At 47.5% G+C, this 237,110-nt stretch overlaps 2 long non-coding RNA genes, 1 pseudogene and 3 gene segments (V, D, J or C); 1 reads left to right on the forward strand and 5 right to left on the reverse strand.

The window, feature by feature from the left end:
• Window positions 1–24,552: 24,552 nt before the first annotated feature.
• LOC144321264 (immunoglobulin gamma-1 heavy chain-like) lies at window positions 24,553–99,548 on the reverse strand. The segment is given in 5 exon segments: window positions 24,553–25,025; window positions 25,132–25,461; window positions 25,588–25,644; window positions 25,934–26,224; window positions 99,405–99,548. Coding segments are annotated over 5 exon segments (1,050 nt in total).
• Window positions 37,911–66,370, forward strand: LOC144321260 (uncharacterized). Of its 2 annotated transcripts, none has more exons than XR_013387007.1 (5): window positions 37,911–38,077; window positions 41,325–41,435; window positions 64,831–64,996; window positions 65,315–65,594; window positions 66,184–66,370. It is a non-coding gene; the product is annotated as an uncharacterized LOC144321260 (long non-coding RNA). The 2 variants fall into 2 exon arrangements; XR_013387008.1 differs by lacking the exon at window positions 37,911–38,077 and adding an exon at window positions 40,766–40,926.
• LOC144321259 (T-complex protein 1 subunit beta-like) lies at window positions 39,426–41,510 on the reverse strand (annotated as a pseudogene). Its single transcript, XR_013387006.1, has 2 exons — window positions 40,791–41,510; window positions 39,426–40,604 (listed from the first exon to the last, which is right to left on the reverse strand). The product of XR_013387006.1 is annotated as a T-complex protein 1 subunit beta-like (transcript).
• LOC144321263 (immunoglobulin heavy constant delta-like) lies at window positions 73,662–149,286 on the reverse strand. The segment is given in 10 exon segments: window positions 73,662–73,962; window positions 74,250–74,398; window positions 78,168–78,479; window positions 78,676–79,002; window positions 79,268–79,336; window positions 80,608–80,697; window positions 81,006–81,299; window positions 101,189–101,218; window positions 148,665–149,009; window positions 149,095–149,286. Coding segments are annotated over 10 exon segments (1,671 nt in total).
• Window positions 87,584–89,333, reverse strand: LOC144321280 (uncharacterized). The gene is made up of 3 exons (XR_013387011.1): window positions 88,367–89,333; window positions 87,964–88,079; window positions 87,584–87,859 (listed from the first exon to the last, which is right to left on the reverse strand). It is a non-coding gene; the product is annotated as an uncharacterized LOC144321280 (long non-coding RNA).
• LOC144321261 (Ig mu chain C region-like) lies at window positions 90,691–228,046 on the reverse strand. The segment is given in 7 exon segments: window positions 90,691–91,211; window positions 91,315–91,632; window positions 91,890–92,228; window positions 92,308–92,625; window positions 100,842–100,880; window positions 227,475–227,801; window positions 227,903–228,046. Coding segments are annotated over 7 exon segments (1,782 nt in total).
• Window positions 228,047–237,110: the final 9,064 nt, after the last annotated feature.

Genomic DNA, 237,110 nt, shown 5'->3' on the forward strand with positions numbered 1-237,110 from the left:
TGGGTGTTAGGGCCGAGTGAGGGAGGAGCAGGTGAGCAGAGGGACTCTTGTGTGGAAGGAAGGAATTGTGCAGGGACTGTGGTGGGGGAGCCCGGGGACAGCAGCCGGCAGAACAGGGCTGACCAGGGCAGCACCTTGGACAGGGCCTGCGTGGGGGATGTGGGTCAGGGTTGCCTGGGCCAGGGCTCCAGGACGGGCCTACAGGGGCAGTGAGCACCACGTCCGCCATGCTTTTGACCTCAGTGGGATGTACTAGCACTGGCTCTTCATGCCTACCCACCAGAGCACCCCCGTGCAAGCTGTCAATCACAGCGAACCTGGGCGGTCGGGCTCTGGGCCATGTGGAAACTCCTTTCTACTCTCTCACCTATGGCCCTGAACCTGTTCTGAAAGAGCACGGTCTTTGGGTTATAGGGTTACAGAAGCAGGGACGGGAAGGAGAAAGCAGTTCAGCAGGGAAGTTGCTGGTGCTGGATGGCGTCGTGGGTGACACAGGCTGATGGCCCTCCATGTGGGCAGTGAGTGACTTGTAGACCTTCAAGTCCTGTCCATCATCCTATGATCTCATGTATCTTAAAGTCATGGACTACATGTACCTTTCTATCCTGAGTACCTGGCACTAAGGCTCTTAGTTCATTTTGCTTCCAGTTAATTGAGCTTTTGGATGTTTGTATTCATGTCTTTCATCAAATGTCAGAATTTGTCAGTCCTTATTTCTTCAAATAGTCTCTCTGCTTTTTTCTGCCTTTTTTTTTCTGGGACTCTCACAAATAGTATGCAGATTCACTTGATGGCATCTCACAGGCTTATTCACTTTTTTTTAAGATTTTATTTATTTATTCATGAGAGAGAGAGAGAGAGAGGCACAGAAACAGGCAGAGGGAGAAACAGGTTCCACGCAGGGAGCCCGACATGGGACTTGATCCCGGGTCTCCAGGATCAGGCCCTGGGCTGAAGGCGGCACTAAACTGCTGAGCCACTCAGGCTGCCTGACTTATTCACTTTTATTCAATCTTTTTTCTTTCTGTTCCTCAGATTTGGTCATTTCAATTGTCCCATTTTCTAGTTCATTGACTCTTCTCAAGGAATCATTGCTAAAATCTGCTTTGAATCTCTCTAGTGAAATTTTATTTCAGCTAGTATAGTTTTCATCTCCCAAATTTCTTCTTAGTTTCTTTTTAGATTTTCTATTTCTGTATTGATATTTGTATTTTGTTCATACATCATTTTCTTGAATTTCTGCCTATAGTTCTTTTTTTTTTTTCAGGGAAATACAAATCAAAACCACAATGAAATACCACCTTCACACCAGGGAGAATGGGGAAAATTAACAAGGCAGGAAACAACAAATGTTGGAGAGGATGCGGAGAAAGGGGAACCCTCTTGCACTGTTGGTGGGAATGTGAGCTGGTGCAGCCACTCTGGAAAACTGTGTGGAGGTTCCTCAAACAGTTAAAAATAGATCTGCCCTATGACCCAGCAATTGCACTGCTTGGAGATTTACCCCGAAGATACAGATACAATGAAATGTGGGGACACCGCAATCCCAATATTTATAGCAGCAATGTCCACAATAGCCAAACTGTGGAAGGAGCCTCGGTGTCCATAGAAAGATGAATGGATAAAGAAGATGTGGTCTAAACAATACTTGTATCCATGTACTCAAGAAAGGGCCCCTTTTCCCACCTTACACTAAAGAAAGAGCCTATAGTTATAATTTATGGACAGATTGATTGTTATCTTTTCTTGTGTAGGGTCTTTTCTTGACTTAGTGAGATCTGGGGTTACCACAGAAATGGTTCAGTATATCACAGCTCTTATGGAGTTAGTCCAGTCACAGATATGCATGAGATTCTATTCATTGGATCAGAATCAAAATGATACTTTGATCCACTTGAGCCATTAAGTGCTCCCTATTATATAATATGCCCAGGCCTGCAGAATGAAGCAGACCCTTTTTATTGTGAATAATAATGAGGACATATTTTTCTTTATATTGTTTTATTTCTTTGCACTGAGTGTGAGGAAGATAAAAGGCTTAGTAAAAGTAATAAAATCGTACAATCACTAACTTTTCTATGTATATATTATTTTGCAATATAGGTGAATATTACTAATTGATTTGATTCTTCTCAGATGGTGCTGCTCTTTAATGAAAATGATAGCTAATGGTTTTTTTCTCCACTCTGCTTTCTATAACCAGTGTTTTAATATTTGTGTGTTCTTTACAAAATTTAGAAGTAATTCATTATTGAATTCTGTTTCCAGAATTGGTATGTATGTAAACATGGTAGTACAGCCATTTTTTTCATACATGAGTATAAATAAAATAGTATTTTTTAAAGTATATAAAAAAAGAAGATGTGGTCTATGTATACAATGTAATATTACTCAGCCATTAGAAATGACAAATACCCACCATTTGCTTTGACGTGGATGGAACTGGAGGGTATGATGCTGAATGAAATAAGTCAATCGGAGAAGGAAAAACATTATATGGTCTCATTCATTCTGGGAATAAAAGAAATAGTGAAAGGGAATAAAAGAGAAAGGAGAGAAAATGAGTGGGAAATATCAGTGAGGGAGACAGAACATGAGAGACTCCTAACTCTGGGAACCGATCAAGTAGTGGTGGAAAGGGAGGAAGGTGGGGGGTGGGGGTGAATGGGAGATGGGCACTGAGGGGGGCACTTGACGGGATGAACACTGGGTGTTATTCTGTTTGTTGGTAAATTGAACACCAATAAAAATAAATTTATTATTAAAAAAAGGAAAGGGAGTTGGGTGGGGCGTGGGGCGACTGGGTGACGGGCACTGAGGGGGGCACTTGACGAGATGAGCCCTGGGTGTTATTCTGTATGTTGGCAAATTGAACACCAATAAAAATAAATTTATTTTTTTAAAAAAAGGAAAGGGAGGTGGGTGGGGGGTGGGGGTGACTGGGTGACGGGCACTGAGGGGGGCACTTGATGGGATGAGCTCTGGATATTATATGTTGGCAAATTGAACTCCAATAAAAAATAAATTAAAAAAAGATTATTTCTGTATTGATATTTGTATTTTGTTCATACACCATTTTCTTGAATTTCTGCCTATAGTTCTTTGAGCGTCATTAAGGTGGTTGTTTTATATCTTTGGTAGATTTGCCATCATTTCTTTTTTGGGAATGGTTCTCTGTGTGGGCAGCTTGAGTATTGTGTTGAGTTGTCAAATACCGGGAACACAGGAAACAGTTCTGAAGTGCACTCAGCCAAGTTTGACCCAGTTCTCTCCAAGGGTCAGTGGCTGTACCAGCATGATCCAGTACCTTCCAGGAGTCAGGGGCTGTGCCCAGTATGACACAATACCTCCAGGGATCAGGGACTTCCCAGCATGGCCCAGTACCTTCTGGAATTCAGGGGCTATGCCCAGTGTGACCCAACACCTCCAGGAGTCAGGGCGTGTGCTCAGCATAATACCTCAAGGGGTCAGAGACTGTGCCCTGTGTGACCAGCACACTGCAGGGTCAGGGGCTCTGGACAGCACTGGGCCCATGTGGCTTGAGAAGACCCCAGGAGTTCCCTGAACCTCCTCTTGGCCAAGCCTTTCTGGCTGTGTGTGCAAGCGTCCTGGGGCTGCTGTGACAAGAGCCACAGATTGACTTGAGCAGTAGAAATTTCCCTTCCCAGCTCTGGAGGCCAGATGTCTCAAGTCCGGGGTGAGGAGGCAGGACAGCCCTCCCCCCACAGGCTTCATGGGGGGTCCTTCCTGCCTCTTCCAGCCTCTGTGGGCCACACATGCCCCAGGTTGTGGCCACGTCCCTCCGGCCTCTGCCTTCGTCTTCATGAGGCTTCTCTTCTGCATCTGTGTCTCTCTTTGTGTGCATCTTGTAGGACACCTACCATCGGGTGTAAGCCTGGAGCTTCTCATCTTAAGCTCATTGACTTGAATCAGATCTGCAAAGACCCCTTTTCCAAACAAGGTCACATCCACAGGTTCATTGGGGGTGGACATAGCCCCCAGGCGCCAGCATTCAGCCCACTGTGCTGGGTTCCTAAGAAAGGGAGAGAGAGAGGGAGAGAGTGACCTGACATGGTGGCCTCTCATTCGGGGTGGACATAGCCTCCAGGCGCCAGCATTCAGCCCACTGTGCTGGGTTACTAAGAGAGGGAGAGAGAGAGGGACAGAGGGACCTGACATGGTGGTCTCTTGGTGCCCAAGGGCATGTGAAGTTATCATCCCTGGTACTGTCCCCCACGCCCTGCTCTCAGCCTGTGCTCCCCGTGTGACAGGCCTTTGCTGGCCCTGCCTGACCAGTGACCGGCACACCTCCTCCCAGGCTCAGGCAGATGCCTCCTTCCCCTGTGCAGGGGTCTCCGGTGCTCGGGGCCTGTGTGAGCCAAGCCCTGGTTGTCCTCGAGCTGGGGTCCACAAGGCAGGTCTCCTGAACTGGGGCACCAGTCAGACAAGGAAGACGCTCAGCGCTGCCCTGAGGTATCCCCAGTCCAGGGGATGGGAGGAAGGCCTCTAGGCCTGGACCTCTGAGAACCTGGCAGGTAGGGGTGGGTTGTGGTACAAAATGAAAAAAGTCTCTTGTGATATTATTTTATTATCTATCTATCTATCTATCTATCTATCTATCTATCTATCTATCTATCTATCATCTATCTATCTATCATCTATCATCCTATCTATCATCTATCTATCATCTATCTATCTATCAATCATCTATTTATCTATCTATCATCTATATCTATCTATCCACCCATCTATCATCAATGTATCTCTGCAAGACCTCTATAGCTGTTGGAGCCTGGTGTGGACTGCGCCATGGATCTATGTTTTGTGGTTGCCCAGAACAGGGGTGGGGACCATGGAGTGGCTTTCTGGAGGTGCCCATGCATCCGATTCTGGGTTGTTGGGGCAGATGCAGGTAGCAGGCACAGGACACTGAGGTCCAGACTGCTCTGCTCTGGCCTTCACAGCTGTCCTGCCTGCAGAGTCCCACACTGTGCTGCTTTTGGACAACAGTGACCTGGGACAGACAGTAAATGGGCAGCTTCTCAGCTGTGCATGTGTGTGTCTGTGGGGGGGGGCAGTGCCTCTGTGTGCACGTGTGTCTCCATGTGCATGTGAGTACTTGGGAGCCAGAGTATGCCTGTGTGTGCATGCATGTGCAGGAGCATGTGTGTGCATGGTGGTCTGTGTCTGCATGTGTGTATACTCTCTCTCTTACCTCTTATCATTTCCTCCTGTTTCCTGGACTCTGGGTCACAATTTCTTACCTCTCATCAATCTCCTCCTAGTTATGAACTCAGGGTATCTATCTCATATGTGTTTCTTGCTGGTTCAGTGACCCTAGGTTCCTATCTCTTACCTTACATCAGTGTCTTCCTGCTTTGTAATTCTCATGTCTCTTCCTGGTTTGGTAACTCTGGGTCTATCACTTACCTCTAAATTGTCCTCCTGGTCATTTGACTCTGGGTATCTTTCTCTTACCTTCATCAATCTCCTCCTGCCTCTGTGACTCTGGGTCTCTACCTTTTACCGCTCATGTACTTCTTGCCTTTTTGTGGCCCTGGGTCTCTATCTCTTACTTCTGGTCTATCTCCTGCTGGTTGTTTTACCTGAGTCTCTATCTCTTACCTCTCATCAAACTCTTCCTGGTTCTGTGACCCTTGGTCTCTATCTCTTATTTCTCATATGTCTCTTCCTGGTTCTGTGACTCCAGGCCTGTATCTCTTACCTCTCATCATTTCATCATGGCTCTGTAACATTGGGTCTGTCTCCTACCTGCATGAATCTTTTCCTTGTTATGAACACTGGGTATCTATCTCTTACCTCTGATCTGTCTCTTGTTTGTTCTGTGACCCTGGATCTCTATCTCTTACCTCCATCATTTTCCTCCTGCTTATGTGTCCCTGGGTCTCTATCTCTTACCTCTCATCATTCTCTTCCTGGTTATGTGACTCAGGATCTCTATTTCTTATGTCCCATCATTCTCCTCACGGTTCTGTGACTTGGGTCTTTGTCTCCTATCTCTCAAAGTTCTCTCTTGGTTTTGTGACTTTTGGTCTTTATATCTTAACTGTCGCCATTCACTTCCTGGTTTTATTTTTTTTTAATATTTTAATATTTTATTTACTTTTTATTTATTTATTTATTTTTTATTTTTATTTTTATTTTTATTTTTTTTGGGGGGGTTAAATATATATATGTTCATTTTTTTCTAATTGGTGTTCAATTTCCTAACATACAGAATAACACCCAGTGCCCGTCACCCATTCACTCCCACCCCCCGCCCTCCTCCCCTTCTACCACCCCTAGATCGTTTCCCAGAGTTAGCAGTCTTTACGTTCTGTCTCCCTTTCTGATATTTCCCACACATTTCTTCTCCCTTCCCTTATATTCCCTTTCACTATTATTTATATTCCCCAAATGAATGAGAACATATAATGTTTGTCCTTCTCCGACTGACTTACTTCACTCAGCATAATACCCTCCAGTTCCATCCACGTTGAAGCAAATGGTGGGTATTTGTCATTTCTAATAGCTGAGTAATATTCCATTGTATACATAAACCACATCTTCTTTATCCATTCATCTTTCGTTGGACACCGAGGCTCCTTCCACAGTTTGGCTATCGTGGCCATTGCTGCTAGAAACATCGGGGTGCAGGTGTCCCGGCGTTTCATTGCATTTGTATCTTTGGGGTAAATCCCCAGCAGTGCAATTGCTGGGTCGTAGGGCAGGTCTATTTTTAACTGTTTGAGGAACCTCCACACAGTTTTCCAGAGTGGCTGCACCAGTTCACAGTCCCACCAACAGTGTAAGAGGGTTCCCTTTTCTCCGCATCCTCTCCAACATTTGTTGTTTCCTGCCTTGTTAATTTTCCCCATTCTCACTGGTGTGAGGTGGTATCTCATTGTAGTTTTCATTTGTATTTCCCTGATGGCAAGTGATGCAGAGCATTTTCTCATATGCATGTTGGCCATGTCTATGTCTTCCTCTGTGAGATTTCTCTTCATGTCTTTTGCCCATTTCATGATTGGATTGTTTGTTTCTTTGGTGTTGAGTTTAATAAGTTCTTTATAGATCTTGGACACTAACCCTTTATCTGATATGTCATTTGCAAATATCTTCTCCCATTCTGTAGGTTGTCTTTGAGTTTTGTTGACTGTATCCTTTGCTGTGCAAAAGCTTCTTATCTTGATGAAGTCCCAATAGTTCATTTTTGCTTTTGTTTCTTTTGCCTTCGTGGATGTATCTTGCAAGAAGTTACTATGGCCGAGTTCAAAAAGGGTGTTGCCTGTGTTCTTCTCTAGGATTTTGATGGAATCTTGTCTCACATTTAGATCTTTCATCCATTTTGAGTTTATCTTTGTGTATGGTGAAAGAGAGTGGTCTAGTTTCATTCTTCTGCATGTGGATGTCCAATTTTCCCAGCACCATTTATTGAAGAGACTGTCTTTCTTCCAATGGATAGTCTTTCCTCCTTTATCGAATATTAGTTGCCCATAAAGTTCAGGGTCCACTTCTGGATTCTCTATTCTGTTCCACTGATCTATGTGTCTGTTTTTGTGCCAGTACCACACTGTCTTGATGACCACAGCTTTGTAGTACAACCTGAAATCTGGCATTGTGATGCCCCCAGATATGGTTTTCTTTTTTAAAATTCCCCTGGCTATTCGGGGTCTTTTCTGATTCCACACAAATCTTAAAATAATTTGTTCTAACTCTCTGAAGAAAGTCCATGGTATTTTGATAGGGATTGCATTAAACGTGTATATTGCCCTGGGTAACATTGACATTTTCACAATATTAATTCTGCCAATCCATGAGCATGGAATATTTTTCCATCTCTTTGTGTCTTCCTCAATTTCTTTCAGAAGTGTTCTATAGTTTTGAGGGTATAGATCCTTTACATCTTTGGTGAGGTTTATTCCTAGGTATCTTATGCTTTTGGGTGCAATTGTAAATGGGATTGACTCCTTAATTTCTCTTTCTTCAGTCTCATTGTTAGTGTATAGAAATGCCACTGACTTCTGGGCATTGATTTTGTATCCTGCCACGCTACCGAATTGCTGTATGAGTTCTAGCAATCTTGGGGTGGAGACTTTTGGGTTTTCTATGTAGAGTATCATGTCATCGGCGAAGAGGGAGAGTTTGACTTCTTCTTTGCCAATTTGAATGCCTTTAATGTCTTTTTGTTGTCTGATTGCTGAGGCTAGGACTTCCAGTACTATGTTGAACAGCAGTGGTGAGAGTGGACATCCCTGTCTTGTTCCTGATCTTAGGGGAAAGGCTCCTAGTGCTTCCCCATTGAGAATGATATTTGCTGTGGGCTTTTCATAGATGGCTTTTAAGATGTCGAGGAATGTTCCCTCTATCCCTACACTCTGAAGAGTTTTGATCAGGAATGGATGCTGTATTTTGTCAAATGCTTTCTCTGCATCCAATGAGAGGATCATATGGTTCTTGGCTTTTCTCTTGCTGATATGATGAATCACATTGATTGTTTTACGGGTGTTGAACCAGCCTTGTGTCCCAGGGATAAATCCTACTTGGTCATGGTGAATAATTTTCTTAATGTACTGTTGGATCCTATTGGCCAGTATCTTGTTGAGAATTTTTGCATCCATGTTCATCAGAGATATTGGTCTGTAATTCTCCTTTTTGGCGGGGTCTTTGTCTGGCTTTGGAATTAAGGTGATGCTGGCTTCATAGAACGAATTTGGAAGTACTCCATCTCTTTCTATCTTTCCAAACAGCTTTAGGAGAATAGGTATGGTTTCTTCTTTAAACGTTTGATAAAATTCCCCTGGGAAGCCATCTGACCCTGGACTCTTGTGTCTTGGGAGGTTTTTGATGACTGCTTCAATTTCCTCCCTGGTTATTGGTCTGTTCAGGTTTTCTATTTCTTCCTGTTCCAGTTTTGGTAGTTTGTGGCTTTCCAGGAATGCGTCCATTTCTTCCAGATTGCCTAATTTATTGGCGTATAGCTGTTCATAATATGTTTTTAAAATCGTTTGTATTTCCTTGGTGTTGGTAGTGATCTCTCCTTTCTCATTCATGATTTTATTAATTTGAGTCTTCTCTCTCTTCTTTTTAATAAGGCTGGCTAATGGTTTATCTATCTTGTTAATTCTTTCAAAGAACCAACTCCTGGTTTTGTTGATCTGTTCCACAGTTCTTCTGGTCTCGATTTCGTTGAGTTCTGCTCGAATCTTTATTAACTCCCTTCTTCTCTTGGGTGTAGGATCTATTTGCTGTTTTTTCTCTAGCTCCTTTATGTGTAAGGTGAGCTTTTGTATTTGAGTTCTTTCCTGTTTTTGAATGGATGCTTGTATTGCGATGTATTTCCCCCTTAGGACTGCTTTTGCTGCATCCCAAAGATTTTGAACGGTTGTATCTTCATTCTCATTAGTTTCCATGAATCTTTTTAATTCTTCCTTAATTTCCTGGTTGACCCTTTTATCTTTTAGCAGGATGGTCCTTACCTCCACGTGTTTGAGGTCCTTCCAAACTTCTTGTTGTGATTTAGTTCTAATTTCAAGGCATTATGGTCTGAGAATATGCAGGGGACAATCCCAATCTTTTGGTATCGGTTCAGACCCGATTTGTGACCCAATATGTGGTCTATTCTGGAGAAAGTTCCATGTGCGCTTGAGAAGAATGTGTATTCAGTTGAGTTTGGATGTAAAGTTCTGTAGATATCTGTGAAATCCATCTGGTCCAGTGTATCATTTAAAGCTCTCGTTTCTTTGGAGATGTTTTGCTTAGAAGACCTATCGAGTATAGAAAGAGCTAGATTGAAGTCACCAAGTATAAGTGTATTATTATCTAAGTATTTCTTCACTTTGGTTAATAATTGATTTATATATTTGGCAGCTCCCACATTCGGAGCATATATATTGAGGATTGTTAAGTCCTCTTGTTGAATAGATCCTTTAAGTATGATATAGTGTCCCTCTTCATCTCTCACTACAGTCTTTGGGGTAAATTTTAGTTTATCTGATATAAGGATGGCTACCCCTGCTTTCTTTTGAGGACCATTCGAATGGTAAATGGTTCTCCAACCTTTTATTTTCAGGCTGTAGGTGTCCTTCTGTCTAAAATGAGTCTCTTGTAGACAGCAAATAGATGGGTCCTGCTTTTTTATCCAGTCTGAAACCCTGCGCCTTTTGATGGGGTCATTAAGCCCGTTCACATTCAGAGTTACTATTGAGAGATATGAGTTTAGTGTCATCATGATATCTATTCAGTCTTTGTTTTTGTGGACTATTCCACTGAACTTCTTCTTAAAGGGGAATTTTAAGAGTCCCCCTTAAAATTTCTTGCAGAGCTGGTTTGGAGGTCACATATTCTTTTAGTTGCTGCCTGTCTTGGAAGCTCTTTATCTCTCCTTCTATTTTGAATGAGAGCCTTGCTGGATAAAGTATTCTTGGTTGCATGTTCTTCTCCTTTAGGACACTGAATATATCCTGCCAGCCCTTTCTGGCCTGCCAGGTCTCTGTGGAGAGGTCTGCTGTTACCCTAATACTCCTCCCCATAAAAGTCAGGGATTTCTTGTCTCTTGCTGCTTTAAGGATCTTCTCCTTATCTTTGGAATTTGCAAGCTTCACAATTAAATGTCGAGGTGTTGAACGGTTTTTATTGATTTTAGGGGGGGATCTCTCTATTTCCTGGATCTGAATGCCTGTTTCCCTTCCCAGATTAGGAAAGTTTTCAGCTAGAATTTGTTCAAATACATATTCTGGCCCTCTGTCCCTTTCGGCGCCCTCGGGAACCCCAATTAAACGTAGGTTTTTCTTCCTCAGGCTGTCGTTTATTTCCCTTAATCTATCTTCATGGTCTTTTAATTGTTTGTCTCTTTTTTCCTCAGTTTCCCTCTTTGCTATCAACTTGTCTTCTATGTCACTCACTCGTTCTTCCACCTCGTTAACCCTCGTCGTTAGGACTTCTAGTTTGGATTGCATCTCATTCAATTGATTTTTAATTTCTGCCTGATTAGCTCTAAATTCTGCAGTCATGAAGTCTCTTGAGTCCTTTATACTTTTTTCTAGAGCCACCAGTAGCTGTATAATAGTGCTTCTGAATTGGCTTTCTGACATTGAATTGTAATCCAGATTTTGTAACTCTGTGGGAGAGAGGACTGTTTCTGATTCTTTCTTTTGAGGTGAGGTTTTCCTTCTAGTCATTTTGCTCAGTGCAGAGTGGCCAAAAGCAAATTGTATTGGGAAAAAGAGAAAAAGAGAGGAGAGAAAGAAGCAAAGAAAAGAGAAAGAGAAGAAAAAAAAAGGGAAGAAAAAGAGAAAAAAAAACGGAAAAAAAAGAAGAAAAACAGAAAGAAAAAGAAAGGAGAAAAAAAGAGGGTGGGGGAAGGAAACAAATCAAAAAGCAAAACAAAACAAAAACAAAACAAAACAAAACAAAACAAAACAAAACAAAACAAAACAAAACAAAAAAAGAACCACCGGGGAGTATCTTCTGATTCTGTGTTCTTTAAGACCCTTGGCTTCTCCTGGAATTTGTCCGTCTAGCTGGTGTTCTGGGGGAGGGGCCTGTTGTGCTGATTTTTAGGTGTTAGCAGTTGGGGGAGCTGCTGTGCCCCTGCCTGGTGCAGGGCTCGGTGGGGGTTGTTTACCCCGTGAGGCCGCAGGAGGAACAGCCCCAGTGGCGGGGCAGCTCTGGAAACCTGGATTCAGCTCCGGCAGGAACTCCGTCTGCAGGGCCTGGAGGCTCTGGGCGGGGCCGCTGATCTGCTCAGCTGGGGCAGGAGCGTCCTCGCTGTCCTGGGCCCTCCCGGCCTCTGCCTGTCCCGGGGGAGGCGGGATCCTGGGCTGCGTCCCGGCGCCCTGTGCTCCGGAGCCTGCGCTGTTGGATTCGCGCTCCCGGGCCGCGCAACCCCCTCCGCGGAGCCGCCGCCCGAGCCCCTCCGAGCTGCTCCCGTCGCGCAGCCCCCTCCGCGGAGCTGCCGCCCGAGCCCCTCCGAGCTGCTCCGGGTCCCGCCGGGCCCCGCCGTGCGCGCTGCAGCCCTTAGGGAGCTCGGCGCACTCTCCTGGGCGCGCAGTTGCTCTGTTACTGTCCCCGGGAACCCGAGGAGATCCTCGCCGTCCTGGGTCCTGCTCCAACTCCCCGCGAGCCCCTTTCCGCCCGGGAAGGTCGGTGCAGCTCCTGCTCCTCCGGGACGGGGCTCTCCTGTCCTGGGGACACTCGCCCCGGCCTCAGCCCGGCTCCTTGCGGGGCCCCTCCCCCTTGGAGGCCTTTGTTCCTTTATTTCTTTTTCCCCGTCTTCCTACCTTGATAGAAGCGCGAACTCTTCTCACTGTTGCATTCCAGCTGGTCTCTCTTTAAATCTCAGGCCGAATTCATAGATTTTCAGGATAATTTGAAGGTTTTCTAGGTAGTTTGGTGGAGACAGGTGATTTGGAGACCCTACTCTTCCGCCATCTTGCTCCTCCCCCTATTTACTTTTTAAAGACTTATATTTATTTATTCATGAGAGACACAGCAAGAGAGAAAGAGAGGGAGACAGAGACAGAAACAAAGACATAGGCTGAGGGAGAAGTAGGCTCCCTGCAAGGAGCCCAATGTGGGACTCGATCCCAGTTTCCTGGATCTCACCCTGGGCCAAAGGCATATGCTCATTGCTGAGCCACCCAGGCATCCCTTTTTTAATGTTTTGATTTAAATTCAATTTAATTAACATATAGTGTTTTATTAGTTTCAGAGGTAGAATTTAACGATTCATCAGTTGCATATAACACTCATTGCTCATTCCATCAAGTGCCTCCCCTCAATACCCATCACTCAGTTACCCTGTCCCCCAACCCACTTCCCCTCCAGCAACCCTCAGTTTATTTCCTATAGTTAAGTGTCTCTTATGGTTTTGATTAGGACTAAGTTAAACCTTTATGTGAATTTGGTAAGAAATGCAATCTCTAAAACATTTTATTTTCTCATTCAGCAGTATGGTATGTAGCTCCTTGTATTCAAATATTCTCTCTAAATGAGTGGGAAATATCAGTGAGGGTGACAGAACATGAGAGACTCCTAACTCTGGGAAACAAACAAGGGGTGATGGAAGGGGAGGTGGGCGGGGGGGTGGGGGTGACTGTGTGATGGTTCTGAGGGGGGAACCTGATGGATGAGCACTGGGTGTTATGCTGTATGTTGGCATATTGAACTCCAAAAAAATATACAAAACCCCCCAAATATTCTCTCTTGTTCAGTCTTATTCATAGAAATTCTGCATTTTCACTTTAGAACTATGCTTTTTTTTGATATTTGATACTATTATTGATTTGATTCTGGGTCTCTCTCTCTTACCTCTATCAATTCATCTCCTGGTTCTGTAAGAGAACTAATTCATCTCCTCAGTCTCTATCTCTTACCTTTGATCTGTCTCCTGCTGGTTCTTTGACCCTGGGTCTTTATCTCTTACCTCTCATCAATCTCCTCCTGGTTCTGTTACCCTGGGTCTCTCTCTTAATTTTCATCTGTCTCTTTCTGGCTCTGTGACTCCGAAGTCTATCTCTTACCGCTCATCATTTGCCTCCTGCTTGTGTGACTCAAGTCTCTCTTACCCTTATTTGTCTCTCCTGGTTCTGGGACACTGGGTTTCCCTCTTTATTATTTCACAAAATTCTCCTCCTTTTTGTGTGACTCTATGTCTCTATCTCTTACCTCTCATCATCTTCTCCTGGTTTGCGACTCCTGGTCTCTATTGCTTACCAGTCCTATGGCTCCCAGTTCTATGGCTCTGGGTCACTATCTCTTACCTCTTATCATTCTTCTTCTGCTTGTGTGACTCTGTGTCTCTATCTCTTACCTCTCAATAGTTTCTTCTGGTTCTGTGACACTGGGTACATATCTTACTTCTCAAAATTCTCCTCCTTTTTTTGTATATTTTTTATTAGAGTTCTATTTGCCAATATATAGCATATCACCCAGTGCTCATCCCATCAAATGCCCCACTCAGTGCCCATCACCTAGGCACCCCATCCCCCTGACCACCTCCCCTTCCACTACCCCTTGTCCCATTTCCCAGAGTTAGGAGTCTCTCATGTTCTGTCTCCCTCACTGATATTTCCCACTCATTTTCTCAATTCTCCTCCTTTTTTGTGACTCTAGGTCTCATCATTCAACTCCTTGTTTTGTGACTCTGGATCTCTATTTCTACCTCTTATTATTCATCTGTGGTTCTGTGACTTTGGGTCTCTCTCTCTTACCTCTCATCAGTCTCCTCCTGTCCTGTGACTCTGGGTCTCTATATCTTACCTCTCATCAGTCTCTCCTGGTTCTGTGACACTGGGTCTCTAACTCTTACTTCTCAAATTCTCCTTTTTGTGTGACTGTAGGTCTCTATCTAATAACTTTCACCAATCTGCTCCTGCTTCTGTGACCATGGGTCTCCATGTCGTACCTCTCATCTTCACCTCCTAGGTCTGTGACCCTTGGTATATATCTCTTATTTCTGATCTATCTCCTGCTGGTTCTTTTACCCTGGCTCTCTATCTCTTACCTCTCATCAAACTCCTCCTGGTCTGTTACTCTGAATCTCTATCTCTTACCTGTCATCTCTCTCCTCCTGGTTCTGTGATCCTGAGTCTCTATCTCTTACTTCTCATCTGTCTCTTCCTGTTTACATGACTGTGAGTCTGTAATTCTTACCTCTAACCATTTCTTTCAGGCTCTTTGCTACTAGGTCTCTTACTGCTCATCAATCTCCTCCTGTTTCTGAACACTGTGAATCTCTTACCTCTGATCTGTCTCTTGCTTGTTCTGTGTCCCTGGATCTCTATCTCTTACCTCTCATTATTCTCTTCCTTGTTCTGTGACTCTGGGTCTTTATTTCTTACCTCACATCATTCTACTCCTGGTTCTTGACTCTGGGTCCCTATATATTACATGCCTTCATTCTCTGACCTTGTGACCTTCTCTTCATTCTGTGACCTTGGGTCTCTATCTCTTACCTCTCACCTCTCATCATTCTCTTTTGGATTTGTGACTCAAAGTCTCTATCTCTTACATCTCATCATTTACATCCTGGTTTGACTCTGTGTCTCTCTCCCTTACATTCAACTCCTGGTTTTTGACTCTGGGTTTCTCTTACATCTCATCATTCTCCAACTTTTTGTGTGACTCTGGATCTCTATCTCATACTTCTCATCATTCATCTCTTCCTTCTTAACTCTGGATCTATCTTGTACCTCTCATCATTCTCTCCTTGTTCTGTGACCCTGGGTCTCTATCTCTTTCTTCTCATCTGTCTCTTCCTGGTTCTGTGACTCAGGTCTTTACCTCTTACTTCTCATCATTTCCTCCTGGTTCTTAGTCTCTGAGTCACAATCTCTTACCTCTTATTCAACTCCTCCTGGCTATATGACCCTGGGTCTCATCTCTTACCTCTCATCAATATCCTCTTGTTCTGTGAACCCGCTATCTCTTACCTCTCATCATTCTCCTCCTGGTTCTGAACTCTGGGTATCTATCTCTTACCTCTGATCTGTCTCTTGCTGGTTCTGTGACCCTGGGTCTCTATGTCTTACTTTTCATGCCTCTACATGGTTTGATGATGCTGGGTCTCCATCTCTTACCTCTCAATTCTACTCCTGGTTATTTGAATCTGGGTCTCTTTCTCTTACTCTCATCAATTTCCTCCTGGCACTCGGACTCAGGGTCTCTATCTCTTACCTCTCATCATTTGCCTCCTGCTTATGTGACTCAGGTCTCATTCTCTTACCTATCATCAATCTCCTTCTGGCTCTCTCACTCTGGCTCTCTATATCTTACCAATCATGCCCTCCACCCAGTTCTGTGACTTGAATCACTATCTCTTATCTCTCATCACTCTTCTGCTTGTTTGACTCTTGACCTCAATCTCTTACTTCTCATCATTTGTCTCCTGGTTGTCTGACTCTGGGCCTCTATCTCTTACCTCTCATAAATCTCCTCCTTGCTCTGTGACTTTGGGCCCTATCTCTTACTTCTCATCATTTACCTCCTGGTTATTCAACCCTGGGTCTCCATTTCTTACCCCTCATTATTCACCTCATGGTTCTGTGACTTTGGGTCTTTATATCTTTTTTTTTAATTTTATTTATTCATGATAGGCACACAGTGAGAGAGAGAGAGGCAGAGACACAGGCAGAGGGAGAAGCAGGCTCCATGCACCGGGAGCCTGACGTGGGATTTGATCCCGGATCTCCAGGATCGCGCCCTGGGCCAAAGGCAGGCGTCAAACCGCTGCGCCACCCAGGGATCCCTGGGTCTTTATATCTTACCTCTCATCCCTCACCCAAAGGTTCTGTGACCTCACCCAAAGGTTGGGTGTCTATCTCTTACCTCTCATAAGTTTCTCCTTGTTTTGTGACTCTAAGTCTCTATATCTTAACTCTCATCATTCACTTCATGGTTCTCAAACATGGGACTACTCCTCTTACCACTCATCATTCCCCCCATGATTCTGTGATTTTGGATCTCTATCTCCTGCTTCTCATTATTCCCTCTTGGTTTTGTGACTCAAGGTCTCTATCTCTTACATCTTGTCATTCACCTCCTAGTTCTTGACTCTAGGTTTCTATTTTACCTCGTATCTTTCTCCTCCTGTTTGTGTGACTCTATGTCTCTATCTCATACTTCTTATCATTTACCTCCTGGTTCTTGACTCTTGTGTTTCTTTATCTTACTTCTCATCTGTCTTTTCCTGATTCTGTGACTCCGGGTCTATAAATCTTACCTGTCATCATTTCCTCCGGCTTCTATGTGTCTGGGTCACAATCTCTACCTCTCATCGATCTCCACCTGCTCTGTGGTCCTGGATATCTATCTCTTAGCTCTCATCAGTCTCCTTCTGATTCTGTGACCCTGGGTCTTTCTTACTTCTCATCTCTACTAGTTTTAGTGACTCCAGGACTCAATCTCTTACCTCTCAGTTCTACTTCTGGTTATTTGAGTCTGGGTCTCTATCTCTTACCTCTCAAAAATCCCCTCCTTGCTCTGTGACTTTGGGACTTTGGGACCCTATCTCTTACCTCTCATCATTCACCTCCTGGTTATGTGATTTTAGGTCTCTATTTCTTACTCCTCATTATTCATCTCATGGTTCTGTGATTTTGGGTCTCTATTTCTTTTTTTTTAATTTATTTTTTATTGGTGTTCAATTTACTAACATACAGAATAACCCCCAGTGCCCGTCACCCATTCACTCCCACCCCCCCGCCCTCCTCCCCTTCTACCACCCTAGTTCGTTTCCCAGAGTTAGCAGTCTTTACGTTCTGTCTCCCTTTCTGATATTTCCCACACATTTCTTCCCCCTTCCCTTATATTCCCTTTCACTATTATTTATATTCCCCAAATGAATGAGAACATATAATGTTTGTCCTTCTCCGACTGGCTTACTTCACTCAGCCTAATACCCTCCAGTTCCATCCACGTTGAAGCAAATGGTGGGTATTTGTCATTTCTAATAGCTGAGTAATATTCCATTGTATGGGTCTCTATTTCTTACCTCTCATCCATCACCTCCTGGTTCTATGACTCTGGGTCTGTATCTGCAACCTCTCATCCTTCTCTTGGTTCTATAACTGTGGATCTTTATCTCTTTTTTCTCATCACTCTCCTCCTGCTTCTGTGATCCATGGTCTCTATCTCTTACTTCTCATTTCTCTAAATGTTTTCTGCAACTCTGGGTCTCTTTCTCTTACTTTCTTCCATGTCCTCCTGCTCTGTGATTCTGGTTCTCTATCTCTACCTCTCACCACTTGCCTCCTGCTTGTGTGACTCTGGGTCTCTAACTCTTACCTCTCAACAATCTCCTCCTGTTCTGTGACTCTGGGTCTCTGTCTCTCACCGCTCATCTACTCCTCCCACTTCTGTGACTCATGCCTCTATCTCTTAGCTCTCATTTCTCCTCCTGGTTATTTGACCTGTGTCTCTTTCTCATACAATCATCAAGCTACTCTTGGCTCTGTGTCTCTGGGTCTTATCTCTTACCTCTCATCAATCTCCTCCTGGCTGTGTGACATGGGGTCTCTATCTCTTACTGCTCATCTAACTTCTGGATCAGTGACTCTGGGTCTCTGTCTCTCCTCATCATTTACCTCCAGGTTCTTGACTCTTGGTCTCTATCACTTACCACTCATCAATCTTCTGATTCTGGGCCTCTGGGTCTCTATCTCTTACCTCTCATCATTCACCTCCTAGTTCTGTGACTCTGGGTCTGTATCTGCAACTACTCACTCTTCTCTTGGTCCTTTAACTCTGGGTCTCTATCTCTTAGTTCCCATCTTTCTCTTCATGGTTCTTTGACTCTGGGCCTCTATCACCTACTTCTCTTCATTCTCCTCCTGTTTGTGTGACTCTGGGTCTCTTTCCTTTGACTCTCATCCTTCTCTTCCTGGGTCTGTTATGCTGGGTCTCTATCTCCTACTTCTCATCTATTTCCTCTGGTCTGTTACTCTTGTGCTGTTTGATGCATAGTCTCTGAAGCTTGTGTAAGTCTCACATACTGTGTGTGGGTGATAGGATGCATGTGGAGATGTGAAGGGTGTCTGTGTGCTTGGACAATATTTGAGGGTCACATTTGGAAGCCCTAGAGCCTGTGAGCAGTAGTAGTCACAGGGTAGGCATCATAGCCCTGAGGGTGAGAGTGTAGTTCTGTCTGGGCTTGGTGTTGGCAAGGAGGACATGGGCTCCTCCTGTTATGGGAGATCCTGCCATACCCTTGGGAGTGGTGGGTGGGAAGTGGGATGATCATTGTTCCAGGGAATAGGAATGGGGCAGGTGCTGGCACGCAGAGTAGGAGGGGGCTGGGCAGGCTGTGTGGCCACTGGCAAATTGGCTTCTCAGGTAGATGTGTAGTATGAAGGGGCTGGAGGGTGGGTGTGAGCCTCAGGATGGTAACCTGGAGCCTCCAGGGTCCCTGAGGACTGGGTCATTCTCCTGGATGTGCTCTCTGTGGCACGTAAATCGTGGGTCCCAGGTCAGGAGTCTGTGGCTGCCCCTCCTGCCACCCTGACCACTGGTGAGACAGCCCCTGTTCTGCAGACAATTCCCTGTCACCCACAGGGATCTGGAAGGGTGTTTCCTTACCAGCCCAGGGGGCCGCGGCCATGCTGATCAAGATCTGTGTTCTTCCTGGGCCTCAGGCTTCACTATCGGACTGCAGACTCAGAGCCCACTCCCCACTCCCACTGGCGGGCAGAATGGACAGTGGCTTGGCTCCTGGCCCCTCGGCCTCATGCTGGCCTGGGGAGGCCCAATGCTGCCAATAAACCCACGTCCCTTCCCTGGATACTTTACTTGAAAGAGCTGGGAAGTATCGTCCTGCCTCTGCCTCTGAGTAGTGTGTGTCCCCTATGATCCAGGGGCATCTCTCTTGGACCTGAGACCTCCCAGTCACCACAAGGCCAGAATCTCGACTCTGTAATTGCTGGCCCTGGATCTGCGGCCTGAGTAGACCTGCGTGTGAACAACCCTTCTTGAGTATTCATTGGTGCCCTGCCTACCCTCACTCCTTGTTTACCTGGAAAACACAGTCACTCTGTCCCCAGGTGGAGTTCACACAACATCCCCTTAGGGTCTCTCCTGACCCAGTGCCCTGATCACTTGACTGGTGTCCTGCTTTGCTTACCTTTGCCAATGCTCTCCCCATGGCCTTGCCTGTCCTGGCCTTCACCAGTGATCCCATCTGGTACTTGTGCCTGGACACAACCAGCCTGCATTGGCCTAAATATGTCCCCCAAATTCAAGTCTTGTGTCGTGACCCTGAACCTCAGATTGTGGCTGCATTTGAGATGGGTTCTTTGAGAGGTAGCAAGGTGAAAGGAGGTCATTAGCCCCATCAGCATTGCTGTTCTTCCACATGAACTTCTGTATTTGTAAGAGCAGGTGTCAGGATATGGGCAGTATAGGAGGTCGGCCAGGGAGGACATGGAGAGGGGCCCTGTGAGGCATGTATCTATCTCCCACTGCCGGCTACTAGGACTGTGAAAGCATAAATGCATGTGGTTTAAGATGCCAGAATCGGGATCTTTGTCTGGCAGCCTGTACTAACTAATACACACCCAACACATGTCCGTTGCTCTGTCCACGTCCAAGGCGGGCAGCCATTGTGCCTCCAGCCCCAGGCTGGGTCTGCTCTCCACCCAATTCCTACGGCTGGAGGGAGCCAATGCATGATGTGGCATGGCTGTGGATTTCACTCGCCCATCGACAGAGGAAGCCTTTCCCCAGTGATTTCTGGAATTTTTAAAGATTTTATTGTCTTCAAGAAAAGAAAGAAATTGTAAGGAATTAATAAGCTCCAGAAATGTAAAGAGATTAAAACAAGCTAGCCAAGCTACAAGAGTGGCTTTCATTTGCATGATCCCTGCACATTCTCTCCCAGGGGGTACGGGGGCTCTGCTTCTCCTCCGGGCACGGCTGTCTCAGGCCATGTAGGGGCTCCCACCTGGCAGTAGCTCTAGGACAGGCAGAGATCCAGGCCTTGGGGTTCCCCAGCCATTACCCATGGCCATGGGCACTCTCTCTGACCCCTGCTACTTCCCCGGAACTGCAAGCTAGCAGGAGTTCCTGCCCCATGGGACTCAGGTCCAGGCCACAGGACAGAGTGGGCTTGGTCTGCTGCCTTGGCCCTCCAAGATCCTCCAGCTCTGTCCATGGAGCCTGTGTCCTCCTGCCTGGGACCAGGTCAGCAGGCCCCTCTCCAGGAGGCCTGTCTGGGTGACATCACTGCTTCCCCAAGTGTTGTCATCCAGCAGCTGTGGGGCTTCTGCAGCAGCCTCAGGCCCGGGCCCTCTCACTATGATCTCCTCCTTCTGGAGAAGACGTGACTGACCATTAGCAACACATCAGGAGTTTCCGTTTGGGTGACAGCGACCCATGGCTTCCTCTCAACATGCCAGAACGTGCCTGTCTGGGGACATCCTGCATTCTGGAGCCTGGTCTGGATAGGGTGTGCACAGAGGCCATACCCTGCCCAGATAGACACTGGACTCACTGCCATCTGCCTCTTGGGGGATCAACATGCTGGTCTACCCAGGGGCCATCCCCTGAGAGCCATACTGCCCTATGCCTCAGTGTCCACATGGTCCCAGGTGTATCTTGGTGGCTGCTAGGAGGGGCCAGCAGGCGTCCATCAGCTCAGGTTGGAGGCATTCTTTTTGTTCCCTTGGTTCTCCAAACAGTGGACCAGGGGTCAGGATGCAGCCCATAGTGGCCATGAGGCCAGATGGTGGAGGTGAAAACCCAGGGTGGCTGTGAGGTCAGAGGGTGGCAAGGTCAGATGGCAGAGGAGCAGGCCTGGCAGCAGGCCAAGCGGTACACACCTAGGCACCCGTTTTGTACATGGGGTCTAGGGCAGTTCTGGACATCCTTCCCAGAGGGCTGGCCCTAGGCCCCCTGCCCGATCATATTCCTGTAGTCGGGGACAATCGTGCGCTTCAGCTCCACCACTGATGAGAAGATCCACTTCACCTGCATCAGGGAGGGGAGGGTGTGAGCTTGGCCTGGACCCCCACAGACTGCCTCCCTCCATGACCAAGCTCCTGCCCCCAAGGCTAGGTATTGTGAGGGGATCCTGGAGGGGACAGTGTGGGGAGAGGGAGCAGACAGTGAGAGGACAAGGTTGGGACTGAGAAGCGACAGTGTGGAGATAGTGAGGAGACAGTGAGGGGGGCTTTGTGGGGATTGTTTGGACAATGAGGGAAGTTTGAGGGGACTTTGTGGGGATAGTGAGAGGTTAGTGAGGAGACAGTGAGGACAGATGATGGGACGGTGTGGGGACAGTGAAGCATAAGTGAGAGGACATTTTGGGTTCATTGTGGGGACAGTGAGGGATTGTTTGGGGACAGTGAGGGGACTGTGAGGGGATTTTGTGGTGACAGTGAGGGGATAGTGAGGAGGCAGTGAGGACAATATGAGGGAACAGTATGGGGACAGTGAGGCATAAGTGAGCACAGCGTTTGGGACACTGTGGTGAGAGTGAGGGAACAGTGAGGAACAGTGAGGAGACTGTGTAGGGATAGTGTGGGGACAGTGAGAAGACAGTGAGAGGACTGTGTGGGGATAGTGAGAAGACAGTGAGAGGACAGTGTGGGGACAGTGAAGGGACAGTGTGGGGATAGTGAGGAGAAGATGATAAGACTTTAGGGACAGTGAGGGACAGTATGGGGATAGTGAGGAGACAGTGGGGGGATTTTGTGGGGATTGTGAGGGACAGTGAAAGGACTGTGAGGGGACTTTGTGGGAACAGTGAGGGGAGAGTGAGGAGACAGTGAGGACAGAATGTGGGGATGGTGTGGGGACTATGAGGTGTCAGTGAGAGGATAGTGACGGGCCAATAAGCGGACAGTTAGGGACATTGTGGGAATGGTGACAGGATAGTTTGGGAAAGTGTGGTGACAGAAGGGAACGGTGGGGGGATAGTGAGGAGACATTGAAGAGACAGTGACAGGACAGTGTGGGGACAGTGTGGGGATAGTGAGGAGACAGTGCGGAGACAGTGAGGGGACTTTGTGGGGGATTTTGAGGGACAGCATTGGGATAGTGAGGTGACAGTGAGGGTACTTTGTGGCGACAGTGAAGAGACAGTGGGGGGACTTTGTGGGGACATTGAGGAGAAAGAAGGGACAGTGGCGGGGAAATGAGGAGAGAGGGTGGGGACTGTGTGGGGACAGTGAGGGGAAAGTGAGAGGAGTGTTGGAACTGTGAGGAGACAGGGAGGAGAAAGGGGACAGAGTGGGGAGAGTGGGACACAATGAGAGGGCAGTGAGGGATAATGATGGGACATCAGGGGACAGTGAGGGATCAAGAGGGGGCAGTATGAGTATAGTATGTAGACAGTGAGGAGTCAGCGTTGGGACCATGAAGAGGCAGTGTGGGGATGGTGTGGGGACAGAAATGAGACAATGGATACAGTGATGAGTGAGTGAGGGGACAGTGAGGAGTCAGTGTGGGGACAGAGTGGGGACAATGAGGGGACAGTGTGGGGACATTGTGTGGATAGGGAGGGGAAGTGGGTGCACAGCAGAGTCAATATGCCAACAGAGTGGAGTCAGCATGTCATTGTGGGGTCCGTGCAGGCACATGGTGAGGACAGTGATGGGACAGTGGGCTATAGTCCGGGGACAGTATGGGTGTGCCCACCTTGAAGAGGGTGACAGTGGCGCTGTAGCACACGCTGAGCAGGAAAAGGGTGATGAAGATGGAGATGGTGGTCCACAGCCCGTCCAGTTCCCCGTCCTGGTCCTCAGCACAGCTGTCATCCAGGATCAGCTCTGGACAGGAAGGGGGTGGTCAGTACTGGGCCGGCAGAGGGGCAGATTCCCTGAGGGACAGTCACAGCCCTCTACAACCCTGGGTGCCAGCCTCAGCACCCCAGCCCTACCGCTTGGGCCAGGCCAGTGGAGGACCCACTCCCTCTCTGCTCTGCCCTGTGCTGGACCCTGTGGGGAGAAGGTGCCTTGACTGCCACACCTCCTCTTTCCCTGGGGGTCCAGGCCCTTGTGGGAGGGTCAGCGGAGAATAAAGAAGGGCCCAGAGTGACAGGGAGTGTCCCTAGTGAACAAGTGTGTGAGAGCATCAGGATAAGTTGGGTTGTGGGGGTTTTGTGCACGTCAAGAGGGGGTGTAGGTTCCCTGGGGCAGAGGAGGGCAGGTCGGTGTGGACACTGTGTGGATGAGCTGCTGAGCAGCTGATGGGCATTGGAAGGGGTGGGGACCAGGGTGTTGCCCATGGTGAGGGTTCCTAAGACTGGCTCTTCTCTGGGCACTGCAGTTGGTCCTGTGTGGGACCCAGGGTATAAGGTCTGTGTGTGTGTGTCTCTCTGTGTGTGTGTGTGTGTGTGTCTGTGTGTCTGTGTGTGTTACTGAGAAGGTGGCGGTGCTCAGCACGATGGGCTTGTTTTCAATGGATCTGGACTCAATGTCCATATGGAGGTCTCCAATTGTCCCTCCCCTGGGCACTCAGGGCCACCTGCCTCTGCCCCACTGGGGCACGGGGTGAGTGTCCCCATGAGTGGATGGGCCTGGTCCAGGGGCGATGAACTCAGGTGGGACCTCCTCACTGGAGGTAGGGTGGGGGACTGTACATGGATGGAGTGTCATGTCTGAGGGCAAATAGGGCCTGTCCCTTCCTGACAGGACAAGCATGGCTACTGTGTTGACACAGCTACCAAGCAGAGCTCTCCGCAGGCTCAGGGGACAGGGAGCCCAGGGCATGAGGACAGGCCAGTGTCCCACAACTCGGTACAGAGGTGGGAAGGTTTGCGTGCTCATTTCCCTGAGGGTTCCTGGAGGGGACAACTCCTGCCATCCCCATCCACACACCCCAGCCCTGGCTAGCTTCTGGCTGGATTGAGGGCCCACAGGGGCTGGACCTCTGGCAAAGTGCGCTCCCCAGGCTCAGGCAGCTCCTGGCCCCACGTTGTGGCAGCCTGCGCAGCCCTCCCTACTCGAGGTGCAGAGCTCACCCACCAATGGTGACACCTTAGACTCAGAGCTGGCCTGCCCGTACCACCCAGTGCCGGGTGTCCTGAGCTCTGTCCCGGAAAGAACCATGACAGCGTGCAGGGTCCCAGGGCAGTACTGGGTGCTTTATTTCATGCCAGGTGCCTACCCGGGGTTATGTACACAGGGATGGGGGCTCAGGCATCCTCATGGGATCCTGAGAGCCAAGGGTGGGGGGCTTGCTGGGTGCCGGGCGTGTTGCTCATTTACCCGGAGAATGGGAGAGGGATTTCTGTGTGTAGTGGTTGTGTAGAGCTTCATGCATCACCGCACATATGAAGGTGTCTCCCCGCTGCCAGCGGCTCTTGTCCACAGAGAGCTTGCTGTACAGGAAGTAGGACCCGTCCTCGTCCAGCTGGGGCGGGGTCGTGCGGTACTTGCTCTCTGGCTCCTGCTGTCCATTGCTCTGCCACTCCACATCAATGTCAGGTGGGAAGAAGTCTTTGATCAGGCATGTCAAGCTGACTGTGTTCTTGCTCAACTCCTCCCGGGATGGCGGCAGGACATACACACTGGGCTGATGGGCCTGCCCTATGGGGTAAAGGATCAGCACAGATGGTCACTATCAGGGTGGAGGACTGGTATCAATTTACAGGGCAACTCTCCCTCCCTGCAGCCCCTATGCCCTGCTGCCTACCTCTGGCCTTGGAGATGGTCCTCTCGATCGGGGATGGGAGGGCTTTGTTGTTGACTTTGCACGTGAACTGCTTCCCCTTGAGCCAGTCCTGGTGGCCAATGGGGAGGACACTGACCACACGGTAGGTGCCATTGAACTGCTCCTCACGAGGCTGAGTCTTGGCTGTTTGCATCTGCTTACCGTCCACGAACCAGCTGATCTGCACCTCAGGGTCTTCTGGGTCCAGATCCACCACCACACATGTGACCTCAGGTGTTCGGGCAATCGAGAGGGTGTCCTTGGGTTTCGGGGGAAAGATGAAGACCGAAGGCCCTCCCAGCATTTCAGGGGCTAAAATGGAAGACAAAAGGATGAGGTAGCACTTCGGTGGACTTCTCCAACACCCATTAGCCCATCAGGCTGTGCCTGGGTGTGCACCATCGGCTTGGGATGCAGAGCGGGGCCCTGCTGACTCACCTGGGCATTTGGGACAATCAGGTGGGCGAGGAACTCCTCCAATTTCTCTTTTGAGCACTGCAGAGAGAGCAGACTGGGGGTTACTGGGGGCCTGGTGTGGGCACAGGTCTTGGGGTGAACTTAGGGGACCCTCGAGCAGTGGCACCCAATGGGTCCTGGGAATACAGTGGGGAATGCAGCCTGTGGTCATCTGGACCAGGCAGCCACTCCCAGAGGACACCTTCCCAGAAAGGGGAGGCCTTGAGGACGGGGACACTGAGGTGACTCCCCGGTGACGTGGGTCTGGGAGGGACAGCTGATCTAGCCTGTCCCCGAGTGGACCCCTCTCTGAGGTCTGACGTCTCACCTGGCTTGTCTACTTTAGTGTTGGTGGCCGGGTGGGCCACATTGCAGGTGAAGGTCTCGCTGGGCCACCTGCTGGAGGGCACTGTCACCATGCTGCTGAGGGAGTAGAGCCCTGAGGACTGCAGGACGGACGGGAAGGTGTGCACACCGCTGGTCAAGGAGCCGGAATTCCAGGACACAGTTACAGGCTCGGGGAAGTAGCCTGACACCAGGCAGGCCAGGGCCACCGTGGAGCCGGAAGTGGACCCGCAGCTGGGGGCCAGTGGGAAAACCGAGGGGGCCGTGGTGGAGGCTGCAAGAGAGGAGGCTGTGAGACCCCCAGGGTCTCAGGGGTGCCGGGCCTGGGGTGGCTCTGAGCACCACGCCCACATGCTTCAGGGAGTCTGCACACCAGGCTTGCGGCCCAGCTCACTGTGGCCACAGAAGCTGGACTCATCGGCCTGGACAGTGCTGGGTGACCACCTGGATCACGTCCCCAGGGCCTCGGCCACTGGGTCCCCATTCAGGTTTTCTCTGGCTGCCCCACCTGACCACAGCCTCTGTGGGAGCCCTGACCTGGGGGCCCTGCGCCCAGTGGGCTCCTGCTGGTCTCCTGAGCCCAGGCCTGCTATCCCCGTCCAACTGCGTCTTGCCCCAGCAGGGATTTGCACTGCCCAGACCCCTCAGGATGGAGCTCAGGATAGAACTCTCGTCCCGGGCTGCCATGTGCCCTCCAGGCTCCACGATGTCTGGGTCAGCTCTGCAGCCAAGCACCTGGGCCTGGATCCCGTCCCTGCCCGAGCCGTCGGGACTGTCCCAGGCATGGCTTCCTGACGTCCCTCAGGGCAGCTCCTGTCTTGGCCCCAGCCTTTGTCACCCCTGCTCTGGGGCCCGGGCAGCTCCCACAGGCCTCCCGCACCCAGGGCTGCCCTGAGCCTGTGCGCTCCTCGGGGTGGGAGGGAGCGTGGCCCTGCCCTGGCTGTCTCCTCCTGCATGGTGACAGCAAGTAGGCTGCAGCTCAGATGCCACCACCCGCCGGCTTGTCCCCTTGGACCCTGGGCCCCGCTGCTCAGCTCAGGGCCCTGAAGCTGCCCTCGCATGCCCACCATGGCTGGCAGCCCTGCCTGGGGCTCCCCATGGGCCCCTTGTTCTCCTACCTCTGGATCCTCGGCCCTGCACCCCGACCCCCGGCTGGCCCTGACCCTCCTCCCGGGCAGGTCTCAAGGTCTGCAGAACTGCACTGCTGCCCTTACTGGAAACCTGTGGCTCACTCATTCCTAGAGTGGCCCCCCTTCCCCTGGGCTCCAAGGTCTTCCTGGTGAGGCTCTGCTCCCCACCCGGCCTCACTGCCTCACACTCCCTGAGTCCAGGAGGCTCAGCTGCCCTGACCCTCAGCCCTCCATGGGCGGCGCCGGCTCAGCCGCTGCACTGTGCAGCCCCGCTGGGCGCTCAGGCCTTGGTGCTGAAATTTTGGAACAAGGTGGCACCTCCCTGCCCCCCTGGGCCTCTGAGATGGGGCATGTTCCTGGGCTTCGCTGAGCTGAGATCTGAGCACCCCTGCCCCTCCTGCTCTCCACCTGCCCTGCTCCCCTGCACCTGCACCCCTGCTTCCTGAGATCCTGGGGTGACCCCTGCCCCTCCTGCTACCCACCTGTCCTGCTCCCCTGCACCTGCTCCCCTGCTCCCTGAGATCCTGGGGTGATTCATGAACCACCTGCTTCCCCGCTTACCCCTGCTCCCCTGCACCTGCTCCCCTGCTTCTGGGTTCCTGGGGTGACCCCTGCCCCTCCTGCTCCCCACCTGCCCTGCTCATCTGCACTAGCTCCCTGCTGCCTGAGCTCCTGGGGTGACCCCTTCCCCTCCTGCTCCCCTACTGCTCTGCTCACCTGCACCCGATCCCTTCTCCCTGGTCTCCTGGGGTGACCCCTGCACTTCCTGTCCCCATCTGCCCCTGCTGTCTTGCACCAGCTCCCCTGATCCCTGAGCTCTTGGGGTAAACCCTGCCACTCCTGCTCCCCACCTGCCCTGCTCCCCTACACCAGCTCCCCTGCTGCCTGAGCTCCTGCAGTGACCCCTGCCCCACCTGCCCTGCGCACCTTAACCAGCTCCCCTGCTCGCTGAGCTTTGGGGTGACCCTGCCCTGCCTGCTCCTTCACCGACCCCTGCTCTCCTGCACCAGCTCCCCTGCTCCCTGGTCTCTTGGGGTGACCCCAGTCCCTCATGCTCCCCCACTTGCCAGTTCATCTCCTCTACTCCCCTGCTCCTTGGGCTCCTGGGGTGACTTACCCCTGTCCCTCCTGCTCTCCCACCTGTCCCTGCTTCCCTGCTTCAGCTCCCCTGCACCATGAGCTCCTAGGGTGACTCCTGCACCTCCTGCTCTCCCACCTGCCCTGCTTACCTGCACTACCTCCTCTGCTCCCTGATCTCCTGGCATGATCCTTGCCCCTACTGCTCCCCATCCTGCCCCTGCTCCCCAGCACCAGCTCTCCTGAGCACTGAGATCCTGGGTGACCCCTGCCCCTCCTGTTCCCCATCTGACCCTGCTCACCTGCAGCATCTCCTTGCTTCCTGCGATCCTGGGGTGACTCCTGCCCCTCCTGCTCCCCTACCTGCCCTGCTAACCTGCACCTGCTCCCCTGCTCCCTTCGCTCCTGGGGTGTCCTCTGCCCCTTCTGCTCACCCACCTGCCCCTGCTCCCCAGCATGAGCTACCCACTCCCTGTACTCCTGGATGAACCCTGCACCTCCGGTTCCCCACCTACTCTGCTCACTTACACCAGCACCCCTACACCAGCTCCCCTGCTCCCTGGGATCCTGGGGTAACCCCTGGCTCTCCTGCTCCCCCACCAGCCCCTCTCCCCTACTCCAGCTCCCCTGCGCACTGAGCTCCTGGGGTCACCCTTGCCCCTCCTGCTCTCGCACCTGCTCTGTTCCCCTGCACCAGCTCCTCTGCTGCCTGGGCTCTTGGGATGATGCCTGCCCCTGTTGTTCCCCCACATGCCCTGCTCACCTGCAGCAGCTCCTTGCTTCCTGGGCTCCTAGGGTTTGGCCCCTGCCTCTCCTGCTCTCCCACCTGCCCCTGCTCCCCTGTTCCAGCTCCCCTGCTCCCTCAGCTCCTGGCGTGACCCCTGCCCCTCCTGTTCCCCACCTCCCCTGCTCACTTGCACCAACTCCCCTGCACTGGCTCCACTGCTCCCTGAGCTCCTGGGGTGACCCTTGTCCCTACTGCTTCCCCATCTGCCCCTTAATCTCCTCAACTAGCCTGCTCCCTGGCTTCTGTGGTGACCACTGTCCCTCCTGCTTCCCCACCTGCCCCTTCGCCTCCTCACACCCTGATCCATAAGCTCTTGGGGTGATCCCTGTCCCTCCTGTTCCCCCACCTACCCCTGTCTCTTGCACCAGCTCCCCAGCTCCCTCCCTGGACTCCTGGGGTGACACTTGTCTCCCCTGCTCCCTGACCAGCCCCTTCACCTCCTCAGGTGTGCTGCTCCCTGAGCTGGGTGACCCCTACCTCTCCTGTTCCCCAACCTTCCCTGCTCACCTGCACCAGCTCCCCTGCCCCCTGGGCTCCTGGGGTGACCTCTGCACCTCCTGCTCCCCAACCTGCCCCTGCTCCCCTACACCACCTCCCCTGCACCCTGAACTCCTGGGGTGACCCCTGCCCCTCCTGCTCTCCCACCTGCTCTGCTCCCCAGCACCAGCCCATCTGCTCCCTGAGCTCCTGGGGTGAACCCTGCCCCTCTTGCTCTCCCACCTGCTCTGCTCCCTTGCACCAGCTCCCCTGAACCCTGAGCTCCTGGGGTGCCCCCTGTTCCTCCTACTCCTCCACCTGTGCCTGCTCCTCTACACCAACCTCCCTGCTCCCTGAGCTCCTGGGGTGACCTCTGCACCTCCTGCTCCCCCACCTGCCCCTGCTCCCCTACACCAACTTCCCTGCTCACTGAGCTCCTGGTGTGATCCCTGCAACCCGCTCTCCAACCTGCCCCTGAGCCCTAGACCAGCCCCCCTGCTCCCTGAGCTCCTGGTGTGACCCCTGCACCCACTGCTCCCCAACCTGCCCCTGCGCCCTACACCAGCCCCCCTGCTCCCTGAGCTCCTGGGCTGACCCCTGCCCCTCCTAGTCCTCCACCTGTGCCTGCTCCCCTACACCAACCTCCCTGCTCCCTGAGCTCCTGGTGTGACCCCTGCACCCACTGCTCCCCAACCTGCCCCTGCACCCTACACCAGCCCCCCTGCTCCCTGAGCTCCTGGGATGACACCTGCCCCTCCTGTTCTCCCACCTGCTCTGCTCCCCTGCACCAGCTCCCCTGCACCCTGAGTTCCTGGTGTGACCACTGTCCCTCCTATTCTCCCACCTGCCTTTGCTCCCCTACACCAACCTCCCTGCTCCCTGAGCTCCTGGGGTGACCCCTGCACCTCCTGCTCCCCAACCTGCCCCTGTGCCCTAAACCAGCACCCCCCCTGCTCCCTGAGCTCCTGGGCTGACCCCTGCACCTCCTGCTCTCCCACTTGCTCTGCTCCCCTGCACCAGCCCCCCTGCTCCCTGAGCTCCTAGGCTGACCCCTGACCCTCCGGCTCTCCCACCTGCTCTGCTCCCCTGCACCAGCCCCCCTGCTCCCTGAGCTTCTGGGGTGACACCTGCACTTCCTGCTCTCCAACCCGCCCCTGCTCCCCTACACCAGCTCCCCTGCACACTGAGCTACTGGGCTGACCCCTGCCCCTCCTTCTCTCCCACCTGTTCTGCTCCCCTGCACCAGCCCCTCTGCTCCCTGAGCTCCTGTTCTGACCCCTGCCCCTCTAGCTCTCTCACCTGCTCTGCTCCCCTGCCCCAGCTCCCCTGCACTCTGAGCTCCTGGGGTGACCTCTGTCCCTCCTATTCCCCCACCTGCCCCTGCTTCCCTACACCAACCTCCCTGCTCCTTGAGCTCCTGGGGTGACTCCTGCACCTCCTGCTCACCAACCTGCCCCTGCGCCCTACACCAGCCCCCTGCTCCCTGAGCTCCTGGGGTGACCCCTGCACCTCCTGCTCTCCCCCCTGCTCTGCTCACCTGCACCTGCTCCCCTGCCCCTGTCCTCCTGGGGTGACCCCTTCCCCTCCTACTCCCCCACCTGCCCCTGATCCCCTATACCAGCTCCCCTGCACCCTGAGCTCCCGGGGTGACCCCTACCCCTCCTGCTTCCCCACCTGTCCTGCTCACCTGCACCAGCTCCTCTGCCCCTGAGCTCCGGGGTGACCCCTGCCCCTCCTACTTCCCCCCACCTGTCCCTGCTCCCTTACACCAGCCCCCCTGCTCCTTGAGCTCCTGGGGTAACTCCTGCCCCTCCTGCTTCCCCACCTGCCCTGGTCACCTGCACCAGCTCCTCTTGCACCGTGTCTTCATGGGGTGACCCCTGCCCCTCCTACTCCCCCACCTGCCCCTGCTCCCTTAAACCAGCTTCCCTGCTCCCTGGGATCCATAGGCAACCCTCTGCTCATGCTGCCCCCCGTGGCTCCTGCTCACCTATGGCTGCTCTCTCCTGGTCCCAGGATCTCCTGGACACTGCATCCCCCACCCTCCTGTCCTGGGATCTGTCCCCAGAGCTCTGTCAGCTGCACCCCAGTCTCTGTGTGCTCCAGGTCTGCCCCTGCCCTGCGTCCCACCCCCCACCCTGTGTCCCGGATTGGATCCTGCCCTCAGCCCTGGGCTCCCATCCATGTGGATCCACCCCTCAGCCCCTCTGCTGACCTGGGCTCTGGGTCCCACAAGCCTATGCTGGTCCCCCTGCTCCACTTCAACTCACCTCTGCTCATCTGATGCAGCTCAGGGCTGCTTGGCCCTCATCTGTGACCCTCCCGGGGGCTTGAGCTGCTTCCTTAACCTGGACAGGCCCCGGGCTCCCTGGGGTGTCTTCCTCTCCTCTGGTGAGTAGCCCCCCCCACATCCTCACCTGGGACCCACCTGTCCATCTAGACATTGCTCCTTCAGTGGCTCATGCAGTCTAGGCCTGGACCCCTGCAGGTGTGATGAAGGGCAGCCATCAGGCTCCTGCCCACCAGGCCCGTCATGTTACTTGATGGTCCAGGTCCTTCCCCCAGCCATCAGTGTGTCATGCATCCACCCATGTTGGCTAGGTGTGCTTGTCCCATCGCACTCAACCGATGTGTTCCTGGGATGTCATGTAGGCCCACGGGCGGCCTGCCTTCTCCGTTGCCGGCTCAGCTGCTGCTGCCTCCATGGGTCCTGAGGGCCTGGTGTCTCCTCAGGTCCTGTGGCTGGTTCTGCTGCCCCACCTCTCTCCCTCTGTCCTGGCTCCGGGCACACTCCACTCATCTCGGTCCAGGCTGTGGCCATGGCTTTCCTGCAGCCTCAGTCCCCCTGCAGCCTGCCCCATCCCTGCCCTGACAACCTCCCCCCCGCCCCAGGGCTCTGTGGCTGAGCTCTGTGCCCACAGCCCTCCTTCCTAGGTCCCAGCAGCCCTGGAAATATTAACATAGCTTCGAAACCAAATGGTCTGGCCTGCATCCCAAAGTTCCCTTTTCTTCTGGGTGGTTTCTGTCTTACAGGGTCTGGGGGAAGTCCACACAGAGCCAAGGACTGCTCATGTTAGTGTGTGTGGGTGGAGTATGTTAGATACCCAGGGTCCCTAGAGGTTAGCCCAGGAGGCCCAGGTCAGCCCCATGTGCTGTTGTTTGTTCAGGAAATGCCTGCAGCCTGGTCCCTCCAGCCCAGAGACACCGGCCCTCCCTGGGTCCTCAGGGACCCCAACCCTGGTGGGCTCCTCTCTGTGCCCTGACCAGCGAGCAGTGTGGCTGTAGCCCTGGGATTTGTCCTGTCCTCCCAGGAGAATGCCATCTGCCCTGTCTCCACCCAGGGTGGCAGGTTGAAATAATTTAACCTAACATGGGGCGTTTGGAGGACGACCTATCTGGGCCCCCACAGCCAGCCCAGGCCATGTTGCAGCCTCAGCTGGTCTCCCTTTGGCCTCTGGAGCTGAGCTGGGAGCCTTGTGGGCTGGCCTGACCTACCCCCACATGTCCCTGCTCTGGGAGCCTGTGTGGTTGCCATCAGGGGGCCCCCACATGTCTGAAGAGTGGAGGCCTTGGCTGCCCACCCTGATCCTGTGCTGCAGCCCCATCCAGGGTGTCCACACAAACTGCACAAGGCTTTTAGGCAGGAATCATGTGTGAATTGCATCAGGGCTTTCATGGTCAAGCCCCCAACACACCTGCACCCCTTGAGTCCCACCCTGGAGTCGGCCCGTGCGCACGTGTGGGCCCCACACTGGCCCTGTGTGCCAAGGGAGGGGGCAGCTGGAGAAGGCTCCATGCTGTCCCATTCCAGCTCACGTCTTTAGGAAGGCAGGGCGACTACAACAGTGAAAGGGTTGGTGGCCTGGGCATTGGGGTTGAACGAGGAAGGAGCAGGTGAGCAGAAGGGCTCTTGTGTGGAAGGAAGGAATTGTGCAGGGACTGTGGTGGGGGAGCCCGGGGATAGCAGCTGGCAGAGCAGAGCTGACCAGGCAGCACCATGGATAGGGCCTGCATGGGGGACGCGGGGCACAGCTGCCTGGGCCAGGGCTCCGGGACGGGCCTGCAGGGGCGGTGAGCACCACGTCTGCCATGCCCTTGACCTCAGTGGGATGTACTAGCACTGGCTCCTCGTGCCTACCCACCAGAGCACCCCCATGCTAGCTGTCAATCACAGCGAACCTGGGCACCCGGTCAGGCTCTGGGCCATGTGGAAACTCCTTTCTGCTCTCTCACCTATGGCCTGAACCTGTTCTGAAAGAGCACGGTCTTCTGGTTATAGGGTTACAGAAGCAGGGACGGGGAGGAGAAAGCAGCTCGGCAGGGAAGTCGCTGGTGCTAGATGGCGTCGTGGGTGACACGGGCTGATGGCCCTCCATGTGGGCAGTGAGTGACTTGTAGACCTTCAAGTCCTGTCCATCATCCTATGGTCTCATGTATCTTAAAGTCATGGACTATGTGTACTTTTCTACCCTGAGTACTTGGCACTAAGGCTCTTAGTTCATCTTGATTCGAGTTAATTGAGCTTTTGGATGTTTATATTCATGTCTTTCATCAAATGTCAGAATTTGTCAGTCCTTATTTCTTCAAATAGTCTCTCTGCTTTTTTCTGCCTTTTTTTTCTGGGACTCCCACAAACAGTATGCAGATCCACTTGATGGCATCTCATAGGCCTATTCACTTTTATTCAATCTTTTTTCATTCTGTTCCTCAGATTTGTTCATTCAATTGTCCCATTTTCTGGTTCATTGACTCTTCTCAAGGAATCATTGCTAAAATCTGCTTTTTTAAAAAATATATTTTTATATTTTATTTTATTTTATTTTAATTTATTTATTTTTAAATATTTTTATTTTTTAACTGAACAAAAGGCATTTATATATGGTCTCATTCATTTGATGAATATAAAATGGGATGAGCACTGGGTGTTATTCTATATGTTTCAAATTGAACACCAATAAAAAATAAATTTATAAAAAATAAAAAATATGTAAAAAAAAAGAAAAAAGAAGTAAAATCTGCTTTGAATCTATCTAGTGAATTATTCATTTCAGTTACTGTACTTTTCACATCCCAATTTTTTTTTAATTTTTTAAATTTATTTATGATAGTCACACAGAGAGAGAGACAGAGGCAGAGATACAAGCAGAGGGAGAAGCAGGCTCCATGCACTGGGAGCCCGACGTGGGATTCGATCCCGGGTCTCCAGGATCGCGCCCTGGGCCAAAGGCAGGCGCCAAACCGCTGCGCCACCCAGGGATCGCTGACATCCCAAATTTATTCTTGGTTTCTTTTTAGATTTTTTTTTTGTGGAGTTAAATTTGCCAACATATAGCATAACACTCAGTGCTTATCCTATCAAGTTCCCCCCTCAGTGCCCATCATCCAATCACCCCCATCCCTGGCGACCTCCCTTTTCACCACCCCTTGTTCATTTCCCAGAGTTAGAAGTCTCTCATGTTCTGTCTCCCTTTCTGATATTTCCCACTCATTTTTTCTCCTTCCCCCTTTATTCCCTTTTTAGATTTTCTATTTCTTTATTGATATTTGCATTTTGTTCATACATCATTTTCTTGAATTTCTCCACATCCGCCTATAGTTCTTTGAGTATCTTTAAGGTGGTTGTTTTAAATCTTTAGTAGGTTCACCATCAGTGTTTTCTGGGGACTGTTCCTGTTGATTTTGTTTTCTTTCAAGTCAGCCATACTTTCCTGTTTATTTCTATGCCTTGTGATCTTGTTGTTGTTGAATATTGGACATTTGGATTTATCGTGTTAACTCCAGAAGTCAGATTCTTCTTCCTTGAGGTTATTTTTGTGTTGTTATTGTTTATTTTTTCCTCTTTGTTGTAGGCTCTCTCTGTGTTAAGTGTCACCATGAGGTGTAAACCTAATGTCTTCTGAAGTCTCTTCTGAATCTAAGGCTTTGCTTGGCATATGCAGTCACTTTCTTAATATACAGGTATATGTGCTTGCTTTTGAATATCTTACTCTTTGATATCTGCTTCCCAAAAAGTGAAAAAGAGAGAAGTAAAGTGAGCAAACAAAAGTGCTTACCCTTGCTCCCTGGATATCATTTCAACCAGAAGAGGAAGGGACGTGCAACATTGGCTTCCTTCTTCTTGTCTACAGTCTGACCAGAGAATTGATCCCTTCTTTTTGGAGGAAAGAGTCCTTTTGGCATACTCTGACTCTTGTAAGCTCTGTGCAGACCACTCCAGGCACGTGTGCACAGCTGCCTGACACGGGGCTGGGGGCTGGGGGCTGGGATCTGGGATCTGGGATCTGGGTAGCTGCTACTGTGCTAAGTAAGAGCTAAAATTGACCAAACTTAGGCACATTTACTATCCAGGACTTCTCTTAGAAGTTGCAAGCTTTCAGCAGACTCCATAGTTCCAAAATCATACAGATTCTGTGGGAACAGTTGTTGTCTACGTGGAGACATAGATTTCTGGTGCTTCCTACTCTGCCATCTTCCCAGAAATTTCTTCTCTCCCCGTTCTTTATGTAGCTCTTCTTCCATTACCCAAACTGCCTGCCCTGATGAACAACAGTACCTTTAAACCCTCTGCCAGTTGTAGTGGCAGGAGCCTTCTATAACCCTCATCGGTGGATCCACTTCAGGGTCTCTGGTTGGGGAGTTTTCTCTGAGTGCACAGTGAACCCTCCAAAACTGGACTTTCCCAGCTTTTCCCACACTTCTGCAGAGTTCAATGCCTGACATCCTGCATTCCCTATCACACATAGTGATCCTGCATTCATCATGGCACCCATCATGAATGGGTTCCCATAAAACTGGCTTATTATAGGTGTTTTCTGGGCTCTCCAGTATGTATCTAGGGTTGACACTGCTTGATGATGGAGTATGGACTCTGGATAGTTGGAGGCAATGATAAACTGGTTCCCAAAGTGACTTTTTCAGTTTGATTTTCCAACAGTAACTCATGCATGAAATCTGCTGTAGATCCACATCCTAACACTTGGTTTGGTCAGACTTCTTCATGTTTGCTGACATTACTTTGCTAAGGTGATATCTCATTCTTTTTTTTATAATAAATTTATTTATTATTTATTTATTTATTTATTTATTTATTTATTTATTTATTTATTTTAACCCTTTATTTTTTATTATTTTTTAATAATAAATTTATTTTTTATTGGTGTTCAATTTACCAACATACAGAATAACACCCAGTACTCATCCCTTCAAGTGCCCCCCTCAGTACCCATCACCCATTCACCCCCACCCCCCGCCCTCCTCCCCTTCCATCACCCCTAGTTCATTTCCCAGAGTTAGGAGTCTTTATGTTCTGTATCCCTTTCTGATATTTCCCACACATTTCTTCTCCTTCCCCTTATATTCCCTTTCACTAAATTTATTTTTTATTTGTGTTCAATTTGCCAACATACATTCTTTTTTAATAATAAATTTATTTTTTATTGGTGTTCAATTTGCCAACATTCTGCTCTTGAGTTGAATTTCCTCTCATTGCTGGTGAAGCTGACTTCTTTTTTATATGACTATTGGCTTTATGTATTTCTCTTCTCCAACATGTCCACTTATGCCTTTTGGCCTTGTTTTCTTTCTTTCTTTCTTTCTTTCTTTCTTTCTTTCTTTCTTTCTTTCTTTCTTTCTTTCTTCTTTCTTTCTTTCTCTTTCTTTTTTAAAAAATATTTTATTTACTTGTTCATCACACACACACACAGACAGAGACAGAGACACAGGCAGAGGGAGAAGAAGACTCCATGCGCGGAGCCCAATGTAGGACTTGATCCCAGGACCCCAGGGTCACACCCTGAGCCAAAAGCAGGCACTAAACCCCTAAGTCACCCAGGAATCCCTTGGCCTTGTTTTCAACATTCTTGTCTTTTCTTGCTTTCCATGAACTATTTGTTTACTACTGAAAACATTCCTTTGCCAAATGTATTTTCCAAGGTTGTAACTCATCTTTTATTTTTAAAGAAGTGTCTTTTGATGTGCTTTATGTATACAATGGAATATTACTCAGCCTCTAGAAATGACAAATGCCCACCATTTGCTTCAACGTGGATGGGACTGGAGGATATTATGCTGAGTGAAATAAGTCAATTGGAGAAGGACAAACATTATATGGTCTCATTCATTTGGGGAATATAAATAATAGTGAAAGGGAATAAAGGTGAAGGAAGAAGAAATGGGTAGGAAATATCAGAAAGGGAGATAGAACATGGAAGACTCCTAACTCTAGGAAATGAACTAGGGGTGATAGAAGGGGAGGAGGGCAGGGGGTGAGGATGACTGGGTGGCAGGCACTGAGGGGGGCACTTGATGGGATGAGCACTGAGTGTTATACTATATGTAGGTGAATCAAACTCCAATAAAAATATATATAAAGAATATTTGCTGTGGTCTTTTAATAGATGGATTTTATGATATCGAGGAATGTTCCTTCTATACCTCCACTTTCAAAAGTTTTACTCTAGAAAGGATATTCTATTTTGTCAATTTTTTAATGCATCCATTGAGAGGATCATATGGTTCTTTTCTTTTATTGATGTGATTTTTCATATTGATTGATTTGCAGATGTTGAACCAATCTTGCATTCCAGGAATAAATCCCAATTGGTCGTGCTGAATAATCCTTTTAATGTACTGTTGGAGTCTATTGGCTAGTATCTTGGTGAGTATTTTGGCATTTATATACGTGAGGGATATTGGTCTGCAATTCTCCATTTTGGTGGGGTCTTTTTCAGGTGTTGGGGTCAAGGCAACTTTGACCTCATAGAATGAATTTGGAAGTTTAACTTCCATTTCTGGGTTTTGAAACAGCTTCAGAAGAATAAGTGTTATTTCTTCTTTAAATGTTTGGGAGAATTCCCCTGGGAAGACATCTGGCCCTGAACTCTTGTTTTTGGGGAGGTTTGTTTATTTATAAATTTATTTTTTATTGGTGTTCAATTTGCTAACATATAGAATAACACCCAGTGTTCATCCCATCAAGTGTCCACCTCAGTGCCCATCATCCAGTCACCCCCACCCCCCGCCCACCTCTCCTTCCACCACCCCTAGTTCATTTCCCAGAGTTAGGAGTCTCTATGTTCTGCCTCCCTTTCTGATATTTCCCACTCATTTTCTCCCTTCCCCTTTATTCCCTTTCACTATTATTTATATTCCCCAAATGAATGAGACCATATAATGTTTGTCCTTTTCCGATTGACTTATTTCACTCAGCATAATACCCTCCAGTTCCATCCACGTCGAAGCAAATGGTGGGTATTTTTCGTTACTAATTTGCCCATACCATGATTGGATTGTTTGCTTCTTGGTGTTGAGTTTAATAAGCTCTTTATAGATCTTGGATACTAGTTCTTTATCTGATACGTCATTTGCAAATATCTTCTCCCATTCTGTAGGTCGTCTTTTAGTTTTGTTGACTGTTTCTTTTGCTGTGCAAAAGCTTCTTATCTTGATGAAGTCCCAATAGTTTATTTTGCTTTTGTTTCTCTTGCCTTCATGGATGGATATTGCAAGAAGTTACTGTAGCCAAGTTCAAAAAGGGTGTTTTCTGTGTTCTCCTCTAGGATTTTGATGGAATCTTGTCTCACATTTAGATCTTTCATCCATTTTGAGTTTATCTTTGTGTGTGGTGCGAGGGAGTGGTCTAGTTTCATTCTTCTGCATGTGAATGTCCAATTTTCCCATCACCATTTATTGAAGAGACTGTCTTTTTTCCAGTGGATAGTCTTTCCTGCTTTGTCAAATATTAATTGACCATAAGGTTGAGGGTCCATTTCTGGATTCTCTATTCTGTTACATTGATCTATGTGTCTGTTTTTGTGCCAGTACCACACTGTCTTGATGACCACAGCTTTGTAGTACAACCTGAAATCTTGCATTATGATACCCCCAGATATGGTTTTCTTTTTTAATATTCCCTTGGCTATTCAGGGTCTTTTCTGATTCCACACAAATCTTAAAGTAATTTGTTCCAACTCTCTGAAGATAGTCCATGTTAATTTTTTTAATCGTTCAAATTTTTATTTTGATGCACAGTATGAGAAACAAACTTTTAAATAATCTGAATCTTATGGAAAATGAAACAGCAAATAAATTAGACCCATGTTAAAATAGAAGGTCAGTTATATGTCCAAACTTAAGGATATAAGAGCCACAGATAAACTTCGATTCCACAGTCTTCTTTGAGAGGCCGAAGTCTTTCAAACACAACTTTGCTATGAACTAACTGGTTCAGAGCTCAACAGCACATGGGAATGTTTAACAGGGGTGTTGATCAGGGATACGTTTCCTTGGTGCTGCTTTGATAATGTTGTCCACATGCAGAATCACCTCTGTTGCTTCAGCTGCACTCAAAAGAAGTTGTAGCTTCACTTGGAAACTTTCTGTTATACCCAGTACTGCCATATCTCAGATGGTACCTTCCTTCATATCTAGGCCAGCAGTTGTGTTGCCTTCACTGTGGGCAGCTCCCAGCTGGGCCACCAGGTCTGCACTGTCACAGCCTGCGTTATCAGCTATGATAGTTGGCAACATTCTCAGTGCTTTAGCATAAGACTCCATCGCAACAGCTTCTTTGCCTGGTGTTCTACCTGCAAGCTGTGTCACAGCATGAGCCATCAGCATCTCAGAACAGCCTCCTCCATACACTGTTCTAGAATCCCTCACAGTTTGGGCAAGAACACAAAGAGCATCATGCAAAGATCTTTCTGCTTCATCTGAAATTTGTTGAGTGGCACCACACAAAACAATGATACAAGCTTCACCAAGGGCTACCCCAGAAAAGTGGATAAGTTTATTTTCTCCAATCATGACTTCCTCAATAAGCTTGCAACTTCCAAACTTCACTAGTTCTGGGTGGTCAAAGGTAGATGCAATTTCACCACCTGTAACAAGAGCTAGGCATTCCACACCTGCCAAATCTGTATGTTTGATAGCCATAACACCAGCAGCACCAAAGAGCTGTTCAGGATAATTGTAAATTAACTGCCTATTAATAAAGCAATTTATCCCATGCTTAAGAATATGTTCAACTTTCTCCTTCATTTTTTCCTTTTCGGCATGTTCTATTTCAGCAACTTTTGCTGTAGAATCAACTCTTACCCTGGAACCAAATATCTTTATTTTGTCTGTATCCATACCAGTATTCGCAATGAGAATTTTAGCATTTTCAATTCGCTTTGGTTGATTTACTCCAATTTTTTAATTTTTATTTATTTATGATAGTCACACACAGAGAGAGGCACAGAGACACAGGCAGAGGGAGAAGCAGGCTTCATGCACCAGGAGCCCAATGTAGGATTTGATCCCGGGTCTCTGGGATCACGCCCTGGGCCAAAGGCAGGCGCCAAACTGCTGCGCCACCCAGGGATCCCTACTCCAATTTTTTTATCCAACAGAAAGCCTTCATCTAAATAGGAATCTGTCAGACTTCCTCCTTGCTTCTTGATGACATGAATTGCCTCCAGATTACCAGAGCCTTTCAGTCTGAGAACAGCTTCTACGGCTAACTGAGTAAAGTGGTCTTTATGATGAGTAAGAAGTTTTGAGGACAATGTTGTTCCTGCAATGTTCATTAAATCTTGACGGAACTTAACTTCATCAGAAGATCAACTTAAGAATTCAACAGAGCCTGTCTTGCTGCCTTTGTAGCTTCTCTCCAACCCACAATGATGGTCTATGGGTGAATCTTTTTTGCAAAGTTTCCGCTTCCCTTAGAAATTCTGCTGCTAGCACAGTAACAGAGGTAGTACCATCACCAACTTCATCATCTTGAACCCTTGACATATCAACTAAAACTTTAGCTGCTGGATTGTCCACACCGATGTTTTTTAGAATAGTTGCACCATCATTGGTTACCATAAGAGAAGCATCTCGTCCACTGCTTCATAGAATTTTATCCATGCCCTTAGGTCCTAGGGTGCTCTTCACCAAGTCTCCAATAGCAATGGCACGAATAAAAGACGACAGCCGAGCCATCTCCACTCTGTCTTCATCAGCTCCAGCCTTGAAGATGTTCACAGGTGAGAGGGAAAGGGACGGCATGGTTCCGCAGCTTCAGCACATGCGCTCACCCCTCACAGCTCACGCCCAGAACCGGAGGGCAAAGTACATGTTATTTTGATAGGGATTGCATTAAACGTGTAAATTGCCCTGGGTAACATTGACATTTTCACAATATTAATTCTGCCAATCTATGAGCATGGAATATTTTTCCATCTCTTTGTGTCTTCCTCAATTTCTTTCAGAAGTGTTCTGTAGTTTTAGGGTATAGATCCTTTACCTCTTTGGTGAGGTTTATTCCTAGGTATCTTATGCTTTTGCATGCAATTGTAAATGGGATTGACTCCTTAATTTCTCTTTCTTCAGTCTCATTGTTAGTGTCTAGAAATGCCACTGACTTCTGGGCATTGCTTTTGTATCCTGCCACACTGCCAAATTGCTGTATGAGTTCTAGCAATCTTGGGTAGAGGCTTTTGGGTTTTCTATGTAGAGTATCATGTCATCTGTGAAGAGGGAGAGTTTGACTTCTTCTTTGCCCATTTGAATGCCTTTTATTTCTTTTTCTTGTCTGATTTCTGATGCTAGGACTTCTACTACTATGTTGAATAGCAGTGGTGAGAGTGGATATCCTTGTCTTGTTCCTGATTTTAGGGGAAAGCCTCCCACTGTTTCCCTATGAAAATGATATTTTCTGTAGGCTTTACTTAGATGGCTTTTAAGATGCTGAGGAATGTTTTGTCTATCCCTACACTCTGAAGAGTTTTGATCAGGAATGGATGGTGTATTTTGTCAAATGCTTTCTCTGCATATATTGAGAGGATCATATGGTTATTTTTTTTCTCTTGCTGATATGATCAATCACATTGATTGCTTTACGAGTGTTTTTTTATAAAAATCTTGAAAACACACTCATTAAAATATATTAAAAATATTCAACTCATGTACAACTTAGTAGCTATGGATGACATTATTTTTTAAATAATAAATTTATTTTTATGGGGTTCAATTTTCCAACATACAGAATAACACCCAGTGCTCATCCGGTCAAGTGCCGCCCTCAATGCCAATGATCTATTCACCTCCAACCCCAACCCTCCTCCCCTTCCACCACCCCTAGTTTGTTTACCAGAGTTAGGAGTCTTTATGTTCTGTCCCCCTTTCTGATATTTCCATTTTTTTCTATAATAAATTTATTTTTTATTGGTGTTCAATTTGCCAACATAGAGAATAACACCTAGTGTTCATCCCGTCAAGTGCCCCACTCAGTGCCCGTCACCCATTCACCCCCACCCCCCACCGTCCTCCCCTTCCACCACCCCTAGTTCATTTCCCAGAGTTAGGAGTCTTTATGTTCTGTCTCCTTTTCTGATATTTCCCACACATTTCTTCTCCCTTCCTTTATATTCCCTTTCACTATTATTTATATTCCCCAAATGAATGAGAACATACAATGTTTGTCCTTCTCCGATTGACTTACTTCACTCAGCATAATACCCTCCGGTTCCATCCACATTGAAGCAAATGGTATTTGTCATTTCTAATGGCTTAGTAATATTCCATTGTATACATAAACCACATCTTATTATTTATTTATTTATTTATTTATTTATTTATTTATTTATTTATTTAGTTTGTTTTTATTGAAGTTCAATTCGCAAACGCATAGTATAACACCCAGTGCTCAATCCTTCAAGTGCCCTCTTCAGTACCCATCACCCAGTTATCCCAAACCCCCGCCCACCTCCCCTTCCACTACACTTTGTTCATTCCCCAGGGTTAGAGGTCTGTCATGGTTTGTCTCCCTCTCTAATTTTTCCCACTCACTTCCCCTCCTTTTCCTTATAGTCCCTTTCACTATTTCTTATATTCCTCGTAAGAGTAAACACATATGATGATTCTCCTTGTCTCATGGACTTACTTCACTATAATACCCTTCGATTCCATCCACCTCGAAGCAAACGGTGGATCGTCATCCTTTCTGAGGGCTGAGGACTATTCCATGGTATATATGGACCACATCTTCTTATCCAGGCATCTTCAAAGGACATCGTGGTCATTCCACAGTTTGGCTATTGTGGAAATTGCTGCTATGAAATTGGGGCAAAGGTTTCCTGGCATTTCACTGCATCTATATCCTCGGGGTAAATGCCAAGCAGTGCAATTGCTGGGTCATAGGGTAGCCGTGTTTTTAACTCTTTGAGAAAACTCCACACAGTTTCCCAGAGTAGCTCTAGGATCTTACATTCCCACCAACAATGCGAGGGGGTTTCCAGTTCTCCACACCCTCCGCAACATCTGTTGTTTCCTGTTCTTTTTTTATTTTTTATTTTATTTTTACTTTTCTTAATAAATTAATTTTTTATTGGTGTTCAATTTATCAACATACAGAATAACACTTAGTGCTCATACCATCAAGTGCCACCCTCAGTGCTCTTCACCCATTCACTCCCACCCCCCACCCGCCTCCCCTTCTATCACCCCTAGTTCGTTTCCCAGAGTTAGGAGTCTTTATGTTCTGTCTCCCTTTCTGATATTTCCCACACATTTCTTCTCCCTTCCCTTATATTCCCTTTCACTATTATTTATTTATTTATTTATTTATTTATTTATTTATTTATTTTATACTAAATTTATTTTTTATTGGTGTTCAATTTGCCAACATACAGAATAACACCCAGTGCTCATCCCGTCAAGTGTCCGCTCAGTGCCCGTCACCCATTCACCCCCACCCCCCGTCCTCCTCCCCTTCCACCACCTCTAGTTCAATTCCCAGAGTTAGGAGTCTTTATGTTCTGTCTCCCTTTCTGATATTTCCCACACATTTCTTCTCCCTTCCCTTATATTCCCTTTCACTATTATTTATATTCCCCAAATGAATGAGAACATATAATGTTTGTCCTTCTCCGATTGATTTATTTCACTCAGCATAATACCCTCCAGTTCCATCCACGTTGAAGCAAATGGTGGGTATTTGTCATTTCTAATGGCTGAGGAATATTCCATTGTATACATAAACCACATCTTCCTTATCCATTCATCTTTTGATGGACACAAGGCTCCTTCCACAGTTTGGCTATTGTGGACATTGCTGATATAAACATCGGGGTGCGGGTGTCCTGGCGTTTCATTGCATCTGTGTCTTTGAGGTAAATCCCCAGCAGTGCAATTGCTGGGTCGTGGGGCAGGTCTATTTTTGACTCTTTGAGGAACCTCCACACAGTTTTCCAGAGTGGCTGCACCAGTTCACATTCCCACCAACAGTGCAAGAGGGTTCCCCTTTTTCCACATCCTCTCCAACATCTGTGGTTTCCTGCCTTGTTAATGTTCCCCCATTCTCACTGGTGTGAGGTGGTATCTCACTGTGGTTTTGATTTGTATTTCCCTGATGGCAAGTGATGCGGAGCATTTTCTCATGTGCATCTTGGCCATGTCTAGGTCTTCCTCTGTGAGATTTCTGTTCATGTCTTTTGCCCATTACAGGATTGGATTGTTTGTTTCTTTGGTGTTGAGTTTAATAAGTTCTTTATAGATCTTGGAAACTAGCCCTTTATCTGATATGTCATTTGCAAATATCTTCTCCCATTCTGTAGGTTGTCTTTGAGTTTTGTTGACTGTATCCTTTGCTGTGCAAAAGCTTCTTATCTTGATGAAGTCCCAATAGTTCATTTTTGCTTTTGTTTCTTTTGCCTTCGTGGATGTATCTTGCAAGAAGTTACTATGGCCGAGTTCAAAAAGGGTGTTGCCTGTGTTCTTCTCTAGGATTTTGATGGAATCTTGTCTCACATTTAGATCTTTCATCCATTTTGAGTTTATCTTTGTGTATGGTGAAAGAGAGTGGTCTAGTTTCATTCTTCTGCATGTGGATGTCCAATTTTCCCAGCACCATTTATTGAAGAGACTGTCTTTCTTCCAATGGATAGTCTTTCCTCCTTTATCGAATATTAGTTGCCCATAAAGTTCAGGGTCCACTTCTGGATTCTCTATTCTGTTCCACTGATCTATGTGCATTAAAGGCATTCAAATTGGCAAAGAAGAAGTCAAACTCTCCCTCTTCGACGATGACATGATACTCTACATAGAAAACCCAAAAGTCTCCACCCCAAGATTGCTAGAACTCATACAGCAATTCGGTAGCGTGGCAGGATACAAAATCAATGCCCAGAAGTCAGTGGCATTTCTATACACTAACAATGAGACTGAAGAAAGAGAAATTAAGGAGTCAATCCCATTTACAATTGCACCCAAAAGCATAAGATACCTAGGAATAAACCTCACCAAAGATGTAAAGGATCTATACCCTCAAAACTATAGAACACTTCTGAAAGAAATTGAGGAAGACACAAAGAGATGGAAAAATATTCCATGCTCATGGATTGGCAGAATTAATATTGTGAAAATGTCAATGTTACCCAGGGCAATATACACGTTTAATTCAATCCCTATCAAAATACCATGGACTTTCTTCAGAGAGTTAGAATAAATTATTTTAAGATTTGTGTGGAATCAGAAAAGACCCCGAATAGCCAGGGGAATTTTAAAAAAGAAAACCATATCTGGGGGCATCACAATGCCAGATTTCAGGTTGTACTACAAAGCTGTGGTCATCAAGACAGTGTGGTACTGGCCCAATAGTTCATTTTTGCTTTTGTTTCTTTTGCCTTCGTAGATGTATCTTGCAAGAAGTTACTGTGACTGAGTTCAAAAAGGGTGTTGTCTGTGTTCTCCTCTACGATTTTGATGGACTCTTGTCTCACATTTAGGTCTTCCATCCATTTTGAGTTTATCTTTGTGTATGGTGAAAGAGAGTGGTCTAGTTTCATTCTTCTACATATGGATGTCCAATTTTCCCAGCACCATCTATTGAAGAGACTGTCTTTCTTCTGATATAGTCTTTCTTCCTTTATAGAATGTCAGTTGACCATAAAGTTGAGGATCTACTTCTGGATCCTCTATTCTGTTGTATTTATCTATGTGTCTGTTTTTGGGCCAGTACCACACTTTTTTCAGAAGTGTTCTATAGTTTTGAGGGTATAGATCCTTTACATCTTTGGTGAGGTTTATTCCTAGGTATCTTATGCTTTTGGGTGCAATTGTAAATGGGATTGACTCCTTAATTTCTCTTTCTTCAGTCTCATTGTTAGTGTCTAGAAATGCCATTGATTTCTGGCATTGATTTTCTATCCTGCCACGCAACCAAAATGGTGTATGAGTTTTAGCAACTTGGGTGGAGGCTTTTGGGTTTTCTCGGTAGAGTATCATGTCATCATCGAAGAGGGAGAGTTTGACTTCTTCTTTGCCAATTTGAATGCCTTTAATGTCTTTTTGTTGTCTGATTGCTGAGGCTAGGACTTCCAGTACTATGTTGAATAGCAGTGGTGAGAGTGGAAATCCCTGTCGTGTTCCTGATCTTAGGTGAAAGGCTCCCAGTGCTTCCCCATTGAGAATGATATTTGCTGTGGGCTTTTCGTAGATGGCTTTTAAGATGTTGAGGAATGTTCCCTCTATCCCTACACTCTGAAGAGTTTTGATCAGGAATGAATGCTGTATTTTGTCAAATGCTTTCTCTGCATCTAATGAGAGGATCATATGGTTCTTGGTTTTTCTCTTGCTGATATGATGAATCACATTGATTGTTTTACGAGTGTTGAACCAGCCTTGTGTCCCGGGGATAAATCCTACTTGGTCTTGGTGAATAATTTTCTTAATGTACTTTTGGATCCTATTGGGTAGTATCCTGTTGAGAATTTTTGCATCCATGTTCACCAGGGATATTGGTCTGTAATTCTCCTTTTTGGTGGGGTCTTTGTCTGGTTTTGGAATTAAGGTGATGCTGGCCACATAGAACGAATTTGAAGTACTCCATCTCTTTCTATCTTCCCAAACAGCTTTAGTAGAATAGGTATGATTTCTTCCTTAAACGTTTGATAGAATTGCCCTGGGAAGCCATCTGGCCCTGGATTCTTGTGTCTTGGGAGGTTTTTTGATGTCTGCTTCAATTTCCTCCTTGGTTATCAGCCTGTTCAGGTTTTCTATTTCTTCCTGTTCCAGTTTTGGTAGTTTGTGGCTTTCCAGGAATGCGTCCATTTCTTCTAGATTGCCTAATTTGTTGGCGTATAGCTGTTCATAATACGTTTTTAAAATCGTTTGTATTTCCTTGGTGTTGGTAGTGATCTCTCCTTTCTCATTCATGATTTTATTAATTTGAGTCTTCTCTCTCTTCTTTTTAATAAGGTTGGCTAATGGTTTATCTATTTTATTAATTCTTTCAAAGAACCAATTCCTGGTTCTGTTGATCTGTTCCACAGTTCTTCTGTCTCGATTTCGTTGAGTTCTGCTCGAATTTTAATTAACTCTCTTCTTCTGCTGGGTGTAGGGTCCATCTGCTGTTTTTTCTCTAGCTCCTTTATGTGTAAGGTGAGCTTTTGTATTTGAGTTCTTTCCTGTTTTTGAATGGATGCTTGTATTGCGATGTATTTCCCCCTTAGGACTGCTTTTGCTGCATCCCAAAGATTTTGAATGGTTGTATCTTCATTCTCATTAGTTTCCATGAATCTTTTTAATTCTTTCTTAATTTCCTGGTTGACCCTTTCATCTTTTAGCAGGATGGTCCTTAACCTCCACATGGTTGAGGTCCTTCCAAGCTTCTTGTTGTGATTTAGTACTGATTTCAAGGCATTATGGTATGAGAATATGCAGGGGAGGATCCCAATCTTTTGGTATCGGTTCAGACCCGATTTGTGACCCCGTATGTGATCTATTCTGGAGAAAGTTCCATGTGCACTTAAGAAGAATGTGTATTCAGTTGAGTTTGGATGTAAAATTCTGTAGATATCTGTAAAATCCATCTGGTCCAGTGTATCATTTAAAGCTCTCGTTTCTTTGGAGATGTTGTGCTTAGAAGACCTATCGAGGGTAAAAAGAGCTAGATTGAAGTCACCAAGTATAAGTGTATTATTATCTAAGTATTTCTTCACTTTGTTATTAATTGGTTTATTTTTTAAAATTTATTTGTGATAATCACACACACACACAGAGAGAGAGAGAGAGAGAGAGAGAGAGGAAGAGACATAGGCAGAAGGAGAAGCAGGCTCCATGCACCAGGAACCCGATGTGGGATTTGATCCCGCGTCTCCAGGATCACGCCCTGGGCCAAAGGCAGGCGCCAAACCGCTGAGCCACCCAGGGATCCCTTAATTGGTTTAAATATTTGGCAACTCCCACATTCAGGGCATATATATTGAGTATTTTTAAGTCCTCTTGTTGGATAGATCCTTTAAGTATGAGATAGTGTCCCTCTTCATCGCTCACTACCGTCTTCGGGGTAAATTTTAGTTTATCTGATATAAGGATGGCTACCCCTGCTTTCCTTTGAGAACCATTTGAATGGTAAATGGTTCTCCAACCTTTTATTTTCAGGCTGTAGGTGTCCTTCTGTCTAAAATGGGTCTCTTGTAGACAGAAAATAGATTGGTCCTGCTTTTTTATCCAGTCTGAAACCCTGCACCTTTTGATGGGGTCATTAAGCCCGTTCACGTTCAGAGTTACTATTAAGAGATATGCGTTTAGTGTTCTCATGATATCTATTCAGTCCTTGTTTTGTGGATTGTTCCACTGAACTTCTTCTTAAAGGGGAATTTTAAGAGTCCCCCTTAAAATTTCTTGCAGAGCTGGTTTGGAGGTCACATATTCTTTCAGTTCCTGCCTGTCTTGGAAGCTCTTTATCTCTCCTTCCATTCTGAATGAGAGCCTTGCTGGATAAAGTATTCTTGGTTGCATGTTCTTTTCATTTAGGACCCTGAATATATCCTGCCAGCCCTTTCTGGCCTGCCAGGTCTCTGTGGAGAGGTCTGCTGTTACCCTAATACTCCTCCCCATAAGAGTCAGGGATTTCTTGTCTCTTGCTTTTTTAAGGATCTTCTCTTTATCTTTGGAATTTGCAAGCTTCACTATTAGATGTCGAGGTGTTGAACGTTTTTTATTGATTTTGGGGGGGGGGAGTCTCTCTATTTCCTGGATCTGAATGCCTGTTTCCCTTCCCAGATTAGGAAAATTTTAAGTTAGGATTTCTTCAAATACATATTCTGGCCCTCTGTCCCTTTTGGCGCCCTCGGGAACCCCAATTAAACATAGGTTTTTCTTTCTCAGGCTGTCGTTTATTTCCCTTAATCTATCCTCATGGTCTTTTAATTGTCTGTCTCTTTTTTCCTCAGTTTCCCTCTTTGCCATCAATTTGTCTTCTATGTCACTCACTCGTTCTTCCACCTTGTTAACCCTCGTCATTAGGACTTCTAGTTTGGATTGCATCTCATTCAGTTGATTTTTAATTTCGGCCTGATTGGATCTAAATTCTGCAGTCGTGAAGTCTCTTGAGTCCTTTATGCTTTTTTCTAGAGCCACCAGTAGCTGTATGATAGTGCTTCTGAATTGGCTTTCTGACATTGAATTGTAATCCAGATTTTGTAACTCTGTGGGAGAGAGGACTGTTTCTGATTCTTTCTTTTGAGTTGAGGTTTTCCTTTTAGTCATTTTGCCCAGTGCAGAGTGGCCAAAAACAAGTTGTATTGGGAAAAGGAGAAAAAGAGAAAGAAGGAAAGAAAAGAGAAAAAGAAAAAAGAAAAAAAAGAAGAAAAAAAGAAAAAAAGAGAAGAAAAAGAGAAAGAAAAAGAATGAAAGGGAAAAACGGTGGGGGAAGCAAACAGAAATCAAAAAGCAAAAAAAAAAAAAAAAAACCACGGGGGGAGTATCTTCTGATTCTGTATACTTTAAGTCCCTTGACTTCCCTTGGAACTTGTTTGTCTAGCTGGTCTTCTGGGGGAGGGACCTGTTGTGCTGATTTTCAGGTGTTAGCACTTGGGGGAGCTGCTCTGCCTCCTGCCTGGTGCAGGGCTCAGTGGGCATTGTTTACCCCGTGAGGCCCCAGGAGGAACAACCATGGTGGCGGTGGCAGGTCTGGAAACCCGGATTCAGCCCCCACAGGAACTCTGAAGCGCTCTGCCTGCAGGGCCTGGAGGCTCTGGGGGGCGGGGCTGCTGCTCTGCTCATCTTGGGGCAGGAGCATCCTTGCTGTCCTGGGCCCTCCCGGCCTCTGCCTGTCCCGGGGGACATTGTATACATAAACCATTGTATACATAAACCACATCTTCTTCATACATTCATATTTCGATGAACACCGAGGCTCCTTCCACAGTTTGGCTATTGTGGACATTGCTGCTATAAACTTTGCTGCTATAAACATTGGGATGCAGGTGTCCTGGCATTTCACTGCATCAGTATCTTTTTTTTTTAATTTCATGGATATGAATTCAACTCTTTAAGTGAAATTAACAATTCTTCCATCTCAGAAATGAAACCCTCAGCGAACTACAAATAGATGTAAACCATGAATCTAACAAAACACACACACACTCTCTTTCATTACAGACAGCATCTTACTGACAGAATAACAAAAATCTTTCCCTCTGAGATTTCCCCTGCACTTGTATTCATAACAAAAACATCAGTTCTATTCCATGTTGACTGCTGTGGAGAGCCTACCTAGAAAAAAGAAACACAAGTTATAAAAATTGAGAAACCAGGGCCTAAATCTATCATTATTTGTAGATGACATGTTAAGATACAAATTCACCTTGAGTAAGGTCACTGGATATCCTATGTGCCAAAATTAGAAAAGAAAACTTCAAAACAAAGGCATATATACTGTTTTTTTTGGGGGGGATAGGTGAATTTTTCTTATTTTTTTATTGGAGTTCAATTTGCCAACATATAGTATAACACCCAGTGCTCATCCCAAGTGCCCCCCCTCAGTGCCCATCACCCAGTCATCCCAACCCCCTGCCCACTTCCCCTTCCACTACCCCTTGTTACTTTCCCAGATTTAGTTGTCTCACATGTTATGTCACCCTCAGTGATATTTTCACTCATTTTCCCTCCTTTCCCTTTATTCCCTTTCAGTAATTTTTATATTCTCCAAATGAATGAGACCATATGATGTTTGTCCTTTTCCAATCGACTTATTTCACTCAGCACAATACCCTCCAAGTCCCTCCACATTGAAGCAAATAGTGGGTATTTGTCATTTCTAATGGATGAGTAATTTCCATTGTATACATAGATCACATCTTCTTAATTAATTAATTAATTAATTTGTTTGTTTGTTTGTTTATTTATTTATTTACTGTTTATTGGAGTTCAATTTGCAAATATATAACATAACACCCAGTGCTCATCCCATCAAGTGCCCCACTCCGTGCCCGTCACCCAGTCACCCCCACCCCCCGCCCACCTCCCTTTCTACCACCTCTTGATCTTTTTCCAAAGTTAGGGGTCTCTCATGTTCTGTCTCCCTTTCTGATGTTTCCCAGTCATTTTCTCTCATTTTCCCTTTATTCCCTTTCACTATTTTTTATATTCCCCAAATTAATGAGATCATATAATGTTTGACCTTCTCTGATTGACTTTATTTCACTCAGCATAATACCTTCCAGTTTCATCCACGTCGAAGCAAATGGTGGGTATTTATCGTTTCTGAGGACTGAGTAATGTTCCATTGTGTACATATACCACATCTTTATCCATTCATCTTTCAATAGACAGTGAGGCTCGTTCCACAGTTTGGCTATTGTGGACATTGCTGCTATAAACATTGGGGTGCAGGTGTCCCAGCGTTTCACTGCATCTGGATGTTTGGGGTAAATCCCCAGCAGTGCAATTGCTGGGTTGTAGGGCAGGTCTATTTTTAACTCTTTGAGGAACCTCCACACAGTTTTCCAGAGTGGCTGCACCAGTTCACATTCCCACCAATAGTGCAAGAGAGTTCCCCTTTCTCCACATCCTCTCCAACACTTGGTGTTTCCAGTCTTGTTAATTTTCACCATGCACCCAAAAGCTTAAGATTTCTAGGAATAAACCTAACGAAAGAGTCATAGGATCTATAGATCTATACCCTAAAAACTACACAACACTTCTGAAAAAAATTGAGGAAGACACAAAAAGATGGAAAAAATATTTCATGCTCAGGGATTGGAAGAATTAATATTATGAAAATGTCAATGCTACCCAGGCCAATTTATACATTCAATGCAATCCCTATCAAAACACCATGGTCTTTCTTCGCAGAGTTGGAACAAATCATCTTAAGATTTGTATGGAATCATAAAAGACCCTGAAAAATATAAAACATAGTAAAAGGGAATAAAGGAGAAAGGAGAGAAAATGAATGGGAAATATCAGAAAGGGAGAGAGAACATGAGAGACTCCTAAGTCTGGGAAATGAACTAGGGGTGTGGAAGGGGAAGAGGGTGGGGGGTGGGGGTGACTGGGTGACGGGCACTGAGGGGGGCACTTGACGGGATGAGCACTGGGTGTTATGCTATATGTTGGAAAATTGAAACTCCAATAAAAAAATCCAGAGTCAAAAAAAAAATCCAGAGTCATCAGAAAATATGGTGTTGGCATGCTTCTAAACATATGAAGTAGAATGGCTCAGAATATCTAGAAACAGGTATGAGCAATATTTGAAAATAAATTATATGGCAAAGTGTTAAAAAAATAAAATAAAATCATTTGTATTTCCTTGGTGTTGGTGGTGATCTCTCATTTTTCATTCATGATTTCATTAATTTGAGTATTTTCTCTTTTGTTTTTCCTAAGGCTGGCTAACGCTTTATCTATCTTATTAATTCTTTCAAAGAACCAACTCCTGGTTTTGGTGATACCTTCTACAGTTCTTCTGGTCTCTATTTCATTGTGTTCTGCTTGAATCTTTATTAATTCTTTTCTTCTCCTAGGTGTAGGCTTCTTTTGCTCTTCTTTCTCCGTTCCTTTAGGTGCAAGGTTAGCTTTTGCATTTGAGTTCTTTCCAGTTTTTTGAGGGATGCTAGTATTGCGTAGTGTTTCCCCCTTGGTAATGCTTTTGCTGTATCCCAAATAATTTGAAGGTCGTATCTTTATTCTCATTAGTTTCTATGAAACTTTTTAATTCTTCCCTAATTTCTTGGTTGACCCTTTCATCTTTTAGCACGATGGTCCTTAACCTCCACGTGTTTTAAATCCTTCCAAACTTCTTCTTGTGATTTAGTTCTAGTTTCAAAGCATTATGGTCAGAAAATATGCAGGGGACAATCCCAATCCTTTGGTATCACTTAAGACCTGATTTGTGACCCAGTATGTGGTCTATTCTGGAGAAAGTTCCATGTGCACTTGAGAAGAATGTGTATTCAGTTGCGTTTGGATGTAAAGTTCTGTAAATATCTGTGAAATCCATCTGGTCCAGTGTACCATTTAAAGCTCTTGTTTCTTTGGAGATGTTTTGCTTAGAAGATCTATTATTTGGAGAAAGCGCCGTGTTGAAGTCTCTCAGTATAAGTGTATTATTATCTAAATATGTCTTATCTTTGGTTATTAATTGGTTGATATACGTGGCAGCTCCCACATTTGGGGCCTAAATATTCATGGTTGTTAGGTCCTCTTGTTGGATAGAACCTTTAAGTATTACATAATGTCCCTCTTCATCTCTTACTACAGTGTTTGGGATAAACTTTAGTTTATCTGATATGAGGATGGCTACCCCTGCTTTCTTTTGAGGACCATTTGAATGGTAAATGGTTCTCCAACCTTTCATTTTCAGGCTGTCGGTGTCCTTACATCCAAAATGAGTCTCTTGTAGACAGTAAATAAATGGCTCTTGCTTTTTTTTTATCCAGTCTGAAACCTGTGCCTTTTAATGGGATCGTTAAGCCCATTCACGTTCAGAGTTACTATTGAAAGATATGAATTTAGTGTCATCATAATACGTATTCAGTCCGTGTTTTTGTGGAGTGTTCCCTTGGATTTCCTGTTTCTTTTACAGGGTCCCTCTTAATATTTCTTGAAGACCTGGTTTGGTGGTCATATATTCTTTCAGTTTCTGCCTATCTTGGAAACTCTTTATCTCTCTTTCTATTCTGAATGAGAGCCTTGCTGGATAGAGTATTCTTGGCTGCATGTTTTTCTCATTTAGGACCCTGAATATATCCTGCCCGCCCTTTATGGCCTGCCAGGTCTCTGTGGAGAGGTCCGTTGTTAACCTAATACTTCTCCCCATAAAGTTTAGGGATCTCTTGTCTCTTGCTGCTTTAAGGGTTTTCTCTTTATTTGGAATTTGCAAGTTTCAGTATTAAATATTGGGGGTGTTGAACAGTCTTATTGATTTTAGGGGGGATCTCTCTATCTCCTGGACCTGAATGCCTGTTTACCTTCCCATGTTAGGGAAGTTCTCAGCTATGATTTGTTCAAATACACTTTCTGGTCCTCTGTCCCTTTTGGTGCCCTTGGGAACCCCAACTAAACATAGACTTTTCCCTCTGAGGCTGTCGTTTATTTCCCTTAAGCTTTCCTCATGATCTTTTAATTATTTTCCTCTTTTTCCTTAACTTCCTTCCTTGCCATCAATTTGTCTTCTATGTCACTCACTCTTCTACCTCATTAACTCTTGTCATTAGGACCTCTAATTTGGATTGTATCTCATTTAATTGATTTTTAATTTCGGCCTGATTAGATCTGAATTCTGCAGTCATGAAGTCTCTTGAAACCTTTATGCTTTTTTCTAGAGCCACCAGTAGCTTTCTAATCGTGCTTCTGAATTGGCTTTCTGACATTGAATTGTATTCCAAATTTTGTAACTTTGTGGGAGAGAGGACTATTTCTGATTCTTTCTTTTGTGGTGAGGTTTTCCTTCTTGACATTTTGCTCAGTGTAGAGTAGCCAAAAACAAGTTGTACTTGATAGAAGCGCGAACTCTTCTCACTGTAGCATTCCAGCTGTTCTCTCTTTAAATCTCAGGCTGAATTCATAGGGTTTCAGGGTGATTTGAAAGCTATCTAGGCAAGTTGGTGGGGAAGGTGACTTGGGGATCCTACTCTCCCGCCATCTTGCCCTGCCCCTGGTTCTTTCTTTTGTTGTGAATTTCTCCTTCTATTCATTTTTCCCAGAGAAGAATGGAGTAACAAGTGAACAGAATAAAAAATATCAACCATGACACTTAGGGGGGCACTTGATGGGATGAGCACTGGGTGTTATTCTATATGTTGGCAAATTGAACACCAATAAAAAATAAATTTATAAAAAAAGGATAGGCATATACATCGGTGGAATGGAGAGAATAATTGACCAGATGCAGTCAATTAATTTTTTTCATTACTTATATATTTAAAATGAAGATTGCGTATAACTTAAGGTGTGCAACATGATTATTCAGTACATATGTAATTGGTGAAATGAGTACTAGAGGCAACCTAATTAACATGTCACCACCTCTTCACATAGTTACCATTCTTTGTGTGTGATGAGTATCCCTGAAATGTACTCTCAGCATATTTTTAGTAATCAGTGTATTAATAGTAAGTATAGTCATCACTCCTGTATATTAGATCTCTGGATTATTTATCTTGAGTAACTGCAACTTTGTACCCTTTTAGCAATGTCTCCCCATTTCTTCAGCCTCTGATACCACTGATCTACTCTCTGCTTCTCTAAGTTATACTTTGTTTTTTAGATACTCTATATGTTATATAAAATATATTTTTAGACTATGTGTGTATATATATTATAATACATATGTAATCGTAAGTGAAAAAAATATCAACCATGATCCAAGCAAAAGATGCCCTAGACAAATCCAATGAGGTCAGAAAGCAAAACAGAAAAGCAAAAGAAAAAAAAGAAATTAATGGAGGGCAGAAAAGAGAATATAGTCTCACAAGTTTGACCAAATTGTGCAATCTATTTGTTCCTAAGTGTATTTTGGTCTCTGTGTTAGAAGACACTAAATCCCTAAATTGTAAAGAAAGCAAAACTTATATATACCCTAGTAAAATTGAATAGAGTAAAAGGAAGCCAAAATGAAGAGTATACCTATAAAATATATATATAAAAATGAAAGTTAAAAGAATTAAGAACAAAGAGTTGATAAAATAAGAAAATAGGTGAAAGAGAAAGAAGAAGTAAAATAGAAATGGAAGAGTTTAAATTGACTGATAATGAATCATGAGAAAAAAAATGTCGAGTTCTATGTACTAATTTCTTCTAGCACTGGAGTATTGCAATCCTGCTGATCAATAAACTTGCTGTTCACTTGTTCTTGTAGCTGATCTTCTGGTGGAGGAGCTACTGCACTGATTCTCAGGTGTCTGTGGCTGGGTGGAGATGCTTTGACCCTTCTCAGGGGTTGGGCTCAGTGGATGCTGGTCCTCAGTGTGGTTTTAGTTCACTAAAGGTATTCCTCTCCTCTTCAGAGGATCCAAACAAAAAAGGCTGCATTCTGATCTCCAGTCCCAGCGCTAAAGGATCACAGTCACCCCCTTCAGCAAAGCCTCAGGGACAAGCAGTCATCAATTTTGTTTGTGCCACAGTCTGCACACCCCCCACGTTACATGCCCACACCAATCTTCTTGGGGGAAAACAGTGTCCTGTTCCACTGCACTGTGCAAGGCGCTGACACTGATAGCCCCTGGATGGTGCATGCACCCTCTCTGCCCCTCCCCTGAGGGAAGGTGGAAGTCCACCTGATACTGTCTTTTACTGGGACCCCACCCTGCGAGCTGTTGTCTGGTGACAGGTTCACCTGCTTCACTCCTCCTGCGGGATGACAGAGGGTCCCCATGTTCCAGTCCTCTTCACAGTCCCCAGGCAGGGTGTGGTAACCTGGTTGGGCCCTGGCTCATGGTCTATGGAGAACCAAGTTGAGAGCCTCTCCTGGGCTCACTGACCACAACCATTCTCCCTGCTCCACTGCTTGGGAACTCCACCGGCTCAGGCATCACCCTTAATTCTGTGACTCCTGGAATCCTGAGACCACACTGCCTCACCTACATTTCTGCCCATTTCACCCCCTGAGCACCTTTCAGGCAGGGACATCTCTAATTGGAGCATATTTCTAAGGGTTCACATGGTGCCCTCCTGGGCTGTATCACTTTCCAGTAGCTGGCTTCCGGAGGCTCCATCCCCACATTTATCTTCTGATACCTCCCCTCACAGTCACTTCTCCACATCTCTGACTTTGAAAAAGTGGTCACTTTTCTCCTTATAGAGTTCCAGATATTCTTTTCTTACATTCATGGGTGATCAGAGTCCTTTAATGGTTATCTAGTTAGATTCAAAGGAACAGATGAAATGAGGTTTCCCACCCTTCTGCCATCTTGTCTCCCTCAATAGTGTCTTTTATAGTTTATGTCTTGTCCAAAAAAAGTTGATATTTAGACCTTGGGGTGGAAACAGCTCTACTGTCAACGCCTGGCCATACTGCACTGCTCCCATGGTTCTGTCATATTCTACCTATAAGTAGTTCCTTTAAAGAAACCCTCTTGAATGCTCATAATGGAACATGGGCAGGAAGGGGGTACACCATGTGCAACATCTGTAGCCTTTATTTATTTATTTTTCATCTGTAGCCTTTAAGAGTCATGGGTCAGTGGGCATCAGTTGGCCAGTGGACACAGTCGTGTAGCTCGGTGATGTTCACTGAGACTAAAGAAGGAAGATGGCTCAGTGAGTCAGCTCCCTTTTCTGTCAACTCAGGGAACTGGGTGATCACCAGGAATCCCCTATGACAGCATGTAAAGGGCCCCCTATCCTGTGGCCTGAGGACAAATAGTACTAAAAATTGGGTCCAGCATCTGGTCTCAGAGTGGTGAGGGTTACAAAGCAGACTGAATTCAAAAGCCAAGAGGTCTCTCCCACAAAAGGAAGGGTCTAGCAGTGGAGGAGTGGGACCCCAAGACCTGGGATAAGCACACCTTGATTGGGGTCTGAGGTCATGCAGAAGAGAAGGTGTAGGGCTCTCTATCAGAGACGGAGTCCGACCCACAGAAGTGCTGGCCCAACCTGAAGGAGACACAAAGGGGAGACGACAGTCCCTCAAGGTGTAATCATGCTGCTGTCACTCTGTAACTAAATGCCCTTCGTCCTTGGGAACATGGTGGGTCGTTTTTTTATGGCCACACTATGGAACAGTGAGTGAATGTTCTGCAAGGCTTGGAATGTGTGAAACTGCTGCAGTGGCTCTTCCAGGCCTGCATAAGCCCAGCAGGTCCAGTTATTGATATAGTGATAACAGCAAGTGCATTTTTAGCAATATTCATCCGCTTGTTTTTTGTCTTTTTTTTGTATATTTTTTCATTGGAGTTTGATTTCCCAATATATAGTATAACACCCGGTGCTCATCCCATCAAGTGCCCCCCTCAATGCCCATCACCCAGTCACTCCAATCCCCCACCCACCTCCCTTTCCACCACCCCTTGTTTGTTTCCCAGAGTTAGGAGTCTCTCATGTTCTGTCTCCCTCACTGATATTTTCACTCATTTTCTCTCCTTTCCCCTTCACTCCCTTTCACTATTTTTTATATTCCCCAAATGAATGCGACCATATAATGTTTGTCCTTCTCCCATTGACTTACTTCACTCAGCACAATACCTTCCAGTTCCATCCATGTCGAAGTAAATGGTGGGTATTTGTCATTCCTGATGGCTGAGTACTATCCCATTGAATACAAGACCACATCTTCTTTATCCATTCATCTTTTGATGGACACCGAGGCTCCTTCCATAGTTTGGCTATTGTGGACATTGCTGATATAAACATCGGGGTGCAGGTGTCCCAGCATTTCACTGCATCTGTATCTTTGGGGAAATACCCAGCAGTGCAATTGCTGAGTCGTAGGACAGGTCTATTTTTAACTCTTTGAGGAACCTCCACACAGTTTTCCAGAGAGGTTGCACCAGTTCACATTCCCACCAACAATGCAAGTGGGATCCCCTTTCTCCACATCCTCTCCAACATTTGTGGTTTCCTGCCTTGTTCATTTTCCCCATTCTCACTGGTGTGAGGTGGTATCTCATTGTGATTTTGATTTGTATTTCCTTTTTTTTTTAACCTAACTATACTTAATTTTATTATTTTTTTTATTTATTTTTTTATTGGTGTTCAATTTCCTAACATACAGAATAACACCCAGTGCCCGTCACCCATTCACTCCCACCCCCCGCCCTCCTCCCCTTCTACCACCCCTAGTTCGTTTCCCAGAGTTAGCAGTCTTTACGTTCTGTCTCCCTTTCTGATATTTCCCACACATTTCTTCTCCCTTCCCTTATTTTCCCTTTCACTATTATTTATATTCCCCAAATGAATGAGAACATATAATGTTTGTCCTTCTCCGACTGACTTACTTCACTCAGCATAATACCCTCCAGTTCCATCCACATTGAAGCAAATGGTGGGTATTTGTCATTTCTAATAGCTGAGTAATATTCCATTGTATACATAAACCACATCTTCTTTATCCATTCATCTTTCGATGGACACCGAGGCTCCTTCCACAGTTTGGCAATTTGTATTTCCCTGATGGCAAGTGATGCAGAGCATTTTCTCATGTGCATATTGGCCATGTCTATGTCCTCCTCTGTGAAATTTCTGTTCATGTCTTTTGCCCATTTCATGACTGGATTGTTTGTTTCTTTGCTGTTGAGTTTAATAAGTTCTTTATAGATCTTGGATACTAGCCCTTTATCTGATAGGTCACTTGCAAATATCTTCTCCCATTCTATAGGTTGTCTTTTAGTTTTGTTGACTGTTTCCTTTGCTGTGGAGAAGATGTTTTTCTTGATGAAGTCCCAATAATTCATTTTTGTGTTTGTTTCTCTTGCCTTCATAGATGTATCTTTCAAGAAGTTGCTGTGGCCAAGTTCAAAAAGGGTGTTGCCTGTGTTTTCCTCTTGCTCTGTGCATGATGGAGACATAAATGTTAACATATTCCATGTTAACTGTGAATCTGTGATTCTTCCTGCAGGTCTTTCCATTTCCTGTTTAGTATTTTAGAGCTGTAGTCCAGGTGTGTGCACATTGAGAGCTGTGTTATCACTCTTCATCCCCAGGAAGGGGGATGAAACCTTTGTCTTTCAGTTTATTTCATTTGAGATCAATATGGCTACAACTGCTTTCCTTGGGTAAATATCACTGAGCTTAACTAGCTTAGTATTTTATATTAAGACACAGAACGTAAAAAGGAGGGAAAAAAAGAAAAAAAAGAGAGGAAAAAAGGAAAAAACAAAAGAAAAAAGAAAAAAGGAAAAAAGAAAAAAGAAAAAAAAGAGAAAAAAAGAAAGAAAAAAAAGAAAAAGAAAAAAGAAAAAAAAGGAAAAAAAATAATAAAACACAGAATGTATGGGGCACCTGGGTGGCTCAGTTGGTGAAGTGTTTGCGTTCAGCTCGGGTCATGATTCCGGGGTCCTGGAGTTGAGTCTTGCATCAGGCTTCATGCTCAATGGGGAGTCTGCTTCTCCCTATGCGTCTGCTCCTCCTCCCCTACTCATTCTCTCTCTCTGTGTCTCTCAAATAAAGAAATTTTTAAAAAACATAAAGTATAAAAAACACATTATATACAGAAATATTCCCCCTACACCTTTGGCATTTACGTACAGCATCTAGCTCACTTACATTAAAGTTATCTTTGAGCTTATCCTACTGGAGTTCATGAGATTCCTGTGTATGCAGACTCATGGCCCTCATCAAATTTGGAAAGCTTTCACCATTATTTATTTATTTATTTATTTATTTATTTATTTTATTTATTTTTATTTTATTTTTTATTTTTATTTTTTTAAATAATAAATTTATTTTTTAAATGGTGTTCAACTTGCCAACATACAGAATAACACCCAGTGCTCATCTTGTCAAGTGCCCCCCTCAGTGCCCGTCACCCATTCACCCCCACCCTCCTCCCCTTCCACCACCCCTAGTTCGTTTCCCAGAGTTAGGAGTCTTTATGTTATGTCTCCCTTTCTGATATTTCCCACACATTTCTTCTCCCTTCCCTTATATTCCCTTTCACTATTATTTATATTCCCCACATGAATGAGAACATATAATGTTTCTCCTTCTCCGATTGACTTACTTCACTCAGCATAATACCCTCCAGTTCCATCCACGTTGAAGCAAATGGTGGGTATTTGTTGTTTCTAATGGCTGAGTAATATTCCATTGTATACATAAACCACATCTTCTTTATCCATTCATCTTTCGATGGACTCCGAGGCTCCTTCCACAGTTTGGCTATTGTGGACATTGCTGATATAAACATCGGGGTGCAGGTGTCCTGGCTTTTCATTGCATTCTGCTTCTTTGGGGTAAATCCCCAACGGTGCAATTGCTGGGTCGTAGGGCAGGTCTATTTTTAACTCTTTGAGGAACCTCCACACAGTTTTTCAGAGTGGCTGCACCAGTTCACATTCCCACCAACAGTGTAAGAGGGTTCCCTTTTCTCAGCATCCTCTCCAACATTTGTGGTTTCCTGCCTTGTTAATTTTCCCCATTCTCACTGGTGTGAGGTGGTATCTCATTGTGGTTTTGATTTGTATTTCCCTGATGGCAAGTGATGCTGAGCATTTTCTCATGTGCATGTTGGCCATGTCTATGTCTTCCTCTGTGAGATTTCTCGTCATGTCTTTTGCCCATTTCATGACTGGATTGTTTGTTTCTTTGCTGTTGAGTTTAATAAGTTCTTTATAGATTTTGGAAACTAGTACTGGCACAAAAACAGACACAGATCAATGGAACAGAATAGAGAATCCAGAAGTGAACCCTCAACTTTATGGTCAACTAATATTTGATAAAGGAGGAAAGACTATCCACTGGAAGAAAGACAGTCTCTTCAATAAATGGTGTTGGGAAAATTGGACATTCACATGCAGAAGAATGAAACTAGACCACTCCCTTGCACCATACACAAATATAAACTCAAAATGGATGAAAGAATAAGGTGGAGCAAATGGCCCCACCCCCCAAAAAAAACCAAAATGGATGAAAGATCTAAATGTGAGACAAGATTCCATCAAAATCCTAGAGGAGAACACAGGCAACACCCTTTTTGCACTCAGCCACAGTAACTTCTTTTTTTTTTTAAGCCAAACTCCAGACTTTATTCAGAGTTTTCCAGTTTTTCCATTACTGTCATTTTCCTGTTCCAAGGTCCAAATTAGGACACATACATATTGCTTCTATGGATCGGGTCTCATTAGTCTCCTGTGATCTGTCAGCCACAATAACTTCTTGCAAGATACAACCACAAAGGCAAAAGAAACAAAAGCAAAAATGAACTATTGGGACTTCATCAAGATAAGAAGCTTTTGCACAGCAAAGGATACAGTCAACAAAACTCAAAGACAACGTACAGAATGGGAGAAGATATTTGCAAATGACGTATCAGATAAAGGACTAGTTGCCATTATTTGATCTATTCTATTTTTATATATATTCTCAATATGCTGCAAACCATGAATTCAAACTGATGCACCCAACTCACCCCCTAGTACAGGCCCTGTCTAGTTTTTTCAATCTTGGTGGTTGTGGGTCTCTCCTCTCCTCTCCTCTCCTCTTCTCTCCTCTCCTTCCCTCTCCTCTCCTCTTCTCTATGCATTCACTTACTGGGTCAATATCCTGAGTGCAACATCCTCCTGTCTCTGCCACCATTCTTTGCTCACATGGACACCTTCCTGTCATCTGGTGTTTGGAGGTCCAGGGTGTCCCCAGCGGAATCTCTGGACCCTGCTTCAGACCTCAATTCCCAGGAGGGCCACTCCAACCTGGGTGGGGCTCTGAGCTCTGACTCTGCTCTGGGGTTTGATGTCCCCATCTTGATCTGCCCACATAACAGCTTTGATGGTAAATTGGTCAGGAAATGAAAGGGTCCTGGGTTGGATCATGATCCCACCCCTCATTCCCCAGATTCATGCCCATCCAGACCCTATGACCATGACCACATTTGGAAATGGGCTCCTTCATGGTGTCCATCGAAAGATGAATGGATAAAGAAAATGTGGTTTTTGTATACAATGGAATATTACTCAGCCATTAAAAATGACAAATACCTATCATTTGCTTCAACGTGGATGGAACTGGAGGGTATTGTGTTGAGTGAAATAAGTCAATCGGAGAAGGACAAACATTATATGTTCTCATTCATTTGGGGAATATAAATAATAGTGAAAGGGAATAAAGGGGAAGGGAGAAGAAATGCATGGGAAATCTCAGAAAGGGAGACAGAACATGAGAGGCTCCTAACTCTGGGAAAAGAATTAGGGGTGGTGGAAGAGGAGGAGGGCGGGTGGTGGGGGTGCTGGGTGGTGGGCACTGAGGGGGGGACTTGAGGGGATGAGCACTGGGTGTTATTCTTTATATTGGCAAATTGAAAACCCATAAAAATAAATTTATTATAAAAAAAAGAAAAAAATTGAAATGGGCTCCTTGCAGACATAATCAAATTAGGATGAAGCCATCTGGAAGTGGGAGGTCCCACCATCCAATGTGATTACTGTCCTTAGAAGGATATTCACACAGAGACACAAGCTGAACACCACAGGACAATGGAGGCAGAGATTGGCGTGACTGGCCAAGGCTAAGGTTTGCTGTGTGGTCGGCGGCTCCCTGAAGCAGAAAGAGGCAGAGAGGATCCTCCCATAGATGCACTGGCAAGAGGGTGGCCCTTCCACACCATGATGTCAGGCTTCAAGCTTCCAGAACTGCTATAGAACGGCTGTAGTTTTGGAGGATAGTCGCTCTGGCAGCTCTGTTCTTTCCTTCAGCTCCGCCTTCTCTTCTCTTGCTTCTGCTGCTGCAGCGACCGTCTGAGTCACAGCTAATCCTTGAGGCCAGCACTCCTGCCCTGTTCTGTGGCTGCGTGCATGGTGATGGCTTTCTTCAAGCCCTCTGGTTCTGTAAGGCTTCAGCTGATTCAATAAATACAGTGTACTTGACTCGTAGTTGATAAGATACGACTCTAGGGCTTTCTATCTCATCTAAATATTAGTGGATGATATTGTATCCCTTCATCAAGTAGTAAGTCTCTCTCTTGTTCTTTTTTTTTTACACGTACACTTGTAATTTATTTTTTATTGGTGTTCAATTTACTAACATACAGAATAACCCCCAGTGCCCGTCACCTTGTTCTTTTTTTTATTTTTTTTTATTTATTTATGATAGTCACAGAGAGAGAGAGAGAGAGAGAGGCAGAGACATAGGCAGAAGGAGAAGCAGGTTCCATGCACCGGGAGCCTGATGTGGGATTCGATCCAGGGTCTCCAGGATCGCGCCCTGGGCCAAAGGCAGGCGCCAAACCGCTGCGCCACCCAGGGATCCTTCTCTCTTGTTCTTTATGTATATTTTGTACTCTTGTTCTTTCTCCTGACCAGTCCCCTCAGAGGTCTGTCCTTTTTAAGAAACAATTCTGGACTTTCGGTGCCTCTCAGTTGCTTCTTTTCTACATTTTATTGATGTTTTTTGTTTATACAACAATTATGTCCTTTCTTGCTTTGTGTTTTTTGTTGTTGTTGTTGCTCCTTTTCCAACTTGTAATCTTGGACTCTTCATTAACTCACGTTTTCTTTCTCCCAGACACTTAAGGCTATGGATTCTTCCTCGGACATGGCATGAGACATGGGCAGGTCACTCACCTTTTGCCAAACACGCTCATCATGTTCGCTGTGTTGTCTGGGAGTGTGCTGCATTGGGCCCAAACATTTCAACATTTACTGAGTTGTGAACCAGGACCCAGCTGAGGGTGAGTTTCTACAATCTGCGGTGTGTCCAAGGAGAAGCGCTCCTTGATTTCTGGGTCAGAATCCCACAAAGTCTGACAGATAGTGCTTGTGGCTCTGCTTTAAAATGTCTGCACGGAGATTCCCACCTCTCGAGTCCCTTCTGCTCAGGGCTTGACCTCATCTTGCCACTGACACTCCTCTTGAGAGGGCAGCAAGACCTCTGCTGTGCCTGACCCAGGGGTCATCCTCCAGCCCCCTGACAAGACCTGTCAGAGATGCTGGGTGTAGCTGGAGCACCTCCTTCTCTACTCAGTGCCTCTCTGCCTCCTGCTCTCCAGGCTTGGTCATGGAGGCCCCCGCTCCTGGCGTCTGGCACTCCCTGCCTCCTGGCTTGGACTTCTGTGCACACTTTGTCCTTGGTCGTCCCCACCAGTCCTGTTAAGATCAATGCCAGCCACATGCAGACGGTTCCAAATTCAAGTCCCCATCTCTGGCCTCTTTGTGAACACTGCAGTTGTGGGTCTCGCTGTGGGACCCCACCCCAGCATCCCTTCACAGCCATCTAATTGGAAACTCCAACGCCATCCTAGAAAGGAGGCTCTTGATCTCTCGATCTCGGTAAGTGGCAATTCCATCCAAGCTGTGGGTCAGGAGACCTCCTTGAAAACCTGTCAGGTCTTCCACCCCAGGATGTGCATGACCTGAACCCTGTTCTCTACTACCACTGCCCCCACCCCACTGCCTCTGTGTCCTGTTCAGATTCCTGCACTGTTACCACTTGAACCCCTCTGGGGGCTTCCTGTCACCTCGGAGTGAAGCCCATGGTGCATTATGCCAATGGATCCTTTCACCTGCTGCCCTGGCTGCTTGCAATGTGCCCCCCCAGCCCCACACTGACCTTGCAGGTCAAAGCCACCACCTCCAGGTAGTGTCCTGGTAATCTGCCTGATAGCACCTGGCGCTGCTGTTTGGCCTGGCCCCATTGTTTACAGGGACATTTACCTGGTTTTCTGCTCATCCTACATCTGGACCCTGGTGCCGCAGCGCAGACACCTTGTGTGTGCTTCCACCTTGACACCTTCTTGATGCACAGTGGGCTGCCAATGAACAGCAGCTAGCTGAACAACTGCTCAGTTGTTTGGAGCTGCTTTCTTTGGTTATTTGTGACAGTAATGTCATGTGTTTTCTTGGTTGTTTGCATTTACAGCCCCCTGGGAGCGATCTTCCCTTCTCCACCTTCCACTGAGAACTTGTCTGAAGCTCACATCTCTCCCACTGTCTGCGTGGTTCCATCACTCCTTATGGAGATGCTGTGATGCTTAGTTTCTTCTGTTAATGTGACCAGGCTACGGTACTCCAGTATTTGGTCAAACACTCATCCAGAGACTTAAAGTATTTTATTTTATTTTATTTTTTTTATTTATTTATTTTTTTATTGGTGTTCAATTTCCTAACATACAGAATAACACCCAGTGCCCGTCACCCATTCACTCCCACCCCCCGCCCTCCTCCCCTTCTACCACCCCTAGTTCGTTTCCCAGAGTTAGCAGTCTTTACGTTCTGTCTCCCTTTCTGATATTTCCCACACATTTCTTCTCCCTTCCCTTATTTTCCCTTTCACTATTATTTATATTCCCCAAATGAATGAGAACATATAATGTTTGTCCTTCTCCAACTGACTTACTTCACTCAGCATAATACCCTCCAGTTCCATCCACGTTGAAGCAAATGGTTTAAAGTATTTTAAAAGCATGATTAACATTTAAATCAGTAGACAGGGATCCCTGGGTGGCACAGTGGTTTGGCGCCTGCCTTTGCCCAGGGTGCGATCCTGGAGACCTGGGATCAAATCCCGCATTGGGCTCCCGGTGCATGGAGCCTGCTTCTCCCTCTGCCTGTGTCTCTGCCCCCCCCTCTCTGTGACTATCATAAATAAATAAAAATTTTAAAAAATAAATCAGTAGACAGTGAGTAAAACAGATTGCCTCCATGTGATGGTGGGCCTTGTCAAATCAGTTGAAAGCCTTGAGTGAAAAAAGGCTGAGGTCCCTTAAGGAAGACGGAGGTCTGCCTCCAGGCACTTCTTGACCTGACCTGCAGCATCCACTCTGCTCTCCCAGATTCAGGCCTGTTTTATAGATTTTGGGCTAACCAAGTCTTCATAATCATGTACTCTGGTTCCTTAAAATAACCCCCCTATAAATATAAATAAAATATAAATACAAATATATATATATATATATTTATATAAAGGATAGATGAGATTTTGAAATAATATTGACAGATTTTCCTGTCACACACACATCTATCAATCATTTATCTATGTATAATCTATCTATCTGGTCTATCACTGTTTATTCTCTGAAGAACTCTAACCAGTAGACTCTTTGATGTCAAATGCTTTGGCTGCTGTCTCCCGTCCCTTTCACTTTGTGTATTCTGTCTTCCAGAATAAGCTCAGGAAACATGGGCAGGCCTGACCACAGTTGGGAATGGACAACAGGACCTTGCCTGCAGGACAGAACTCTGGTTTCTGCCTACATGCCAGGAGGCCTTGGGCCACAGTCCCTGGTGGCAGAGCAGCTCAAATCCTCCCCTCAAACACCAAGAGAGGGGGAAATCAGTTGGGCCCCCATGCAGGTGGCTAGGCGGTGAATTCCACTGTGTGGGACCAGACTTGTCAAACCTTGATTTAGGTGTGGGAGGGCACATATGTCCTGTTTATCACACAGCTGGAAACATATGTTTCTGCCCAAGGTGGATGGCTTCCCAGCAGGCGGGACTGCGGTGGCCCCGGGTGAGCTGTGGAGCGTGCAGGGAAACCGCCCTTGGCCTGCTGTCATAGGGTTGAGTTACAGCTTGTGGCCGCAGGACTGGGGAAGATCACACACACACTCCCTACACTGAGGCAAACAGCTTAAACCAAGGCCCCACAGGGACTGTCACATGCCTCTGGCACATAGATTTCTGAAGTTGGGCAGAGGTCAGTTGATGCTTATTTAAGACAAAAGGGGAAGTCCCAGTAAAAGGCAGACCACTGGATTCTTCCATTGAAGGAAATAGCCTGACCATCTGGCCCAGTGGGAGGGGCCAACCAGGAGGGATCAGCCAGGAGAGACCAGCCAGGAGGGATCAACCAGGAAGGATCATCCAGGAAGGACCAGCCAGGAGGGACAAACCAGGAGGGACCAGCAAGGAGGGATCAGCCAGGAGGGATCAACCAGGGGAGACCAGTCAGGAGGGATCATCCAGGAGGGACTAGTAAGGAGGGATCAGCCAGGAGGGACCAGCTAGAAGGGACCAGACAGGAGGGATCAGCCAGGAGGGACCAGTCAAGAGGGGCCATCCAGAAGGGATCATCCAGGAGGGACCAGCCAGGAAGGATCACACAGGAGGGAGCAGCCAGGAGGGACCTGTTAAGAGGGGCAAGTCAGGAGGGATCAGCCAGGAGGGATCATTCAGGAGGGACCAGCTAGGAGGGACAAACCAGGAGAGACCAGTCAGGAGGGATCAGTGAGGAGGGATCACTCAGGAGGGAGTATCCAGGAGGGACCAGGTAGGAGAGTCCAGCCAGGAGGGACCAGCCAGGAAGGATCAGTGAAAGAGATTGGTCAGGAGTGATCAGTGAGGAGGGAGCAGCCAGGAAGTATCAGTCAGGTGGGATCAGACAAAGGAATCACCCAGGGGTAATCAGTCAAGAGGGGCCAGCTAGGAGGGACCAACCAGGAGGGATCAGTCAGGAGGGATCAGTCAGGTGGGATCAGCCAGGAGGAGCCATCAGGTGGGGCCAACCAAGATGGATCAGTCAGGAGGGACTAGGCAAGAGGGAATAGCCAGGAGAAGCCAGGCAGGAGGGACCAACCAGGGGGGATAAGACAGGAAGAATCAGTAAAGAGGGGCTATCCAGGAAGCCAGGAAGGATCAGGGAGGAGGAATCAGTCAGGAGAGGCCAACCAGGCAGGTCAGTGAGAAGGGATCACCCAGGAGGGATCATCAAGGAGGGATCAGCCAGTGGGACAAGCCAGGAGGGACCAGTCAGGAGGTACCAGCCAGCAGGGATCAGTCAGAAGGGAATGGCCAGGGAGGATTAGTCAAATGGATCAGACAGGAGGGATGAGATAAAAGGGATCACCCAGGAGGGATCTTCAAGGAGGGATCAGCCAGGGGCAAACAGCCTGGAGGGATCATCCAGCAGGGATTATGCAGGAAGGATCAGCTAGGAGGAATCAACCAGGTGGGGTCAACCAGGAGGGACCAGCAAGGAGAGACCAGACAGGAGGGACCAGCAAGGAGGGATCAGCAAAAGGGATCAGTCAGGTTGGATCAGTAAGTAAAGATCACCCAAGAGGGATCAGCTTGGAGGGACCATCCAGGAAGGATTAGTCAGGAGACTTCAGCCAGGAGGGGTCCACTAGGCAGGGCCATCCAGGAAGGATAAGAAAGAGACACCAGTCAGGAGGGACCACCTGGAGGGATCAGCCAGGAGAGGCCAACCAGAAGTTGCCAAGTAGGAGGTATCAGCCAGGAGGGATCAGCCAGGAGGGATCCACCAGGAGGAATCATCCAGGAGGGATCAGCCAGGCTAGTCCAGTCAGGAGGAATCAACCAGGAGGGGCAAGCAAGGAGAGGCTAACAAGGAGGGATCAGCCAGGAGGGATCATCAAAGAGGGATCAGCCAGGAATAAATAGCCAGAAGGGATCAGCCAGCAAGGATAAGTCATAGGAAGCATCCAGGAAGGATCAGGCAGGAGGGGCCAGCCAAGAGGGATCAACTCAGATGGATCACCCAGGAGAGATCACCCAGGAGCGATCAGCCAGGAGGGACTAGTGAGGTAGGTCTGGAGAGATCATCAAGGAGGGATCAGCCAGGAGGAAACAGACAGGAGGGATCTGCCAGCAGGGATTAGCCAGGAAGAATCAGCCAGGAGGGATCAACCAGGAAGCTCCAGCCAGATGGGATCAGCCAGAAAGTGCCAGCCAGAAGCAATAAGGCAGGAGGAATCAGCCAGGAAGGAATAGCTAGGAAGGAACAGTCAGGAGCGATCAACCCACAGAGGCCAGTCAGTAGGGACCAGCCAGTAGGGACCAGCCAGTAGGGATCAGCCAGGAGGGATCAGCCAGGAGAGACCAGACAGAAGGAATCAGCCAGGAGGGGTTAGCCAGGATAGGGCAGACAGGAGGGACCAACCAGGAGGGATCAGCCAGGAGAGATCGGCCAAGAGAGACCAGCCAGGAGGGATCAGCCAGGAAGGGTCAGCCAGAAGGGAGCAGCTAGGAGGTATCTGTCAGGAGGGATCAGCCAGGAAGGGTCAGCCAGAAGGGAGCAGCCAGGAAAGATCAGCCAGGAGGGTTTAGCCAGGAGGATTCAGGCAGAATGGACCAACCAGGAGGATAGGTCAGGAGGGATCAGCCAGGAAGGACCAGCCAGGAGGACCCAGCTGGGAAAGGCTATCCCAGAGGGATCAGCCAGGAGGAAACAACCACGAAGGAGCATCCCAAAGGGCTCAGCCAGGACAACCAGCCAGGAGGGACCAGCCAAGAGGGTCCTGTGCAGAGGGGCTTGGGGGACTGAGAGTTTAGGCAAATGTCCTGGCTTTGGCCAAGGGAGATTTGGCCTTAGAATTGCCTGGAGGCATATGTGTTCATGATGCCTCACATCTTATATTTTAGGGTTTTTTCCTAGTGTGTTTCTTGTACAGAAAGCAGGTCAAATACAGACACCCGGGCCCAGCCAGGTGTTCAGCATGCTCAGCCGAGGACACGGGTCAGGGGCTTGGTGCCATACTGCTACTTTCCCTTGGGAGTGAGGGTGGGACACCATGGGCACTTTTCCTGGTGAGGATGGGCTGGAGGATGTGGCTTAGGTCTGAGGACCCCAGTGCATGACCTCCTTTGAGGCCAGCCAGATCATTCATCCATTTGCTTGTTCATTCATTCATTCCTTCTGCTATTGTAAATGCTGGGTGTGTGCTGTCCCTGTTCCCATGGGGCCTGGAGGCCGGGCTGGGAGGTGGGAAGAACCAGGGGGCAGGTGGATGGTGCCCTGTAGAATGTCTGGGGAGCAGGCCCAGAGGGCTGCAAGGAGGCGGGGGCTGGGGAGGCCCAGGGCCTCAGTCAGGCTTAAAGGGGTCCTCACCTCATTCCTGGCATAAAGGGAGCCCCATGATATTCCTCAGCTGAGGCTGCTGGGACACAGGTCAAAAGACCGCACTGGCCATGGGTTGGGGAGGGAAGCCTGGAGGCTGGCTGGACGACTGGGGCTCTGGGGGGGGTGACGTGGCTGGCTGTGTGTGGGAGGATGGCTGTGATGGCTTTGGGTGTCTTTGGGGGTCCACTCGGCCAGATGTCATTGACTGAGATGGCAGGGTGGGGGAGGGTGGACGTCAGAAGGAATTAACTTTGGGAATACAGGATTTGTGCTGCATTTGTAAATCTGTGCCGTGTGCAGGCAGACGTTCATTCATTCAGCAACTGTTTGCTGAGCACCTAATGTGTACTGGGCTCTGCTCTGCATGTTGGGGGTCATCAAGGAGCAACAGGAAACACTGTGCTCTGGCAAGGAGAAAGAAATAACCGACCAATTTAATGAGAAAGGGAGCCAGAGAATGTGCCAGAGGGGAGAGAAGAGAACTCAGTGGGGGAGGAGCAGAGGGCAGGGGGCAGAGCTACCACAGGCCCCATGTGCAGTATTCTGGTGAACCGTGGGGAGACTGAGGCCTCATCTGGTTCTGGACACAGGGCTGCCCTTGCCCATGCCGCTGAGAGGCTGCCAAGGGCGCAGTGGGCAGGGTGGCTGCACAGGACACCACCAAGGGTGGGTGGTGTGCACACCGAGGAGACGGGTCAGCCAGCGCAGGAGATGCGGCCTTCTGGGAGCAGCATGGGTGCAGGGAAAGGTGGGAATCCATTCTGAGAGTTTGGCTTGAATGCCTGGGAGGGTGGGGCTGCCTTGGCTGGCAGAGGTCGGAGGTCTGACACCAGCCCCCAAGGAAGGCCAGGCGGGGCCAGGCTCAGTCTCCTGGGTGCTCCAGGACACAGCCTGTCCCTGGACTTCCCACTGGGCTGAGCATGGCGGCTGAGCTGGGGTCACAGCCCTTCCTCTACTGCGCAGCTGCAGCAGGGTGTCTTGCTCTGGTGCCACTGCCTTCCCGTGTGGCTCTGTGACAACATGGCCCCCTTTGGCCAGGACCGCCTCTTCTTGAATCCTGAGCTTGAGGCCTCTGCAAAGTGTCTTTGCCCTGGACGTCCTATGCAGAGTCTGAGGGGTCCTGCGTGCACATTTTCAGGGCTATGAGTCAGCTGACCACAGTGTGATGTCCAGCTGTGGCATGTGGAGTGTCAGTGACGTGGAGCTCCAGTGTCGACATGTGGAGTCAAAGTCTGCATGTAGCAATGAGACGTGGGCTGAAGCTGTGAGGTTTGATTGGGTGGGTGAGGATGGAGGCACCTGGAGACACAAGCAGTGACAAGGGAGCACCGTGGATTGGCTGGGGGGATTGGGCTTGGCAGCGGCTCCCCCTCACTCTTCTCCCTGGCCAGTGGGCGGGGCGGGCAGGGAGCATGGAAGGTGTCCACCACAGTCGCCTGCCCCTGTGACCACTTCTGCTCCTGCAGCTGAGGACTCTGGGTGACGGCAGGACTGCAAGTGGTGACTGTGCTGAGCCATGCCAGGGTCACCTCTGGGCCCCTTCAGGCACTCCTGCATTTACCACTCACCCCATTCCACGTGACAGGTGTGCTCCCACCCACTGCCCTGGAAGGACGTGATTCACGAGGGTCAGAGGTCATGCCTGAGGCTGTGAGAACAGGCACACACAGAAAGAGCTCTATCTACGGGGCTGTCCTAACTCCCACCATGTAGAGCCATGTTCCAATGTTGTGTGTGAGCCTGTGTGGGTGCATGGGCACATGTCTGTGCATTTATGTGACCACACACAGCAGACTAGCATGTGTACATGCACATGTGTGCACATGCCTGGGTATTTGCACATTTGTATGCATGTATGTGTGCTCCGTGGTTTTTTTTAATTTTTATTTATTTATGATAGTCACACACAGAGAGAGAGGCAGAGACACAGGCAGAGGGAGAAGCAGGCTCCATGCACTGGGAGCCTGATGTGGGATTCGATCCCAGGTCTCCAGGATCGTGCCCTGGGCCAAAGGCAGGAGCTAAACTGCTGCACCACCCAGGGATCCCCATGCTCTGTGTTTATAGGGGTACAATACACATGTATATTGTTTGTGTCTGTGCATGTGTGCTTATGTGTGAACCATGCTCGTGCACACGTATGTACACACATGCCTGCATGCATGTGCCCGTGGATGTGGGGAGTAGCAGCCCCTTGTGACCTGTGCTCCTGTGCACACCTGGATGCACACATGCCTGCATGCATGTACCCGTGGGTGTGGGGAGCAGTAGGTCCCATCCCAGGGCAGAGGTCCCAGGGCAGAGAGCAGTCAGTCCCAGGGCAGAGAGGCCCCCACCCACCTTTTCCCATGCCTCCCCACCACGTGCCCGACCACTGCTCTACCCCTGACCTGGGTGTGAATCTCCTGGACGTTTGTCTGCATCCCCTGGATCTTCTGAGCAGAGGTAGGTCTTTAGGACTGAGGTGGGGAAGCAGGAGACAGGTGGAATGAGCAAGGTTGTTTTTTTAAAAAATTATTTATTATTATTATTATTATTTATTTTATTGGAGTTCAATTTGCCAATATATAGCATAACACCCAGTAGCAAGGTTGTTTATGGAGCAAAAAGGCAAGGGGCTGCCGTCAGGACGGCTGGCTCAGGGACATGCAGGGTGGGATGCCCTCCTCTCTGCATCTGGTGGCTGAACTCTGGACAGAGGTAGACAGAGGTAGGCAGGGGTTGAGCAGAGGTGGTCCCGGAGTCCAGGCCGGGCCTCTCTGTCCTCGGCGACAGCATGCAGGCTGGGCCTCCCTTCTCTGAGGGTGCCAGGTGTCTACTCTCCTGGGGTTACTTCACCTGCAGGAGGAGTCCAATGAGGAAGGGGGCTAGTGGCCAGAGTGGAGCAGGGGGAGAGTGTGAGGGGCAGGGTCCTCAGAGGATGCAGCCCGTCCTCATGTCCTGCCTGGCTGAGTCAGGGCCAGATGTTTCACTGTGGGGTGCTGTGGTGGAGGGGAGGGGCCCCTGGTGTCTCCCCACCCACCCGGGGCCCACCAAGGCCACACATGCCCCCGCTCCCTGCAGACTCCCTGAGCCTGCTCCAGAGTGTGTCCCAGCCCTGTTCACAGGTGTGCCAGCTGCCTTACTTTGAGGAAGGTGACGAAGCCGCTGTAGAGCAGAGTGAGGACGAAGAGGGCAGCGAACGTGGGCCACAGTCCGCTGGCATCTTCCAGATCCATGGAGTCCCCGCTGCTCTCGTCGTGGCTCTGGGGGGCTGGGGGGGTCATGGTCAGACCTGGGAGCAAGGGCACCAGTGGGCCCACGTGAGGGGGGGTGCCAAGGGACAGACGACTCTGAGGCTTCCTGATCCTGACGGAGTGCCCACCTGATGCACCTCTGTAAAGCTTCTCCCTGCCCCCTGCCCTCCAGAACCAGGGGCTCCACAGAGACAGGGAGGCCCAGCACCAAGTGGAGCAGACAGACTGGAACCACACACCTGGCACAGAAGCCAACATGTCAGCATGGCAAGTGCACAAGGGCAGTGGATGGCACTCGGCGGGTGCAGACATGGGCAGCCTGGCCCAGCCATGGTGAAAGCGCCTTTCAGGAGGGGCTGCTGTCATGACAGGGACCAGATGGCCTGACCATGTGACCAGAAGTGGGGACCACACTCTAAGCAGAAGGAACGCCGTGCTCTGGGATGGAGCCTGAACCAGGAGGGTAGAGGGGCCCAATGTGGCCAGAGCGGAGAGCTTGGGCAGGGGTGGCAGAGGGGCTGGGGCTGGGTGGGGCCCTTCAGAGCAATAGGGAGCCCCTAGGGCCTTGAAGCAGGTGACTGACTTGGCAAGATCTGCCTGTCGAAGCCGCCGCTGTCCTGGGAACTGTCACCGGGTGCAGGAGCATCAGGCCCTTGGCCCGACAAGCAGTTGGTGAGGCTCAGTACAGTGGGCCTGGGGCGGCGTGGGTCATGGGCAGAAGAAGCAAGTGTGGACACCGCGCGGGCCTTGCGGACTCTGTAGCAGTCATCACATCTGGTAATGAAACTTAGGCACATTTTTGTTCTGTTTATTTCATTTTTCGAGTAACTAAACTTTAGTGCGTTCCACTAGGCTACTGGTCCATGCCGCACAGGGAATTTCAAGAAAGGCAGTGGTTCTGACTCCAGATAATATAGGAAAACCTGTTCTAGACACGTGGGATGTTGCGCTGAATGGCTGGGGGGCTCAACCAGACAGGCGGACGTTGTGGCGGTCGCCCTGGACAGAGCTCTGTCCAGGTAATGACCCCCAGCCAGGGCAGTGGACCCAGCCCCAGGGTGGCGAGGCGGGGAGCGCTTGTCAGAAGACAGGGGTGGGGCGGGCAGGACATGCTTCCTATGCGGCTTTCACTGCAGCACGGCAAGGCAGGGCAGAAGGCAGTCTGTGGAGCACAGCCTGGAGAAGCCTGACATGGGATCTGGACACGAGTGGAACTGTTTTTAATTACAGGACCTGGATCTCCTTGGGGTCAAATTCTGTTTGCTACTTTTCATCAGATTGTGGGTGAAGCTCTTCTGCTTCTTTGCATGTCTTTTAATTTTTGGTTGTGTGCTGGACATTGTGAACAAGCCAACAGCTGGCAGAGGGTAAGTGCAGTCTCCCTGGGCGGGGGGTGGGGGAGTCTAGCAGAACAGGATGGGGTCAGGGCCCTCTGCCCACAGAGGCTGTAGGCCTGGACACCTGACCCAGTTCTTCCAATGGTGGCCACTGAGCAGGCTCCTGTATGGAGCAATCAGTGGTGGAGAGGATGCAGAGAGGATGCTTTTGTGCTCATACCAGGTGTCATCCCACGAGGACTTTAGAGTCTTGGGGATTCCCTCATTCCCTCCTCCTCCCTGGATGATCACACCTCAGTCCCCCTGTGTCCTGGGTGGGGCTGACCCTCCTCTGTCCCCCTGTACCTTGTGTGGGGCTGACCCTCCTCTGTCCCCCTGTGCCCTGGGTGGGGCTGACCTTTCCCTCTCCCTGTGCCCTGGGTGGGGCTGACCCTCCCCTCTGTCCCTCTGTGCCCTGGGCCTGGTTGACCCTCCTCTGTCCATCTGTGCCCTGGGTGGGGTTGACCGTCCCCTCTGTCCCCCTGTGCCCTGGGTGGGGCTGACCTTCCTCTGTCCACGTGTGCCCTTGGTGGGCTGACCCTCCCCTCTGTCCCCCTGTGCCCTAGGTGGGGCTGACCTTCCCCTCTCTCCCCCTGTGCGCTGGGCAGGGCTGATCCTCCTCCATCCCCCTGTACCTGGGGCCGGGATGACCCCCCCACTGCATCCTGTGTCCAGAGTGTGTGACCTTGGCAGGTGGATTTACCCCTGACCCATGCAAGAAGTGTGAGCACCACACAGCTATCGGCAGGGTGGTGGTCAGAGCTGGGCTCGAGGACGTTTGGCCACTCCCTGCTCACTCACATCCCTCCATGTTCCCCTGCCTTACTCTACACATGCCCACCCCTGTGGGTCCAAGAGGAGGCCTAGTGAGCACCCACAGCAACTATGGGCATAGGTGCCACAGTCCCATGGAGGGGATCATGAGGACCTCATTGGAGCTGAGCCCTGTCCACTGAGCTGTCCAGGCCTCTCCACATGCTGGCACGTCTATGGGCTCAGGTGAGCGAGGAGAGCATGTGCACACCTGCAGCCTGCAGCCTGGGGCTTGGTGCTTGATGGCAGATCAGTCTCCAGCCTTGATGGAGTCTGTCTGGGGGGCTAGTCTAGCCTCACCATGACGTCAGGCCATGGAAAGCTGGGTCTGTGCCTGGGAGCAGCCTGTATGCAGGGTGTAGGAGGGTGGAGCCAGGAAGACTGCCAGTGTGGACCTGGCCCAGGGGAAGGAGGAGAAGTAGGGCCAGGAGGCTGCTCTGGGGGCTGGAGTACACAGTCCTAGGGGGACATGAGCCATGACAGGTGACACCCAGAGGGGCAGGACACAGGGTCGAGAAGACAGGCTTAGGACAAGGGGTAGACGAGGGTTGACACTGGGACTTCAGGGGAAAGTCTGTTGGGCAGAGGTAGACAGGCTGGGGGCTGAGGAGCAGCCACGTCCCTGGGGGCCCTCAGGCTGCCCCCCACCAGGGTGCCACCCTGACAAGCCTGGCTATATCAGGCAGTGGGGCCAGTGCTGTTGTCTGGATATCTCCTCACTTGGAGGCATGCCCATGGTCTGGGCCATTGGCAGGGTGTCTGAGCGGGTGGCGCCTGGCACAGCCTCCCACATTGTTGCTCTGGGCCTGTACTGGGAATCTTCTGCCACCTTGCTCCTAGGGAAGCCTGGGGGCCTCTCCATGCCTGAGCAGGAGGACAATGGCATCCTGCTCCCTACCTGGCCTGAGGTGTCCAGCACTGTCCCACCAGGGCCTTGCTGGGCACGGAGGGGGCACTTGTCTGGGTGCTTCACCCTGCTGGGGTGGCAAGGGGGTCTGACAAGGGGCCTCAGAGGGGAGAGTAAACCCTAAGCCTGTACTATGAGTGCCCACCCTGGCAGGCATCAGTCCCTCCGGCCCTGTAGGGCCTGCAATCAGGGCCTGTTGTGGGCATGCGTTGGTCAGATTTCTTGGGCAGACCAGCTCCCACTTCTGGGTATATCTGGCCCCTGAGATGCAGACTGTTCTCCCAGACTAGGGGGGGCTCCTGGGGCTTGGGGAGGCTCCAATGTCCCTGAGAGTAGTGTCAGGAATGACCACCCTCTCCAAGGGAGGGCCCTGTTCTGCATCCACCAGTGGGGCATGTCTTGGTGGGAAGTGGCTGCTGTTTGGGACCTGGCAGCGGTGACAACCACCTCCCCACCCCTCCTAGTCCAGCATGTGGTGTGTGGACCTGAGGACACAGGTGTCAGTGCATCCAAAGCCCTCAGTGTGGAGACAGCATGTGCACAGTCCAGACGCTGAGCTGGCTAGGTGGGGCCATCCTGGCTGGGTGGTACAGGCCTTTGGCTGCTACCCCAGGACCTGGTCACTCAGCAACTCTGAGGGCTTCCCCTCCACCCCGACCCTGTGCTCGGGAGAGGCCGGCACTGAAGGCCGCATACTCATGTGTGACTCACCACTGTCCAGGCTCCAGCTGGTGTTGAGCAGCTTCCGGGAGGCCTCGTGCCTGACTACACACGTGTAGGTGGGCGGGTGAGGGCCCTGGGGAGCGAGGACACGCAGGAGACTCCAGGTCTGGAACGTGCCACTGCCCGGCTGGGCCATGGGGGGTGCAGTGGCGAACCAAGAAGGGTCCACCTCAATCTGGTCCTTGATCCAGGTGAGGAGGATGTCAGGGGGTGAGAAGCCGGACACCTCGCACAGGAACCAGGAGGCTGCTCTGGGCATGGTCAGGGCATGGACATTGAGGCTGCTGGGTGCTCTGGCAGCTGTGGGGAGAAGCCTGGTCATGCTTGAGCCCCTTGGGGCTTTGGGAGAAGCTGGGTGGCCCGGAGGATGGTGGGTCCCCCCACTTGGTGTCTCCTTATGGGAGGAGGTGGCCAGCAGAGCCCACAGGAGTCGTGTGTGTGCATGGTGAGGGGGTGCCCAGCCAGCCTGTCTCCTGGGCCTGGGGGCAGGCCTCACCATGCTCTCTGGCTGCTGCGTACACCACCTGGGAAGGCATGCTGGGGAGGCTCAGCGTGCAGGTGATGTTGGCTCCTGAGGCCCACAGGGATATGGGCAAGACCAGGCGGCTGCTCCAGCTCTGGGAGCCATTCTCATGCTCCTGCAGTGGCCTCTCCTCCACAGCCTCGCTGGGGGGCGCCCCGGCTACCTCCCAGGACAGGTGGGCCTTCTGAAGGTCATCTCCCACCACCAGGCAGGTGAAAGCAGCTTCTCCCTGGAGCCATGGTCCCCGCAGGGGAGGGCGCAGCATGTAGAGGCTGGGAGGGTGGGTGTGGTTCCAACACTCTGTCGGGAGAGCAACCTTGGTCAACAGGGGTGAGTGGGGGATACAGACACTGCCTGGGGGTGGTGCTGGGGGTGGGGGGATACAGACCCTGCCTGGGGGCTTGCTGACCCCAGGAGGGCCACTCTCCCTAGTGCAGACTCCGCTCTTTTTGCTTCCTGGCCTCCCACTGCGGGGTTGGGGGCTAGGGGTTGGCTTGGGGCCTGGCTTTCCCTGTGTTCCCCAGGTGGTTCCTCTCCTCCCCCACTCTGCACCCCAGGAACTGGCCTCTGAGGATGGTGTCCACTGGGCATCCTGGCTCCTGGGCTTGCGTCTGGGTGTGGCTGGTGGGAGGCACTAGGGAGGAAAGGGAGATGAGATGGCAGCACATGTAGGGGGGGCCCTGGGCCTTCCTGCTCCCCGGGGCCCCAGGGCCTTCCCACACCCGCTGCTGCCCCTTCCTCCAGGCTCCTGAGCGGTCACCCCACCAGGGTCACCTCTACAGTTAGGGTGAGGATGGCCAGTAGGGCTCTGGGCCACAGGCATGGGATAGACCAGGGGCCCACAGGTCTGTTCTGTCAAGGGTCACATTGTAAACATTTAGGCTTTGCAGTCAGTGGGGATCCTGCCTCTCCCATCCCCAGCCCTCTAAAGCTGTAGGACACAGGGTCTGGGCTGCATCTGGCTGGCAGGCCGGGCAGTGTGGGGCTTAGATGTGGCTGGCCTGTTCTGAGGGCCCGGCTCCTGGGACAGCACACCTCAGGCTACCCCACCAAGGTCACCTTCCCCCAGAGGCCCACCCAGCCGCAGAGTGTGAGGGCCCAGCCTGTGTGTGGCGTCCAGCCCAGGCTTCTCATCAGCGAGCGTGTACCCTGGCCAAGGTCATGGTGGCATTCCGCATCCTTGCCTGGAGGGCTGACCTCTCTCGATGACCCTGTCCCCTCCATGTCTGACCAGGCTGTGCTGAGCCAGGGGTTGGGGATGGCACTGGGGCAGGTTGTGGAGAGCCCACAGAGGAGCTGCAGCAGCCCACAGCCTCTGCCCTGTATGAGCTTCACTGACGCCCCAGAGGGCTGGCACCGGGGCTGCCATCCTCTGCTCATGAGGCCTGCTGCCTGGCTCAGAGGACTGAGCCTTGTCCTGAGGGCGCAAGCAGGGTGGCTGTAACCCTGTGTGGCCTGCAGAGAGGAAACCAGACCCTATGGAGGAGGGTAGGCAGCTCAGTGAGAGGCCCTGTGTGGCAAGGAGGTCCTGTGTCCCCAGGGCTCCTGAGCCTTCAGGTGGCCGGCTACCATTCTGTAAGGGTCATGGGGCTGCATTCCTCACTCCACACTTTGGCCATGTGTCCTCCGTGGGGCTCTGTGTCAAACTCACATCCAAGCTCTGTCCTCTAGGTCCCACCCCGTCCCTGTGCTGTCTGTGGGGAGTCTTGTGGGGGGGTCTCCTGTTCACAAGGGGCCTGGCATGGTGTCTGCTGCTGCCCAGCACAGGGCTTGCTGTGGGTAGACGCCACTGCAGCGCCTGCCCTTCCTGACCCAGACAGGACTGAGAGGCTCATGGGAGATGTCAAGGAGGGCTGCTGGAAGGAGTCAGTGGAAGGGATGGGAAGGCAGGAGGGGGCTCCTCACCTGAGACCCTGGCCATGCTGGGGGCTTGGGTGTGGTCCTGGGGTCGGGATGGCGCATGAGTCAACAGGGAGGTAGCAGTTTCCCAGGATGCTGAAATCAGAGGAACAATGGCAGGTGAGGGCCAGAGAGTGCATGCTGGGGATGGCAGGAAGGAGGGATGAGCAGTTGCACCATGCAGAGGTGAGCACTGGGCCTCAGGAGGCCTCACGCCCAGCACAGCCTTTCTCTCACACCCTGGGGCATGGTCTGTGGGGAGAGGACTCGAGGGTTGGGTGGTGGAAGGGGAGTTGCTGTGCCCTGCGTGGCCTGGCTGTGGTGTCAGTGCTCAGGGACCAGCCCTGTGGTGAAGGTGTGTGGGGGGCCTGGAGGGCCCTCCTTGGTGGTCGGGGGCCACCAACCTGGCCAGTGGATGGCTTTCTTCAGCTTCTCTTTGTTGTCTTTCCTGATGGCTTCGCAGTAGTGCAGGCCTGGCTTCCAGGGGGTGGACAGGAGAGACACCTGAGTGTGGTCCGGTATCTTTAGCATCTTCGGTGTGGTCTTTTCCATCTGGGCCTGTGACTCTGGGCCTGTCGTGACCCGCACAGAATCTAGGAAGGGTCCTTTTGCCAAGCAGGCCAGGGTTATGTCCTCACCATTTTTTGGGACCTTACATCCTGAGACCAAGGGGAGCAGAAGTGACGATTCTCTGGAGGCTGGAAGACAGACACAGGTTGTGAGCGTGCAGGGTGGCTGGGGAGGGGGCTCAGAGGGTGCGGCTGGGAGGGCAGAGCTAGCCAGTGGCTGATGGCCCCACCTGTTGCCTGAATCAGATAACTGGTGCTCCCTCGCTGCAGAGCCCATGGCTCGGTCAGTGCTTGGGCTGGTGTCGCCCAGACCCTGCTCAGGGCCCCTTGACCTCTCCCTGGGACCTGGCTGGCAAAGGGTGGCCAAACGAATGTGGGGTCCCTGCCTGTGTCCCTGATGGCACAGCTGCCTGTTAGGCTGTGGCCCCTGCCTTGTGCTGAGGTAGGAACAGGTGGGCCTAGGCAGGACAAGGTAAGGGAAAGGCCCAGAGTCAGGCTCCCATAGATCCCAAGGAAACAGATAAGGCAGTGGAAACAGAAAAAACAAAAAACAACCCAAAAACCTGGCTCCCTAGCTGTGAAATATTAGGGAGTATCTCCCTTTGATGGTTACCAAGCAATCACAGAAACTCACCAGACCACAAAGAATGAACTCATTGAGGGTGTTATCAATAGTTCTGCTCAAACCAAGACAGCACGAAAATCTCAAGGCCACCAGCTTCCTAGTCAGTTCTCAATAAAAGACTCCTGCTAAAAGCCCTCAGAGGCAACCCTGACGGGACCTCTCTCACTTCTGAGAGCTTTCTCTAGACCTTTGTTTAATAAACTTCTATCGCTTTGCTCACTCTCCATTATCCCCAAGGTTTGTTCTTCGACTGCATGAGATAAGAGCCTCGTTCTCCCACTCCTTTGTTGGCAAATCAAACTCCAATAAAAAATATATAAAAAAGAACTTTGCTCTCCCATATCAGTGCCACGCATCCCAGGCACCACTGCTGTTGCTCAGACGTGCCCATTTGTCAGCCTGCCACATGGGCTGTCTGCTTGGGTGGTGGTGCCAGTGCCCACTCCACTTGTCCTATGAGCAGGACAGCTCTCTGCTCCCCTAAGCAGCTGGCCAAGCTGCCCTTGGGACCCCCATTGCCCAGGCAGCTCCCTGGCATTCTCTCAGGCAAGGACTCCTATAACACATGGTCGGGGGGATGCCAGGCATGAGTGGGCCTGTGGGCAGAGCTGTGTCCTGACCCCCAGTGTCCCAGGATGTGACCTTGTATGGAGATAAGGTCATAGCAGAAGAATAAATAATTTATTGAGGTTATACTGTCGGAGCGCGGGTGCCAAGCCCAATACGACTGTCCTTATGAGAGGCAGTGGGATGCACAGAGGACAAGTACCCTGTGAGGAAGAGCTGGTGGCTGGAGCACGTGCTACAAGCCAGGAACACCAAGGGTCACCCATGACCAGCAGCAACGGTGGTGTGGGACACAGGACCTCTCCAGGCCCCAGAGGGAGCCAACCCACCATACCCTGATCTGGGCCTCCCTGCCCCCAAGACTGGCACAATATGTTTGTTGTTCAGCCACCCACAGGAAACAAATGCCAGTTTTGGTACCAGAAATGGAGCATGATGTAAGAAACACCTAGAAATAAGGACATGGCTTTGGAACCTGCTGACGGGCAGAGACTAGAGTTTTGATGTTTGTGTCAGAAAAAGCCAAATTTCCCTGGAGACAGATGGTAGAAATTTGGATGTTAAAGGGGACTCTGGGTGAGGGCTCAAAATGGAGGGGACAGCTGGGGGGACTACAACTTTGTCAGCAAGAGAGTGTTTCTGTGCTTTGTTCGAAGCAGGCCTTGCAGGTACAGGGCATGGACTTTTCTAAACTAAGTGCAGGGGAAGAGACAGCCTCCGTTCCCTGCTCCCAGGGAATGTGGGAGGGGATAGAGGCTCTCAGGAGCCAGAACTAGAAGCTTTGGGTGGGGGGCACTGCCTATCTGGCCTTGGGGCAGAGGGTCCGAACAGGCACCCTTCTACAATCTGATCCCTCATCTGAGAAGAGCCAGAAGTAGTTGGGTGGTTATCCAGGAAGGTAGGTGGACAGCCTTCTTATGTCATGGTCTGTATCCCCTTGAAGTGCACGCGGTGCCCACATGGTGTTTAAGATTTTACATGACTATAACAGAACTGGCTGCACAAAGCAGAGGAAATCTGGCTTTTAGGACAGACCATGGCCCCAAGGACAGAGCGTGACCCCAAACACAGAGCGTGGGCAAGAGTAGAGTGTGAAGCTGAGAAGACAGAGTACAGAGCTGAGGAGAGAGTGTGGAGCTGTGGAGAAAGCATGGAACTGAGGACAGTCTGGAGCTGAGGAGACTGAGGAGCTTAGGAGAGAGTGAGGAGCTGTGGAGAGAGCGTGGAGCTGAGGAGAGAGTGTGGAGCTGAGGAGACAGAATGTGGAGCTGAGGAGAGAGTGTGGAATGAAGGAGAGATCACGGAGCTGAAGAGAGAGAATCAAGATGAGGACAGAGTGTGGAGCTGAGGAGAGAACCTGGAGGTGAGGACAGAGGGTGGATATAAGGATTGAGTCTATAGCTGAGGACTGAGCTGGACTTGAGGACAGAGTTAGGACCTGAGGAAAGAATGTGGATCTGAGATTAGAGTGTGTAGTTGAGGAGAGAGTGTGGAGATGAGGACAGAGTGTGGAGCTGAGAAGAAAGCAAGGCGCTGAGGAGATAGCAAGGAACTGAGGACAGAGGAAGGAGGTGAGGAGAGAGAGTGTAGCTAAGTAGAGAGTGAGGAGCTGAGAAGAGAACGTGGAGGTGAGGACAGAGTGTGGAGCTGAGGTCAGAGTGTGGTGCTGATGAATGAGTGTGAGCTGTGGAGAGAACGCTGAGGTGAGGACAGAGTGAGGAGCTGAAGAGAGAGGGATGATCTGAGGAGAGTGCATTGTGAGTATAGAGTTCGGAGTTGAGGATAAAGTGTGGAGCTGAGGAAAGAACCTGGAGGTGAGACAAAGTGAGGAGCTGGGGACAAAGTGTGGAGCTCAGGAAAGAGTATGGAACTGAGGAGAGAGAGTGGAGGTGAGGAGGGAAAGTTGAGCTGAGGACAGAGGTAGAGCTGAGGAGAGCCCAGATGTGAGGAGAGAGCCCAGAGGTGAGGACAGAGTGTGGATATGAGGATTGAGTGTGGAGCTGAGGACAGAGGTGGTATTGGTGACAGAGTTAGAAGCTGAGGAAACAATGTGGATCTGAGGAAAGAGCGAGGAGCTGAGGTGGGAACAAGTTGCTGAGAAGAGAGCAAGGGGCTGAGGGGAAAGCAAGGAGCTGAGGAGAGAGTGAGGAGCTGAGGACAGAGTGTGGGGGTGAGGAGTGAGCAGAGCATGGGGTTGAGTACAAAGTATGGAGCTGAAGAGAGAGAGTGGAGGTGAGGACAGAGTTAGGAGCTGTGAACACAGTGAAGAGTTGATGAAAGAGTGTGGAGTGACCTGGTGCAGCCACTCTGGAAAACTGTGTGGAGGTTCCTCAAAGAGTTAAAAATAGACCTGCCCTACGACCCAGCAATTGCACTGTTGGGGATTTACCCCATAGGTACAGATGCAGTGAAACGCCAGGACACCTGCACCCCAATGTTTCTAGCAGCAATGTCCACAATAGCCACACTGTTGAAGGAAACTTGGTGTCCATCGACAGATGATGGATAGAGAAGCTGTGGTCTCTGTATACAATGGAATATTACTCAGCCATTAGAAATGACAAATACCCACCATTTGCTTCGATGTGGATGGAACTGGAGGGTATTATGCTGAGTGAAATAAGTCAATCAGAGAAGGACAAACATTATATGGTCTCATTCATTTGGGGAATATAAAAAATAGTGAAAGGGAATAAAAGGGAAAGGAGAAAAAAATGAGTGGGAAATATCAGGGAGGGAGACAGAACATGAGAGTCTCCTAACTCTGGGAAACGAACTAGGGGTGGTGGAAGGGGAGGTGGGCAGGGGGTGGGGTGACTGGGTGACGGGCACTGAGTGGGGCACTTGATGGGATGAGCACTGGGTGTTATTCTATATGTTGGAAAATTGAACACCAATAAAAAATAAATTTATTAAAAAAGGAGTGTGGAGTGGAGGAGAGACTGTGGATCTGAGGAGAGAGAGTGGAGCTGAGGACAGAGTGTGGATATGAGGATTGAGTGTGGAGCTGAGGAGAGAGAGTGGAGCTGAGACTGAATGTGGAGCTGAGGAGAGAGCATGGAGGTAAGGACAGAGTGTGGATCTGAGGAGAATGAGGTGTTGAGGAGATAGCAAGTATGTAAGGACATAGTGAGGGACTGAGGAAAGAGTGTGGAGTGGAGGAGAGAGTGTGGAGCTAAGGTCAGAGTGTGGAGCTGAAGACAGAGCATTAAGTTGAGGACAGAGGGTGGAGATGAAGGAAGAGATGTGGAGCTAAGGAGACAGTATGGAGCTGTGGAGAGAGTGTGGAGTTGAGGAAAGAGTGAGGAGCAGAGGACAGAATGTGGAGATGAGGAGAGAGCATGGAGCTGAGGAAAGAATGAGGAGCTGTGGGTGGAGGGTGGAAGTAAAGACAGTGTGTAGCTGAGGAGAGAGGGATGATCTGAGGAGAGAGCATTGAGATGAGCACAGAGTAAAGGGTTGAGCACAGTGTGGAGCCAAGGAGAGAGCCCGGAGGTGAAGACAGAATGAGGAGCTCAGGACAGATTGTGGAGCTGAGGAAAGGGTGTGGAGCTGGGGATAGAGCATTGAGCTGAGGGGAATGCGTGGAGCTGAGGAGGGAACGTGTAGCTGAGAGACACCTCCGGCTCCTGCTCGTCTAAAGGGGAAGCCCTCCTGGACTGTCCCTTCTTCCTACTATCTCTCCGTCCTTGACAGGAATGTCCACTCCGTGCAGCCCCATCGTCACTGTTTGGATGTGGTCAATCTGTGTGCTGTCCTCCTGCTGCAGGCTCACCAGTGTCTCCCCTGGACCTGACTCAGGTGATAAATGAGATGCTGACCTCACGGTTGATGCTGAGCAGGGTGACCTCTGGAGTTGTTCCTGAAGTGCTGTGCACAGGAGAAGCACATGAAGTTGGGGCCACGGGGTGGGCGGCTGGAATCGTGTGTGCCAGGTTATACCTTGACATCCTGTCACCCTTGTGCCCCTGATGGGGAGCTCGTGGGGGACGGGATCCCTGGGGATGTACTTGTCCCACTGGATTGGGCCAAGGCCCTAATCCCACACAACGAGCATCCTTACAAAGGGCACACGCACACAGCGGTGGTGCCTGGGGAGTGAGATGGCAGGGAGAGGGTGCCTCGTGTCCAAGCCAAGGTTGCCACCAACCATGGCAGCCCTGGAAGCCAAGATGCAGCCTGGAGCCGACTCCTGCCCCCGGCGTCCATGGCTCTTGCCGCTCCCACAGGTGCCGTCTTGAGCCGACAGCCGCCCCCAGCACCAGAGCCCCCAGGCCCATGTGCCCCTCATGGGGCCAAGGTGCAGTCCATTTAACCAAAGCAAAGCCAGAGCCAGAAGTGTCCACCTGGAGCCCAGGCTGGGGGACAGATGTCCCGGGACCATGTCCCTCTCCTGCCTCCATGGCAGCCACCCCTCTGGGGCCAGACGACATGTGGATGGCTGGCCCTGCAAGCTCTCGGCTGCTCTCCGCACCTCTGGAGCTTCCTCCTGCAGCCTGGCTCAGCTGTCCTCGCCAGGTGCCACCCCACATCCCTAGTGGAGGTCTGCGCCTTCCCTCTCAGCCTCCTGCCCCATGCACCTGCACCCAGACGCCTGCTGCCTTGGCTCCATGACCCGTGGTCCACACTGGCTGCTCGCACTGTGGCCAGACCAGCCCCCTCTGCGTGGCTCTGATTCAGCCATGGCCCCAGGCCCGGCACCGCCTGCCCTGCTTCTGCAGTGATGTGGACACGCCCAGCCTTTGCCCTCTGCCTCTCCTCGCCTGCTCACCAGAAACTCCTGCTTTCCCCACACCAGCCACTGTGTAGCCCAGCTGTGGGGTGAGCTGCCGCGGTTCTGCCAGCCCCCAGATGCCACAGCAGGTGGGACAAGCCCTTAGGGTGGCCAGGCTTGCTGGGGACAGAGATCGGGCAGTACACTGTGCAGGGACCCTGAGGCAGAGGTCCCTGCTGGCCGCATACGAATCCCCAAGGCCCACGCCTGATTCCTGGCACCCACCATGTCCAGGAGGTCAGGCTTGGGACTCTCTGAAGCAGGCTGGATGTGCGCGACTCCCGGGGTGCCGCCGGGGTCCCCTTTCCTGGCATGTCCCCTGGCAGGCCTGCTTGCAGACAGACCCCCCTTCTCCCGTGCCCTTCCAAGCGAGGGCTGCCCATTGAGATGCACATGCAACACCCAAGGAGTGCCATTCGGGACAAAAACACCAGCACAAGGCAGCAGTTTCACAAAATGTACATGTTTATTTCAAGGCGACATGCGTATACATTGCAAAGCAACGCTCGCAGTAGAGCCACGGCTGCAGGCTCCCACGCATCCCGGTATTGGCCAAGTCTCGAGAGGCCCTTGTCTTTGAGCTGGAAGCGGGAGGGGCGACGTGGGAAAGATTTAGGCACAAGTTGACGGGCCCCACAGGCTGGGGACCCCAGACCCCAAGGCGGTGCCCCCTGGGCTCCATCTCCCGGGGCTCTGACGCTCCTAGCTGGCCGGTCATTTCACCTGCAGATGACAGACAGTGTGAGCTGTTTCCCCATGGTGCAGGGGCAGGTGAGGCAGGCCTGTGGCTGCGTGCACCCCCCCTCCCGCTGCCACCCTGCCACTACCTTGAACAGAGTGACTGTGGTGCTGTAGAAGACACTGAGGAGGAAGAGGACGATGAAGGTGGATGCCATGGTATTTAGGTTCTCGAAGCCTTCCTCCTCGGCACTCACCTCCCCCCCTGCAGGGGACACAGCACACAGGGGTCAGGCCATGTCCAGCAGGGCCCAGCCCCAGAGTCACCCCTGGCCCCGGCTGTGCTGCCCTCAGGAGGGCCGGTGAGGGCACATGGCTTTCCAGCCCCCCCCCCCGATGCCTCAACACCTGCCCCGTGGGGCAGAGGGCTCCTGGGTTCTGTGGAGAAGGGTCTGAGTCAGGCATTAGCGAGGCCTTGGCCACTTGATGCAGGGGTCAGGCCAAGGAAGAACATGGCCAAAGCAGAGCGGGGTGGTGACCCTGAGCACCTACCCTATTAGCCCTGGGGTGGCAGAGAGCTCGGCAGAGCAACACAGACACAGCAGTATGGCTTGGGCTTGGGCGAGACGTAGGGCCCCAGACGGGTGGCTCAGTGTCCTGGGGGGCTGGTGGCTCAGCCAGGACCACCTGGGACTGAGGCAGGGAGCAGGCCCCTCCACCAATGGTGGCTTGGGGTGCGTGTGCCCCTGGCTGCAGAGGACACTGAGGCCTGGCTTCCCAGTGAGATCCCCACTGGCTCGCCCTCCCTGCTCTGAGTGGGTGGCACATGTGAGAGGCCAGGTGGGGCCCTGGCTGGCTGTCCACCCCACAAGTGCTCAGGGACCCAGGGGCCAGATAGAACCCTGAAGCTCCAGGGAGGGTGACATTGGGGTGCACAGGCTGAGGGCACTCAGGGGGCTCCAGCCTCAGTCCAAGTGGGCCCTTGGGGGCATCTGGAGCTCAGGCTCCCAAGGGCCTGGTGTGCAGACAGGGTCTCAGAGGCAGCCCAAAGGAGGCTCTGCTGCCTGTGGCTGGCCCCACCCTTCTCTGCCCAGAAGGCTCTGTGCTCCCTCAGTCCTGCTCCCAAGAGCCTTGCTTCCCACCATTTCCAGGGCCTGGTGTTCATAGGGGCCCTCCACTCAGATCAGACTCTCTGTGGCCTCCCCCTGCCTGCTTTATCAGGACAGGTCCAGCCCCGTTCATCCCCAGGTGCTGGGGTTCTGCTTCCTTCCATTGCCTGGGCGTGGGCAGGGGCTTCCCTTGGACCCAGACCTGGGAATGGCAGCCGTGGTCAGAGACAGAAGGACAAGCAGAGCTGGGGCACGAAGGCCTGCAGGAAGTGACGTGGCTGGAGACGGCGGGAGGCCCTGCGTTAGAGGGTGTGCAAGGGCTGGCATCCATGTGTGTGCACATGTGTCAGCGTGGCTGTATACATGTGTGAATAAGTGTACATGTGTGTGCACATGTATCTGTGTCCATGTGTACCTGTGTCCACACCCACGTGTGTGTGTCTGTGTCCGTGTGTCTGCCTGTATGTCTCTGTGTGTGTGCACCTGTGTCCACACTCATGTGTGTGCATGTGTCCACGTGTCTGCCTGTATGTCTGTGCGTGTGTATGTGGAGCTGCACCTGTGTCCACACTCAGGTGTGTGCATCTGTGCCCACGTGTCTGCCTGTATGTCTGTGCGTGTGTATGTGGAGCTGCATCTGCGTCCACACTCACATGTGCACATGGCTGTGTCCGCGTGTCTGCCTGTATGTCTGTGCATGTGTATGTGGAGGTGCATCTGTGTCCACATGTGTGTGCGTCTGTGTCTGTGTGTCTGCCTGTATGTCTGAGTGTGTATGTGGAGGTGTACCTGCATCCACACTCACGTGTGTGCATCTGTGTCCATGTGTCTGCCTGTATGTCTGCGTGTGTATGTGGAGCTGCACCTGTGTCCACACTCACGTGTGTGCATCTGTGTCTGAGTGTCTGCCTATATGTCTGTATGTGGAGATGCACCTGCGTCCACACTCACGTGTGCACATGGCTGTGTCCGTGTGTCTGCCTGTATGTCTGTGCATGTGTATGTGGAGGTGCATCTGTGTCCACACCCATGTGTGTGTGTCTGTGTCTGTGTGTCTGCCTGTATGTCTGTGCATGTGTATGTGGAGGTGTACCTGTGTCCACACCCACGTGTGTGTGTCTGTGTCCATGTGTCTGTCTGTATGTCTGTGTGTAGGCAGGCACATCCGTGTCTACACACATGTGTGCGCATGCCTGTGTCCACATGTCTGCCTGTATGTCTGTGCATTTATGTGGAGATGTGCTTGTGTCCACACTCACGTGTGTGTGTGCCTATGTCTGTGTGTCTGCCTGTATGTCTATCTGTGTGTAGGCAAGCACATCTGTGTCCACACCCACGTGTGCGAATGCCTGTGTCTGCGAGTCTGCCTGTATGTCTTTGCGTGTGTATGTGGGGACATCTATGTCCACGCCCACATGTGCACATGCCTGTGTCTGCATGTCTCTGTGTGTGTGTGGAGGTGCATCCGTGTCCACACCCATGTGTGTGCATGCCTAGGTATGTGTGCCCATGTGCACTGTATACATGTCTGTGTCCATATCCATGCATGTTGCTGTGTGTCCATGTGTCCGCGTCTGTGTGCATGTGTGCATGTATGTGGCTGTGGGAGCAGCTAGAGGAGTTATGAGCATGGGCTTGGTCTGCGAGGAGCACAGCAACCTCCGGAGGCTGGGTGGGGGCAGGGATGGTGGTGGAGGGTGGTCTGGGGATGGCGGCAGCACAGCCAGGGCCCTTGCAGGCAAGAGCATCGCTTACTCAGGACGAGCATCTTTTGAATGGATGTTTTTATTTCTAATTTTGATAAAATGCCATATCTCAGCCCATTGACATGGTTAGTTTGCACATGTGCACACACAGCGACAGGTCACCCGCCTGGAGTGGGCGGCCCAGTGGTCAGTAGCAGGTGCTGGCTGTGTCAGATAAGACCAGGGACACGTTGTACAAGGTGGGTTTACCGGTGGACTTGTCCACGCTCCTCTCGGTCACCACATGGGGCAGGGCCTCGTGGCCTACAACACAGGTGTAGGTCTCCCCGGCATTCCAGTCCTCCTCACTCACGGTCAGGATGCTGTGGACAAAGTAGAGGCCAGGGGCTTGGGGCTCGGGCATCGGGGCGCTGGTCACGTAGCTGTCAGGGGGCACGGGCTGGCCCTTCTGCAGCCACTGCACAAACACATCTGGGGGTGAGAAGCCTTTCACCAGGCAGGTGAGTGAGGCCGATTCCCGCAGGCTCAGCTGCTCCCGGCTCGGGGGCAGGACGTAGACAGAAGGCATGTGCTTGTTGACATCTGTGGGAGGAAGGACAGTGGTGAGCTCAGGTGAGTGGCCGGTGGGGAGAGGCGCCTAGGGGCTGTGGGAGAGCCCTAGGGCAGAGGAGGAGTGGGCCCCTACCCTTGGGCCTGGAGATGGTCTTCTTCAGCGGTGAGGGCAGATCTGTGTGGGTCACTGTGCAGGTGAACTGCTCGCCTGACTCCCATTCCTCCACGCAGACAGTGGCTTCCCCCATGGCACTGAAGGTGTTGTTGGGGTGGCTCTCAGAGATGTTGGTGTGGGTTTTCAGAGCCTCGCCATTCTGACGGGTCCAGGAGATGGTCAGGCTGTCATAAGTGGCCAGGTCAGTGACCAGGCAGGACAGCTTGGCTGACTTGGTGTTGAAGATGCTGGCAAAGGAGGGGGGGATGGTGAAGATGCTGATGCCAACGGGTGTATCTAGATCAGGAGAGAGTTTGCGTCAGTGACTGGACATGAAATCAGGCAAAGTGGAGATTTTCCCCAAAGAATGGAGGTCCAGTCCATGGGCCTTCCTCAGCTGCAAGGACCCGCTGGAGGGGAATGCTAGGCCCCCACTGCCCCGCCCTTGGCCGCTGCAGGAAGCCAAGGCTCGGGGAGCAGCTGGCCCGAGTGGACACCTGTGTAGGTGAGGGATTCCAAGCCCAAGGGGTTTCAGTAGTGGCGGGGTCACTCACTGGGGGTGCACATGGAGGACACGTTCTTCTGGAAGACGATCCCATTGTGCTCCACGTGGCAGGTGAACACGCTCTGGCTGAGCCAGGCACTCTCGGTGATGGTCAGCATGCTGAGGATGCTGTAGGTCACAGGTCCATGCTCGTTCTCCTCGGCCTCTGCCTTCCCTGTGTTGAAGCCAGACTCAATCTGCTTTCCATCACGGAACCAAGACACGGAAATCTGCTTGGGGCTGAAACCTGCGGCCTGGCAGATGAGCTGGGACTTGCGCTGGCCATTGCCAGAGAAGGCGTCGCGGGGTGGGATGAAGACAGTCACGTTGGGAGACGTCGGTACAGGCCCTGGAATGAGGGGACAGTGCGTCAACCTGGCTGGCCCACCCTGCCCATCTGGCCACGGGGAGGAGGGCCCTGCTCTCACCTGTGATGGGCACGTTCAGAGATTTGTCACCATTGGAGTGCTTGACGTTGCATGTGATGTACTCGTCTGAGCCCTGGATGATGTCCACGGAGGGCAGGAACACCTGAGAGGTCGCCACATACTTGCCCTCTCTCAGAACCGAAGGGAAGGTCTTAATGTCCTGGTTGTTGATTGCACTGAGGTTCTGGTACTTCCAGGAGAAGGTGATGGAGCCAGGCAGGAAGTCCCGGGCCAGGCAGCCCATGGCCACCAGGGTCTCATCGGACAGGGAGTTCTCACAGGTGATGAGGGGGAAGAGGTTTGGAGGGGATGGACTCTCTGAGGACCAGAGAGGGACAAGAGATGGGTGAGAAGCTGTGTTCTTTTCACACTCTGCCAGGCGGGCTGTGGCCAGCCCTGCAGCTCCCTCACCTCACTGCCACAAAGGCTGGCCTCGCAGCGTCCCCAGCCCGGGGAGGAGCCCAACAGTGCAGTGGATGGCAGTGCTGACGTCGAATCCTGCCGGGAAGAGGAGGCGCAGCTGCCCCCACCCTGCCACAGAAGCCCAGCTCTGGACTTGTGGGATGGCTTGGCCTGGGCCAGTGTGGCCTTCCCCCTGAGACACAGGAGCCAGGCTGCCACACTCAGCCACAAGCCTGAAAGCCATCTGTGAGACAGGTTGATAGCATAGAGAGGAGCGCCCCACCCAGCCAACCAGCCCTGGCTGGTGTGCCTAGGGTCAGTGAATGGTGTGCATATGAGGAGTCAGGTGATACAGATTCCCCTTGGCCCATCCTTAGTACAACCAGGTTATTGAGGTCACATCGAGGTTAGTCAGGACAGCCCAGCAAGGCCAGCTCACCCCCCCGACTAGAACTAAATGCCCCAATGCAGATGAATCTAGCCCAAACTGGGACTTCAAACTCCTGGGTCAAAGCAACTCAGTCAGTCCATTTCTGCTGGACTAGCTCAGTGACCATGGCTAACCAGCTCAGTGCACCAAGCCTAGTCCAGCTTAGCCCAGTTCATTCAGCCCAATTCAGCCCAGCTCTGCCCAGCTAGGACAGTTCAGCCCAGCTCACTTCAATTCAACTCAGGCCACTTCAACTCAGTTCAGCCCAGCCCATCCCAGCTCAGCCAAGCTCAGCTCACCCAGCTAGGCCAGCCTGATTCAGTGCAGCTCAGCCTGGCTCAGCCCAGCTCAGCCCAGCCCAGCCCAGCTCAGCTCACCCAGCTCACTCCCGCTCAGCTCAGCCCAGCTCAGTTCATCCAGCTAGGCCAGCTTGATTCAGTGCAGCTCAGCCCAGTTCAGCCCAGCTCAGCCCAGCCCAGGTCAGCTCAGCTCAGCCCAGTTCATCTCACCCAGCCCAGCTCAGCTCAGCCCAGCTCACTCAGCTCAGACCAGCTCAGCTTAGCTCAGCCTGGTTCAGCTCACCCAGCTTAGCCATGTTCAGCTCAGTCCAGCTCAGCTCGGCCTAGCTCAGCACAGCTCAGCCAAGCTTAACTAAGCTCAGACTGGTTTAGCTCACCCAGCTCAGCCCAGCTCACCTCAGCCTAGCTCACCCAGCTCAGCCCAGCTCACCTCAGCCTAGCTCACCCAGCTCAGCCCAGTTTGGCCCAGCTCAGCCCAGCTTAGCCTGGTTTAGCTCACCTAGATCAGCCCTGCTCAGCTCAGCCCAGCTCAGCCCAGTCCAGCTTACCCAGCTCAGCTCAGCTCAGCCCAGCTCAGCCCAGTCCAGCTTACCCAGCTCAGCTCAGCTCAGCCCAGATCAGCTCAGCCCAGATCAGCTTACCAGCTCAGTGCAGCCCAGTTCAGCCCAGCCTGGTACAGCTCAGCTCAGCCTGATTCAGCTCACCCAGTTCAGCCCAGCTCAGCACAGCTCAGCCAAGCTCATCCCGGTTTAGCTCACCCAGCTCAGCCTGGTTCAGCTCACCCAGCTCAGCCCCGCTCAGCCACACTCAGCCACACTCAGCCCCGCTCAGCCCCACTCAGTCTCGCTCAGCCCAGCCCGGTTCAGCTCAGCTAAGCCCAGCTCACCCAGCTCAGCCCTGTTGGCCCAGCTCGGCTCAGCTCAGCCCAGCTCAGCTCAGATCAGCCAGCTCAGTCCAGTTCGTCACAGTTCAGCCCAGCTCAGCGCAGCTCAGGGCAGCTCAGCCCAGTTTAGCTCACCCAGCTCAGCCCCGCTCAGCCCAGCTCAGCCCAGCTCGGCCCAGCTCGGCCCAGCTCAGCCTAGCTCAGCCCAGATCAGCCAGCTCAGTCCAGTTTGGCCCAGCTCAGCCCAGCTCACCCAGCTCAGCCTGGATCAGCTCAGCCCAGCTCAGCCTGGTTCAGCTCAGCTCACCTCAGCTCAGCCCAGCTCAGCACAGCTCAACCTGGTTCAGCACAGCTCAGCCCGGTTCAGCTCACTCAGCTCAGCCCAGCTCAGCTCACCCAGCTCACCCAGCTCAGCCCTGCTCAGCTCAGCCCTGCCCAACTCACCCAGCTCAGCCTGGTTCAGCTCAGCCCAGCTCAGCCCAGTTCAGCCAGGTTTAGCTCACCCAGCTCAGCCCAGCTCAGCTCAGCTCAGCTCAGCCTAGCTCAGCCCAGATCAGCCAGCTCAGTCCAGTTCGGCCCAGCTCAACCTTGCTCAGCCCAGCTCAGCCCAGCTCACCCAGCTCAGCCTGGATCAGCTCAACCCAGCTCAGCCTGGTTCAGCTCAGCTCACCTCATCTCAGCCCAGCTCAGCACAGCTCAACCCAGTTCAGCACCGCTCAGCCCAGTTCAGCTCACCCAGCTCAGCCCAGCTCAGCTCAACCCAGCTCACCCAGCTCAGCCTTGCTCAGCTCAGCCCTGCCCAACTCACCCAGCTCAGCCCAGTTCAGCCAGGTTTAGCTCACTCAGCTCAGCCCAGCTCAGCTCAGCCCAGCCCAGCTCAGCTCAGCCTAGCCCAGCTCACTCAGCTCAGCCCAGATCAGCTTACCAGCTCAGTGAAGCCCAGTTCAGCCCAGTTAGCCCGGCTCAGCTCACCCAGCTCAGCCCGGTTCAGCCCAGCTCAGCCCAGTTCAGCTCAGCTCAGCCCAGCTCAGCCTAGCCTAGCTCCACTCACCAGCTCAGTGCAACACAGTTCAGCCCAGCCAGATTCTGGCTCAGCTCAGTTCAGTTCACCCAGCTCAGCTCACATCAGATCAGCCCAGCTCATCCCAGTTTAGCTCACCCAGCTCAGCCCTGCTCAGCTCAGCCCAGCCCAGCTCAGCCCAGCTCAGCCCAGTTCAGTTCAGCTCATCCCGGTTCAGCTCAGCTCAGCCTGGTTCAACTCACCTAGCTCAGCCCAGCTCAGCCCAGTTCAGCCCAGCTCAGCCCAGCCCAGCTCAGCCCAGCTCAGCCCAGCCCAGCTCACCCAGCTCAGCCCAGCTCAGCTTACCAGCTCAGTGCAGCCCAGTTCAGCCCAGCCAGCCTGGTTCAGCTCAGCCCCGCTCAGCCCAGCTCACCCAGCTCAGCCCGGTTCAGCTCACCCAGCTCAGCCTGGTTCAGCTCACCCAGCTTAGCCCGGCTCAGCCCAGTTCAGCTCAGCCCAGCTCAGCCTAGCCCAGCTCCACTCACCAGCTCAGCCCCGCTCAGCTCAGCCCAGCCCAGCTCAGCCCAGCTCAGCCCAGCTCAGCCCGGTTCAGCTCAGCTCAGCCTGGTTCAGCTCACCTAGCTCAGCCCAGCCCAGCTCAGCCCAGCTCAGCCCAGCTCACCCAGCTCAGCCCAGATCAGCTTACCAGCTCAGTGCAGCCCAGTTCAGCCCAGCCAACCCGGTTCAGCTCAGCCCTGCTCAGCCCCGCTCAGCCCAGCTCACCCAGCTCAGCCCGGTTCAGCTCACCCAGCTCAGCCTTGTTCAGCTCACCCAGCTTAGCCCAGCTCAGCCCAGTTCAGCTCAGCCCAGCTCAGCCCGGTTCAGCTCAGCTCAGCCCAGCCCAGCTCAGCCTAGCCCAGCTCCACTCACAAGCTCAGTGCAGCCCAGTTCAGCCCAGCCAGCCTCTGGCTCAGCTTGGTTCAGCTCACCCAGCTCAGCTCACCTCAGCTCAGCACAGCTCAGCCCAGCTCACCCAGGTCAGCCCGGTTCAGCTCAGCACAGCTCTGCTCATCAGCTCAGTGCAGCCCAGTTCAGCCCATCCAGCCTGGCTCAGACCAGCTCAGCCTGGTTCAGCTCACCTCAGTTCAGCTCACCCAGCTCAGCCTAGTTCAGCCTAGCTCAGCTCACCTCAGCCCAGCTCAGCCCAGCTCAACCCGGTTCAGCTCAGCCCAGCTCACCCAGCCCACCTAGTTCAGCTCACCCAGCTCAACCCAGCTCAGCTCAGCCCAGCTAACCAGCTCAGTGCAGCCCAGTTCAGCCCAGCCAGCCTGGTTCAGCTCAGCTCAGCCCGGTTCAGCTCAGAAGTGCCAGTTCAATGTGGTTTAGTTCAGCTGCGCTGAGACCTGCTCTGTGCAGCCCAGTCGTCCTGTCCAGTGCAGCCCTGAAAGCTGGGTCCTGGACTCGCTAGAAAGTTTCGGGCCAGCAGACCTGCTTGCCTTTTGAGCTAAAGCTGTCTTACCCAGGAAAGCTGTAGACCACAGCCAGGCTCGGGGTCAGTCCCTCCTGTGCCTACCCCTGCCCTTTTTGTCCTTGCGGATTTCTGCACTTGGGTCCCCTTTGTGTCCAGGCCCTGCCCCAGCCTCAGCCTGCCGGTGGTGCCCAAGCATTATCAATCAATCACTCCCATCTCAGTATCCCGGGGAAAATGCTTCCTGACAAGTCTGATTCCATTAAGAACTTTTACAAGGATTGGGGAATGTTTCCTGTCATCAGGAAAAGCTCATCTTTGCTTTAGAATAGGCAGTGCTGCTTCTGGGCTAAGTGTGCTTGGATCCTCCCCTCAGGACTTGGCCCTTGGCCGAACTCCCGCTCTCTGAGTCTAAGGTAGGCCCCCTGACTTAGATAAATTTCCTCTAAATAAAAATCATCATTAAATATGACCAAAAATGCATCTTATCTGAACTTGCACTTCTAATTCTGCTCTGTATCAGAAAGCTCTCTACCAGGCAGTGGGCTACTTTCAAATGTGCAGTAATGACCTCACATCCAAAGCCACGTTCACAACAGAGAGTGCCTAAGTGGCCCTCTAAGTTAGGATCCTAGGATCCGTAGGTAAGAAGCCTCGGGGCACCACTTTGCACCATTTCCTAGACACGATCTTTAGAGAAAGTTGAATGTGAGGGACCAAGGCAATGGTCACTCAGGGATTCATACAAATAAATATTGTCTCACTGAGCAGTCATTAAAGAGTGATTCCTCATCAACAGAAAACCAAAACAGCAAATAGCAACTTCCCAGAGGAGTAGATTTGGCAGCCGGGGCTGCCTCTCTTACCAGTTCAGCTCCCTGGTCACCGTGCGGGCTTTGAAGACTTCCTCCAAGTCCATTAAAATTGGTTGGTCGATGGTTAGCCGGTGGGCCTAGTGGCAGAAGCCACGCTGGCCTGCCCCCAGCCATGGTGGGCCCGGGGGACCCCAGCCACAGCAGGCCTAGGGGGCTCCTGCGGCCTGAGAGCCAGCACAGCTCCTTTCTGACTCGAGACCTGTCTAGGCTTCCTCTCCCTCTAACAAGCAACATGCTTTGCTGAGATCATTTGGGACAATCAGGCACATTTCACCTAAGATTTGTCCCAGCAGGAAGGCTTGAAAAGCTGAGCCCAAGGCCACTTTATCAGTCTATCCAAGTGCCTCTTAATCACAAACAGAAAATCTAGCTTAAAAATCTGCGAACACAGTGATTGAGGAAACGGTGCTTCTGGGCTCTAGAGAATGGGCTCGGGTTAACGACCGCCGGCAGGAAAAACCAATTAAAATCTGTTACAGACTTGATGGGATGAGCACTGGGTGATATGCTATATGTTGGCAAATTGAACTCCAATAAAAAAATAATTTAAAAATAATAAAAAATATATAAATAAACAAAAAACCCGTTACACAAACATGTTGATCAACTGTCTTGAAGACAGTTTAATTTCTTAGACATCTTTCTTTGGAAATGGGCATAATGAGCTAAGACTGAAAAATTAGATTCAAGTAGTTAAAAAAAGGAAAGCTTCCCAGCTTCTGCCAGCATCGCGGTCTTATTTTAGAAATGCAAATTGCACAGGTGTTGTTTTGCACTGCGGCCACGTTCAGCTTCGCTGGGCTGGGCAAAACAACCCGAAAACCATGGCTGCATAACCACAAACTATAAATTTGCCAAGTGTGTTTTCTTGCTTCCTAAAATAGACAGTCCATGTGACCCACTTCCTGCCACCTGCAGGTGCCTGGCCCCACGCCGCGGCTCAGCAAAACCCAGCACCACCGCTTCCAGAATCTCCAAATTAATTTTAAAAAATTAATAAACTTAATTTATGGTGGTCAAAACTCAAGTCTCACAGCAGGACAGGACAGCACCATGTCACTATTTCTTGTATCAACTCCAGAAACATAAGATTCAACTGATACAATTAAAAAGTCTCATATACTTGAAAATCTCTTACATTTTAAACTCACAGATTTCCTATATTTTTTCCCCCTCAGGAGCCACTTCAAAGATGTCCTGTCCTTCACTAGTTAGTAGGCATAGCACTTAGGAGGAGCAGACCCCTTGGTCTTAGACGCTGCCCGGCGGGAGCCGAACCCCACAGCTCCCAGCCCCACCCTGGGGCCCGCACCGGGTGGACCAAGCATCCCTCCTCACCCAGACGAGTCTCATAGACATAGCCTAGCACAAAACATCACCCGTGATTCTGCGGGAAGTCTCTCACCGCGCGCTCTACAAGTGGCATTCTCGTGGATCTGCACACACACGAGCCCTGCACACTCCTTAGCCCATACCAACAGCCTCACAGTCCTGCGGCCACAGGGGTCCAGCCCCCAGCCCCTCCCAAGGGTCAGCGATTCCCCTGGGCATGACGGCATTACTCTGGTTTCAGAAAGGCATCAGGCAATCAAGAGGCTCTGACTTCCCTCAGGCCCCCAGTCCTCGTCCCCTCCCGGCCAGCCCGACCCTGGGGGTCACGTCCTGAGGACCCACCATCAATGCTCAGAAAACCCCAGAGAAAGGAGCAGAAAATAAAGGCCCCAGGAGGGCCACTCTTACCTGAGGACACGAAGAGTGAGGTGCCAGGGCCCCAGTAGTCCATACCATAGTAATCACAGTGGTGAAATCACCATCCACACCTGACCGAAACCCTAGGGGCCCGGCCCGGCATTGCCCCAACTCCGAGGCTTGCACTATGTCCGGCCCGTGGAAGCCCATCCTCTGAGTCACTGTCACCCAGAGGCTCTTAGACCCTCCACTGCCCCTGAGACCCTACATCCTGGCCACTGCCTGCCTGGGCCACCTGTCTTCTGGCCAACAGCCCCCAACCATTGGGGACACAGAGTCCAATCTATCCCAAGGGCCGCCACCCCAGAGAGCAGGTGTGTCAAAGCCACAGATCCTGATTCTGCTGACTACACCGCAGCCATGGCGGCCCCCAGGAAGGCTCAGATTAGGTGGCCAGACCAGGCAAAGAAACTGCCCCATCCCTCTCTGCGGCCATCCTCAGGACAGTGGAAGGGCCATCTCTGGCCCTCCATCTCTGCCTCCACTTCCTGAGTCCCAGAACGCCCAACACCGCGACCCCCCCAATTGCAGCCCAACTAGGGAGGGTGTGGACCCACCTGAGGACACGGTGACCAGGGTCCCTTGGCCCCAGTAGTAGAACCAGTTGTCACAATATGACAACCATGCTGGGACCCCAGACAAGAAATGGGACCCAGAAAGGCCTTGGACCTCAAATCACAGCCGCTGGGGCTGAGAGAACCAGGCGGCCCCAGGAGCCAAGGCTGCCGGAGGGCCAGGTGGCAAGGGACCACTGACCCATTGGCTCCTTCCCGAGTCCTTCTGGACCCCAGACCTAGACACCCTCATTTTCCCCCAAATGCAGCAAAAATCCCCGGAGAGAAAGAGGAGAGAAGGGTTGTGAGGACTCACCTGAGGAGACGGTGACCAGGGTGCCCTGGCCCCAGTACTCAAGGTTGTCACATTGCCAAGGGCCCCATTAGGCAGTGTACAAAAACCTCACTCCCACCCGCTGCCCAGCCACCCGGCCGCCACAGACGCCCCAAGTCCTCCGGTCTGTGCGCCCCAGACACAGCCCGTTGTGCTGGCCTGACTGCTGCAGGCAAACTCCCATGGCCCCCAGAAAGGCCGTCCACAGAGAGAGGACCTCACAGCCTCCAAAGAAGCTCCTGGGCTCCCCACAGGGTCCCTCAGAGACCCAGGAGTCTCTGGAAATTGCTTCCCTGCACCAGGACAGAGGGGTGAACGAAAAGCTGTCTTACCTGAGGAGACGGTGACCAGGGTCCCCTGGCCCCAGTAACCAAAGGCATTGCACAGGGACACATTGCCTGTTTCTCCCCTGACATAAACCCACCCCGGCCCCCTTCACAGGCCGTGTCTCGATGCTGGAGGGTGCCGCACGTGGCTGGCTTCCCTGCTCCTGGCCACACGACCCCACGGGAAGACAGACACAGGTAGGGGTGCTTTTACCTGAGGAGACGGTGACCAGGGTGCCCTGGCCCCAGAGGTCTAAGTAATCATGTTCACACTGATACACCTGCCTAGTCCCCAGCACACAAAAAGCCAGGCCCTGATACAACTTCTCCTTCCCAGCCGTCAGCTGTCCCCAGGCTCTCTTGCCTGGCTCTTGGCTTGCTTACCCCCCAGGGCCCAAGGGGGCTGTACTGCAGTCCTGCGGGGCCCCGGGCTGGATCTCAGGCTAACAGACAGCAGGGCTCCAGGGCTCCGGGGCTCCAACACTTTGGCCGTGGTGGAGCTGCGAGCAGCCCCGGGGGACCTGGCCCGGGGCCCACAGAGCAGCTGAAGGGGAGACTCACCTGAGGAGACGGTGACCAGGGTGCCCGGGTCTCAGATGTTGAAGTAAATGTTACCCAGTGAGCTGTCCCTGTACTGCAGTCTGCAGCAGACCCCACAGCCAGGGTCCCCAGGGAGCTGCAGGAGCCGGAAAGTCTTTCCTCTGCTTGAATAAATGTCCCGCCCCGTGCTCCGCGTGATACTCCTGCCTCAGGCCCCTGGACTGCCATGTGGGTGTCCTTCCTGACAGCTGACCGGCTGTGCTCCTGAGGGCATGTTCTCCATACACAGCCCTCATCACCAGGGCCCCATCCGGCCCTCTGGCCGTGTCATGTCCACTTGCCATGTCCCTTCTGAGCAGGCTAAGCACCCCTCTCAGCCTCCTGGGGCTGCCCGCTGACCCGTGCTGGGTCTGCAGTGAGCCTGCCCCGTGAACCCCGGGCTCCCTTGGACCGCTGGCCCATCAGGTTTCTGTAGAGCTGCCAATCACTGTGGCCCCAGTTAGCACTGTGGTTCCTGCCTGGGCCAAAATCCCCAGGGCCAAAGGGGATGCTGGTTGGGGCCTCAGAGCCGGCATGAGAGACGGGGCTGCATCCTCCCAGCCATTCCCACATCAGCTGCAAACTGGTGGCCACTATGAACAACAATCCCAGCATCGAAGGCTCTCCTGCATCAGTTTTCCTTTGCTCTTCCGGAAATAAGAGAAGGTCCAAGGCTGCGCCCATGGGCCACCTGCATTTAGGCAGCATGGGCCTTGGGTGGCGGCGCAGGTGGAGGGGCAGGCAGCACTAGTGCTTGCTGGGCCCCTGGTACCCACCCAGGCTCCTGGCCCCCCGGGGGGTGGACGACCACCAGCCTGCCCCGGGGGCCTGCCAGAGTCTTGGCCTGCAAGGCTGCCTTCCCCCTGGCCATGTCTGTGCACACAGAGCAGCACATCAGTGTCCTCATGAACAGGCCCCTGGGAACCAGGGCAGTGCCCACTGCAGCCGCCCTGTGGCCATCCGCCCTGACTGCTGGCCATGGAGGAGGCTCTCAGCTCTGCATGCCCCTGGCTGGGTGCAGGGAGAGGGGCATAAGGGTCCAGGGCCTAGGGCTGCCCCGCCCCCACCCCACACAGGCTGCCATCCCCAGACACCACCCATCAGGTGGGGGGCGGGTGCCAGGACCCACAGGCTCCCCGGGCCCATGCGGGTGAGGCAGGTGTGCTCATGCATGGGCCAGGAACTGGGAGGGGTGATGAAGGGCTTGCTGGCAGAGGGGTCAGTGAAGAGTAAGTTGCCAAGACCCGAGGCTGGCCGTGCGCCTACGGAGGAGTGCACATGGCTCCGTGTAGCTGGGTGGCCTGTGTGCCCCTCAAAGAGGCTGACGGGTGTGCGGGTCCTGTTTAGAGTCTCTTTCTGGAAAGTTCTGTCCAGTACTGTGTGAAGGATGGATCCAGGAGGCCTGGAGGCAGCAGGAGAGGGAAGCCTGGATGCTGGGAGATGGTTAGGGAGCCCCTGGGGTGGCAGGTAGGTCACAGGGCCTCCTGTGGGAGGTGGTGGGATAAGGATGGGGGATCAGGGAGGGCAGGGCAGTGTCTGAGGCTGTGCGCCCAGGATTCAAGGCTGAAGCTGGGTCTCTAGGCTTCTGGCCTGATCTTGGGAAAATGAGAAGCAGGCCCAGTGAGGGGTGTAGCTGGTGATGTTACCTCGGGGAGGCTGATGGCAGGTGTGGGAGGGACCTACCGTCATGCTGGGGTGCAGAGCCTCTCTGGACATGGCTGGACACCAGCACATGGACAGTGTCCAGTCTGGGGTGATGACGGCCCAGCTGGGGGAGCACCGTAGGGAGGCCCTGTGTAGGGGCAGAGCAGCCTAAGGGCCCTGAGGCACCTGTGGAGGAAGCCAGTGGGGGAAGTGAGGCAGAGATGAGGCAGGGACAGTGGAGAAAGAGCAGTGGTCTGTCATGGGAGGGGGTGGCTGCAGCCTGCATGAGAACAGCTGGCCCTGAGGACCTGGGCTGGGGGCAGGGCAGGTTGAGGGCTGGGTCGTGGCCTCTGGTCCCTCCCCACCCCCATGCCCGGGCCTCCCAGGAACCCACAGGGGTAGCTCCTGGCTCACAGGCAGGGCTTGTTGAGCCCCAGCCCCTTTCTGGGATCACTGTGCTAAGGTCTCAGCCTTGGGACCTCCTCTCTCCTTTTAGGGAACAAGGGTAAACTCTGCTCTGGCCCTTCAGGAAGCACCTGCTCTGGCTTTCTAGAACCTTCAGCTCCTGGCTGGGGGAAGGGCAGGTGCCCTCTGTGCCCTGCAGACCCATCTCTGCCAGCTCCCAGCTCCCAGCCCTAAGCCCTAGCCCTGCCTCTCCACCATGGCAGAGACAGAAAACCAGGTAAGCTGCAGGTGCTGTCTGGCCTACAGAGGATCCATCACAGCTCTGGGGGACCTGCACGTCCTGTCGGACCCTTTGGGAGGATAGCACCTAACCTTGGCAGAGCTCTCTAGCCTTCCACAGAGAACTGCACACTGTGTGCAGTTTGGATCGAGGCAGCTGAGCTGGGTCCGTGTGGCTGGCCGCTCTCATGCTCAGTGCTGGGAGCCTGGCCCTATTATCCAGGGAGAGGACATGGGCGTTTCAGGTGTGCACCTTGGCGAGGGCTGGCTGTGTTGTCTGGACCAGCATAATGGGGTGGCCAGGATTGGACTAACTGGTGGGTCTTCCAGCCTCTGCTCACAGCTGCAGGCTCCTGGCTCCCCTATGCCTTCCAGAACAGTGGCTGGGAAGGTGTCTCCTGGCTGACTCAGCTGCCCTGAGCATGACTCAGAGTTGAGTCGGAGGCCAAACCCCGAGGCAGGTGGGGAGACCACCTGTTCAGTCAGGACATGTCCATGCAATTACTTCTGAAAAAGGCGGTGACCTAGGAGCGGCTGGCCTGGGGCCTGTGGTGCTGCCAAGCCTCGGTGAGCTAATCTTGCTGCAGGGTCTTGTTCCCCCCAGAATTGAGCACAGTGGTAGACCAGATGGCCAGAATGCAGGTGTGCTCTGAGTACCAACCGCTGGTCCTCACACTCACAGGGAGAAGCTTTGTCTCTGAGACTTGACCTCTGGTGGCCTCTGCCAGCAGGGAGCTGCTTCCTGAGCCCGACGCTCCAGGAGGAAGGTCCATACAGGCGAGAACACAAGAAGAAAGTCCTCTTGCTACATTTCTCAGGCCAGAAGCTGCAAAGAGCAAATAGCTGCTGTTGCCAACAAACCGAAGGTTGTGAGAAGCCACCAAAGGGAACAGAGAGGAATAAGAAACAGAATTTCCCTCCTCTGAGACCCTGTGACATAAGCAAAAAGGAGTAAAAACCAGAAAAAAAGGCAAGAGCTTACAAACAAATATGAAACAACAAGGGGAGGGTCTCCAAGTCCTGCTATGGGAAGAACAGAAGACCCCAGTGGCTCCTGGCAGCACCACCCCTGTCCCTGCAGCTCAGAGAGGTGCCGGGTGGTTAACAAAGCCCAGAGAGAAGGGGCCAGTAGGCCGGGGCAGTCATCACTCTCTAGGGCCTGGAGCACCTTCAGATGCGAGACCGAGGGTTGACCAGTGGGTAACCAGGGCTGATGTCACTGAGGGTGTAAGTTGTTGGGTGGGTGTCTCTGTGAAGGGCGTTCCTTCGTGGCAGGAGAGGGGCTGCTGCAGCCACCAGTGCCTGAAGCCAAGGGCCCGGCAGGAGCTAACGCACTCTCATTGCCATCCTGGCTTTTTGTACAAGAAGGGAAGCCTCGGCATCTTCTGCATCTCCTTGTCCAGAGTGAATCCCATGTCCATCTTGGGTCTCCCTGAGGGTCTCATCCCCTGGACCTGGTAGGACTCTTTCACCAGGCTGGACAGACAGCTCACGTCAACCTGCTTTCTTGGTGGCACAGAAGGGCTGCTTCTGAGAATGACTGCAGGGAATGGGTGGGTGGCCACAATGGGTGGCTCAGGTCCTGGGGCCACCACCCTCCATGCCCCCCCCACCAAGAGTGGGACGTGCCCTGCAGCTCAATCTCTGCAATGACCTGGACATTCACTAAGTCTCAGAGATTATGACATGTCCCCTCACCCCTTCTTTACCTTAAGGCTGCAATAAATCAGGTTAAGCTCAATGCCCAGCCAACAGTACCCAGAGGGATGTCCACAGCCAAAGGCCCTGACCCCTTGTCACTGTTGTCATGTTCTTGTGAGCATTGCCAGTCATATGCACTTTTGAGGCAGCATTCAAGATTTTGTCTTGAGGACTGTCCCGACTTAGACTGGGAGGCTCTTACCCCTTCCTCATTGTTCCCACAGACTCCTGTCTTCATAGGTTCCCACCTAGTAGTGAGTGGGAAGGGAAGAGCAAAGTGCCCTTGGAATTCTTGGGGGCCTCCCAAGGCCATTAGTCAAGGCTGGGCACCCCAATTGTGTTAGAGAGAGTGGATGTTCTGTGGATAAAGTGTCTGGGTGGATAGAATGGGGAAACATGACTCTCAGCTTTTGAAACATGAAGATGGTGAGGTGCCGCCACCATGACCGCTGACCCACCCAGTTAGCTCATATGTGGTGAGTTGCTTTTCTGCTGATGGCTCTGTGTCTGCTAAGAGCCAGCTCCCTGGGGCCCCTGCCATGGGTAGACCAGCTGCTCTTCTTGCAGTAAGGAAGGGGCAGGGGCTTTGGTGTGTGCAGAGGTGCAGCTTAGTCCTTTTCCACAATACCATGATCTTCCTTGGAAGAGTCTCTTGAATGCTCTGAGCTTCAAGATCCCTTATCTGCAGGAACATGGGAAGTAGCATCTTGCACACGAGTCTTGCAGGATTAAGAGGTAGTGATGCAAAAGAGGAGCTCAATGACAGGGAGTACGTACAGAGAAGAGGCAAGGAGTCCTCTGCCATGACACGGAGGCTGAAATCTTTAAATTTGTTTTTTAAATAATCATTTTATTTTATTTTGCTTCATCAAGACAAGTGCAGTCCTTAATCTCCATCCCCCATCTCCCACCCATCGCTCCTGTGGTCACCATCAGTGTGTTCTCTATAGTTGAGATTCGGTTTCTTGGTTTGTCTTTCTTTCTCTTTCCTTTTTGCTCATTTGTTTTGTTTCTTAAATTCCACAGATGAGTGAAATCGTGTGGTATTTGTCTTTCTCTATTTCACTCAGCATAATACTCTCTAGCTCCATCTGTGTTATTGCAAATGGCAAGATTTCATTCTTTTTTTGACTGAATAATATTCCATTGCATATATATGACACATCATTATCCATTCATCAGTCCATGGGCACTGGGGCTGTTTCCACAACTTCGCTACAGTATGCTATAATTATTGGAGTGTATGTATCCCTTTGAATTAGTGTTCTTGTATTTTCATAAATACCTAGTTGTGCAGTTGCTGGATTGCCTTTCTATTTTTAGCGTCTTGAGGAAGCTCTATATACCTTTTTTTCAGAGTAGCTGCACCAGCTTGCATTCTCTCCAACAGGGCAAGAGGGTTCCCCTTTCTCCACATCCTCACTAACACTGGTTGTTTCTTGTGTTGTTGATTTTAGCCATTATGATAGTTCTTTTTTTAATAATAAATTTATTTTTTATTGGTGTTCAATTTGCCAACATACAGAATAACACCCAGTGCTCATCCCATCAAGTGCCCCCCTCAGTGCCATTCTGATAGTTCTGAGGTTATATCTTATTGTGGTTTTGATTTGCATTTTCCTGATGATGAGTAATATTGAGCATCTCCTCATGTGTCTATTAGCCATCTGGATGTCTTTTCTGGAGAAATGTCTGTTCACATCTTTTGCTCATTTTTAAATCGGATTATTTATTTTTTGGGTGTTGAATCTGGTAAGTTATTTATAGATTTTATAAACTAACCCTTTATCAGATATGTTGTTTGCAAATATCTTTTCCCATTCTATAGGCAGACCTTTAGTGTTGTTGACTGTTTCCTTTGCTGTACAGAAGCTTTTTATCTTGATGAAGTCCCAAGAATTCAATTTTGCTTTTGTTTCCCTTGCCTTTGGAGATGTGGTAAGAAGTTGACACATCTGAGGTTAAAGTTGCTGCTGTGTTCTCTTCCAGGGCCTATCTCACATTTAGACCTTTAATCCATTCTGAATTTATTTTTGTGTCTGGTCTAAGAGACTTGTCCAGTTTCATTCTTCTGCATGTGGCTATCCAGTTTTTCTGACACAGTGTGTCGAAGAGACTGTCCTTTATCCAGTGGATAGTCTTTCCTGCTTTGTCAAAGGTGAGTTGACCACAGAGTTGAGGGCCTATTTCTGGGTTCTCTATTCTGTTCCATTGACCTATGTGTTTTTGTGCCAGTTTCATACGGTCTTGAAGATCACAGCTTTGTAATATAGATTGACATCCTGAATGATGATGCCTCCAGCCTCAATTTTCTTTTTCAAGGCTGCTTTGGCTATTCAGAGTCTCTTGTGGTTTCATACAAATTCTAGGATTGTTTGTTCTAGCTCTGTGAAAAATGCTGGTGTTATTTTGACAGAGATTGCATTAAATGTGTAGATTGCTTTGGGTAGTATAGACACTTTAACAGTATTTCTTCTTCCACTCCATGAGCGTGGAATACTTTTCCATTTCTTTGTGTCCTCTTCAATTTTTTTCACAAGTGTTCTACAGTTTTCAGAGTAAAGATCCCTTACCTCTTTAGTTAGGTTTATTCCTAGGTATCTTATGTTTTTGGTGCACTTGCAAATGAGATTGATTTCTTTATTTCTTTTTCTGCTGCTTTGTCATTGGTGTATAGAAATGCAACATATTCTGCACATTGGTTTTATATGTTGCAACTTTGCTGAATTCATGCATTAATTCTAGCACTTTTGTGTATGGAATCTTTCAGGTTTTCTACATAGAGTATCATGTCATCTACAAAAAGTGAATGACTTTTTCTTTGCCTATTTGGGTACTTTTGATTTTTTGTTGTTGTCTGATTGCTGTGGCTAAGACTTCCAGTTCTATGCTAAATAGTAATTGTGAGAGTGGACATCCCTGTCATGTTCCTGATAGTAGGGGAAAGTCTCTCTGTTTTTCCCCATGGAGGACAATATTAGCTGTGGGTCTTTCATATATGGCCTCTATGATGTTGAGGTATGGTTCCCCTATCCCTACTTTGTGGAGGATTTTTATCAAGAAAGGATGCTGTATTTTGTCAAATTCTTTTTCTGCATCTATTGAGAGGATCATGTGGTTCTTATCCTTTCTTTTATTTGTCTTTTTTTGTGCTTTTCATCCTTTCTTTTATTAATGTACTGTATCACATTGATTGATTTAGGAATATTGAACCAAAAAAAAAGGAATATTGAACCATCCTTGCAGCCCAGAAATGAGTCCCACTAGATGGTGGTGAATAATTCTGTTGATTTATATTTGTCATATTTTATTGAGAATTTTTTTTTATTGAGAATTTTAAAAAAGATTTTATTTATTTATTAAAGAGAGAGAATGCACAAACAATGTGCATGAGATAGGATAGGGGCAGAGGGAGAGGAAGAGAGAGAAACAACACTCACACAGACTCCCCACTGAGTGTGGGGCCAGAAGTGGAGTTCAGTCTCATGACCCGAAATCATGACCTGAGCTGAGATGGAGTCAGACACTCACCCAACTGAGCCACCTAGGTGCCCCTATATTATTGAGAATTTTGGCATCCATCCATGTTCTTCAGGGATATTGGTCTGTAATTCTCCTTTTTTTTGTAATTCTCCTTTTTGATAGGATCATTGTCTGGTTTGGGGATCAAGGTAATGCTGTGTCATAGAATGAGTCTGAATGTTTTCCTTCCAGTTCCCTACTTTGGAACAGCTTCAGAGGAATAGGTTTTAGTTCTTATTTAAGTGTTTGGTAGAATTATCCTGGGAAGCCATCTGGCTTGGACACTTGTTTCTTGGGAGCTTTTGATGACTGCTTCAATTTCCTTGTTGATTATAGGTCTTCTCAGGTTTTCTATTTCATCCCGTTTCAGTTTTGGTAGTTTACATGTTTCTAGGAACACAACCATTTCTTTCAGATTGCCTAATTTGTTAGCATATAATTGCTGATAATATTCTGTTATAACAGTTTGCATTTCTTTCAAGTTGGTTGTTATCTCTCCTCTTTCATTTATGACTTTATTTACTTGGGTCATTTCTTTTTGATAAATCTGGATAGGGGTTTATCAATCTTATTTTTTTTAAAGAACCAGCTCCTAGGTTCCTTTATTTCTTGTACCCTTCTTTTGGTTTCTATAGTCCTGATTTTAGCTCTGATCTTTATTAATTCTCTTATCCTGCTTTGTTTAGGCTTGATTTTCTGTTCTTTATTCCACCTCCTTTAGCTGTAAGGTTAGCTTGTGTATTTGAGACTTTCCTTGTTTCCCCAGAAAGGCCTGTATTGCTATATACTTCCCTCTGAGGACCACCCTTGCTGCATCCCAAAGGATTTGAACAGTAATGTATTCATATTCATTTGCTTCCATGGATTTTAAAAATTTTTCTCCAGAGGCGGGGCAAGATGGTGGAAGAGTAGGGTCCCCAAGTCACCTGTCCCCACCAACTTACCTAGGTAACTTTCATTTTTTTTTTTCCCTAGGTAACTTTCAAATCATCTGAAAACCTACAAATCCGGCCTGAGATTTAAAATGATAACAGCTGAAATGCTAGAGAAAGAAGAGTTAGCACTTCTAACAAGGTAGGAAGACTGAAAATAAATAAATAAAAGAGAATCCAGTGGGTGAGGGACCCCGTGAGGAGCCAGGTGAAGGCTAGGGGGTGAGAGCATCCAGGACAGGAAAGCCTAGTCCAGGAGAAGCAGTAACTTTACCAATATTCCCGGATGGAAAGACGCTCACAGGGAACTCGGGCAGGATCCCAAGAGGGGCAGTGGGGCCCCCAGGTTCCTGCAGTCACTAACAGAGGAAGTGTGCCCTAGGGGAGAATGCACCACAGACCATGGGCCGAGTCATGGTAAACTGCTGGAGAACGTGCGTCAGGACCTCAGGAGCAGCTCAGGCATCAGCTCTGGGTGGAAGGGGCTACACGGCCCTGGGAGAGTGATTCCAGTGGAACAGGCCCCAGATCTCAGGACGCCATGGGACACAGCCCAGGATCCTACAATCCTCTCGGGACAGGCAGAGGCCAGGAGGGCCCAGGACAGTGAGGGCGCTCCTGCCACTGGGCAGCCCCAGGTTGTACAGGTCAGCGCCCTGCCCCTGAAGCATCCAGGCCACTTTGGACTGGAAGACTGCAGTAGTTACTGCAGGAGCTGACTCCAGGGCTGGAGAGCTGGCCGCCACCAATGATGTTGTTCCTTCTGGTGCCACTGTGTACCTGGGAGGATTTGGGCCACCAGGGGCCCCATGGGATAAATAGCTTCCACTGAGCCTTGCACCTGACAGGAGGCGGGTCAGCTCCCCCAGGAGCACACATCTGAGAATCATCACAGCAAACCCCTCCCCCAGAAGGCCCACTGGAAGGACAGGGGAAGAGAAAGATCTTGACCAAGCAGCACTGGAAAGCACCAGGGAAAGTCAAGGGATATATAGTATATAGAATCAGAGGATATCCCCCTTGGGTTTTGTGTGTGTGTGTGTGTGTGTGTGTGTGTTTGTTTTTTCCTTTTTTTTCTCTTTTTTTTCCTTCTTTTTTCCAGTACAACTTGTTTTTATCCACTCTGCACTGAGCAAAATGAGTAGAAAGAACTCACAACAAAAGAAAAAAATCAAAAATAGTATTCTCTCCCACAGAGTTACAGAATTTAGAATACAATTCAATGTCAGAAAGCCAATTCAGGGGGATCCCTGGGTGGCTCAGCAGTTCAGCGCCTGCCTTTGGCCCCATGATCCTGGAGTCCCAGTATTGAGTCCCACGTGGGGCTCCCAGCATGGAGCCTGCTTCTCCCTCTGCCTGTGTCTCTGAATCTCTCTCTCTCTCTCTCTCTCTCTCTGTGTCTATAATAAATAATAAATAAATAAATTTAAAAAAAGAAAGCCAATTCAGAAGCACAATTACAAAGCTACTGGTGGCTCTGGAAAAAAAAGCATAAAGGATTCAACAGACTTCATGACTGCAGAATTTAGATCTAATCAGGCCAAAATTAAAATCAATTAAATGAGATGTAGGGGATCCCTGGGTGGCGCAGAGGTTTGGCGCCTGCCTTTGGCCCAGGGCGTGATCCTGGAGACCCGGGATCGAATCCCACGTCGGGCTCCCGGTGCATGGAGCCTGCTTCTCCCTCTGCCTGTGTCTCTGCGCCTCTCTCTCTCTCTGTGACTATCATAAATAAATAAAAATTAAAAAAAAATAAAATAAAATCAATTAAATGAGATGTAATCCAAACTGGAGGTCCTAATGACAAGGATTAATGACGTAGAGTGAGTGACACAGAAGACAAGTTGTGGCAAGGAAGGAAGCTAAAGAAAAAAGATAAAAACAATTAAGACCATGAAGAAAGGTTAGGGGAAATAAATGACAACCTCAGAAGGAAAAATCTATGTATATTTGGGGTTCCAGAGAGCGCTGATAGGGACAGAGGACCAGAAAGTGTATTTGAACAAATCATAGCTGAGAAGTTCCCTAAATTGGGAAGGGAAACAGGCATTCAGATCCAGAAGATAGCGAGGTCCCCCCCCCGAAAAATCAATAAAAACCATTCAACACCCTGACATTTAATACTCAAAACTTGCATTCCAAAGTTAAAGAGAAGATCCTTAAAGCAGCATGAGACAAGAGATTCCTAACCTTACGGGGGGAAGTATTAGATTAATAGCAGACATCTCCACAGAGACATGGCAGGCCAAAAAGGGCTGGCAGGATATATTCAGGGTCCTAAATGAGAAGAACCTGCAGCCAAGAATACTTTCTCCAGCAAGGCTCTCATTCAGAATAGAAGGAGAGATAAAGAGCTTCCAAGATAGGCAGAAATGAAAGAATATGTGACCACCACACCAGGTATCCAAGAAATAATAAGGAGTACTCTGTAAAAGAAAGAAGAAGCACAAAGAAATAAGACACATAAACACAGACTGGATAGGTATCATGATGACACTAAATTCATATCTTTCAATAGTAACTCTGAACTGAATGGGCTTGATGATCCCATCAAAAGGCGCAGGGTTTCAGACTGGATAAAAAAGCAAGACCCATCTATTTTCTGTCTACAAGAGACCCACTTTAGATGTAAGAGAATCTTCAGCCTGAAAATGAAAGGTTGGAGAACCATTTACCATTCAAATGGCCCTCAAAAGAAAGCAGGGGTAGCCATCCTTATATCAGATAAATTAAAGTTTATCCCAAAGTCTGTAGTAAAAGATGAAAAGGGACACTATATCATACTTAAAGGATCTATCCAACAGGAGGACCTAACAATCATGAATATTTATGCCCTGAATGTGGGAGCTTCCAGGCATATCAATCAATTAATAATCAAAGTTAAGACATACTTAGATAATAACACACTTATACTGGGAGACTTCAACACAGCCCTTTCTCCAAATGACAGATCTCCTAAGAACAACATCTCAAAAACAAAAACAAAAACAAAAAACAAAAAACAAGAGCTTTAAATGATACACTGGACCAGATGGATTTCACAGATATTCACAGAACTTTACATCCAAACACAACTGAATACACATTCTTCCCAAGTGCACATGTAACTTTCTCCAAAATAGACCACATACTGGATTACAAATCAGGTCTTAAGTGATACCAAAGGATTGGGATTGTCCCCTGCATATTTTCAGACTGCAGTGTTTTGAAACTAGAACTCAATCAGAAGAAGAAATTTGTTTTTTTATAATAAATTTATTTTTTTATTGGTGTTCAATTTGCCAACATACAGAATAACACCCAGTGCTCATCCCGTCAAGTGCCCCCCTCAGTGCCCGTCATCCATTCACCCCCACCCCCGCCCTCCTCCCCTTCCACCACCCCTAGTTCCTTTCCCAGAGTTAGGAGTCTTTATGTTCTGTCTCCCTTTCTGATATTTCCCACATATTAGAAGAAGAAATTTGGAAGAAATTCAAACAAGTGGATGTTAAAGACCAACTTGTTAAAAGATGATAGGGTCAACCAGGGTATTAATGAAGAATTAAAAAGATTCCTGGAGACTAATGAGAATGAAGAAACAACCATTCAAAATCTTTGGGATACTGCAAAAGCAGTCTTGAGAGGGAAATACGTCACAATACAAGCATCCCTCAAAAAACTGGATAAAACTCAAATACACAAGTTAACTTTGCATCTAAAGGAACTGGGGAAGGAAGAGCAAACAGATCCTACACCCATCAGAAGAAGAGAGTTAATAATGATTCGAGCAGAACCCAGTGAAATAGAGACCAGAAGAACTGTGGAACAGATCAATAACCCAGCAATTAGTTCCTTGAAAGAATTGTAAGATAGATAAACCATTAGCCAGCCATATTAAAAACAAAAGAGTAAAGAATCTAATTAATAAAATTATGAAAGCAAAAAGAGAGATCACCACCAATACCAAGGAAATTCAAACGATTTTAAAAACATATTATGAGCAGTTTGTACACCAATAAATTAGGCAATTTAGAAGAAATGGATGCATTTCAGGAAAACCACAAACTACCAAAACTGGAACAGGAAGAAATAAAAACCTGAAAGGCTGATAACCAGGTATGAAATTGAAGCAGTCATCAAAAACCTCCCAAGACACAAAAGTTCAGGGCCAGATGGCTTCCTAGGGAAATTCTTTTTTAAAATTTATTTTTTATTGGCGTTCAATTTACCAACATATAGAATAATACCCAGTGCTCATCCCATTAAGTTCCCCCCTCAGTGCCTGCCACGCAGTCATCCCCACCCCCCGCCCACCTCGCTTTCTACCACCCCTTGTTTGTTTCTTCCCAGGGGAATTCTATCAATTGTTTAAAGAAGACATCATACGTATTCTATGAAAGCTGTTCTGAAAGTTAGAAAGGGATGGAATACTTCCAAAATCGTTCTATGAGGCTGGCATCACCTTAATTCCAAAACCAGACAAAGATGCCACCAAAAAGGAGAATCATAGACCAACATCCCTGATGAACACATGCAAAAATTCTCAAAAAGATACTAGCCAGTAGGGATCCCTGGGTGGCGCAGCGGTTTAGCGCCTGCCTTTGGCTCAGGGCGCGATCCTGGAGACCTGGGATCGAGTCCCACGTCGGGCTCCCGGTGCATGGAGCCTGCTTCTCCCTCTGCCTGTGTCTCTGCCTCTCTCTCTCTCTCTGTGACTATCAAAAATAAATAAAAATTAAAAAAAAAGATACTAGCCAGTAGGATCCAACAATACATTAAGAGGATTATTCACTATGACCAAATGGGATTTATCCCCAAGATGCAAGGCTGGTTCAACACTTGTAAAGCAATCAGTATGATTGATCATATCAAGAGAAAAAACAAGAACCATATGATCCTCTCCATAGATCCAGAGAAAGCATTTGACAAAAAACAGCATTCGTTCCTGATAAAAACTCTTCAGAGTGTAGGGATACAGGGAACATTCCTCAGCATCTTAAAAACCATCTATGAAAAGCCCACAACAAATATCATTCTCAATGGGGAAGCACTGGGAGCCTTTCCCCAAAGATCAGTAACAAGACAGGGATGTCCACTCTCACCACTGCTATTCAACATAGTACTGGAAGTCCTAACCTCAGCAATCAGACAACAAAAAGACATTAAAGCCATTCAAATTGGCAAAGAAGAAGTCAAACCCTCCCTCTTCCCCAATGACATGATACTCTACATAAAAAACCCAAAAGCCTCCACCCCAAGATTGCTAGAACTCATACAGCAATTTGGTAGCGTGGCAGGATACGAAATCAATGCCCAGAAGTCAGTGGCATTTCTATACACTAACAATGAGACTGAAGAAAGAGAAATTAAGGAGTCAATCCCATTTACAATTGCACCCAAAAGCATAAGATACCTAGGAATAAACTTAACCAAAGAGATAAAGGATCTATAACTTAAAAACTATAGAACACTTCTGAAAGAAATTGAGGAAGACACAAAGAGATGGAAAAATATTCCATACACTTGGATTGGCAGAATTAATATTATGAAAATGTCAGTATTACCCAGGGCAATTTACACATTTAATGCAATCTCTATCAAAATACCATGGACTTTCTTCAGAGAGTTGGAACAAATTATTTTAAGATTTGTGTGAAATCAGAAAAGACGCCGAATAGCCCGGGGGATTTTAAAAAAGAAAACCATAGCTGGGAGCATCACAATGCCAGATTTTAGGTTGTACTACAAAGCTGTGGTCATCAAGACAGTGTGCTACTGGCACAAAAACAGACACATAGACCAACGGAATAGAATAGAGAATCCAGAAGTGGACCCTCAACTATATGGTCAACTAATATTCGACAAAGGAGGAAAGACTATCCATTGGAAGAAAGACAGTCTCTTCAATAAATGGTGCTGGGAAAATTGGAATCCACATGCAGAAGAATGAAACTAGACCACTCTCTTTCACCATACACAAAGATAAACTCAAAATGGATGAAATATCTCAATGTGAGACAAGATTCCATCAAAATCCTAAAGGAGAAGACAGGCAACACCCTTTTGGAACTTGGCCACAGCAACTTCTTGCAAGATACAGCTATGAAGGCAAGAGAAACAAAAGCGAAAATGAACTATTGGGACTTCATCAAGATAAGAAGCTTTTGCACAGCAAAGGATAAAGTCAACAAAACTAAAAGACAACCTACAGAATGGGAGAAGATATTTGCAAATGACGTGTCAGATAAAGGGCTAATTTCCAAGATCTATAAAGAACTTCTTAAAGTCAACAGCAAAGAAACAAACAATCCAATCATGAAATGGGCAAAAGACATGAACAGAAATCTCACAGAGGAAGACATAGACATGGCCAATACGCACATGAGAAAATGCTCTGCATCACCTGGCATCAGGAAAATACAAATCAAAACCACAATGAGATCCCACCTCACCCCAGTGAGAATGGGGAAAATTAACAAGACAGGAAACAACACATGTTGGAGAGGATGTGGAGAAAAGGGAACCCTCTTACACTGTTGGTGGGAATGTGAACTGGTGCAGCCACTCTGGAAAACTGTGTGCAGGTTCCTCAAAGCGTTAAAAGTAGACCTGCCCAATGACCCAGCAATTACACTGCTAGGGATTTACCCCAAAGATACAGTTGCAGTGAAACTCCGGGACCCCTGCGCCCCGATGTTTATATCAGCAATGTCCACAATAGCCAAACTGTGGAAGGAACCTCGTTGTCCATCGAAAGATGAATGGAGGGATCCCTGGGTGGCGCAGCGGTTTGGCGCCTGCCTTTGGCCCAGGGCGCGATCCTGGAGACCCGGGATCGAATCCCACGTCGGGCTCCCTGCATGGAGCCTGCTTCTCCCTCTGCCTGTGTCTCTGCCTCTCTCTCTCTCTGTGTGTGACTATCATGAATAAATAAATAAAATCTTAAAAAAAAAAGAAAGATGAATGGATAAAGAAGATGTGGTCTATGTATACAATGGAATATTACTCAGCCGTTAGCCATTACTCAGCCATTACATTAGCCATTAGCCATATACGACAAATATCCAGCATTTGCTTCTATGTGGATGGAACTGGAGGGTATTATGCTGAGTGAAATAAGTCAATCAGAGAAGGACAAACAGTATATGGTCTCTTTCATTTGGGGTATATAAAAAATAGTGAAAGGAGAAAGGAGAGAAAATATGTGGGAAATATCACTGAAGGTGACAGATTGTGAGAGACTTCTAACTCTGGGAACGGAACAAGGGGTGGTGGAAGAGGAAGTGGGCGGTGGTTTGGGATGATTGGGTGACAGGCACTGAGGGGGGCACTTGATGGGATGAGCACTGGGTCATATGTTATATGTTGGCAAACTTAACTCCAATAAAAATAATATTTTAAAAACTAATAAAATTCTTCTCTCATTTCCTGGTTGAAATTATATATATTTCACTAATATATGTTGGGGTAATGGGCTATTTTATTGATATTGGGAAGGGTCCTCTATACCTCTTAGTTGTGAATGTTTCTTTCTTTGTTTCCTTCCCCAGATGAAGGAAGTTCTCCCCCATGATTTGCTCAAATACTCTTTCTTGCTCTCTTTCTCTTTCTTGCCTTCAGGCACTCCAATAATTCTGATTTGCTTCATTTTATGACATCATTGATTTCTCAAAGCTTTCCTTTGTGGTCCTTAGTTGTGTTTCTCTCTTTTTCTCAGCTTCCTTTCTATCAATTTGTCTTCTAAGTCACTTACTGTCCCTTTTGCCTCACTTACCCTAGCTGTTAGAGCATCAAATTTAGACTGCATTGCAGTTAGAGCATTTTTTCTTTTTAACCTGATTCTATCTCGTTTCTTTTTTATATGATTTTATTATTATTATTTTTAAAGATTTTATTTATTTATTCATGATGCACGAGAGAGAGAGAGTGAGACAGAGACAGAGACAGAGACAGAGACACAGGCAGAGATACAGGCAGAGGGAGAAGCAGGCTCCATCCAGGAAGCCTGATGTGGGACTCAATCCTGGGACTCTAGGATCACACCCTGAGCTGAAGGCAGGTGCCAAACTACTGAGCCACTCAGGGATCCCCTCATTTCTTTTTTTTTTAAGATTTATTTATTTATTTATTTATTTATTTATTTATTTATGATAGACACAGAGAGAGAGAAAGAGAGGCAGAGACACAGGCAGAGGGAGAAGCAGGCTCCACGCCAGGAGCCCGATGAGGGACTCGATCCCGTGACCCCAGGATCACGCCCTGGGCCAAAGGCAGGCGCCAAACCACTGAGCCACCCAGGGATCCCCCTCATTTCTTTTTTAATTTAAATTCAGTTTGCCAACATATAGTATAGCATTATTTTCCATTGTAGTTTTCAATGGTTTGTCAGTTTATTTTATTTTATTTTTTTTAAAGTTTTCTTTTTAAGATTTATTTATTTATGATAGAGAGAGAGAGAGAGAGAGAAAGAGAGGGGCAGAGACACAGGAGGAGGAAGAAGCAGGCTCCATGCCGGGAGCCTGATGTGGGACTCGATCCCGGGACTCCAGGATCACGCCCTGGGCCAAAGGCAGGCGCTAAACCACTGAGCCACCCAGGGATCCCCGGTTTGTCAGTTTAATAATACACTCAGTTCTCATCATTTCTGCACTAAGAGATTCTCTAGTATCTTTTATGCTTTTTTTGAGACTCAGCTAGTAACTTTATAACTGTTATTCTGAATTACATCTTTGACATTTACTTAAAGCCATATTGATTTGTTCTGTGGCAGAGAGTATTACCTCTGGTTCTTTCTTTTGTTTTGAATTTCTCCTTCTAGTTATTTTTTCCTGAGAAGGATGGATGGACAAGTGAGCACTATCAAAAATATCAACCACGACCCAAGTGAAATACACATTACGCAAATGCAAAGATGTCAGAAATCAGAAAAAAAAAAAACAAAAAAGACAAGGACAATGAAAAACTAAACAAAACAAAAGAAAAAAAGAAGGGGGTGGGAGAAATAATATAATCTCACAGCGTGAACAAAACAGGGTGATACACCTTGTCCTGGGTTGTAATTTGGTCTGGTTTGTTAGAAGACGCTAAATCCCCAAATTATAAAGTAATCAAAGAATATATATACAAAATAAATTGAATAGGAAAGGAAGTAAAAAATGAAGAGAATATATTTATAAAATGTAAATGGAAAAAATCAAAGTTTAAAAGAGACTTAAAAACAAAGAGTTGAAAAAAAAACAAAGAGTTGATAAAATAAGAAACTAGATGAAACTTTAAAAAGGAAAAAAATGGGAAATTTTTAAGCTGAAAAAGAAACAAGAAAAAACTGGAGGCTGGAGGGTTGCAATTCTGTTTGGTCGTAAACTTGCTATTCACCTGTTCTTCCAGCTAGTCTTCTGGGCAAGGAGTCTGCTGTGCTGATTCTCAGGTATCTGTGCCTGGGGGGAGGGGCACCACTGCTTGCCAGGGGGCTGGGCAAAGTGTGAGCTGTTTGCTCTGTGGTTTTGTTCCCTGAAGGCTCTATGCACATCTTTAGAGGGTGAAAATGAAAAAGACTGTACCCCAAACTCTATCCCCAGAGCTGAAAGATCATGGTGTGTGCCAAACTTTGCAGACTCCTATGGGTCCTGCCCACTCAGATCCTTCTGGGTGAGGTTGTGGGGGATCCTGATTTGTGCACTTTTCAGGGCTCTGGCAGGGAGAGCACTCATCTGCTCTCCATCTCCCAGAGGCAGGCATGGGGTTGCTGTGTCCCAGTCCTTTTCAGGGACACAACACAGAGAGTACTCACCCTGTCGGGGCACCATTTGTGGGTTTATGGCCAATTGATCTGAAAGCCTATTCCCCAGATGGGGGGGCAGACCTAAACCAGTTTCCCCACTCCAAAGCTTGGGAATTCTTCCAGTTCAGGTATCCCTGTTCTTTCTGTGACTCCAGGGATCTTGCAACCCCACTGTTCTATCTGGGATTCTGTGCCACTTCACCACTGAGCACCTTTCAGCAGGGATATCTCTCATGGAGCAGACTTCTAAAGGTTATGATTTTGAGCTCCAGGGCTATATCACTTTCTGGTAACCAGCTTAGGTAGACTGTCTCCCCCCACCATTTATCTTCTGTTGTATCCCTTCCATTTCTCTTCTCTGCATTCCTATCTTATAAAAAGTGGTTGATTTTCTATTTGTAGAATTCCAGCCATTCTTTTCTTACATTTTAGTTTGAATCCATAGGTGTTATTTGATAGTACCTAGCTAAATTCAGGGGACCATATGAAACGAGAACTCCTCCTTTCCACCATTTTGCCTCTCAATTATGGTTTTCTTTCATCATATTTTATTTTATTTTTGTACATGTATAACTTTTCCTTTCCTTCCTATTTTGGGGTCTAGTTATTTTTACGAAGCAGACAAAAATACACCAAGGACTAGGGTATTGCTGTATTCCACTTTACTTCTTGTTTGATTTTTTTTTCTTACTTTGTTCTGTTTCCATTTTCTTCTGGTTTGCTTTCTTTTTATTTTTCTGGTGCTGTTGTTGTTATTTTTTGTCTTTTCTCAGTCTTTCATTTATTCTTTTCTGGACATAAGGATGAAATATGGAAACTCACCCTAAAAGAAAGAACAGGAAGTAGTACCCTTAGCCAGGGATTTAATCAATATGCATATAAAAAAGAAGTCACAACTGGAACTCAAAACAATGATTATCAAGATACTAGGTGGGTTTGAAAAAAAAATACAAAATACTAGAGAATCCTTTATTGTAGAAATAAAAGAACTAAAATCTAATCAGGCCAAAATTGAAAATGCTGTTACTGAGCTTCAGTGAAAAATGGAGGCTTTAGAGACACCTGGGTGGCTCAGAGGTTGGGCGTCTGCCTTCGGCTCAGGTCATGATCCCAGGGTCCTGAGATTGAGTCCCACATTGGGCTCCCTGCAGGGAGTCTGCTTCTCCCTCCCTCTCTCTCTCTTATGAATAAATAAATAAATAAATAAAATCTTTTTTTAAAAAGGGAGGCTCTAACTGCTAGGATGAAGAAGGCCGGAGAGTCAGTGATATAAAAGAAAATAAGGGACGTCTGGATGGCTCAGTGATTGAGTGTCTGCCTTTGGCTCATGGCATGATCCCAGGGTCCTGGAATGAAGTCCCACATCAGGCTCCCTGAATGGAGCCTGCTTAGGTCTCTGCCTGTGTCTCTGCCTCTCTCTCTGTGTCCCTCATGAATAAATAAACAAAATCTTAAAAAGAGACAATAATGGAGAATAAGGGAGCTGAGAAAAAAGAGAAAAAAACTACTGCATCATGAGAGGAGACTTTGAGAAGTCATCAATACCATACAGCAAAATAATATCTCAATAATAGGGTTCCAGGAGAGAAAAGGGGGGGAAGGTTTATTTGAACAAATTATAACTGAGAATTTCCCAAATCTGGGGAAGGAAATAGGCATTCAAGTGCAGGAGGCACAGAGAATCCCCTTAAATTTAATAAAAATAGGTCAACATCTTGACATATAATAGTGAATCTTGCAAATTTCAGAGATAAAGAGAAAATCCTGAGGGTGGCTCGAGACAAGAAGTTCTTAACCCACAGGGGTAGGAATGTACACGTGGCATTAGCCCTCTCCCCAGAGACCTGGCAGGTCAGACAGGCTGGCATGACACATTCAGGGTGCTAAATGAGAAAACCACACAATCAAGAATATGTTATCAAAAAAAAAAAAAGAATATGTTATCCAGCAAGGTTCTCATTCAGAATAGAAGGAGAGATAGCTTCCAGGACGGACAGAATCTGAGAGAGGACGTGACCACCAAACCAGCTCTGCATGAAATATTAAGGGGGACTCTGCAAGTGAAGAGAGAGGCCAATAGTAATATAGACCAGAAAGAAACAGAGACATTCTTCAGAAACAGGGACTGTAGAGGTCCTACTATGGCAGTAAATTCATATTTTCTCATAGTTACTTTTTAAAAAAGACTTTATTTATTTGAGAGAGAGGCAGACAGAGAGAGAGACAGAGACACAGGCAGTGGGAGAAGCAGGCTTCCTATGAGGAGCCCAATGTGGGACTTGATCCCAGGACCCTGGAGCCATGCACTGAGCCAAAGGCAGACATCCAACCACTGAGCCACCCAGGTGTCCCTTTCCATAGTTACTTGTTTTTCCATAGTTACTTTTAATGTAAATGGACTAAATGCTCCAATTGAAAGTCTCAGGGTATCAAATTGGAGAGAGAGAGAGAGAGAGAGAGAGAGAGACCTACCTACATACTGTCTACAGGAAACTCATTTTAGACTCAAAGACCTATCCAGACTGAAAGTGAGGGAGTGAAAAAACATTTATCAAGCCAATGGACCTCAAAGGAAAGCTGGAGTAGCCATCCTTATATCAAACAAATTCGACTTTCAATGAAAGACTATAATAAGAGATGAAAAGGAACACTATATCATAATAAAAAGATTTATCCAACAAGAATATCTAACCATTATAAATATTTATGCTCCTGATTTGGCAGCAGTCAATTATACCAACCAATTAATAACCAAAGTCAAGAAACACATTGATAATAATACGATAATAGTAGGAGACTTTAACACCCCACTCTCAGCTGTAGACACATAATCTAAACAGAAGAACAACAAAGAGATAAGAGCTTTGAATGACACACTGGGCCAGATGGACCTCATAGATATATTCAGAGCATTTTATCCTAAAGTAACAGAATATAGATTATTCTTGAGGGCACGTGGAACATTCTCCATAACAGATCACATACTGGGTCACAAATCAGGTCTCAACTGATACCAAAAGATTGGGATTATTCTCTGTATATTTTGACTACAGTGCTTTGAAACTTAAACTCAATTGCAAGAGGAAATTTGGAAGTGCATAAATACATGGAGGATAAAGAACATCGTACTAAAAAATAAATTGGTCATCCTGGAAATTAAAGAATTAAAAAAATCATGGAAATGAATGAAAACAAAAACACTATTGTTCAAAACCATTGGGATACAGCAAAGGAATTCCTAACAAGGAAGTACATTGTAATACGAGCCTCTCTCAACAAATTAGAAAAAATCTAATATCCAAGCTAACTCTCCACCTAAGGAAGCTGGAGAAAGAACAGCAATTAAAGTCTGAGCCAAGCAGGAGAAGAGAAATAATAAAAGTTATAACAGAAATCAAGTATACAGAAACCAAAAGAAGGGCACAAAGGATCAAGGAAACTAGGAGCTGATTCTTTGAAAGAATTAATAATGTCAATAAACCCTTGGTCAGATTTATCAAGAAGAAAAAAAGGACCCAAATTAATAAAATCATGAATGAAAGAGTAGATATTATAACCAACACCAGGAAATACAAACAATTTTAAGAACATATGAGCAAAGATGTACCAACCAATTAGGCAATCTGGAAGAAATGGATGAATTTCTAGAAACATATAAACTAACAAAAGTGAAACAGAAAGAAATAGAAAGCTGAAGAGACCCATAACCAGAAAGGAAACTGAAGCAGTCGTCAAAAATCTCTTAACAAACAAGAATCCAGGGCCAGATGGCTTCCCAGGGGAATTCTACCAAATGCTTAAGAAGAAAAATCATATTTTACTGAAGCTGTTTCAAACTATAGAAATGGAAGAAAAACTTCCAAACGTATTTTATAAGGCCAGCATTACCTTGATCCCAAACCGCACCAAAAAGGAGAATTACAGATCAATTTCCCTGATGAACACAGATGCAAAAATTCTCAAGATACTAGCCAATAGGATCTAACAATACATGAAGAAGATTATTCACTATGACCAAGTGGGATTTATCCCCAGGATGCAAGGCTGGTTCAACATCTGCAAGTCAGTCAGTGTGATATAGAACATTAAAAAAAAGAAAGGACAAGAACCATAGGATCTTCTCAATAGATGCAGAGAAAGCATTTGACAAAATACAGCATCCATTCCTGATCAAAACTCTTCAGAGTGTAGGGATAGAGGGAACATTTCTCAGCATCTTAAAAGCCATTATGAAAAGCCAGCCAAAATATAATTCTCAATGGGGAAGCTCTGCAAGCCTTTCCCCTAAGATCAGGAACAAGACAGGGATGTCCTCTCTCACTACTGCTATTCAACATAGTACTAGAAGTCCTATCCTCAGCAATCAGACCACAAAAAGAACTAAAAGGCAATGCAAATTGGCAAAGAAGAAGTTAAACCCTCCTTCTTCGCAGATGACATGATACTCTACATAGAAAACCCAAAAGACTCCACCCCAAGATTGCTGGAACTCACACAGCAATTCGGCAGGGTGGCAGGAAAAAAAATCAATGCCCAGAAGTCAGTGGCATTTATTTTTTTATTTTTATTTTTAAATAAATTTATTTTTTATTGGTGTTCAATTTGTCAACATACAGAATAACACCTGGTGCTCATCCCGTCAAGTGCCCATCTCAGTACCCACCAACCAGTCACCCCCACCCCCCGCCCTCCTCCCCTTCCACCACCCCTCGTTCGTTTCCCAGAGTTAGGAGTCTTTATGTTATGTCTCCCTTTCTGACATTTACCACATACTTCTCCCTTCCCTTATATTCCCTTTCACTATTATTTATATTCCCCAAATGAATGAGAACATATAATGTTTGTCCTTATCCGATTGACTTACTTCTCTCAGCATAATACCCTCCATTTCCATCCACATTGAGGCAAATGGTGGGTATTTGTCGTTTCTAATGGCTGAGTAATATTCCATTGTATACATAAACCACATCTTCTTTATCCATTCATCTTTCGATAGACACCGAGGCTCCTTCCACAATTTGGCTATTGTGGACATTGCTGCTATAAACATCGGGGTGCAGGTGTCCCAGCGTTTCATTGCCTCTGCATCTTTGGGGTAAATCCTCAGCAGTGCAATTACTGGGTCATAGGGCAGGTCTATTTTTACCTCTTTGAGGAACCTCCACACAGTTTTCCAGAGTGGCTGCACCAGTTCACATTCGTCAGTGGCATTTCTATACACTAACAATGAGACTGATGAAGGAGAAATTAAGGAGTCAATCCCATTTACAATTGCACCCCAAAGCATAAGATACCTAGGAATAAACCTAACCAAAGAGGTAAAGGATCTATACCCTAAAAACTATAGAACATTTCTGAAAGAAATTGAGGAAGACACAAAGAGATGGGAAAATATTCCATGCTCATGGAGTGGAAGAATTAATATTGTGAAAAATGTCAATGCTACCCAGGGCAATTTACACGTTTAATGCAATCCCTATGAAAATACCATGGACTTTCTCCATAGGGTTGGAACAAATCAACTTAAGGTTTGTGTGGAATCAGAAATGACCATTAGAAACGACAAATACCCAACATTTACTATTGAAAGATATGAATTTAGTGTCATGAGACCTATTCAGTCCCTGTTTTTGTGGAGTGTTTTCTTGGACTTCCTCTTTCTTTTACAGAGTCCCCTTTAATATTTCTTGCAGAGCTGGTGTGGTGGTCACATATTCTTTCAGTTTCTGCCTATCTTGGAAGTTCTTTATCTCTCCTCTATTCTGAATGAAAGCTTTGCTGGATAGAGTATTCTTGGTTGCATGTTCTTCTCATTTAGGACCCTGACTATATCCTGCCAGCTCTTTCTAACCTGCCAGGTCTCTGTGGAGAGGTCTGTTAACCTAGCACTTCTCCCCATTAGGTTAGGGATCTCTTGTCTCTTGATGCTTTAAGGATCTTCTCTTTATCTTTGGAATTTGCAAATTTCACTATTAAATGTCGAGGTGTTGAGCGGTTTTTATTGATTTTAGGGGGGATCTCTCTATCTCCTGCATCTGAATGCCTGTTTCCCTCCTTAAGTTAAGGAAGTTCTCAGCTATGATTTGTTCAAATACACTTTCTGGTCCTCTGTCCCTTTCTGTGCCTTCTGGAACCCCAACTAAATGTAGAATTTTCCTTCTGAGGCTGTCATTTATTTCCCTTAACATTTTCTCATGATATTTTAATTTTTTGTCTTTTTTTCTAAGCTTCCTTCCTTCCCATCAATTTGTTTTCTATGTCACTCACTCGTTCTTCTATTCTACCTCATTAACCCTCGTCATTAGGACCTCCAGTTTGGATTGCATTTCATTTAATTGATTTTTAATTTCAGCCTGATTAGATCTAAATTCTACAGTCATGAAATCTCTTGATTCCTTTATGCCTTTTTTTTCAGAGTCACCAGTAGCTTTATAATTGTGCTTCTGAGTTGGCTTTTTTTTCCAGCATTCATTTTTCTTTATTTTTTTAAATTTATTTATTTTTTAAAATTTTTATTTATTAATGATAGTCACAGAGAGAGAGATCGAGGCAGAGACATAGGCAGAGGGAGAAGCAGGCTCCATGCACCAGGAGCCCGATGTGGGATTCGATCCCGGGTCTCCAGGATCGTGCCCCAGACCAAAGGCAGGCACCAAACCGCTGTGCCACCCAGGGATCCCTAAATTTATTTTTTATTGGAGTTCAATTTGCCAACATATAGCATAACACCCAGTGCTCATCTCATCAAGTGCCCCCCTCAGTGCCCATCATCCAGTCGCCCCCACCCCCCGCCCACCTCCCCTTCCACTGCACCCTGTTCGTTTCCCAGAGTTAGGAGTCTCTCATGTTCTGTCTCCCTCATTGATATTTCCGACTCATTTTCTCTCTTTTCCCCTATAATCCCTTTCACTATTATTTATATTCCCCAAATGAATGAGAACATATAATGTTTGTCCTTCTCTGATTGACTTATTTCACTCAGCATAATACCCTCCAGTTCCATCCATGTCGAAGCAAATGGTGGGTATTGGTCGTTTCTAATGGCTGAGGAATATTCCATTGTATACATAAACCACATATTCTTTATCCATTCATCTTTCAATGGACACCGAGGCTCCTTCTGCAGTGTGGCTATTGTGGACATTGCTGCTAGAAACATCAGGGTGCAGGTGTCCTGGCATTTCACTGCATCTGTATCTTCGGGGTAAATCCCCAGGAGTGCAATTGCTGGGTCATAGGGCAAATCTATTTTTAACTCTTTGAGGAACCTCCACACAGTTTTCCAGAGTGGCTGCACCAGTTCACATTCCCACCAACAGTGCAAGAGGGTTCCCCTTGCTCCACATCCTCTCCAACATTTGTGGTTTCCTGCCTTGTTAATTTTCACCATTCTCACTGGAGTGAGGTGGTAGCTCATTGTGGTTTTGACTTGTATTTCCCTGATGGCAGGTGATGTGGAGTATTTTCTCATATGCTTGTTGGCCATGTCTATATCTTCTTTGTTGATTTTTCTGTTACTATCTTCTGCCCAATTCATGATTGGGTTGTTTGTTTCTTTGCTGTTGAATTTAATAAGTTCTTTATAGATCTTGGACACTAGTCCTTTATGTGATAGGTCATTTACTAATATCTCTCCCATTCTGTAGGTTGTATTTGAGTTTTGTTTTCTGTTTCCTTTGCTGTGAATAAGCTTCTTATCTTACTAATTTGTTGAGATAGGCTTGTATCGCTATGTACTTCCCTGCTAGAAATGTCTTTGCTAAAAAAAAGAAATGTCTTTGCTGTATCCCAATGTTTTTTTTTTTTCCCAATGGTTTTGAATGGTTTTGTTTTCATTTTCATTTGCTTCCATGGAATTTAAAAAAATTCTTCTCTAATTTCCTGGTTTACTCATTCATTCTTTTGCAGGATGCTTTTTAACCTTCATGTATTTAAGTTCTTTGCAACATTCCTCTTGTTATTGAGTTCAAGTTTCAAAGTACTGTGGTCTGAAAATGTGCAGAGAATCATCCCAATCTTATTGTTCTGGTTGAGACCTGATTTGTGACCCCGCATGTTGTCTATTCTGGAGGAACTCCCTTGTGCCATCATGAAGAAGGTGTGTTCTCCTTTTGGATGAGATGTTCCGTATGTGTCTATCAAGTCCATCTGGCCCAGTGTCATTCAAAGGCCTTGTTTCCTTGTTGACCTTCTGCTTAGAGGATTTGTCCATTGCTGAGAGTGATGTGTTGATGTTCACTGTTGTGATTGTATTATTTTCAATGTGTTTCTTTAATTTACTTTTTAATTAGTTATATAATGTATTGCTCTCAAGTCAGGGCATAAACATGTACAATTGTTGGATATTCTTGGATATATCTTTTTCTATGTTATTGTATATCTCTTCATCTCTTACTACAGTCCTAAGTTTAAAATGTAATTTATCTCTTATGAGGTTTGCTACCCTGGCTTACTTTCAAGGCTTATTCACGTGGTAAATGGTTCTCCACCCCTCATATTCAGTCTGAAGGTGTCTTTACATTTAAAATGAGTCTCCTGTGGACAGCATACAGGTAGGACTTGCTTTTTTGTCCAGTCTGATACCTTGTGTATTTTGACTGGAGCACTTAGCCCTTTCAGGTTCAGAGTAACTATTGAAAGATATGAATTTAGTGCCATAGTAGGACCTCTACAGTCCCTGTTTCTGCACAATGTCTCTGTTTCTTTCTGGTCTATGTTACTATTGACTTTTCTCTTCACTTATAGGGTCCCCCTTAATATTTTGTGCAGAGCCGATTTGGTGGTCACGTCCTCTTTCAGTTTCTGTCTGTCCTGGAAGATCTTTATCTCTCCTTCTATTCTGAATGACAGCCTTGCTGGATAACATATTCTGGGCTGCATGGTCTTCTCATTTACTACCCTGAGTATGTCATCCACCCTGTCTGACCTCCCAGGTCTCTGTGGAGAGGTCTCAGGCCAGTTGAACATTCCTACCCTTGTAGGTTAAGAATCTCTTGTCTCAAGCTGCTTTCAAGATATTCTCTTTGTCTCTGAGATTTTTAAGCTTCACTTTACATGTTGGGGTGTTGATCTATATTTATTGAATTTGAGGGGGTTTCTCTGTGTCCCCTGGACTTGCACATATGCTTCCTTCCCCAGATTAGGGAAGTTCTCAGCTATAATTTGTTCAAATATACCTTCTGTCTTTCTTGCTCTCTTTCTTCTTTCTCTGGGACCCCAATTATTCTAATACTGTTTCACTTTTTGGTATCGCTGATCTGTGAAATCTGCCCTTCGCAATTCTGTATTTGTTTTTCTTTTTCTCAGCTTCTTTATTCTCCATCACCTTGTCTTCTATATCACTGACTCTCTCCTCTGCCTGTTACCTTAACAATCAGAGCCTCAATTTTTTATTGCATTTCAGTAATAGCATTTTGGATTTTGACCTGGTTAGATTTACGTTCTTTTATTTCTCCAATAAGAGATTCCCTAGTGACTTCAATGCTTTTTAAGCCCGGCTAGTATATTTTAATCATTGTTTTGAATTCTAGTTCTGACATCTTACTTATATTTGTATTTATTAGATCCCTGCCTGCGAGTACTGTGGGCATTGGCACAGCCCTCCTCCAGGCTGGCCTGCAAGGGTGCCTCCTCAGGAACCCCCGCCCCCCAATACCAGCAGATTGCGGGTTGTGCTGAGGTGGCAGGGCATCCTCTTCTATCACTCTGCTCCAACTAGCAGAGGATGCCAGCCAGGCGAGCAAGCGGGACCAGGTTTGAAGGGTTAGCAGAGGGACCCTCGGTGGAGGGATGCATGGTGTGGCCCAGGTGCTGGAGGTGGCAAGGCAGCTCCTCCCAGGGGACGCATCAGGACAGCCCTCATAGAGACCCCTCCACCAGTATAACCACAAGGACTTTCTTCCTCTCATGTGAGAATGGAGGAACCTCTAAACACCACTGCTGATCCATGTTCCAACTGGAGTTTTGACCTGCTGGACTTTGCAGGTGGGCAAAGGGGCTGCTCCTCTCCAGGCAGTGCATTTACATCCCAGGATAGGCAGAGAGCAAACAGCTAACTACACTCTGGAAGCCCATGCCCCCAAGTATATCCCACTGGTGAGAGATGGGTCCAGTGGCCACCCCACGCAGAGGGGTCTGGGCTGTGCTGGAAGGGGAAGGGGACATGGAGGTTGGCTGGGCCTGTGGACGGCTGCCCCACACAGTGTTGATGGCCTGTAGGAGTGAATCTGGTCAGCCCACAACCTGCTGCAGCACATGCGCCAGGGAGCCCCACGTCTCTCCCGGAGAGTCAGAGTGAACATGCTGTGTTCTGGGGAGGGTGTGGGTCAGGGTCCTGGGTGCTGCCCAGGCGGCTCTGGTCTTCTGGGGGTGTGGGCAGTGGTGCAGCCTCCTTCCTAGAGCCCAGCCCTTGGCGGAGCCCAGTGTCCCAGCAGGGAGCACATCCTTGTGTGGCCTTGCAGCTGTGTGGTTCTCCCTGGGGTCCCCTTCTGCAGCCTACTGTGCCCGCCCCCTGAATCCACAGGTCAGTAAGATTCCCTAGTGGGGGGGAGTGTCCACGGAAGCCTGACGGTGCTGACCTCAATGCCCTGGAGGAGAGCAGCTTATTCTCTGTGCCTGGGGCCAGGAGTAGGAGCTGGTTTGTGCCCTGACCTCCCAAGGCCTTGCCCCCTGAGGCACCCTGTGGGACCCTGGCTCCTGACTGCAGCCCAGCCCTGTCTCCGGCTCCAGAGGGCTCCTGAGCTCCAGTGCAGGAGTCCTGGGGCCTCTGACACTTAGACTCCCCCACCTGAGGCTCCCTGTCCCCTGGGAGCATCCTTGCTAGCCCCTCCACCGCCATCGCCAAGACCTGGATGCTTCTCCCACTGTGGCTATAGTGTCTCCTCCTCCAGGAAGTTGCCCTGGCTGCCTCCAGACAGGTGGGGAACCCCAGCCTCCATGCCTCACCCCGTGTCTCCCCTTCATAGCCCATGTTACACCTGTGCAAATGTCTGCACAGCAGCTGTGTGCACAGCCCAGGGCCCGGCTCAGGCTCTCTGGGATGGCGAGTGAGTGAACAGGCAAGCCAGTGAGTCAAGAAACACAGCATGGACCAGAAAAATGTAATTGCAGAGAAATCCCTGCTGAAAACTAAAAGGTCCCAGGCCTGAGGGCAGGGAGGGGAGGTGCGAGGAGGGGCAGAGAGGGCAGTAAGGTGGGGCAGGAGGGCCTTCCCTGCCCTGGAGCTGATCTACTTCCTGCCTGCAGGCCTGTGGTGGCCCCCAGCACTGGAGGGGAGAATGGGCCTCCCTTCAGGTCCAGAGCGGCAGTGACCTGACTGTGGGCTCTGGCCAGGGTCTCTGGAGCGGAGCAGAGGAGGGGGGTGAGCACAGGGCTCAGCTCCACACTGAGCAGCCTGCCTCTGGTCCTGGTCATGAGATGGGGACGCTGAGGGCCACTGGGCCTGTCCAGTGACCCCAGGAGCCCTGGACTCTGCGCTAGGCCAGGCTCCCCAGGCTGACCGCTAGTTTGGGGCTGGGCAGTGGGCGCTAGTTCCTCCTGGGCCCACAGTAGCCAGGGCTGCTGGGGACATGCCCACGTCCTCCTGGGTGGTGGGGCTGGGCTGGAACAAAGTCTCCCATGTGGTGGAGCCTGAGATAGGATTTGTGATTGGTCTGAGGCACTGTGAGCCCCAACCACTAGAACTCACACTGCCTCAGGCCTTTACAAAATCTGTCCCAGATCAGGAGTACTGCTGTGGTCCTCCCTGGCTGCCCTGGGCTGCCCCTCTCCTGGACCAGGACACTCCCGCAGGCTGTCAGCAGCCTCCGAGGACCAGGGTAAGGGTGTGGGGGTGTCTGCTGGCCGAAAGGGCAGGCACTGCCTACCAGACTCCAGGCCCTCTGCTGGCTGTCCCTAACCTAGAGGAGGGGTTTCTGGCCTGGATGGTGTCACTGTGGTACCAGTTGCTACTATACCACCGTGACACAGACCAGGTCTGAAACCTCCTGGCCTGTCTGGTGGAGGGGTGGGGGCTTCTCCTTGCTGGACACTCCTGAGCCCCAGAGGCCCTGAGTCCCAGGGTGTGAGTATCCCATGTAGGCTGCTGCCAGGTGAGTGTCCTGTGGGTGGGTGGGCTCTGAGGTGGTCAGCACCCCCAGCCCATCCCGCATGGAGCAGTGTGGCTGCAGACAGAGCCTGGGTCTGCTGGCCGGGCCCCCTGCCCTCCTGGGTCAGGGCCTCTTGGACAAGTCGGGTCCATCCTCTCTTCCAGGGGGTCTGCTACTCAGCCTTGCTGACCAGTCTGGGTGTCCGTGGGAGGGGATCCCAAAGCGCAGGCGCAGAGGGCTCAAGGAGGGGCCCTGGGTCTTTCCTCAACTGCTGTGCAGGTGTCCCACTGCAATAGTGTCCCTCCTGCCCATTCCCCCAGGTGTGGGGTGGGGGTGAGGGCATGGCATCCTCAGCTGCGATCCCCCAGCCCCTCCCCTACCCCGCAGCACCCTCTGCATGCGCCCTCCCCTGGACAAGTGCCCAGGAAAGGGAGCTGGGACCTGGGAGACAGGCTGGCATCCAGAGCACGGGGAGCCCTTGGAGGCATCCAGTCAGCTCCAGGTCAGGTTCCAGGCTGGAGCACAGGGTGCAGGGGGGCCTCCTGGGGGCCCAGGCAGGGCGGGCATGAGAAGAGGGCCCAGCTCTGGGCATGAGAGCTGCAGGGACCAAGCCAGGGCATGGTCACATCCTTCCTTCCTGGGGTGATGGCACTGGACCCCAGTGCTCAGAAGGCAGCGTCCCTCAGTCTGCCCCCACCGTGCCTGCCGCTGGGGACAGGGGCTCTCTGGAGCTCATTAACCTGTGCCATTGGGAGGACAGTGTGTGGGGACCGTGGGCCGCAGGGAGGGCTCCTGGTTTTGAGCACAGGCCATGTCACTGTTGGAGATGACATTCCAGTGCCCATAGTGACAGAGGCTTGGACAGTATGGCCTGTCCCCAGGACATGGGGGTGGGGGTGCAGCTACAGCTGCCCATATTCTGACCTGGTGGAGGCCACAGTCCCGTCCATCTGCCTTGGAGGAACCAGCTGAGGTAGCTGTGTCCCTGGGAGGAAGCGTGGGGTGGGGGCAGGAGATGAGGCCTGATTGAGGGACCCTGGGTCCCCCCTGGGGTCTGACCCCCACTGTGGCTCATCTGTGGTGGATGGTGAGGAGGCCAAAGCCCCCAGGAGAGGCCCTGTGGGCAGGTGCAGGGCTCTGGGCTCCCAGCCTTCTTTTTAGCTGGGCAGGCTTGCCCAGGGCCCCGGCTGCCTGGTTGTGGAGTCCAGCCTGAGGTCTCCGTGCTGCCTGTCCTCGACGGGGCAGGGTGGCCACTGGGCTTGGGCTCTGTGAGCACCCAGGCCCATGGTGACCTGTGGTTACCTCCTCCCCTGGCCGCAGCACAGCCCTGCTGGACACACTGGATGCTGCCCATCATGTAGAGTCCACCTGGGAGGCCCTCAGTATGTGGAGCCCAGCCCTTCAGGGCCAGAGGCTAGAGGGCTAGAGGCCAATGGCCTGTACCCCAGGGGTGAGGCTGCTGGCTTGGGTCAGGGCAGTCCTCCAGGGTGCCCTGGTCCCTGGTTGCTGCTATGGGAGGCATCACTGTGGTATCCATATGTATATACACTGTGTGAATGTATATACACTGTGTGACACCCTTTGACAATAACTGGGGCCCAGCACCGGGAGGGGCGCTGGCAGGAGGAGCTTCCTCAGGATGGGGCAGGTAGAGGCAGGACTAGAAGGGCCCTGGAGGGGGTGGGGGCTGTTCTGGTAGGGACGCAGGTCCTTGCTGGGGCTGGAGACTAAAGCCTGCCCTCTGCAGTCACTGGGGAGGCTGGGCAGGGAGAGGAGCCCCCAGGACATCGTCTGAGAACCCCTGGTCTGTGCCTGCCAGGCCTGCAGGGCCCATGGGCAGGCTGGACCTCGGGGTGCACAGCTTGCTGTGGGGTGGAGCTCAGACCTGTGACCCCAGGGCAGGGGCCGGGGAGGGAGACTCCCTGGGCACCTGGGAACCTGGGCTGGGCCTGGGCTCAGGTTGAGGGGTCACTGGAGTGGGTGGATGGTGGGGGAGGAAGGTGGTGGCTTGCAGGCAGGCCCCGTGGGAGGGAAGAGTCCCCAGCGCCACTGCCCTGTGCCTGGCCCACCCCCGTTGCCCTCCTGGAAAAGGTGGGCTGGAGCTTGGCCGCTTCCTCTGTTAAGTCTCATAGGAAATGTGGAGCCACATCCCCAGTTAGAATCCCGGCCATCCTGCAGCCACCTGGCTATGAGGATTCACCCAGTGGGGGCTCCCTCCTGGGGATGCAGCCCCTGGGAACAGAAGCCTGGGTGTGGGCGGAGGTGGAGCCTGCCTAGGATGTGTCAGGGTCCCGGCCTCAGAGGGCAGCACAGCTCTGGGCACCCTCGCAAAGCCTGGTAGGGTGGGCTCCTCCCGGGGGCTGTACCTGGAGGCCACTCAGCGGGGTGGATTCCTAGCCCACGGTGCCTCCTGCCACTGACCAGCAAGACACAGCACATCCAGAGCATGCACAGTGCCTGTTCTGGGGAGAGGCCCCTAGTTGCCCCCTGGCCAGCCCAGGAGCAGCCCCTTCCCTCAGGACATCCATGGGCTGGGAGGAGCTTTGTGCCCCGTGAACCTTGTTGTCCCTCCAATGTCAGTGAGCTCCTATACGACCTTCAGGGACCTGGCTGCAGCATCCCCTCCTGTCAGCCTGCCTGCTGGTCTCCAGGGTCCTGCCCACTGGGGGCTCGACCACTGGAGGTGTCCTGGCCTGGGCTCTGTCCTTCCAGGACTCCTTCCTGGCCATGAGTGTGGAATGCCAGGTGTGTGCCTGTCAGCTTGCCGGGCCCTTTGGGACCCTGGCTGTGAGTGGACATATACCTGGACCCAAGCCCGTGGGCCGAGCTGGCCGCCAGTGGCTCTGAGGGCCAAGGGCCCTGGCTCTGACCCTGGGGAGCCAGGCCTGGGGGCCCTGGGGCTCCGCCTGGGTTTTTGCTGCTGCCTCTGTCACTGTGGTCGTAGCTACCGTAGTAGCACAGTGCAATGTTCCTTGTCAAAAAGTCCCCAGAGGCGAGTGCAGTGGAAGGACCCCTGGGGGGTCCCCTGCCTCTGCCTCAGGGCCCCCGGCAGCTGCAGTGATCTGGGCCCCTCTCCTGCCTGGTGTCCCTAGGGAGGAGGGGATGCCCTCCTGCAGGGGTGGATAGAAGCCCCACCTCCTGGGGCAGTGGCTGGAGGGAGGGGCAGAGCCAGGTCTTGGGTCCAGCCTGCCTGCATGCCGGGCCCACCCAGACTGGAGATCTGAGGGAGGTTTGGGGTGGCCCTGGCCTGCATGATTCCAGGGGGTCTGGCAGGCAGCAGGCAGAAGACAGGACCCGGTTGGGGGAGGCTGGCTGGCCCTGTCCCTGAAGCCGAGAGGGCTGAGTCTTCCACCCCCAGGGGGTTTGGGTTCGGGGCCACACTGCTGTGGTGACCAGCACGTCCCTGGTGAGGTGGCTCCACTCCAAATCCAGGGGCTGGTGTCCCTGTTGCACCCAGGGCAGGGCCATGTCCTGGACCCCAGGATGGGGATTTTGATGGGCGCTGAAACGCTGTGGTTGAAACAGTAATCATCAGTACAGTAGTACCACAGTGACACAGAGCCACCCCCAATCCTCCTTCCCTGGAGGCCGTGGGCCCAGCTGGGGAAGACCCTGGGGTAAGGCCCAGAGGAGGCCCAGGGAGCCCAATGGGGCCCAGGGAGGCCCAGGAGCAGGTGCAGAGGAGGCCTAGGTGCCCTCCTGCTTACCTGCCTGGGGTTGGTGCTGGAGCACTGGAGACCCCAGGAGGGTGACCTTTGCTAGGGCCTCCCAGTGGCTCCTGGGCATTCCCTCTGTGATGATTGTGGGGGATCATTGGGTCTAAACACTTCCCTCTGGAGTATGGACATTGGTTTTCTGGCATCACCTCTCCTCACCACCGTAGCTCCTAGAGGGTGCCTGCAGCCTCAGTTAGCTGAGGGAGTTCCCCTTGCCCCCCCCCCCGGGACTTGTACATAGATTATAAATATGTAAGGGGAAAACGGATGGGTGGGGAGGGGTTGTGGGGCTGGGGCCTCACTTCCCCTCCTCACGCTTCCCCTAGTTCCCTCTCCCTGGGGCCATTTGTTAAAAAAAGAATAATGAAGGGTGAAAATTTTTTTCTGAATAGAAAAAAACAGGGAGATGAAAAATCCTCTGCATCACTTGCCATCTGGGAAATACACATCAAAACCATGATGAATGAAAACATGGCAAATCGAACTCCAATACAAAATATACAAAAAATAAATTAAAAAAAAACACGATGAGGTTCCACCTCACAGAAGTGAGAATGGTGAAAATTAACAAGACAGGAAACAACAGATGTTGGAGAGGATGTGGAGAAAGGGGACCCCTCGGCCCTGTGGGTGGAGATGCAAACTGGTGCAGCCACTGTGCAAAACAGTGTGCAGGATCCTCAAGAAGGTAAAAATAGAGATAGAGCTACCCCATGACCCAGGAAGTGCACTCCTGGGGATTCACCCCAAAGATACTGATGTAGTGAAATGATGGGGCACCTGCAGCCCCATGTTCACAGCAGCAATGTCCACAGTAGCCACACCGTGGGAGGAGCCTCAGTGTCCTTCGGCAGATGATGGATAAAGAAGACATGGCTTATACATACAATGGGATATGACTCAGCCATCAGAGAGGATCAATACCCACCATTTGCTTCAATGTGGACAGAACTGGAGGGTATTATGCTGCGTGAAATACGTCAGTGACAGAAAGACAACTGCTCACGATGACACTTGCAGGACTTAAGTCAGGAGAGCAACACGAGATAAGGGAAACAGGAGGCTTGCTGTGCAGGCCTCTAAACACACTCAACCAAGAATTAAGTGACGTCAGAGAGGGACTTCTCCAAAACTGAGCCCCTATTGACAGTGTAGGATTGCTACACCTGTTGCAGTGTGAGAAGTTTCCTCACACATGTAGCTGTAACGTCACAGATAACTCCTGCAAGGTGTCTCAATTACTAGGGGACATTCATTTTTTTTGTAAATTTATTTTTTATTGGTGTTCAATTTGCCAACATATAGCATAACACCCAGTGCTCATCCCATCAAGTGCCCCCCTCAGTGCCCGTCACCCAGTCACCCCCAACCCCACCCATCTCCCTTTCTACCACCCCTAGTTCATTTCCCAGTTAGGAGTCTCTCATGTTCTGTCTCCCTTTCTGATATTTCCCACTCATTTTTTCTCCTTTCACTATGGGACATTCATTATCAATTTAATGGGATCCAGGTATCCACTGGTTTGTTTGACCAAATTGGTAATGGGGGTGTCATCTAAGAGATGTAGTTACAAATTGGAACCTCACGCTTATGCTTATTCTCCTGCACGTATCAATGCAGGCACCACTGGCTGTCAATCATCAACCCCCCAGCCCTTCCTCAGGCCCTTGGATCCATCCCTGGATAGATTCTAACTGCTGCACGACCTGCAGCCCCATCTCAGCAGGAAGCAACAGAGCATCATTGTCCCATTCCCTAAGGGCAGTTAGGGAACCATTCTAGGTGGGGGGAGGATAAGTAGGGGACAGGTGACGCTAGGGAGGGAGAGACAGGTAGGGGGCTACTGACCAGGATCATGCAGGAAGCTGCATAACCAGGCAGAGAAATCCCAGATGTACAGAATGATACATTGTGTTTACAAGGACACCTTGTGTGTTCCCACAATAGTTACAAGTCCACCCTCTTTGCTCTACATAAAGACCTGATACCCACAAATGCATGGGGACATGGACAGGGGATTTACCAAGAGCCCTGGTCAGTTTCCTATGAGAGAGGATCATAAAAGCTCTCAGTGCAACCCCTTCTGGACCTCTCTCACTTTACAGACTTTTCTCTCTCTCTTCTCCTTTTCTTTTCGTTTCTTTTCATTTCTTTTCTTTTCTTTTCTTTTCTTTCTTCTTTTCTTTTCTTTCTTTCTTTCTTCTTTCTTTCTTTCTTTCTTTCAAGATTTTACTTGTTTATTCATTAAAACAAGTTGAAATATTTGTTGAAATATCAGAAAGGGAGACAGAACATGAGAGACTCCTAACTCTAGGAAACGAACTAGGGGTGGTAGAAAGGGAGGTGGGCTGGGGGTGGGGGTGACTAGGTGACAGGCACTGAGGGGGCACTTGATGGGATGAACACTGGGTGTTATTCTATATGTTGGCAAATTGAACACTAATAAAAAATAAATTTATTTAAAAATATTCATGAGAGACACAGAGAGAGAGGCAGAGATACAAGCAGAGGGAGATGCAGACTTCCCCTGGAACACTTGATGTGGGACTCGATCCCAGGACCCCAGGATCATAGTCTGAGCAGAAGCCTTAACCACTGAGCCACCCAGGGGCTCCTCTACAGAGCTTTCCTAGCTTTCCTTTCTGTTCTCACCTTCACATAATAAAGTTCCTCCTCATTTCACAGTTTTGTGTTCACGAGATTCATCCTTTGATTCCTTGAGACAAGAATCCCGAAACTCTGCCACAGAACAGCTTCAGGGAGCTCAGAAATCACCCTTGTGGAATGGGGTGAGAAACAAGGGGACCCAAGGAGGACGGAGCAAGATGCCAGCCCAGCCAATGTGTGCAGACTAGGGAGGATGGCCCCGTAGTGATGTCTTGAGCTCAGAAACTCTGCGACACACAGAGGAAGGAAGGGCTGTGTGCTGTCTGAAGACCAGTGAGAGAGAGAGGTAGCCATGGAGAGATCACAAATATATCATGTCAACCCCAATTCTCTAATGTTATAGGATGGAGACTACAGTGGCCATCAGGTAATGCCTGAGTTACTATTTCTGATGAGATGAAAGGGGTCTGATCAGGGACCATGTCAGAGAAAGGAGTACAGGGAGGGAGGCAGCGGTGCATTGACCTCAAGGTGCACTCCCTGTACATGGTGAAAATGGCATGAATGCCAAGGTCTTGAGGTCATCCTGGGCCTGAAATACAGAAGAAGCCAGGTGCCAAAGTGAGGGAGTTTGGCAAACAGTGTCAGAGAGGGAAAGGCCCAGATAGAGACAAGAAGGTCCTCCCTCCTGAATTCCTGCTCTGCACCTGCTTCCTGGCTTCTCTCTGTGGTAAAGGGTCCTGTTGTCCTGATTGCCCCCTTTCTGATCTGGGCTGCCCTCTGGCGACCTGTGTGCCCCCTGGTGACCTGAGCACCATCTGGTCATCTGAGTGTCCCTTCAGCCCAGCCCCTCCTGTGTCCCTGCAGAGAGGTTTGTGTCTGGCCTCACACTGAGGTCCCCTCACTGTGTCTCTTGCACAGTAATACACGGCCGTGTCCTCGGTGGTCATGGAGCTCAGCTGCAGGGAGAACTGGTTCTTGGCCGTGTCAGCAGTGATGGAGATGCGTCCCTGGAATGCCGGGTTGTAGCTTGTGCTACCTGTCCAGTACCCCATCCATTCCAGTCCCCTCCCAGGGCGCTGGCGGATCCAGTTCCAGTAGTAACTGCTGGTGACGGAGCCTCCGGACACAACACAGGTGAGAGAGAGGGTCTGTGAGGGCTTCACCAGTCCTGGCCCTGACTCCTGCAGTGTGAGTTCAGACAGGACACCTAGGGACAAGGAGGGTCATTGTGAGTCTGTCCCATCCGACAGGAAGGCCCCCGCCCATCTGGGAGTTCCCAGGGCCTCACCCAGGGGAGCTGCCAGCAGGCAGAGGAGGGACCACGGCATCTGCATGGCTGTCTACAGGATGGAGACCCAGGTTCTGGCCTCTGCCTGTGATGCTGACTTTTTGTAGGAGCACCAGAGGTGATTTGCATGTGGGTCCCCATAGAGGAAAGGACACATTAAAAGATCTTGAACCCCAGTTATAGTCCCCTGTTCCTGGTGCCCAGTAGAGTGAGGGCCCATAAACCTGGTCCTAGTGATCTGGGCTCTGTTTCTGGATCAGCTGTTCCCCAGTCCTGTTTCCTTGAGGGGGTTAGTGCTGCACTTGATGAACTTGGGGAACCTTATGAAGGTTCTCTCATATTCTGTTTTCAGGCTCTGATTATGGGTTGCACTTTCCATCTTCAGAGTTACCTGCTCAGAAACACGGAGGATGAGGTGGTGGCCTGGGATCCAGACCATTGCCTGCTTGCCTGATTCAGGTCATTATCCCCCTCCAATCAGATATGGGGTCCTAGAAATGATTGCAATGGATACCATCCCCAATCTCCTCTACAAATGGGGGTGTTTGGAACTATACTTGGGCATGTACAGAAGGGAATGAGCTCATCCAAGTGGAGACAGGGCAGAGGAATTGGGTGGCTGTGTCTGGACTCAGGGTCATGGAGTTGGCTGAGGGTGGAGAGGAGGTTCCTTGCCAGAAATCACGCCTCCCAGGCCTCTGCATGTGGGCAAGGGGGTTCCCATTCTACTTCCACCCTGGAGAGTCCAGGAAGTTGGCAGGCTGGCCATTACCTGTCAGGAGATGGTAACATGAATATCTATTCATCTGAGAAACATAAGATTTAAAAGCTACAACTTTGCCTGAAAAGTGGGATTTCTGAGTTAAGCCAGCTTCCGTCAAGATAGCTCTATAATCCACAACACACAAAGGTCTTCTAGTCGGAACTCTTGTGACCAGTCCCTATGAACGCCCTATTAAGAGTCCTGGAAGAGCTTTCCAAAACACCCACACAGACAAGGATAAAAAGAAACAGAGGCTTGGATAGGAAGTCTGCATGAAGAACAGAAAAGGAAAATTAGCAATCGATGTCCCAAATGAATTGAGATGGGACGGTATAAATTAGTAAAACGAAGGTATGAATTCAACCAGTTTGAGGAGAGTGATATTAAAGGGGGATGAATAGAGGAATGAGAGACCACTTGGGGATTATCATGAAGTTGAAATTATGTTGAAAGCATAAAAGCCTAAGTTGATATGATTTCGGAGAGCAATGACACAAGTTTTACACAAAGAGCAAAGCTCTTGGCAAGGGGTTTTCCATTGTGTTGATGTCCGTGTGTCTCTATTCCGTCACACAGTAAGGACACTGAGTAGAGCTGCCACGGTATCATGTGCGGACTTTCACGTGAGCGATCTTTTCAAGCCAGTCCCATAAATAAGAAAACATTTGTGGCTCATGCCAAGGGTTAGGTTTAGCTCAATAAGAAACTGCCAAGCCGTCTTCCAGAGTGGTTGCACCATTTTGGATTTCCACCAGCAGGGAAAGAGCTTATTTTCCATCTGCAAATCCTCCTTGGTGAAGTGTTCAGATCTTTTCTTCAGTTTTAAGTTGGGTTGGTTTCTTGTTGACTTGGAAGAATTCTTTGCTCATTTTTTAAATTTAAATTTTAGTTATTATACAGGGCAATATTGGTTCCAGGAGTATAATTCAGTAATTCATCATGCACAACACCCACGGCTCATCACACAGGTGCCCTCCTTCATACCCATCCCCCACTCACCTCCCTCCCTCAATCCTCAGCTGGTTCTCTATTGTCAAGAGGCTCTCATGCAGTGTTTCCCTCTCTCCTATTTTTCTTTCCCTCTTCCCATATGTTTATCTGTTTTCTTTCTTAAATTCCACATAGGAGTGAGATCATATGGTATTTGTCTTTCTCTGATTGACTTATTTCACTCAGCATAATATCCTCTAGATCTATCTAAGTCATTGCAAGTGGTAGAATTTCATCCTTTCTGATGACTGAGTCCTATCTCACTGCATATATAAGCCACGTCTTCTTCATCCATTCATCTGTCGAAGGACATTATGGCTCCTCCCACAGTTTGGGTATAGTGGACACTGCTACTATGCACGTTGTGGGAGGCAGGTGGCCCTTCAAATAATTATTTTTGGGAAAATACTTAGTGGTGCATTGCTGGGTTGTAGGGCAGCTCTGTTTTTAACTTTTTGAGGAACTGTTTCTGCTGGAGAGACTGTTTCCTAGAGCTGGTGCACCAGCTTGCATTCCCACCAACCGTGTAAGACAGTTCTCCTTTTTCTTTCTTTTTTTTTTTTCAGCATAGGGTTTTTACATTTAATATACATAGTCTCATTTCATTTTTTTTATTTTTTATTGGTGTTCAATTTACTAACATACAGAATAACCTCCAGTGCCCGTCACCCATTCACTCCCACCCCCCGCCCTCCTCCCCTTCCAACACCCCTAGTTCGTTTCCCAGAGTTAGCAGTCTTTACGTTCTGTCTCCCTTTCTGATATTTCTTTTTTTTTTTTAATTTTTATTTATTTATGATAGTCACACACAGAGAGAGAGAGAGGCAGAGACACAGGCAGAGGGAGAAGCAGGCTCCATGCACCGGGAGCCCGACGCGGGACTCGATCCCGGGTCTCCAGGATCACGCCCCAGGCCAAAGGCAGGCGACAAACCGCTGCGCCACCCAGGGATCCCCCTTTCTGATATTTCTGTATCCTCACCAACACCTGTTGTTTCCTGGTCTTGTTACTTTTGGCCATTTTAGCAGGTGTGAGGTGCTGTCTCAGTGTGTTATTGATGCGTATTTCCCTGATGCTGAGTGATCTTGAACTTTTCAGGTGTCTGTTGGCCATCTGAATGTCTTCTTTAGAAAAATTTCTACTCATGTCATCTTCCTATTTCTTTATTGGATTTTTTTAATTTTCTGAGTGTTGATTTTGGTAAGACTTTGTAGATCTTGGATACTAGCCCTTTATCTGATACGTCATTTGCAAGTATCTTCTCCCATTCTGTAGGTTGTCTTTTAGTTTTATCAGATGTTTCCTTGCTGTGAAGAATATTTTTGTTTTGATAAAGACCCAATAGTTATTTTTGCTTTTCTCTACCTTGTCTCAGGCATTGTATCCAATAAGAAGTTGCTGTGGCTGAGGTCAAAGAGGTTTCTGCTCATGTTCTTCTTTAGGATTTTGGTGGTTTCCTTTCTTACATTTGGATCCTTCATCCATTTTGAGTTTATCTTTTTGTCTGGTATAAGAGAATGGTCCAGTTTTTCATTCTTCTGCACATGGCTGTCCAATTTTTCCAGCACTGTTTATTGATGAGATTGTCCCTTTTTCCAGTGGATAGTTTTTCTAACTTTGTCAAAAATGGTTTGACCATAGAATTGAGGGCCCATTTCTGAGTTCTGTGTTCTGTTCCACTGATTTATGTGTCTGTCTTGTGCCAGGACCACACTGTCTTGATGATCACATCTTTGTAATGCAGTTTGAAATCCAGAATCATGATACATCCAGCTTTCTTTTTGTACTTCAGGATTACTTTGGCTATTTGGGGTCTTTTGTGGTTCCATAAAAATTTAAGATTGTTGGCTTAGCTCTGTGAAAAATACTGGTGACATTTTTTTTTTAAGATTTTATTTATTCATGATAGTCACAGAGAGAGAGAGGCAGAGACACAGGCAGAGGGAGAAGCAGGCTCCATGCACCGGGAGCCCGATGCGGGATTCGATCCCGGGTCTCCAGGATCACGCCCTGGGCCAAAGGCAGGCGCCAAACCGCTGCGCCACCCAGGGATCCCTACTGGTGACATTTTGATAGGGATCGATTAAATGTGTAGATTATTTTGGGAAGTAAAGGCATTTTAACAATGTTTGTCTTTACATACCATGAACATGGAATGTTTATCTTCTTCGATTTCTTTTTTTTTAAAGATTTTATTTATTTATTCATGATAGTCACAGAGAGAGAGAGAGAGAGGCAGAGACACAGGCAGAGGGAGAAGCAGGCTCCATGCACCGGGAGCCCGATGTGGGATTCGATCCCGGGTCTCCAGGATCGCGCCCTGGGCCAAAGGCAGGCGCCAAACCGCTGCGCCACCCAGGGATCCCCTCCTTCCATATTTTTGATGGTGGTTCACTTCTAGTTTCATCGCATTGTGGTCTGAAAGTGTGCATGGAATGAATTCAGACTTTCTGTACCAGTTGAGACTTGATGTGTGACCCTCTATGTGATAAATTCAGGAGTATTATCCATGTGCCCTGAAGAAGAATGTGCACTTTCTCGCTTTAGGATGGAATACTGCATATATATCTTTAAAGTTCATATGGTCCAATGTGTCATTCAAAGCCCTTGTTTCCTGGTTGAGCTTCTGCTGAGATGATATATCCCTGCTGTCAGTGGGACATTAGTGTCTGCACTGTTATTGTATTATTATCACTGAGTTTCTTTAATTTTGTTGTTAGTTCATTTATATACTTCAGTGCTTCCAAGTTAGAGTCATAGATATTTACAAATGTTAGACCCTTCTATTATGATATAGTGTCTTTCTTAATCTCTTATTACAGTCCCTGGTTTAAAATCTAGTTTGTCAGATATAAGGATGGCTACCCCAGGTTTCTTTTGATGTCCACTGACATGATAAAGGGTTCTTTACCCACTCACTTTCAACCTGGAGCTATCTTTGTGTCTAAAACGAGTCTCTTGTAAGTGGTGTATCAATTTTTAAAAAAAATCCGTTCTGATACCTATGTCTTTTTATTGGACCAGGGCAAATGTACTCAACATTTAAAGAAGAGTAAATGCCTATTCTCAATCTATTTCAAAAAATATGAATGGAAAGAGTACTATGAAACTCATTCTTGAGGCCAGCATGAACTTGATTCCAAAACAAGACAAAGACCTCACCAAAAAGAATTACAGGCAAATATCTCTGAAAGGTATGGATGGAAACTTTCTCAATAAAATACTAGGAAATTGAATTCAACATTACTTTAAAGGAATTTTTCACCAGGACCAAGTGGGATTTATTACTGGATTGCAGGGGTGGTATTACGCTAAGTGAAATAAGTCATCCAGAGAAAGAGAAATACTATATGTTCTCAGTCACATGGAATTTAAGAAAGAAAAGAGATAAAAATGAGAAAGGGGAAAAAGTAAAAAGGGAGAGAGGGAAACAAGCCATTAAAGGCTCTTATTGGTAGGCAACAAACTGAGGGTTGATATTGGGAGATGGATTAGGGATGGGATAGACGGGTGAAGGGAATTAAGGAGGGCACTTGTGATGAGCAGTCGTTGTTGTATGCAAGCCATGAATCACTGGATTCTACTAACAACAATGCTCCTAACAACATTTAAATAAAAATATTAAAAGGAAATGAGGGAGATGTTGAAAAAAGGAAGACACATTTCTTTTTTTTAATAAAATAATTTTTTATTGGTGTTCAATTTACCAACATACAGAATAACACCCAGTGCTCATCCTGTCAAGTGTCCCCCTCAGTGCCCGTCACCCACTCACCCCCACCCCCCGCCCTCCTCCCCGTCCACCACCCCTAGTTCTTTTCCCAGAGTTAGGAGTCTTTATGTTCTGTCTCCTTTTCTGATATTACCCACACATTTCTTCTCCCTTCCCTTATATTCCCTTTCACTATTATTTATATTCCCCAAATGAATGAGAACATACACTGTTTGTCCTTCTCCGATTGACTTACTTCACTCAGCATAATACCCTCTAGTTCCATCCACATTGAAGCAAATGGTGGGTCTTTGTCATTTCTAATGGCTGAGTAATATTCCATTGTATACATAAACCACATGGAAGACACATTTCTTAGGTTCATCAGAAAGCAGAGTTTATAGAGGAAACCATTGGCTCAAACTACAGAATGGCATGTGCATCCACAGACACAGCTGAGGTCTATGTGCCTTGCACAGAAGCCATAGATTTCCATAGGAGTGAGCTTGTTTCCAGGTGAGATTATCATTGGATTCCTGGGCTGAGTAAGGTATATTTCCCTCTTGAATGGAGATGAGCATCATCCCACCCATCGAGAGCCTGAATAGAACAAAAGTCAGCGGAAGGTAGACTTCACCCATTTTTATTCTACTTCAATGCCTGCGCTGGTCGGTCACCTCCTGTTACCTTCTCTTACTCCTATACTGATCAATATGCCAATACACCTGGTTTTCAGTCCAACAGACTCAGAAAGATGTATACTACTGTCTTTCCTCTGTTGCAGATTGCAAAGGACAGACCATGGGACTTCTCAGGCTCCATGATCATATGATATATTTATATATATATATATTTTTCCAGGTGAAATTTCATCTGGAAAGTAATGACAATCCTACTTTCTGTATATTCTTGTTGGCATTTGGTATTATCAATCTTTTTGTATTTTAGCCATTATTAGTGGACATGTGAGGATAAACATATTTACATATATCACTTATCCCTTTCTGGAAGAATAGAGGATTACTCTGACACATGTTCCTGGAAAAACTGCTGAGATTACTACCACCATCATGGATAAGGAATTTCTAGGGGTGGTAAGGCTCACTCCATGCTTATTCACCACTCCTATTTAGGCTGCATAAGCTGTTAGGAGCTGTGGTAGCCCGGTATAGGTAAATCATAGCCTTGGATTTCAAGATTTTGGAGTAAATCCCTGCCATTATCTGCAGATTGTGACTCTTCTTTTGCTAATTAGCTCCTATCTGTTCCCAGATCTTAGAACCTAAGGGTTGAAACCTGGGTTACTAAGTTACCCTGCACATTGGACCGCTCACCTTGAACTGGGTATTATTGACTAACTCAGCCATAATGTTTGTCATGCACAGTGACCCTACTTCATAAAAAGGGAGAAGAGATGGAGTCTGAGGAGATCCTGAAGACACAGCATGCCACATGAAATAGTTTCAAAATGCTCATGATCCCCAGTTGAGCTCCACTACCTTCTCTCTCCCAACCTGCACCTGTGGTCTTATGAGGAAAGTCCTACAAATACGTCAAAGAGGAAAAAAAATAGTTGAACCTAGTCCACATTAGTTTCTGCATACTATTCAGACACCAGTTAAAGGCAGAACTCATGAGTCTTATTATGTTTTCCCCAACCCTGAAGCACCTGGTTTTTTAGAAGAGAAATTTCCTAATGAAGACACGATCACAGCATTAACTCAGTGACAATATCTTGCAAATTTGAGGCAAAGTTGAGGTCCTTCAAGAAATGAAGATTTGGTCATCTTGCCAGTTAATGGATTGGGACAGGCTGAAGAGCTGGCTGACAACAAAGATAATATATTATTGATAGAAGATGAAAGTAATTATAAATAGCAGTTTTCATCCTTTTCCAGTTACAGAAATGAGGACCTTAGCTATCATGCATATTTCTTCCTTATTTTTCTGTAAATATGTGTGTGTGTTTGTTTTCTTCCCTGCTTTGTTACTTTTCCATTTGACATAGATGTGTTGATTTTATATCACTGCATTTAAGAATTCTTAATTTTGCATCATAATAGTTCAGTTGAGGGATATTGAGAAGAGTAAGCACCGCTTAAGAGCTTTGCCTACTCTTCTGGGGATGGGGTTTGTGTGTTTTTCATTGTATGCAGAATACTTGTCTCATATAAGGTGAAATCATGACCTTATTATTTGCTTTAGTTGCAGAATGAATGTGATTTAAGGAGATGCATATGTATGCCTAAGTTTCCAGAAGGCTGACTAGTTAGTGATGGTTAACTCTCTGTGTCAAAGTGACTGGGATGTGCGTGCCCAGAGTAAGCATCATTTCTCTGGGTGTCTGGGATGCTGTTTCCAGAAGAGATTGGTATTTGCATCCATGGTCACTGTGTAAGTGGGCATCATTCAACCCATTAAGATTCTGAATAGAATGAAAAGCAGAAGGAGGAAGAATTCACTCATTTTTCCTTCCTGCATCCATGCCTGTATTGGAACATTGGATCCTCCTTCCCTGGGACTGAGAGTTACACCGTCAGGTCTCCAGGTTCTCAGACTAGATAGCAGTGCACAATCACATGAGAAAACTCCACTAACTTTCCAGGGTCTCCACCTTGGGATCAGAGATCATGGAACTTCTCAGCCTATTCAGTCATATGAGCCAATGGATGATGGGTTCTGTTCCTCAGGAGAACCCTGCCTATATATATGGAGATTCTAGTATGTCTTGTGGTTTACAATAACTGAAAAATACGTCACACATATAAAGGCTTCAGAAGCAAAATTCTCTGAAGGAAGTGTCGTGTTGTGTGTTTGGGACAAGAAGGGGATGACGATAGTGAGGAGCTATGAGATCCTGAAGAGATCACCTGATCCAGGAAGGGAGAGACCCCTGGTCCTTGAACACATAAAGGGGAATCCTGCTTCTGCTCATCCTAGGGCAATCCTACAAGTCTTGCAGAAGTAAGAGTGCAGATGAGAATCTCCGGATGATGTCATCTTTCCAAAACACAGAGCAATAAGGATTTTGACTAATGAATAAATAGAGTACATTTGAGTGAAAAATAAAAATTAATTTATGTATGGTATGTGGACATATTGAAGTCAGATATGGATAACCAAAATCACTGATACTTTGTCCATCATTAAATTTTATTATTTAGGAATAATTTATGGAGTTATTTTATTTTTATTAATTTTTATTAATTTTTTACTAATAATAGCATTTGATAGTATTAAAATATTTAATATATTTTATCATTATTTATTAAAATATTTAATAAATAGGTTACCCTATAGATTTGTGTATTTACCCATTTATAGTTGTATATTAAAATCCAATAACTGTGTAATTAGAAATATCAATAAATATTAATAAAGCTCTGAAAGGATAAGAGGAAATAGTTACAAATTATTATTTCTTCCAAATATATATTTTTATCTTTTATTTCCAGAGAGCACTCAAAATATATTTGAGTTTAAAAATTATTACAAAGTAAAGCCTAACAATCACAAGATAATACTAAAAATATCACAACTGGTAAAAATCCAGACCCACAAACCCAGTACATATTTTTCTAGTAGAGAAGAAAAACAATTCACCTGCACTTGTAACTTTACCTACGCTGTATTTGGTGTATCCTGAGCGCCCCCTGGTGCCCTGAGCGCCCCCTGGGGACCAGACAGTCCCCTGCTGACCTGAGCGCCCCCTGGTCCCCTGAGCGCCCCCTGGGGACCAGACAGTCCCCTGCTGACCCGAGCACCCCTCTGGTGAACTGAGCGCCCCCTGGTAACCAGACAGGCCCTTGCTGACCTGAACGCCCCCTGGTGACCAAACAGTCCCCTGCTGACCTGAGTGCCCCCTGGTGCCCTGAGCAACTGCTAGTGACCTGAGCTCCTCCTAATGACTTGACCACTCCCTGGTCACCTGAGTGCCCCCCTAGTGCCCTGAGCATCCCCTGGTGTCCTGAGCACCCCCTGGTGACCTGAGCATCCCCTACAGCCGAGTCCTGCTTGTGTCACTGCACGGAGGTTTGTGTCTGGGCTCACACTGAGGTCCACTTACTGTGTCCCTTGCACAGTAATACACGGCCGTGTCCTCGTCTCTCAGGCTGTTCATCTGCAGATACAGCGTGTTCTTGGCATTGTCTCTGGAGATGGTGAATCGGCCCTTCACAGCGTCTGCGTAGCTTGTGCTACTTCCATCACTGCTAATTTGTGAGACCCACTGCAGCCCCTTCCCTGGAGCCTGGCGGATCCAGCTCATGTAGTTGCTACTGAAGGTGAATCCAGAGGCCACACAGGAGAGTCTCAGGGACCCCCCAGGCTTCACCAGGTCTCCCCCAGACTCCACCAGCTGCACCTCACCCTGGACACCTGCAGACACATGACATCCTGGTCAAGAAACTGTCTCACATCCCCTGCTTCTCTCACTCACCTCCACTCACAGACTCAAGGTCTTTGGTTCTCCATGAATTACCTTTTAAAATAGCGACAAGGAAAACCCAGCTGAGCACAGACTCCATGGTGCGTTGTCTGTGTTCTGTCCTGATCACTGAATGGGGTCACCTAGAGATCCTGGGGCTGGGTCTTCTCTCCCAGATGCAGGGTCACGGCTGGGCTGATTTAATTATCAGATGGAGGGCCCTATTTGCATGCCCTCTGACTATATAGGCAAGCTCCAGACTTAGATTTGATCTTACAAGTTACAAACAAGGATTGCATCACAATTCTAGATAACTTTATGTAGATGGTACTGTGAATATACTATGTTCTAATCTGCCAAAGTAGTTATCTTTGCATTTCTGTGTGCCTTTTTTACAGACTTTCATTAATGCAGTTCATTTTTAGTAGATTATTTTGTATCCCTATTGAAGTTTAATCATGACTATTTATTTTTGTTATTTTTGTTTTTTTTAAAGATTTTATTTATTTATTCATAAAAGACCCACAGAAAGAGAGGCAGAGACATAAGCAGAGAGAGAAGCAGGCGCCCTACACAGGAGCCTGATATGGTACATGATCCTGGATCATGCCTTGAGAGAGGCAGACACTCAAACCACTGAGCCAAATATTTATTTTTGATACCAGTGTAAAGAGGATTGTTTTGTTAATTTTATATAGATAATTTGTTGTTAGTGTGTAGAAATTAGCTTTATTGTATATGTTGAATTTACATCCTGAATTTTCCCTGAGCTCATTAGTTACTTCTAAGTGTTTTTTGTAAGATTTGTTCTCATTCACTATGTATAAGACAATGTCATATGCAGGCAAATTATTTTTCTTCCTGTTGACTGATTTTAATATATTTTATTTTTTATTGCCTAATTTCTATGGTAGTCTTCGAGTTAGGGTCAAAAAAGTTTTCCCTCCGTCAGCCCGGGTGGCTCAGTGGTTTAGCACCGCCTTCAGCCCAGGGCCTGATCCTGGAGTACCGGGATCGAGTCCCACCTCGGGCTCCCCACATGAAGCCTGTTTCTCCCTCTGCCTTTCTCTCTCCTCTCTGTGTTTCTCATGAATAAGTGAATAAAATCTTTAAAAAATGTTTTCCTTCTTTTATGTCAGATACTTTGCTCTAATATTTGGTTTGATATATGGCAAATCTAGGAATGCCTGGGGGGCTCAGCGATTGAGTGCCTATCCTCAGCCCAGGGCATGATCCTGGAGTACATGGATCAAGTCCCACATCAGGCTCCCTTCATGGAGCCTGCATCTATCTCCCTCTGCCTGGGTCTCTGCCTCTCTCTCTCTCTCTGTGTCTTTCATGAATAAATAAATAGAATCTAAAAAAAGATATATGGCAGATCTAGGAGAGCAAATGAATTTAGTTTTGTATGAGAATAAGCTTCCTATATATATGGTGTGAAGTGGGATTTCAGGACAGGACAGGAAGTTTGTTCACAACTTCTGCCCAATACTGATTAGAGATACATGGTGGCTATTGAGCTTGATAAGTTTATTGTAGCTTTTTTAAAATTTCTTTTTATTGGAGCTCAATTTCCCAACATATAGCATAACACCCAGTGCTCATCCCATCAAATGCCCCCCTCAGTGCCCATCACCCAGTCACCCCCAACCCTGGACCAACTCCCCTTCCACTGCCCCTTGTTCGTTGCCCAGAGTTAGGAGTCTCTCATGTTCTGTCTCCCTCTCTGATATTTCACACTCATTTTCTCTACTTTCCCCTTTATTCCCTATCACAATTTTTTATATTCCCCAAATGCATGAGACCATATAATGTTTGTCTTTCCCCGATTGATGTATTTCACTCAGCATAATACCCTTCAGTTCCATCCAGTCAAAGAAAATGGTGGGTATTTGTCATTTCCAGTGGCTGAGTAATATTTCATTGGATACATAGACCACATATTCTTTATTCATTCATCTTTCGATGGACACTGAGGCTACTTCCACAGTCTGGCTATTGTGGACATTGCTGCTATAAACATCGGGTGCAGGGGTCCTGGCGTTTTACTGCATCTGTATCTTTGGGGTAAATCCCCAGCAGTGCAATTGCTGGGTCGTAGGGCAGGCCTATTTTTTTAATAATAAATTTATTTTTTATTGGTATTCAATTTGCCAACATACAGAATAACAACCAGTGCTCATCCCGTCAAGTGTCCCCCTCAGTGCCCATCACCCATTCACCCCCACCCCCTGCCCTCCTCCCCTTCCATCACCCCTAGTCATTTCCCAGAGTTAGGAGTCTTTATGTTCTGTCTCCATTTCTGATATTACCCACACATTTCTTCTCCCTTTCCTTATATTCCCTTTCACTATTATTTACATTCCAAAAATGAATGAGAACATACAATGTTTGTCCTTCCCCAATTGACTTACTTCGCTCAGCATAATACCCTCCAGTTCCATCCATGTTGAAGCAAAAGGGGAGTACTTGTCATTTCTAATGGCTGAGTAATATTCCATTGTATACCACATCTTCTTTATCCATTCATCTTTCGATAGACACCGAGGCTCCTTCCACAGTTTGACTATTGTGAACATTGCTGCTATAAACATCAGGGTGCAGGTGTCCCGGCATTTCATTACATCTGTATATTTGGGGTAAATCCCCAACAGTGCAATTGCTGGGTCTTGGGCAGGTCTATTTTTAATTCTTTGAGGAACCTCCACACAGTATTCCAGAGTGGCTGCACCAGTTCACATTCCCACCAACAGTGTAAGAGGGTTCCCTTTTTCTGCATCCTCTCCAACATTTGTGCTTTCCTGCCTTGTTAATTTTCTCCATTCTCACTGGTGTGAGGTGGTATCTCATTGTGGTTTTGATTTGTACTTCCCTGATGGCAGGTGATGCAGAGCATTTTCTCATGTGCGTGTTGGCCATGTCTATGTCTTCCTCTGTGAGATTTCTGTTCATGTCTTTTGCCCATTTCATGATTGGATTGCTTGTTTCCTTCCTGTTGAGTTTAATAAGTTCTTTATAGATCTTGGAAATTAGCCCTTTATCTGACACGTCATTTGCAAATATCTTCTCCCATTCTGTAGGTTGTCTTTTAGTTTTGTTGACTGTATCCTTTGCTGTGCAAAAGTGTCTTATCTTGATGAAGTCCCAATAGTTCATTTATGCTTTTGTTTCTTTTGCCTTCATGGATGTATCTTGCAAGAAGCTACTATGGCTGAGTACAAAAAGGGTGTTGCCTGTGTTCTTCTCTAGGATTTTGATGGAATCTTGTCTCACATTTAGATCTTTCATCCATTTTGAGTTTATCTTTGTGTATGGTGAAAGAGAGTGGTCTAGTTTCATTCTTCTGCATATGGATGTCTAATTTTCCCAGCACCATTTATTGAAGAGACTGTCTTTCTTCCAATGGAGAGTCTTTCCTCATTTATTGAATATTTGTTGACCATAAAGTTCAGGGTCCACTTCTGGGTTCTCTATTCTGTTCCACTGATCCATGTGTCTGTTTTTGTGCCAGTACCACACTGTCTTGATGACCACAGCTTTGTAGTACAACCTGAAATCTGGCATTGTGATGCCCCCAGATATTGTTTTCTTTTGTAAAATTCCCCTGGCTATTCGGAGTCTTTTCTGATTCCACACAAATCTTAAAATAAATTCTTTTAACTCTCTGAAGAAAGTCCATGGTATTTTGATAGGGATTGTATTAAACGTGTAAATTGCCCTGGGTAACATTGACATTTTCACAATATTAATTCTGTCAATCCATGGGCATGGAATATTTTTCCATCTCTTTGTGTCTTCCTCAATTTCTTTCAGAAGTGTTCTATAGTTTTTAGGGTATAGATCCTTTAACTCTTTGGTTAGGTTTATTCCTAGGTATCTTATGCTTTTGGGTGCAATTGTAAATGTGATTGACTCCTTAATTTCTCTTTCTTCAGTCTCATTGTGAGTGTATAGAAGTGCCTCAGATTTCTGGGCATTGATTTTGTATCCTGCCATGCTGCCAAATTGCTGTATGAGTTCTAGCAATCTTGGGGTGGATGCTTTTGGGTTTTCTATGTAGAGTATCATGTCATCAGCAAATAGGGAGAGTTTGACTTCTTCTTTGCCAATTTGAATGCGTTTAATGTCTTTTTGTTGTCTGAATGCTGAGGCTAGGACTTCCACTACTATGTTGAATAGCAGTGGTGAGAGAGAACATCCCTGTCTTGTTCCTGATCTTAGGAGAAAGGCTCCCAGTGCTTCCCCATTGAGAATAATATTTGCTGTGGGCTTTTCATAGACGGCTTTTAAGATGTCTTTAATGTTCCCTCTATCCCTACACTCTGAAGAGTTTTGATCAGGAATGGATGCTGTATTTTGTCAAATGCTTTCTCTGCATCTAATGAGAGGATCATATGGTTCTTGGTTTTTCTCTTGCTGATATGATGAATCACATTGATTGTTTTAGGAGTGTTGAACCAGCCTTGTGTCCCGGGGATAAATCCTACTTGGTCATGGTGAAAAATTTTCTTAATGTACTGTTGGATCCTATTGGCTAGTATCTTGTTGAGAATTTTTGCATCCATGTTCATCAGGAATATTGGTCTGTAATTCTCCTTTTTGGTGGGGTCTTTGTCTGGTTTTGGAATTAAGGTGATGCTGGCCACATAGAACGAATTTGGAAGTACTCCATCTCTTTCTATCTTTCCAAACAGCTTTAGTAGAATAGATATTGTTTCTTCTTTAAACTTTGATAGAATTCCCCTGGGAAGCCATCTGGCCCTGGACTTTTGTGTCTTGGGAGGTTTTTGATGACTTCTTCAATTTCCTTCCTGGTTATTGGCCTGTTCAGGTTTTCTATTTCTTCCTGTTTCAATTTTGGTAGTTTGTGGCTTTCCAGGAATGTGTCCATTTCTTCTAGATTGCCTATTTTATTGGCGTTCATAATATGTTTTTAAAATTGTTTGTATTTCCTTGGTGTTGGTAGTGATCTCTCCTTTCTCATTCATGATTTTATTAATTTGAGTCTTCTCTCTCTTCTTTTTAATAAGGCTGGCTAGTGGTTTATCTATCTTATTAATTCTTTCAAAGAACCAACTCCTGGTTCTGTTGATCTTTTCCACAGTTCTTCTGGTCTCAATTTCGTTGAGTTCTGCTCGAATCTTAATTAACTCTCTTTCCTTTGCCGGGTGTAGGATCTTTGCTGTTTTTTCTCTAGCTCCTTTATGTGTAAGGTTAGCTTTTGTACTTAAGTTCTTTCCGTTTTTGGATGGATTCTTGTATTGCGATGTATGTCCCCCTCAGGACTGCTTTTGCTGTGTCCCAAGGATTTTGAGCATTTGTATCTTCATTCTCATTAGTTTCCATGAATCTTTTTAATTCTTCCTTAATTTCCTGGTTGACGCTTTCATCTTTTAGCAAGATGGTCCTTAACCTCCACGTGTTTGAGGTCCTTCCAAACTTTTTGTTGTGATTTAGTTCTAATTTCAAGGCATTTTGGTCTGAGAATATGCAGGGGACGATCCCAATCTTTTGGTATCGGTTCAGACCAGATTGTGACCCAGTATGTGGTGTATTCTGGAGAAAGTTCCATGTGCACTTGAGAAGAATGTGTATTCAGTTGAGTTTGGATGTAAAGTTCTGTAGATATCTGTGAAATCCATCTGGTCCAGTGTATCATTTAAAGCTCTAATTTCTTTGGAGATGTTGTACTTGAAGAGAAACTAAAGAAAAGGAAGAAAAAAGAGAAAAAAAGAGAAGAAGAGAAAAAAAAGAAAAAAGGGGGGAAGCAAACAGAAATCAAAAAGAAAAAAAAAAACAAGGGGGAGTATCCTCTGATTCTGTAGACTGTAAGTCCCTTGACTTGCCCTGGTACTTTCCAGTGCTGCTTGGTCAATAATTTGTGTTTTCCCTGTCCCTCTAGCTGGTCTTCTGGGGGAGGGGCCTGTTGTGCTCATTTTCAGATGTTAGCACTTGGGGGAGCTGCTCAGCTCCCTGCCTGGTGCAGGGCTCAGTGAGTGATGTTTAAGCTGCTTATCCGGTGAGGCCACTGTGAGGCTCAGTGGGGGTCATTTACCCCGTGAGGCTCCAGGCGGAACAACCACAGTTGCAGTGGCCAGGCCTGGAGCCCTGGATTCAGCTCCTGCAGTAGCTACAGAGCTCTCAGTCTGCAGGGGCCTGGATACTCCGGGGGCAGGGCCGCTGATCTGCTCAGCTTGGGGCAGGAGTGTCCTTGCTGTCCTGTGCCCTCCTGGCTTCTGTCTGTCCTGGGGATAGTGCCGGATCCTGGGCTGTGTCCCTGGTGTCCTGTGCTCCTGGGCCTGCACTGTTGGATTCGCGCTCTCCACTGGGCAGCCCCCTCCGTGCAGAGCCTCCGCCCGAGCCCCTCCGTGCTGCTCCGGGGACCCTTAGGGCCCGCGCTGCAGCCCTTTAGGGAGCTCTGCCATGGTGTAGGGTACTCTCCCCAGGGTGCAGGTGCTGTGTTAGTGCCCCAGGGAGCCTGAGGGCATCCTCATCCTCCTGGGGTTCTGCTTTATCTCCTGTGAATGCCTTTCCACCCCGGAAGATTGGTGAAGCACCTGCTTCTCTGGGGCGGGGCTCTCCTGTCTTAGGGACACTCGCTTCGGCCTTAGCCCAGCTCCTCACAGGGCCCTTCCCCCTTGGATGCTTTTCTTTATTTCTTTTTTCCCCCGTATTCCTACCTTGATAGAAGTGTGAAATCTTCTCCCTGTAGCATTTCAGCTGTTCTCTCTTAAATCTCAGGCTGAATTCGAGGATTTTCAGGATGATTTGAAAGTTATCTAGGTAATTTGGTGGGGACAGGTGACCTGGAGACCCTAATCTTCTGCCCTCTTGCCCCGCCTCCTGGGGTAAATCATCAGCAGTGCAATTGCTGGGTTGTAGGGTAGGTCTAATTTTAATTCTTTTTTTTTTAATTTTTTTTTAATTTTAATTCTTTAAGGAATCTCCACACAGTATTCCAGAGTGGCTGCACCAGTTTGCATTCCCACCAACAGTGCAAGAGGGTTCCCCTTTCTCCACATCCTCTCCAACATTTCTTGTTTCCTGCCTTGTTAAATTTCCCCATTCTCACTGGTGTGAGGTGGTATCTCATTGTGGTTTTGATTTGTATTTCCCTGATGGCAAGTAATGCAGAGCAATTTCTCATTTACTTGTTGGCCATGTCTATGTCTTCCTCTGTGAAATTTCTATTCATGTCTTTTGCCCATTTCATGATTGGATGTTTTTTTCTTGCTGTTGAGTTTTATAAGTTCTTTATAGATCTTGGATACTAGCCTTTTATCTGATACGTCATTTACAAATATCTTCTCCCATTCTGTAGGTTGTCCTTTAGTTTTTTTCACTCTTTCTTTTGCTGCACATAAGTGTTCAATATTGATGAAGTCCCAATAATTCATTCTTGTTTTTTTTCCCTTGCCTTCATAGATCTATCTTGGGAGAAGTTGCTGTGGCCAGGTTCAAAAAGGGTGTTACCTGTGTTCTCTAGGATATTCATGAAATCTTGTCTCACCTTTAAATCTTTCATCCATTTTGAGTTTACCTTTGTGTCTGGTGTAAGAGAATGGTCTAGTTTCATTCACTTGCCTGTGGCTGTCCAATTTTCCCAGAACCATTTATTTATTTTTATTTTTATTATTTTTATTTTCTTTATAAATTTATTTTTTATTGGTGTTCAATTTGCCAACATATAGAATAACACCCAGTGCTCATCTCATCAAATGCCCCCCTCAATGCCTGTACCCAGTAACCTCCACCTCCCACCCACCTCCACTTCCACCACCCCTAGTTCATTTTCCAGATTTAGGAGTCTCTATGTTCTGTCTCCATCCCTGATATTTCCCACTCATTATTTCTCCTTTCCCCTTTATTCCCTGTCACTATTTTTTATATTCCCCAAATGAATGAGACCACATAATGTTTTTCCTTCTCCGATTGATGTATTTCACTCAGCATAATACCCTTCAGTTCCATCCAGTAGAAGAAAATGGTGGGTATATGTCATTTCTAATGGCTGAGTAATATTCCATTGGATACATACACATTTTCTTTATCTATTCATCTGTCGATGGACACCGAGGCTCCATCCACCGTTTGGCTACGTGGAAATTGCTGCTATAAACATTGGGGTGAGGGTGTCCCAGCGTTTCATTGCATCTGTATGTTTGAGGTAAATCCCGAGCGGTGCAATTGCTGGATCGTAGGACAGATCTAATTTTCACTCTTTCAGGAGCCTCCACACAGTTTTCCAGAGTGGCTGCACCAGTTCACATTCCCACCAATAGTGCAGGATGGTTCCCTTTTCTCCACATCCTCTCCAACATTTGTGGTTTCCTGCCTTGTTAATTTTCCCCATTCTCACTGGTGTGAGGTGGTATCTCATTGTGGTGGTTTTTTTTATTTTTTAATTTTTATTTATTCATGATAGGCACACAGTGAGAGAGAGAGAGGCAGAGACACAGGCAGAGGGAGAAGCAGGCTCCATGCACCGGGAGCCCGAAGTGGGATTCGATCCTGGATCTCCAGGATCCCGCCCTGGGCCAAAGGCAGGCGCCAAACCGCTGCGCCACCCAGGGATCCCTCATTGTGGTTTTGATTTGTATTTCTCTGATGGCAAGTGATACAGAGCATTTCCTCATGTACTTGTTGGCCATGTCTATGTCTTCCTCTGTGAGATTTCTGTTCATGTCTTTGCCCATTTAATGATTGGATTGTTTGTTTCTTTGCTGTTGAGTTTAAGAAATTCTTTATATATCTTGGACACTAGCCCTTTATCTGATACGTCATTTGCAAATATTTCTCCCATTCTGTAGTTGTCTTTTAGTTTTGTTGCCTGTATCCTTTGCTGTGCAAAAGCTTCTTATCTTGATGAAGTCCCAATATTTCATTTTTGCTTTTGTTTCTTTTCCCTTTGTGGATGTTTATTGCAAGATGTTATTGTGGCCAAGTTTAAAAAGGGTGTTGCCTGTGTTCTCTTCTAAGATTTTTTAAATAAATTTATTTTTTATTGGTGTTCAATTTGCCAACTTATAGAATAACATGCAGTGCTCATCCTGTCAAGTGTCCACCTCAGTGCCCGCCACCCAGTCACCCCTACCCCCCGCCCACCTCCCCTTTCACCACCCCTAGTTCATTTCCCAGAGTTAGGAGTCTATCATATTCTGTCTCCCCTTCTGATATTTCCCACTCATTTCCTCTCTCTTCTCCCCATTCCCTTTCACTATTTCTTATATTCTCCAAATGAATCAGACCAGAAAATGTTTGTCCTTTTCTGATTGAGTTATTTCATTAAGCATAATACCCTCCAGTTCCATCCACGTCGAAGCAAATGGTGAGTATTTATCATTTCTAATGGCTGAGTAATATTCCATTGTATACATAGACCACATTTTCTTTATCCAGCACCATTTATTGAAGAGACCATCTTTTTTCCAGTGGTAGTCTTAACTGCTTTGTCAAATATTAGTTGACCATAGAGTTTATGGCCCATCTCTGGACTCTCTATTTGGTTCTATGTGTCTGTTTTTGTGCCAGGATCTCACTGTCTTGATGATTGCAGCTTTCTAGTACAAATACAACCTGAAATCTGGCATTGTGATGCCCCATCCATTGTTTTCTTTTTCAATACTCCCCTGGCTATTTGGAGTCTTTTCTGACTACCCACAAAACTTTTTTTTTTTAATAAAATAATTTTTATTGGTGTTCAATTTACCAACATATAGAATAACACGCAGTGCTCATCCCGTCAAGTATCCCACTCAGTGCCTGTCACCCACTCATCCCCACCTTCTGCCTTCCTCCCCTTCCACCACCCCTAGTTCATTTCCCAGAGTTAGGAGTCTTTACGTTATGTCTCCCTTTCTGATATTTCCCACACATTTCTTCTCCCTTCCCTTATATTCCCTTTCACTATTATTTATATTCCCCAAATGAATGAGAACATACAATGTTTGTCCTTCTCCGATTGACTTACTTCACTCAACATAATACCCTCCAGTTCCATCCATGTTGAAGCAAATGGTGGGTATTTGTCATTTCTAATAGCTGAGTAATATTCCATTGGATACATAAACCACATCTTCTTTATCCATTCATCTTTTGATGGACACCGAGGCTCCTTCCACAGTTTGGCTATTGTGGACATTGCTGCTATAAACATCGGAGTGCAGGTGTCCCGGCGTTTCACTGCATCTGAATCATTGGGGCAAATCCCCAACAGTGCAATTGCTGGGTCGTAGGGCAGGTCTATTTTTGTCTCTTTGAGGAAACTCCACACAGTTTTCTAGAGTGGCTGCACCAGTTCACATTCCCACCAACAGTGTAAGAGGGTTCCCTTTTCTCCGCATCCTCTCCAACATTTGTTGTTTCCTGCCTTGTTAATTTTCCCCATTCTCACTGGTGTGAGGTGGTATCTCATTGTGGTTTTGATTTGTATTTCCCTGATGGCAAGTGATGCGGAGCATTTTCTCATGTGCATGTTGGCCATGTCTATGTCTTCCTCTGTGAGATTTCTGTTCATGTCTTTTGCCCATTTAATGATTGGATTGTTTGTTTCTTTGGTCTTGAGTTTAAGAAGTTCTTTATAGATCTTGGAAACTAGCCCTTTATCCGATATGTCATTTGCAACTACTTTCTCCCATTCTGTAGGTTTTCTTTTAGTTTTGTTGACTGTATCCTTTGCTGTGCAAAAGCTTCTTATCTTGATGAAGTCCAAATAGTTCATTTTCACTTTTGTTTCTTTTGCCTTCGTGGATGTATCTTGCAAGAAGTTACTATGGCCGAGTTCAAAAAGGGTATTGCCTGTGTTCTCCTCTAGGATTTTGATGGAATCTTGTCTCACATTTAGATGTTTCATCCATTTTGAGTTTATCTTTGTGTATGGTGAAAGAGAGTGGTCTAGTTTCATTCTTCTGCATGTGGATGTCCAATTTTCCCAGCACCATTTATTGAAGAGACTGTCTTTCTTCCAATGGATAGTCTTTCCTCCTTTGTCGAATATTAGTTGGCCATAAAGTTCAGGGTGCAATCAATGTGATTCATCATATCAGCAAGAGAAAAACCAAGAACCATATGATCCTCTCATTAGATGCAGAGAAAGCATTTGACAAAATACAGCATCCATTTCTGATCAAAACTCTTCAGAGTGTTGATTTGTGTGGAATCAGAAAAGACCCTGAATAGCCAGGGGAATTTTAAAAAAGAAAACCATATCTGGGGGCATCACAATGCCAGATTTCAGGTTGTACTACAAAGCTGTGGTCATCAAGACAGTGTGGTTCTGGCATAAAAACAGACACATAGATCAATGGAACAGAATAGAGAACCCAGAAGTGGATCCACACAAATCTCAAGATGATTTGTTCCAACTCTCTGAAGAAAGTCCATGGTATTTTGATATGGATTGCATTGAACATGTAAACTGTTCTGGGTAACATTGACAGTTTCACAATATTTATTCTTCCAATCCATGAGCATAGAATATTTTTCCATCTCTTTGTGTCTTCCTCAATTTCTTTCAGAAATGTTCTGTAGTTCTTAGGGTATAGATTGTTTACCTCTTTGGTTCAGCTTATTCCTGGTATCTTATGCTTTTGGGTGCAATTGTAAATGGGATTGACTCATTAATTTCAATTTCTGCAGTCTTATTGTTAGTGTATAAAAATGTCACTGATTTCTGGGCATTGATTTTGTATCCTGCCACACTGCCGAATTGCTGTATGAGTTTTAGCAATCTTGGGGTTGTCTTTTGTGTTTTCTATGTACAGTATCATGTCATCTGCAAAGAGGGATAGTTTGACTTCTTCTTGGCCAATTTGAATGCCTTTTATTTCTTTTTTTGCCTGATTGCTGAGGCTAGGACTTCTAGTACTATGTTGAATATTAATGGTGAGAGTGGACATCCCTGTCGTGTCCCTGATCTTAGGGGAAAGGCTCTCAGTGTTTTCCCATTGGGAATCATATTGGCTGTGGCTTTTTGTAGATGGCTTTTAAGATGCTGAAGAATATTCCCTCTATCCCTACACTCTGAAGAGTTTTGATCAGGGATGGATGCAGTACTTTGTCAAATGCTTTCTCTGCATCAATTGAGAGGATCCTATGGTTATTGTTTTTGCTCTTGTTGATATGATCAATCAAATTGATTGCTTTATGAGTGTTGAACCAGTCTTGAATCCTGGGGATAAATCCCACTTGGTCATGATAAAATATCTTCTTAATGTACTGTTGGATCCTGTTGGCTAGTATCTTGTTGAGAATTTTTGCATCCTTGTTCATCAGGGATATGTGTCTACGATTCTCCTTTTTGATTGGGTCTTTGTCTGATTTTAAGATTAAGGAGATGCTGGCCTCATAGAATGAGATTGAATGCATTCCATCCCTTTCTATCTTTCAGGTCAGCTTTAGGAGAATAAATATTTTTTCTTATTTAAACATTTGATAGAATTCCCCTGGGAGGTCTTGTGGCCCTGGACTTTTGTGTCTTGGGAGGTTTTTGATGACTGCTTCAATTTCCTCCCTGGTTATCAACCTCAACCTGTTCTTGTTCTCTATTTCCTTCCAGTTCCAGTTTGGTAGTTTGTGGTTTTCCAGAAATGCGTCCATATCTTCTAGATTGCCTTATTTATTGTCATATTGCTGCTCATATTATGTTTTTCAAATCGTTTATAGTTTTTTGTTTTTAGTTGTGATGTCTCCTTTTTCATTCATTATTTTATTAATTAGAGTCTTTTTTCTTTTAAACAAGGTTGGCTAATGGTTTATCTATCTTATGAATTCTTTCAAAGAACCAACTCTGGTTTTGTTAATCTGTTCCACAGTTTCTCATGTCTATTTCATTGAGTTGTGCTCGAATCTTCATTAACTCTCTTCTGCCTGTTGTAGGTTTCATTTCCTATTCTTTCTTCAATTCCTTTAGGTGCAAGGTTAACTTGTGCATTTGGGTTTTTTCCAATTTTTTGAGGAATGCTGTATTGTGATGTATTTCCCTCTCAGGACTGCTTTTGCTGTATCCCAAGTTTTGAACGGTTGTATCTTCAGTCTCATTAGTTTACATGACTCTTTAATTCTTCTCTGATTTCCTGGGTGAGCCTTTTATCTTTTAGCACAATGCTCTTTAACCTAGACGTGTTTGAGATTCTTCCAAAATTCCTCTTGTGATTGAGTTCAAGTTTCAAAGCATTTTGGTCTGGAAATATGCAGGGGACAATCCCCATATTTTGGTAGCAGTTATCCCCATCTTTTAGTAGCAGTTGAGATTTGATTTGTGACCCAGTATGTGATCTATTTTGGAAAAAATTCCATGTGCACCTGAGAAGAATGTGTATTCAATTGCGTTTGGATGTAAAGTTCTGTAAATATCTTTGAAATCCATATGGTCCAGTGTATCATTTAAAGCTCATGTTTCTTTGGACATACTGTACTTAGACTATATCTCATTTCCAGAAAGGTCTGTGTTGAAATCTTCCAATAGTAGTGTATTATTATCTACCTATGTATTTCCTTTGATTATCAATTAATTGACATACTTGGCAGCTCCCACATTTGGGGCATAAATATTCATGATTGCCAGGTCCTCTTGTTGGATATATCCTTTAAGTATGATATAGTGTCCCTCTTCATCTCTTACTACAGTCTTCGGGATAAACTTTAATTTATCTTACATAAGGATGGCTACCCCTGCCTTCTTTTGAGGACCATTTGAATGGTAAATGGCTCTCCAACCTTTTATTTTCAGGCTGTAGGTGTCCTTACATCTAAAATGAGTCTCTTGTAGACAGCAAATAGATGGGTCTTGCTTTTTTATCCAGTCTGAAACCCTGCGCCTTTTGATGGGATCATTAAGCCCATTCACTTTCAGAGTTACTTTTGAAAGATATGAATTACTGTCATCATGATAGCTATTCAGTCCCTGTTTTTGTGGATTCTTTCTTTGGGCATCCTTTTCCTTTCACAAAGTCCCCCTTAGCATTTCTTGCAGAGATGGCTTCATGGTCACACATTCTTTCAGTTTCTGCCTATCTTGGAATCTCTTTATCTCTCCTATTCTGGATGAGATCCTTGCTGGATATATGATTCTTGGCTGCATGTTCTTCACATTCAGGTCCCTGAATGTATCCTGCCAGTCCTTTCTGGCCTGCCAGGTCTCTGTGGAGAAGTGTGCTGTTTACCTAATACTTCTCCCCATAAAGTTTAGGAATTTCTTGTCTCTTTCTGCTTTAAGGATCTTCTCTTTATCTTTGGAATTTGGAAGTTTCACTTTTAAATTTCGAAGTGTTGAATGCTTTGTATTGATTTTAGGGGGGATCTCACTATATCTTCCAGATCTGAATGCCTGTTTCCCTCCTCAAATTAAGGAAGTTCTCACCTATGATTTGTTCAAATATGTTTTCTGGTCCTCTGTCCCTTTCAGCGTCCTCTGGAACCCCAATTAAACGTAGATTTTTCCTTCTCAGGTTGTCATTTATTTCCCTTAACCTTTCCTCATGATATTTTAATTGTTTCTCTCTTTTTTCCTCAGTCCCCTCCTTGCCATCAACTTGTCTTCTATGTCACTCACTCATTCTACCTCATTATCCCTCATCGTTAGGACCTCCAATTTGGATTGCATCTCATTTAATTGATTTTTAATTTTGGCGTCATTAGATCTAAATTCTGCCATCATGAAGTCTCTTGCATCCTTTATGCCTTTTTCTAGAGCTACCAGTAGCTTTTTAATTGAGCTTCTGAATTGACTTTCTGACTTTGAATTGTAATCCAAATTCTGTAATTCTGCGGCACCGAGTACCATTTCTGACTCTTTTGTAGTGAGTTCTTCTTTCTAGTCAGTTTACTCAATGCAGTGTGGATATAAACAAGTTGTACTGGAAAAAGGAAGAGAAAAAAAGGAGGGGAATCCTCCGGTTCTTTTTTCTTTTTTTAAAGACTTTATCTATATATTCATGAGAGATGAGAGAGTCAGAGAGAGAGAGAGAGAGAGAGAGAGGCAGAGACACAGGCAGAGGGAGAAGCAGGCTTCATGCAGGGAGCCTGACGTGGGACTCCTGAGACTCCAGGATCATGCCATGGGCAAAAGGCAGGCGCTAAACCACTGAGCCACCCAGGCATCCCCTCCTCTGGTTCTATATACTGTAAATATCCCAACTTCCCCTGGAGCTTTCCAGTGCTGCTCAGTCAATAACTGGCTTTTTCCCTGTCCTTTCAGCTGGTCTTCTGGGGGATGGGCCACTGTGCTGATTCTCAGGTGTGTGCACCTGGGGGAGCTGCCTGCCTTCCACTGGGGGATGGGCTCAGTGGGACCTGTTTACCCCATGAGGCCCTTGTACCCTAGTGGCCCCGCCCCCCCAGGTACTCTGTGACACCAGGAGGAACAAGCCCTTGGCAGCAGCCATGTCTCCAGCCCTGGAGTCAGGTCCCACAGTAACTACCCAAGTCTCCCAGTCCGCACTGGCCTGGATGCTCTGGGGGTGGAGGGGGGGCACTCTTCTGCACAGGTTGGGGGCGCCCAGTGGCAGAAGCATCCTCATTGTCCTGTGCCCTACCCGTCTCCACCTGCCCCGGAGGAGTGCAGGATCCTAGGCTTTTTCCACTGTGCTGGTGGACTCGTGCTCTCTGGCTCAGCTCCCAAAGGCAGCAGGGTGCAGCCCCCTCTGTCCGGAGCCACCTCCTGAACTTCTCCAGAGGCCTTGCCTGATGCACGCTCCAGCCGTTTACTGAGATCGGCCCACAGTTGTGGCCCACTCTCCCCAGGAAGGCACTTCCTCTGTTAGTGACTCCAGGAGACTGGAGGCTCCACGGCCCCTCCTGTGGTTCTGCCTGAATTCCCTGCTAAGCCCTTTTGTGTCCGGGAAGAATCCGGTGTGGATTTTTAAAGTTCCTGCTTCTCTGGGACTGCACTTTCCTGTCCCAGAGGTTTTTCTGCCTGGCCTTAGCGTGGCTCCCCCCCGGTGCCATGCCCCCTCTTGATTCTTTTTTTTTTTTCACCTTCCTACCTGTAAGAAGCACAAACTCTTCTCTCTGCAGCGTCCCAGCTGTTCTCTCTTTAAATCTCAAGTCGAATTCATAGGTTTTCAGGATACTTTGAAAGTTATCTACGTAAGTTGGTGGGGACAGGTGACTTGAGGACCCTACTCCTCTGCCATCTTGCCCCACCCCCTCTTCACTGCTTTCAAGACACTAATTTTAGTCCCAAAATCACCTTCAGATTAAGAGTTTGTGGAGAATCATTTATCTTGCTAGCGGTCATGAAAGAACACTGGGTTAACTATCTTTTTTTATAAAAGATATTTATTTATTCATGAGAGATGTGGGAGGGGGAGAGAGAGAGAGAGAGAGAGAGAGAGAAAGAGAGAGAGAATCAGGCTCCCCATAGGGAGCCCAATGTGGGACTTGATCCTGAATCCTGGGATTCCATCCTGAGCTGAAGGCAGATGCTCAACCAGTGAGCCATGCAGGCATCTCAGAAGCCATCCTTTGTTTAGCCAACTGCATTCAAGCCAAAGGCTGAAATAAGAAGTGAAGAAGGACATTATATCTTAAAATATGTCTATCCAACATAAATATCTAAAAATCTTAAATATTTATGCCCCAATATGAGAGCAAGCAATTATGTAAATGCAGTAATACAAAATTAAAGAAACTCATTGGCTATAGAACAACAATAATAGGATAATTTACAAACCCATGTGGGTTTGTAAATGATGTGGACACATCATCTCAGTAAAAGATCAACAAGGAAACATGGGCTTATAGTGACACAGTGGACCAGAAGGACTTCTACATTATTTATTTGGGTTCTTTCTCTTTTCTTTTTGATAAATACAGGTAAAGGATTCTCAATTTTATTGTTTTTTTTCCAACCAGACTCTAGTTTCTATGACCAGTTGTTTTTGAGATTTTATATAGTTGATTTCAGCTCTAATCTTTACTATTTCCTTCCTTTTGCTGAGTTTTGGTTTCAGTTGTCCTTTCTCCAGCTCTTTAGCAATTGGGCTAGGTTTTTTATTTGAGATTTTCCTTGTTTCTTGAGGTAGATGTGTACAGCTGTCTACTTCTCTATATGGACCAACTTTAATGTAGATAAATTAAGTAAAGGTGATAATGGTTTTATACTATCGTGTGTGTGTGTGTGTGTGTGTGTGTGTGTGTGTGTGTATGTGTCTGTGTTTGTGTTTGTTTGTGTGATTTTCAGACCCCAAATCCACATATGTCCCGGTGGAAGTTCCACTGCTTTCATAAGCTGTCAATGGCATTGAGGCTGTGAGCATGGTGCAAGATAGCGACCCCACCAGGGGCCTTTGTTTTGTTGCTTGGATTGTTGTTGCCTCTGTAGCCCCATATCCAGCAAGCACTTTATGCTGCTTCTAGCAAGCTTGTTCCTTGAGCTGGGTGGTCTGTGATGCACAGTGAGTACATCTGTGGCTATTGCAAAGCTTAATTATATGAGCATCAGGATATTTGTAAATTTTTGGTATTTAAGAACACGACTAAGTCAAATGTAGTTGACTCTCTATTTTCTGCATGTTAGTATATTCGTCTTCCTATGACAACTATGTTTGTGAGTTAGAGATGAATAGTTATAAACAGAATCCTGTGTCCAGAGAGGCCTCCTGGGGGAAACTGATCCATGGAGAGGAATCCCAGGCCCCTACAGAAAACATTCCCAGAACATTCATCTGCACCTGCTCCTGGACCTTCAAGACAGAAGTGGTGAGTAGTGTGCACCCCCTGGTGGTCCTGATCCCCTTCTACAGGGAAGTTTGTGTCAGGGCTCACACTCAGGTCCCCTCACTGTGTCCTTTGCACAGTAATACACCGCTGTGTCCTCAGCTCTCAGGCTGTTCATCTGCAGATACAGCGTATTCTTTGCGTTGTCTCTGGAGATGGTGAATCGGCCCTTCACAGCGTCTGCATAGCTTGTGCTACTTCCATCTTTGTTAATGTGTGAGACCCACTGAAGCCCCTTCCCTGGAGCCTGGCGGGCCCAATACATGTAGTAACTACTGAAGGTAAATCCAGAGGCCACACAGGAGAGTCTCAGGGACCCCCCAGGCTTCACCATGTCTCCCCCAGACTCCACCAGCTGCACCTCACCCTGGACACCTGCAGACACAAGACATCCTGGTCAGGAAACTGTCCCCCATCCCCTGTTTCTCTCACTCACCTCCACTCACATCCTTAAGGTCTCTGTTATCCATGAATTACCTTTTAAAGTAGCGACAAGGAAAACCCAGCTGAGCACAGACTCCATGGTGAGTTGTCTGTATTCTGTTCTGATCCCTGAATGGGGTCACCTGTGGATCCTGGGGCTGGGGCTCGTCTCCCAGATGCAGGGTCGGGGCTGGGCTGGTTTAATCAGCGGAGGGAGGGCCCTATTTGCATGTCCTCTGACTATATCTTTAGCTCTTGACTAAAATTCATTCTAACAATTTAATAGCAAGGACTGCGTTACCTGTGCAGATCATTGTGCAGATGGCGCTGTTGAAATATGAAGTTCTAATCTGTGAGCAATGCTAATCTTGCATTTCTGTTTCCTTTTTAAAAAGCCCTTCATCAAATAGCTCATTTTTAGTATGGTATTCTACCTATTATTAAATTTAATCCTAAATATTTATTTTTGATGCCAGTGAAAAAGGTATTTTAAAAATTTTTATATAGATAATTTTTTTAGTGTGAAGAATCCTATCTTCCTTTTAATTGTTGATTTTATATTCTGAATATTCCCTGAAATCGTTATTTAACTATAAGCGTTTTTGGAGTTTGTAGAATTTGCCCCTGTAGCAGATCATGTCATATGGATATAAATATTTTTTCTGCCTCTAAAGTGATTGATTATTATTTTTTATTTTTATTGCCTTATTTTCTTGGATAGGTCTTCAATTTGATGGGGCAGAAAGATTTCTTTTCTTCTGGTTTCTTTGTCTGGTCTAATAGCTCTGTAGACATAAGTCAGATATAGGGATCAATGTATTTCATTTTGCACGTGCATGAGCTACATGCAATATGACAGCCAGGCAATGACCAAAGTAGACAGCCCTTTTGCTTGTGACAATAAGTGATTGGGTTTGTGGAGATTTAAGGCTAGGATTTGGATTTGAGTCAGTGAATGATTGAGGAGCTGGCAAAAGTTTCATCACAGCCTTCTGGGTACTACGTTACCTACTCTGGTGCTGAGGATGGTTCTCCCAACAATCCTCAGACATCACATTGCTCCCTATACAAATGTATTTTAGAGGCACATTTGGTACATTGTTGTGTGACTGGCATAACATCAGACATGTTCACAGCGCAGCACATTACGGAGCCCAGAAGTAAACGTATGCATATACAGTCAGAAAACCTCCACAGGATATCTAAGAATACACATTGGGGAAAGGATAGTCTCTATAACAGATGGTGTTGGACAGCCTCATGCAAATAATGACGCTTGATCCTTATCTTACATTGTACAGATACATGGACACAGAAAATCTCAAAATGGATTAATGACTTAAGCAGAAGGCACGATGCTAAATCTTGTAAATGAAAACGAATGGGAAAACATCATGACATGTGCTTTTTGTGATTTATTTGATGTAGCAGCAAAATCACAGGCAAGAAAATCAAAACAGATAAGAGGGCTACATCAAAGTAGTAAGTAAGTAAGAACACATATTAGCAGAACAATAAGGAGGGCACATGATAGGATGAGCACTGAGAGTTGTATTTTGGCAATTTAAATTTAAATAAAAAATATAAAAAATAGTAATAATAAAAAAATAAAACTATAACAGTGGAAGAAGTCAGCCTATGACATGGGACTCAGTGTGCTCAATCACATATTGAGGAGTTAGTATCCAAAAATACAGAAGGGACACTTACTCATCAATAGAAAATACAACAAACACATAACAACAGTAAACCAATCCTCTGATTAAAAATTGGGCCAAGGGGACTTCTGGTAGTTCAGCAGTTTAGCATCTGTCTTAAGTTCAGGTCATGATCCCAATCTAGAGACAGAGTCCAACATCAGGCTCCCTGTGAGGATACTGCTTCTCCCTCTGTCTATGTCTCTGACACTCTCTCTATGTGTCTTTCTCTCATGAATAAATGAAATAAAAATATTTTAAAAATATTGGGCCAAGGTTGGGGCCTGTGTGTGACTCATTTAGTTAAGCACCCAATTCTTTTTTTAATTCTTTGTATATGTATTTTATTCCATAAAAGTTAAATTTGCCAACATATAACACCCAGTGCTCATCCTGTCAAGTGCCTCTCTCAGTGCCCATCACCCAGTCCCCCCCATTACCCTGCCCACCTTCCCTTCCACTACCCCTTGTTTACCAAAGTTACGAGTCTCTTATGTTTTGTCACTCTCTCTGACATTTCCCACTCATTTTCTCCATTTCCCCTATAATCCCTTTCACTATTTTTTATACTCCTCATATGAGTTAAACCATAGGATGATTGTCCTTCTCCAAGTGACTTCACTCAGATTAATACCCTCCAGTTCCATCCATGTTGAAGCAAATGGTGGGTATTTATCGTTTCTAATGGCTGAGTAATATTCCATTGTATACATAGACCACATCTTCTTAATCCGTTCATCTCTCGATGGACACAGAGGCTCCTTCCACAGTTTGGCTATTGTGGACATTGCTGCTAGAAACATCGGGTGCAGGTGTCCCAGCGTTTCACTGCATCTGTATCTTTGGGGTAAATCCCCAGGAGTGCAATTGCTGGGTTGTAGGGTAGATCTATTTTTCACTCTTTGAGGAACCTCCACACAGTTTTCCGGAGTGGCTGCACCAGTTCACATTCCCACCAACAGTGCAAGAGGGTTCCCCTTTCTCCACATCCTCTCCAATATGTGTTGTTTCCTGTCTTGTTAATTATCACCATTCTCACTGCTGTGAGGTGGGATCTCATTGTGGTTTTGATTTGTATTTCCCTGATGGCCAGTGATGTAGAGCACTTTGTCATGTGCTTGTTGCCATGTGTATGTCTTCCTCTGAAATTTCTGGTCGTGTCTTTTGCCCATTTCATGATTGGATTGTTTGTTTCTTTGCTGTGGAGTTTAATAAGTTCTTCAAAGAACTTGGATACTAGCCCTTTATCTGATATGTCATTTGCAAATATCTTCTACAATTCTGTAAATTGTCTTGTAGTTTTGTTGACTATTACCTGGCTGTGCAGAAGTGTTTTATCTTCATAAAGTCTCACTAGTTCATTTTTGCTTTTGTTTCCCTTGCCATCAGAGATGGATCTTTTTTTTTTTTTCAGAGATGGATCTTGCAAGAATTTGCTGTGGCCAAGTTCAAAAAGGGTGTTGCCTGTGGTCTCCTCTAGGATTTTGATGGATTCTTGTCTCACATTTAGGTCTTTCATCCATTTTGAGTTTATCTTTGTGTATGGTGTAAGATAATGATGTAGTTTCATTCTTCTGCATGTGGCTGTCCAATTTTCCCAGCACCGTTTATTGAAGAGACTGTCCTTTTTCCAGTAGATAGTCTTTCCTGCCTTGTTGAATATTAGTTTACCATAGAGCTGAGGGCCCATTTCTGGAATCTCTATTCTGTTCCATGGATCTATGTGTCTGCTTTTGTGCCAGTACCACACTGTCTTGATGATCACAGCTTTGTAGTACAACCTGAAATCCAACATTTTGATGCCCCGGCTCTGGTTTTCTTTTTCAATATTCCCCTGGCTATTCAGGATCTTCTCTGATTCCACACAAATCTTAAGATGATTTGTTCCAAATCTCTGAAGAAAGTCCATGGTATTTTGATAGGAATTGCATTAAATGTGTAAATTGCCCTCGGGACAAAAATAATGCTGTCGTGTGCACACCATTCTCTCTAGGAAGGTTTGAAGCAACTGCTAAACTGAAGGAATGATACAGGTTAAACAATTTGCATCAAGAAAGAAACATTACTTTTTGTATTGGGAATATTTGCAATCTCTATATGAACAAAAAGAGAGAGTGTCCCTTGAGGCATCATTTGGGAAGATTTGGGAGGTGTCAGGCTGCAGAGACTTGGACTGTAGATCTGTTTTTATCAAGCGTGGGATATCTCCCCCCCCAGCATTTTTTAAAAATGTGACAATGTTCTTGGGGAAAAGAAAGAATGTGAGCATCATGGATAAATTTCTCTGTCCCAGTCTCCACGTGAGCACCACAACCACCCCTTCTTGGAGGATACTCATGAACTCATGGTCACAAGTCCTGGACTGAGAGGTGTGCCAGGTTCAGGCTCAGTCTAGGTCAGCACATCATCTTTGCAGTCCCCCCTTCAGTGCTGAGTTCCTGCAGAGGCTCTTCCTCACACAACCCAGCCCCTGTGTGGTCCTGTCCCTGGGACTGTACTGGTGGTCACTACAAACTTAGGCATTATTATGTGACCTGGAATGTGACACTGAATTCCCAACCTATATTCTTTCCATGACCATACTGTCCAGGTACCACACAAAGGGCTCGTGTCTACACACTTTTATTCCCCTACCATCTGGAGGTCTACCTGAAGTCAGCTCCATCAGCTAGAGTCCATGGTTGCAGGGCTACATCCTTGAAGATTCCTGGATGTTCAGACCCTTCCTCTTTGTTTCCACAGCAGCCCTCCTTGTAATTTCATGTCATGATTCTTCTTCCACCTTCACAGAGAAAAGATCATTGAGCACCAGTAGTCACATTACTTTCCTTTTGGGGCCTTATCTTCCTCTATTACCTCTGATAAGAGTACTGATATTACTTGAGGAGACACCAAGATGTTCCATAAAGGATATTATTTTATTTTCTATCACTTATGTGTACTTCACACACAGTATTACATGTTTCTGGAGTACAGCACAGTGACAGGACGAAGTATATGGTGGGATATTCTCTTGCCCAGTGGCTCCACCATCAGGAAATTATATTAATCTTATGATGTCTAAGTTAATGAGATTCAGAAATGTCCCTTTTGCCTCATAATAGAACATTCACAGTTTCCATCCATTATCAGGACACCACAATCCACCCTGGGACTCCAAGCTCCACATGCAGCCCACATGCTAATACATTTATCACATCCCTACAGCCCTCGAAGCCTCAGCCTAGAAATGCATAATCTCCAGTCCACATCTGTCTGAACATCATCATCCCACATATCATCATTTCAAACACATGTGGGCAGAACTCAGGGTGTGATCACCCTGGGAATGTCTCTTCTATATTTGAGGATGCATGATTCTAAATAAAAAAAGTTATCTGATTCCAAAATGCCTGGTCGACCCCACAAGGAGCACCAGCTGTAGACACTCCCAGTGCAGGAATCACATAGAAGGGATATAGGAGTGGACAGTCATTTCTAAGAACAACTCAGAAACAATTAGGTTCTGAGGCCTAGATTCTCTCTAGTTCCAGGGTCTACACTGGGTTTGTGACTCTTCGCTTGGGGACCTCTATCCATTTCAGGATCTGTGCCAATGTGAGGACATGAGTGTTGATCAGCATGCCCTCTGGTCTAACAATTAGGGGAGCACATGGCCATCTTATCTTCTATCTCTCCTGGTCACCCCCATGTGGGTGTGATCCTACATCTACACCTTAAACACTGCACGGTGCTCCCCTGCATGAGCAGGGATTCATTGCATATGAATAAAATCAACTCATAGCCACACTACAACGATGGAAATAATCATATTTTATTAAAGGTATAATCCCTAACTTTCACAAATCCTGGTGGTTGGTTTGGCCACCATGCAGGGAACTGTCTTTGATGGTACTGATCTTGAAATGTCATTTTTCTGCATGTAATTTTACATAGTGTTGAGGACAATCTCCATGGAGGAATTCTCCAGGACCTGACATGAAATGGGACCGTGTCCAGTTCAGGTACAGGTGAGGATAGGGGTGAATATGCTGACAGCCAGCTGCCTAGCGTCCCTATGTAGTATTGGGCTGATGAAGAGGGAAGAGCATCATGTGTGGTATCCTGTGTCTCAAACCTGACTGTGCAATAAACATATTCATGGACTACTCCTAAGGGAAAGTACACATCACATACGTATCTCTAGACATGTCCTTGTTTCTACATTCTATGAAAATGATGTGTCTATTGACCGCGTCTTATTGAACAGTGTCATCCCTCTCTCTCCTAATCACAGTGACTCTAGCACAAGGTCCTCAGAATAGATTCCTGCTTTTTGAAGGATGACACCACCACCTCTGCAGGCAGGAGCAGTGCCTCCAGTCTATACCTCTATAACAAATCCTCTAGTAGAGAAGCCCCAGGGTGAGGGTTCCTGGATCAAGTTGAGGAGAGGATTTTGTGAGGGCTCCAGTCCTGATAGTTGGAGTGTCCCCTTTGGGATTTAGGATGTGAGATCTCAGATCTGAGTGTTCAGTGTTCCTCCCAGACAATCTCAGTCTCCTTGTGGCAGGGCCCTGAGTCCCACCCACATGTGATTCAAGACATTTATGAGGATGGAAACATCCCCAAATCCTCCCCTTGGTTGAAAAGCCAAACACTGGGTTTAGAGCAGTGAATCTTACATCACGACCTGAGCATCCTGTGCTCCTCATCCCTGCTGTTGACCATCATGTTGGAGTGCTCATGTTGGAGGCTCCCTCAGGGAAGGCAAGTCTGTTTCCATCCTGTGATGTCTTTCTCCACAGTAGATCTGTCCCAGGTCACCCTGCCAGAGTCTGCATTTTGACTGGGGAAACCCAGGTAGACCCTTACACTCACCTGCTCATTCTCTGAGTTCTCACTGCACATGTCAGTGTGGGTGTCACATGGGTCCACCAGCTTCCCGGATAAGGCAATGGAGTCAATGCCAACATCTGGTGGGAGAATGCTAAGCACCACAACCTGTCTCTGAAGAGAAGTAAGATGTATAGAAATTCCAAAACCTGGAAAGATAAAGGATTCTGTTTCACATGAGAAGCATATCTATTCAATGTAATGAACAACCAGCCTGATGATATACAGCAGAGCATCTGCCATGAAATCACAAGTTCATGTTTGAGCAGGAGAACAGAATTGCTACCATTTATGAAAACAACACCATGAAAATCAATTGCCAGAGTCTATATTCATATAAAATAAAAACACTGAGTTACTAAAGACCAAGTTGGGAAGACGGCAACACTGAGGAGACCTGCGGAAAAAAAGACTTTTCAATATATTGTCAATGGAGAAATTATTCATAGGCAATCATTAATCATGAAATCCAAATGTTATAGATAAGAATCAGTATGCATAACACCAAACATTAAGAATACACTTTGTGAAAATCAACTAAATTTTTCTATCCACATATTTATCAAGGTAATGAAAACAAGATATGGACCAAGGGAAAACATGCACAAGTTTCATAACCAACAAAGAACGTTCACCTGCATATCTAAAGAACCCTCAAAACTCAGAAAAAACAGCATTCATCTATAAAACAGACAGACACTTGTGTGGACATGTTATACAGGAGTGTACAGATACATGAAGTAAGCACAGAGGAGGGCACATCCCACCAGGATACGTGAGGGAAATTCGCATCCACCACAATAAGATGCCCTATACACTCATCACAGGAGCTCAGGTATGAAAGAAGCACTGACCAGAACATCCTGGGGAGCATAGAGGACACCTGGAGCCTCAACCCTGCAGGTAGGAATGAAAAATGAAACAGAAGCCCTGGAAAATAATTTTTCTGTTCCTCCTGAAATTAAAGATGGATAATCTACCACGTGACCCGGAAATGCCAGTCCTCATTGGTTGCTCCAGAATAATGAAAACCCATGTTCATGTAAATATGGTATGTGATGATTTATAGTGTCTTCATTTCTGTTAGAAGCCTAGAAAGCCCCCAGAAGCCTTCATGATTTAAAGAATAATCCCAGTAGAAAAAATCCATCAATGGGAGAGGATTCTGCAATAAGACATCACACTATTGATGCACACCCATGATCCCAGGGGAACCTCAAGGACATGATGTTCCATGAAGGTCAGCAGTCTCAGAGATGACAGGCCGTGCAGCCTGGGGCATTTGTACAGCCAGGCCAGGGTCACAGTGGTTTGGTTGGGCTTTCTTTCCCTCTCTCTTCCCCAAACCCAGATGATGAGCTCCTCTGCATCAGGCTGCATGCCGCCCTCCTGTACACAATGTCCTCATGTATGGAGGCTTCACAGACTGACCCAAACCAGCTCGGGTCCTCTGATGGGGAGCTCCTAAGACCAGAGTCTGATGTGTATTCTGACAGCAGGTGTCCCCTCCAGCATCTTAGTCTCAGGCTCTCTCCTTTAGGAGAGCAGGACTACATGAGGACACCTCCACTGAGTCCATCCATCTCCTGCTACTGCCTCTCCCTACAACCTGAAGTCTAGACCTTCCTCTCATTCAGCTGAAAATGAGGTCAGGTATTTCGAACAGAGTTGATGTCAGAATTTTAATTAATTGTCCATACAGGAACCCACTATTGTTTGTTTTCTATAGAGAAATAGATATAGAAGAACTTTTCCTAATTTAAAAATATAATTTATATATTTATTTAGAGAGAAAGAGGAGAGGAGCAGGAGAGAGAAAAAGAAATCTCAAGCAGATTCCCCACGACCAGAGCCTGAGTTGGGACTCAAATCCGGGATCCTGAGATCACGACATGAGACAAAACCAAGAATTAGATGCTTAACCACCTGAGTTGCAAGGGGGCCCCATCCTTGAGAAACTATTTAATGGAGGTTTGAATTTGTTATTATTGTGTTTTGTCAGACTTTCTATTGAGGTTGAGTTCCTCATGTATTTTGGATACTAAGTCCGTCTCAGTATATAGTTGAACACACAGTATCCCATTTCATAGGCTGCCTTCTTGCTTTGCTAATATTTGTTCTGCACACTTTGGGCATGAGGTAGCCCCAATCATCTGTCTTTGTTTTTTTACTGTGATTTTAATGTGATATCAAATAAATCACAACCAAGCAAACATCATAATGTTTTCCCCTTAGTTTACATGTATAAGTTCTAAGGTTGAGACTTCTGCTTAACTCTTTAATCCATTTTTAGATTTTCTGTGTCCTTGTATCTGTGTGATGTTTGATAAGGAACAAGAGTCATTATTTTCATGAGGCTGTCCAACACCATTTGCTATAGAGACTATCCTTTCCCCACTGTGTATTTGTAGATATTTTTGGAGGATTTCTGACTGTATATGCACACGTTTACTTCTGGACTCCATCATGTGCTGCACTGTCTACATGTCTGACATTAGGCAGTCACACACTGAAATGCTTAATGTGTGACTAAAATACATTTCTGTAGAGGGATGTGTGATGTCTGACTATTGTTTTTATTTCTTATAATTGTATGGTCAGTATCATGTGATTTTATTTTTCATAAGAATATGGAGTTTTTCTATTATGTAAGAAAACAATTGGTATTTTGATTAACTCAATCAACATTAAATTCCTTAGAACAAAAAATTCATCTATTCCATTGACAAATAAAAATAAGAAAATTTAAATAAGCATATAGAAAATAAAAATGAAATTTAACTCATAGGCACTCTAGGAAAATAGGTAAGCCTTAATAAATATAATCATATTTCAAAGAGAAGAAATTACTGACACCAAAAAAAGGAGCTTGAATAAAATTCTAAGATTTTAAGACAGTAAATATTGGATAACCACGGCAAATTACAAAATTACTAGTATTATCAATAAACAAAACTCATTCATGAAGAAATAAAAAAATGAACAAAACAGAACAAATATGAAGCCTGAAACTATTATCTAAAAATTCTCCCTGGGGCAGCCAAGGTGGCTCAGGGGTTTAGCACTGCCTTCAGCCCAGGGCCTGATCCTGGAGACCTGGGATCCAGTCCTACGTGGGACTCCCTGCAGTGAGCCTGCTTCTCCCTCTGCCTGTGTCTGTGCCTCTTTCTCTGTCTCTCTAATGAATAAATTAATAATATCTCTAAAAAATATTCTGCCTCAAAAAAGAATGAAAATTATAAAAAGAATAAAGAAAAGGTCAAAATCAGATGTCTATATCTATGAATATTCAAATAGTTTAAGAATTAAGGCCCAAACTTTTAAATCTCTTCCAAAACAAAATGAAAATTGAACATGACCAAATTGATTTAAGGAGGCCAGGATGAGTCTGACAATAAACCCACACCACAGACCCCACAAGAAGTGTCTCATGGACAACATCTCAGATGCAGATAAATGCAAAAATCCTCGCATCCTGAATCCAACAGCCCATGGACGGATTGCACAGGATGACCTAGAGAAAATAATCCCTGGATGCAAGGATGCTTCAACACACAGAGATCATAAACAGGGCCCCTGTATTAAGAAAGTGAAGGCATGGATGTACACGATTCTTTCCTATGATGCCTAAAACCGCTTGACAATGTCTAACACGCTTTTATCTTCAAAACATCTTAACAATCGAGACAGAAGAGATTGCTTCCTATCTGATGGAAGTAGTCACGTTTTATGAAAAACCCACAACCAACACTGCATTCAAAAGTGAAAACCTGAAGCCCTTCTATCAAGTCAGGACCCACACAGGGGGTCATTCCCACCCTGAGTATTCAACATGTTATACTGAAGAATAAACTGTGCCACCCCATATGTCAGCTGGTTCCCTGGATTATTGTGAAAAAAAATCACACAAGAATCATCTGGTGGACAGAGAGGCTGAACCTCCTATGTTACCCTGATGAAAGGAAATAAATCTCCCATGGGACAATGCCCTTCTCCCTACCGGGAGCGGTGAACCATCCTCAGCACCAGAACCGTCTGTAGGGCCCAGAAGGCTGTGCAAACATCCTTTTTCAGTTCCTCACTAATTCACTGACCCAAACCCAATATCCTGGCCTTATATCTCCACAGACCCAAAGTATTGTGTAATAAGTACACAGGTTGCCTACTTTGGTCATTGTCTGCGTGTTGTGTTCTAGGGACCTTATGCACATGCAATATGAAATACATCTCCACTGAGGCCTGTCGTATGTCTACAGAGTAATTAGTCCAGAAAAATAACCATATAGAAGAGAAGGAAAATATTACTGGGGCAATGACTGGATTTCCAATCCAGGAAATTTAGGAAACAAAGAATAACAGATACTTAATATATACAGAAAAACATATTTGTATCCATATGACATGATCTGTTGCAGGGTCAAACCGCAGAAGGTCCAAAACCAAACCCTTAGTTAATAAACAATTTCAGGGAAGCTTTAGGATACAAAATAAACATACAAAATATATTTAGGTTTCCACACACTAACAACAAATTTTTTATATTTTAAAGGTTTTATTTAATTATTCATGAAAGATACACAGAGGCAGAGGCACAGGCAGAGAGAGAATCAGGCTCCATGCAGAGTCCAATGCAGGACTGGACCTCTGGACTCCAGGATCCCTCCAGGAGCAGAAGGCAGACCTCAACCGCTGAGCCACCTAGGCATCCCAACAAATAGAGTATTTAAAAGATAATTAATTTTTTTTAATTTTTAAAATTTATTTATGATGTCACAGAGAGAGAGAGGAAGGCAGAGACACAGGCAGAGGGAGAAGCAGGCTCCATGCACCGGGAGCCCGACGTGGGACTCGATCCCGGATCTCCGGAATCACGCCCTGGGCCAAAGGCAGGCGCCAAACTACTGCGCCACCCAGGGATCCCTTAAAAGGTAATTAATAGGGGAATCCCTGGGTGGCTCAGAGGTTTAGCGACTCCCTTGGTGAGTCCCAGGATGGAGGCCCACATCAGGCTCCCTGGATGGAGCTTGCTTCTCTCTCTGCCTGTGTCTCTGCCCCTCTCTCTCCTTCCACTGTGTCTTTCATGAATAAATAAATAAAATCTTTAAAAAATAAAAGGTAATTAATAAAACCTTATTACACTGACATTGCTGTTAAAAACATAATACATAGGATTAAATATTCTGAAGGAGGTAAAATTCTATAAACTTAAAGTACTTACATTGATGAGAGATTTTTAAAAAGTCATAAAGAAAGGCAAAAGTAATTTTTTTCATAGATTTGAACACTTCATAATGTCACAAGACATTACACACAGTGGCTGACAAATGTAAAACAATCCTTGATAATAACTTGTAAAGATTCAAATCTAGGTGTGGAACTGATTATATATTCAAGGATTTGCAAATAGGGCCCTCCCTTCACTGATTAAACCAGCTCAGCCCCGACCCTGCAGCTGGGAGAAGAGCCCCAGCCCCAGATCCCCAGGTGACCCATTCAGTGATCAGGAGTGAACACAGACAACGCACCATGAAGTTGTTGCTCTGCTGGGCTTTTCTTCTTGCAATTTAAAAAGTAATTCATGGAGAACAAGAGACCTTGAATATATGAGTTGAGTTAAGTGAGAGAAACAGGGGATGTGGGACAGTTTCCTGACCAGGATGTCTTGTGTCCGCAGGTGTCCAGGGTGAGGTGCAGCTGGTGGAGTCTGGGGGAGACCTGGTGAAGCCTGGGGGGGTCCCTGAGACTCTCCTGTGTGGCCTCTGAATTCATCTTCAGTGGCTACTGGAAGTACTGGATCCACCAAGCTCCAGGGAAGGGGCTGCAGTGGGTCACATGGATTAGCAATGATGGAAGTAGCAAAAGCTATGCAGACGCTGTGAAGGGCCAATTCACCATCTCCAAAGACAATGCCAAATACACGCTGTATCTGCAGATGAACAGCCTGAGAGCCGAGGACATGGCCGTGTATTACTGTATGATGCACACAGTGAGGCAACCTCAGTGTGAGCCCAGACACAAACCTCCCTGTAGAAGGGGATCAGGACCACCAGGAGGTGCACACTCCTCACCACTTCTGTCTTGAAAGCCCAGGAGCAGGTGCAGATGGAAGTTCTGGGAAGGCTTCCTGTTGAGGTCTGGGCTTCCTCTCCAAGGAGCAGTTTCCCCCAGGGAGCCTGTGAGGACCAGGAATTTGTGCTAAACTATTTGGTTTCCAATTTGAAAAATTAGATTCTTTAGGAAAATAGCTACTTTATAATCCCAGAAGTCAGAGTTGCTTACACTTATTTACTATTTCCCTAAATATGAAAAATATACAAATATCTCCATGTACTTCAAGGATTAGAGGGATCAGGGGATCTCTGGGTGGCTCGTATAGTGTTGGCCTTCAACCTAGGGCATGATCCTGGAGTCTCGAGTTCAAGTCACACATCAAGCTCCCTGCATGGAGACTGCTTCTCCCTCTGCCTGGGTCTCTGCTTCTTCTCTTTCTTTCTCTCTCATGAATAAACAAATAAAATATTTTTAAAAAGAGGAATCTACAATCCCTGCGGGAAAAAAATAATACCTGAAGTCCTGAAAAATAGGAGAGAAGTAGCAAAATTATGATATGATTATAGATAGAGGTAGACCAATGACTTACCCAGAATCTCAAATGGAATCTGTCCTCTTGCCAAAGTTTTCAGCTGGTTCTGAAGGTTATATATGTGCTTGTTCAGGGACCAGAAGCATGTATTTCAGTTTTTTCAAAAATGTGACTGAAGAAAGAGAAATTAAGAAATCAACCCAATTAACAATTGGACTCAAAAGCATAAGATACCTAGGAATAAACCTAACCAAAGAGGTAAAGGGTCTATGCCCTAAAAGCTACAGAACACTTCTGAAAGAAATTGAGTAAGGCACAAAGAGATGGAAAAATATTCCATGCTCATGGATTGGAAAAATTAATATTGTCAAAATGTCAATGTCACCCAGGGAATTTACACGTTGAAAAAGAAAACCAGAGCCGGGGCATCACAATGCCAGATTTCAGGTTGTACTACAAAGCTGTGGTCATCAAGACAGTGTGGTCCTGGCACAAAAACAGACACATACATCAATGGAAGAGAATAGAGAACCAAGAAATGACCTCTCAATTCTATCAACTAATATTCGACAAGGCAAGAAATACTATAACAGTCTATGAACAGTCTCTTCAATCAATGGTGCTGGGAAAATTGGACAGCCTCATGCAGAAGGATGAAGCTAGGAAGGGGGAAGATAGATCCATGAAGGCAAGAGAAACAAAAGCAAAAATGAAATATTCGGAGTTCATCAAGATAAGAAGCTTTTGGAGGTGGGGCAAGATGGCGGAAGTGTAGGGTCCCCAAGTCACCTGTCTCCACCAACTTACCTAGATAACTCAAATCATCATGAAAAACTACGACTTCAGCCTGAGATTTAAAGAGAGAACAGCTGGAATGCTACAGTGAGAAGAGTTTGCACTTCTTTTTTTAATAATAAATTTATTTTTTATTGGTGTTCAATTTGCCAACATAGAGAATGACACCCAGTGCTCATCCCGTCAAGTGCCCCCCTCAGTGCCTGTCACCCATTCACCCCCACCCTCCACCCTCCTCCCCTTCCACCACCCCTAGTTCATTTGCCAGAGTTAGGAGTCTCTCATGTTATGTCTCCCTTTCTGATATTTCCTACCCATTTCTTCTCCCTTCCCCTTTATTCCCTTTCACTATTATTTACATTCCCGAAATGAATGAGAAGATATAATGTTTGTCTTTCTCCGACTGACTTATTTCATTCAGCATAATACCCTCCAGTTCCATCCACATTGAAGCAAATGGCGGGTACTTGTCTTTTCTAATGGCTGAGTAATATTCCATTGTATACGTAAACCACATCTTCTTTATCCATTCATCTTTCGATGGACACCAAGGCTCCTTCCACAGTTTGGCTATTGTGGACATTGCTGCTATAAACATTGGGGTGCAGGTGTCCCGGCCTTTCATTGCATCTGTATCTTTGGGGTAAATCCCCAACAGTGCAATTGCTGGGTCTTAGGGCAGGTCTATTTTTAAGAGTTTGCACTTCTATCAAGGTAGGAAGACGGGGAAAAATAAATTTAAAAAAAGCATCCACGAGGGAGGGGCCCCTCAGGGATCTGAGCTAAAGGGGGTTGGTGAGAGCTCCCAGGACAGAAAGACTGCATCTGCAGAAGCATAAGGTTCACCAATCTTCCTGGACGGAAAGGCGCTTGCAGGGAGTTGGTGCAGAATCCCAGGAAGGGCGGGGATGTGGTCAGGCTCCCTGGGACACTAACAGAGCACCTGTGCCCCGGGAGAGGGCGCCACACACCATGGCTGATCTCCCTAAAGGGCTGCATTGCACCTGGTGGGGCCCAGGAGCAGCTCGGAGGAGGCTCAGGCAGAAGCTCGGTGTGGAGGGGGCTGCGCGGCCGGGAGCACGATTCCAGCAACACAGGACCACAAGGAGCCCAGGGTGCTGGGGGACACAGCGTAGGTTCCAGCGCTCCCCCTGGGACAAGCAGAGGCCGAGAGGACACAGGATAGCAAGGACACTCTTGCCGCCGGGTGGCCCCGAGTTATGAAGACCAATGGCCCCGCCCCCAGAGCATCCAGGCCCCTGTGGACTGGGAGCTGTGGTAGTTACTGTGGGAGCTGACTCCAGGGCTGGAAAGCTTGCCGCCACCGCTGTTGTTGTTCCTCCTGGTGTCACCTTGTGCCTGAGACTGAGCAGGGGACTAAAAGGATAAACAACTCCCACTGAGCTGTGCACCTGGCAGGGGCCTGGGCAGCTCCCCCAAGTGCTCACACCTGAGAACACAGCAGGCCCCTCCCCCAGAAGACCAGGTAGAAGGACAGGGGGAACGCAAGTTATTGACCAAGCAGCACTAGAAAGTTCCAGGGGGAAGTAGAGGGATTTACAGTATATAGAATCAGAGGATACTCCCCTTTGTTTTGTTGTTTTCTATTTGTTTCCCCCACCCCATTTCTTCTCTCTCTTTTTCTCCTTTTCCAGTACAACTTGTTTTTGGCCACTTTGCACTGAGCAAAATGACTAGAAGGAAAAAGTCACAACAAAAGAAAGAATCAGAAACAGTCCTCTCTCCCACAGAGTTACAAAATGTGGATTACAATCCAATTCAGAAGCACAATTACAAAGCTACTGATGGCTCTAGAAAGAAGCATAAAGGATTCAAGAGACTTCATGACTGCAGAGTTTAGATCTAATCAGACCGAAATTTAAAATCAATTAAATGAGATGCAATCCAAACTGGAGGTTCTAACAATGAGGGTTAACGAGATAGAAGTACAAGTGAGTGACAAAGAAGACAAGTTGATGGCAAGGAAGGAAGGTGAGGAAAAAAAAGAAAAACAACTAAAAGTACACGATGATAGGTTAAGGGAAATAAATGCCAGCTTAGGAAGAAAACATCTATGTTTCATTGGGGTTCTGAGGGTGCTGAAAGAGACAGAGGACCATAAAGTGTATTTGAACAATACACCAGAGAACTTCCCTAACTTGAGAAGGGAAACAGGCATTCATTTCCAGGAGATAGAGAGATCCCCCCCAAAAATGAATAAAAACCGCTCAACACCTTGACATTTAATACTGAAACTTGCAAATTCCAGAGATAAAGAAAAGATCCTTAAAGCAGCAAGAGACAAGAGATCCCTAACCTTTATGGGAAGAAGTATTATGTTAACAGCAGACCTCTCCACAGAGACCTGACAGGCCAGAAAGGGCTGGCAGGATATATTCAGGGTCCTAAATGAGAAGAACTTGCAGCCAAGAATACTTTATCCAGCAAGGCTCTAATTCAGAATAGAAGGAGAGATAAAGAGCTTCTGAGTTAGGCAGAAACTGAAAGAATATGAGACCATCAAACCAGCTCTGCAAGAAATATTAAGCTGGATTCTGTAAAAGAAAGAGGAATTCCAAGGGAACAATCCACAAAAAAAGGGACTGAATAGGTATCAAGATGACACTAAACTCATATCTTTCCATAGTAACTCTGAACGTGAATGGGCTTAATGACCCCATCAAAAGGCGCAGGGTTTCAGACTGGATAAAAAAGCAAGACCCAACTATTTGCTTTCTACAAGAGACTCATTTTAGATGTAAGGACACCTACAGCCTGAAAATAAAAGGTTGGAGAACCATTAACCATTCAAATGGTCCTCAAAACAAAGCAGGGGTATCCATCCTTATATAACATAAATTAAAGTTTATCCCAAAGACTGTAGTAAGAGATGAACAGGGACACTATATCATACTTAAAGGATCTATCCAACAAGAGGACCTAACAGTCATGAATATTTATGCCGTGAATGTGGGAGCTGCAAGTATATCAATCAATTAATAACCAAAGTTAAGACATAGTTAGATAATAACACACTTAAACTTCGTATCTTGAACACAGCTCCTTCTACAATCGACAGATCTTCTAAGCACATCTCCAAAGCAACAAGAGCTTTAAATAATACACTGTACCAGATGGATTTCACTGATATTTACAGAACGTTACATCCTATTCATGAGACACACACACACACACACAGAGAGAGAGAGAGAGAGAGAGAGGCAGAGACATAGGCAGAGGGAGAAGCAGGCTCCATGCAGGGAGCCTGACGTAGGACTTGATCCTGGGTCTCCAGGATCAGACCCTGGGCTGAAGGTGACGGTAAACACCTAAGCCACCAGGGCTGCCCCTAACTTTACATCCAAAGGCAACTGAATGCACATTCTCAAGTGCACATGGAACTTTCTCCAGAATAGACCACATACTGCGTCACAAATTATGTCTTAACCTATATCAAATAATTGGGATTGTCCCCTGCATATTTTCAGACCATAATGTTTTGAAACTAGAACTAAAACACAAGACGAAATTTGGAAGAATTTTATTTTTTTATTTTTTTTTTTTTTTATTTTTTTAAATATTTTTATTTATTTATGATAGTCATAGAGAGAGAGAGAGAGAGAGAGAGAGACAGAGAGAGAGAGAGAGGCAGAGACAGAGGCAGAGGGAGAAGCAGGCTCCATGCACAGGGAGGGAGCCCGACGTGGGATTCGATCCCGGGTCTCCAGGATCGCGCCCCGGGCCAAAGGCAGGCGCCAAACCGACCGCTGCGCCACCCAGGGATCCCCTCCACGTACTTTAGAGAGTCACTGTCTTAGACGTGCCTTAGGCTCAAGGGCTCGATGCGGTCTCAAGGACTCGATGCGGTCTCCCTTTCTGTGGCACGGTCGGTCCCATCCATCCCCCGTTAGGCCCAAAGTAGAATTGCATGACCACACGGCTCACGGGAGCTGGAGAAGATATGCTAAGGTGACCGACCGGACCGACCGACCGACCGACCGGATGGGAGCACTGTCCATTCGAAAGGAAGGACCTACAGGCCGAGGCGTCTATAAACACGCTCCCTGGAAGTCTTTGGCTTTCGCGTGCCTCTGATGAAATCATTGCTCCGGAAACTCCAGCATCTATAGCCGGTCTTGTCCATGGTCTTCTGACCATGACTCGTCCTCCGTTCGCCTGACGTTCTGCCCAATTGTCCGTCCACGGAGAAATTAGACCCCGTCCCGTGAGAGCCGAATCCGACTCCTCCGCTCACCCCCACGACAGAGAAGACTATGCCCAGGTCTGTGCCCGCCCATCTTCCCTTTCTCCTCCGCCAGGGCAGAAGAAAATGTGGCCCGCCCTCCCTTCTCCTGTCAAAAGTCCAATCTGACATAGGACTTGGATACGAAGGAAACCAGAGTACTGTTTTGAACCATAGACACGTTGATTGATTGAAGATTTTATGTAGGTAGTCCTGAGACGCACGCGCGCGCGCACGCACGCACGCACACGGACGGACGCACGCACGCACGCACACGGACGCACGCACGCACACGGACGGACGCACGCACGCACGCACGCACGCGGACGGACGCACGCACGGATGCACACAGAGGCAGAGACACAGGCAGAAGGAGAAGGAGACTCCATCCATGCAGGGATCACGCCCTGGGCCAAAGGCAGGCGCTCAACCGCTGAGCCACCCCGGCCTCCCTACCTGGAGACACTTTGATAGAGTAGCAGCAGCAGCAAAGAAACACACGCACACCGCCGCTCCCCCCACCCCCCCAGGTGAAAGAAGGTCCCGCTGACTCCCCTCCTTTTCCTCTGAGAAGAGAAGCACACCCTTTCTCCTGCCCCTGGAAGGTGCCTTGGAGGAGAGCGCCAGGAGGGGAGTGAATGACATTCTTCTCTTCAAGGACAGGAAGTTGAGCGTGAGCAGGAGAATTCTGGAGAAACAGATTGTGTTATAAGAAAGAAAGAAAGAAAGAAAGAAAGAAAGAAAGAAAGAAAGAAAGAAAAAGAAAATCCTTATGTTCTTTGAGCCTCCCCTCCCCCCCAGAATTGAGTTCCTCTTCCACGACCTCTTCTCATTCAACCCAATAGACAAGTATTTGGGGGGGGGGGGGGTCAGGTCCCAGACGCTGAGAGGGTGGAGGTGAAGGTGGTGCGGGGGGGGGGGGGGGCACACCGTCCTCTCCAGCGCCTTTGGTTCAGACCTCCTTCGTGACCTCCCTCCCTCCCTCCCTCCCTCCCTCCCTCCCTCCCTCCCTCCTTCGTCTTATAAATATATAAATAAAATCCTAAAGAAAAAGAAAAAAAAAAAAAAAAAAAGGAAGGACACGAGAAAAAACGGTGCATCCGTTGCCGTCCTAAGAGTCCTCGCCTGGTTTCGGCTCTACGTTCCCTCCCTGACCTCGGAAACGTGCCTGAGTCGTCCCGGGAGCCCCGCGCGGCGAGCGCGACCCCCTTTCCGGGCGGCAGCGGGCCCGGACGGACGGACGGACGGACGGACGGGTTTTCCAAGGCTCCCCCGCCCCGGGAGGACGGGGGTTCGCGCGGTGCGCGGCCGTGTGCTCCCGGGGCCCTCCGCCGTCCCCGGGCCGAGAGGCGAGATCCGAGGCGCCCTGACGGCCTCGCCGCCCGGATCTGTCCCGCTGTCGTTCGCGCCGGTTGTCGGGTGCCACCTGGCGGCCGCTTTTATAGAGCGTGTCCCCTCCGGAGGCTCGGCGGCGACAGGCAAGGAACAGCTTTGGTGTCGGTTTCCCGGGGCCGAGTTCCAGGAGGAGGGCGGCTCCGGCGCGAGCGTCCGGCTGTCGCCGGGGCCTCGGCGCGCGATGCGCTCGCCGGAGATTGGACCTCCGGAGCTGCGAGGGAGTGTCGCCGTCGCCGCTGTCGCCGCTGTCGCCTCCGCCTCGCTCCCGGAGGAGGCCGTGCGGGCCGCCTGGGTGGGTCGACCAGCACCCGCCGGTGGCTCCTCCTCCGCCCGCGCGGACCGACCTGGGCCGCCTCGGGGGCGGGGGACAGGGTGTGTCCCGCCGTCCGTCCTGTGGCTCCGGGCGATCTTCGGGCCTTCCTTCCGTGTCACTCGGTTGTCTCCCGTGGTCACGCCCTGGCGACGGGGACCGGTCTGAGCCTGGAGGGGAAGCCCGTGGGTGGCGCGACAGACCCGGCTGCGGGCACGTGTGGGGGTCCCGGGCGTCGGACGCGATTTTCTCCCCTTTTTCCGAGGCCCGCTGCGGAGGTGGGTCCCGGGCGGTCGGACCGGGTGCCACGCGGGGGTGGGCGGGCCGTCCGTTCGGGCGTCCGGCCCCGGTGGCGATTCCCGGTGAGGCTGCCTCTGCCGCGCGTGGCCCTCCACCTCCCCTGGCCCGAGCCGGGGTTGGGGACGGCGGTAGGCACGGGGCGGTCCTGAGGGCCGCGGGGGACGGCCTCCGCACGGTGCCTGCCTCCGGAGAACTTTGATGATTTTTCAAAGTCTCCTCTCGGAGATCACTGGCTTGGCGGCGTGGCGGCGTGGCGGCGTGGCGGCGTGGCGTCTCCACCGACCGCGTATCGCCCCTCCTCCCCTCCCCTCCCCTCCCCCCCCCCGGTTCCCTGGGTCGACCAGATAGCCCTGGGGGCTCCGTGGGGTGGGGGTGGGGGGGCGCCGTGGGGCAGGTTTTGGGGACAGTTGGCCGTGTCACGGTCCCGGGAGGTCGCGGTGACCTGTGGCTGGTCCCCGCCGGCAGGCGCGGTTATTTTCTTGCCCGAAATGAACATTTTTTGTTGCCAGGTAGGTGCTGACACGTTGTGTTTCGGCGACAGGCAGACAGACGATAGGCAGACGTAAAAGACAGCCGGTCCGTCCGTCGCTCGCCTTAGAGATGTGGGCCTCTGGGCGCGGGTGGGGTTCCGGGCTTGACCGCGCGGCCGAGCCGGTCCCTGTCCTCGCTCGCTGGAGCCTGAGCCGTCCGCCTGGGCCTGCGCGCCGGCTCTCGTGCTGGACTCCAGGTGGCCCGGGTCGCGGTGTCGCCCTCCGGTCTCCGGCACCCGAGGGAGGGCGGTGTGGGCAGGTGGCGGTGGGTCTTTTACCCCCGTGCGCTCCATGCCGTGGGCACCCGGCCGTTGGCCGTGACAACCCCTGTCTCGCAAGGCTCCGTGCCGCGTGTCAGGCGTCCCCCGCTGTGTCTGGGGTTGTCCGGTCGCTCCTGCCCCCCCCCCCCCCCGGGGGTCGAGGGGCTTGCCGGTGAGGCGGAAGCAGGTCCCCCCGGTCGCCGTCCTCGCTGGGCTTTTGCTCCTCGGGAAGCCCCCTCGGGGCCGCAGCTTGCTGCCGATCGATCGATGTGGTGATCTCGTGCTCTCCTGGGCCGGGCCTAAGCCGCGTCAGACGAGGGACGGGCGTCCACGGCGGATGCGACCGCTCTTCTCGTTCTGCCCGCGGGCCCCTCCCTCCCCGGCTCCTCCGCGCCCGGCCGTCGTGGCGGGTGCGCGGGGGGCGCGCGCCGGGGTTGGGGGTGGTGCGGACTCCGGCCCGACCCCGGCCTCCCGCCTTCTTGCCTCGCGGCGCTGGCGGGACCGGGGTCCTCGGACGCGGCGGACACTCTCGCCGGCCTTTCCCGAAGGCCCTGGGTCCGTGGCGAGCGGCCCTCCCCTCCTCCGCGGGGAGGGCCGGCCCGACGCCGCGCTGCTCACCGCCCGGCCTGGGCGCGCTTGAGCGCGTTGCGCCCGGCCCTCCGTGGTGCCCCTGGAGCGCTCCAGGTCGCCTCAGGTGCCTGAGGCCGAGCGGTGGCGTCGTTTCCTTCCCCGGCGACTCCCCTCGGGCTGCCGCCGCCGTCGTCGTCGGCGTGTCCGAGGAGCGGGTGGTGGAAGAAGTCGGCAAGGGAGGCGCACCCGTGCCCCTGGCGGGGGCGCGGGCGCCTCGTCTTCCTTTCCCCTCTCCTCTCCTCCCCCCCTCGCCGCGCCGGCGGGGGGTGGGTGGCGTGGGGCGGTGTGACTCGGAGGACTTGGCGGGGCTCGTGAGCGCCCGCGGCGGGCCGGGCCAGCGCCGCGGCGCTTGGCCAGCCCGAGGGGCTGCCCCTCTCTCCCGGCACGGGTCGTGTCCCCGTCTCCGTCCCTCTCTCTCGCCCGCCTCGCGGGAGGCGGGGAGCTCTCTCCTCTGGGCGGTGACGTGACCACGCCGTGCGCGGGCGAGGCGGGGGTGGCGTCCTCGAGGGGGCACCGGCCGCGAGCGCTCGGGGTTGCCCTGTGCCTGTCCCTTGCCGGAGATCCGCCCCCCGCCCCGCGAGCCCTGTCGGCCCCGGAGCGCCGCCTGGTGGGGCCCGTTTGGGAGGACGAACGGGTGGGGGCGATGCGCCCTCGGTGAGAAAGCCTTCTCTAGCGATCCGAGAGGGTGCCTTGGGGTACCGGAGCCCCCAGCCGCTGCCCCTCCTCTGCGCGTGTAGTGTGGCCAGCGACGCGGGGTTGGACTCCCGTCGCGACGTGTTTGGGCAGAGTGCCGCTCTTTGCCTACCTACCGCGGCCTGCGCCTCCCCCCTCCGAGACGGGGGAGGATCCCGCCGGGCCGGGCCGGCGTCCGGTGCGGGGTGTGTTGCCCGCGTGCGTGTGCGAGCGTGCGCGCGGCCGGGGGGTTGGGGCGGCCCGCCGTCCCCCCCCCCCCACGCCACTCACCCCGTGTGTGTGCGTGTGTGCCGCGCTAGCGGCCGGCTGGCTGTCTGGGCCGCCGCCCGCTCCCGAGCCGAGTCGCCGCCGGCGGTGGCTCGGCGGGCGCGTGTGGGTCGGGCCAGCTCCCGCCTGGGGGCGCCTCCCCGGGTCGTGACTCCGGGTTGGACCGGACGGATGGACGGACGGGCGGATGGACGGACGGAGGTTCGGACGGGACCCCCGCGGCGGGGGTCGCGCGTGCCTGGGCCCGGGCGGTGTGGGGCCCGGTTTGCGGGGAGGCCTGCCAAGGGTGCTGAGGCCGGCCGGCGTCCCGGGCGTCGCGGGACCGCCCTCGTGCTGGTGGCGGTGGGATCCCGTGCGCGTTTACCCGGTGGCCCGGCTCGCGCCTTCGTTGGCGCGCCCTTCCCGGGACCGGCCCTTCCCCACGCGCTCTTCCGGCCCTCGCCCGCTGTGCGCCTCCTCCCCGTCGCCGCCGACCCGCCCTCCCCCGTCCCCCCCGCCTGCCCGCGTCCCCCGACCGCACGGTCGCGGGCGCGCCGCGCGCGCCGCGCCCCTAACTCCGCCCTCCGTGGACCGAAACCGGCCTCGCCGCTGTTGGGTGTCTTGCCCCCCCCCCTTGGCCGCCGTGGCTCGGGGGGGGGCGTCCCCGGGCGAAGTGCTCTCGGTCCTCCGAGGAAGGGGAGGAGGGAGGCGCGCGGGGGGTGTTGGGGCTGGGCGTCGTTGCGCGTGTGCGGGAGAGCGTTCTCGGGAGAACCGGTCGCGTGAACGGTGGCGGTTGGGGCCCCCGAGCCCCGCGAGGTTGCTTGGGGCCCGCCGTGGGGGCCGGGCCGGCGTCCTCGGGTGCCGCGGGACCGCCCTTGCGCTGGAGGCCTCGGGCGGTGGGACCCCGCGTGCGCCCCTGGGCGCCCGACCTCGGCCTCCCGGGTGCCTTCTGAGGCTTCCCGAAAGCCCCTCGCGGTGGCCCGCGGTCCTCTCCTCCACCGCTCCCGCTCGCCGTTCTCCGGCGCCTGGCTGGCCCCTGGCCGCCGGGGCGTCTCCCGTCCGCGGCCTTTCCCGAAAGCCCGCCCCCGTCCGTCGTCCGTCTTGCCGACCCGGTGCCGCGCTCCCCGGGGCGCCCGGCGCTTCCCGGGCCCGCTGCGGCCTTCCCGCCCGCGTCCGCCGCTCGCCCCCGCCCCCCCGGCGGTGGCGTTGTGTGGTGACGAGGGGCCGCCGTCGTCTCCCGCCGCCCCCCACCCCCGCCGGCCGCGTCCCCGCCCTGGCGCGCGCGTGCCCCGGGCGTGGGTCGGGTCCCCGGCGGCCGCTCGCCGTTGGCCGTCCGCGGCCCCGCGCGCGTCTCCCCGGTGGCGGGGAGGGGTTCGGGCTCCGGCCCGGCGCCCCGCCTCCGTCCCGCGTGAGCGCGTGCTCGGCCCGCTGCCGGCCCCGGCGCGACCGCCGGGCGTCCCCGTCCCCCGCCCGCGGGCCGCCGCCGCCGCCATCGGGGCCGTCCGGAGGGGGAGAGGGTGGCGGGTGAAGCGCCCTCGTCTCCCCGCGCCGCCGCCGCCGAGGTGTGCGCGCCGCCCCGGTCCGTGGGGCGGGACCGGCCGCTCGGTCGGTCGGTCGGTCGGTTAGCGCGGCTCGCCGCCGCCACCGCCTCTGCCGCGTGCGCTCCCCCGCGCCCGGCACGTCCGGCCCACCCGCCGCGAGCCGCGCGGCGCTCGCTCGCTCGCTCCCTCCGTCCCTCCCTCGAAATTTGGAAGAATTTTAAACACGTGGAGGTTTAGTACTACCCTGCTAGAAGATGAGGGTCAATCAGGAAATTAAAGAAGAATTAAAAAGATTCATGGAAACTAATGAGAATGAAGATACAACCATTCAAAATCTTTGGGAACAGCAAAAGCAGTCCTGAGGGGGAAATACATCTCAATACAAGTGTCCATTAAAATACAGGAAAGAACTCAAATACAAAAGCTAACTTCGCACCTAAAGGAGCTGGAGAAAAAACAGCAAATAGATCCTACACCCAGCAGAAGAAGAGAATTAATAAATATTTGAGCAGAACTCAATGAAATAGAGACCAGAAGAACTGTGGAACAGATCAACAAAACTAGGAGTTGGTTCTTTGAAAGAATTAATAAGATAGATAAACCATTAGCCAGACTTATTAAAAAGAATAGAGAAAAGACTCAAAATAATAAATTCATGAATGAGAAAGGAGAGATCAATACCAATACCAAGGAAATACAAATGATTTTAAATACCTATTATGAACAGCTATACACCAATAATTAGGCAATCTAGAAGAAATGGACGCATTTTTGGAAAACCACAGACTACCATACCTGGAACAGGAAGAAATAGAAAACCTGAACAGGCCAATAACCAGGGAGGAAATTGAAGCAGTCATCAAAAACCTACCAAAATACAAAAGTCCAGGGCCAGATGGCTTCTCAGAGGAATTCTATCAAAGGTTTAAAGAAGAAACCATATGTATTCTACTACATCTATTAAGAAAGATGCAAAGAGATGGAATACTTCCAATCTCCTACTATGAGACCAGCATCACCTTAGTTTCAAAACCGAAGACCACACCAAAAAGGAGAATTATAGACCAATATCCCTGATGAACACGGATGCAAAAATTCTCAACAAGATACTAGCCAATAAGATCCAACAGTACATTAAGAAAATTATTCACCATGACCAAGTGGGATTTATCCCAGGGATGCAAGATTGGTTCAACCCTTGTAAAGCAATCAATGGATTGATCATATCAGGAAGAGAAAAAACAAGAACTGTGGATTTTATGAATACATGTAGAGTAAGCATTTGACAAAATAAAGCATCCATTCGTGATCTAAACTCTTCAGAGTGTAGGGATAGAGGGAACATTCCTCAGAATCTTAAAAGGGGTCTACAAAAATCCCACAGCAAATATCATTCTCAACGAGGAAGCACTGGGAGACTTTCCCCTAAGATCAGGAACAAGACAGGGATGTCCACTCTCACCACTACTATTCAACATAGTGGTAGAAGTACTAGCCTCAGCAATCAGGCAACAAAAAGAAATAAAAGGCATTCAAATTGGCAAAGAAGAAGTCAAACTCTCCCACTTCACTGATGACATGATACTGTACCTAGAATACCTGAAAGACTCCACCCCAAATTGCTAAAACTCATACAGCAATTTGGAAGTGTGGCAGGATACAAAATCAATGTCCAGAAGTCAGTGGCATTTCTATACACTAACAATGAGACTGAAGAAAGAGAAATTAAGGAGTCAACCCCATTTACAATTGCACCCAAAGCATAAGACACCTAGGAATAAACCTAACCAAAGAGGTAAAGGATCTATACCCTAAAAACTACAGAACACTTCTGAGAGAAATTGAGGAGGACACAAAGATATGGAAAAATATTCCATGCTCATGGATTGGAAGAATATTGTGAAACTGTCAGTCTTACCCAGGGTAATGTACACGTTTAATGCAATCCCTATCAAAATACCATGGACTTTCTTCAGAGAGTTGGAACAAATCATCTTAAGATTTGTGTGGAATCACTAAAGACCCTGAATAGTCAGGGAAATATTTAAAAAGAAAACCATAGCTGGGGGCATGACAATGTCAGAATTCAGGTTGTACTACAAAGCTGTGGTCATCAAGACAGTGTGGTACTGGCACAAAAACAGACACATAGGTCAATGGAACTGAATAGAGAATCCAGAAGTGGGCACTCAACTTTATGGGCAACTAATATTCGACAAAGGAGGAAAGACTATCCGCTGGATAAAAGACAGCAGCTTCAATAAATGGTGCTGGGAAAATTGGACATCCACATGCAGAAGAATGAAACTAGACCATTCTCTTACACCATACACAAACATGTACTCAAAATGGATGAAAGATCTAAATGTGAGACAAGATTCCATCAAAATCCTAGAGGAGAACACAGGCAACACCCAACATCCATGAAGACAAGAGATACAAAAGCAAAAGTGAACTATTGGGACTTCATCAAGATAAGAAGCCTTTGCACAGCAAAGGAAACAGTCAAATAAACTAAAAGACAACCTACAAAATGGGAAAAGATATTTTCAAATGACTAGATAACGGACTAGAATCCAAGATCCATAAAGAACTTATTACCTGAACAGCAAAGAAACAAACAATCTAAACATGAAATGAGCAAAAGACATGAACAGAAATCTCACAGAGGAAGACATAGACACAGGAAACAAGCACATGAGAAAATGCTCCGCATCACTGGCCATCAGGGAAACACAAATCAAAACCACAATGAGATACCACCTCACACCAGTGAGAATGGGGAAAATTAACAAGGCAGGAAACAACACATGTTGGAGAGGATGTGGAGAAAGGGGAACCCAGTTGCACTGTTGGTTGGAATGTGAACTGGTGCAGCCACTCTGGAAAACTGTGTGGAGATTCCTCAAAGAGTTAAAAATAGACCTGCCCTATGACCCAGCAATTGCACTGCTGGTGAATTATCCCAAAGATACATATGCAGTGAAACACCGGGGCACCTACACCCTGATGTTTATAGCAGCAATGTCCACAATAGGCAGACTGTGGAAGGAGCCTCAGTGTCCATCGAAGGATGAATCTATAAAGAATATGTGGCCTTTTTAAAATAATAAATTTATTTTTTATTGATGTTCAATTTGCCAGCATACAGAATAACACTCAGTGCTCATCTCGTCAAGTGCCCACCTCAGTGCCCGTCACCCATTCACCTCACCCCTCCGCCCTCTTCCCCCTCCACCACCCCTAGTTCGTTTCCCAGAGTTAGGAGTCTTCTTGTTCTGTCTCCTTTTCTGATATTTCCTACCCATTTAAGAAGATGTGGTCTATGCATACAACGGAATATTTCTCAGCCGTTAGAAATGACAAATACCCACCATTTGCTTCGACGTGGATGGAACTGGAGGGTATTATGCTGAGTGAAATAAGTCAATCGGAGAAGGGCAAACATTATATGGCCTCATTCATTTGGGGAATATAAAAAAAGTGAAAGGGAATAAAGGGGAAAGGAGAAAAAATGAGTGGGAAATATTAGAAAGGGAGACAGAACATGAGAGACTCCTAACTCTGGGAAATGAACAGGGGGTGGTAGAAAGGGAAGTGGGAGCGGGGTGGAGGTGACTGGGTGAAGGACACTGAGGGGGGCACTTGAGGGGATGAGCACTGGGTGTTATGTTATATGTTGGCAAATTGAGCTCCAATAAAAAGAAAAACAAATTTATCTTTGTGTATGGTGAAAGAGAGTGGTCTAGTTTCATTCTTCTGCATGTGGATGTCCAATTTTCCCAGCACCATTTATTGAAGAGACTGTCTTTCTTCCAATGGATAGTCTTTCCTCCTTTATTTAATATTAGTTGACCATAAAGTTCAGGGTCCACTTCTGGGTTCTCTATTCTGTTCCACTGACCTATGTGTCTGTTTTTATTTTTTTATGATATTTTATTTTTTATTTTTTTTTATTGGTGTTCAATTTACTAACATACAGAATAACACCCAGTGCCCGTCACCCATTCACTCCCACCCCCCGCCCTCCTCCCCTTCTACCACCCCTAGTTCGTTTCCCAGAGTTAGCAGTCTTTACGTTCTGTCTCCCTTTCTGATATTTCCCACACATTTCTTCTCCCTTCCCTTATTTTCCCTTTCACTATTATTTATATTCCCCAAATGAATGAGAACATATAATGTTTGTCCTTCTCCGACTGACTTACTTCACTCAGCATAATACCCTCCAGTTCCATCCACGTTGAAGCAAATGGTGGGTATTTGTCATTTCTAATGGCTGAGTAATATTCCATTGTATACATAAACCACATCTTCTTTATCCATTCATCTTTCGTTGGACACCGAGGCTCCTTCCACAGTTTGGCTATCGTGGCCATTGCTGCTATAAACATCGGGGTGCAGGTGTCCCGGCGTTTCATTGCATTTGTATCTTTGGGGTAAATCCCCAACAGTGCAATTGCTGGGTCGTAGGGCAGGTCTATTTTTAACTGTTTGAGGAACCTCCACACAGTTTTCCAGAGTGGCTGCACCAGTTCACATTCCCACCAACAGTGTAAGAGGGTTCCCTTTTCTCCGCATCCTCTCCAACATTTGTTGTTTCCTGCCTTGTTAATTTTCCCCATTCTCACTGGTGTGAGGTGGTATCTCATTGTGGTTTTGATTTGTATTTCCCTGATGGCAAGTGATGCAGAGCATTTTCTCATATGCATGTTGGCCATGTCTATGTCTTCCTCTGTGAGATTTCTGTTCATGTCTTTTGCCCAATTCATGATTGGATTGTTTGTTTCTTTGGTGTTGAGTTTAATAAGTTCTTTATAGATTTTGGAAACTAGCCCTTTGTCTGATATGTCATTTGCAAATATCTTCTCCCATTCTGTAGGTTGTCTTTGAGTTTTGTTGACTGTATCCTTTGCTGTGCAAAAGCTTCTTATCTTGATGAAGTCCAAATAGTTCATTTTTGCTTTTGTTTCTTTTGCCTTCGTGGATGTATCTCGCAAGAAGTTACTATGGCCGAGTTCAAAAAGGGTGTTGCCTGTGTTCTTCTCTAGGATTTTGATGGAATCTTGTCTCACATTTAGATCTTTCATCCATTTTGAGTTTATCTTTGTGTATGGTGAAAGAGAGTGGTCTAGTTTCATTCTTCTGCATGTGGATGTCCAATTTTCCCAGCACCATTTATTGAAGAGACTGTCTTTCTTCCAATGGATAGTCTTTCCTCCTTTATAGAATATTAGTTGCCCATAAAGTTCAGGGTCCACTTCTGGATTCTCTATTCTGTTCCACTGATCTATGTGTCTGTTTTTGTGCCAGTACCACACTGTCTTGATGACCACAGCTTTGTAGTACAACCTGAAATCTGGCATTGTGATGCCCCCAGATATGGTTTTCTTTTTTAAAATTCCCCTGGCTATTCGGGGTCTTTTCTGATTCCACACAAATCTTAAAATAATTTGTTCTAACTCTCTGAAGAAAGTCCATGGTATTTTGATAGGGATTGCATTAAATGTGTATATTGTCCTGGGTAACATTGACATTTTCACAATATTAATTCTGCCAATCCATGAGCATGGAATATTTTTCCATCTCTTAGCGTCTTCCTCAATTTCTTCCAGAAGTCTTCTATAGTTTTGAGGGTATAGATCCTTTACATCTTTGGTTAGGTTTATTCCTAGGTATCTTATGCTTTTGGGTGCAATTTTAAATGGCCTCATTCATTTGGGGAATATAAATAATAGTGAAAGGGAATATAAGGGAAGGGAGAAGAAATGTGTGGGAAATATCAGAAAGGGAGACAGAACATAAAGACTGCTAACTCTGGGAAAAGAACTAAGGGTGGTAGAAGGGGATGAGGGCGGGGGGTGGGAGTGAATGGGTGACGGGCACTGGGGGTTATTCTGTATGTTAGTAAATTGAACACCAATAAAAAATAAATAAAAAAAAGAAAAACAAAACCACAATGAGATACCATCTCACAGCAGTGAGAATGGTGATAATTAACAAGACAGGAAACAACAAATGTTGGAGAGGATGTGGAGAAAGGGGAACCCTCTTTCACTGTTGGTGGGAATGTGAACTGGTGCAGCCACTCTAGAAAACTAGTGGAGGTTCCTCAAAGAGTTAAAAATACATCTGCCCTATGACCCAGCAATTGCACTTTTGGGGATTTACCCCGATACAGATGCAGTGAAACGCCGGGCACCTGCACCATGATGTTTCTAGCAGCAATGTCCACAATAGCCAGGCTGTGGAAGGAGCCTCGGTGTCCATTGAAAAATGAATGGATAAAGAAGATGTGGTCTATGTATACAATTAATTTTCTTCAGCCATTAGAAATGACAAATACCCACCATTTGCTTCTGCATGGATGGAACTGGAGGGTATTATGGTGAGTGAAATTATGGTGAGTCAATTGGAGAAGGACAAACTTTATATGGTCTCATTCATTTGGGGAATATAAAAAATAGTGAAAGGGAATAAAGGGGAAAGGGGAAAATTAGTGGGAAATATCAGAAAGAGAGACAGTACATGACAGACTCCTAACTCTGGGAAATGAACAAGGGGTCATAGAACGGGAGGTGGGCAGGGTGTGGTGGTGACTGGGTGACGGGCACTGAGGGGAGCCCTTGATGGGATGAGCACTGGGTGTTTTTCTATATGTTGGCAAATTGAACTCCAATAAAAAAAAGAATCCCAAATGTAAAATCTAGATTATTAGTGTTATAAGAAAAAGTTATTCAATCTGAGAGTTTTATTAATCCTTTTAAAGTTCCGAAGAATATATAAATGCCACAAGGGATATTATTAATATCCTTAAGGGTTTTATTTATCAGATTATCTACTCTTTCATACAAAGATAAAAACTGGCTTGTAAGTCTCATCTCTTAATATACTAAGGAAAAAACAGAACTTCAAATATTGTCATAGATACTGTATTATATGAGTTAGACTACATTATCAAAATAATGGCCACTACAAGGTACATATTTCACAACATCTGAACTATGGAGAGTGTCAGAGGAGATTCGAAATATGATTTAATCATACTGAATGCCATTAAACTTTAACAGTTTTTACACAACTAAGTACAGAATACAAAAATGTGATACTCAGAATTGTAGATATCAGCTGTTAGAGCATTATGTAGAAAGTTACTGCACCACACTATTTAAAAAGCAAAAATGAACCTTTATTTTCCTTTGTAAAATTCTGCAAAACCAAAATAAAATATAAAATATAAAAAAATAAAAACGCAAAAACAAAGAAGATGAAAAAAAAGGGAAGGATTGTGGTGGTGAAGAAGTGGTGGTGGATAGAGAATATAGTCTCCTGAGGGTACCTAGAGGCTGATCCTCTTGGTTCTGAGTGCATTTTCTTCTGTATGTTGGAAGATGTTCAATCCGAAATTTGTATAAACTAGCAGTATTTATAGAAAGTCCCAACATCGTCCACAAAAACATAACAAGATAAAAGCATGGGGAGAATGGGAAGGAAGAGAGAATATAGTCTCACAGAATGAACCAACACAGTGTTCCACTTTGTTCTGTTTGCATTTGGCTCATGTGTTAGAAGGTACTAACTTCCATCACTGTAAAACAAAACAAGACAGAAAACAAAAACAAGAAGTAAAAGGCTCATATCTTGTATATCTAACAAAATTAAATTGAATACGTTGAAAAGAATCCAGAAGTAAACAATATATCTAAGAATGTAATTGTAGAAATATGAAAGTCGAAAAGGAAAAAACTTAAAAATGAAGAGTTGGTAAAATATTATAGTTAAAACGGGAAAAGAGAAAACATATTGTGAAATTTTAACCTGATATAAAAACAAGTCATATTGTAAAAAAGAAAGAGAAAGAAAGAAAGAAAAAAAGAAAGATAGAAAGAAAGAAAACAAACAAACATTTAAAGAAGCCCTTCTAGTTCTATATCCTATTTTCCCTCAGTCCTGGAGCTTTACAGTGCTCTTTGGTCAAGAACTTGCTCTTTCCCTGTTCTTCAGGCTGGTCTTCTGGGGGTGGGTCTGCTGTGCTGATTCTCAGGTGTGTATGCCTGTTGAAGATGCCCCCCCTCCACCAGGTGCTGGGTTCAGCATGAGCTGTTTACACTGTGAGGCTTTTGTTCCCTGGTGACCTCACCTCTTCCAGGCACAAGGTGAAGCAAAGAGGAAAAACAACGGCAGCTGCCAGATTTCCAGTTCTGGAGTCAGCTCCCCACAAGTAACTAATGCAGTCTCCCAGTCCGCACTGGCCTAGATACTCCTGGTGCAGGCATGGGTGCACTGATCTACACAGCTTGCAGGGCACCAAGCGGCAGGAGAGTCCTCGCTGTCCTGTGCCCCCCTCCCTTTGTCCTGTTGAATAATCCTCCAAATGTACTGTTGGATTCCATTGGCTAGTATCTTGGTGAGAATTTCGCATCCATGCCCATCAGGAATATTGGTCTGTAATTCTCCTTTCTGGTGGGTCTTTGTCTTGTTTGGGGTTCATGGTAATGTTGGCCTCATAGAACGTGTTTGGAAGTATTCCCTCGCTTGCTATCCTTTGAAACAGCCTTGGAAGGAGAGGAATTATTTCCTTAAATGTTTGATAGAATTTCCCTGGGAATCCATCCGGCCTTACAGTTTTTTTCTTTTGTTTTGATTTTTTTTGTATATTTTATTATTGGAGTTTGATTTGCCAACATATAGTATAACACCCAGTGCTCATCCCGTCAAGTGCCCCCCTCAGTGCCCATCATCCAGTCACCCCATCCAGCCTTACAGTTTCTTTGGAAATTTTGATAACTGCTTCAGGTTCCTCACTGGTTATTGGTCTGTTCAGGTATTCTATTTATTCCTCTTTCATATTTGGGAATTTCTTGGTTTCCAGTAATGCACCCATTTCTTCCAGATTGACTAATTTGTTGGCATATAGTGGCTCATAATATGTTTTTAAAATTTTTTGTGTTTCCTTGGTATTGCTTGTGGTCCCTGACTTTTATTTATGATTTTATTTTTTTATTTATGATTTTATTAATTTGAGTCTTTTTTTTAATTAGACTGGCTATGGATTTATCTATTTAATTAATTGTTTCAAAGAACCAGATCCTGGTGTTATTGATCTTTCTACAATTCTTCTGATCTCTATTCCTTTGAGTTCTGCTCTAATCTTTATTATCTCTCATCTTTTGCTACAATAAGGCTTTGTTTGCTGTTCTTTTCCCAGTTCCTTTATTTTCAAGTTTAACTTGTGTATTTGATTTTCTTCTTCTCTTTTTTTGAGTGACATATGTATTGTGATATATTTCCCCTTTAGGACCACATTTGCTGTATCCCAAAGGTTTTGAACAATTTTACTTTCATTTCCATTAGTTTCCATGAATCTTTTATAATTCTTCTCTAATTTCCTGTTCAGCCATTCATCCTTTAGTAGGATGCTCTTTAACTTCCAAGTACAAGGTTCTTCCAAATTTCTTCTTGTGATTGAGTTCAGGTTTAAAAAAATGTATGAAAATAGGCAGGTGATTGTACCTAAACTTTTGGTATAAGTGAGGATTGGATTGTGCATCTATTCTGGAGAATGTTCCATGTGCACTTGAGAAGAATGTGTATTCAGTTGCATTCGGATGTAAAGTTCTGTAAATATCTGTGAAATCCATCTGGTCCAGTGTATCATTCAATACACTTATTTCTTAGGTGATGTTGTGCTTAGATTATTTGTCATTTACAGAAAGTGCCGTGTTGAAGTCTCCGACTATTAGTGTATTATGATCTAAGTATCTCTTTACTTTGGTTATTAATTGATTGATATATTTGGCAGCTCCCACATTAGGAGCATAAATATTTATAATTGTTAGGTCCTCTTGTTGGATAGACCCTTTAAGTATGATATAGTGTCCCTCTTCTTCTCTTACTACAGTTTTTGGGATAAACTCTAATTTACCTGATATGAGGATTGCTACCCTAATTTTCTTTTGAGCACGATTTGTATGGTAAATTGTTTTCCAACCCCTCATTTTCAGGCTGTAGGTGTCCTTACATCTAAAATGAGTCTCTTTTAGACAGTATATAGATGGGTCTTGCTTTTTGTTATTCAATTACCCTGCGTCTTTTTTTAAATAATAAATTTATTTTTTATTTGTGTTCAATTTGCCAACATACAGAATAACACCCAGTGCTCATCCCATCAAGTGCCCCCCCTAGTGCCTGCCAACCAGTCACCCCCACCCCCCTGCCCTCCTCCCCTTCCACCACCCCTCGTTCATTTCCCAGAGTTAGGAGTCCTCCATGTTCTGTCTCCCTTTCTGATATTTCCTACCCATTTCTTCTCTCTTCCCCTCTATACCCTGCATCTTTTGTTTTGTTTTGTTTTGTTTTTTTACCCTGCGTCTTTTGAAGGAATAATTTTCCCCATTCAAGTTCAGAGTAACTATTAATAAGAAATGAATTTAGTGTCATAGTATAAATGTATGAACTCACTTCTCTGTTCCTGGACATCAGCAGCAGCTTCCAGCTCACATCATTGTGAATTTGTGTTTGTGCCCCAAGGAAATGAGTTTGCTGACCGTGGAGGATGAGAAAGTCCACCATTTGCCTTATGCACTGTATCCCTCCAGGAAAACAGATGTGGTGACTCATTCTCAGTGCCAAGGTATGAGCTCCAAGAAGACGCTGGTGTAAATGTATGCCCATGTGCAGAAGACACCAGATGAGATGACTCGCTTGAGTCCTGTGGATTTGTTCTGCCCAGAGCCTCACTGCATTTCATGATGTTCACTCACTCTGGTTCACATTGACTCTGATATTTCCTGAATTTCCTACAAGGTTCCTTGGCTGGTGATCCATGATCTCAAACCAGGAGTAGGACTTGGTTCCTCACACTGCTACTAAGCACAGTCATGTGACAAAAATCTGCATCATCTGTGGATGGCTCAGCTTTCATTATAAAACATTATACCTCAAGGGTATGCATATGATCTGAGATATTCTAGGATAGCTGTGTAAATAGCAGTGTCCTGAGAGCATCACCAACACATGCACACCATCCTTCCAGAAGCCCTGACATCACATCCCTCACCATGGACTGCAGCTGGGGAATCCTCTTCTTGCTGGCACTGGCCACAGGTAAGAGACACCCCATTTCCCAGGTTGAGGAGGGGACCAGGGTCTGTCCAGGATTACTTCATCCTCTCCTGTTCTTCTCCAGATGTGGGCAATCTGAGGTCCAGCTGGTGCAGTCTGGGGCTGAGGTGAGGAAACCAGTTTCATCTGTGAAGGTCTCCTGGAAGGCATCTGGATACACCTACATGGATGCTTATATGCACTGGTTATGACAAGCTTCAGGAATAAGGTTTGGGTGTATGGGATAGATTGGTCCCAAAGATGGTGCCACAAGATATTCACAGAAGTTCCACAGCAGAGTCTCCCTGATGGCAGACATGTCCAAAGCACAGCCTACATGCTGCTGAGCAGTCAGAGGCCTGAGGACACACCTGCATATTACTGTGTGGGACACTCAATGTGAGAACTCACATCTTGGGAGTTTCAGAAGCCCTGGAGAGGTGGCAGCTGTGATGGTGAGCTGAGGAGGTGACAGGGATCATTAGTGGATCTGCTCCTTGCACAATTTGGTGAAGTGATGGATGAAAATGAGCAAAATGAACATGAGCACTCTAATCATCTGGAAGATGCTTGACAAGTAGTCACCCTCTCAACAAGATGAAGGAATGAGCCTAAGAGAAGCTCAAATGAAAAGTGGAGGTATCAGCATTCTCACAGATGATTTTTTGTGAACCTATATTATAGATGATGGTGGTAACTCCCTCACAGCTGGACTACACTGAAGGTCTATGTTCAATAAAAGAGTAAAGAGTTCAAAGGCCCTGCAGTAGTCTTGCCTGTTGCATCTCAATCCATGAGTAAGAGCCCTCATTTCCCTCATCCTCCTGAACATTCAATGTCCTCAGTAATTTGGATTTTATCATTTAAATAAGTGCACATTTTTGTTTTCACTCACATTTCCCTAGCGACATAAGTTTTCAACAGCTTTCTACATTCTTTTTGGTCATCTCCAGTTCTTCCTTGGTGATGTTCCATCTTTGGCCTATTCTTTAATTGAGCGACTTGTCTTCTTTGTGTCATTTATAAGTGTCCATGTATATTCCAATTGCATATCTGTACCAAAGATGCTATCTGGAAGTGTATTTTTCTAGACTATGGCTTCCTTAAGAGTTCCTTCACAGTGATATTCCCAGAATAGGCATTCAAAATTTGGATGCATGCTTAGATTTTGATTTTTCTTCATGGCTGGTGTTCTGGGTTCCATATCTAAAAACTAGTGGGCAAACTCAAAGAACAGCAGTTCTCCCATGTTTCTAAGTGCATTCTACACTCAGTGCTGAGGCTTAAGCTTCTGCTCTTTGAAGAGGGGGACATCTACATGCTATTTGTAATTCTCCAAAGGAAAGCAATTTTTTCTCCCATATGTGTACCATTTCTTCAATTCTGCATTAATATCAATATGCATATGTGGGTTTTTATTTTATTCTTTGTCTTAAAACTGTTATACAGTGTTGATTCTATTCAAACATTTCCTACCTTTAAGAACTTTGTAGGAAGGATCCCTGGGTGGGTCAGCAGTTTAGCGCCTGCCTTTGGCCCAGGGCATGATCCTAGAGTCCCAGGATTGAGTCCCACATCAGGATCCCTGCATGGAGCTTGCTTCTCCCTCTGTCTATGTCTCTGCCTCTCTCTCTCTGTCTCTCTCTCTCTCTGTCTGTCATGAATAAATAAATAAAATCTTAAAAAAAGAACATTGCAGGAACTTTGGGATAAGTTCTTGATTCCATTGAAGTTTCTAATTTTGTTTTTTTCCTCTATTCTCTGTGATTTTGTTGCTTTGAGAGACACCTCACATTGTACAAGTACAACATATCTAAGGTGCGTCTTGCATGTTCCCTTTCCCAACACAGGCACTGGACATTTCTGTAATAAATTCTGTTTTCTTTCATTGTGGAGTGGTGTTAGCAGCCATGATTGGTGCTTACGGTGCTCATTGTTACTGGAGTCTGTGACCATGTGTCTGACATCCCAAGGAAATAAATGTGTGTACGCCTCACTGTATATACACATATATTGATGAGTATTAGTGAATCTAGTCTTCCATACCCATCCTAAAGGAAATTTGAGAACATATTGGTGCCTCTGAACCTAACTCAGCACCTCATATAACTCTGCCCTTCCTTCCTTGTTCTGTGGAAGTCCCACGGCAACAACAAGGACTCTGGTTTCCCTCATATGCCATCCTTTCCACCACTGTGCAGACCCTGTGCACACCCAGAATGGTCTGGGGCTGTGGGGGGGGAACTGCATGATTAGCAGCCAGATGCCTTCCTTTCCCCTTAACTCCTGCCAATTCTACTCATCTCCAAAGTCACATAGACGTGCCTTCCCTTAGGTTGGTTTTTGAAATTTCTAACTCTGTTAGATGTGGTTATTCAGCCTGTACTCCATCGTGAGATGCATGACTTACAGAGCATTTTAAAAAATTGTGTGCCTTGAAGTTCATTCAAAGTTGAAGAGTTTCATGGCTCCTGACAAATCCATAACATCCTGGATCCCAATCAAAATGCCATATAGGATTTTGTCAGCAACATGAAAAATCACCTATGCTTCACCTATCAATGCTCTTGCTCTAATTCATTCACCATAATATGTTTTTTTACTTCTGTGATAGTGTATAAATGAAACCACCCAATATGTGGGCTTCTAAGACTGGAATATTTCACATAGAATGTGTATTTAAGATGCATTACCAACAACAATGGACACTCTATGATGGAAGTTAAGAAAATATTCCACTTAATATACCAACTAAAAGAATAAAGTTCCTTGAGTCTCTAATAAAACATCAAATTTAGGAGAGCTATGAGTTCCTGGAGGAGCATCACACTTTGCATGTCTCAGCGATTCATCAGAGGCTGCAGGTTGTAAGGAGATTGACTGTTAGCTTGTATTTTTGCCTTTGTTCTCCTCAGCAGTAATGCCTTTACAATTAAATGGAATTATACTCTGAAAAAAAGAATAAAATTCCAAGTAAATTTAACAAGGACTCAACAAACATTTCAGTAAAAATTTCAGACAGAATGGAAAGTTGTTAATGATACAAGGAATTGTACAAAAACCCTGATGTCCTGAATTAAGAACACATAGACAATAACCTGCTGAAGGAGGAGGATTTACTGCCCACACGGAGGTGATAGGTGGCTTCCTTGGCCTCGGAGCTCCCAATTTGAGATTGTGTGACTGGAAGGCTATCCTGACTGAACGTCGGGTTTCAGTTCACCCCTCAACTGAAGCAGACTCATAAGTTTTAATAGGTTCAGAGCCCAGAAATGAGGGTTTATGATGACCTAAGAAGGGGTGACTCCCATTCTGGGTCCCCAGGGAACAGGAGAAAATGTACAGGGTAGCAAGTAGCCAATTACACAAGAGGTGGAAGCGACTGCGGTCTGTAGCCTTTCATGGGCTCCACCCTGGTTGGAGATTGTAAAAAGCTGCCTGGGACAACCAGAGAAGGAGTTACAGGCAAGTCCTTATCAAGGGTTATGGGGGGGTAAAGTGGGTGTGATTTCATGTCTGATGCCCATGCAGGAGCTCAGAAATACAAGTTGAATTTCCACTGCACCTATTCAGCTATGGTCACTGCTCAACTCCCTGAAATGCAGGGGAGAGGGAAGGGAGGGAAGAACAAACATGCATAGGGGTCCCAAAGGATGGTAGAGGCAACATCAGCACTTCTACCATCCTTTATGATTGAGTTCATGGGATGCAATCATCAGGATCATGGCCCAGGTCCCCTGCATTCAGAAACATGCTGTCCAGGGTGGCAGTGGTTGCATTAGGTGGTATCAAATCCCAGTCACCCTCCCATACAGCCCACAGCTACCCCAGTGTGGAACACAGAGTGTGGGTGCTGATAGTCCTCCATTGCCATGAACCCACTTTTGGACTGGAGCAGGAGAGATTACCTGGAGGGTGAGAAAAACCTCAGTGCCCAAGGGCACAGGTTTGAAGGAACATAATGAATTTGCCTAAAAGAACCAGTAGCAACCTCCCTGAATTCTGCAACCAGGGACCTCAGCTCAAGGCCAGACTACTGATTCAGGTCTTCCTGACAGAGTCTTGGGCTCAGGTTGGGCGCTTACAGGCTTACAAACATGTGGAGAGGCCACCAACGTGTACTTTTCAAGATTTATTTCAGGACGGCTGGTTGGAGACCAGTCGCAGACATGGAACCCCATGATATGCATGGGACCCTGTGTCTCCTGAAGAACCCTGGGAATGTGGATTTCGGTTTGGCCACCAACTTGCCATAGATTCACTCATGTTCCTGTGGATTGCCAATTGTTGTTCAGGGGTCTGGAGGCTGACTTATGGATTGGCTTGTTGCTTCACTTTCTCAAGTTGTATTTCAGATTGGCTTCATCAACTATTTCCTCTTTTACTGTGACTATCTTGATGGTTCTAACATTGGTGGCAACGCCAAAGAGGAATGCAGCTATCAAGGCATAGATGCGAGCAAAGACCACTCTCAGATATATCACTGACTCATGACTTTGCCTGACTGCCCGCATTCTTCTTGGAGGGGGTCCACTGTCTGTGCTCCCACCAGCACCTCGATCAATGCACCGAGGAGGATCCCAGCCTATGTGGCAATGACAATTCCTCCTGTTGTTGCATATCCCCCTGCGATTGCATTTCTCTGGGATGCAGTCATAATTTAGCTGAGCTATACTGCCATTGCAGTAGGTATTTTGACAGAACTTTCCAGGGGCACACAGGGTACCAGGTCTCACATGACCAACATCATTTGTTCCTGTGCCACGATGGGAATCCAATCCAAAACACCAGACCCCTGATATCTTAGACTGATGGAATCCCACATGTTCTTGCAACCGTGGGAGATGAGTGACATTGCTACACTGCAGTCTTCCACACTGAATATTTTCGACCTCACAAGAGATACTGGTTTTTTTCCCAGCTAGCCTTCGGCAGTGTCCAAATCTATTGCCTCTTCTATTTATGGTATAGCAGACATCTGCACCATTCACAGCATTTTTACCAAAGATTTCTTTGCAGTGCACAGAGCGGTCAGTACAGTTTCCATGATAGCAGTAGCCCACTTCAGTGCATGGGGTTCCATCTTGCATATAGAAATCATCAGGGCATGTCGAGGACTCTCCTTGGCAGTACTCAGGAAGATCACAGATATTTTGGATTGGTCTGCAGAGTGTCCCAGCAGGGGAATAGGTGCAGTTTGTGCAGCATGTGCCTGTATTACATATGCTTCCAGTAGTGAAGGTACAATCACTCTGGCAGCAGGGATTGCTGTAACACTGTTTGAAGGAGCCACAGTCACACTGTTCAAGTGGATCCACTCTGTAGTTTCCACAGCGATCATGAGTCAGGCTTTTATTTAAGTACACAGTGTTGGTGCTGTACATGCACTCAGCTTTAATAGTACCCAGAATGTTTAGGACATGTTTAAAAGAACAGTTACTGAAAGCATCAGTCAGACCCATGTATCTGTTCATAATGCATGTAGTCCTTCTCTGACAGACACAATACCTGTTGTCATAATACAACCCCAAACTTCTACCCACCTTCTGTGCTGCTATGATAGACAATATTAAATAATGTTTGTCTAGATACTCAAGCACGAGGAGGTTTTGCGTTTTGCATAAACCATAAATTATAGGTTCTGTATTATTATCCAGTGACCCTTCTTTAGTTACAATTAAGGTTGAATGTGGAAGAAAAATTGGATAAAGTTTAGAACGGTAATATCTAGCTAATGGACTTTGAATTGGATGAAAACTGTTCATGGCAGCTGGCTCCCCCTGAGTGTAAATAATCATGGATCCAATATAGTAATTCATATCAAGTGCTTGATAGAATGTGTCAATTAAACTAAAAATCCTTATCAGGAATTGGGCACATTTAGACACGTTGTTGAACACTCTATACATTGAGTTGGAACTTAAGGAAAGTGCTTTCACCTGTCCGTGATGAGATGCATACATCTTACTTGAGAACCGGGGAATGGCACTGGTATTTGCTTGAGAGAACAAGGGGTCCCTGTCCTCCTTCAGTCCCAGTTTATAGGTAGGGCCTGTTGCATTGGTGTCTGCCACTATCTGAGAAACAATGTGTTCAAATCTTTGGGAGTTGTTGAGGGGTTTGATCTCATAGGCAAGGTCATCCAATTTCATAATACCTTCCAGTCCCCCATAGCACGTGTCCAGAGTGACCATGGAAAGAGGAACCTCCTCCAGGTAGCCGAGGTAGTAACAGTCAGGAGGGATGAAGGGGTAGTCCATCTGCAAGGCACCTTGGTCATCCTGAGTCATCACCAGCAGATGCCTGGACCAGAAGAGTTTCTTGCGCCGCATGTGGATAACGTGCCTCTTGCCCCCAAAACGCAGGCTGTAGGACAGCCAGCCTGGCATCTGGATGCCTTTGCCGTGGTGCAACTCCTTCCTGGGAATGACCATCTCAGAGGAGATGTAGCGCCATGAGGGACGGCCATGAGAACCCTGGGCAGGAGCCAGCCTTACCCAGAGCACAAGCAGCAAGAGGAGCCCTCTCATGGTGCCCCGGCCCTGTGCCAGCCTCACCCCCTGCTCAGGGACATCTGGCAGTGAGGTAGATAAAAGGAGGACCCTCAGCACAGTCAGGTCTAGAGGATCTGACAGAACAGAGGACTGCCTCAGGCTGCCAGGTCCCTACACCTGGCAACCAGCTATGGGGAGTAGGTCACAGATACTGGGTGTGGCAGAGGGTGGGTCTGCACATCAGTTCAGCTGGAGTGGATGTGCGAGAGGTGGGGAAGGGGTTGTAGCAGAGGCAACCCCTTTCCCACATGTTGTCTTTCCTCCAGATCCACCGATGAAAGAAATTGAAGATGACAAAAAAAAGAGATATGGAATACACACAGGTAGAAAGAAAAATGACTATTAAAATTTCTATATTACCTTGGTCACCAGGGTGTCAGTGTTGTTTCAATTTTGCATTTTACTCAGGTCAAGACATACTCATCCTGTGCTCCAGCACTGGGTCGGGCTCCCTGTTAATTAGGAGTCTGCTTCTCCCTCTCCCTTGATCACTCCCTCATTCCTGCTCATCACTCTTCTCCCTCTCTCTCAAAAGATAACCAAACTCTTTTAAGGAATAGACGGGCACTGAGGGGGTACTTGACAAAATCAGCACTGGGTGTTTTACTATATGCTGGCAAATCGAATTCCAATTAAAAAAATAATATGTATTTTAAAAAATAAAACCAGTAGTTATAATGACAATAAAAGATATAGAGATACATGCATACAAACATACACACACATTTACATACATACACACATAAATGTCTATAATACTGAAAGCGGTGTCCACATTCAATACAGTCCCTACCAGAATACCACCAGCAAATTTTGGAACTGTAATGAACCATCCTACAGTTTGTATGGGAACACACAAAACCTAAATAGACAAAGCAATCCTGAAAAGGAACAGCAAAGCTGGAGGCATCAAGATTCTGATGTCAAGGTATATTACAAAGCTGTGATCATCAAGATGACATGGTCCTGGCACAAAAACAGACACATAGATCAATGGAATGGAACATAGAACAAATAGGACCCCCCACTCTATGGTCACCTAAACTTTGACAAAGCGGACAAGAATATCTTATGGAAAAAAGACAGTGTCTACAGCATACGGTGTTGCTACAACTGGAGAGCTGCTTGAAGAAAGATGGAACTGGACCACTGTCTCCACCATACACAGAGATAAAGTCAAAATGGATGAAAGATAAATGTGGGCCAGGGAACCACAAGTGTCCTGGGGGAGAACACAGGCAGCCAAGTCCTTCATAGGACCCATACAAATTCTCTCTAGAAGTGTCTCCAGAGGAGAGGAAGCCAAAAACAAAAATAAACATTCTGAACTTTATCAAGACAAAACAAAACAAGAACTTCTGCACATTGAAGGAATAGGCAACAAAAGGTAAAGGCAAACGATGGAATGGGAGAACATATTTGCAGATGCCGCATCTGATAATGGGCTAGTATGCAAACTATCCAGCACTTCATTAGGATTTTTTTTCACATTTTCATTAGACAGCATGTCCATGGAGCTTAGCACACTGTCATGAGAGGAGCAGATTTCCCGTCTTTCACTTTGTATTGTGGTAATTTCTCCACAACATGAGATCTACCCTCTTAACAAAATTGTACCTGTAAGCACACTATTGTGGTTTAAATGTGCAGGGTTCTGGAGCAAACCTCTGGAACCAAGTCATGTTGCATAACAGAAAACCATAATCCTAGAGATGCAAGTCCCCATTGCTCCTCCCACCAGTCCCTGGCAACTACCAATCCATTCTCTGCTTCATCGTTCCCAACACCCAACTTCAGGTGCCCATTGTTGACAAGGCCGATATTCAAGAGATGAGTTTTGACTGGAAAGTAAGGGAGCTTGGTTCAGGAGGCCACTCACGTGGGCTGGAGGAGCACACTTGTGAGGTTTTTCCTAACGCAGAGGATATTAAAGGGTTTTTGGAAGCTAATCATACAAGGGAGTGCAGGGCTTGGAAACATTTCTTTTCCACACGCAGGCTTCCAGGTGCTGGCTACCATCCTTGCCTCAGTACACCCCCATCCCTGGGTCTTCTGCTCAGGGCAGCCACCCATGCTGCTCAAGGCCAGGAAAGAACCACAGTAGAGGAGGACAGAAAACAACCCCAGGGTCACCAATGTGGTCAGAAGTATATTCTGTTCTCACAACCTGGCATGATAAACAGTAAAATATAACCTGGGACCTCACCTGTCCTCTCCAAGAACACTGGGTAATGTTTTATTCAGTGAGCTCAAAGGAGGCTTCCAAGAAAATACCAAAGGATCAAATGACTGGCAGATTGGTGGCAAAGCAGAATAAGACAAATAGAGTTACAAAGCCGTGCTGTTCAAAGCCACATGGTAAAATTTGTCACATCTCCCTCAACAAGCCAACGAAGGAGCTAGCAGTGGTCTCCACAGGGAGAGATAGTGGCCTTGCACAGAACGTGACCCAGGGTAGCCATGGTAGATGGAACTGGTAGAGAAAGTAATTGCTGTATAACCGTATGGCACATATTCAAGGATCTGGAGGAAAGACTGAACGTGTGGGAAAGGGGCTTCCTCTGGGTTCATCCCCCTCCCCACCTCTGCACATCCACTCCAGCTGAACTGATGTGCAGACCCACCCTCTGCCACACCCAGTATCTGTGACCTACTCCCCATAGCTGGTTGCCAGGTGTAGGGACCTGGCAGCCTGAGGCAGTCCTCTGTTCTGTCAGATCCTCTAGACCTGACTGTGCTGAGGGTCCTCCTTTTATCTACCTCACTACCAGATGTCCCTGAGCAGGGGGTGAGGCTGGCACAGGGCCGGGGCACCATGAGAGGGCTCCTCTTGCTGCTTGTGCTCTGGGTAAGGCTGGCTCCTGCCCAGGGTTCTCAAGGCCGTCCCTCATGGCGCTACATCTCCTCTGAGATGGTCATTCCCAGGAAGGAGTTGCACCACGGCAAAAGCATCCAGATGCCAGGCTGGCTGTCCTACAGCCTGCGTTTTGGGGGCAAGAGGCACGTTATCCACATGCGGCGCAAGAAACTCTTCTGGTCCAGGCATCTGCTGGTGATGACTCAGGATGACCAAGGTGCCTTGCAGATGGACTACCCCTTCATCCCTCCTGACTGTTACTACCTCGGCTACCTGGAGGAGGTTCCTCTTTCCATGGTCACCCTGGACACGTGCTATGGGGGACTGGAAGGTATTATGAAATTGGATGACCTTGCCTATGAGATCAAACCCCTCAACAACTCCCAAAGATTTGAACACATTGTTTCTCAGATAGTGGCAGACACCAATGCAACAGGCCCTACCTATAAACTGGGACTGAAGGAGGACAGGGACCCCTTGTTCTCTCAAGCAAATACCAGTGCCATTCCCCGAATTGGTAGTAGGGTCTTTTCCTCCCACAGAGCCATGCTGAAAGGATTTGCTCAAAGTTCCAATTCTATGTATCGTCTATATAATAATGTTACAGCCTGTGCAAAGTTTCTGATCAGTATGGTTAGTTTAATAGACTCAATATATAAAGGTCTTGGTATAAGGTACCATCTTACTGCAGTCCTGATATTTCATGTGAGAGATCCAGTCAACATGAATGATTATAGATTGCCAGCTGGCGAATACTACAGATATCATGCGAACAACTTGTTCAGGATCATAAACCCTAGTTCATCCTTTGTTTTGGTTAGAGACGGGCCACAAGATTATCAAAATGAACCTACATTTGGTGGTATATGTTCTGCTCGATGCCTACATATGATTGGTCTCCTAGGCAGACATTATGTATTGCTCGCCGTGATAATGTCCCAGTATGCTGCGAGAAACTTGGGTCTATATTATGATAATGCTGATTGTGGTTGCCAGAGGAGGTCCACCTGTATCATGTACAGATACCCTGTGTTGACTGATTCCTTTAGTAACTGTTCTTTCATGCACTTACAAAACCTCCTGAGTGTTAACAAGCACTGCCTATTCAATGAAGAGGTGGTATTCTTTAATGCAAGTCTGACACACATACGTTGTGGAAACTCTATAGTGGAGGGTAGAGAAGAGTGTGACTGTGGTTCCCTTAAGGAGTGCAGCAGCAACCCCTGCTGCAGTAATGACTGCAGACTTGAAAGTACATTTCTCTGTGATAAGGGACTATGCTGCACAAACTGCTCCTTCTCTGTTGCTGGGACACTCTGCAGACCAATCCAAAACATCTGTGACCTTCCAGAGTATTGCAAGGGGGGATCCAATCAGTGCCCTGATGATTTCTATATGCAAGATGGAACCGCATGCAGTGAAGGGGGCTACTGCTATCATGGAAACTGTACTGACCGCACTGTGCACTGCAAAGAAATCTTTGGAGCATCCACTGTGGAGGCTCCAGATGCCTGCTACCAAATTAATAAAAAAGGCCACCGATTTGGACACTGTAAAAGAGAGTATGCAGCCAGACGTTTTATTCCTTGTCAGGACCAAGATGTCAAGTGTGGAAGACTGCAGTGTAGTAATGTCACTCATCTCCCTCAGTTGCAAGAACATGTGGGATTCCATCAGTCTAAGATATCAGGGGTCTGGTGTTTTGGAGTGGATTCCCATCGTGGCACAGGAACAAATGATGTTGGTCATGTGAGACCTGGTACCCCCTGTGCTCCTGAAAAATACTGTGCAAATTCTGTCTGCAATGGTACTATAAGTGACATGAATTATGACTGTATCCCTGAGAAATGCAATCGCAGGGGCATTTGCAACAACAACAGGAACTGTCATTGCCACATAGGCTGGGATCCCCCATTCTGCAAATTGCGAGGTAAAGGAGGGAGTATAGACAGTGGACCCCCTCCAAGAAGAAGGCGGGCAGTCAGGCAAAGTCGTGAGGCAGTGGTATATCTGAGAGTCATCTTTGCTCGAATCTATGCCTTCATTGCTGCACTCCTCTTTGGTGTTGCTACCAATGTAAAAAAAATTAAGACAGTCACAGTTAAAGAGCAGATAGTTGATACAGGAAATCCATAAATCAGCCTCCAGACCCTTGAACAATTAACAATCCAAAGGAACATGACTGAAATTATAGACAGCTTGTGGCTGAGCCAACAACCATATTTCCAGGGGTCTGCAGGAGACATGGGGTCCTATGCACTTCATGGGACTCTCATACCAGGTCTGCGATTGGTCTCCGACCAGCTGCTCTGAAATAAATCTTGAAAAGTACATGTTGGTGGCCTCTCCACATGTTTGTAAGCCTGTAAGCACCCAACCTGAGCCCGAGACTCTGTCAGGAAGACCCGAGTCAGTAGCCTGGCCTTGAGCTGAGGACCCTGGCTGCAGAATTCAGGGAGGTTGCTACTGGTTCTTTTAGGGAAAATGCATGATGTTCCTTCAAACCTGTGCCCATGGGCACTGAGGTTTTTCTCACCCTCTGAGTATTCTCCCCTGATCCAGTCCCAAAGTGGGTTCATGGCAATGGAGCACTATTCACACCCACACTGCACATCCCGCACTAGCATGGCTGTGGGCTGTAGGGTAGTATGACTGGGGTTTGATACCACCTAGTGCAAGCACCTCCACCCTGGACAGCATGTTTCTGAATGTGGGAGACCTGGGCCATGATCCTGATTGTTGCACCCCGTGAACTCAATCATAAAGGATGGTAGAAGTGCCAGGGTTGCCTCTAGGATCCTGAAGGACCACTATGCATGTCTGTTCTTCCCTCCCTTCCCTCTTGCCTGCATTTCAGGGACCTGAGCAGTGACCTTAGCTATTATGGTAAATTACAGATGCCATTCTTCAGAACATGACTATGCCAGTCTGTCTGTATCTAAAAAATTTTTCAGTGAACTATTATTCTAGAATGAAGTGTACTATCAATAAAAATAAAATATACAAATGAATAACAAGTTTTATTCCAAATTGAAATCTATAATTATATAGTTTTCCTAATGCAATACAGATAAATGATATATTTTTAAAGATTTTATTTATTTATTCATGAATACACAGTGAGAGGCAGAGACATAGGCAGAGGGAGGTGAAGCAGTCTCCATGCAGGAGCCTGATGTGGGACTCAATCCTGGAACTCCAGGACCACATCCAGAGCCGAAGGCAGATGCTCAATCACTGAGCCACCCAGGTGTTCCCATAAAGTATTTATAATACAAAACTCCCAATAATTTGAAGACATTAACTTCTCCCAGCATCCACAGAAAACCCCTTTTAGCCTATAACTAGGTTTTTCCCCAGTGTTTTCCTGAATGCTTATAGTGTGTGTTGTTTTATTTTATTTATTGCTTTTAGATTTTATTTATTTATTAATGAGAGCCATTGACAGGGAGGTAGAGACACAGGCAGAGGGAAAAGCAGGCTTCTGACAGGGAGTCTGATGTAGGACTTGATCCCAGGACCTTGGGATCATGACCTGAGAGAACAGCAGATGCTCAACCCCTGAGCCACCCAGGCTTCCCTGTGTTGTGTTATATATATTGTTTGAACCCAATCCTATTTTCTCCAAATATATGTTGTTGTTCTAACTCTGAGTTTCCTTCCAGTGTCCAACTTTAGTCTACATTGCAGGTCCTGCTCAATTTTTGTGCCCTATAATTCCATTATTTTAGGGGTGAATACCAAAGGCAAAGGTACATAGGAGATGAGGTACCCATTCACCACCGAGTCCTTGAAATATGGATGGTCAATGGCAAGCCTCCACACCATATGACCACCCTCCTCCTGTGCCATCCCAGTGCAGAATTCCCCTGTGACTGGGAGGGTCTCTCTCTGTCAAGGTCCCTTCCTATGTTCTTAAGGCTCATCTGCACTTCAAATACACTGTTTGGTGATAAGTCTTCATCACATAGGAATCCCCGTCTTCTGTGTGTGTGTGTGTGTGTGTGTGTGTGTGTGTGTGTAGTGTTTATTTTATTTTATTTTTTATTATAAATTTATTTTTCATTGTTCAATTTTCCAACATATAGATTAACACCCATTGCTCATCCCGTTAATTTCCCACCTCAGTGGCTGTCACCCACTCACCCCCACCCCCTGCCCACCTCCCCTTGTTTGTTTCCCAGTTAGGAGTCTCTCATGTTCTGTCTCCCTTTCTGATATTTCCCACTCATTTTTCTCCTTTCCCCTTTACTCCCTTTCACTATTTTTTATATTCCCCAAATGAATGAGACCATATAATGTTTGTCCTTCTCTGATTGACTTATTTCACTTGGCATAATAACCACGTTCCATCCACGTTGAAGCAAATGGTGGGTATGTGTCATTTCTTTTTTTTCTTTTTTTTAATAATAAATTTATTTTTTACTGGTGTTCAATTTGCCAACATACAGAATAATACCCAGTGCTCATCCCTTCAAGTGCCCCCCTCAGTGCCCACCACCCAGTCACCCCCACCCCCCACTCTCCTCCCTTTCCACCACCCCTAGTTCATTTCCCAGAGTTAGGAGTCTTCATGTTCTGTCTCCCTTTCTGATATTTCCTACCCATTTCTTCTCCCTTCCCTTATATTCCCTTTCACTATTATTTATATTCCCCAAATGAATGAGAACATATAATGTTTGTCCTTCTCCAATTGACTCATTTCACTCAGCATAATTCCCTTCAGTTCCATCCACGTTGAAGCAAATGGTGGGTATTTGTCATTTCTAATGGCTGAGTAATATTCCACTGTATACATAGACCACATCTTCTTTATCCACTCATCTTTCTATGGACACCGAGGCTCCTTCCACAGTTTGGCTATTGTGGACATTGCTGCTAGAAACATTGGGGTGCAGGTGTCTCGGCATTTCATTGCATGTGTATCTTTGGGGTAAATCCCCAACAGTGTAATTGCTGGGTGATAGGGCAGATCTATTTTTAACTCTTTGAGGAACCTCCACACAGTTTTCCAGAGTGTCTGCCTCAGTTCACATTCCCTCCAACAGTGCAGGAGGGTTCTCATTTCTCCACATCCTATCCAACATTTTTGGTTTCCTACTTTGTTAATTTTCCCTATTCTGACTGGTGTGAGGTGGTATCTCATTGTGGTTTTGATTTGTATTTCCCTGATGGCAAGTGTTGTTTCTTTTTCTGATTTTTGGTCATTCCATTATAGCTCCTGGCATAGTTCATAGCTTATGATGAGAATCCGGAGATTCTGTATGAGAAAGTGTGAAGTTTCTGGGTCATGTGATGTTTTTCCAGGGTGGAATGCCTTCCCAGGATCCCCCACCCCCATGAGGCAGAGTACAGGCAGGTCACAATGCTCCATGCAGGACTAAGCTGTGTGGGTAGTTCTCTTGATTGTTTTCTTTTGTGCACAGAACATGACCTTTCAGTGGTTCTGGATGTCTCCTCAGTGTTGGGCTGGCTGAGAGACAGGGGCACTTAAAATGGCGGACATCTCAAATTGGATCAAAATGGCTGATCTTCCCGCCAAAGCAGCCATGACCACCACATCATCTCCAGTAAATTGAAGCTTAGATGGGAAACCGAAACTTTCCATCCAGGACTTTCCAGCCAGGGGCCACCCCCCATCGTCTGTACTATCCCACTCCTGGCCAATCACCTAGGGACACGGTGTTCCCTTGCCTAATTTGGCAAGGGACCCACTTGGTACCAGACCCAGCACGAATAAGGCTTGAAAACCCTCGACTCCCCAACCCCTGCACGACTTCCCTGACTCGGGCCACCTCTCTGAGTCACGGAACCTGGCCCAGGAGTGCTCCCCATTAAAAGCCCTCTCGAACCTACTGCCTGGCTCTGCTGTTTTGTTTTGTTTTTTATTTCTCCACCATTCATTTTGGAAAAAAACTAACATTTGGTGCCGAAACCCAGGAGAAGAACTGTGACTGTGACTTGGGATTCTTGAGAACTGTGGGATTCAGGCCTTGCTCCAGGAGGGGGCCTCTCTCCTCTCCCCACCAGGACCTAAGCTGAAACCCAGGAGGAGATCAAGGCCCCACAGTGGTGGGGAGTCTCTCTCCTCTCACCACCAGTACCTTAACTGAACCCAGAGCCTGGAAATGTTGGGTAAGTTCCCTGATTCCGTGCCCCCATCTGGGTGGTCCTGCCTGAAGCTACAGCTGCACCAGGGCACCTCCACCAAGCCCCCAGGTGGCTCTCTGCCGGTCCCTGGGGATCGGGAGATGTCCTCATCTTCACGGTGACCTCCGTTTCTGTCCATGACCCTGAGCTGCAAACGGGGACACCTGTTTTCAGTCTCTGGGTTACCCGGCAGGAATCATGGGAACTGCCCAATCCAAATTCGACCCCAAAACCCCATTGGGCTCCCTGCTGGCTAACTTTAAAGTCTTGGGATATTTCCATGACCTGAGGAAACAACGCCTTATCCATTACTGTACTGTAGTCTGGCCTCAATACCAGTTAGACAATAAGTCTCAATGGCCTTCTGAGGGTACTTTCGATTACCAAATTCTTATGGATCTTGATGACCTTTGCAGATGCCAAGGCAAATGGCTTGAAGTTGCTTATGTATAAGCTTTTTGCGATCTGCAATCTTGTCCATCCCTCTGCTCTCACTGTTCAACTACCCAAGTCCTGCTTGCCCATTCCGCACCTCCTAACATACCTCCTACCAATTCCAATGACCTCAACTCCTACTCCCCTTCTTCCCTTTCCAAAACACTTGAAAACCTCACACATCCTCTCACCCACTTGGGACCATTGGCTCATCCCTCCCCTCCTTACTCTAAACCTAACCTTGTCCCTCCTACTCCCTCCCCTCTGGCTCCCCCATCTCCTCCAACTTCCCCTCCGGTCATCACCCATACTGGGTCTCAGCAAACACCGAGGGACCTTGTCTGTCCCTTGCTGGAGGTGGCGGGGGTTGAGGGAGTGGTCCGCGTTCACATTCCTTTCTCTTTACAAGATCTCTCTCTGATTGGAAAATGGCTGAGCTCTTTTACTGCCAGCCCAGATAACTATACTAAAGAATTTCAGTATTTAGCTCAGGCCCATGACCTCACATGGCACGACCTCCATGTGGTGCAGACCACGACTCTCACTTCTGAAGAGAGAGAGCACATTCAGGCCGCGGTGGGAACATGCCAACCAGGCCCATCTCATGGCCGCCATGATGCCCGTGGGCACCCAGGTGGTCCCAAGGCGGATCCCGGGTGGGATTATCAGGCCGGCCAGGAGGGCCACTCACGCCATGACCGCACGGTGCAATGCCTCCCGGTGGGTACAAGAGCGTCCTCAAACAAGGCGGTCAATTATAACAAACTGTGAGAAATTGTTCAGAACCCCGATGAGAACTGCACCATGTTCTTAAATAGACTTACGGAAGCCTTAACTCAGTATACTCATTTAGACCCAGCTTCCCCAGCGGGGACGACTGTGCTGGCGACCCATTTTATTTCCCAGTCAGTGCCAGACTTTCGGAAAAAACTTAAAAACGTGGAGGAGGATCCTTAAACTCCCATCCCAGACCTGGTGAAAATGGCCTTTAAAATTTTTAACATCTGGGAGGAGGCTGCCAAACAGAAACCGCAAGCCAGACTCTAGCAGAAAGTCCAATTACAAACCCAAGCCTTGGTTGCTGCCCTGAGGCCAGAAAACTCTGGGGATCAGAAAAAAGAAGGAAATAGTCATGCCCCTCCTGGAATCTGTTTCAAATATGGGACTGAGGGACACTGGGCCCGTCACTGTCCTAATCCAAATGAGCCCACCCGGCCATGCCCTCAATGTAAGATGATGGGCCACTGGAAGTCCGACTCTCCCAGACTCGGGGCGTCCTTGGCGCCTCCACATGGAGGAGACCCTGAAACAGTGAGTCCGGCTTTCCAACTCTGGGTATGGAGGACGACTGACGGCGCCCAGACTCAGACACGCCAAGCCCAGGAGTACGTTCCAGGTAGTGAGTAAGTCCATATCCTTCTTGCTGGACAGGGGGGGCCTATTCTGTCCTGCCCTCCTACTCAGGACCTAATCAACCCTCCCCAGTGATGGTGATGGGAATTGATGGCACCTCCTCCAGTCCTAGGTGAACCCCGCTCCTTACTTGTAGCTTGGACGGGTTCCCTTTTGCTCAGTCTTTCCTTATCATTCCCTCTTGCCCAGTTCGCCTTCTTGGAAGGGACATTCTCCATAAACTAAAGGCCACTATATGGCTCTCCCCCTCTCCCACCACTCTAGCCACCTAATTCTTCCCCTTCTGGCGTCCGAATCCCCTACACCCCCTTCCCGCCTTCTGTTTGTCAATTCCCAGGTCTGGGATACCTCCAAGCCAGTTGTGGCATCACACCATCAACCTATAAAAAATAAGACTCAAAGACCAATCTATGTATCCAGCCCATCCTCAGTTCACCATTTTCCTGACACACTGACAAGGATTCAAGCCCATCATAGACTGCCTCAAACAACAGGGGCTCCTTATACCTATGAGCTCGCCCTGTAATACCCCTATCCTCCCCGTAAGGAAGCCCACTGGGGCATATCGCCTCGTTCAGGACCTAAGACTCATCAATGAGGCCGTTATACCCCTTCACCTGGTAGTGCCCAACCCGTATACTCTTCTTTCCAAAGTCCCACCCAACACCACTCATTTTTCCATCCTAGACCTGAAGGACGCCTTCTTCACTGTCCCCTTACACCCTGATTCCTACTTTCTCTTCACCTTTACCTGGGAGGACCCAGACACACACATCTCGGGGCAGCTTATGTGGATGGTCCTCCCTCAGGGTTTTTGAGATAGCCCCCACCTCTTTGGACAGGACCTCGACTTCCCTACCAAAGTGGCCATTATACATTGCCAAGGACATCGGATATCCCAGGACCTTGTTTCTTGAGGGAACAACAAAGCTGACACTGTGGCCAAACAAATGGCTAAAGAAACTTCCCCAGCCCCTCCCTGTTCCTGAATACACCTCACACCCCTTCATATACACATGAGGAACTTAACATCCTCAAACAAATGGGGGGAAACCTGGAGATAAGGGATGGATCTTTCTCCAGGAAAACATTGCCCTCCCAAACAAACTCCTCCATACCCTACTTACTGAAATCCATGTCTCTACACATAGGACCTAAGGCTTTATATCACTCCCTGTCACCCATTTTGTATCATCCTCATCTCTGTAGGGCTATCGAGACTGTCCATCATGCATGTAAAACATGTTACTCTGTTAACTCATAAGGAGGGATCCATCAACTGGGGCCCAACCACCAACTGAGGGGACACCAACTGGGCAAGGACTGGCAACTTGACTTCACTCGTATGCCCCATCATAAAGCCTTCCGATATGTCTTAACTTTAGTGTATACATTTACAGGTTGGATCAAAGCTTTCCCCACTGCTTGAGAGACTGCTGACGTTGCTGAAATACTTATTGAACACATTATTCCCAGATTTGTTCTTCCTCAAAACTTACAGTCAGATAACGGGCTGGCTTTCATATCCAGCATCACCTAGCAGGTCTCTGAAAGTCTCAACATCTGGAAACTGCATGTACCCTACCATCCCCAGTCCTCAGGTAAGGTAGAGAAGGCCAATGGCCTTCTCAAGGAACAGCTTACTAAATTAATCCTTGAGACACGCTTGTCATGGCCTTCCCTCCTCCACCTTGCCCTAACCAGGCTTAGGGCAACCCCAAGGGGACCCTCAGGACTTAGCCCTTTTGAATTACTGTATGGGCGACCCTTTCTACTTACTAATAACCTTCCCTCATCGCCACCCCCCTCCTCTCCTATCTACCTTACCTGACTCTCTTGAGAGCCCCTTCTCCGAGCCCATGTCAATTCTGTCATTCCTGTTCCAGGGGTCCCAACTCCTGACACGTTACAGGATCTGTCCCCCAGAGATAGTGTTTTACTAAAATAATTACACTCTAATACTCTACAACCCAGGTGGACACGCCCCCATATAGTAATCCTTACTACTCCAACTGCAGCAAAACTTTTAGGATACCCCTCCTGGGTCCACCTATCTAAACTAAAACAAGCTCCCTCTCAAGATGAGTGGACAGCCCAACCTCTGGGGCCTACTAAGATATGGCTTTCATGCCACCCTCCTCCTCCTGACCCTTTTACCCACTTAACTGGGGCAGTCGATTGTAGCCAATGCATGCATGGCACAGGAAGTAGCCGCTATTTCCAATCCTATACTTTCAGACTCCAGCAATGTTACCAGGGAAAAACTCCGACCGCTTATTGGGGCAGGCCTGACCACAGGTGTTGCCACTGGAGCGGCAGGTCTCAGAACTTCAATAAACTTTTATTACAAGCTTTCCTAGGCATTTAATGATGACATGGAACAGATCGCTGATTCCCTTACTGCCCTGCAGATGCAGATTACCAGCCTTGCAGCCATCGCCCTACAAAACAGATGAGCCTTAGATCTCTTAACAGCAGAAAAAGGGGGGACTTGTCTCTACTTAAATGAAGAATGTTGCTATTATGTTAACCAGTTGGACATAATCACCTCCAAAATTCATGAACTCAGAGACTGGATACAGTTGAGATGCCAGGATTCCCACCTATGGGGTCTATACCCCTGCACTTGGGTAACTTGGCTCCTCCCCCTAGCGGGACCCCTGTGCTTAATCTTGTTACTAATCTCTGTTGCTCCTTGCCTTGTTAGATGCCTACAAGAACGCCTTTGAGAGATGACGCGAGTTTCAGTAAATCTGCTCCTCCTACAGCCCTACTCTCACCTGCCCACCTCCGACTACCCACCTACAACTACCCCTATAATGACTACCCCTATAACGATGCCCAACTGTCAGCAGGAAGTAGCCAGAATGAAGTCGACACCCCTCACACCATTATATAGAACAAAAGGTCAGAACGTTGGGCTGGCTGAGAGACAGGGGCACTTAAAATGGCGGACATCTCAAATTGGGTCAAAATGGCTGATCTTCTCACCAAAGCAGCCATGACCACCACATCATCTCCAGTAAATCGAAGCCTAAACGGGAAACCGAAACTTTCCATCCAGGACTTTCCAGCCAGGGACCACTCCCCATCCTCTGTACTATCCCCACCCCCAGCCAATCACCTAAGGACACGGTGTTCTCTTGCCTAATTTGGCAAGGGACCCACCCGGATCCAGACCCAGAACCAATAAGGCTTAAAAACCCCACACTCCCCAACACTGGCACAGCTTCCCTGACTCAGGCCACCCAGGGGAATTCTATCAAATGTTTAAAGTTCACTCAGCATAATACCCTCCAGTTCCATCCACGTTGAAGCAAATGGTGGGTATTTGTCATTTCTAATAGCTGAGTGAAGTAAGTCAGTCGGAGAAGGACAAACATTATATGTTCTCATTCATTTGGGGAATATAAATAATAGTGAAAGGGAAAATAAGGGAAGGGAGAAGAAATGTGTGGGAAATATCAGAAAGGGAGACAGAACGTAAAGACTGCTAACTCTGGGAAACGAACTAGGGGTGGTAGAAGGGGAGGAGGGCGGGGGGTGGGAGTGAATGGGTGACGGGCACTGGGTGTTATTCTGTATGTTAGTAAATTGAACACCAATAAAAAAAAAAGACTTAGTTAAAGAGAAAAAAAAATGTTTAAAGTTGTAGTGACAACTTTCCCATCTTTATTGATTTAATTTCTCTAGGCTTGGCATAGGGTCATAAAGGGCATTTGTTTGTGAGCTGTGTGGTGTAATGTGACATAGCAGCAGACTCATCAGGTGTGAACACAGAGCATTCTGTTTGGTAAATGGCACAGGCTCTCCTTTGTGAGGTGGTGAGGTCCTACTCTGAAGGACAACTTTCTCTAGTAGTCTTTTCAGGATTCAGTAAGGAATTTGGTAAGGATTGTTGTGCCCAAGATTGTGAATCTGAGAAACCACCGAGGAGCCAACACCGATGTAAGTACACGAGGGTTTATTAACAAGCTCAAGCTTGGGTTCAAGTATACCTGACACAGCGGAGTAAGGATTTGGATCCTGAGATAGGTTCCAGCTTAGTTTTATGGGTTGGTCTAGGGGACCTCCAGGAGGGGGGAGGAATTTCTCAAGTTCTGTTTACATTCTGATATGGGGCTTTCAAAGGCATTAAGCTCTGTTCTCATTCTGATATGGGACTTTCTGCCATGGGTGGTGAGCTCTGTTCTCATTCTAATATGGGGCTTTCTAGGGCGTTAAGCTGTTTCTTCCTGTAACTGAAGTAAGGTAAAGTTCAGCTGTTAATCACAGGGGTCAGAGATGGCTGTACTTATGCTAACACTGAACTTAAGGTGGAATGGCCTTAATTTTCTTGGCCTCCACATTTCCCCCTCTCAGAGGAACCTAAGAAAGGACTGAATCATGGGTCTAGGTTGCTCTCAGGGTGAGCCAGGGGGAATGATTAAACCAGGATTTGAACCAACCTTGTTGCTGTTCTCATTCCCATTTATGTCCCAGTGAAGAAGCAACATCCTATGTTTAAGGCAGCACATAACCACCCCCCTTTGTTGTAAGAAGACTAAGTCTAATCTTCTATTTTGAAGGACAACCTCAGACTAGGGAGTCTTAGAGGTGGGAAATAAATGAGAATGGTGCTGTCTTAGCTTTAGGGGATTGTCCTTGTCTGGTTGGCTTTTCCATTCTGTAACAAAATCCTTGAGAATGGCGTGTAGGTCAGCTGGCCTGGGTGTAGTGGACCCAGGGAGTAATCCCATCGACCTTGATAGTGGTGGGGGTAGTCAGGATCACGATGTAGGGTCCCTTCCAGCGAGGTTGAAGTGTCTGGTGTTGGTATCTCTGCACGTACACCCAGTCATCCAGCCGATATCGATGGGGGTCCGGGGGTGGCCCAGTCTCGTAGAGGGTCCTCAGCTTAGGCCACACCTGCTCATGGGTTCGTTGTAACATTTGGAGGGAGAAAAGAAGTTGTTGATCATCAAACCCAGAAAGCACCTCAGGTTTTGAATTGGGGGTAATAGGTGGAGGAAGATCGAACATGATCTCGTAGGGAGTCAGTCCCATCTTATATGGGGAATTCCTCACCCTATATAGGGTGAAGGAGAAGAGAGTCACCCAGTCCCCACCAGTCTCCAGGGCTAATTCATTTAAGGTCTCCTTTAATGTTCTACCTGTCCTGAGCTTTGGGGCCTATATGCACATGTAATTTCCAATCTGCCCCCAAGTACTAGTGCCACTCCCTATGTTACCTTAGAGATAAATCCTGGTCCGTTGTCTGATCCAATCTTAACAGGAAAACCATACCTCAGTAAGATGTCTTCCAGCAGTTTCTTGGTTGCGGTCTGTGCTGTTTCATGTTTGGCGGGAAATGCCTCTGTCCATCCTGAAAAAGTATCTACAAACACTAGTAAATACCTGTATCCATATTTTTCAGGTTTTACCTCAGTGAAGTCCACTTCCCAGTAGGCTCCTGGGCGGTCCCCTCGGAGCCGAGTGCCCGGGTTAGATCTATGGGTAGTTGCATTAGTTAACTGGCATGTGTGGCAGCTTGCCACAATCTGCTCCATCTTTGCTCGAGAGTTTTTACTAGTGATCTTTGCATGTCGTATGAGGTCTACCATCTTCCTTATTCCCATGTGAGTACTCTGGTGCATTTTGGATAGGACTCATTGTCCTAGTTCCTCTGGCAGGATGATGCTGGAGTCTGTGGCCCTCCACCAGCCACATAAGCACTGGGTCATAGGCAAGCGTTTGATCCAGTGTAAATCAGCATCAGTATAATTGGGGGTGTCTGGCAGGGTCAGTGCCCCTGGATCGGGGAGCATGGTTGTTAAGACCTGGGTCACCGAAAGGGCCACCTCCTTTGCTTTTGAATTGGCTAGACAGTTTCCCCCAGCTACTGGTGTACCTATCTTTTGGTGTCCTGGACAATGGATGACAGCTAATGCCTTGGGCAGCCAGAGGGCCCTCAGGAGTTCAAGGATCTCTGTTTTGTTTTTAATAGTCTTTACTTCTGCTGTCAGAAGCCCTCTCTCTCTGTAAAGGGCTCCGTGGGTGTGAGTGGTGGCTCTTGGGTGCTAAAGGCAGGCTGAAGAAGGCGTCTTTTAAATCTAATACCGTATACCAAGTTTTGTATGGAGACAGGGTAGAGAGGAAGGTGTATGTGTTTGGGACCGTAGGGTGCATGATAGGAGTCCCAGCAGATGAGGAGGCAGGAAAAAGAAGTTATTTGATTAAATAATAGCTGAAAAGTTCCCCAATCTCAGGAAGAACACAGACTTCAAAATCCTAGAAGCACAGAGAAGTCCCACTGATCCAATCATAGGGCTGCACCTCCTTACCCAAGTCCTCCCTGAAGTCCCCTCCTCTTCCTCCCATCACATGTGCGCTAGGTTCTAATCTGGGGATGGTAGACATCACACACAGTGAGCTGACATCAGCACCCAAAGGACTACTGAGTTATTCCCTTCAGGTGGAAGATCCTCCAATCCAGCTCCTCATCCTGAGGAGCCTCATGGATCCAGTAGAAGCTTCTGGTCTCTGTGTGCACACAATGCACACGTGACCTCCACAATCAGCTGGTGACCTTGGGGGAAGGAAAGCTTCCACCTGAGACTCTGGTTTTCCTTGGTCCATTTCTATAATCACTTTATACTGTGTAAGGCTTCTAAGAAACATTTGTCTCATTTACCCCCCTAAATCATACTTTTTCATACTTAGAACAACCATTTCTCTCTATTGTTCTACCAGTTTTCATACTTGTTTAGTGGAATGATTCCTTATACCATATTTTGAATGTATCTGCTAGATCCTGGACATCCATTCCTCCCTATTCTCCAGCTCCACAAACATGGGTCATCAAACCAAAACCCATAGGTTTCCCTCCTTTGATGCAGAGGGGACACTGACTCCACACAAGCCCCTCCTGGAGCAGGACCCCATCCCCACCACTGACCCACAACACACTCCCTGAGTCAGTGTCCTTTCTTGTTCCATCCAAGAATTTATGATTTGCTGCGAGGCCTGCCCTGCTCTCAACAGACACGGTAAATGTGATAATGATTTATACTCTCGTGTGTGTGTGTGTGTGTGTGTGTGCATGTGCATGTGTGCATACGTGTGTGACCTCCATATTCCACATCCTAATAACAACCTTGAGGAGTTACCAATGCTCTTCCATGTTACCACTAATATGAATGCTGGTAGTTTGGTTCATTACAGTGACACTTCCAGAAGTTCTCAGTTTTGCTTTCTACTCCTGATCCATCTATAGCTTCCTGTCCATCATTTGGTTTATGCTACTTCTATCAACCTTACACGCTGAGCAGGGGGGTTCTCTAATGAGAAGGTGGAAACTCCTAAAGGAGAAGTTGAGTGCACTGAGATATGTGTCATTAAATAATGAGTAGGGGAAATAGAAAGAAAGTGTAAGCAAATTTCTTTAGAGAATGTAAAAAATAGTTTATATTAAAACAAATGTCATAAATTACAAAGTTAATAAGAAGGCACTTAATCGTGTGTCTAGAGAGCCTCCCTAGATAACCTGCTTCATGGAGAGGAAGCCCCAGACCCTGACAGGAAACCTGCCCAGAACCTTCATCTGCATCTGCACTGCTCCTGGCCTTCAAGACAGAAGTGGTGAGGAGTGTGCACCACCTGGTGGTCCCGATCCCCTTCTACAGGGAGGTTTGTGTCTGGGCTCACATTGAGGTCCCCTCACGGTGTCACTCGCACAGTAATACACGGCCGTGTCCTCGGCTCTCAGGCTGTTCATCTGCAGATACAGCGTGTTCTTGGCGTTGTCTCTGGAGATGGTGAATCGGCCCTTCACAGCGTCTGCATACCTTGTGCTACTTCCACCATTGCTAATGTAGGCGACCCACTGTAGCCCCTTCCCTGGAGCTTGGCGGACCCAGTCCATGTCGTAGCTACTGAAGGTGAATCCAGAGGCCACACAGGAAAGTCTCAGGGACCCCCCAGGCTTCACCAGGTCTCCCCCAGACTCCACCAGCAGCACCTCACCCTGGACACCTGCAGACACAAGACATCCTGGTCACGAACCTGTCCCAAATCCCGTTTATCTCACTCATCTCCACTCCCATACTCAAGGTCTCTTGTTCTCCATGAATTACCTTTTAAAATAGTGACAAGGAACACCCAGCTGAGCGCAGACTCCATGGTGCGTTGTCTGTGTTCTGTCCTGATCCCAGAATGGCGTCACCTGGGGATCTGGTGCTGGGGCTCCTCTGCTAGTTGCAGGGTCAGTGTTGGGCTGGTTTAATCAGCAGAAAGAAGGCCTTATTTGCATGTCCTCTGAGTATATATTCAGCTCTTGACTAAAATTCTATTCTAAGAAGTTAATAGCAAGGATTGCATTACCTTTGCAGATCTCTTTGTGCAGATGTCACTGTGGAAATAAGTTCTCATCTGTGAGTGATGTTATCTTTTTTTAAAAAAGTTTCCTTTTATTGGAGTTCAGTTTGCCAACATATAGCACAACACCCAGTGCTCATCCCATCAAGTGCCCCCCTCAGTGCCTGTTACCCAGTCACTCCCACCCCCTGCCCACCTCCCTTTCCACTACCCCTTGTTCATTTCCCAGAGTTAGGAATCTCTCATGTTCTGTGTGAGCAGTGTTATTTTTTCATTTCTGTTTGCTTTCTAAAAAAACCTTTCATCAATATAGGTCATTTTTAGTCTGGCATTTTATCTCATGTTAAAATGTAATCCTAAATATTTATTTTTGATCTCATTAAAGGAATATTTTTGTTAATTTTATATAGATAATTTTTTTGTGTGGAATCATAGCTGTATTTGTTTATTTTATGTCCTGGATATTCCTTGTAATCCTGAATTAATTCCTAACTTTTGTGGAGTTGTAGACTCCACAACATGACTACATGATTGCCCCTGTAGCAGATCATGTCATTTGGAAACAAAGAATTTTTCTTTCTCTCTATTGATTATGATTTTATTGCCTAATTTCCCTGGTAGGTCTTCAAATCGTTTGGGCAGAAAGATTTCTCTTCTATTCTTCTGGTTTGTTTGTCTTGTCTGATAACTCAATAGGTAATTTACAGATCTAAGGAGAGATGCATTTCATTTTCCAGGTGCATGAGCCATGTAAAATACAACATCCAGACAATGACCATTGCAGGCAGCGCTTCTGTCTGTTAGACAATAGACATTGCATTTTGGATATCTAAGACCAGGATTTGGGTTTGTGTCAGTCAATGAGTGAGGAACTGACAAGGGTTGCTTGTATAACCTTCTGGGCCCTGTGATCTCTACTCTGTTTCTGAGGATGTTTTTCCTCTCTTGATGCAGAGAAGGGGTGGATCCCACCAAAGATTTATTTCCTAACCTCTGCGGGACTCACTTTCCATGAGTGGACTTAACTTCCTGAAACAGCTTCAGTACCAGTGAGTTTACATATAAACTAAGCAATAGGATGGCAGAGCTGAGATATACTAAACACCAGGTCATGCCACCAGGATGGTGTAGAAACCCTCTAGATGAATGAATGCATATAAACATATAGATAAAGGGTAAACAATTATTGCAGGTGTTTGAGGGTTTCCAGTAATGAGCTCACCTTTGGAAACCCCCCTCGTCTATGGAGGGAGAGTAACAGACACAGGTGGGTATTAGGTTGGGGACATGGGGGACCAACGTCATTCTCAGTGGTGAGGCGCACACCCCACAGCAGTCAGCATAACACAACTCTGGAAGAAGATGGTACCACTCAAATCTCACTGTGTCATCAGAGACACTTCTTGTGGACATGCCAGAGCATCATTACTTGGGTTCATGTGTCACTAGGGTCATATCGTACCCTGTTCTGACTGCTGTAACATTGTGCAAGGACTGGATGCATTTAAACAGCAGATACTCGAGACGCCTGTGTGGCTCAGTGCTTGGGCATCTGCCTTTGGCTCAGGTCATCCTGGAGTCCCAGGATCCAGTCCCAGATTGGGCTCCCTGCATGGAGCCTGCTTCTCCTTCTGCCTAGTCTCTGCCTCTGTGTCTGTGTCTCTCATGAGTAAATATATGAAATATCAAAAGAAAAGGGACACCTGAGTGGTTCTGAATAGAATAAATGGCAGAAGGATGAAGACTTCCATCATTCTTCCTGCCCACAGGCTTGATCTGGAACATCCATTTCCTCCTGCCTTGGAGACAGTTACACATGCATGTCCCCTGGTTCTCCAATGAAAGACTAGGGCAGAGTCAAATGAAAATTTCTCTACTGGCTTTTCTGGGTATCGACCTAAGGACTACACATCATAGACTTCTCAGCCTATTCAGTCACGGGAGTCAATCAGCTATTAGTTATATTCCTTAGGAGAACCCTGACCAGTTCATGCTATTGTCTCTTGTGGGGTAAAGTAATTTCAGAAAGATCTCATCCTACAATATCCTGAGAAGCAAACTGCTGTGAATGAAGCATCATGTTGTGTGTTTTTGGCAAAAGCTGGGTGAGGATTGTGAGCAGCAATGAGATCCTGGAGAAACCTCATGATACAAGAAGGGGGAGATGCCCGGTGTTTGGACTCACATGGTGGAAGCCAACTTCTGTTCATTCTGGGGTCAATTCCTAGAACTTGCAGACGGGGAAGTGCAAATGGGATCTCAGGGCGATATAATCATGTATGTAATAGGGGCAGATAATGATTTCGACTAAGGAATATTCTAATAAGATGAGTCCATTTGAAGTGAAATTTTAAATATCGATTCATGTAGTGATTGATATAGAGTCAACTGTTGGTAATCACATATTTCTGTATTTTGTCCATCAATAAATTTCATTTTTAGGTATTTTTCATGTAAATATTTTATAAAAATTTGTATTTCACACCCTATAGCACTTCCTGTCCTACCTGCATTTTTTTTTTGTTTAGAGTTTTTTTTTTATTGGTGTTCAATTTACTAACATACAGAATAACACCCAGTGCCCGTCACCCATTCACTCCCACCCCCCGCCCTCCTCCCCTTCTACCACCCCTAGTTCGTTTCCCAGAGTTAGCAGTCTTTACGTTCTGTCTCCCTTTCTGATATTTCCCACACATTTCTTCTCCCTTCCCTTATTTTCCCTTTCACTATTATTTATATTCCCCAAATGAATGAGAACATATAATGTTTGTCCTTCTCCGACTGACTTACTTCACTCAGCATAATACCCTCCAGTTCCATCCACGTTGAAGCAAATGGTGGGTATTTGTCATTTCTAATAGCTGAGTAATATTCCATTGTATACATAAACCACATCTTCTTTATCCATTCATCTTTCGTTGGACACCGAGGCTCCTTCCACAGTTTGGCTATCGTGGCCATTGCTGCTATAAACATCGGGGTGCAGGTGTCCCGGCGTTTCACTGCATCTGTATCTTTGGGGTAAATCCCCAGCAGTGCAATTGCTGGGTCGTAGGGCAGGTCTATTTTTAACTGTTTGAGGAACCTCCACACAGTTTTCCAGAGTGGCTGCACCAGTTCACATTCCCACCAACAGTGTAAGAGGGTTCCCTTTTCTCCGCATCCTCTCCAACATTTGTTGTTTCCTGCCTTGCTAATTTTCCCCATTCTCACTGGTGTGAGGTGGTATCTCATTGTAGTTTTGATTTGTATTTCCCTGATGACAAGTGATGCAGAGCATTTTCTCATATGCATGTTAGCCATGTCTATGTCTTCCTCTGTGAGATTTCTGTCCATGTCTTTTGCCCATTTCATGATTGGATTGTTTGTTTCTTTGGTGTTGAGTTTAATAAGTTCTTTATAGATCTTGGAAACTAGCCCTTTATCTGATATGTCATTTGCAAATATCTTCTCCCATTCTGTAGGTTGTCTTTGAGTTTTGTTGACTGTATCCTTTGCTGTGCAAAAGCTTCTTATCTTGATGAAGTCCCAATAGTTCATTTTTGCTTTTGTTTCTTTTGCCTTCGTGGATGTATCTTGCAAGAAGTTACTATGGCCGAGTTCAAAAAGGGTGTTGCCTGTGTTCTTCTCTAGGATTTTGATGGAATCTTGTCTCACATTTAGATCTTTCATCCATTTTGAGTTTATCTTTGTGTATGGTGAAAGAGAGTGGTCTAGTTTCATTCTTCTGCATGTGGATGTCCAATTTTCCCAGCACCATTTATTGAAGAGACTGTCTTTCTTCCAATGGATAGTCTTTCCTCCTTTATCGAATATTAGTTGCCCATAAAGTTCAGGGTCCACTTCTGGATTCTCTATTCTGTTCCACTGATCTATGTGTCTGCTTTTGTGCCAGTACCACACTGTCTTGATGACCACAGCTTTGTAGTACAACCTGAAATCTGGCATTGTGATGCCCCCAGATATGGTTTTCTTTTTTAAAATTCCCCTGGCTATTCGGGGTCTTTTCTGATTCCACACAAATCTTAAAATAATTTGTTCTAACTCTCTGAAGAAAGTCCATGGTATTTTGATAGGGATTGCATTAAACGTGTATATTGCCCTGGGTAACATTGACATTTTCACAATATTAATTCTGCCAATCCATGAGCATGGAATATTTTTCCATCTCTTTGTGTCTTCCTCAATTTCTTTCAGAAGTGTTCTATAGTTTTGAGGGTATAGATCCTTTACATCTTTGGTGAGGTTTATTCCTAGGTATCTTATGCTTTTGGGTGCAATTGTAAATGGGATTGACTCCTTAATTTCTCTTTCTTCAGTCTCATTGTTAGTGTATAGAAATGCCACTGACTTCTGGGCATTGATTTTGTATCCTGCCACGCTACCAAATTGCTGTATGAGTTCTAGCAATCTTGGGGTGGAGACTTTTGGGTTTTCTATGTAGAGTATCATGTCATCGGCGAAGAGGGAGAGTTTGACTTCTTCTTTGCCAATTTGAATGCCTTTAATGTCTTTTTGTTGTCTGATTGCTGAGGCTAGGACTTCCAGTACTATGTTGAATAGCAGTGGTGAGAGTGGACATCCCTGTCTTGTTCCTGATCTTAGGGGAAAGGCTCCCAGTGCTTCCCCATTGAGAATGATATTTGCTGTGGGCTTTTCATAGATGGCTTTTAAGATGTCGAGGAATGTTCCCTCTATCCCTACACTCTGAAGAGTTTTGATCAGGAATGGATGCTGTATTTTGTCAAATGCTTTCTCTGCATCCAATGAGAGGATCATATGGTTCTTGGTTTTTCTCTTGCTGATATGATGAATCACATTGATTGTTTTACGGGTGTTGAACCAGCCTTGTGTCCCAGGGATAAATCCTACTTGGTCATGGTGAATAATTTTCTTAATGTACTGTTGGATCCTATTGGCCAGTATCTTGTTGAGAATTTTTGCATCCATGTTCATCAGGGATATTGGTCTGTAATTCTCCTTTTTGGCGGGGTCTTTGTCTGGCTTTGGAATTAAGGTGATGCTGGCTTCATAGAACGAATTTGGAAGTACTCCATCTCTTTCTATCTTTCCAAACAGCTTTAGGAGAATAGGTATGATTTCTTCTTTAAACGTTTGATAAAATTCTCCTGGGAAGCCATCTGGCCCTGGACTCTTGTGTCTCGGGAGGTTTTTGATGACTGCTTCAATTTCCTCCCTGGTTATTGGCCTGTTCAGGTTTTCTATTTCTTCCTGTTCCAGTTTTGGTAGTTTGTGGCTTTCCAGGAATGCGTCCATTTCTTCTAGATTGCCTAATTTATTGGCGTATAGCTGTTCATAATATGTTTTTAAAATCGTTTGTATTTCCTTGGTGTTGGTAGTGATCTCTCCTTTCTCATTCATGATTTTATTGATTTGAGTCTTCTCTCTCTTCTTTTTAACAAAGCTGGCTAATGGTTTATCTATCTTATTGATTCTTTCAAAGAACCAACTCCTGGTTCTGTTGATCTGTTCCACAGTTCTTCCGGTCTCGATTTCGTTGAGTTCTGCTCGAATCTTTATTAACTCCCTTCTTCTCTTGGGTGTAGGATCTATTTGCTGTTTTTTCTCTAGCTCCTTTATGTGTAAGGTTAGCTTTTGTATTTGAGTTCTTTCCAGTTTTTGAATGGATGCTTGTATTGCGATGTATTTCCCCCTTAGGACTGCTTTTGCTACATCCCAAAGATTTTGAACGGTTGTATCTTCATTTTCATTAGTTTCCATGAATCTTTTTAATTCTTCCTTAATTTCCTGGTTGACCCTTTTATCTTTTAGCAGGATGGTCCTTAACCTCCATGTGTTTGAGGTCCTTCCAAACTTCTTGTTGTGATTTAGTTCTAATTTCAAGGCATTATGGTCCGAGAATATGCAGGGGACCATCCCAATCTTTTGGTATCGGTTCAGACCCGATTTGTGACCCAATATGTGGTCTATTCTGGAGAAAGTTCCATGTGCACTTGAGAAGAATGTGTATTCAGTTGAGTTTGGATGTAAAGTTCTGTAGATATCTGTGAAATCCATCTGGTCCAGTGTATCATTTAAAGCTCTCGTTTCTTTGGAGATGTTTTGCTTAGAAGACCTATCGAGTATAGAAAGAGCTAGATTGAAGTCACCAAGTATAAGTGTATTATTATCTAAGTATTTCTTCACTTTGGTTAATAATTGATTTATATATTTGGCAGCTCCCACATTCGGGGCATATATATTGAGGATTGTTAAGTCCTCTTGTTGAATAGATCCTTTAAGTATGATATAGTGTCCCTCTTCATCTCTCACTACAGTCTTTGGGGTAAATTTTAGTTTATCTGATATAAGAATGGCTACCCCTGCTTTCTTTTGAGGACCATTCGAATGGTAAATGGTTCTCCAACCTTTTATTTTCAGGCTGTAGGTGTCCTTCTGTCTAAAATGAGTCTCTTGTAGACAGCAAATAGATGGGTCCTGCTTTTTTATCCAGTCTGAAACCCTGCGCCTTTTGATGGGGTCATTAAGCCCGTTCACATTCAGAGTTACTATTGAGAGATATGAGTTTAGTGTCATCATGATATCTATTCAGTCTTTGTTTTTGTGGACTGTTCCACTGAACTTCTTCTTAAAGGGGAATTTTAAGAGGCCCCCTTAAAATTTCTTGCAGAGCTGGTTTGGAGGTCACATATTCTTTTAGTTGCTGCCTGTCTTGGAAGCTCTTTATCTCTCCTTCCATTTTGAATGAGAGCCTTGCTGGATAAAGTATTCTTGGTTGCATGTTCTTCTCCTTTAGGACCCTGAATATATCCTGCCAGCCCTTTCTGGCCTGCCAGGTCTCTGTGGAGAGGTCTGCTGTTACCCTTATACTCCTCCCCATAAAAGTCAGGGATTTCTTGTCTCTTGCTGCTTTAAGGATCTTCTCTTTATCTTTGGAATTTGCAAGCTTCACAATTAAATGTCGAGGTGTTGAACGGTTTTTATTGATTTTAGGGGGGGATCTCTCTATTTCCTGGATCTGAATGCCTGTTTCCCTTCCTAGATTAGGAAAGTTTTCAGCTAGAATTTGTTCAAATACATATTCTGGCCCTCTGTCCCTTTCGGCGCCCTCGGGAACCCCAATTAAACGTAGGTTTTTCTTCCTCAGGCTGTCGTTTATTTCTCTTAATCTATCTTCATGGTCTTTTAATTGTTTGTCTCTTTTTTCCTCAGTTTCCCTCTTTGCTATCAACTTGTCTTCTAGGTCACTCACTCGTTCTTCCACCTCGTTAACCCTCGTCGTTAGGACTTCTAGTTTGGATTGCATCTCATTCAATTGATTTTTAATTTCTGCCTGATTAGCTCTAAATTCTGCAGTCATGAAGTCTCTTGAGTCCTTTATACTTTTTTCTAGAGCCACCAGTAGCTGTATAATAGTGCTTCTGAATTGGCTTTTTGACATTGAATTGTAATCCAGATTTTGTAACTCTGTGGGAGAGAGGACTGTTTCTGATTCTTTCTTTTGAGGTGAGGTTTTCCTTCTAGTCATTTTGCTCAGTGCAGAGTGGCCAAAAGCAAGTTGTATTGGGAAAAAGAGAAAAAGAGAGGAGAGAAAGAAGGAAAGAAAAGAGAAAGAGAAAAAAAAGGGAAGAAAAAGAAAAAAAACGAAAAAAAAAGGGAAGAAAAAGAGAAAGAAAAAGGAGAAAAAAAGGGGGTGGGGGAAGGAAACAAATCAAAAAGCAAAACAAAACAAAAACAAAAACAAAAACAAAAACAAAAAAAAAAAAAAAAGAACCACCGGGGAGTATATTCTGATTCTGTGTTCTTTAAGTCCCTTGGCTTCTCCTGGAAGTTGTCCGTCCAGCTGGTGTTCTGGGGGAGGGGCCTGTTTTGCTGATTTTCAGGTGTTAGCAGTTGGGGGAGCTGCTGTGCCCCTGCCTGGTGCAGGGCTCAGTGGGGGTTGTTTACCCCGTGAGGCCGCAGGAGGAACAGCCCCAGTGGCGGGGCCAGGTCTGGAAACCTGGATTCAGCTCCGGCAGGAACTCCGTCTGCAGGGCCTGGAGGCTCCGGGGCGGGGCCGCTGATCTGCTCAGCTGGGGCAGGAGCGTCCTTGCTGTCCTGGGACCTCCCGGCCTCTGCCTGTCCCGGGGGAGGCCGGATCCTGGGCTGTGTCCCGGCGCCCTCTGCTCCGGGGCCTGCGCTGGTGGTTTCGCGCTCCCGGGCCGCGCAGCTCCCTCCGCGGAGCTGCCGCCCAAGCCCCTCCGAGCTGCTCCCGGGGCCGCGCAGCCCCCTCCGCGGAGCCGCCGCCCGAGCCCCTTCAGCTGCTCCGGGTCCCGCCGGTCCCGCCGTGCGCGCTGCAGCCCTTGGGGAGCTCGGCGCACTCTCCTGGGCGCGCAGTTGCTGTTACTGTCCCCGGGAGCCCGAGGGCATCCCCGCCCTCCTGGGTCCTGCTCCAACTCCCCGCGAGCCCCTTTCCGCCCGGGAAGGTCGGTGCAGCTCCTGCGTCTCCGGGACGGGGCTCTCCTGTCCTGGGGACACTCGCCCCGGCCTCAGCCCGGCTCCTCGCGGGGCCCCTCCCCCTTGGAGGCCTTTGTTCCTTTATTTCTTTTTCCCCGTCTTCCTACCTTGATAGATGCGCGAACTCTTCTCACTGTAGCATTCCAGCTGGTCTCTCTTTAAATCTCAGGCCGAATTCATAGATTTTCAGGATAATTTGAAGGTTTTCTAGGTAGTTTGGTGGAGACAGGTGATTTGGAGACCCTGCTCTTCCGCCATCTTGCTCCTCCCCCCTCCTACCTGCATTTTAGATAGTTCCAGAACAAGGCGACCCCAACTTCTCAGAGGAAATCCTTCCCCAGATCCCTGTGCACCTGCTCCTGGGGCAGAAGCCTTGTGCTGCGTGGTCCTGAGCGTCCCCTGCAGCCCAGACCCTGACTCTAATTGAAGGACCCTGTCTGGGCTCACACGTATTTACTGCAGTGTCTCTACTCAAGTACTACATTATGA

The sequence above is a fragment of the Canis aureus genome, chromosome 9 (genome assembly GCF_053574225.1).
Source record: "Canis aureus isolate CA01 chromosome 9, VMU_Caureus_v.1.0, whole genome shotgun sequence".
NCBI lineage: Eukaryota > Metazoa > Chordata > Mammalia > Carnivora > Canidae > Canis > Canis aureus.